Below are 288,358 nucleotides of genomic sequence, written 5' to 3' on the forward strand. Positions count from 1 at the left end.
AGGAAATTGCGTTTGAAAAAAAAAATCCTTTTTGTGGCACAGACAGCTTACACGCTCTTTATATGTTGTGTACAAATTGTGATTTCTGTACAAGTTGTAACTTGCATAAGCATATTGTACAAGTTACAATTTCTACGCCTCATTACAATTTGTGTTATTACATTCTCAGTCATTTTAATTACCAACTTTACTCACATTACAATCTATATTAATAAAGCAAAGTGTACATGTCTTTTTGTATATTTGTGTGTCGGATGAGGAGTAATTTTTAACAACGAGCTCATATTAAAAAAAAAAAAAAAAGAGAAGTGACCCAATAGAGTTTGTGCGTCTGTCCTTTATGGGTGCCCACACCTAGGGCCTAAGAACTAAAACTTACTTATTATATACCCAAAATACAAAAATGGTTTTTGGAGCTCAAGGAAACTAGATGAGGCTTGAGTTATAAATCAAAAAATGAAAGGTATCTTTTAAAAAAAAAACTATAGGAATAACAATGTTTTCTAAACTTATTCAAAATCAAAAAGCTTATGGGAAATCCGTGAAAATTGCAGTTTTTGCTTTTTTCAGATGCAAAATAGAATATTGGATTCGTAGATGTAATAAAGTTTGTAAAAACTTGTCTGGATATTTGTTTGCACATAAATTGAACACATAAAAATAGATGTTTAACTGAAATATCTGTCATTTTCTCAATAATTTTTCTACTTTTTTATCAAATGTCAATTTTCAATTTTTAAGAAGAAATGCCACAAAACGATGCCTTTTGCGCATAAAATTTAAATCCACATACGCAGTACATAGTATTTTCAATTTCCGGAACATTTTATTATATAATTGTTGCAATATTTGCAAAAATGCACCAGATATGGAGTGTTATATTTTCGACGACATTATTTTTGATAACTTTTTTTTTGCATGTACGAAAAAAATACTGGCAGAGTTGTATTTCTCTTTAGAATGGGAATAAATTATATTTACTCCTTTTTTTTAAGAATGAGTATAAAACTTCTTTTTTTTCTATTCTCTTGGCGAATTTCGATTTTGCACATTTTTGATGAAAATAAAAAATGATTTTCTCATCTAGAATATTTTTTCATTCATATATGTTAGTATTTTATTTGAAGTTTATAACTTTTTTTTTTAAATTCATAATAAAAAATATATATATTATACAGTCGCGATATTGTAATGCTTGCTCGCACCAAAAGGGTCTAAGCACTAGGAAGAAATGACATTGACCAATGTCAAAGTCATTTCTTCCTCCCTAGTTGGCCTGAGCAACGCCGTTTAAGCCTTTGCTAGTATTATATTTAAAAAAAATAATGAAACGGATTAGGTCTAACTATGAGCGTTTATAGTTAAAAAACAGCTGGTGAGCACTCTTGAGAGTAAAGTACTCCCTGGCTCATCACAAAATATTAGAAAAATCTCAAGCTATTATTATTCTTGAGGGGATAACATCTAAGTATTGACTAGCTACGTGTGAGTGCGCTAAAGAAAGACAGTAACAACGAAGATTTGTTGGGGAGTTATCTTCCATTTATTAAAGCAAAGTGTGTCTGTTTGTCGACGCCTAATAACTCCGGGTATTGCCGGGTACTATTGCTATTATTAAAATAAGCGCCTATGTACAAAGTACGTGCGCTGGTAGGGAGGGGTTTTGAAATTGGAAATATTGATATAATAAAGTAAACAAATTATGTGAACCAAATCTAAATAGGGGGAAGATGGGCGGGGTCACCAGAAAGGTCAAAACTCACATACATTCTTCGTACATGGTCTCTATAACTGGGGATTTTGAATTCTATAATATGTCACAGAATATTGTTATCGCTAAGTATTTTTATATTTAATCAAGTTACAAATTACAAAATTAATAGTGTTGGACTCGGGTATGAGTAATTGAATATTGAGTCGTGGCCTTTTCAGGTTTTTTTTTTTTTTTTTGCATTTAAGTCAAATATGAGTTCGATGTAAGACATCTATTCATTTTTTCCACCTTTTTATAATAAAAACATTTAAAAGAGAGTTTTATCATGTTTAAAGTAGTGATTAACCACTACTCAAATGCTTCATCTACAACAAATATCTCCAAAATTTCAAGCATTCCGCCCAATGCAGATTTCTCGAGTAAGTTTCAAGGATTAGTTTTTATAGGCAAAAAGTTTATCTGTGTAAGGCTCATTTTATCATTTGCTAGCTGTCGTTGACTGAATTGAACACGTTGAGACCATATTTGGCCCACAGGCTGTAGTTTGGAGACCCTTGATCTACAACATATTACTTTGAAAGCAATAAAAGTATACAATCAAAAAAGCGCCAATTAGACTAAAGAAAAAATATTCTACCAAAAATATGAATATGAAATTTACCAGGAATTACTCAATAAAAATGTAGAAACAACTGAAGATGAAAGTACTTTAGACTAAAGTACTCCCTGGCCCATCATGCCGTGTTAAAAAAATGTCCTCAAGTTGTTATGATTATTCTTTCTTTCTTGAGGAGAGGACATCTAAGTATTGAGTAGCTACGCGTGAGTGTGCTAATGTAAAACAGAGAGTAACTCTAAGGATTTCTTGTGGAGTTGTCTTCAATATTATTATAGCAAAGCTTTTTTCTTCGTGTAGATCTAGTAATTCCGAATAATGTAGGGTACTAATTGCTTCTACATTGATGAAGCAAAGTTTGTCTGTATAGATGGATGTTTGATTGACTTTTGGATTCCTTAAAATAATTAAAATCAATGTATGGATATTTATTAAATATCGCAGACGTTATATAATTAACATTGAGCGTGCGTATCTTATTAAAAAATAGAAGCTAGTATATACCTATAGGGCTGTATAAGAACGGTATGTAAAAATGAATGAAATTTTGCAGATGAATTTGAAGCTAAAGCTAATCACGTTATATTAAAAAAATTATCAAGCAGTAATTATTATTCTTTTATTATTGGGGAGAGAACAAATATGTAATGCGAAGCTACGTGTAAGTTTACTCATGGCAAAATGAGAGTAACAAAGAAGATTCGGGATCATCAACAGGGGATGGGCTCAAGGGGATGTACCCCCCCCTTCCCAATATCCAAATTTCCAAAAAATTTAATTCTTCAAACTTTTTTCTTAAAGATTTTTTTTTTTGTGAATAGCTTTGGATTTTTAAAATTTTTCCAAAATGTATTTTTTTTTTTTTTGTGAATAGCTGTAGATTTTTGAAAAAAAAAATTTAAAAAAAATTAACATTTGAAATTTAAAAAAATTAATATTCAAAATTTTTTTCCAAAAAGTTTTATCTTGAAATGTTTTTTCCCAAAAAATGTAATTTTATATGAACAGTTGAGAATTTTGGAATTTTTTTCTAAACTTATTGAATTTTGTGTGAACAGCTGTGGATTGTTGAATATTTGATTTTTTTCAAAAAAATTTAATTCTTAAAATTTTTTTAGAAAAAAATAATATTTTGAAATTTAATTTTTGAATATTTTTTGCAAAAAAAATTAATTTTTGAAATTTTTGTGAATGGCTATAATCTATAGCCATTCATTCCCCCCTTCCCCCAAAAAACTTATATATATATATATAAGTATGTGGGGAAGCCCCTAGGATTTATTGGGGAGTTCTTTTTTATAATATCTAAACAAGGTTTGTCTGTTTGATGATGCATAATAACTCCAGGCAAGCCTACATACTACTGCTAGTTATTATATAAATGTAATTAGATGATTACTTATCAAAATAAATATTAAATACTCCAAGGAGTTTCTTCATCTTTTTAGAAATCAAAAGATTCTAAGACATTGAAAGGGGTCCTGGTGAGAGACTCTTTGATTGATTCAATCTTTTTACAAGAAACTTAAATAAATACATATTATTAATCGTATTTTATAAAATGATAAAGAAATGTCTTCTCTTATGAGGGAAAAAGAGGAAAAGAAAGGAATCATACTAATATAAACAAAGAAAAGACCTCATTTTAAATATACCTATATATAAAATATATACTTCTGCTACTTATAATCATAATCAAAGGTTGAACCATGAATTGCATTTAATATAATACATACATATAAAAGTATTATATTATTTGCTTTCAAATAAAAAGCCGCAAAAGTAGGCGGATTCTTGTTGTTTGTGTTATAAATATATGTGTGTAGGATAGTTGTACTATTGAGGATGCTGAAAAAACTCTGTACAATGGGATCTATCTCTATAGAATGAGGCTGAAGTACCAGCCTCACAGCCTTTGCCAATGGAAGAAAGGCTTTTATCAGAAGAAAAGAAAAAGAAATGGGCAGGATCGGATCCCGGGGATTGAGAACGTCGTACTCGCGCTCTTTGATAATTTTTTTTCTCTTCTCTCCCTCTTCCTTCCTCACTCTTTTTTTCTTTCCTTCTCTCTCTCTCTCTCTCTTTCTTGGAGTAAGAAGAAGAAGAAAGAAAAAAACTGGTCCGGTGAGTTTAGTCAGTCATTTTATGGTGTGTTGACCGAAGGTGTCTCTCCCTCTCTCGCGCCTATCTGTGATTTTATATTTTTACACAAAAATAATTTAAAAAATTCGTCAAGTGTATGGTGCATTGATTTTATTCCTTGTTATACTAGTACATACGTAGTTTATTTTATGTGAAGTTTTGTTTCAAACGACGATTATCCGATTTCAAAGAGGAAGAAATAAGTGTGAATCCTTGTCAAAGAAAGAAGATCCCTTCAAATTTTGTGTTTTATGAGGTAAGGGATTCGAATTACAAGACTTTTTTTTTTTGGAACAACTTTAATGTAGTATCATGGATTGGATTCTAGTATATTCAAAAATGATATATTTGCATTGATCCTCCTTCTCTTTGGGAATGTTAATGTACTATTAGGTCTTTGAGTTCTCTCTCTTAAAGTATAATCCCATTCCCTCCAAACGAAAGAAAATAAGAGAATCGTAAAAGAATAAAACTTGAAGAAAATAAAAATCTCAGGTATGTCCACTTTTGGGCTTTACTTCTTCGTCGTTGTTGTTGTTCCTCACCACCACCATTACCTGGGTGTGGAAAATAAAGAATTACTCAATAGTAAGTAAGTAATACATACACTAGAGAAACGAAAAGAAACGAGTGTTGATACTTACATTACGTACATACACAGCCTCTTTCATCACTGGACAAAGTCAGTCATGAAGGGTTGGAGATGAAGCATTATACCTCAAAATATTTGCTTGTCAAATACCCTTGAATAGTATCTAATCATGATTTGATTCCCAATAAAATACAGGGTAGGGATGGATAATTATTCATTATCATTACAATTACGTTTTTTGTATACGTTCCTAACTCTTATTGAAATGATAAGACTTCAATTTGAGTAGATAATGTTTCATAGACTAAATTTTATTGGATAATGAAAGAGTATTCAGCCTCAACGGCTGCCTACACCCGGCAAGAAAGGCAGTATAGGTGTTATTAATGTAGTGTTTGTCCAAGGAGTCCCATATTTCAACACTCTGGCCTTTGATAGACTCCTAATTGATGGATACCTTAGTCCTTTGCCTACAAAAGGCAGTAGACAGTATATACATAGTACTTATTATATCTAAGGGCTGAAAATGCTTTTTGTGAAGTATAACATGAAGTCATTAATAATTTCATGGGGTTTCTTTTTTTAAATACATACATTTTAAGAACAACCCTATTAAGAAAATATATAATTATATTTTTATAATAGTGGAGGAGAACTTTATAAAATATATAAATTAAGGGGTTCAATATAATTAAGTATCTTAAATTGATGTGCATATGTATGATTTCTCAAAACATAAGCAAGAGGATGGGATAGGAAGGATTTGATTTTATTCTTTTGTTTTTTGAAATGAGTGTATAGCTAATTAACTTGGATCTATTTCCCTTTTCTTTTAAAAAAAACAAACTAATGTTAGAGTCAATGTATACCTATAATACCGCAATAGGTTAAATACTGGATTCTTTCTTGCATTCAATTGAATAGAATTTACTTCACAATGTACCTACTTACTTATGTAAGGATTAATTAGAGGAATTTCATTCTTACAAAAAAGAGTTTTGATATTTTATGTGCGTATTTAATATTCTTTTTCCCCTTCGTATAGAAATAATAATTGTTTTTTTTTTTAATGACTGAAGTTTTAAATTTCTTTTTATGAATTATTATTTGATTTTTTATTATTTTTTTGTTTTGTTTTGACACGTATTATATAAGGAGTAGAAGAAGGAGGCCAGAGTCGTGTAAGAAGGTGCCTTTTACATACATATTTGAGCCTTGTTGCTAACTTCATCTTTTCAAATCAAGTTAGTCAAAAAATAAATTTTGTTCTCAATTGTTAATTATTTCAAAGGCTGTATTGTACGTAAATTATTAGAAGATAAGTTTTTAAGGAAATGATTTCCAAAAGCAAACATGGGCAATAAATGCGAAAAACTTGAGTACATATTTTGTACATGGCTCATTATGATAGTTGTCTACATAGCAGTGCTGCAATCACGGTTTTGTTATGGGGGAGAGTTGATTGGAGTGACAATGAATGACTCATCATTAATTGGGTGAATAAATACCCCTACTGAAAAAGTATTAGGGTACCAGCCCCCTCAGTGATTAAGGCACCTTATAGGTACACTCGTCTTCTTTGTAGACTTCTCTCGTGTATATACTCACATATTTTTTAATTAATATTTCCTTTCTTCGTAATGTATTTAAAAGTAACGTTAATTTGATATGGAGTGTGTGTGACTCATGCTATTAAAAAGGCCTCCCTGAAAGGAGCTGGCTTGCTTTTTTTTTTTTTTTTTTTTTTGCATTATATATAATTTAGCAGGAGTACTCATTGAAATCATAGGTCGATTGAATTAGAAATGCATAATTTATAGCCATTCGGGTAATTAAGAAATAGGAAAGAGGTTCATGTCTTGGTGGACGGTGGTGTTTATATGTGTGTGAGCAATCCTTCATAATATGAAGATTAATCAGAAATGAGAACCATCGTTGGGTTGAACAACCATAATAATAATTTTAAAAAAAAGGCAATGCTGATTGTGTTGAGTAGGGTTTGGACATAATATGGTGATGATGACTCTTATTTTTATTAAAGTTAATATAAATATTAATAATAAAGTAATCCCTGTTTTTTAGTGTTATTATCTATGAACTACACTCCTTGGGAGTAGTATTTTTTAAGTCTTTTATTTGAATCCAAAGATTATATGTGTCTGTGAATCAGGGTTGCTTTTAATTCGTTTTTTATGGGCTTAAATCACATTTTTAATTTTAAAAAAGCAACAAAAAAAAACAACTATAGTTTTATTTAATTTAAAACTTTAACCACTTGTCAAGGTGAAGAATATTGATAGATATGAAAGAGATTTAGTAGGAGGGATGAAGAATGAAAAAAGAAAGAAAATGTACGTTTTTTGAAATTTTGATGATGTAGAAAAATATTTTTTTTTATTTTCTACAAATTTCAAAACTTTTAATTGATAAACTTTTTCAATTTATCAATTAGGTATTCATTCTATGTAAGTATTTATAGATAGTGTATCCCCATGTGCCTTTCTACATATTGGGCATGCACCTTAATGTGCCTTTACCTTATTTAAACACTCTTGTTGTAAGTATTACATATTTACACATAAAATATATTGAAGCTGACTTCTCAGTAGCTGAGTCACGATTATTACTTTTCTTTCTTCTTTTTTCGGAATCTCTTAACATGATGATGAGGATTTCTGTTTCTTTCTTTACCCATTCCTTTCTTTATCTTCTCAAATCATCATTAAAGACCTTCAAATAACAATAACAACAACTAAATACAATCGTAATCCACTTCACTTGCTATAGAATACATATCTATACATACGTCGTCTGTATTTTTAAATGCATTTGGGAAAGAGAAACGGAACCCTTTATTTCTTGTAAATGTACTCCTACCTACCTCCATATTATATTATTGAGGGTTGGCCACGCTTCACTTCTCTGCTCAATTTATTTTTCGAACCAGTGAGTGGACAATATATTAGTTATGCTGATAACTAATAAAAAATAATCAAATTTTAGAAAGGTTCATGGCGAATAAAACAATCATATACACATTTGTATGTACAAATATATTTTATGCTTTGTTTTGGTTTCTATACGTGTTAAGGATGGCTCTGTTTCAACATTACAAAACAAAGTATGCATATTACACAATAAATCATACATAAAATTCTCATCAAATATGAAAAAGAAAAAAATATACTTGTCAGAGAGTGAGTGAGGCCCAGTAATCAATAATTACCTAGATATTTGATGTAGAATATTCATTGGAATTAATCTTAAACAACTTTCTGTTATTTGAGCAAGTCCTTCATTTCCTTTATATACCTACCTACGACTATGTATGATTTAATATGCTTGATAACATTTAAATACCTTTGGGAAGATGAGGTGGAGGATGGAAAAAAAGTGCTCAATCCATCTACATGGTCGATTAATAATCTCTTTGATGGATGGGTTTCATGTAATCACCTTTCAAAACAAAAAGAGAATTACCACATATTCCATAGCTTACTGTACTTATAGGTCGTACATCATATACAAATAAACTCATCTCCATATCGTATAAAGTTACTATGTTACAAATGTCATTTTTTATGCACATACCTATGGACTTATGTAAGCATTTTATATAATACATAATGTACAATATATCTTTGCATTGATTGCACAAAAAGAAGAAAATAAAAAGGGCAGAATCCACTTTGATATCAACGCCGAAATCTCTGGTCTCTAACCTACTCATTATCTACTTTGAACTTTGATCCATCACCTACTTATTCTGTCTAGCTGTATGAGAGAGAAAAAATGCGTTCATCTCAACGATATGTTTAACTTATTATCAAAGATAAGGGTTGATGGTTAAAGTTCATTTGGCTTTTGTTTACTGTAAACGGTTAGCGGTACGACTGAGGCATTATGATATACATAGGTATATATAGGCTATTTTATCAAATAACGACCAAATATTGATGAAAAAAAAAGGCGAGAAAGAGAGATAGAGGTTTTCTATTTGTTATCTGTTGTTGTTTTGTATCCAGTGACTACGCAACCACAAAAACCAAGTTGGTGTTTTTATTATTTTCATTCTTGAGAAAAACCTCAATAGAGATTAAATTACTTTGTCCAAAAATATGTATGTATCTGGATGAGAGAAGGATTTTGTATTATTCTTAAAGGATGAGCTAATTTAACTATTTGATTTGATTGGATTTGTGTATCTTCCTTTTCCATGTATGTACATTGTACAATATAAATGACGTGATAAAGATGCTTGACCCCTCGTCATGCTTCCTAATTCCTAGGGGTCATACATACATACATAGATTGAATTCTAATTCTGTGGTGTAGATTAAAGCTGGATAAAAACTCAGAGAGGAATCTTATGGCACGCGATTTTATAAATGGGGTTATTCTACATACGTATTTTTCTGTTTCCAATTTTTATTATTATCATCATCATCATCTGTGTGTGCTATGGGAGTATGCATATCCACATGCATACCGTTGTCTATTTATAGTGAAACTTCTTCCTTTCATTTGAGGTATAGGTATTCCAAAGGAAGAAGGAATTCCCTGGAGGCACGCGTCTTTGCATGCAATATTCATTGTTGTTATTGACCTCTCTTTCTTTATAGTCTATAATTCGTACATATCATGTTCCACATATATAGAAATAGTTGTTAATTCTCATATACTCTCAAAGAGTTTATCTATTTCAGCAAATACGACTGTTTACATTGAGTTGTACAAGTGTGCGTGTGTATGTTTCAAAGTGTTGAGGAGTAGATAAAAGATGGACGTCATAAATACAATAACTCCTCTGTACGTATGATAAAGTAAAACTTTGAAAGATATCAGCGCAAACAATTAGAAGGCGATTAACCTTATTGTATGTATAATTGTATCAAAGAATAATTATCTTTCATATAATTTATGGAATCGCGGCTCTGAATAAGGCCATCAATGAAGTTGACTTTGGTGGATATTAAATACTGTGAAAATTGTTGATGACTTACTACAGATTTGATTAAGTACATATGAAAATGAACTCTCTTAATCTTTTTATACTTTCAGGTTGTACAGTGTGTACACTTTGAGAACCCCTTATTATTATAGTTCTGAATTATTATTTATTAGAGCAATAACTGATTAAATAAGTAAATATTATCATTATTTAAGATTAAGGGAGAGATAGACTGGACATGGAACTTTTGAATGGGTCCTTAAACGTCGATAAGGATTTAGGATGGATATGAAGAATAATTGGTGTTAGGCAGGCAGGATCGTTAGCCTCTACATAGCTTGGTTTTTCTTTTTAATTCAAAAAAAATTAAATTTGTAGTATAAACATTTCAAAAATCCATAGCTATTATGAAAAAATTATCTTTTTTCGAATAAAAACTTAAAAAATTAAATTTCAATTTTAAAATTTTTTCAAATATTACATTATTTTGGAGAAAAAATGAAAAATCCACAGAATTTTTTTTTTTTTTTTGAAAAAAAACTTCCAAAATCCATGACTATTCTAAAAAATTAAATTTTTTGGAAAGAAACTTAAAAAATTAAGTTTCAATTTTAAAATTTTTGACTAAAATTTTAAAACTCCATTGCTTTCTACAGAAAATAAAAAATTTTGAAAATTGTTTTTGAAGAATTAAATTAAATGTCCTATTTTCTTGTAAAAAACAACAAAATTCCTTAATTTTTTGGGGGTACATCCCCTCCAGCCTACCCCCTGCCGACGTCCCTGCTACATATGTATGTTCAAATATAAGCATTCTGTTAACTCATTATAAAACGATTCAAAAATTAATCTTTTGTTATTTATAGGGAACAATTCCTGCACTTGTGTTTCCAACTCACCACAGCTGTTTCACATTATTATCACTTTCTACGTATGTAGGTATTAATGTGTTTTTATTCCTTCAATGAAGTTTGCCTTCGAAAAATTAACAACTTACATGGACCAAATAAATGATGGATATTGTATTCACTGATGTTTTACTCCTACAAATTAAACATATATATGCAAAGGGGGAAAAACTTGTCGCCTCTTCTCCCACTTTTTGTAATGAAGTCTCATTTCATAAAAATACAAACATATTCATTCAATGGCATAAGCCAAATAAACACCAACAGCTTAGAAAAACAAAAACCTACGCCCCTTTCAACCCATGTACTAATGTCCATTTGTACAATAAATAAAAAAAATCCTAACGTTCCTTTTGATATTAGTTTGATGATACTTTGTATAAGTTTATACGTAGATAGTACTAAAGAGTCATAAACACTAAAAAGGAAAGAGGATACAAGATGGTTGAAATAAGAATTAAAAAAGATTATGAATTATGTTCAGGATTCACGTAACCAAAAAATATAGAATATAAATTCCCTTCATAGAGGATTTTTGTTTTAAAATAACTTATAATTTTTTAGAGTATAATTATGATTTAGATACTATCAACTATGATTTTGATTAATATTTTATGTTTCTGGTTTATTCTAAAGAAAAATACATAACCCTGTCCGAAATTAATCTTATTCAAAAGACGTCCCTTGTAGTCTATTGATGTTTTGTGACATAGGTGATATCTATAATGATGTATAATCTAATATAGTCTCTCTCTCGTGTTCTACATATAATATGATGTTGATGTATGTAGTACTATGTATGCCGCCTGTGTTACAAATGTGTTGAAAGTTTAACTCTGTCACATATGACTTTTTAAGGCTAATCTGATGCTAAAACAAGGATGACTCTGCTGTTCATCTGTATCTTTGCACTTGGAGCTAATAGTAAATTTAAGTTGTGTTTACTATATGAATATATATGTACATTATACGTCATCATCTATGGATACCTGTTATATACTTTTGGAAATAACAAATATATGTATAGATGGATGAATTCTAAATTGTGCAAGTTTATGTTTATGGTTCTTTATATATATATTGCTTAAAAAATAGAACTAAATTGAAGGAAAACAGGATTCTACTCTACTCTCACACACCACATATACCTATGTAATCAAGTTTAAATCATTTGATCATTTTTTCCCCAGGATCCACCGCCCCTTTTAATATTATCGAGATTTTTTTAACAAGGAAGGAATCTTAAGGTTATCCACTTTTATTTTTTCGTTTCTTTAAATATTGAGTTAATAATAATAGTACGTTTATGTACATATATACCATGTATGTACAAGTATACACTAGATATGTACATATATTTGTTCAAAATTGGAATTAACGGAATTAATGAGCTTGTCTCACTTGAGTTGCATAATTTGAGATTATATATATAGATATGTAAGTATCTATGTGCTTAACAGCCTTTTTTCTTCATCATTCCTTTTATATTTATTTTTATAAGGAGGGTTCCATCTGGATTGTCGAGGGACCTTGTATAGTTAAGGAGGTGATCATTTGATAAATCTCTGGGAAAGGGGTCATAATAACCATAAAAATCGATTCAAATGGAAAAATGTTGAGAAGTAGCAAATTTTACCAGTCTGATGTCTAGGAGTGGTAAAATTTACAAATTCCCCTTCCCTGTGCTTGACGAATAAGTAATGGTTTGTGTATTCAACAACTAGTCCACTGAAATCAATTTGTTTGCATACATATCTTGTGTTAGAATTAATGGAGAGGGGGGGAATGGAGAAAAAGAAAATAAGTTTTTCTACTAATTTTAGACTAGTCATAATAATAGTGGGATATCAAGTGTTGTACATACTTGTAGTAAGGGTCTACCACCTACAATAAGCTTTATACATCTCTCTACCTCCTTCCCTTCCTCTGAATAATAAATCATTTAAAAGTCACTAAAAAGTTTATAAAGAAATAATTATGTATGTAAGTAAGTTCGTATATGGCGCATGGCATGTCACAACAACTACTAAATATATAATGTATACCGATTATTATGGAGTTTATTCTTAACTTTCCTCTATGTAGTCTAAAAGAAAGATCCATACGACATAATAGACGTGCAATATATTCCATAGCTTACTCATTAGCATTTGAAGTCAAAAAACGTTTTCTTATTTACCCAAGTTAATGAATGACCTCAATTCATGAGGGCAATTCAGACTTGTAATTAAACCAGAGAGAAGGGACTGAATTGAGTCCTTTTACTTCATTGCTCATTATTAGTGTTGTGTCGGCCCTTATTTTGGAGCTAGGACAATATGTTAGTATTATATTGAAAAAAATATATCTGATATAATTTTTTGCAAAATATGTGCAATAATCTTAATACATATTTCATATATCTTATTTGTCTTACTAAACCATTGATATGTATAGGATAAATTCCAAGGTCCAAAGGTTTTAAGAACTAGTCCTAAAGACCGATAGGATCGGTCCTAAGACTGCACTGTACTAGACTGAATAAATAAGGACCGCCGACACAACACTACTCATTATTATTGGTGAGGCAATGTGGAACAATACTAATAAGTAATAACAAACAAATCAATAGAGGAAAAATAATAAATAAATTGAATTTTAGGACTGCATTCAATAGCTGTCTCAATTCTACCGATGGTACAATACATAATATGTAAATGCTTTTAATAAAGAAATGAAGAAGAACGAAAGAGACATTATTAGGTATGTCAGGATGTTTCTGAGCGAGTGTGAAAATATGTAACTTTTCATCGTGACTGCTGCTGCACCTTTCCCACAAATCAAAGGAAAAACTATTTATTTTTCTTGGCTCAACTTCATATAACGTACCTACTATATGTATTATACATACATCAGTTGTAGATGGGAATGATAAAATGTATACTTATAGCCTATAGGTCCTACATAGATATATTAGGTACATACAAATCATAATTAAGATAAGTGTAAAAAAAGTGTCCACTTCTATACAAAAGGAGTTAATCAAATGGGTATATATATCTGTATTTGTACAAGGTTCTAAGTATGCATTTAGTTAGCTACATCATATGTAGGTATACAAATATTTCATAACGTATTATACATGATAATGTATTAATATACTTTATTTTAAAAGACGATCCATATAACTGGACCTATAAAGCTTAAAATAAAAGCAGTTACATACCTATTATGTTTTGTATAACAAAATAATACAAATATCCGTACTTCAGCAGTACAATATAGATACATAGAGTCATAATTCAAAAATAAGACAAATGAGGAAGTTCAATGTCCTGCTTCTCCATTTCATAAAATGTATATATTACGTACTATTTATGAATAAATGCTTCTTCCTTCTCTCTCTCACACACACACACTCAACCCCCTCTCGTCAATAATGGTTTAAATTAACCCTCGATAAACAGCCCTACTATGTACTATGTTTAAGTAATATTAAATGTATGTCACAATCTGTCTCCAATTGAGAAGTGTCTCTCTTCATATTCACTTATTTTTCTATAAATAGATGTAAATACTAGTGTTGAGACTCGGTCCAAGACCAAATTATTTTTTCGGTTCGGTCTTGAGTGATTTTTTCCAGACCCATGTGTACCTTTATTTTGGTCCAGAACACAGTCTCAGACCGAAATTTAAAGGTTTTCAAATAGTGGACCGAGCTTATCCCCAATCGGCTGATTTATGGGCTGTACGAATATAATTAATGCATGTCGTTTAACTTGATATGACGTTATAGTAATTCGATGTTCATAATTTTGAAACACAACTGACGTCATTATCAATTCATCAATAGAATTCGTTTAGACCAAACTTTAAATGAGAGCAATCAAGATTGAACTTTTTTAAAGAACCGAATTAGTAGGTTTCATTAAAAATCATTACGGTCTCAGAGTGGTCAAGGATATTCAGACCAAAGCACAACACTAGTTAGAGAAGAGTTGTTTGAAATATTGTAGAAAAATATATGTTTCATCTACAATACAATAAAATCCTGCGACTTTGTTTCAAATAGATAGTTTTGTAGAAACAACATGCCAATTTAATTTTTTTCGACCTTTTACAGATTTGAAAATCAAAACGCGTGTCCATGAAGGACCTTTCTTCGAACGTTTGAGGGTTATTTTCTTGTTTAGAGGAATAAAGTCCAAAATAATAAATATCCTGTGATACCAAATTCCCAACTTTTCTCATTTCGCTACAGTCTAATAATGAATATGTATTATTATGTCATCAGAGTTGAGATCATACCCTACTAGTAATGAAGTGAAACCCTGTCATGTTTTTCCACTTTAAACTTTTTTTAATATTTCCTTCTAGTATCAACCGGATTCATGCTATTTAGAGTCATCTCACATATTGTCTTCATCCCATAATTTAAATCCATGATTTTAAATTGATGCAAATGGGTGAAAATCAGAGCATGGTTATTAAATTGATGTTCATTTTAGATAAACGGAATCTCTCAACGACAATCAACATACGACATGTTGATTGTCGTTGGAGGGACTATGAACATAAGTTTAGATAATTTTGTGTTCTTTTTATTAAGGTACAACAACAACAAAAGAAACCAGAATTTTGGAGGAGGGGGGAGAATGAACAAGTTTTAAGGAGGTAATAAATAGCCAGGATCCAAGCTTAAGAGATTCCCTATTTTTCAATTATATATTATAGTACTGGGTAAATCGCTGACTCGTTTTCTTATTGTAGATAAGACATTGGATAAATATACTTACTCAAAAGTATTATTAGAAATACGCTTTGTCTGTTTTTTTTTATATTAGATATTAAAAGTCTTCATCATTCTATTTCTTGACTCTCGTACATCGTACTAGAAAGTTAAACGGATTGTCTGTGTGAGGGGCAATCAATTAGTTGGTTTACATCCATCTAATTAACCATTATGTAATTATTAATACATTATTTTAAGTTATTAACGAGGGATAAAAGATGATTGGTAAAGGTAAGCTTGTACCTATAATGATTATTTTCATGTCCTCTATTTTTATTTTTACATTACAAGACCCATGACTAGTTAAAATGAACAAGTCAAGATAAGGGATTTATGAGGATAGAATTAGACATTGTATTTATCCTTACTCTGACTTCTCATTTACATACCTACAAATTGGTTTGAATCAACAATGTACATATAGAAGTGTAGAAACCTTACAAATGAATCCTTATGAAGTAACATTTACCTGCCTAATATGTATGTATATTAACTATATGTAAGTCTATTCTCTGGATTATACATGTATATACCGGGTGGCCCATTGAAATTGGAACATTTATAATGGATAAAGGTCGAGTGATTGAAATTAATTCATATTTCAATATATCAAAACATAAACAATTAGTCACAAAACAAAACAAAAAAAAAAATAATAACTATCTAGTTGGCGTTCAAGTCGAGAAAATAACACTTATATGGGATCGACGAATTTTCATTCGCGCACATCAAGGAATTGGGCGTCTCTAGGACCACAGTCTACTCCATCAACAAGTCCGAAACGTTAGAGAGGAAGAAGTGCTCTGTCAAAAAGGCACAATTGCATCCGTAGGAGTAAAAGAAAACAGCCCAGACCAATGCCCTCAAGTCCATAGGGCCCATGCAAGAGATCTCAGGATTTCACATCAGACTGTCAAGAGAGCTGTCAAAAAAGTGGGTGGAAAGCCTTGTGAAGGTGGAGAGACCACTTTTGACACCAGCAATGAAAGAAACCCATCTCCTTCTTCGCAATACTATATAGAATTAGTCATTTGAACTCTTTTTCGACACTACCCCCCTCCCCCCCCTCGACTACGTCTTTGGTTAAATGAGGAAGGCTGAGAGAGCTCAGACACACAACTATTTATAGCATTAATTTTGTTGAAATTAGATTGTTCAGGAATAATTAATTTCTTATTGAAGTTTAAAATTCAAAGTGTTCAGATTTTAATGAACCACTCGGTACATAAATATATAAATGTTAAAAAAGTGTTAACTTTCTTCCCTCTCTATCTCATTCCAAGACAACATCTTATAGAAGAGTCATTCATTCGTGTATTTTCTAATTCATATATGTATGTGCTTTTATGTTATTGTTATTATTGTCATAAGAAATGAGAGAAGAGGAGAGAAATGAGGATGAATAATGAGAACAGATACTTGAGTATCGTTTTATTTACATACATACATATGTATAAGTGCGAAATGTCATTTCAAAATAACATGTATATTGTATATATATATATACATATCTTGTGTAGAAGTTGTGATTTATGTATAAGATGCAATAAAAAAATGATACCAAAATTTTAAATGAAAGATTTTCAATATTTGGGATACTGCAATCTATAATAGTAAAGCAAAGTTTGTCTGTCTGTCTGTAGATAAATCATTTTTGAGTGTGCGCTTAATATCTTAGAACTACAGGGCCTAAGAGGTATTTTCCAACTAGCATATAGTATTAAAGCTCAGTGCGTCATATTAAAAAAGATAAGAAAAGGCAAGTACATAACTATATTATTTAAGCAAAGTTCATAGACCCCTAATAACTCCGAGCAATGTCAGGTACTCCCGCTAGTAATCGAATATTCCATGAATGATTGATATATTAATGGTCTAATTTTTGACTATTTTAATACAAATTACTAAAATATATGTAGTTCAAATGCCCACAGTTATATTACATATTACCAATGGAATTTGAATAGATTGAAATTAAATGAATTATTATCAATTAATAGTTGGTAATTAAATAATGCATTGTTAGACAAAAAAAAATTGCAACATGTACACTCTAATATATATACTAGTATTATTACATAAAAATGCATTAGACGTGACGTGTGTGTGTGATGATAATAAAGGCAATCAAAAAATATATTTTTATTGGAATTCTAAAGGTTGTTCAAATGCTGCACAGACGGATGAAAGATCAACATTATCTCTCTCTTTCTAATATCATAGAGTGTTTCTCCTATTTTGCAGATTTTATAGTTGTTACTAAGATGTACATTTCTCGTAGAACAATTACTATCATCTAGCATGCCTTTAGAATATCTGATGAGGCTTCCTCCTGAAGTTTTTTCTTTAAGACAAAACAACAAAGCAAAAGTTGTAGATTGAATTTTTAAATTTTGAGGATAGGGGATAGTTGGCTCACGGAGTAAGTTGACAAGTTAATACGAGTTGTACTCCAGCACTTTCGTGGACTAATTACTCATTAGTGCTGCATTAGGCTCATAGAAAGGTATGAGTACATTACCTTTTCCTGAGCTGTGACAGATTTTCTAAATTAACAACATTGATCTTTTTTTTTTTTTTGAAACTCAAGTTTTAGCTTAAATTCGTAAACTCTTTATATTTTATTAAAATTGTATAGCTATTTGTGGTTAATTTAAGATTTAAATGTAGTTAATTGGTTCAGTATTTAGTGAGGTATTATTGATTGAAATCAAATAGTAACTGGGGGTTAGTTGACACACGTTAGTTGGCGTAAATTAATGCATAATATTTATGAAAAAAGATTTTCTTTTTCTAATTTGTTGTGAGTAGAGAACAATGCTTACATTAACATGAAATGTTGAAACCCTTGGAAATTATAAGAGGCCAAAAATAAAATAATATATGCACATTTTTGATAAAATTTAATTTTGCTTCAATTATACTGATAACTACTTTAATTTTTTATCTTACTTATTGAACTTGCACCCTGGATGAGCTAAGTTGAATAAAAAAATCACAGCTAAAATACCGTTAACTTTGATGTAAAATTAGTGCCAAATGTTGCAACTTGTTTTAAACTTTGCTAAAAATATAACTTAGATCTCAATATCGCAGATATGCCATTGGTCCATATATAAGCATATTATGACTTACCCTTTAAATGTTGTATGATACGAGTATCAGACCTGCACATTCTACGTACTACATAATATACTTAAGAGGAATAAGCCCATTCAACCAACTACAAAGTAGTTACCATTCGTCAGTTAAATTGAAGTACTTGGGTGGATTGTTCATCTATAAATAGAGGGACTACTAAAAAGCTCCTTTACATAGGAACATGGTTGGTTATTTATAAAGATGATGACGATAATGGTAAAAACCATTCTTACATACATACATAGTGTTGCTCTATTTTCAACATTAATAAAACTTTAGTTATACCTGTTATATTGTAGGTATAATATATTTGCTCTCTCTCTACTCAATGAAGAGAAATACAATAATATAACGACACTCATATATATGTACGAGTGAAAACGTGTGTTGCCCATTTTCTTGGAGGGAGCGAGAGAAAAGAAAAAATGGAGATAGATGCTGTTTTTATCTATATATTTAAATGGTTGTATATAAGAAATATACTTACTATCTGCATTAAAGATAACCTTTGTGATGGCCGATGGGTGCTTCTACATACAGATGTTGGTATATGGGGTAAAGAGACCGTGATGTTTTCTTCATTTTGATTTTCTTTTGCAATTATTGTATTCCATTTTATTGGTTGTATGTTGTATGTAGTGTTGGTTTTCTGTTCTTTGAAGAATATGTTCGGTCTGGATAATAGGACAACAATGCCAGATTATTACGCGGATGGGTTGTCACAAACTCCATATTGAAAAAATGAGACTATTTTACGACTTATAATATAAAACAGAATTTCTTACATGTAAAAAGATTATGATGTATGTAAATTTGAGTCAAATTGAAATTGTATGGTGAAAAATAAATTGATATACTCCAATATATATTTTGTAACTATATAAAAGTTGAAAAACATCACTCCAGGATTTGCAAACGATACTATTTTGCTATACAGTTTGAGATTGTGCTCTGGACCGAGTCTCAACATAACACATTGTAAAATGTACATATTCCAAATCAAAGGAAGTCATCTTTCTTCTAAGTACCTACATATTATTATGCTAAACCTACTTTTTTCTTCCTTCCCGAGGCAGTATTTTCATAATTTCACTCCAATAATCAGAGAATGTAATATGTAGCACATCATATTATAATATTGGACATTTTACATACGAGTAGGTACATATCGGGTAAATCCCCCTTCTTTTTATTTAAAAGAGTCTTATTTGGGGGAAGTGGTTCCTTACTGAATAGGTACATGCATATCGTGTATTTACTTAGTATCAGGGGCGTCCGCAGGGGATGAGCTGGAGAGGCTGTATCCCCTCCACCAACATAAGGAATTTTTGCTTTTTATAGAATTTTTTTTAGTCAAGATGAAACAAATTTACGCAAAAATAGGGGTAATTTTTTTTTTTTGAAAGATTTATTTTCTTAAAAAAAGGGTAATTCGTGCAAATTATCAAGCAGTGCAAAAAAAAATTATTTTTTGAAATTTTATTATTAACGCTTTAATTTTGAATTTTTTTTTTCAAACAAATTAATTTCTGAAATTTGGTTTCAAAAAATATATTTATCAAATTTTTTTTCCAAAAAAAAATAATTTTTTGTCAACAGCTGGGGATTTTTGAATTTTTTTTCCAAAAATTTAGCTCTTAAAATTTATTTAAAAATTTAACTATAGCCAAAAAAAATTATTTTTTTGTGAACAATTGTTATTTTTAGAATTTTTTTCTAAAAAATTCAATTTATGATTTTTTTTCCAAAAAAAAATTCCAAAACCTAGCATCCCCCAAAAATATAATCCTGCGGACGCCCCTAAGTATGGGCCTATGTATGGATGTATATTGTATAATGTAAATACATTTATTCAAATCAAAATGCATATGATTTTCATTTCATACTATATTTATTTGCAAAATGAACAATATTTTTTTTCAAAATCAATAAGAAACCTATTTATCAATACATAAATCATGGATGAATGGATAATTTGTTAATAACTACTCTCCTCCTTAATAATTTTTTCAGTTGGTATATATTAGTGTTGGGGTAGGGTTCGGTCTGATAAACCTAGACCGTTATGATTTTTAATATACGGAACAAATTCAGTTCTTTAAAAAAAAATTGGGTCGAGATCGCTCTCATTTAAAATTTGTACTAGACGGATCCCACTAATAAATTGCAGATGATGTCAGTTGTGTTTCAAAATTGACCTACTATAAAATGATTTACATCAATTATTTTTGTAAAACACTTTAATCAGCCCAAATGAAAATCAAATGAGTCCACCATTTGAAGAAAAAAAAAATTGTTCCGAGATTACGGTCTGGACCAAAATATCGATCCAAATTTTGTGTACATAGAAAAATCACTTAAGGATGAACAGAAGAAACATTCGGTTTTGTAATGAGCTTCAACACTATGAAATATATATTTATCATATAATATGTGTGTCTCTAAAATCTGAAAAAAAAGGAGAGAGATGGGAAATACGGCAATTATGTAATTATTGCAAATAATTCCACGCATTCTTAGTGCCCAGTGCAAAATATGTATGTACGTACGTACATTATTTCATGTCAAATGGTGGATGATTGTTTGCTCTGTGTGTGTATTATAATACTTTTTGTATGTTTTTAAAGATAAAATTGCAATTGGATCCTAACAATAGAGGAAAATAATTATCAGTTGTTCATATACATATATCTGGAGATATAAAGGACCCATCTCTTTAAATAAATATGATACATTGTACAAAGGAACTCTTTATTTATGTACATTGATGGATCATTAATAATTATATAATTCAACCCAAGGAACAACTTGCAACTTGTACCTACATAAAAGAGTTGTTTAAAAAGTCCGTGCAAAGTCCAAGAGATGGCACTACTGGCCCGTATCGAGGTTATGTTTAGTTATTAGTATCTCTTGGAGGAATATACACCAAATGAGCTGCACGAAAAACGCCCATGATCGGACCATAAATGAGTCTTTTTCCATCACGACAATACACCAGCTCACACCTCAGCAGTTGTGGTCACAAAATTAATGGAAATAGGGTTCAAACTTGAGATGCCCACAGCAATAGAAATCTCTCACACCTTCACTCTACTTTCATCCATCACCATATCATGGATTTTATTTATGTTTTCCGGAGTAGTAACCTCAAACATATGGCCTCTCCGAAAATTTTGAAACCACTTATGAAATATTCTAATCGAAGGTGCAGAGTCCCATAATGTTTATCAAGCTTCTTCTTAGTTTCTTGAGGCGTTTTGTCTTTCATAATGTAATCAACAGCGAAAGTATTTTTCGTCCATTTTTTGAAAATCGCTCCACTTTCTCGATTCAAACGAATGCCAAACAGAAAGAAATAGACCGAGTTGATATGTCTTCTTATTAGAGATGCTACTAACTAAAAATAACCTCGATACGCGCCAGTAGTGCCATCTCTCGGACTTTGTACGGACTTTTCTAACTACCCTTGTACATACATACATACGTACATACATTTTCCCCCTTCTCAATCATTCATCAGGTTTTCTATATGGTGTGTAGTGTACCTACAATAATTATTATCAATCTAGATATATAAACCATAGTTCATAAATATTATTGATTCATAATAATATACATACATTAACATATGCCTACTTAAGAAGGAAAACAGAAGATATCCTCTATGGATATAGGTATATGTCAGATCCAACAGATACACAATATAAATACATAAATGTCGTTTTAATTGATTTTTATAGGATAACCATTATATGTATAAAACATCGTTCAATCACTTTTAGCTATTTTCTATCCAAACGATTTAAAGGAATTATATTAAAATATATTTAAGAGCAAAAATAGAATATATTTAATAACAGTAATAATATAATTAAACAAGTTTATGTATGTGTGAGTGAGTGAGTAGATGGAGGAGATAGATAGATACCTGGCTCGACTTGGCTTAGCCTAGCGTTGGAGTACCTACATAGTAAATACATATAATGCAAAATAAAAATAAAAAATATATTATATGGTCAATTCTCTTGTCTTGGGAAATAAAGGTACATGACCTTGAAATGAGGTCTATAATATGTAGGTACTAGTGTTGAGACTCGGTCCAGTACTGAATTTTTTTTTCGGTTCGGTCTTATGTGATTTTTTTTGGACCAATTTGGACCTATTTTTCGGTCCAGACCGTTTTTTTGGGTCTCATATATTATGAGAGACCTTTTTTTTCTAGATCTTTTTTCAAAAAAAAAATCTCAGAAGTACAAGATAAGTTTTAAAACAAATATTGTGGACATATAAGAGATGGTGGGATCAAAATTAATCAAAGCTATCTCTGTTTAAACTTCGTATAGCGTTATTGTACTTGAAAAACAGATGATGTCATTTTATAAACAATTTATTTCATTAAAATCCATCTTCACCGATTTTTTTGGGGGACCGAAAAAAACTGAATTTTTCGTTTAGGCCGATCGAGATCGAATTTTTACTTTTAGGCTGATCTAGACAGAATTTTTATATCAGACCGGTCCAGAACTAATTCAGTCCAACAAAAAATATAACAGCCTCAGACCGGTCTAGGATTTCCAGACCGAAACCCAACACTAGTAGGTACCTAACCATTATGTTTATAGATATATATATATATATATAGAATCTACATAAATATATTTAAATATTCTGTTATTTGTTTATTAACATAATAATCTTATTAGTCATAACGTTGTTACTTACCAGTCATGCCAAGCATCATACATGGATGATGCTATCATATCTCCAACCTTCTCCTCCTCACAAACACACACACACACGATTTGCCACATTTTTGTATCTCTCAGTCTTATAAAAATAACACTAACAGGGGTATCCGCAGCATTACATACATAATTTTGTTTTCGGTTGGTAGGGGGGGGGGTTGTGCTTGGTTTTTAGAATTTAAAAATAAATTCAAAAGTATAAATTTTCAAATATAAAATTTCAAATTTTTTGGATTTTTTTTAAAAATCCATAGCTATTTAGAAAAAATTATATTTCAAAATATTAATTTTTTTGAAAAAATATTTCAAAAATCCACAGCTATTCACAAAAAATTACAAATATTAAATTTTTTGGCTTTTTTTTTTCATCAAAAAACTATAGATATTCTCAAGAATATAAAGAGAAAATAAATATTGAAAATTGTTTAATAAGTCTTTTATAGCGTAAAAATGTCTGTAAATTATGATTTTTTAAGTTTCAATCCTGTATTTTGTTTTATTTAGCCAAGAAATTTGAATTTGTGACGAATTTTCCCCAAAAAAGACAGTTATTGCGAGACAAAAATTTTGAAATCCCAAATTGGTAGACCTATAAAATCTACAATGTACATTAAAAACCCATTATTTATGTTCAATTGATAGATAGTGATCAGAACTTTAATTTAAAACTGTTTTTTCAGTTATTATTTCCATAACTTTTGTGCGATGACCGTTTAAAAAAAAATGTGTCTACTGACAAACAGAATCTAAAATTCATACTTCAAGATAAATGCCGGAGTTTAGGTAGCTATATCTACTAAAAGGAAAGGCCTACAGACTTTATTTACATATTACTTTATTAAAAATTTAATAAGCCTTAAATTGATACCTAATTTATACTATTTCTTCTATAGGAACATTAAAAAAAAAAAAAAAATATTACGTCTACTCCTTAATTTTATTGACATGTTAAAAAAAATACAGTCAGTGATTAAAATGAATAGTACATTAAAACGTTTGGAACTAGATCCTTAAAAAATTTGATCGTTTGTACCTAAAATAGTAAATTTTAGGCTAATGTGTTTATTTTTCTTTTATCAGCTGTAATATTTCCGATTTTTGTTTTTATGAATCATGCATTTCAAATTTTATGAAAAATTTCGCATTACAAGAGGCCTCAACCAAAATATGGATTGAGCAATATTCGTGAAAACTTAATCGATTCTGCCTAGCATATACTTCTTTATGAAAATGATAACCAATTTGAGTGAAACCAATTAATACTTCTGGATTTTTTTTCCTTTTCACCAAGCAATAGAAACTCAATTTTTGAGCAAAATATCAATATTTCCGAACGCGTGATATTGTTCGATCATATGACCAGGAGTTACTTGACTAAGGTCCAATTTGTCACAAACAAACTCTCAAAACCATAGGTATTTGACTAATTGATTCATTTGTAGAACTTGAAATTGCTGAAGAGATATTTTTATTTCCGTCAGATTAGACATACCTTTACAAAAATGAGTATATCTAAAAAACCATTGCATAATTTTGTATTTCTGACTTCAGATTTGAAATTAACATAAAATTTTGTTTTAAAAAAACATATAATAGTCATTAGTATTCGATACTTAATATTTTCCCAATTTAGGGAGTGAAACCGGGGTCGTATCTCAACACCTTCTCATAACTGAAATGGGGAGAAAATCGGTACATTGAGTGAAACCCAGAAAATGATTCCATAATTTGAAAACTATTGAATTTTGCTCTACGCTTTGAGACTGCGATCTTAGAGGGAAATATCAGTCCAAACCGGCTTAAGACCGGTCCAAGTAAAGCCCCAACATTAATAATAACTACATATTTATAAAGGTGTACCGTGAAGACAAAAGTTGGGAATTTGGTATCGCAGGATATTTTTTAGTCTGGATTTTATTCCTCTAAACAAGAAAATAACCTTCCAATGTCTTTAAAAGAAAGGTCCTTCATGAACGCCTTTTGATTTGAAAATCTGTAAAATGTCGAAAAAAAGTAAATTTTGATATTGTATCGATTTGAATGCAGATATAGGATTTTTATTTTATTAAATATCATTGATCAAATATATATTTTGCAACCATTTTTAAACAACCTATATCTAACTTGCTTCATAGTATGAGTATTTTAGTTCCAAACATGCTTCCAATAAATAAATGTTATCTTCTCGTACTGCGTATAACGCGCATTTATTTTGATGTTTTTATGTTTCTCATCATTTTTATTACTCGAATATATTTTTTAGAAGCATTAACATCTATTATTTTTTATTATTTATTCTAGGTAAGACGAGAGTCCAGAAGTTGTTATGTTGTAAATCTATACAATGTACCTACATAAGAAGTATTTCCCTTCAGACAATCTGCTGAGTACCCCTATGGTAGGGATGATGATGACTACTAACATCATATCATAATAATATATTGTACAAAGAACGTCATCATCATCAACTTTCTTTTCTCTCACTCACATTTTCTTTCGCTCTATCAATGTGTTTATGTTTATTATGGTAGCAACTACATATTATGTATATTATAATTAGAAACATACTCATTTATGTAATGATCATTATGAAAAGTATGTATTAGAAAAGTCTTGTAAATCCATCGTTTCTTCATCTTCTTTAGCCTCTTTTCTTATTCTTGTTTTTTTCTAACAGGGAGAGGAAAAGATTCATCATCTATTTATTAATACTAATACAACAACTCACGATTGACAAATTTTATAAAAACAACAAGAATCAAACATTCCAATATGTTTGATTCTCTTCTCCTTCCTTAAATGGAAAAGGACCTGCTTCTCGGGCATTTTTCTTATTAAAGTATATATTTATGGTAATCATGAAATGAATATATATATATATATTTTTCATTATTTTACTACCCAAAAAGCGTGAGGATATCGTAAATGCATCAAAAGTGGAGCATCCTATTTGCTTCTAGGTTGTTGGTCTAAGGATAACTGTAGGAATACTACTTTCCTACAGAATAGAATATACCACGTTAGTATAATATATGAAGCATATACTCTTTTCCCGCCCTTACTTGGTGAAATTAAGGATGACGAAATGAAAGAAGAATGGAATTAGAACAATAGTAAGGGGGGTACGCAGGATTATATATATATGTATATATATTTCTTTGTGGGCTTGATTTTTGACTTTTTTTTTTAAAGAAAAAAAGTAAAATTTTCTTGTACAAATTAAAAAACCTTAATTGGGGGTTGGGGCTTCAACCCCCCTAACCACCCCTTTGGACCCCACTGATCGTATATTAATGAATGTTTTAATGAATTAAAATAATATTTTGATGTATCTACTAATATTATATAATCATAATAAGTATTATCTAATAGAAAAAAAAAGTTGTCATTAATTGGTCAAAAAAGGAGTACATGTTCTACGTTAAGAGTCCCGTAATCATTATTGGGGAGTTTTATTGGAGTGAATAAACCGAAAAATATTACTACTCCAAAAATTATTGAGGGCCCAGAATATTCTTTCACCTAAACATTAAGAAGACCGATATTTCGGTTAAAAATATAGGCCAAATTTTATAACCCGTTATTTCCGTTTCTAAAAAAAATGTTATAAGAATATAAATTTTTATGGTCTCAGGCCGAATCCCAACACGACAACACATGTGTACAATATTCATATGTGGGTCGTTAACACAAAAGCAACTAGAATGAATTTTATTACAATTGAGCCTGGATTGCACTAGTTTTCTTTGATTAATTATTATCGCCAAATTCTATCTGCTAATAGTTCTGATTAATCCTTAGAGTGCGTCGCAAATTGCACTTGAACTTAAAATAGTCTAAATGCTATGAAAAAATGCAAAAAATATAAATTGATAGATTTGATTTAAAAGGCCATATGGGGACCAAATAGCGCCCCATAAATCCAATGAAGGCTCCCAACTAGAACTAACATTATTGGCTGTCTGAATTCATTCCAAAAATTTGAATACAAGTTCTGTAATTGGCTAGAATAATATGCTGATCAATATTGGGCTATGTGAGTATATGATGTAAAAAAAAAAATTGGAGATTTGTCTTTTTTTTTATCAAGATTGTTTTTCGGTTAACTCACCACATATTATGAGCCATATATACTTTTTATTAGAATATAAAATAAGATCCCCTGTATTGTAATGTATAACTTCAATACTTGACAAAGTATGGTAGTGGAACTCCTTCAAAGTATGCATTTACTGTAATGATGAGATACCATCTCTTAAATACCTTCCTATATATTATAAGAGTGTGTCTGAAATACAAGGTTCTATTGAATTATTACAATTGTTTAAAAGGTTTTTTGTTTTCGCTTTGTTAGTTTTACTATTATTTATTATTAAATGTGAGAAAAAGGAACAAAAGTAAGCTCATTGCCTCTTTGAGTATTGATTGTATGTATGTACCTACAATCTACATACATATTTACATAGCTACACTCTGTTACTTATATACATATATTATGCTAAAGGCATACTTAAAAGTGCCAAAGGTTAATTCATATGCATATTGCATACCTCTGTGCTCCTTTTTACTCCCTTCCATTCTTTCCGTTAAGAGAATCCCTTTGGTATTAAAAGAGTATTGTAAGGATCAATCAAGTGAAATGAAAGACAAGAAGAAGGAATATACAGAGAGTAATTACTAATTAGTGTTGAGAATCCGTTCTTTCTTTGGTTTGGTCTAAATGGGGCTTTAAATCTGTGGACCGAAATTGAAGTCTAATAAAAAGTCATACATCACAAAATAATTTATGCTCAAAAACTGAGAAAAAACAAAGGGAACGTAAACAAACGTGTTCTAAATACATGGAGTCGGAGGAGGAATTGATATTTTTGTGCAATAATTTTCGCAAATGTAGTGCATATTGACTCATATCTGGGACCGTACCGAACGTTTTCTATAGGGTTTAAATCATTGTACTGTACCGCCTTACCCGTTAGACTCGCGTATAGTGCTGTAACATAGGTAGACTTACAAGTGCGGAAGTGTACTAATTACGCTCTAACCCGTGATTGCTTTAGGTAAAAGATGTAAAATAGTCTAAAGATTGTTAGCAATTTTATATATAATTTCGTTATTGGATGTAGAATTGGAATTGATAATTTTTACTAGAATTGGCATCGGAATCAGTATCGGGAAATTTTGAGGAATCGTCCCATCACTAGTAAATACTCGAGTTGGTACATGTTATGCAGTTCATATTACTCCTACTTTTTTCTTTCCCTTTTCTTGACTTACAGAGCTATACCAACTTAAGTTTCTTTCTCTCTCTCTTTCTCCTTGGTATGATTCATATAGCATATAAAATATGTATGTACCTAAGCAGTTGTATGTATTTTTCTTGCAAATACACATACACCCCTGACTGGAATTTCTTCAGTCTCCATATACATGTATGTTAATGATCTTTTAGTGGGTGTTAACGCCGCAGATCTACATACATACACACTCAACCATATAATAACACATGATTGCTGTATTTGTACCAACCTTGATCAACATTGGAGACGCCTTCTAAACATATAAATTATTTATCTTTGTAATATATATATTTAGTTCATTTTCTAAGGAAAGAAAAAAATACACATATCACTTGATTTTCTTGACAATGCGACAATACCTTGTTTACTTCATATACACACAAACATATTTATATTCCCTCCCTCCTCATATGTACATATATGTATTATAAGTGTGGTGATCTCAATGTACCTACGTATACATATATGTGGGTACATAGTTTATGTATGTTGTAAAATTGTGCCATAGGGAGTTTGTTCTTTTCTTATTATATTTACACATGAAAAACAGTATCTTCTTCTTTTTTTTTTTTTTGTGCAATTCACCCTCTTTAAAACGGCATCACTTTGGCAAATGATGTCACATTTGTGTTGATATGAATAGGACTTGATGCCGCACATTAATTTATATTTAGATATGCAAATCCATTTGGAGTTAGATATATAGATATGCATTCCTGTCGTTTAATAGTTTCTTGCATATATTTTTATATTTGAGTATATATAAGTATGTATATAGGTATGCACTATTCCCATATACCTAAGTGTTGCTAAATTGATATTATGCATTTCGTTGTAAAGGAATGGTTCAGAAAGTATTTGTCAATAAAAAATATTTCCTTTAGCTTTATATTAAGACTGGCCATTGTAATTCTTAAGTTCCCTGAACCCTAAAAAAGAACAAGGTTTTGTGTAGAAAAAAGTTTAAGAAATACTTTTATGTGAAGAGCACTTGTCCCTTGGATCATTATTACCGCCTCATAACTACAAACTTACAAAAAATCACAAGCAGGATTTTGAATTTTTTATATCTACGAGGTGTGTAAAAAATAAGGTGACTTTTCAAATTTCGTGGGCAACGTAAATGTAGTATGCTCGATTCTTTTATGTTAGTACTCTCGCCACGAAAATATATTTACTGTTTAGCTATATAATGTTTAGTTTGTTTGGGAGAGGCGTAACGGTTAGAAGGATTGTCCATGTTTGGGGATTTTTTGCTATTGAAAAACATGGACAAAGAATTTACATCAATTTTTTGTAAATAATGAAATTAAATGTTTCAAAACACTTGAAATGTTAACAATGAGATATGGTGAAACTGTTCTGAGTAAAATAAATTGTTTACAATTGTAACAAACTCTTTCAATATGGCATGCCGAGTTCGATCAAATGTAAAAGTTTTGGTAACTGTTTTTTTTCTCCCCCGACTATCTGGGCGAAGTGTATCAGGAGTTCTTACCATTTGGTCGTACGGTCAATAAAGATATTTAAGTTATACGCCGCTTACGAGAAACAATACGAAAAAAATGTCCGGAATTGTGGGAAAACAATTCATGGCTTTTGCATCATTATAATGCTCCTGCTTACTCATCTTTGCTTGTGAGATATTTTTTGGCCAAAAACAACACCACAGTCATGTCTCGGCCACCATATTTGCCCCCATGTGATATTTTTTGTTCGCAAAACTGAAGAAACCATATGAAAGAACGGATATTTGCAACGATTGAGGAGATAAAGACTGGATCGCTGGAAGAACTCAAGACTAAACCAAAAAGTGCTTCGAGTATGGGAAAAAGCGTTGGCACAAGTGTATTGTATCTGAGGGGGATTACTCTGAAGGGAACAACATAAATATTGATGAATAAATTGGGATTATTTCCTTAAAATACAAAGTCACCTTATTTTTTGTGCACACCTCGTTCATATACAAAGATGATTTTTTTTTCTTGTTTTGTTTTTTATAATTAAGAATTTGTGCCTTACTTTTCATTTATCATGGATAAATTTCTCAATTTGCCACCCCTTGATATATTAGTAACGAGCCCCCTGCCAGGCAGTCACTGATGTAGTGTTTGGGTTGATCATTTATGGAAAATGACTTTTGGGTCATTTATAATCCATTATTATTAGATCCAAGAATTGCTTTTTATTAGGCTTTGAAAATCATTTAGTTAAGGCGTGAATTATATAACCATGGAAGAAGGTGATGATGATATAGATCTATTGGAGGCCTTATCTGTTTCTTCCTCCTCTTTTCTAAATATAGGGTTGAGAACATTATCATTTTTTGAGATCTTTTTTCCATATCATACTCCATGTTTTTTTTTTGTTTTAAAGAGTAGAGGAGAAAAAATTAAAAAGGTGGTATTAATTATATACACATTTGGATGATTTTTTTCTTTTTAATCTACCCTTAAAAGGTATAAGTTTCTTTGCCCATGTGCTACGGTCTACGGTACTTAGGCGTAGGTAATAACTTCCCCCTTCAGACGAATTCTTCAAGTGACTCAAGGGGTAAAAGGGTCATAACTATTTCATATTATTTAGAATTGCTGTCGGTTTTTTTGTCTAAAGTTAGTGATCAAAATTTTACCTTCAACAAATCATAAAAACAGGTTTTATCTATCTTTTACTTTTTTATATGTATGTGTATGTATATTTGGTTATGATGATGATGAAGAAGAATAAGAAAGGTGAAGGTACATATGTTATGAACTGGAGATATTCCAGTAGTCCCCATATGTCTGGTAAGAGAGACAAACGTTTTGAATATATAACAATTTGCGACTTATGTACAAGTTGCAACTTGTACATAAGCAAATTAAGACCAAGTTCCAATTTATTTATCTTATGTTGCAATATTTAATTATAACATTGAGTATTCTAATTACAAACTGTACATTTTTACTATTGATCTATTAAAATTACATTTTTATGATGTATTTATGAGTAATATAACTATGGTTATTTGAACTTTACAATATGCCTTATAATACATATATTTTAGTAGTTTCTAATGATATTGTCAAAAACTATACCTTTAATATATGGATCATTCATGGGAACTGCATGATCCTCATCCAAAATACTGTAAATCCTTCATCTAAAAATATTCATCTTATTTTTTGGTTGTAACTTGTACAGACCATATATATTGATCCTGAAAAGTAGATCGTTATGGAGTGCTCAAATATAAAAATGAGATCTAGATACAGGGGTGTCCGTAGGAGTTTTAAGTAATTTTTGCTTTTTATTATTTTTTTTTTTTTTGTGGTGAAGATGAAAAAGTGTAACGCAAAAATATGAATAAATTATGCAGCAGAGCAAAAAAAAAAATCAATTTTTTTTGTGAATAGCCATGGAGTTTTGAATTTTTTTCCCGAAAGATTTAATTTTTGAAAACATTTGATTTTTTCTGAATAGCAATTTTTAAATATTTTTTTTTTTCTTCAAAACTAACTTTATTTCTTGTAAATAGGTAGTAATTTTGAAATTTTTTTGTGAAGAGGTATAAATTTTTGAATTTTTTTTCCAAAAACCAAGCCCCTCTCCCCCCCAAAAAAAAAATATATATATATATGGATATAATCCTGCGGACCCCTTATATATGTTCCAAAAATATAAAAATCATTTAATCAAAGGCTCCTATTTATTTACTTATTTAATTTGTAAACCTAACGACAGATTATGTGTAACAGATGTGTGAGTATAAACCCATCACTCAGAGTTAAATAGTAATACCTCTGCCCTTAGTAGACTCTACAATATACATAGTGAGTAGTAGTTCAAAGAAGATTTGAGTATATACATACATAGATACATATAAAAGATACATTGACAATAGTATATTTAGTAGTGATGGGACGATTAATTGGAATCGGAGATTTTTTCTGTAATTGGGATCGGGAAATAATGTTTCATTTGCGATTCTGATTCTTATTTATTACCGGTATATAAATATTCATTACTTATTCTAAGTTATAAAAAAAAAATATTCCTTTTTTTTAGAAAATTTAATTTAATTTTCGTATTTTTTTGCAAAAAATTTAATTTTCATAACATTTTTTCAAATTTTTCTTCAAAAAATATAATTTATGATTTTTTTTTTTTTTTCAAAAAAATTATATTTGAAATTTAATTTTTGAAATTTTTTCCCAAAATATATATTTTTGAGAAAAGCTTGGCATTTTTGGGATTTTTGACGATTTTATTACAAATTTTTTATGAACAGCTATGGATTTTTGAAATTTTTCCTTTTTTTGAGAATAACTATTGATTATTGTTTTTTTTTTGTGAACAATCGGCATCAGGGTTTTTTTTAAATCGTCCCATCACTAATATTTTTATTATATGTAGTACATACATATACAACTATTGATGAATATGAATTATGAATAATGTAAAAATATTATAGCCACAGATGTTGAATTGATCTTTTAGTTTTTACTAGGGGTAGTATCTGGTATTTTACGGAATTATTAGACGTCAATTAACAATTAAACCTTTTATTAGAACACTCACATTTAGTAACTCCATCAAGGGCATCTCCAGGGGGGAGGGCTGGAGGGGATGTAGTCCCTCCAAAATAAGGAATTTTTGCTTTTTACAAGATAAATTAAAAATTTATTGTAATTTTCAAAAAAAAAATACAAAAAGTTTAATTTTCTGAGAATTTTTCTCTTCCCTTTGCAGAATTGAATTAGAAGTATTAATTTATGGAAGTTGCATAGGGCAGTGATTCTCAAATGAGGGTATGCGTACCCCTGGAGTACTTGGAGGTACTCCAGTAGAGACTTGTAATTTTGAAAGAATATTTTACAAGTGGTACATAACTCAGGGGCGTCTGCATGGGGTAGGCAGGAGGTGTAGTAGCCCCACCCATTTTTTTTTCCCAATAAATTTTATATATGAAATTTTTTTTGAGCAGTAGTAGATTTGGATTTTTTTTTTCCAAAAAAAAAAATAGTTATTGTGAATAGCTATAGATTCTCCAAATAAAATTCCAAAAAGTTCATTTTTTTCAAAAAATTTCCCACAAAATTTAATTTTCCTTAAATACCTATGGATTTTCGAATTTTTTCCAAAAAATTGAATATTTGAAAATTTTTGTGAATATTTTTGTGTGCATAGCTGCGGTTTTTTGGAAATTTCTTTTGAAAAAGTTTAATTTTTTGAAATTATTTTCCCAAAAATTTAATTTTTAGATTTTTCCTTAAAAAAATCCAAAAACCAAGTACCCGTCCAAAGGATAATCATATAGAAAGTCATTGAAGCTAAAAAGGGCAACGTTTGTTTAATAAATATTTTACATGTGGTACATTACTAAAAAAAAAAAATCAGAATCTCTGGCATAGGATAATATTCTAGTATATTCGACTACCCAGCGGACAAATCAGTTATTGCGTAGCCATCTATATTTGGACAATCCAATTGATAACGTTTTGTTCATCTTGCCAATTTTTTAGTTTGTGGCTTTGGGTCATTTAAATTAACAACAATAAAAAAAGCAAAAAGGAGTTGATGTCAAATTGAAAAAGTCTTTTTTTTGTGGGGGGACATTTAATAAGTAATCAGTATGATGGTAATTATGTTTATTTAAAACTCTGAGTAAAGAGTCAATTAACCCTGATGATTAATTATAAGTCATTATTCATTTTAATAGGTTAAAAAGGAAAAGGTAGAAACATGTTAAGAGGGAGTGAAATCCTAGTCAATGGCGTCGTCGTCTTCTTATATCATAAATGCTAAATAGTAAATACAAACATAGATATTATGACTTTCTCTCAATTCTCCCTTATGTAGGTATATTATGATATGAATGATTAACATATTATAGGCAGAGGAAACCCCTCCATCGCCCCATAGAGAAATGGGTATGCAATATGATGTATCTGCATATACGTATATTTTAAGGATCCTTTGGCAGAGTATCCACATACAAAATAACTACATACACACACACTTATGGGTGGTCCATGAATAGATTATTCTCTTTTTGATATACATTAATAAATATTTGGTGAACCATTTATGGAAGGAGGGTGTTTATTTGTTTGTTACTTACTTTCAAATAAGTAAATACATATTTCACTTCAAGGGAGTCCCCCTCAACACCACTTAAGGAATATTTGAAATTTTATTAAATTTTTCAAATTTTTTGGCAAAATATTTAATTGACTATAAATAGCTATGAATTTTGTAAATTTTTCTTCGAAAAAAATTAATATTTGAAATTTTTTGTCCAATTTTTTTTTATTTCAAATTTAATTTTATAAATTTTTTTCCATAAATTTCAGTTTTCAAAAATAAATTCTAAATTTAATTTATTTTGGAAAAAAACTAAAAATAATTAATCTTTTTGGGAAAAAAATTTAAAATAACTCAATTATTTCAAAAAAAATCAGTTTTTTCTGAACAGCTCTGGTTTTTTAAAAAAAAATTCACAAAATTTAATTATTTTGAAATATTTTTCCAAAAAAATTTTTAATTTGCAATTTTATTTTTGAAATATTTTTCCAAAAAAATTTTATTTTTTGAAAATAGATATGTATTTTTTTCAAAAAAAAATCCAAAATCCAATTATAATCCTTTGGACGCCCCTGCACTTAAAAGATGATGCATGATGCACTCCATAGAGAGAGTAATTCAGAATTGAGTTTGCATTCACTGCACCGGTTTTTTTTTTGTTATTTTTCTTCACCTTCTTATTATGTGGTGTTGTGTGCGGCGCCATCTTTATATTTAGTTATACACATTCTTTCTTTCTTTCTGTTGAGTTTGAGTTTGATGAAGATGATGATCCAAAGTATCGATTTTCTTCTCCCTTTCTCCTATGTAGTATGTAGAGTCTTTCTCCTATTAATATATGTATGTATTAAACATATTATCTCTCCTCATTCTTCTTCTTTCTAAAAGTTGTATCCTTAAATAATAAATAATATACGTATATATAAATATATATTTTGCCCCTATTGGGGATTTTCATTTATTCCTCTTTTATTTTATTTATTTTTTCATTCTTAGGAATTATGCATATCTACTTACGTCTTACATAGTACATATATATGATAAGTAATAGATTATTAATTCACATCCATACAATAAATCATAAAGTGGATGTTTCTCTTTTGTACATTAGTGTTGGGTTTCGGTCTGGAAATCCTAGACCGGTCTGAGACCGTTATATTTTTTGTTGGACCGAAAAGGCTCGGTCTGGACAGGTATCATAGAAAAATTTGGTCTAAAGATACATTCAGTCTAGTTCGATCCCCAAAAAAATCCTTATAACATGTCATCATATGTATTTTCAAGTACGATGAAGTCATACGAAGTTTAAACAGAGATAGCTCGGATGAATTTTAATCCCGTCGTCTCTTGTGGATTACGGATTTCATACGGAAATGTTATGTAATATCCATCATAACCTCTAATTTTAATTAAAAAATTATTAAAATAGGATAAAACCCATACATCACAACTCATATTTCCACTTTGATCTATTTTTTCTTCCATGAGATATTGATATTATTTTTGTTCGGATAAAATTTTAATCTGAATTAGGGGATGTTTAAAGTCAAAAAATATCCTCGAGGTCAAACTTAAATTTTAATAACATAATTTTAAAAAATTTTTTTTTGTATCAATGGCTATCAAATGATTTATTATTTACATTCATCAGTAAAGTAGTTTACGAACTAAATCCAAAAGGCAAGGGTTTCATGACGATTTTTGTTTAAATTTATCATGAAAAGGAGCTCATAACTCAGAGTTGGATTGATTTCTATATCTGAAATTTCCAATAATAGATAAATTGTCATACCAAATTTTACTAAAATCGGAATAAAAAAATGAAATCGAGTATTAATTTGGCATTTTGACACACATTATATGTATGAGATTAATATATTAGTGTGAGAAAATATTAATACCATTTTCCCCAAAAATAACCACTTATCAAAAACGACTAGATTTATTTAAAAAAAACGTCAATAGTCACTTCATTTGCAGTGCACAATTTAGTACACATATGGGGTTTACAAAGTTGTAATTTGTACCAGTTGCTACTATTAAACGTCATGAATAATTTAGAGTACTTGTGATGAGGATAAGGCAATAATTGAATATTCCATGGGTGGTAAGAAGGATGTAATATTGACTTTTTTTTATATTGGAAATTACTATTTCATAAGACGTAATCTGTGGCACATTGTAAAGTTCAAACATTTACAGGTATATTACATAATAAAAAATTCATTTTGATAAATCAAAATGAATTTATAGCATCAATCTTTAGTAGTCAACTAAACCGACTGGTGTTATATTTATATAAAGCATTGTAAGACGAAGAACAATCTGTAAATTGCACAGGGTCAGGACTAAAAAATTAGAATCCTCTTCGAGGCCGTCTATCCTCAGTTTTATTTTTGTACTTGGTGCCATTCGAAAGAGCTGACAAAATCTACAATTTGATGTTTGTTTTGTTTTTGTGCGATCAAGAATGTTTGAGTAACAAGCAAAACAGCAGAGTGTGTGCGATCTCCTACGCGCACAAAAAGATCTTCACAGTGGACGCTGTTCTGAGCAGGATAATTGATTGCTTCTTTACTGAATCAAGAGCTCAGTCGAGGGAACCTTCAGGATCAAACATCAAGCTCAGGGCATGGCGTCCGACGGCAGCTAGATGTCTCACTACTTCTTCAAGGCAAACGAGAAAGTCAATACGGATGTCTACTACAAGGTCCTCTGGTACTAAGTCTTGCCATGGTTGAAGAGCACGTTCCCAGGGACAACTATGTGTTTACCCAAGACAGTGCAAATATCGATACCCTGAAGGCTGTGATCACGAAGGAGTAGAACAACTTGTCCTCAGACGTTATCAAGGCCAGCTGTGCTTCTGTTCGTCTCTGCATTGAATCCATCATTCAGAATGGAGGGGGACATATTGAATAAAAAGTGCAGAAAAGTATGGAATTACCAACTTTTGCTTTAAAAGTCAGCCATACAAAAATTTCTCAGGATTAAAATATGTACATAGAAATGAGAACAGCTTTTAAAATTTTCTAATTTTTGAGTCCTCTCCCTGTACACTACATTAAGGTACACGGAACATCTTCTTTTTCTTTCATGATACACTATTTTAGTATCGGATTTGAAGTTGGATTCCATAAAATCTGTCCATATCTATTTAAACATGTGTAAGAAATTGCAGATATGCTGATTATGTCTAAAAATTAATTCACTTTTCATTACATAGTAACAAAAAAAGGTTACATTTTAATAAGCAAAGTTGGAGTGTCAGTCTCATTCTAATGAATGTATCTCAACAGGTATCTACATACGTATATATACAATTAATGAGGGGCATAGAGAAAGGTGAAGAAACATAAAGAAGGTACAAATATATAGTTGATTATCATTTTTATGATTAAAACAAAGAGGGTACAACACGAGTGTCCCTCAGTCCTCGTTACCTTCCTTTCTCTCTCTCTCTTTCATTGGTATGATTCATTCCTTCACTCCTATGGATTTATTCATAAAATTGAGGGAGAAAGGAAATAATATGTACAATGTAAAAGGGGCTCTCTATTCAGACGAAAATTGGGGGTTAAATCCTCGTAAGGGGAAGAAAAATAGGGGGGTAGTTCCTTTTAGACATAGGATAGAAACACTAACGACTGCTAAAAATTATTCCCTATTTCTTTACATACATACATGGTTCATTCTCTCGTCTCCCTCCTCAGCCCTGTCTCCAACAATAGAAGACTTTCTTAAAACATTTGATATGTCTGTACATAATTTCTCTAACTAGAGAGAACAATATAGAAGGGGAAAAAGATTTCTTTTGATTTCTTAGAGGTGTGTCGAAAGAAAAAAAAAATGAAGAATTTGTAATCGAATGGCAGAGAATCAAATGAGTGATGTAATAATAAGTAAAACTTTTCTTTCGTGATTAGACTATCAAAATACAAGAATGATATTGATGGAACATCTTTGTAATTGCTTCTACCTATACATGCTCGTATTTTCATTAAAAAAATATTATCCTTTCATTTTTTGTAATCATGGCCAGCTCCTGGTACATTTGTTAGCCAAATAGGTGTTCAAAATGCATGCATAAGCATTTCTTATTTATGGTGTTTGAGTCATGGTTCTCTTAAAATGATGGCAATTTATTTTTCCATAACTGATTTACCTGCATATTAGACCATGTTCCAAAAATATATAAATGGCTTTGATTTAAAAAAAAAACAGATTAATTGACGACAGTGTTAACAACAAGCTTGAGTGATTTATGACACAATTATTCTGGACAACATATTTGTGAAATCCCAAATTGCAATCGATATGTCTTCGCGTTTAATGACGATAAAAGAGATCTCTAAGGCTGTGGAGATGAGCCGAAGGGCAATATATGCAATCAAAAAACGATTTGAGGAGCGTGGGACAGTCCAAAGGAAGAAAGGATCCGGGATATATGTCTTCCAACAAGATGGTGCTCCATGCTACACAGCCAAAAAAAAAAAAAAAAAAAAGCAAGGATTGGCTCTCCCAAAATATGACCTCCTATTGGTCTAAAGACAAGTGGCCACTCAGCTCCCCCGACCTGAACACATCGGACTACAGCATTTAGGATCAGGTTGAGATACTTGCCTGCAACAAATCACACAGCTCAATAGCGTCCCGTAAGGCATCCATCATGTCAGCCTGGAATGCAATGTCGGAAGACTATATCATCAAGGTGTGCCAAGGCTTCAGAAGGAGGTTGGAGGCCGTCATTAATGTTGAGGGTGGCCATATCGAATAATCCAATTAATTTATAGTCATGTAACAAGTTTGGAAAAAATAAATAAAATTATTTCATACTTCGTTGAATATTATGGTGAAAAGTATGTCATTATTAGAAGTGTTATTTCTTTCTTTTTTCTTCTTTTTTGAATGGTATTGTACATTGATGGCTGCCTTGCTGCTTACTTAAAATACATCCTTGTGGCGTGGAGAAAGAATGTTGATGGAATTTTGTGTGGTTTTTTTAATAAGAAAATAACATTTCTTATGTGAGAATCTTTACAAGATGTCGTTTCTTCTTATCTGATCTTCCCACTAGAGAACTAGATAGCATGTTCATAACCCTTTATGGTCATACCCGAGCACGTATAATATACCAACAACATCTACTAATGCATCATTAATTTCTCTCTTCCGAAGTTTTTCAAATAGGGATGTGAGGGTAAATATACCCTTACTCGGGTTATAATTTGTTTAGTTGGGAATCTGAGCAGTAATTTCCAAAGATGCTATCATTATCCTTTCATATTCGACAAGAGAACATCTAAGTATGAAGTAAACAAGTGTGTGTGTACTCATGAGTGACAAATAATAGCCATGAGGATTGGTAGGTTCATACATAGAACTCTGAGATACCTGGAATAAAGACGTCATTATACTCTGATATATTATAGTGTATAATATATCATAGTACCAAAAGCCGTCCAAAAAGTATTAAATCTGTGATGGTCGTGCCGGACTATATGACGGTTCCATACTGTACCGTCCCAGTCCTAATATTTACACGCCTAAAGTAATCTTGCATCAGAATTATTTTGAATGGAGGATATTTAATTGTTGGTTTGGTCTGACAATCGGGGAAAATGACGGTTTATTTTAGAAAATATACTTGATGCAAAGAAATTACTTATTTTTAGAGAAACAATGTATTATATGAGACCTTTATAGCAAAAGAAATTTTGTTCGCTGTTTTAAACTCCTGTTGGACCGATATTTTGGTCCAAATTGGTCTATAAAAAATCACTAAGGACGGAACGGAGAAAAAATTGATCTTGGACCAAGTCTCAACACTTTTATTTTGCTTTAAACTCCTCGCATCTCTAATATAAAATGAATTGCTTTGTTGTTATTTTTTTTGCCTTTTCATCCATAGGATATTTTTATTTGCTGTGCAATAACAAATGACTGGGTTTTTTTGTTTTTGTTTTCCGTGGAAGAGCCTTGCCTATCTATTGCTCTTAATGTATATATGAAGCTTATTTATCAATAACTGTGCATTCTGATAAGGATTTAATCCTTACTTGACCTACATTGGCTTTGTTTCTATGACATCCTAGTTTGCTATGTATGTATGTATATTAGTGATGGGATGGTTCCAAAAATTATCCCGATGCGATTCTAGTAAAAATTAGGGATCTCGATTCCGTTCTTTAATATTTCAAATAATAGTTACCCTTTTTTGCTATCAGGATTATATTTTAGGGGCTTGGTTTTCGAAAAAGTTTCAAAAGCAACAGATATTCTCTAAAAATTATATTTTTCCCCAAATATAGTTCTAAAATCTTTAACTGTTCAAAAACAATAAAAATAAATTTCAAAAAAAAAAAATCAAAATATACATTTTTTGAAAAAAATATTTCAAAAATCCCCAGCTGTTCTCAACAAAAAAAAAAGAAATTAGAAAAAAAAATTCAACAATTAATTTACTAATATTAAATTTTTTGGAGAAAAATTTCAAAAATACATAGTTATTTAGAGAAAATTAATTTTTTTGGGAAAAAAATTGAAAAATTAATTTAAATTTCAAATATTAAAGTTTCTAGTAAAAATCCATAAATGCTTTTATTGGGAGTAAGGCTTTTTTTTTTCATAGCTTAAAAAAGTAATCAATAGTTAAATACTAGTAATAAATAAGAATCAAGATCGCGGATTAAACATTTTTTTACTGATGCCGATTACAGAAGAACACACTATTTTCCGATTCCGATTATCTTCCCATCACTAATGTAAATTTTTGGAAGAAAAAAATAAAAACACAAAATATATTATTGTACAATCATGGAAGGAATAATATTGAGCTCGTGTGCACATCAGAAATATATATTTATATAACTAATTAAGCTACCAATCACGAACAATAACGATAAGACGTTTCTGAATTATTATTTTCATTATTATCCATATGTTCACTCACTCCAATGCAATTCATTTTATTGATGCATACACATATGGATGTCATTAGTTTGAGCAGAGGTCAAGAAACATTCATCTAATATAATTAATTTATTTATATACTTTTTACTTATTTAAGGGCTGCTACATAAAAGTGTATTCAATAAGATTATTGTTCATAAGCTGCATACATAATAAAAAAATATTACGAATTTACTCAATATCGCCTCCTTTGAACCGGATTAAAGGCATTAGTTTTTTAAAAACACGGGTATAGTTGGCGTGCAGTTTCTTGTGGAATACCATACCAAAATGGTCCCTCCTGACTCTTGGAACAGCAATGGCCTATAGTCCTCATGGCTCAGTTTAGAGTGTTGCAATTAAAAGAAGGCTTAATATAGTGTTGCGTAAGTCTTGACTGAATGAATCGCACAGACTATCCATCAGTCTAAATTGAATGAGTCGATGGATCGCGGTCTGGACCGATATAAATTAGAAGAAGAAAACATGTGACGTAACATACCTTTTTTATGTATGTTTAATATATATATATTAATTATGATAGTTAATGTCGTTACTATTTTCAAATCGGGTATTCCTGTGTCTCTGCAGGCCGGTTGTATAATTTTGAAAGCTTCTTTCTTTTGTGGTCTACGTCTTCAGTCCGCAGTCCCATGCAGGACCGAGTCACATGACCAGAGTTTTATTATTGGTTCATTTTTTTGGACCGACCGAGTGAGTCGATCACATGATCGACTCAGACTGATAATTGACCTAACCAACACTAGCTAAATATCAAACACTACGAAAAATAGACAATGTTGGCAGTGTGGATCTGTGGTCCATTCTGTTGAAAGTAGATTGAGGTTCCCTGAACTCCCTTATACCCATGGGGGTATCTTAATCCAGGGGTGTCTGTGGTGGGAGGGTTGTACACCCCCCCCCTTGCGAAATTAAGGAATTTTTACTAGAAAATTTAATATATATTTTTTTTTCAAAAAATTTCAATATTTTAAATTCAATATAGTTTTTCAAAAAAAAAAAAAATTTCAAACTTGTTTTTTCTACAAGTTTAACTTATATGAATAGCTAAGGATTTCTTAAATTCAGAGGAGCAACTATAAAATTCTTGACAAAACCTCGAAAATGTCTAGGAATTAATAGAAAAAGCCGAAAATGTAAGGGAACGTAATTTATAACAATTCTGCATATCAAATATAGAGGGAGTGTGCCTCTTAGAAAAAAAGGCTTTAAATTTGAATGGAGCATTTTAATTTATTTTTGTCTTATCTTTAAATCTCTTGGATAATTTACTTTTTTTTTCTCTTTTCGTTTGTGTCATTAGTTTATTGAAAGTAGTAATTATCATTGCTTCAAGGATCTCAATTACAAACATGTATTTTGATACCTACATACGAAGGAGGAGAATTCTTCTTCTTAATTTTTTTTTCTTTCTTTTTTTAATTTGAAAAAAAAAATTGAATAAAATGAGGATTCCCCTTTTCTCTCTCATTTTGTAAAAAAAATATATACATTATTATATTTTTTCTTTAATTATAAGGTTTGCAGTATTCCTATTATCTTTATAGGTTAATATTACATGCATTTTCCTTTCCTTTACTTGGAAGAATTCTGTCGTCATCTAATTACTCTTTCTTTAGTCGTTTAAGAAAAATAAAGCCCTTTTCTTTACTTAATTACACATTAGTAATTTTGTAGTTGCCTTCATGGTTCTTCAATGTTCATACATTGAAGAATCAACCCTAAAAAACGTATATATATAAATGTTATATATATATATATATATTTATACAATACTTCAGAAAATAAAAGAGAGGAGAGGAAAAAAGGTCTTTAAGTAGAGTCAGAGAAGGAAAGAAAGCCTTCAAGGTTAGTAGTACTTAGTTTTTGTATATGATTAAAGTCCATAGTCTTGACTGACCATGTCATACCTAATTCAGTATGTAGATTGTAGGTAGAAACTAGTGTTGAGACTCGATTCAGCACCGATTTTTTTTTTCGGTTCGGTCTTAAGTGATTTCTTCTACCGATTTGGGTCGATTTTTCGGTCCAGACCGTGGACCGATTTGCTTCATTCTCACTTTATGGACCCATTTTTTTTCGATCTCATATATTATGAGAAACCTTTCTTTTTTCTACATTTGATAAAAAAATATCAAAAGTACACGATAAGTTTTAGAACAGATATTGTGAACATATAAGAGACGGCGGGGTCAAAATTAATCCGAGCTATCTCTGCTTAAACTTCGTATACCGTCATTGTACTTGAAAAAAACATATGATGTCATGTTATAAAGAATTAATCTGTAAAATTGGTCTAGACCGAATTTTTGGGACCGAACTTAAGCGATTTTTTCCTTTGGACCGATCTAGAGCGAATTTTGATATGAGACCGGTCCAGACCGAGCTTTTTGTTGGACCAAACTAATTCGGTCCAACAAAAAATATAACTGTCTCAGACCAGTCTAGGATTTCCAGACCGAAATCCAACACTAGTAGAAACGTACTATATCTTTATATATTTATGTACAGGAAACTTAAAGAAGTCAAATGTTATACTTTTTAGCGAATGAGCATGTCTTGGAGTAATTATCCCCTATTTAGAACATAAAGAGACTTCTTTCTTTTATTTTACCTACTTATAACAGTCCTACAAACATACAATTTAGATGAAGAACCTTTGAGAAGGTTGTAGAGGACGTGGATTCAAGGGCACATTATATATGTTTATCGTAAATTGCGTCAATCTTGATTTATTGCTTTGATGGCAAGTTGTAAGCTAATGCTTCAAATTGGTGTTATATTAGTGTTAGCTAAGTGGCACTTGGTGTAGTGTGGGAATAAAAGGGTATAAATAAACATTTATACTCTAATTATTTATGTATGTATAAGCTTTTAGTGCCTTGTTGCTCATAAATGATACACATATATTTCTTTGTGTTCGAGAAGAAATTGCTGAGGGGCAAATGGAAACATTAATCATCTAAAAAAAAGAAGAATACCTTCGATGTATAAATCCTACTCTATACTATACTATACAGATTTACGCATAAGTAAAATAGCCTAAATTTTCAAAAGAAAAGGATTTAATCAACCTTCTATGTATATTTATAGCTGATGGGAAATGATTGTGCTATTTAAATGTTTTGGTTGTATTTTGTGTTCCCACATATTTTGACAAATTGAGAAGCCACTCATCAATCAATCTATATTAAATTTAGTGAGGGGACGATTAATCAGAATTGGAGAATCAGGTATTTTTTCTGGAATCGGCATCAGGAAAAATAATATTTATCTGCGATTCCAATTCTTATTTATTATTATTTATCACTGGTATTTATTACTTTTCTAAGTAATGAAAAAAAAAAAAAAAAACCTACCCCCACAAATTAAGGAATTTCTGCTTTTTACAAGAAAAATTAAAATTTGATTTTTTTTTTTTTTGTAAGATTTGAAACTTTTTTTAAAATTTAATTTGTCAATTTTTTTTCAAAAAATTTAATTTCTTGAAAAAATTATGTTTGTTTTTTTAAAAAAGTCTCCCAATAATTTAATATTTCAATTTTTTTTTCCAAAAATTTTATATAAGAAATTAAATTTTCAAGAACCACCTGGGATTTTAGAAATTTTTTTCAATATCAAATTGTGTATTTGATTTTTTTCCAAAAAAAAAAATCCAAAAACCTATCTACTCTTAAATTCTATAGACACTTTACAACCTCTTGGAGGTTAAAAATAAGTATATATGGAATGGGCTCAAAATTGTATAACTTGCTTAAGATCAAACCCTTGTCTCCTCACTTAGATAACCTATTAATCAGCCTTAGGCACCTTTTCATCGCAAGTGAATTATAAAAATTTATTATGATTAGTATTTAGTTTAAGAACTAAATCACTTAATTGGAAATTAAGCGTAATATGTATACTAACTAAATATTTAGAGCGTACTCTTCTTTTCATTAACAGTGAAATGTCTGATACAGCACCTTAAATATCTTAACCAAGCTTCTATAAAACTTAAGTCCCATAAATATTTTTAGCATATAACAAGAGCTAAACTATATCTTTAACCAACTAAAGTTAGTTGAGACCCAATATAATCCTTTGGACGCCCCTAATAGCAAAATGGTATTTTTTAAAACTATTATTTGAAATATTAAAGAATCAGAATCGGGAATTTTTTCTAGAATAGCATTGGGATTTTTTTCGAATCGTCAGATCACTAATTAAATTGGACCAAAATTTATGATCTGCCTACCCCCTCCACCCCTCAATAAAATAATATATTGTAAGTGCTCAGTATAAATTTAAGGACTGGAACTTTTATATAAACAGAAGTTAATATATACAATCGTTAGTACATACAAAGAGAACCGTCTGATTTTTATCAAATGGATGTAAACAAAATTACGTACCTATAACTAATGGAGAAGAAGCAGCACTCAATGATTGGAGATTTGAGGAAGAGGGAAGGAGGAAACACTGTTGTGAGGTGATGGTCACTTTTCCTATGAGTCACAATTACCGTCCTACAATATATACTTTTGCTCTAAATAAGTTGAAATAATTTAATAAAATGTCTATATACAATTTTATGGCTAATAAGATTGATCTATAAGCTTTGATTTATGTGGGCGAAAAAGTTATGGGAAGACAAAGCAAAGGCATGTATTAGGATGATAACCTACCTATTAAGTTTGCATTCATAATTTGATGACGTTTGCTGTTTGTTCATACTTCTTATAAAGGATCCATCTATCCATGTATATAATATGTACTGTTAGTAGCATTTGTTTATATGTCCAATATTTTTCGATATAGGACATGATTATTGCTTTCATCATTGTGATAATGATAATCAAAGCCATTGCCACGAAGGAGGACCCCAATGGAGAATCTTAGTCAGAAAAAAATATGATGTCAATTGTAATTTTTAATATTTTAGGTGGTGACTAGTACAAAATTCAAATGAGGGCCTTTTGAAAAAATAAAGTTACCCTCAGAAAAAACTTTTAGAAATAGTTTTATAAAACACGTCATTAAACTAAATATACACAAAATCTAGGAAAGAAGGCCCAAAAAGTTAATTAACAACATTACTTTCTTTAAAAAAAGTAATTCGATATAAAATAAACCAAATTAAATGTCAAACAGGCTTTTATTTTTTGAGATAAAAATTAGTGATGTGACTAATTTTGAAAGAAATCACGGTGCCGATTCTTGTAAAAATTCTCGATTCCGATCCTATTATATTTTAAATAAGGGAAGGTGATTTCTCTGCCCCGCAAGCTTTTCCCAGGCAAATTTTCCGACGTCGAGGAATCCCACACCAAACTTACCAAAGGCGAGCTTTCCTATGGCCTTTTACAAAACTTGTTCCCCTAAAATAGCAATATCTGCACCTACTGAATGTGTTTCGAAGACTTTTGTTGACGTTTACTTTTGTGTTCAATTTGTTTCTTCTCAGTTTTCGAGGATTTTTTAATATAAATTATTTTATTACAAAAATTATAAGACTCAAGTAACAAATTCGCATGGATGTTTTTTATATCTTGACAGAAATATATTTTAGATTTTTTTTTCATAACTTAGAAAAGTAATAAATAGTTAAATACCAATAATAAATTAAAATTGCAAATTAAACATTATTTTCCGAATGCCGATTGGATGTCACTCAGAATTTTTAATTATTTAGGTGGTGACTTGTACAAAATTGAAATGAAGGCCTTTTGGAAAATTAAATGTATCTTTTTTTTAAATATATCAAAAACGTAATCAAATTAAAAAACACAAAGTCTAGGAAAGAAGACCCAAAAAAATCAGCAACATTACTTTCTTAAAAAAAAATAATTCGATCAAAAATGTACCAAATTATTAATCAAAATAGCTTTTATTTTTGAACTAAAAATTGAAGAAAAGAATAGTCATTTCAAATCAGAGTTGAAAAATTTGTAGAAAAAAGAAGATAAATAAATCCTAGAATCGGCCCTCATGATAATGATGAAATTTTGTATGTTTGAATAACTCCATGGATCAGGGATTCTCAACACTTGAAAAATATTTATTCAACACAAGTACCCCTTACCAGCAAGCGTTATTAGCTTCAGTGATAGGTACGTACGTCCGCAGGATTATATTCTGGAGGAAGGTGTTGGTTTTTTTGAATTTTGTTGAAAAAAAAAAAAAAAAAAAAAATTTGGAAAGAAAAATACAAAATATTAATGCTTTTTTCAAAAATCTATAGCTATTCAGAAAAAATGAAATTTTTTGGAAAAAATTTCTATGATAAAATTTTTAGAATTGTTTTTCTTCAAAAATCTATAGCTATTCTCTAAAAAATTATATTACATTTTTTGAAAAAAAATTCAAATATTACATATTCTATTAAAAACAAAAATTTCTTTAATTTGGGGACTCTAGCCCACCTGCAGACGCCCTTGAGTTATGTACCACTTGTAAAATATTCTTTTCAGAATTTCAAGTACGTATTGGAGTGCCTCCAAGTACCCCCATTTGAGAACCAGTGCCATAGATAATATAATTGACCTAGTAAATAGGGATAATAATTAACCATCAGGGCTATCTCAAAAAGGAAGAAAAAGATAAAATTATTCAGTTGATGAACTGTTAATTATGTTTATTCGTAGACCCCCTCTTTACCTACCTGTTTTGCAATCATCATCATCGATTAGATAATTGATACTTTGAGGAAAGAAGAAGTTTTTCTAGAAAAACAAATAAAAAAGAGAATCCCTCTTTTATTGACAATTAGGATATTGTAGATAATACAAAGATTGTTATTTTGTTTTTGCAATCATTACGAGTTGCTACCTCATTAGTCCTTGATGAGTATGTGCATATTATGTATGTATGTAGATTGTAGGTATATTTCTGCATGTTTATCTTGAGGCAACTAGTGAGATCCCTTTTGTGGGTATGTAATTAAACATTTATAACGGAAGAGGAAATAATTATTTGGATTGTTATATTATTAATAATTATTAAGTAAATATATGAATGTAATAAAGAGCCCATAGTGAGTGCATCTGGGACCATAATCGCCTACTACTACTATTACTACTCCACCTTCTTGGCAATGGGCCTTTGAAATAATTAAGGATACCTATTTATGTAGTTGTACAGCCCGAAGATCTGATTTTTTGATAGAAAGGGCCTTGAATGTATATTTGCAGCGGTGAATGAAGTTTCATTGCACTTGAGTAGTAATGAATATATTTATTTTATTTTCTTTCCGTTATTAAAAGTATAGGTATTATATATACTTAAGTATGTATCTATACAGGGGCGTCCGCAGGGCGTGGAGGGCGAATTAAGGAACTTTTGTTTTTTACTATAATTTTTGTAATTTTTCCCCGAAAAAATTAATTTTTGAAATTTTTTCCTAAATAAATTAATTTTATATGAATAGCTATGGGCTTTTGGAAAAAAAAATCCAAAAACGAAGCATGTTCCAAAATATTTGTACTTATTTATCACTCCTTCCTATGATCAAATCTTGATATAAATGCCATTTTATAAAATTGTATTTTTTTCCCGCTTAGCACTAAAAGTGCTTAAATGTCAGTCAGTTACTTACTTTGCGCCCTTTCATGAACGTGCATTCCCATTATTATATCTATTTATATTTATTATACAATGGCTGTGTATTATTTTTCTCTCTAAGGAAAAAGGTATGTATGTGTTTCACCTAATACGAGGTACATCATATCTTGAATTATGTTTTCAATTCCTCCACTAAGAAATCAGTTGTGCAATTATAATTTATGGCACACATTTAGATTCAATAACATCCTTGCGTCCTGGTATTGAAGAAGAAGAGCACGTTTTCCTTCCTGGTTGGGCCGATGGCTCACCATCATCCAAAGTTTTTTAAATTTTCAAATAATATCTTTTTTGGAATTTTTTTATAAAAAATTTAACCAATAAATAAAACATTTAAAAAATCCATAGCTATTCACAAAGAAAAAAAAATCAAATATTAAACTTTCAAGTAAAATACAAAGATTCCTTAATAAGGGGGGGGGGCTACAGCCCATCCAGCCCACCCCCTACATACGCTCCTGACTCTTCAATAAATTGAGTATTTTTTCTTTTCTTTTTGATGTTTTAATTACGCTAGATATTTATCTATATAATCAGAGAACGATTGCGATATACTTGGACGTATGTTCATTGTACATAATATTCTTAACGTCTTGGAAATGGAAGAAAATAACAAAAAAAGATAGATAGCTGTAGATATGTGTATATGTATCTTAAAAGAAATCGTGATAAAAGGGTGCGTCAATATATATATATATATACTATATGAAATCTTTGCCCAAAAAAAATTCATAACTTGGTGGTTCGGAGGTTATTAGTACGCTGCGGCGTGTCCGTATAATTGAAGTAGAAGGCAAATGGTGGTGATTTTTCCTCTTCTTCATTTCTCTCTCTTTCTTCTTGGGTCATATTATGAATAAATTAGTTGAAATTCATTGTACATGATCATAAATATCAATAATAGTCATACCTTTAATATTCATACACACTCATGTTATTGGGTTCCTTAGCAAATTGATTAGATTCATCATTGGTGGTTCCTTGCTAGATGGCTGGCTTATTATTACGTTCATTACAATAATGAGAATTATTATGTATTTGTGGTTGTGGAGTGGTGATTTTTGTGGTTCGCAGAATTTGACTTTATTTAGCACATATATTATTATAATTAACTTTATGCAAACCTCTTTTTTTTCCTTCGTAAATGCCTTCTTTATATATATATATATATTTGAAGGACAGCTCTGGACTTTTCTTGAGGAGTCCAATACGGTATTTCATATTTCTCAAGTCGTCATTAGTCATATCAAACTGATTATATTATATGTATTTTGATATGCCTCTTAAATACATACATTTATAGTAGCGTTAATACCCGCCATTACACGGAGTTATCAGGCGTCGACATAGAGACAAACTTTGCTTTAATAATATAGAAGATACTTCTCTAACAAATCCTCAAAGTGTTACCCTACTTTTTTTAATGAGCACATTCATAGGTAGTTACTCAATGTCAAGATATTCTCTATTAAAGAATGAAAGAATATATAATAACAGTTTGATAGAAAAAAAATATGGCTTGATGAGACAGTCAGTACTTTAGTCTGGAGACAAACTTTGCTTTTATTAATATGGTTTATATGTACTTATATAGATAGATAGATGCACCATATTTTCTATACAAAGTTCGAGTTTGTATCTACGAGGGTCGTTTGAAAATTCCGTGCAAAGCCGGAGTGATGGTACTACTGGATACGTATCTAGGTTATGTTTAGTTAGTCGCTTCTCTTGGAAGAACACACACGTACTTTCAGCCAGATCGGTCTATTTCTTTCTGTTTGGCATTCGTTTGAATCGAGAAAGTGGAGCGATTTTCAAAAAATGGACGAAAAATACTTTTGTTGTTGATTACATCATGAAAGACAAAACGCCTCAAGAAACTAAGAAGAAGCTTGATAAACATTATGGGGACTCTGCACCTTCGATTAGAATATTTCATAAGTGCTCTCAAAATTTTCGGAGTGGTCATAGGGTTGAGGTTACTACTCTAGAAATTTAGATAAAATCCATATCTTGATGGATGAGAGAAGGGTGAAGGTGCATGAGATTGCTATTCCTGTGGACATCTTGAGTTGGAACCCTTCTTCTATTAATTTGTCGACCACAACTGCTGAGGTGTGAGCTGGTGCATTGTCGTGATAGAAACGAAATTTTTTGTGGACCTATCGTTGGCGTTTTTCTTGTAGCTCGGTTTTCAAACGGTCCAATAACGAAGAATGATATGCACCTGTAATACCTTCTTCTAGATTGTCGATGAGGATTATTCTATGCATATCCATAAGACAGTCGCTATAACCTTTCCGGTCGATTCAAATGAATACCAAACAGAAAGAAATAGACTGATCTGGCTGAAAGTTTGCGTGTTCCAGGAGATGCTACTAACTAAACATAACCTTGATATGCACCAGTAGTGTCATTTCTTTGACTTTGCATGGGCTTCACAAACGAACCTCGTATATTAATAGATTTTTGTTAGGATTATACTCATTTGAGGTGAGTTGAGTAATTTCATATTGAAATCTCTGTGGGATCCTTATGTCTAGAAAATACTCTGTTATGATGAATAAAAATATGTTGGAATGTAAAGTTGTACATATACTTATTCGATATATTCTTACATTCTTCACTGTGTGGATATATAATATATATACGTTTTATAAACAGGACAACGCCCAACTATTGAATTTATAACTCATAATAATTTATAGATATACAAAAAAGAAAGAAACCCAAGTACCTCTGGTTGGAGGAGACTATGCACTATTTCCATAGCTCCATCCAATCATGTATGTAAAACTTATTATTTTTGCAAATATATATCACATTGTAATAATCTACGACCTACATAATATGTTTTAAAAAATAGGAGAAGAAGCACATTGACCTGTCTTTATATAAACATCTGGCCTGTTGTGATTAATTTCATATAGTATGTAAATATGTTAAAATAAATCAATTGACAAACTCACAAACGCTCTTACAACAAATAGTAATCATAAATCAAGCTACAACCTATGTAATAAATAAATTGTAATTAGTACATTGCATGAATGGATATACAATATATATATCTCTCTAAAGACCACTAGGATAACACAATATTACGTATAACAAACATCCTGATTCATGATGTACACATCACAGACGTACATAATATCAAGGGAAGGATGTCCCCAGAAATATATTTTATTGGAAAAAAGATTGAAAAATTAAATATTTACGAAAAAAATTACAGAAAGAATGTTCTAAAAAAAAAAATTCAAGTAAAATTTATTGGGAATTTTTTTCAAATATTTTAATTTTTGTTCATTTTTGGGGAAAAGTTTATTAAATTTTTTGAAAAAAAATTTCAAATAAAATTTTTTGGAATAAATTTTCAAGTAAAATTTATTGGAAAAACAATTTCAAAGATTTTAATTATTGAGATACAAAATACAAAAATCCACAGGTATTCACAAAAATTAAATATTTTTGAAAAAAAAATCAAAATCCACAGTTGTTGACCAAAAAAATTTATAATTTTTAGATTGTTTTGAATTTCATTAATCGACAGCTGTTCAAAAAAATTCAAAAATTTAAGAATAAAAAATGTCAAATAAATTTTTTTTGAAAAATAATTTTAAATATCAAATTTTTTGAAAACAAATTACAATATAATTTCAAAAATCAACATTTATTTAAAAAAATGAATTTTATTGGAAATGTGGATATTTGGGGAGCTTGGGCTACAGCCTCTCCAGCCCACCTTCTGCGGACGCCCCTGCAAGGATTCAAGCAAGCAATTAAATCAAAAAAATACAAAGGAGCTCATAAATAACATGAATATAGACATAATAACAGTTGTATTTATAAACAAAAATAAATAAGATGAAAAACAAAACAAGGAAAAACTAAGCATTTGAATAAAGGTTGTAAATATCTTTGTACACACAATATTCTACGTAGGTACATTCTTTCACATGATCGGCATGATCTTCCCATTTAAATTCACCCCTCTACCACCAACACATGGACAAAGGTCACATTATATTTATCGTGTAGAATTTTATATTAAACATGATTTATACATTTTTCCATCTCTCTCCCTATTTTCAAAGAGTCAAATAGAGAGAATGAGACATTATAATAACATAATTCCTACAGTAAAGCCTCAGATACATATATTTCATGTACTAAAATAGTTTGTTAATATACTTATAAACCTTCATGGTCGATAATGATTGATGATGACGTCATTCAGCAAATATTATTTTCTTCTGAGGGAAAAAAAGATTCCACTAAAACTGTACACAGGGCTTAAATTAAACCAAAATTGGGTAATTAAGAAAATTTTGGGAGTAATTAGGAGTATTACTTCTTAGTGATAAATTAAATAAACAACATGCCACTTCAGGGGAGTTTTTAGGGGTGGGCTAAACCCCAATTAATGAATTTCTGCTTGTTAGTAGATTTTTTTTCCGTCAGGATGGTAAATTTTAACTTGAAATTAGGGATAAAAACTTAATTTTTTGAGAAGAGTCGAGGATTATAGACATTTTTTTCGAAAAAATTGAAAATTTGAAATTTTAAAACATAATTTTTTTGTGAATAACTAAGGATTTTAAGCATTTCCTTAAAAAAATTCAAAAACCAAGCCCCCCTTCCCTCAAAATATAATCTTGTGGAGTACTAATTTAGGATAAATTAATATTACTACAAGATCTTGTAGGGTAACGCTAAAAAGAGTTACCCGACCTCTGCACTGAAGTAATTAAATTTACTCCTTTATTCAACAAGAAACTTATATAATATATTATTTTAAGAGCGTTAAATGTGGGGTTGTAAACTTTTAATAAAAAAGAGAGAAAGGATCAAGAACCCTTACCCATTTCACATTTTGTATTCCTCACACATGCAAGAAGCTAATTATCATTTATATGAACATATTATAGAGTGTCTCAAGGATGGATCCCAATACCCCCAAAGAATTCCTACATGAACGAATCAATGCAATATGTAATCAATTCATTAGAGTGAAAATACTCACCAAAAGGAAATAATTTTGTCTTCGCCATTCAAGACGAATACTAAATGAAGTATTCATGTATCTATTCATAAAATAAATTTAATGTTAAAGTACAACATATCCTACATAGTATTAAAATCATTTATGTGTGTGTCTGATATTCGTCCCGCTTGGAAAAACAATGGGAAAAACATCAAGAACGGAGAAAGATACAGACGTTAAACATAAAATAAAAGTTGATCCGAATTCTGAGTTATGTAGGCTATGTGTCATTCAGATCAGAATAGCCTCATGGGCTCTGTACAGGATGTTTGTTTTTTCATTAAGAAGTTGATTTTTTTTTCATAAAACAATATCGATTCCCCGTGTCTCAAAGTTTTTTTTAAGGTATTGATTTTCTATTAGAAAATACACAAAAAAAATAATCCAAAAAACGAATTATTGTACTATCGGAAAAAGGGGGGAGATCGTATATTAAATACGAATTAAAAAGGGGAATTAGGTAAGTGAAGGAAGAAGAGGATTCGCGAGTTTTTCTTTGTATGTATCTTCATTGTGGTTCAAGAAGGAGCATGGCAAGTTTGCAATGGTAATGACAAATAATAAATCACAAGGTCAAACATTTAAAAAAAAATGCTTTCTATTCACCAAAATCAGTATTTTCACGTCCTTAATTATATATTTCATTTTCAAGAGTGTCAAAAGGTGGTTGGATTATATTTACAACAAATGGATAGAAAACAAGAAAAAATGTTGTATACAACGAAGTTTTAGAATATAAATTTACTTATTATATTTAAATTTTCATTGGCTTTCTTTAAGATAGCGTGTTCGTTGTAAGTATATTCATAAAATAAATTTACTATTAATAGTAAAAATACCACACATCTATGTACAACATATATTATATTATAAGAATATGTAGATTTACATAGTTAGTGTACACAACGTCAAAACTTTTACTTTTGAAAAACTTATTTAATAAGACACAATTATGATTAGATTTACTCTTTTTTTTTTATATTAGTACATATTGTACATACATTTAGCATTTTATTTCAAAGACTTCCTGTTTAAATAGTATCTACATACAATACAGATGTCAAATGACTAAATGTATGTATAATACGACACAACATGTGTTGTCAAATGAAAGGCATACAGACAATATATAAGTATCATCATACTGCCTTTATACATATGTGGCCACAATAGGGTGGTATTTTTTAGGCCGTGGGGTCAAAGGTTGAAAAAAGGCAAAAATTATGTATTTTGTCATTAAAGATTAAATTAATGAAGTTTCAGCATAAACCATTTTGAGAAGTTTTTCTAAATTTTGGAAAATTTGAAAAATATTAACAAAGTAATTTTCACAAGGTACTCTATGGAACAAAAAGAGATACTACAGTGATGAAATTTTGTCCAATGTATCTTCTTACCACATAAACAAGCCGCCCTAACCTACAAACATACGAGGGACGTTTAAAAAGTCCGAAAGATGGCGCAGGGGTGTCCGCAGGATTAAATATTTTTTTGGGGGTGGGGCTTGTGTTTTTTTTTTTTTTTTGAATTTTTTTGAACAAAAATTCAAAAAACCATAGCTATTCACAAAAAATTAATCCAACAAATTTCAAAAATCTAAACAATTTAGAGAAAATGTAATTTTTTGGAAAACCAAATTGAAAAATTAAATTTTATTTAAAAAAAGAAATTTAAAACTGAAATTTCAAGTATTAAATTTTTTGGTAAAAAAAAAAATAAAAAAAACACAGCTATTGACAAAGAATTTAATTTTTGGAAAAAAAATTAGAAATGAAACTTCAAATATTCAATATTTTGGAAAAAAATTACAAAAATTAAAATACATATATTAAATTTTTTGGAAAAATATTTCAAAAATCCATAGCTGTTGACACAAAATTAAATGGGGAAAAAATTGCAAATATTAAATTTTTGTGGAAAAAAATCTGGTAAAAACTAAAATTCTTTAATTTGGAGGGAGAGCTACAGCCCCTGCAGCCCACTCTCCGTGGACACCCATAACGTAGGACAAAGGTACTTACTACAAATGGAATTCATATAAACAGATACATGCATACTTGGAATAGCTTCAATCATTTGCGTGTGTTTTAAATAATTTCTTTATTTTTTGTCTTGAATGACAATGAATGGATATATGAATGAATGATAAATATAGCTATTGGCGTCTTTACTTTAATGAAACTTCCATTGTTACTATTACTTACACTATATACTGTGTACTGAATCTTCTCAAAATTGACTCTAGATTATGTGCATTAGTATTTTCTTTGACGAATAATTATTGTTCCATTTATAGCAATGAATCAGTGGCGTCACCCTGAAGTTGGCTGGAGGGATTGTAGCCCTCCCTCAAATTAAGGAATTTTAGATTTTTACGAGAATTTTTTATCAAAAAATTTTATATTTGCAATTTTTCCACATTTAATTTTGTGTCAATCACTATAGATTATTTACATTTTTCCGAAAAAAATAATGTATAAATTTTAATTTTTGAAATTTTTTCCAAAAAAAAGTATTTTTGAAGTTTCATTTTTAAATTTAAAAAAGGAATTTTTGCTTATTACACGATTTTTTTTTCGTTATTCGGGTAAGTTATGTAGCAAAGCAAAATATTTGAAATTATTTTTTGTAAATAGCTATGGATTTTGAATTTTTTTTCCAAAAAATCTAATATATGAAATTTTTCACATACAAATTATTTTTGAATTTCTTTTTCCATTAAAAGAAATTTTCTGTGAGTAGCTAAGGATGTTTAATTCCTTTTTTTTTTAAAAAATTTAATATTTGAAATAAATTTTCAATTTATTTTCCAAAAAAAATAATTTTTTAAATTTTTTCCCTTAAAATTTAATTTCTGTGAGTAACAATGGATGTTCGATTTTTTTTTTCCCCCAAAAAGGTTAAAGTTAAGGAAATATATTTGGACAATATTTTTAATTTTTGTGAATAACTATGGATTTTTCAAATTTGAAAAAAAAGAAATATATATATATAATCCTGCTGACATCCCTGTAAATTATTCTATTTCATCCTTTCTAGGCCCAGCAAATATCACTCTTCAAAGTTGTTTTAAAAATGCATAGTTACAAGGAAAGCATTACAAATTGATATATATTTTACTTAGTAGTCCGAATTTAGTCTTATAAATCAAATGAAAATTCTAAACTACGTTTTTGTGCATTTCATCTCATCCCATCAAATTGAATACAATTTATAAATATAATTCACTGGAATATGTCTATGAAGTATATAGATGTATTCATGAACGATGTACAAAATGAATGGAATATATTTTGACTTGTGTGGAAAGATTGTTTTTGTGTTAATTCACCAATGTATTTTTTTGGCTGCCCTGTTTCTATGGAATTGGTAGTATAAAGAAGGAATTTTATTTTCCTTTTCTGTTTTCATTATTATTTCATTCATTAGTAGTAAACAACCTTTCTAAAATGGATTTAATAATGTTCAAAACCTGTTTGAACATTCGTGTGTGCTCATAAAAGACCTGAGGATTTGTTGTGGAGTTACAATTGTAAGTCCTTGTTGGACTCAGAGTAGAATTAGGGATCGAAATCGAATAAATACAAGCAAATGTCCTTGATTATATCCTTTTGTCTTCCTCCCATGTTACAGCTGATTGAGCTAATCTAATGAAACGTCATGAGCATTATTCTTTCTCTCCTCCATCAAAACATTCTTCAAATTGTCAGGGTTACCATGTTGATTGTCTGTTTCTTTTTTAAACATGTTCACTCTACGCTGGATTTTCGTCATGTATACATATTAGGCTGTACTGAAATGTCAAATTCAACTCATTAGTTTTATTGAGAAAAAAAAGAAGAAATTAAATATTCATAATGAATGAAAAAGATAAAAATAAGATTTAATAAAAAATCAACCTTAGAAATTAAGAAATAAAAAATAAAAGGGGATATTTTTAAGAGTTAAATTTACAGTTTTCGTAGTTCCAAATTATAAATTGGTAAAATTGATTCTTATTTGGCATTAATGAAAAACAAAAGTATATTTAGTAATAATATATTATATACACTTGGCATTTATAAAAAAATTGAGGTTTGAGTTATAAAAATGAAGAGAACCATCAAAATATATACGCGTAATATGCGATACCCAGAAAGAATAGTTATTTGTTGACAGCATGTTTGGAACATAAATACTCATACTATACGGCAAGTTAGAGAAAGATTGTTAAAATATTATTGCAAAATAATTGTTTCATCTACAATACTTACAAAATAAAAATAATGTAACTGGATTGAACTCTATAATTTTCAAGAATTTCCTTTTTTGGACATTTTACAGATTTTCAAATCAAAAAGCGTCCATGAAAGACCATTTTTTTTATTTGGACGTTTGAGGATTATATTCTTGTTTAGAGGAGTAAAATGCAGAATACAAAATATACGTTGATACCAAATTCCCAACTTTTGTCATTACGGAACACCCTAATATATATATATATATATATATATACATCTCTCTCAATGTGGAGTAGACTCAAAGTCGTCCTATGATTCATTGTATGTATTGTATTGAAATAGGGTATAGTTGTATATAGTCCTTTTGATGATTGAACACACTAATTATAATAATCCCTGGTTGACAATGATGTAATCATCTATGTACACATCTTCCTACCTACAGAAGGTAGATGCGTCCTGCCTAGCTATATATATATCTCTCTCAGCCCTAACACCTACGACTTTTTTTTTAATCCTCTGGGTTTCTTTAAGTAATGACACCATATGTAGGCTATCACTTTTATTGTTTCAAAGAGGAGGATCATCAAACAAAAAGTATACAGTTAGATTCTCGAAACGTGGTGTTTTCTCATCATTAATTAAAAATGCCCAGGTGCTATCAATGATGCTACAATAGTTTTCTTAATTAAATAATATGTAGAACGTCACAGGGGGTAAGCTGGATGGGCTCTAGCCCCTCCCCCAGATTATGGAATTTATTCTTTTTACTTGAAATTTTTTTCAAAAAAAAGTAATTTTTTGTTAACAGCTTTGGATTTTTGAAAAAAAAAATTCCCAAATATTTGAAACTTTTGGGAATAACTATGAGTTTTGAAAAATAGCTATGGATTTTTGGAAAATAATCAATTCAAAAAATTTCATATTTGAAGCCTTTAGATTTTTTTCCAATAAAAAAATCCAAAAACCAAGCAACCAAAAAAAAAAAAAAAAAAAAAAAAATCCTGCGGACGCCCTTGATATGTATCTCTCATTAGATAAATGCTACAAACCCGTTGGGGATAGTCTCCTGGTTCATGCACTTACAGTGCTAATTGACGGTGGCCTTCAGAGTGACGATTTTCGGGTGACGGAAGGTGCATGTCCTTTACTTTACGTGAGCCCAGAATGTAAATTAAAGCAGGTTCAAGTTGATGCTGTTCGGGGTAGCATCGACGTGGAGTAGAAGTACAGCCTGTTGCTATTATCACAGAGGAACTTCAGTCTGATGGGGTTTGCCGTAAGCGCAGGGGCACGATGCTTTTGGTGGATAACTGCACGTACGTATAATCCCTTAAGTTGGTACAATATTATCTTTTAAAGTTATCCCTGGTAGGGAAGTACAGATATCTTGATCTGAACGTATCTTTCTGGCCTCGTTTTTACCGTCTGAGTGACGTGGAATGCAGGAAAACATTCATACACTCAGCAGTTTCTGACTCAATTTCTAGCTTTAATATTGATTCACTCAACCATGAGATATGAGACACACTCTCCCCGTTATTATATAACTAATTCGAATTTCATATTAGGCATGAATGATGATCCGGCTTAGAAATACAAAATAAATCATATTTTTAAATTTGAAAATGGATTAGGATACTCTATGATGAATTTTTCACATATTCCTATTTAGGTATATTAATATTGCGTAACATATTTGTCATTTGTTGCTTTTACAAATACCTACATTTATTTGAGACGTAGAACCATGCATCCACAGGATGAATGATTGTTAGAGTGAGTGAGGTACTCTTTTTGTACACATGTATGATGATTCCAATGGTACATACCTAATTGTGTCATCATCAAAAAAGTAACTCCTTATAAGTTTTTGAGGTGTGTTTTCACCAACGGAATTAGAATAAGAAAATAGATCCAACTCTGTAGAGCTACGTACTTACCTATAATTACATTCGAATTAAGAGTATTAACATACATACATTGAAATACGTATAATTTGTTTTCGGTACATTAAACACAAAAGGGTCTTGTTCGTAATTTATAAGTATTTATTTATATTACTGATCATCATTTTATTACAACGAGACAATGCATTCCAAAAATGAATAATAATAAGAAGGTCATTGATGACTGCATTCCTATTCGTAACAAACAATTAAATTTTGATTAAAGAGGCTCTTTGTAATTATCAAGTTGCGTAATTCTTTATTCCATGGAATCTGACCTAATCATTCATCATGGATCATTAAGTACACGCTATATATATGCAAGCATTTTTGAATAGAGAATATATAGAGTGACGAAGATTTTCTTGAGAAGGTTGGTATTACATCAGTGCACGTCAGTTGTTGAGGGATTTATGTTCCATTAAATATTAAAAAGATTATATTTCGTTTGTTTATGTTAAAATTATAAACTAGAACGATCTACGCTAAATATATAATAGGTAAATTTCTATTCTAAAACCTCCGTGTATACATCATTTTTTGTTGTTTTCCGTCCATTTGATGTCAGTATAATCAAACCTGCCCCCCTTTTGACACTCTCGAAAATACAACATATAATTAATTGACCATGTGAAAAAACTGATTTTGGTAAATATATAAAAAAATTCAAATGGTTGACCTAGAGATTTATTTATTGCCATTGCAAAAATTTCAAAAATCCACAACTTTTTACAAAAGATTAAATTTTTTGAAACAAATTTCAAATATTAAATTTTTCACAGAAACTTCAATTTTTGGAGAAAAAAAATCAAGTATTAAATTTTTTATTAAAAATTCCTTAATTTGGAGAGGGCTACATCCCCTCCGGCCCACCTCCTGCAGACGCCCCTGCTCTGCTCTTCCCTTTTTTTATTTTTTGAATGAACCCTTGATGAGGCAGTTTGCTTTTTGAGTACACATTATGCATTATATAGGTAGGTTTAAATTCACTTTTATCCATGTGATCAAAGTTAAGTAATAAATATAGATCCGCAGTATGACCCAATATTTATACTATAGTGTTAATATATGTGGCCCGTAGATACAAAAGTAAGATAGAATGATTTTTCTCAAAGTTGAATTTGGATTACTTTACCATTCTTTGACGAATTATCGTCAATTTCTATCAATAAATTATTCTTACTAACCCTTCAGAGGACCTGCAATTTCTACTTAAAGTAGCCAGAATGAATCTGCTTAATAAAAAAATAATAAACTGATTGATTTTATTAAACGAAAATCGGAACAATTATAAGGTTATTAAATCAAATAAAAGTACTAGTTGAAAATATTGTGTATATTAACGTATCTCACAAATTTGAATATATTATTGGCTCAAATATATCTATAAAATATCGAAAAAAATCGAAAACTACATTGTCATTATAAAAAATGGACAAAGATTCTAATTTTAAAACAATCAGAATTATCCCCAGTCATGAACCTTTTCATCGTTATAGGGTTATACTTAAAGGGCCAAATGACATAGTTCAGCTCAACAAAAGTTATATCGCTCTGTGACCGGTCTAGGATTTCCAAACCAATGCCCAACATAAAATATTAGGTATTGCTACCTCCTAGAATATATCATCATTGTTATAATGACTAATTTGTTTATATATACATTATTTTTGCTGAATAAATATATTATTAACCCATTAATAATTAAGGGTATATAATTATTTATTAATAAATAAGCAAGAATAATTGAGGAACAATCTAATGATTATTCATCAATATTATAAACTAATTGATGGTACTCATAGAATGGACCAAAACATAAATTGCTATCGTATAGGCATTAGAGGTAAAAAATGGTGGTGGCCTGTATTCAGTTAGTGTATAGATGCTACAGTTAACAATGCTTGGTTGCTTCATCGATCAGAAAATAATTGTTCCATGCATGAATTTCGTTGAGAAATAGCCCTAGGCTAGTTATAGCAAATGCCTAATAGGGGTAGACTTGGTAGGCCTAGTTCAATTGTGAAAGACGTGGGCTATGATCTACTCGATCATCTTATTGCACCTCTTGGTAAACAAAACTAGAAAATGTCGTGTTACAGAATGCAAGTCAAGACCATCTCAGCAATGCATAAAATGTCAGGCTCCGCTTTATGTGAAATGTTTTGTTCCCTGCCCCACACTCCTTGAAAAATTTAATTAAAATAAAACAAAAATATGTACATATTGGAATTGTTATTATTTTTTTCTTTGTTATAGTACAAATTTAATAAAAATACTATAACTACGTATAAATATTCGTTATTTTTTACCCCTTTAATCATCGACTCATAACTTGTCTAAGATGTACCATGTAGGTGCCTAACTATGTAGTAGGTTCATTTTTTATAAAAATTGGATCAATAGAAATTTTTTTTCCAAAATATTGGTGTTCGTTGGGTGTCAAATAACAAATTTATAAGCATCGAAAAAAATCGGCATTAATTTAATGTTTTATCATTTGAATAGAGAGAGATACTTTATCCAAATGCATATATTAATTTCCTTAAAAATATTGTCAATTTTAATAAATAAATGTCTATCATCATTAAATAAATTCCTTCCCTTTATGAGTAAGTAATTCAAGTATTAAGTATGTACAGGGTGTTGTTTTACTATAAAGAATTTTTTTTAAACCTATCCTTCTTGGGAACCCTTAGTCGTAGTACTTTACAAACCAGTTTATCAAATTCAGCCGACAACATTCTATAAGTTCTGTTTAGAAAACGTTGAAAATGTCCTCCGAGTACGACCCTCGTGCAGCGATCATTGTTGTCCTCCGTGCAGGCCTAAAGGGATCATCGGCTTTCTCAAGTTGTCCTCTGCCACCTTGTACAAAGTTGCAAAGTAGTTCAAGGAGTCTGGAGGGATTGGAACATCAGCAAGGAAGAAGGCAGATCGATCTGCATACAAAATTCTGCTCACAACAATTTGGCTTCTCTGAAAGCCTCCATTATTTAGGCTGTGAACAATATGAATAACGATCACCTGATCAAAGGGTGCAGCAGGTTCCGCGCCAGTTTAGAGGCCGTGGTTGAGACTGAGGGTGGTTGGATTAAATGATTAGGTTCATGGAGGGTTCATACGTTTGTATATAAATGGATTTGTAGATACCTCTACTAATTTAAGAACTAAAAAGGTTTATATCCTGGTCTCGAAAATTCTTAATTATAAAACCGCACCCTGTACATCAATAAGTATGATTTTTAGTCAACCGAACGGAATTCTGTCCTTTAAAGGATTCACGTTTTTACCTTCATTGTATCATGAAACTTTTCCTCCGAAAAGAAACAGAATCTAAACATCATAAAATCACTTGGAAATTCAAGAGGTTAAATCAGAAATTGGAACAGGTCAATATTGCTCTGTAAAGGGAATGCTCGTTTTTTTGACAGAAAAGAGGGGAAATTGACATCAGATTACAGGTGACAGATATTGATGGAACCTTCAAGAGGAAGCTAGAGAAGAGACTATTATTAAATTTATTAAGTTTTTAGAGTTTACCTCAGATGAGGTATATGTATTCCATAACAAATTCAAAGAAATAAAGTGTATAAATTATGCTTGAATTTGTGTTCCTTCTTGTTTGCTGTAAAGTTTTAAGTTCATTTATACTCACTTTAGACCTTGTATCACCAGTGGAGGGGATCTTATCATGAAGTCTACTATGTACAAGGTGTTAAACTAATTAGTCTCCAATTATAATATAAAATAATCAATTTATGGATTTTTTTTTTCTAAAAAAAATTTTTATTTTGGAATTTTTTTCCAAAAAATCCAAAAACCAAGCCCCCTTCCCTTAAAATATAATCCTACGGACGCCCCTGTTTTTGTACACCTCATAAATCAGGATTGTGGATAAAATTTGTCCATAGATAGAAACGAAATAAATCGGTCCACGATTTAATTTCAGCCTGAGATCGTAGTCTGAACCGAAATATTGGTCCAAATCCGTCTAGAAAATAACTGAATACTAAACCAAAAAATAAAAATTTTAATAAAAAAACACACTAATACAAATATGTCGTTTGTCCTGTTGTGCAATATCAATTTGTAATCGGGGCCCCATGTTTATTTACTTCTTCCTTCCTTTTTTGGCTGATAATTATAATAGTGACGAAATACTTGCAAGCTGGATGAAGAAAAAACCATTCGTCTGTCTAATCATTATTCAATCAATCCCCTTTCTTTTCCCTAGAGGCCTTTATTATTATTATTAAATATATATATTATGAAATGGTCAATATAAGTATGTAGTAATTTTTGCACCAATGTGTAAAGAATATTCTCACGCATTTTCTCTTTTTTTATGTATATACATTGTACCTTTTCCTCCCTCCTATGTTTGAAGGGATTGCAACATATCTACATAATGGTTAAGCCTTACTACGTTTTAAACCATATATATTATGTAGGTTATTTCTTTGAATCGATTAGTAGATCCTAAGGACGATGGTTGTAAGGGAAGGCGAGCCCATTTTTTAATGAGATAAAGATGGGAGTTGAGTGCTACTACCATTCAGTTATAGGGGTTGATGAGTAAAAGGAGGAGATGGCCTCCTCCTCCATCTTTCCTCAACCTCCTCCCATTTAAATCATTTTTTTTTTTTGTTAAATAGTTTTAAAGGTCTCATAATATCCATCTACATACATGTATGTATTCCTTCAAATGTTCCATCTATAAGATATAACTAATTAACAATTAATGAGTTTTTAATTGATACTTTCATTATTATGTATGGAGCCAAGGAATGGACACTGTTAGAACACAGGAAAAAAGCTAATCTATGAAGTTAATTAGACTGAGAAATGTTGTCGTTGTTTTTTTAACACAAATCATGTTGCATGGTACTAGTTACTACGCACTTCCTCCTTGTTTTGAATCCGTGGCACAACTCATTTCATGTAGGCCTATAATTATATTCCTTTGACAAAAAAAAATCAATTCATTTAGTACCATGAATTATAATTAATTAGCAAATGGTGATTATTTTTTCAGTCCTATTATTATTCATATTACTTTCTAAGATAATGAAAATTCTTCATTATTCTTTTATTTATGATCGTTGATGCATTTATATGGATTTGTTGATTTATTCCACTATCCTCTTCCATGCATTATTTTTCATATAAGCTATGACTAATGATGAAAATCGAGTGTAGAATAGGCATGTTAAAAAAACAGTAAATTAACATGGTAACCTTGACAATTTGAAAAATGTTTTTAGTAGAGAAAGAATAATGTTCATGACGTTTCATTAGATCAGCTACAATCAGCTGGGACAAGAGAGGAATGAGAAAAGGATATAAAAAGGTCATTTGCTAGAATTACTCAAATGTGGATCCCCAATTCTACTTTAAGTACAACAATACAATTATAACTTTGCAACAAATCCTCAGGATTACGCTCCGTCTTTTATGATCACACACGAGTGTTCAATCAAGTTTTGAATATAATTGAATCCATTAAAGAAAGGATTTTCTCTACTCAAGAATTAAATAATAATGACAACTGCTAAGGAAAAGAAAATTCCTTCTTCAGATAACTAATTCCAAAATAATGGGCCAGCTTAAAAATATATCGGATTTCATAACTAGTTATTACATTCTACGAACATATATTATGCCTGTACTAGTCTACAAGGGTGTTTATGCTGTTATAACTTATAACTTACTAATGATAGATAGTAGGTGGTATTGAACAAAATTATTAGGCAGCGACGAAGGTACAAACTTTGCTTTAATCATATAGAAGATAACTCCCCAATTGCTATATCTCACATGTAATCACCAATACGTAGATGTTCTCTCCTCAAGATTAAAAGAATAATAATAAAAACTTGATATTTTTTTTAATATGAAGTGATTAATCATGGTGTACTTTAGTCTAGGAACTTCTTTTGGAAACAGACCATATGTATGTATAGAATAACTCATTACTTTGTGTATTTATGAAAAAGAATTAATTATGAAATACCCATGACGGATCAAGGGAGAAGAGAGAATCGACAGCTGACAACAAAATACATAGGGTATTTTTGTGTTAGAGAGGTAACGCTGTGACAGACCTACTGCGTTATTAATATAGATATTATAGGGTTGTTAAAAACGTAGAGGGCGTCACTACAAAAAAATTTAACAGTCGGATTAAGAAGCTTTACCATATGATTCCTTTTCAAACTAGTTATTGAGTGAATGTCTCATTATTTAGTCATTTCTTATATCGGATATGCTCTATATTTTTCGACTTCTGAGTCTCTTTGTTTGTTCTGAGGAATATTTGAATATTCCTGAGGTAAACTATAGTCTATTAAGTGGGCAAATTTTATCATGCTATACTAAATTGCAATAGTCTTAATGTCAACTCCAAGATAAATTATTTAGTATTAATAAGTATGCGTTGTTCTGCTTGTACTGACTATGTCTTGAAATTTGAAGACCCATCTAGTGTTCAAATAGACCAAACAAACAAATACTCATGAAAAGTGTGACGATTGCAGGTGATAAAATGTTTTAATTTTTTGCTAAGAAAAATTGCAATTACTCAGTTTATATCCTACTAAGCAGGATAATTTTTGCAACATTGCATTTCTAAGTTAAAATTTAATAATAGTTATATTATAAAAAATACAAAATTATGATTTTTGTCAACATAACCAGATTACTATGTATTAAATTGTATATTGAAGAATAACTCTTTTTCTCGTAATAACATTATTTAATTGTTATACTTTCATAAAAAATAAACCATTATTTTCTAATTCTAAATTCGATTTGCCAATTTATTTTTTTGATTATGTTAGTTCACTTGTCCACAACGTAAAATAACAATATCAGCCATTTTACATTGTTATTTTTTTCTTGTTTCTTCTGACGGATAAAAAGATTATCAAATTATATGTTGTTTCAAAATCGGATCTCCCTAAGACTTCAGTTTTTTTATATGCTCGGTGATTTTCAACTATTGGTATAAATGAAAAGAAAAATCAATTTAGGTGGAAAACATTTAAAATCTTTTGAGAGAATGTTAATTTTTGTACTAAAATAATAGTTATTTTTGTACAAAAGGCTAAAATACGAAGAATTACAAAATCATTATAAAGTTTTTCGCCCCCCCCCCCAATTAAAGGAATTTTTGATTTTCACTGGAAAATTTTATATTTAATTTTTTTTCTTAAAAATTTAATTTTCTGTGTATAGCTATAGATTTTTGAATTTTTTTTCCCAAAAATGTATTATTAGAAATTTATTTCCAAAAAAAAAAAAAAAAAAAAAAAAAAAAAAAAATTGTGAATAGCTGTGAATTTTTGAAATGTATTCACAAAAAAAATATTTTTTTTCAAACTGTAGATTTTATTAAAAAAATTTAATATTGGGATTTTTTTCCAAAAAAAATATTAAATTTGGAATTAGAAAATAACGATTTCTTTTTTTTTTTATTGGACTTCGTAAATTGTGTCATAGGCGTGGATCCCCCACGTTGGAAAATGTATTAATGTTTCATTTTTATTTCCCTCAGTATTCCAATAATAATCAAATATATATAGTCATATCACTGAAATGACATCAATATGATCCAAAAATGATTTCTTTTTTAATGACTTGTAAGCTCTGATCCATTTACTTATGTTGGCATGTATGTCTAACTTAAAACGTGTTCTCTGCATGAAACTATGTAAGTAGGAGATATTTTCTTTGAGTAAGATTTAAATTCCCTGATCTTATTATCATTCATGAGGGAAATATAACAACTACCATATCTCTTAGGTCCTTTCTTAGAATCATTTTTCATAAAACTCTCACATCATATCAAAAGAAACACAAATTTGGCATTCCAGTGATTCAAATAATATATCAATGCAAGGGCGTCTGCAGGGGGTGGGCTGAAGAGGCTATAGCCCTCCCCGCAAATGAAGGACTTTTTGAAAAAGTATCGGTCTGGTAGGGAAAAAAAATAATGGGAAAACAAGGAGGAAAATTATATATTTTAGAATTTATTTTCTTAAAAAAAAATTGAAGTTTATTCCATCAAATTATGCGGCAGAGCAAAAAATTTAATATTTTTTGTCAAAAATTCAAAAAACCAAGACACCATAAATAAATAAATATATACAATGTATATTCAAAAAGTAAGGTGACTTTTCAAATTTCGCAGGCAACGTAGATTTGGTATGTTTGATTTTTTTAATGTTAGTAGATTCCCCAGGAACATATATTTACTGTTTCAGATATATAATATGTTTAGTTTCTTTGTGAGAGGATTAATGGTTTGAAATATTTATTTGCTATTGAAAAACAGGTGTCAAAGAAATTTCATTAAATTTTGTGTAAAAAATGAAATTAAGTACTTCTAAACAAATGAAATGTTGAAAATGGCATACAGTGAAACTTTTTGAGTAAAAAAAAAAAAAATGTTGACAAGTGGAACAAACTCTTTCAAGATGACCAGGAAGATGCCAATGACGAGCTTAAACGCAGTGCATGAGGAGTTCTTACCATATAGTCGGACGGTCAATAAGGAGTACTATCTCCAAGTTATGCGTCGGTTACGAGAAGCAATACGAAGAAAACGTCATGAATTGTGGAAAAATAATTCATGGTTTTTATATCACGATAATGCCCAGCTCACTCATCTTTGCTTGTGAGAGTTTTTTCGGCTAAAAGCATAACCACAGTCATGCCTCATCCACAGGATTTGGTCCCATATGGCTTTTTCTTGTTCCCAAAATTGAAGAAACCTATGAAATCACGCAACGATTGAGAAGATAAAGACTGCATCGCTGGCAGAACTCATTTAAAATGTATTCCCAACTTCCTAGCCTTGTGACATCATTAGCATACTGTTTTATTGTCTTGTGCCCAGATCATATTGACCTTGGTAAGGACGTGAATCGTTCTTATCTCTACATAGTAGGTATGTTACAAAAAAATTCAAATTCAAAGTTATCCTTTTAAAACTGTTTTACCTAATAGATAATTATTAAAAAGCCATTTGGATACCAAAATTATGTTTCCAATTTCAATATTAAGGAAGTTGTGACCAATTTATAATCGGAGTTTCATCCATTTTTTTTTCCTAATGTTCATGTTATAACCTACAACAAAATCTGTGATTTAATATGATATATCAATAACACAATTCAGCTTTTTTAAACATCAAGAGAATTGAATGTAATTCTGGAGAATTAGACAAATATATATTGTATATTGCAAAAAATGATACTTTTAAATACATGCATATAAAAAATATATTAATAAAACAAACTACTTTCATATTGGGCAGTAATAAAGATTGAAGATGCTAATGGCGGGTTGAAGTTTATGTACTTCACATCGACAAATTGGTTGGAATCTTTACAAGACACTAGATAAATAAATTTTTTAACGTCCATTATACCTTTTATTCGATCCATTATACCCCATCTAAGATTTTGAAGGCTATTTTGAGGGGATTTATTTTCTAACAAATGGGGCAATTAAACAAAGCAACGTATTGAAGAAAAAAAATTAGACTGGGTGAAAGATAAATAATTTATGTATATTAAGTATAAATGGCGTTAAATTGATTTCCCTCATTTAAGTAATGAAAATCCAGCATTTCTATGGGGATCCTCAAAAAACTTTTAGACTTCCAAGCACGCCTCCTACAAGTTTTTTTCGCGCCGTAGATCAACATTTTGTAACATACTTATATGTAGATGAGAGGTTCTTCCGTTTTTTGCAATTTTGACAGACTGTTAAATATCAAGTCAAGTACAAGATATTAACTAGGTGCGAATAAATCTAGATAAAGGAAGCCGCGAATTGAATAAATTATATATGTTATAGTATGATTACTATTATTAACATGTGGATGTGTATATGTAAGTAAGTTTATACATGATTATGCTTATGTTCATATTATAAACTCCTTAAAGAAGATTTAGTGTGTTCATAAGTAAAAATAAAAAGAGAATAATTCAACAACAACGTAAGAACTATGAAAAAGGAAGTAAGATTAGATTTATTTCAAAAGTAAAGTCGAATGATCATCTTTCCAAGGAAGGATTTAAGGAGAGGGTGTACATTGTACATATTTACATTCTATGTATTGTGTATGTATATTATTTCATTCACAAAGAGTTGATGATGAATGAGACCCAAGGGTCTTGACCAAATTAGTGTAGAACTCATTCCAAAGAATTTCATCAATGTATATATCATGACAGGGGCGTCCGTATTTTTACTTTTAACTATAATTTTTTTTGTGAGGTAAAAAAAAATTACACGAAATTGGGGGTAATTTTAAAAAAAAAGGTGGTGCAGCAGTACAAAAAATAGAAATTTTTGTGAATAGCGGTGGATTTTTGAATTTTTGTTCTATAAAGTTAAATTTTCTCTGAATACGTATAGATTTTTGATTTTTTTTTTCAAAAATTTTATTTTTACATAAATTTTTAGTGAACAGTTTTTTGGGGTTGGAAAAAATCCTAAAAATGAAATTTTTCGTGAATAGTTATGGATTTTTGAATTTTTTCTTCAAAAAATGTAATATTTGAATGATTTAAAAAAAAAATTTAATATTCGAATTATTTTTTTAAATTTAATATTCGAATTATTTTCTTTAAATTTAATATTCGAATTATTTTTTTTAAATTTAATATTCGAATTATTTTTTTTAAATTTAATCTTTGAATGTTTTTGTTTTTTTAAATATTAATTTTTTTTCCAAAAAGTAAATATATTAGTGTTGGGTTTCGGTGTTGAAATCCTAGACGGTATATTTTTTGTTAGACCGAATTAGTTCAACAAAAAAGCTCGGTCTGGACCGGTCACATATAAAAATTTGATCTAGTTTGGCCACAAAAAAGATCGGTCTAGACCAATTTTACAGATAAATTAATTATTATAGGATATGATTTTTAAGTACAATGACGTTATACGAAGTTTAAACAGAGATAACTCGGATTAATTTTGATTCCGCAGTCTCTTATATGTATACAATATTTGTTAAGACCAAACCGAAAAAAAAATTCGGTGCTAGACCTAGTCTCAACACTAATATATGTATATACAATCCTGCGGATGCCCCTGTATAATACTTAACACACAAAATATGATGTATCTACGTCACCCATTACATACTCATCAAGGCCATTTGTCCCCAATGATTCTTTGTTGGTCATTGTATATAATATATCGTAGGTATACATGTTCTAACTTGTATTATAACTAACAATTTGTACGTCTCAAAATGCCTTGTTTCATTACAACATCAGCCATTTTAATTACCCATCTTTTCATTTTCATCTGAACTACGTATTTATTATGCGTTTACGAGTAATTTATATTACTGTGGACATGTGAACGTTATGATGTACAACAACATGTTCATCAATTATTAATTTAATGAAATTTATAAACCAAATTACAATTTTTAGGGCCGTCTGGAGGACTATATTGGGGGGGGTGCTTCGTTTTTGCAATTTTTTTGGAAAAAAGTTCAAAATTCCACAGCTGTTCATACAAAAAAAAATTTTTTTTTTAAGTAAAAATTTAAAAAATTCATAGCTATTCTCAAAAAATTGAATTTTTGTAAATAAAATTTCAAAAAAGTATATTTGTTTAACAAAAGTAAATTTTTTGTAATTAAATTTCTAATATACATTGCTATTCACATAAACTAAATTTTTCAAAAAAAAAAATTTAAAAACTAAAATAAATTTATAATATTAAACTTTTTGGAAAAAAAAAAATCCAATACTAAATTTTGTGGTAAAACCCAAAAATTCCTTAATTTGGAGGGCGTAGAACTCATCCAGCCCTCTTTCTGCGGTAGCCCCTGCTAAAATAATATATAGACCATCTAAAGAACATTAAATTATTGCATTATCTTCATCATAAAAACTATAATTTCTTCATTTAATATATTTCAGCTCATTTTTTGTTTGCAATTTGTACAAGTCACAGCATATAATAAGTTATTCTAGTTTGAAGGGATATATTCTTTAGTTTGTAGTTAAATGTCACTGACTTACACAACTTACAATAAAGTCAATTTACTAAAAGTACAATGTACATATTTAAATGTAAGTCAAAATATTTAAAGTGTGAAGGATGAAATATTTATTTATTATTACATATTATGTTGTTATTTGATGGAAAAATAATCGTCCTTGACACTGAGTCATAATTCATGGAAAATCGTTGTTTATATATTTATATACTTTATTTCCGAAAATCCATCAGAGTCGGAAGTTATTATTATTATCGCTTTAACGAGCTTTGATTATATCATAGTATGCATAATTTAAATCTTTCATGACATGACTTGATTGCTTCTTCATTTTTATATACATTTGTTTAAACATGTACCTATAGATTATATGTAATTTGTCATGGCTTCTATATATTTACTTACTTCCTATTGCATTGCAGATACGATGAGCACAACTAAAAATGATTGAGAGACAATGGATCCGAAATGTAGGAGAAAGGAGATAAAGCTGCTTTAAAGTTCAATTCCAATTATTTCCAAATATCATTGAGTCAGTACAGATTTGGTCGTCGACTCCACGCCACGGAAGAAGGTCATCATCATGAGTAGTGGCCTCTCGTAAGGAGCGAGAGAGAGAAATAGTTTCATATGGACTACATAAGGGCTAGGTGGGTGCTAGGTCTTTAAATTAACGTCTTCAAGGAAATGGATGCAGATACAGAGTCTGTTAGTTCAAGTGGTGTGGATGGAGGAAGTAGCATCATTACAAATGACTCAGGGGGAGGCGGTGGTGGCTCTGGAGGGAGTCTACTTCCAGCTGAGGTTGGTTCAGCCACTCGAACAAAACCTGCCTTCGTCACAGTTCGCATTCGAATCCCGGATTTGAATGTAGAGAATACGCTTCAGTTTCAAAACCATGAGTTGATTTGGGATGTGAAGCAGCAGTGTCTTTCAGCCATACCTAAAGTAAGCACGTTTTTTTTTGTCCATTACATTTTGGTACATACATACTTACGTATTCATATTCAGGGGCATCCACAGAAGTATATATGTATTTATGGAGGGGGGTTTGAATTTTTTTTTTTTTTAAATTCAAATATCCATAGCTATTCTTAAAATATTTTTTTTAAATCCACAAATGCTTACAAAAAATTAAATTTTTCAGAAAAAATTTTCAAAAATTAAATATCATATATTAATTTTTTTCAAAAATAAAGAGCAATTTAGTATTTTTGGAAAAAAAAATTATAAAACCCACAGCTGTTGGCAAAAAATTATAAAATAATAATTTTTTTCGGAAAAAAATTTAAAAATTCTTAGTTACTTTGAAATAAATTGAATTTTTTTTTTTTTTTAATTTCAAATATTAGATTTTTTGTATAAAAATTTCGAAAATCCATAGCTATTTACAGAAAAAAAAAATTATAAAACCCACAGCTGTTGCCAAAAAATTACAAAATATTAATTTTTTTCGGAAAAAAATTTAAAAATTCTTAGCTATTTTGAAATAAATTGAATTTTTTTTTTAAATTTCAAATATTAGATTTTTTGTAGAAAAATTTCGAAAATCCATAGCTATTTACAGGAAAAAAATATTCTAATATTAAATTCATTTAAAAAAAAATTAAATATTAAATTTTCTAGTAAAAAGCAAAATCCCTTAATTTACAGGGGAGCACCCTTGATATTGGTTCCTTGAAGCTTAGCATTCAAGGATGAGTATTCCATAGGAGGAAAGGATTTTAAATAATATATTCCTTTTGTTTTGTGTGAGTAAAAAAAATAAATAAAAAACAGCATGGAAAAGTAAGAGAAAACACTTGAAGAAGTTATAAATATTACCTTATTTCCAATATACTATGCCTAGTACATATTCTCGAATCTAGGTTGGGTTGTCATGCTCCTGCATGCAAGGTATCATGAAACACATTGCAATGAACTGAAGCAATACGTAATTTAATACCAATAAAAATAATAAACCATATCATTTCCTACTTAAAATGACTCACGCAATATGTTACACCTAAAGTGTTTTTTTTTTGCTTAAATGATCCATTCATTTTTTTATTTGTATCATATCCAAAACAATCGTGCAACTTACATTTTTGTAAGTGATGGGACAATTAATCGGAGTAAAGTATAAGAGAATCGGGTGGTTCTTTTTTTTTTTTTTTGTGTCGGCATTGGCAAAATAATGTTTTATTTGGAATTTTTGATTCATATTTATTACTGGTATTAAACTGTTTACTACCTTTATAAGTGATGAACTCCCCCCCCCCTCCCCAAATTAAGGAATTTAAGCTTCTTACTAAAATATTTATTTTTTTTTTTTTTTCAAAAAATTTAGCATTTTTTTTTTCATTAAAATTTATATTAGAAAATTAACTTTAATTTTTTTTACAAAAAAATTATTTTTTTGCTAACAGCTGGGGATTTATGAACCTTTTCCCAATAAATTTAATAATTGAATTTTTATTTTTTGTGAACAACTGTAGTTTTTGAAAAAAAAATTCCAAAAAAGAAATTTTTTTTGTGGATAATTAGATATTTGAAATTTTCCAAAAATAAACCTAAAAACCAAGCCCCCCCCCATTAAAAAAAAAATATATATATATAATCTTGTGGACGCCCCTGAGAGCAAAATGGTATTTTTATAACTATTATTTAAAATATTAAAGAATTGGAATGGGATTTTTTGGAATCGTCCCATCGCTAATTGGTGTGTTGTTTGTTTTTTAACTAAGGCAGTGGAAAATTACAAAAGGGATCTTTCTGTTATCAGGGACATAATCAACCCCTGTAGGGGGAGAGGGCCTGGTCCCAATAATTTTTTCAACGGAAGTAATTATCGGCCAATTAAGAAACAAACCTTTGAATTTTCACAGTGGTATTCTCAAATCATCAACAACTCCTCAATTGTTGCTTTTGTCAGTTATCAATTATCTCCTTTGAGTTGTAAACAATTTTCCCACTATTAAATGAAGAATAATGGTCAGGCAATTGAGGAGAAATGAACTAACTACTAGTTAATTTCGTGTATTTCTCTATCTCCTTTTGAAAACAAAAGATACGTTGCATAGATACAATTATGAAACTTTCATATGTACATTTATACGAGGGTCGTTTGAAAAGTCCGTACAAAAATAAAAATTACTTCATTGTTTGAGGTAATTTTTTTTTATTTTTCAACATAGTCTTCTTTTCGGCTTAAACACTTTGTCCAACGCAGCTCTAGTTTGTTGATCCCTTCCAAATAATAGGATTGGTTCAAAAAATAGCCATTCGTTTCTCCAATCACCTCCTCGTTTGAAGAAAATCTTATTCAAATTTTTCAAATCGTGGAACACATAGTAGTCCGAAGGGAACGAATATGAAGAATAGGGAGAATGTGAAAAGAGTCGAAACATTATTTAGATTGATTTTGTAACCACAACTTCTAAGGTGTGAGCTGGTGCATTATTGTAATTGTAAAGGTATTTTTTTGTGTACCCATCGTGGGCGTTTTTCTTGCAGCTCAGTTTATAAACGGTCCGATAACAATAAATAATATGCACCTCTAATATTTTTACCCCATCACCACCATATCATGGATTTTATCAATGATGTATGGACTAGTAAACTCAAAAAGGGCGTCCAGAACGTTCAGCGTCACTTGTATCCATAATGTTTATCTCTTTTTAGTCCCCTGAGGCGTTTTGCCTTTCATAAAATAATGTTTAATCAAATTACGAAAATATTTTTCGTCCATTTTTGCAAAATCACTCCATTTCCACGATTCAAATTTGCCAAACAGAAAGAAATTAACCGATCTTTCTGAAAGTTGGTGTGTGTCCTTCCAGGAAATGCTACTAACTAAACATAACCTCGTTGCACGCCAGTAGTATCATCTCTCGGACTTTTCAAACGACCCTCGTATTTTAGGTACTAATGAGTGTCCCTATGTCATTGTATATTTAAGGCTATATAATTCTGGCTAAAATTAATGTAACTTTCGTTCTGTAGACAAGTCAGTTAAAAGGTTTCTTCAATTTTGATGGGCTGATCCTTTATTTATCAGAATCAGATATGACAAAATATATCCATCTATTTTTGATAATATACTACACACATATGTTTTGTTTTTTTGTGACATTTGACTTTATACGGATGTCCTTACAAATTTACATTTTTTGTAGGTATATATATATATATACCTACAGTACACATATGCTTTGCTTTAGGCATAAAACTATAAACTATCTTTATTTATTATTTTCATCTTTTCTATTCAAAGGCTTCATTTTTTTTTTTTTTTTTTTCGTCTATTGGTTACAAATTTAACATAGATAGAATCATGGTTGTTCCTAGTTGAATTGAAGGTCATTTTTTTAATACTTCTTCTTATGATGTTTTTTTCGTTTTCTTCTTAATTTTCTGTTTTTTGACCTTTGTTTTGTGTGTATACATACAAATATATGTAGGTATGTTTATTAGTTCTCTCATGGACAATAAACCAAAACAAAGACTTTATGTTTATATTGGCCCTGTTTTGGAAGATTTTATAGAAGTGTACCTAGGTTACTTTTGACATCATAAAAACTATCCAGGGTGTCCACAGGACGTAATGCTTACTTTTTTTTAAAGATTAAAAATTAAATTTGAAATATTTAATTTTCTGGAAATCAGTTTCAAAAATCTACAGCTGCTTACAAAAATCAAATTTCAATTTTTAATTTTTTTAGAAAATAATTGCCAAAATCCAAAACTATTCACAAAAATTAAATTTCAAATATTAAATGTTTTGAATTTTTTTTTTCATATATTAAATTTTTTTTTTAAATAAACAGCAATTCAGCATTTGTTGGAAAAAAATTTAAAAAATAAACTTGTTGAAAAATAATTTCAAATATTACATTCTCAAAAGCAAAATTTCCTTAATTGTTTTTTTTTCAGCCCAACCCCTGTGGACGCCCTATATATAGATTTATGGCTATGCAAATAATTAAAAATATTCTCATGACCGTCCTTCATGAAGTAAAACATTTTTCCCCCTGATCAAGCTTTCATGTCGTTCTTTTTTAGGAGGGTAATTATTAATTGAATATTTTATTTGATGATTTAATATGTATTACATCACCACCTCTGTGTTATTTATTTAATACATCTTAACTAATTCTCATATTTCTCTCTCTTTCTTTCTCTCTTCCTCATAATACGCTTCATTCTTTCTTTACATGTCCAGGTCTCTGCTTGGTATAGGGTAAATATCATATTTCTTATAAACTTTAAATAAATACCCATATTTATAGTATACATAAAGATTTTCTTTCTTTCCTCTTAAATTATACTGAATTACATTGAATACATAATATTAAAACCTCTCCCACACATTAGGAACATCTATTCTACTGTGTAGTGTAGATTTATATCTCCTTAATTGTCCGCATGTTTATTTAATTTCTTTATTATCCTTGTAGGTATATTTTTAAGTATATTTAAATGAAGTAGTAACTACATAGATAGTACATACTTACTTATTTTAATTATAAGTAAGCGTTTTGTTGTAAATTCCTTCTTTCCATGCATGTTTTTAACCCTTACTCTTTTTTTTTCATTTTTGATCTCTTTTTTTAAGCTTGTTCATCATAATAATTGTTCCTATTTTTTGTATTATCTCTCTGTGTGTGTCCTCATTGAAATTAACTATTTACTCTAATGACTAATGAGCCATGCTCAAGGAGAGGAAGCAATTTCTACTCTCTTTGTCCCTTTTCATTCTTTTTTTATGGATCCTCATTTAAAAGAACACATTACTCATTGGTCATTACTCATTAGTTGTAAGTAGTGTTGTGCTGGTCCTTAATTATTCGTTCCAGAACAGTCTTAGGATCGGTTCTATCGGTCCTTAGGACTGCCACTCCTTGCAACCATTCCTTTAAAAAAAAATCATAAAAATATGGATAGTCCATTAAGGCAAATAAGATATATAGAATATATATTCAGATTATTGCAAAGAATATTTATTTTTTCATTATAATACAATATTATACACACATTTTACATAATTACTTAGTTATATAATTTATATATTAATTATAGAAAATTATTTAATATTATATAACGGAATAATTTTAAAAAAAAGGAAAAAATATCCCTTATTGACGTCACGAGGGATCGATTTTACCTTCATTAAGTACCAACAAGTGGGACTGGATCGCGGTCCTTTGGTCCTAAATAAGGGCCGACACAACACTACTAGTGTTGGGTAGATCCATTATCGGTCTCAGTCGATCACGTGATCGCTCACTCAGTTGGTCTAAAAAAATGAACCAAAAAATAAAAGTTAGTCAGGAAATTCAGTCCTGTGTTGGTCCGCAGACTGAAAATGTAGATCACAAAATAGAAAATAAATAATTATACAACCGTCCTCCAGCAAAGACTTATGAATGTCCTATTTGGAAAGAGCAGTGAAATGAATTATTATAATTCATGTATATTATTTTAAAAAGGGTGTTAGGTTACAAGTTTTATTTATCTATTTTTTATCGGTGCAGATCGCGGTCCATCGACTCACTCAGTTTAGACCGATGGATAGTCTCTCCGGTTCATTCACTCCAGACCGACCCAAAACGTCTTGTAATCCCTGGACCTTTTAGAACTATATATACATATGTATATATTAGGATGTTCCATTGTCGAAGAGATCTCATATTTTTGTTTTGCGTAACAAAGTATTTTCTGGTACAATTATTTTTACTAAGTTTCAATTTTCAAATGTTATTTTTCAAATCTCTCAAGCTATTAAATATTTGAGAAATGACGTTTTTCAGCAACGTTCCAGACGTTTTTGTATGAAATCTCTGAATTTCTAAAATGTCTGACTTTCCAATAAAATAATAATGATATTTTTAACACCAGTATAGTAGCATTTTGTCTCTTGGAGACTTTGGGGGTTAAAATTTAAAAGAAAAATTAAAAAATTAATTTTTTTGGAATTTTTTTTTTAAAAATCCATAGTTCACAAAAATTAAATTCGTTACAAAAAAAAGTTCTCAAATCCAAAGCTATTCTATAAAAATAAAAAAAATTAGATTTTTTAGGGGAAAAAAATCGAAATTCCCTTGTTGATTACGAAAAATTATATTTTTTGGTTAAATATTTGAAAAATTAAATTTCAAATATTAAAATTATTAGAGTAAAATTTAAAATATTTAAATTATTAGAGTAAAATTTAAAATATTTAAATTATTAGAGTAAAATTTCAAATATTAAAATTATTAGAGTAAAATTCCAAAAATTAAATTTTATAACTATTCACAGAAAATTAGAATAATTAAATTTTTGGGGGAAAAAAATTGAAAAATTGAATTAAATTTCAAATATTCAATTTTTTAGAGAAAAATTTCACATCTATTCACAGAAAATTAAATTTTTTCAAAAATTTAATTATATATATATATTTTTTAAATGTTTGAGTAAAAAGCCCTCCAGACCACCCCCTGCGGACGCCCCTGATAAAAACTCTTAATATATTGCAATTTACAATTTGTAATAAAATAGGACATTTTTATGTGGGAACTTCATGAACTGAGTGTTTATCATATATCATAAAGTAATATATTTAAATAAGGAAGGCAGAGACTTGAAACTTGCAGAAACACAGCCCTCTGTTCTGTTGGAATGTGCCACACCTCCTCGTCTGCTAGAAGGGTTTCTGTTTTGGAATTTTTTGCCCTTTTCGTGACTTTTCTTGGTCTTTTAATCATGATTTTGGTTCCCTAAACAGGAATCTCTTGTGGACCATGTTCCCCATAGTTATTTGCTCTCTCCCTCCCTTTGTATATTCTGTTCTAGTACAAACATTTAGATTCATATATGAAAATTCCAAAAGTTGAGACATATACCTATATGTAAAATAAGATAAAAAACAATGTACATTAAGGTAAAATATATCAATATATTTTATATACATATATAATTAATATATTATTAGTGTTATTCTTGTGAGTAGAGATGAAGAGTGTGATGAGTATGTAGGTTTTTATCATTATTATAATTTGATTGTTGTGGTAATATTAGTATTGAATTTGCTCTATCATGTTGGTGTGTTGAACTGATAATAATGAAAATAAAAATCTGCAAAATGAAGCCTGCAAAGTCATTCTCTTTAATATCAAATATAGCAAAGCAAGACTTGAACTTTTTTTTCTCCCTCTTTTTCAATTTTCATTTCTTTACAGTAAGTAACAAATACTGAATAGATCTTATATACAAGTATATAATTATTATCTTCTATTCTAGATTAGAGTAGAGCAAAGACATTGTATAAACCAAGTATCACTGCTTCAATCGGTATTGTTCCATCTCTATTCCTCTTATTATTAGCTTTTTTTTAGATTATTAGACATATTGTTATCATTTCAAATTGTAAGAATAGGTAGATATTAGTGTTGAGACTCGGTCCAGCAACAATTTTTTTTTTTTTTGGTTCGGTCGGGTCTAACGTGATTTGAAAAAAAACATATGATGTCATGTTATAAAGAATTAATCTGTAAAATTGGTCTAGACCGAATTTTTTGGGACCGAACTAGACCGAATTTCTATATGAGATCAGTCCATATCCAGCTTTTTTTTTGGACCAAACTAATTTGATCCAAATAAAAATATGAAGGTCTCAGACCGGTCCAGGATTTCCATACCGAAAGCGAACACTACTAGATATGGAGAAGAAATTGGACGAGGTATATTAATAATGACGCCTGAGAATATCAAGTATCATTCATATGTAATGAATATATCCTATACTTCAAATATAGGATACTATAATTGGCTTATACATACCTATGTATCTATTCATCTAATCCTTTTTTAGTATAGACATCCCTTTTTACACGCAATACTATTTATTCTATAAATCAGTGGTTCTCAAAGTTTTTGAAGTGATGTATAAAATATATTCCGTCGGTATGGAAGAAATAAAGAAACGTAGACGGGAGTCATCCTGACAATTTAAAGAATTATAAATTCCCAGCTTTCCAGAATAACCTTTTTTTTTGGGGGAAATCAAAAATCCACAGCTGTTGAGAAAAAAATTTATTTGGGGGTGAAAATTTCAAAAATGTAATTTTAGAATTAGAATTTTAGAATTTTTTGAAAATAGCTATGAATTTATAAAACTAAATTCAAAAAAAATATTGGTAATTTAATTTTTCTATTTTTTAGGAAAAAAGTTTTAATATTTTAAAAATTTTTGAAAAAAAAATTAAAAAACCACGCCCTTAGTTTACCAAGATTTACTGTTCTTAAAATCCATGCTTACAAAGGATTTCAACAAATTTCACATCCGTAATCATGATCTCCAAGTTTGTATGGCTAGTATGGCCAAACTATTAGCTTATATTTCACCACAATAATGTGTACTTAAACTATTAATTTATTACCTATATATACTTATGACGTTTATTATTATGACCCACCCCTATTTCGTTTCTGTTTACATTTTATGTACCACCTACGTTATCAAAGCATAGATAATATTCTTGTATTTAATTCTTGTTTTATATTCATAGGAACTTCAAGAGAGCTTCAACTACGGACTCTTTTATCCTCCATCCAATGGGAAAGCCGGCAAATTTCTCGATGAAGAACGTCGACTTTCCGAGTATCCATTTCAAGGTTCTGTTGGCTATTTGGAGGTAAATCACATAATTAAGTTCGATTATTTATTTTGGTAATAGTAATTTTAGTTACTTCGCTAACAACAAAATACCCTATATATTTTGTTGTTAGCTATCGATTCCCTCTCCTCCCTTGATACGTGATGGCTATTTCATAATGTATTCGTTTTAACAAATAAATAAAGTAATAAGTTATTCTTTACATATGCTCCGCTTCCATAAGAACAGGAAAACAATTTCTTGTGGATCTCTTGTTGTTTATATAAATATATAATACATATATTACCCATTTATTATTTCTATGAATAAATTGCCGAAATTTCTTCATAGAAATAATATAATAACTAATCATAACTACTATTTTAATCAAATATTACTTAGCAATATTATAATACAGTATTGAATAAAATGCCACGTAGATTTTAATTATATGCCATTCATTTTAAAAATGGTGAAGAAATAATGACATTGATAGTCCGCGAGTATATAAGATATAAATAGTGGTTGGTATGATTAACTTATTTGGCTAACTACCAGATGATTACGGGGTTTTTTTCTGTTTCTTTTTGGATGAAAGGTTGCGTGGTATAATAAAGATATCGACGTGATATGTTTCTTTCATTAGCATCATCAACATTCCTTTTTTTGCTAACGCCCCCTCCCCCCCTCAAACTAAGGAATTTTGACTTTTATTAGAAACTTTTTTTGCTCAGGATGAAAAAATAGGGGTAAAAAAATTTTTCAAAAAATTTCACATCTGAAATTGAATTTTAGAATTTTTTTATATAAAAATTAAATTTTTATAAAATAGCTATTGTTTTTTCCTTAAAAATTAAATATTTGACATTTTTTTCCAAAATTTTTTATTTTTGGAAACACCGATAGATTTTTAAATCCTTTTTTATAAAAAAAAATAATATTTGAAATTTCTTTCCAAAAAATTAAATTTTTTGTGAACAGCTATAGATTTTTTTTAAAAATTCACAAATACATTAATATTGGAAATTAAATTTATAATTTTTTTTGAAAAAATTTAATTTTGTTAATAGCTACGGATTTTGAAAAAAAAAATCAAAGAACCAAGCCCCAAAAAAAAAAAAAAAAAAAAAATGTATATATATATAATCCTGCGGACTCCCCTGATGCATGTGTGTTTCTATGTACAGACAGATAATATTAAATAAGTTCATCATCATTAAATAAAATCATTAAACGAGCCGATTTTTCCTTTTTCATTTCTAGCTCAAATACAAGAGACGAGTGTACAAAATGCTCCAAATGGATGAAAAGCAATTAAAAACTATTAACTCCCGTGCTAATCATAAGAAAATAGTTGATTACATCAACTCCTCTAATATTGAGAAAGTCAATAAGATGCTTACCAAAGGATTGGATCCTAATTTTCATTGTCATGACAGCGGAGGTACTCAAGAAATTAACTTCTCTTTATAAATATAATAACGTATTTCTAAATTTTCAGAGACTCCACTATGCTTAGCTGCAGGTATCAAAGGAAAAACTTCCAGATTGATCATTGCGTTAATCAATGGAGGAGCTATTCTGGATTTTCGTACAAAGGATGGAACAACAGCTCTTCATCGAGCCGTTACGAAAAATAATAGTGAATCAGTCAAAACACTTCTGGATCTTGGGGCTTCACCAAATTATAAAGACGGGAGGGGACTCACGCCTCTGTATCATGCTGTGGCCTCCTCATCAGATGTCAATTTGGTAGAAATGCTACTTCATGATCATGCCATGGTCGGAGTACAAGATCGTCAGGAATGGCATGAGGTTCATCATGTAAGTCAATTTCATCCATCCATCCATCAAATCAATGTAGCTACATATTTATAGTTATGTAGTACACAGTCATTATATTAGGTACATACATCGTTTCTTTGCTTAACCTTTGGTTTAGCTCTCAATTAATGATTCAATACCAAATTATCTTTTTGTCTTTTCTTGATAATAATATATAGGGATATACGTTCTACAACCACCGGATAAATAGATATGTATAAATCTGTTTCCTGTAGTATTTGATGGGATTTTAATTCATGAGGGATCTATTTCTATCAATCCTTCATATTATAAATATTAAAAAAAATATTTGTTTTTTGGTAGTCATGGCATTTTTGTATATTTCAGGCATGCCGCAATGGACTAATTCAGCATTTAGAGCATTTATTATTTTACAGCGCGGACATAAATGCTCGAAATGCTAGTGGAAATACACCTCTTCACGTTTGTGCAGTTAATAATCAAGAATCGTGTGCTAGAATACTCCTCTTTCGAGGCTGCGAAACAGAGGCTCTTAATTTTGCGGGGCAAACTCCATATCAAGTGGCAGTTATCGCAGGAAATCTTGAGCTTGCTGAGATTATTCGGAATCACAAAGCAGAAGATATAGGTACTGCATACACAGTAATGCTTATACAACTATTTATAATTTTATGTACATATCTATAACGCAGTTCCTTTCAAAAACGCTCCAAAATTTAACCCTCGGCGTAGAACTTCTGCATCTTCAACTCTTTCCCGAACTGCCTCAGATGCGTCTATGTGCCAAACCAATACAACCACTATGTCAACATTACCTTATCAACCTCGAATGGAGTCTCCTTTAGTCAATTCACTCCGTACTGGCAGCATGAATAATAAACCTCCATCGCCATCTCCCTCTGATAGATCCTTACCTCCATTCTCTTCAGGTGGATCCTCTGTTTCAGAAACGACATCTACGGGTTCAGGAGCTTCTTCTGTTCAGCATCAAGAAAACAACCATGAAGTAGAAGACGAGCAACTAGATTCAGCTTCCACTCTTGCTGCCTCTATGGCCAATGGTATTAAATTATTACAACATCATCAGTCACATTAATTAATTAATAATTGTATAATATTATCTCTTTAGATCCAAGATGTGACTCAGTTTCATTGAGTTCAGGCGTAGGAACTTCATCTCAATCTGGTTCATCTGGAAGTGCTGCAACTCCAACATCTGAACCTCCAAAGGCCACTGTTTTACACTCTGGAATGCACGTCGTTTGTGTAGAGACCTATGTTTCTTCAGAAGAAGGATCTCTCAAAATAAATGCTGGAGATATTATACAAGGTAGACAATTTGGTCTTAATATGCCTGACTTATTATTCATCAGCTAGCTGTTTATATACTATCATTCAAATGCATTATTTAGTGACTGGTTCTACTGATGATGGACGCTTAGAAGGAATGATTAGAGGTCAATCTGGTTACTTTCCTGCAAGTTGTGCTCAAGAAGTTCGTTTAAGGAATCCCGATGCTGTTCATTCACCTCCCATTACGTCTACTCCAGCACCTGGATCTAGAGTCTTGGGAAGGAGAGAGCTTAGAGAAAATAGGCCCTATCAATTTTTAAATAATAGATTGTGAGTAGTATGATTAAAGTTTCTTACTTTGAAAAAAATGTTCACGCTACTTTTTGTTTGTTCAAAATCAGTATGGGCTTAGAACCTCGAACAGCGATTCTTCATAAAGGGAAGAAAGGTTTTGGTTTTGTTTTGCGAGGGGCTAAGGCTGCATCCCCATTAATGGAAATAATTCCTTCTGAGAAATGTCCAGGATTACAATATATGGACGACGTAGATCCTGAGGGTGTTGCTGATATGGCAGGCATTAAAAAGGGGGACTTTCTTATAGCTGTAAGGATGTAGATGTATATAATTTGACCGATGGATTAATTATTTATATTTTTATTTAAGATAAACGGAGATGATGTAACGCAAGCTAGTCATGAAACTGTTGTCAATTTGATTCGAAAATCCGGCGATTCCGTTGCATTAACCATTGTTACTATAAACATTGATCACATTCGTGAAATGGAATATTCCAACGGAGGTTCCCCCGCGTCTATTTCTAAGGCGCGAGCTTATTCTACATTACCTCGTAAAATGCAGGGGCGCTCAATGGTGGCTCCACCACCCCCTCCTAAGAGAGATCCTTCCACAACTCTGAGTGTTGGAAGAGCTAAAGCTAGAAGCATGGTTGCCAATTTAGCAGCATTAGGTATGTACGCTATCTGGATGTTATTTAAGATTTTTACTAATATATACATATATATATACTTTGAGTAGAAGTTTTAGATCGAGCTATAAATGAACACGATTCTAATTCAATTGAAAATAAGTTCAATATTGAGTTATTGCCCTCCTCATCCCCCAAAATGTCCTCACCAACGATTGCAGCAACTAGTCAAACCAATACGAAATCCCCCTCCAATTCTCAAAAATCTTCACCTGTAAAGACAAAAGATGAAACTCCTATTTATCAACAAGTGAGTGCATGTATATTAATAATAATATACATATTATGTATTGTACATTCATGATTGGAGGAGGAGATATTACACGAACTTATATTTAATCACTTTTTTTTTTTATTATAGTCTGGAAAATATTATTCCAAAAATGGCACTGTGTTAAGAAAGGAGTTTTATTCTACACCAGCTCTCAATGGCCAAGCAGGCGATAAAAAGGATGTTGCAATTGATGTAGTAGAAAGAAAAATTCATAGTCAAGAAGATATCAACAAAGCCACTTTATCTCAGGACATTGTTGATTCCAAAAAGACAATTAATGACGAAGATAAAAGCGAGAGAGGAACACAAGGATATTTCACTCTTCCTTCCAAGACAAAGCAAAAGAAAAGTCTGGAATTACACGATGGGTACCGAACACTAACTAAAATAAGACCCGTGGCTACAACAGCAAAACCACCCATGGTGATTAATACATCTCCAACATTACCACCTCCAGAACATCCACCGCCACCCCCACCTTCAACACAAGTAGTCAAAGTTGATAGTAGTAATATTCCTAATTCTCCTCCTTCAGATTATGCAAAGGTGGAAAGAAAAACGGTGCCCACTAGTCCTCCTGCATCCAGTGATTCTCCTCTTTCACCCACATCTGGAGTAATGAGTAGCTTCAAACCCTCAGATAATGCCAAACTATACGCTTCTCCTGAAAGCATACATGCTTTAGGGTACAGAATTCCACAAAAACATGGGGGCAGTCCCTTGAATGGACCGATTCATGATCCTATTAATGGAATTACAAGTGTTCAAGTGACGAAACAAAAGAAATCTCCCACAAGAGCTAATTCTATGCCCCCAAGACCTAAACCTCTTTTAGTTCGAAAGATGGAACAACAACTTCCAGATATTCCATCTAATCCTTTACCGCCACCCCCACCCCCTGCACTGCAACAACAACAGACTTCACCACCCCCTTCGACTCCACCACCTCCTCCTCCTCCGGTTGAAGGACAAGCTATGGAAACTTATAAAGTCAATGGAGTTAAATACACAACTTATACAACCTTTCGATCACCTCTTACACCAGATGATAATCAATTTGAAGGTGCAACTCCTGATATCCCTGAGCCTGATTATTCAGATCCTGAAAGCGATCATCATCGTAGAGCTTCTACTACTACTTTGGAAAAGAAAAAGAAGAAATCCGTTAGTTTTGTAATTGATGAAGGGGACTCCGCAAAACAAGTTTCTGGGAAGCCTTCTAAAGTAGAGTCAATTCTCAAAGATACAAATAAAAATAATATTATTGGTGATGGTAACTATCATTATCATAATTATTCTCGAGCTTCCTCTTATGATTCTGCTGTTATGAGTGCATCATACTCAGAGGTCTATGCTAGAAATAGTTCAGCCATTTCTGATAAAAAAGTAATGGTGGCCATGCAATCCAAAGTCAAGCCATCTGTTCTAGATGAATCTAACAAAGTTCGAATAGACGTGAGTAATAATCGACTGACAAAGTCACAAAGCTTTTGCTCTGATAAATCTTCATCTCCCAATGAAACCGTCAAGAGTCCTCCAAAGATGTCACTTCCAGCACCTCCAGCTGTCGTTTCGTCGCCTCCTCAGCGTCAAAATACTGGAAGTGGTGGCATTTCTATTAATGACATAAAAACAGCTCGATCTCAATTGAAACCTTCTCGCTCTTTTCCAAATGATTTTTCTGTGACAAATAATAGTACACCTACTCAAACGGAAGATGGCGGGGACAATTCATCTAGTGGGGTGAGTTCAGATCAAGAAGTAGTCATTTCTACAAAGACTGATAACGATAAGTATGTGACTTATTTACCCGTGGAAGGGCCATCTACTACGACTAGTAGTGTCAAACCAGGTAGCAATAAACCCCTACATCCTACGCAGATGGTTTCGTCGCAAGTATGGGAAAATGATTCAGAAAGTTCTGATGATGTTTCAGACAAGTCGTGGGTTCTTAGAGCGGAAAAGGATTCATCAACGGGGCATAATATAATATCCATGAAAAAGATGCTGCATCCCAAACTGGCAGCACTATTTGATGTTCCAAACGCGAGTGGAGCAGGAACTCGTACCCTTCCTAATTTAAAGCACCACCACCATCACCATAATCATCATCACGTCAACATTATGGAAGCCCGGCATCACCTCACGGATCATCCTGAAGCCACATCACGAGTTTTAAGCAGATCTTCACCTCCAACGAAGCAAAAGAGTCTTCAAGCATTTAATAATAGGAGCATTGAGGAGAGTTTGGCTCTTATTCAACAGCATGTATCTAATCTAGGGGATACAAACAGCAATATTGCTCTCTCAGGAGATCTGCCTCTTGGAGTTCCTCCTCCACCTAGTAAAACGGAAATAGTGGTCCCAGAAGTGTTAGCTCCACCTCCCGGATTCTCTGATTCTGATTCCAATTATTCGGACAATGATACTCTATCAGCTGAGCAAAAGAGTCTAAGAAAAAAGTATGGAAAGGCGGGAGGGGCTCTTAAAAAAGAAAGAGTAATGATGACTCGAAGTATGGACTATGGGCAACACATATCTTCAAGTTCTTCCATGGACTATTCCACACTTCCTCGTAGTCATCATGCACAGCATTTTAGTTTTAAGAGCAAAAACTTGGGAAACTGGACGGTTTCAGATGTTTGCGAATGGCTGGATTCCTTATTTATGCCTGAATACAAAACTGCATTTCTTCAAAACAGAATTGATGGTCGAAGACTCATGACCATCACAAAGGCCGATTTGGAAAAATTAGGAGTTCATCGCGTTGGACATATGCTCAATATTGAAAAATCTCTCAAGAAATTTGCAGCTAGCATTCATCAGCATCACCATCATCAAAGGAAATAAATATTAATAATATCACCATCATTTTATAATATTCGATTATTATTATTAGAAAAACACTCTGCAACTTATGTTTTTTTACCCATTTTCTAGTCCATAACGCAAAAAAAAAAATATGAAGAAGCAAATATTGAAAATTTGAATGCTGAAAAAAAAAAAACTAATTTATATTACATTATATATATAACATTTTATTTGATAATTATTTTATTCCATTACTTGTATTTGTTTTTTGTTTTTTTTCTTTCTTTATCTCTAATTTGTATTCGATTTTTTCCCCTTAAAATAATTTTTGAAGGCTGTGAGTCGTATGTATAATAAAACAACATTTTGAAAATACAAAAAAGCTTTTTCTTAGAATTGCATTTTTTTTCATTACTTGCATGAAATAACCAATATTTCGTCTTAGGGAACAAAAGAAAAAGATGCAAGACTGTAGAAATATCCCGGGAAAATAATCGGCTTAAACCACAAGGACAAAACTATTCATTTTTGTAAACAGACGAAAACCAACAAAAAAAGTATTTGCTTCGTTTGTTTTTTGTCATGAACAAAACCTAATTTGACGAACACGTTTTGTTTGATTTTGTCTGACGAAATTAAGAGAGATAACGCTATTAGCTATTAAAAAAACCTATAACCTCTTCAAAAAAAACGATATGCATTGTTCTAAGAACCTATTGATTTTTCATATTTTCACATAAGTATTCTTTAAAAATATTTCTTGATTTTTAGCTAAAGCTGCAAGTGTTTTTTTCTAGTTTTGAAGATTGAATGGCATCATTATATAAACTCTCAGAACACATATGCAAAGAGGCTATAAATCCGAGATAAATTTAGCTAGAAAAAGTTGATAAAATTTTTTAAGAAAGTAATGTTCTAATGTTTTGTTAAACGTCATTTTTTATAATGAATCTTCATAAAACTGAAGTAATGTTCAGAATGTTATGTGGGCCACTGGTCGGCAACCCCCGTGGTACAAAATTCCATAAAATCTAGTTAAATAAATTTTGTCATAGATAAACACTTGACGATATTATTTAAATTGGATTATTTTTTTGGAATTGCGAGTCAAATAACTGATATACATAACATACCTGCGGTGATAACCCGTGCATGACATATTTGAATTCCATCAAAATTAAACAAGTGACAATATTATTTATGTGATGCCGGGCTTACATACGGGTTTGGTTATGTCAGCATATCTAATATCATATTTATTCAATCCGAAATTTCAAGTTAAATAATATTGTACCAGGTGTGGCGAAAAAATCTTTACATTTTCGATCTATAACTTTATCAAGATGAATTTCAGCAACCAGTTGTAATTGGGTATGTCTATTAAATAAAAAAAACTAATATGATGTCCCTAATCATCGATGTAGCTCCTTGGCAGCAAGGATGACTTCCAGACGGCCACGAAAGGTCTTTCACCCATAGCAGATGTAGCCCTCAGACATGGCATCCCAGTGCTGGTTGACGGTGTCCTTGAGGTTGTAGATATTTGGATGACGGACGGTGCAGGCCTTGGACTCAATATGCACTTAAAAAGTGATTTCCAATGGGTAGGGATCTGATGAGTAGGGGCCATATTTTCTTTCCCCAGAAAGGCAAATTGGCCTCCAACCACTTCCGGGCCTTTTTTTGCAGGCGTACTATCCTGGTGGAACAGCACGTTCATGTTGGAGATCCCCAACTGCTTTGCAATCTCCGTTGGTTTCTTGCCAGCGTCCAAAAGTGCGCGGACCAAAATTCGTTGGTCGCATTCAGATGACCTTTCCTCGGCTTCTAAGATGTAGTTTTTTTTTTTGTATTTGACCAAAACAATTTTACCGCATTCACAAAAACCTTGATTTATGTAGCAAAAACGAAGTGTACAGATTTTTTTCAGCGCACCTGGTATATAAATTAAATCGTTCATCACTTAATAGTTTTTTACAGTATAAATGTCATATTTCTTACCGAACAAAAAACTCGCTATTCCAGGGCTCACAAGTCTTACGCAATTGGAAATGAACTCATGCAAATCCACCTTTTCTCGTGATTTTATGCCACACATTGAATTTCTCATACACTTTTTTCAATCATAGAAAAGGTAATCTTGAAATTGAAGTGAGGTTCTTTCTTTGAAAACTAACTTTGAATTTAAATTAAGGTAATGAAAACCTTGAAAATATTGAGGTTGAATTGAAGATCTTTTTTTAAAGTAACATTAATATTTTAGTATGGGTCTTCGTTATATTAGAAAAGTAGAATTGAATTAGAATTTTTTTTTTTTTCAAAATATCATGCTGAACGATTTACAGGTTCAAGTAACATTCGGGAATTTCCTATATCAATGAATTATATAAAAATGTAGATAAGGCCTTTGCCGATATTTGAGAGTGACGATTTCTGCCACTTCTGTGACAAATACCTACAATAAATTTTGAAAATCAGGCGTTTTTAGGAATGTCCCAAATTGAATTTCGTTACTTTATGCTTAAAAAAGAATTTAGAATATGATTTCATCATGTAACCAGTTAAATTGTAAATAAAGAAGTTTAAGGGCAATTATATACATTGAATTAAAATAGCGAATTCTTATTTCTGCTCAAACGTAAAAATTCTGTTATTTAGAAGGGTCAAAACGAAAAGACAACCACTTAATGTATTTTTTTAACAACTCTGTACACCATACCTCTTCAAATTTGTATTCATTATGGTTACCCAGAAGTTGGTGCTATTCCATTTAAAATGGTACCAAAGGAAAGCTAATGAAATTTTTTGAATATAAGAGTAAACAAGTTTATAAATGTGAAAATTTTAATTATTTTTAATGCATGCCCATTAGACCTGTTCAAATTTTACCTTTTAAAAAAAAAAATCTTTTAATATTTGACTTTTTTCCGTTCTCCAAGGTCTATAGAAACTAAATATACCAGTCATTTGGATTTTGGAGCGCGGCTATGCCTGCCTCATGGCCTTGAAAATGTCAGATGACATATCTCAGTTGTTCAATAATATTGATATAAAGTAGAGCAACCAAAATAAAACTGAATAGTAATTTGCATGATGCGTGGCATATATAAAGAAAATAATTAACAGAATACCCAATTAATTAATGCGTCATATCTCAAATAAAGAAAAAATTCAGTGTTCAGATTGAATTCAAAAGTACTTCGATGTATTTATTTTGATAATACAAAGTATTAAGATAAGTACGCAGATCATAAAACAAAGAAAAGTACACTGAAGATATTATTTATGTGTACATATGTTCCAAACAATGTATTCATGGGCACAAGTAAAGGGTTAATAAAATATTTATATAAATTGAACCACAGTATTTGTATTTTATTCTATTTTTGTATACATATACGCCAAGATAATAATAACTTAGGAGAACACCTAGAAAGACAGAGGAAACAATATAAGAACAAGCATTTTTTAATATCTGGGGTAAAATTTACTCATGGGCACAAATAAAGGGTTAATAACATAAGTATACAAATTAAAGCACTGTTTATTGGCTTTGATTTGATACCCATATCAATGCTATACGATAAGTCATTGCGAAGTTATGGTTAAAAGAATATAAAAAAGTCACGTTTTTTTTTGCCCTTTTCTAGAGCCAACGACAATTAATTTTCAAGGACCATATAGCTGTGCTCCAAAACCCAAATGACTGGTATAGTTAGTTTTTATAGCCCTTGGAGAACGGGAAAAAGTCAAATATTAAAAGGTTTGAAAATTTAAAAAAAATTGAACTGGAAATGCCCATTCATATTTTTTATGCTTAGAAAGGATGACATCATATGATTTATAATTTTACCTTAAAATTGTTGCTCTTAATACACATATAATAATGAGACAGTTCAGATTACACTGAGGCAATCCCAGTATGTTCATTGAAACCATGTACAATACGTTTACCCTTTCCAAGTTCAGTGTTTACGTGTGAAGCTATCTGAAACATTGCAAATCGGTTGTCACTCTCTGACAACCAGACTTCAGCCATTGTATCTACTGCATTAAGAGTAAGAGGTGAAGATCAGAATGATTTGTTATATTATCCTTCACTACAAGTCGATATAGAATAAATACTAATCGTAACTTATTCCAAAGTAATATCAATGGTTATTAATAAAAATAATCCAGATTACTTCACACTACACTTGGATGGAAAACTTATACGGGATGTTCTTGGTAAACTATATTCAGGAGAAAGTGTTGCGGCACTTATTTTTGGTGATTCAAATTATGAAGAAGGGAAAAGTATTAGAGAGTAGAAAGTTCCACTAGAATCTCATAGTTCAATCCTGCGTTAAAGCTGATAGAAACGTAGGATCTCACAGACAACATTGTAGTCAAAGTACTTTATATCACATCGAGAAAGAGAGTAATCCATATGGGTTCAGCGAAGCTAATTGGGGGAAACTAGAATGAAAGATGTTCAACTTCCATTGTTGTCATGATGTATAAAAGGCAATAATTGGAGGTGCATGGGAGGCTGTTTTGAACAAAGTTAATAATCCTGACAATTCAATGTTTAACAGCTTGAATGAAATATGAGGAAAATTAGATAATAACCACTAAAAGTTATCAGTCAAGTTGAAAAATACTTAACCCCGAAGATGATAAGCATAATTGCAGCGTATGTAAATTCTTTGAGGAAGCAAGTTCATGGACATATCAGTCATAAGTGGCAAAGCTGTGTATGATCCTGCTTGTAGAGGAAAATCCTCAGGGTATCCATTAGGCCAAACCAGGTGCCATTTAATCATACTGTTGGATGGCCAAGAACATTTACTGCATTTAGATGCTCTTGTTTCCAAGAAACTAAAATACAGCAAGGACTAGAGATGAGGAACAAGTTCCTAGCCTTAATCTATACAGGTCATTTGGTGAGCACTACATCTGCTGCTGATGCACCTATCCATAACCTCTAACTTATGAAGAACATGCTACAAGACAAGTAGCATGACTATGAATTTGCAACCTCTATTCTTAAGAAAATGAATAACCACCCCTAGTATTGACCAAAAAAAAAAGGGTGACATTCATCTTGCTTAGTTCCCATGACAACATAAACAAGTCTGCAAAGGAGAAGCTCGAAGTTAAGCTATCAGAAATAGAGAGACCTGAGAGTTACAGAAAACTCACACAGGAAAGCAGAAGTTTGTGAGGTCAGTAAGAGTGCCCAATGGTGTGGCTGAGAGAGGTGTGAAACTGATGTACGACTTTGCGACTCGAATCACAACTGAGTCAGTGCAGAGAAGTTGCTAACTAAAATGTACAATACCACCGGAACAAATTTGACTGTTTCGAGATATTAGTACCTCCTATCTGACAAGTTAATTTTTTTATTTTATAATTAATATAACCAAGGTATTTTAGATAGTTTGTTCTATAAAAATATTTGAAAATTTCACACATATTGACTTGTTTCTTTTCATGTTAAAGATTTTTTTTTTAAATGTTTCCTTCATTGGTTAGATGGAGTTGTATTGATGAAGTATAAGTAAAGAGTATAGTATTACATTTACTCCATCTGTCGTCCTAGGAATTAATTTTTTTTTAGATTTTATTTGGTACCATTTTAAATGCAATAGTACCAACCTCTGGGCAGCTACAATGAAAAAAAAATATAAAATATTTCGAATTATTTGTATATTTTGTATTAAACGTTGGAAAAGGGGGAAAATATCACTTTGCATATATGTTTGATGAAAAAAGTCAAATTTGAAGAAGTTTAACCATACATACATACTTATGGTTGTAAATCTTAAGCACTTTTGGTATGTACAAAAAAAAGAAACTGAAATCTAACATGGTACTATTGACAATTTGAATATTGTTTGAGAAAATAGCAGTTCACTGTCATGACGTTTTATAAAATTATCTGCAAGATTAAGGAAATAAACGCAAGTCCCATTCCATATCAAGCAAGGGCATAGGCAGGAATAAGCTGAATGAAAGGAGCGATTAACAGAAAAGAAAAAAAATATTTATCTAAATGTTAAGTGTTCAAATTTATGTATTAAACTTTTTTTTATTCCTTCATAATTTTTTAAATAGTACTCATAAAAATTTTAATCATTAAAAATATAAATTAATGTTTCTAGTCCACGAGATTTAAATAGATATTTAAAAAAATATTTATTAATATTCATCTGTTAAACTGGATTTCAAATATGGCTTTCTGGATTTATTTTCTAGCTATTTGCGTAATCTGTAATAAGTCTAATACTACTTATTTACGTATCGTTTATTATGGGACGTGTTCTCACATCCCTGTTCTATACTATATTCCCTTGGATTTACATAATATATAAATCCATGCATGTAAATCCGGTGTGCTTTTTAGCTGGCCCGTTAGTTTGCAATTGGTAGTATAAAGAAGGAATTTCCTTTTCCTTAGCAGTTTCATTATTATTTCATTCCTGTGCAGTGAACAATTTCCTAAATAGATTCAATTATATTCAAAACCTTATTAAACATTCGTGTGTGCTCATAAAAGACGGAGCGTAACCCAGAGGATTTGTTGCAGAGATATAATTGTAAGTCCTTGTTGGACTCAGAGTAAAATTGGGGATCGAAATCGAATTAATACTAGCAAATGTCATTGTTGATATCCTTTTCCCCCTCCTCCTTTGTTACAGCTGATTGTAGCTGATCTAATGAAAAGTCATGAGCATTATTCTTTCTCTACTCAAAAACATTCTTCAAATTTTTAGGGTTACCACGTTGATTTTCGGTTTATTTTAACATGCTCATTCTACACTGAATTTTCACCTTTGTATATGTCATAATTAAAGATGGCCTGTTTGGTCAAATAAATTACTATTTTGAGATTAGAAAATGAAAACAGTTGGTAGATTTTCCTTTTTTCCTTCATCATTTATTAATATTTACTGTGTACAATATCTCCCTCGAATAAAGACTATAGCTTGCTACTTACCTTAGTAGTAATATTGAATATAATTAATTTTATTCGCCAAATGTATTAAATAAGTTCCCCGTCCCCCTGGATTGCATTTAATTGGATCTCCATCTATCCATTTTCCCTCAGAGTTAATATTTTTCCATTTGGATATCCTAGCAACACGTCTTGTGATCATCTCATCATGTTCTGTTCAAGGGATCTCGTCTCTGTGGGCTTCAATCACTGGATCTCATTTTCTTTAATGGAAGGGTCGTTCATTGTACAGATGCCCCTTCCCTTTCAACGTCTGTTATACTGACTTCTTGTAATGTATTCGTGTCTCCTTCCCTCTTATTCTCTTATTTCTTGTATTGTCTCGTATATATATATATTTGTAAAGTACTGTCTTTACCTCGTTATAAGCCATGTATTATGTGTATGCATCAGAGTAGTGTTTTGTATTAATAAGAATATAATTGTTCCTATTAAACAAGCCTTGTGTTATTTGTGTTATTCCTCCACGTCTTTCCTCTCCTCAATTCTCTCGGTCCTCCTGGATTCCTTTGTATAAATAGTTTGTGTCTCCTCAACCTCGTCAAGACGCAACACTTCTGACCTCGTGAATCATTGTTTCTATGTTCAAAAATACATAAATTCATCCAAATCTTCTACAGAATAATCATATAATACTAAAGAGTGGCCCTCAAAACTCTTTTTTTTTTTTATATTGCTATAAAAAAAAGACGAATGGATATTTTTCAATAATTTTTTTTTTATTTGAAAGCCTCAACATTCCGGTTAATAATGAAGCACCCCTTTATTCATATGGCCGCCGGCGCTGCCCTTACAGTAGCCCATTTTGTCGACCAAATTTTTCAATACATTTTCGATTGTGTGAGCTTCAATAGCTGGAATGGCGACTCCAATTTCGTGTTTCACATCGTCAATCGTCTCTGCATGGTTTGCTTAACATTTATCTTGACGGTTCCCCACAAAAAAATAGTCCAACAGAGTCAAATCGCAGCTACGAGGTGGCTAGTTGACGTTGCCGTTTCGGCTTATGATACGATTGTCGAAGACAGTGTGCAAAAGATCCACTGTAACGTTGGCTGTGTGGCACGTAGCGCCATCCTGTTGGAACAAATGTCTTCGATGTCTTCCTTTTCCCCTTTGGGGAAACAAAAAATCTTCCAACATGGCCTGATAGCGCTCACCATTGACCGTAACAGCAGTATTTCCCAATTTTCTTCGAGCGTAAACTTAACCATTTCGTAAGCCGGAGACCCTTTACAAATTATTAGACACAATGAGAATGTTACTACAACTGTCAGACGTCAAAAAAGGGGTAGTTCAAAATGCAAACGCTAGATGGGCAACCCGTTATAAGAACTAATGAGTTCCAGAAAAAGATATAATGATCCACTGAAATCCAAAGTGAGGAACAGAAAGAGTTCTCATCGTCCATCCACTGCTCCTTCATTGAAATTCTGAAGTTATTTTGTTCTTAAGTCAACTCTCCTTCGTCTCTTACTCTAACAAAAATATTTAATTTATAAGAATCCTTCAGTTTCCTTGATGTATATAACGCAGAAATAACTTATCTCAATTCCATCTATAAGGTGGAGTTTGTGATGTATAATTACCTATATAAGGCGGACCCTTTATTTCTTTATTACATGGATTCGAACATGTAGAATTGGAATTTATTTAAGATCATTTTAAGTCTTTTTAGTGTATTTGAAGTATGATAGGATGAAGACGGGTTTTATTTCTAAGTGTTAGCCATTAGTTTTTGATTACTCATTATATAGCGTATCATGTTAGCGACTTTAAGGGAAGAAAGTTATGGTATCTCACTTAATATATCTATAATATAGAATTATGAGTTTCATCAATTAAATCAAGTATTCCTGACTTTGAAAATTTCACTACTTTTTATAGTAAATGTACTAGTGTAATTTGAAATATAGCAATACAGATTATTATTTCTACAGTAGAATCACGTGATATTCTATCCTCCAAAACCGTAACTTTAATCATTCGTACCATATATCTCGCTCCCGCTTTTTACACGCACTCGCTCAATGCCCATCGCTAGACTCATAAGTATAGTTGATAATATTGTAGAGAAAAACGCGTGCGAGGAGACAGGGGGGAGAAAGACATATGGTATTATTGTTTAAAATACTGATGTGATTATCACTAAGGGTGATAATTTTGGTAAGAATGGAAAAGCGTGCGAGGAGAAAAGAAGAATTACTTATGGCATCATTGATTAAATAATATATATCTTCTTCTATCAATCATGAACGTTATCATTCCCGCCTTTATTATTCAATATTAATATAATATGAGATGGTGATAGTCGATAGAGAACTGAATAAAATCCCCAAAATGACGTCGCCTTCTGTCTGGATTTATGAAAATGGTGGCCCAGGAATTTGGAAAATACTTACCGGATGAGAAACAGATGGTTTGTCGGATTTGTCGATATAAATGTGCCTTTAGTCCCCTGTCTAGAATTACACGCCACTCATTATCCTCATCTCATAACAAGAGTATGGATATTCATCTCTAAAATCAATTTGACGATGAATACATCAAGTCAGACTTTAACTTTGATATCACAACGATGCTTATTGCATGTAATATAACCTTATCCATTGCTAATCATCTACGTTCAAAAAATTTATGGACAAATACAAGGGTAAACATATCCCTTCCCGAGGAACCATCATTAAATTAATGGAGGATGTTGTTACTGATGTCATATATAGAAATAAATATAAAAATGTTTTGAGTCATCCACACCAAATGATGATCAAGTTATCAGTGAAAAGTATTTACGAATATCGAAATGGAACTCTGAATTTTGTACTATCTCTCAGTAAGTATTCAATTTTTTTTTTAATCTAACCATAAAATATGATTCTATTTTAGCTAAACATATCAAGAATTATGAAACACAACTCAGTAAAGGGCAAAAACAACTGCTTAAATGGTCACAACAACGGGGGTAGTAGCTTTGGATGGTTAGCAACTAGTTTGTCTGAGACTACTTACTTCGCTTTAAGACTTGGGTATGATAATTAGTTTTTCCAATATTACATAGTCAATAAATATTACTTTTTATCAATAAAGGCTTAGCTATGGTTGATGGGCTCCAAGAAGTGGTGTTCAGAAAACTCATAAAAGGCAAAAACAACTGTTTAAATGGTCACAACAACGAGGGTAGTTACATTGGGTGTTGCATTATAATTAACAATTGTGTATATCCTTCATGATAACAGTATGTTGTTATATAAACATACTTAAATAACGGGGGAAAATCTTTTTTGATGCTCTTAATAGGGAGTAATATCGCCGGACATTACTACATAATTAGCTTTTGCTCTAAATCTTTACGATTAATTTATTTCTAACATTTTTTTATTAATATATTTATTGTCTAATTTTATGATTTTGACATTTACTTTATTATTAATAATTAGTTAGATCTCATCGGTAGAGATATATCTATCCTGTGCACAATTGTATATAGCAACTTCCACATGAAGAAGAAGGGTGATTATCTTTTTGATTAAACTCCACGTCTCGCTTGTGTATTGCAACCTAAAGTTATGACATATTTAACTGAATTCCGATGTTAAAACAAGAAAAACATTTCTGGATCAATCTATTATTTCAATATTCTGTATTTATAATTTTTTATTATTAATAGTTATATGATTTTAATTGTTTAATTTTGTATATTTAACTTAAATGTTTAATGGTTTATTTTTTAGTATGTAGATTATATTTCATTAAAGCCTTCTTTTTTAAACTTTGAGCTTCAAATATATTTCAAATACTCTACTTTGTCGTTTCATTAGCTATTATTCTGAGAATAAGGTTCATAATGAATTACAATTTCATGGAGTGTGACGTTTTCAAATCTACTGTAACGGATAAAAAACGTCGAAATCAATTATACGTAGTATATCTTCATTAAACATTTTGCTAATAAATACATTCGTTATACCCTCAAAAATCATAATAAAGCAGGCAGATGATAATCACATCAGTATTTTAAACAATGATACCATATGTCTTTTTCCCCCCTCCTCCTCGCACGCGTTTTTCTCTACAATATTATCAACTATACTCATAAGCAAGGTTCATAATTTTGGTAAGAATACAAAAGCGTGCGAGGAGAAGAGAAAAAATACTTATGGCATCATTGATTAAATAATATACATCTTCTATCAAGAACGTTATCATTCCCGCCTTTATTATTCAATATTAATATAATATTACTAATGCATATTAGATGCAGATAATCGATAGAGAACTGAATAAATGCCTAAAATAACGTCGCCTTCTGTCTAGATTTCTGAAAATGGAGGCCAAGGAATTTGGAAAATACTTACCGGATGAGAAACAAATGGCTTGTAGGATTTGTCGATATAAATGTGCCTTTAGTTCCCTATCTAGAATTAAACGCCACTCATTATCCTCATCTCACATCAAGAGTATGGATATTCATCTATAAAATCAAGTTAACGATGAATACATCAAGTCAAACTTTAACTTTGATCTCACAAAGATGCTTATTGCATGTAATATAACCTTATCCATTGCTAATCATCATACGTTCAAAAAATTTATGGAGAAATACACGTGTAAATTCTTCCCTTCCCGAGGAACCATAATTTATTAATGGAGGATGTTGGTAATGATGTCATTTATAGAAATACTCTTATTGTAAATTGTGAAATTAAGATAATTTTTACCGAATTACGAAATGGAATCTATGGTTCATAATGAATTACAATTTCATGGAGTGTGACGTTTTCAAATCTACTGTGACTGATAAAAAACGTCTAAGTCAATTATACGTAGTTATCTTCATTAAACATTTTGCTAATAAATACTTTCGTTATACCCTCAAAAATCATTATACAGTATTTTAAACAATAATACCATAAGTCTTTGCAAGCGTTTTTCTCTACATAATTATCAATTTTACTGATAAGTCATACTCCAGTATTATGTGATATTATATCACATAATAATTGATAATGACGATTATGAAGGAATGTGTTAAGCCAAATAACAGACATCTTTTAACCCTTGACAATAATGACGAGGCTATGTTTTAGAAATAAGACATATTCACAAAACTTAATTTCACGTGTGTTGTTGCTGGCTCAGCAAGGCGTGAAAACCAGCTCACTTTTTCCTGTAACTTAGAACAATTGAACATTAACTGATAAATCCAATTTCTATTTATATATTATACCTTCCAAAACTTAAATAAAATAGGAAAATCATTCACCATTTTAAAATTAATTATTTATTACTATGTTACTGGTTATATGTGGGGTTTTTTTAAATTATCATCTTACCCTACCAAAATGATTAACTTACTCAAGTCATTTGGAAAGTTGAGTATTTCTTGATCAGTATGGAGATATTATACCATGTGGAAATGTTTATTTTAACAAGTCAATTTATATTTTATTGAATTTGTGAAAAAGAAAAAATGGAAATTAGGATCACTGTGAGTGTGCTCGTAAAAACCTGCTCAACTTATCCCATCTATATATGATGCTACAAAATGTATAATAATTAATAGATTTACGGATAACTCATTAAATAAAACAGTCATTGATATCAAAGTATAATACTTAAATAAGTTATTTATGTCTTGCAGTGATAATTCATTGGCCAATTAATACATCGGAACTTCACAGATTTTAATTTGATTGGTAAAACGGTGGATTTACTACGTTATATTTCTCCTCAAATCTAGGGGACACGTTAATTAATTATTATAATATTATTTCAACATTGAAAAACAAACAGCCGAATACAAATTCCTCTTTAAGTAATATCAACGTTATATTTGTAAGCTAAAGTTTCAAAATACTGACATAGATGTATGTATAAAATTCATATCTCATATTCAAAGAGATTTCGGGATATATTAAAACTTACGAGTATCAGGAGATACAAATAAGTAGAAAATCCAATTTTGTATCCACCATAATTAGAATCAATGAGGGTTCATAGTGTTAATTGTCCAATAAACTCCCTTAATGCGGCGAAATAGAATGATGAACATCAAAATGACTTACAAAGATTATATCTGCTAATGATAATTATCAAAGGTGAAGAAAAGTCCTTATACTGCAAGTTCAAGTACCTCAATCTTATTATCAAGTCCAATTAGAGTTCTTGGATTTCTTTCAAGCTCATTCCAATATTAAAATATATTTTATGGTTAAGGGCGTCCGCAAAATTATATTTTCGGAAGGCCTTGGTTTTTAGAATTTTTTTCCAAAAAAAAATTCTAATAATAAATTTTTTTTGATTTTTTTTTCAAAAATCCAGTTATTCACAATTTTTAAAAAGAATTCAAAAATACATAGCTAATCTCAAAAAATTTCAAAAATCCACAACTTTTCACAAAAAATTAAATATTTAGGTTAGAAAAATCAAAAATCCAGAGCTGTTCACAAAAAATTAAATTTTATTTAAAAAAAATTTCAAACATTAAATTTAGTGAAGAATATTTTCAAAAGTCCATAGATATTCAAAAGAAATTAAACTTTTTGAAAAAATTTGAAAAATTAAATTATTTGGACTTTTTTTTTAAAAAATTAACTTAAATTTCATTTTTTTAAATTTTCAAGTAATACACAATTGTTTTTTTTTCTTTTAGTTGGAAGTGCCTACAACTCCTCCAGACCAACCTCTGCGGACACTCCTGTGGGTATATGTATCCTGCTAAGATTTTTCTTGGGTAAATTATAAATCATCTTAAATGTCCTAGTCGAAACAATCCAAACGATTTTTTTACAAATATTAAGGAAAGTATTGAACTATTGGATGTCAAAATTGGAACAACAAACAAAAAGGATCGAACAGAACAAAACTCTAAAATATATTATTACATCGTTATGCAATCATATTTCCATATTGTCGATAATTACAATGAAGAAAATAAGATATTTTTCTATATAACGATCCTACTTTTCTCGTCCCAAATCGATCAAAAAAAAAAAAAAAAAAAAGTTCAAATTAAGACATTTCATAGGGATTTTTAGTACATTTTGTTTAGATTTAATTCAAATATCAGTGGTTATCATTCCCATAAAGTAGTCAATGCAAGTGTCAAACTTTTTTTTTTCATTACGCCATTTCATGGAGTTTAATCAAGATTTTTTGAAAATTTGTCCATATAATGAAGTAAAAAAAATTGAGTTCTAAGAATTAAAAATATCGACTTCGAGTCCCTAATTATGATGGCATAATATCTCCTTAAATTAGTATCCAATTTATCACGTCAGTAAAATGTCTCCAGCATGACGTCGTTTTTGGTTAATTATGCAATCTGTGACGTTAGTGAAAACGCTCAATTAGGTGAGCTTATATAGGAAAGTCAAAAGTATGTTGTTTTTTTTATACCAGTATTCTTTCAATTCAACCTAAAATCTGAATACTCAGATATTAAATCGTCTACTGGTTACATTAGCGATGTTGGATCTGTCTAATTACTGCTTTATCTAAAGTTAGTCAACTTTCATTTTATATACACAACCTACTAGGTCTCCCCTAATTTTTTTCTTTCTAAGTTTGTGATTTTGAACCTGTGACGCAATATTTGTGTACACACGTGGACTGTCAAATATTATTGTACAGGAGGGGATGGATGCCTTTAGCACGGACCCGTCCAAATCCTTGGGCAAGCAGATCCAATTCTCTGATAATTCATTTTCAATTTCTTCGGATCAAGTGGACAAAGTCTTTGAAACAGATCGCATTTGCAAATGGATCTCAAATTTCTCAAAAGTATCCCTCCAGTTTCCAGATCATCTCCTTCGTTATGCTCCTTCTATCGTTTCCAAACTGGGTCCGAGAAAAGTCCATGTACTAGGTGATACAAGTTATAGTCCCTGTTGTGTGGACGTTGTCGCTGCACAACATTTGGGAGCAGACGCTTTGGTCCATTTCGGAGAAGCGTGTCTCTCATCAGAGGATAGAACCGATTTCCCAATCCTCTACGTCTACACACAATTACATTTGAATCCCCTCTCTCTTAATTCTCTTCTGGAAGGAGACATTCCAACGCTTATTGTCTACGATGTCGGCTATTCTGAGGCACATTTATTCATCCATACATGATACATCCTTCATTTATCATTGAATTCTTTTTTTCTGTTTATTGTATTGAACTCTTAGCTAAATCAGAAAAAAAAAAAATCCCTCAAATTATTATTTAACTATCAATTGATGTTTTTTCCCAATGATAAATGAAGGATTATTGATTTGATACAGGTTATCTCCAATGCTCAATTCTCATCCAATATCTTACTCGCTAAACCCTCGACTGAAGGAAAGGATCGATTGGGCGGAAGAGTATTTCCACCCTACCATACATTTGAAAGAATCGTCTACTGTGGCACCAATTCCTCCTTCCTTCTTCTTATTGCCCTCTCCCTACCTGATAAACAATTCTTTACATACAATCCGAAAGCACCCGATTCACTTGAGACTGCATATACTAAAGTATCAAAACTGGTGATGAAGCGCTACGTTGGAATTGAAAAAGCCAAAGATGCAACACGTATCGGTATATTGATGGGGACTTTAAGCACTCAAGGATATTTGAATTCTCTTGATTCTCTTCGATCGGCTATAGTAAAGAGTGGTAAAAGACCCTATTCCTTCCTTGTCGGTAAGCCTAATCCAGCAAAGTTGGCCAATTTCCCAGAGATTGATATATTCGTCTACATCTCATGTCCTCAAAGTGTGTATGCTATGGCAGCTGAAGAAACTTCCAAGGATTACTTTCAGCCCGTCATATCTCCATTTGAGTTAGAAATGGCATTGAACAATAATCGATCTTGGGAAGGGAATTTATGTGGGGACTTTGAAAAAATTTTACCAGGCGGATCGCATTTTATTCCTTTTGAACCCAAAGAAGGTCCAGATGTATCTCTTTTATCCGGTAGAATACGTCTCTTGGGCTCTGAATCTAATAAACAAGAAACTGAAGTAAATGGAGCATTATTAGAGAGTGAAACGCGCGTCTCTGAACTCCATAGAGGTGGAGGTGGTGGCTCCTATTTAGCTTCGAGAACTTGGAGGGGATTGGAACAAAAGCTTGGAGAAAGTGAAATTCCTTCTGAAATTGTGGAGGGTAGAAAAGGGATAGCATCTCATTATGAGGATGAGCCTAAATAAGAGGTTTCCCTGTTTATTCCCCTTTATTATTTTGTTTTTCTAGACTCTAGTTCCTTATTTTTATGCCTGTATCTCTATGTTATTCATCATTTCTTTCATAAATTTTTTTCGTAACGAGAAAATAAATTCATGAATATCCGATAAATGTTCTTGGCCTACTTATTCTTCGTCACACTCTCCTTTTTTTATACAGAGTGTTCATCTTCGTTCGTTCAGCGTGGATCCGTTGGAGGTGGAAACTACTCTCATTTCGTCATTAATGAACATGAATCTTTTACTCTAAATCTTTACTCATTGTGAGTTCCTTCATTCCATAGTCGTGAAAGTTATTTTTTGTTTTTATAGAAGAGGTTACTTAATTATCTCATTATAGCAAAGGGGATGCAGATATCTACATATCCGAAAGGATTCAGTACCCTTCCTTTGATCTGGATGAGCATTCCTTTCAATCTGTTACTTGCGGTGTAGATAGTGTTATTCTCGATGAATCCGTCCAACGTCCAATCTACGTTGCCGTCTACGGCCATCCAGCCTACCCTGTCTCCGATTTTGTCCTTGAGCTACAGCTTTCCTCTAAAGCGGCGGAAGAGAAGGAGAGATCCATGTACAACGAGGATGGATTTACCTGGATCTTGAACAACATTATTTATTATACAAAAGTAAGAAAGGCTAAAATTGTATTGTTCCTGATATTATCGATCAAACTTAGGCTATATATCTATTACTTGTATCAGTTAGATAGTTATTATACATATAATTGACACATTTTCATACTATGTCGGGTCATTTATATCCTAAAACCCAAACTAAAAGGCCTGAGCCTCATTCGAAAAGGCCAGCTCACCAAGTTCCTATTCCAGGTTTTAGAAAGCCTCATCCTGGATATCCAGGATGGGGTCCTGAGTTGCCATCTCGAGAGGTAAGTTTATTAAATATAATACGATGAGTCTAGTCACATTCATTTTACAAGTAGGAGGAACAAAATGACTTTACTCCTCATCAAGTCGACAAATATTATCCTGAGTGGTCAAAGGACAATGTCAAAAAGCATTATTCTGCTGAAAATGAAAGACTTGCTGCCGAATTAATACTTGAAGAGACAAAAGCCCTCATTAACGAAACTAAGGCAAAGCAGAAGCAAGATGAAAAGGAACTCACAAGTCGATTCAAGTCTCGTGTTGGAGATATTAAATTTTGGCAGTCTGAATTAAATCTTAAATTAGCCAAACTTAGAGATGAATTAGAAGAGTTAGAATGCCAAAAAAATCGAGTTAGCAAGGGGATTGAGAGCATAATTGAGCCCATCAATGTAATTGAAAAGTGCATTGTACACAGAGGTAAACGACAAGGACCTGACTTGGTTGATGATAACGTTCAAAAACATTTACAATTTGAATTAGAAACTTTCAAAAATACAATGGTATGTTTTATTTTAAAGTTTTTTTTAAAGATTAAACTAGCTATGATCACATCATTTACAGTCATTACTCAAACACACGGAGTCAATGATGTCAGAGAAAATTAGACAAATACGTAAAAGAAAGTTTGAAATTATAAAGGAAATAACAGACAAGGATATTGCACTTGAAATTGATCAACAAACATCAAATTTGAGAGTCACGGGTCCCATGTCTAAAAATGTGATAACCACCCGTTATCCAACCAATACTACTAGCAAAAACTCTTCAAGATATGGACACCATTTTGGCGTTGATAAAAATAAATCCGCCTTAGTAACACCCTCTGATTGGAGTGAATTTACACAAAGGAATTTGAGTGCTGCCTCAGATGAAATTAAGAAGGTATTAGATACAAAATCCAAGGTCGATGGAATTTTGGCTACTTCTTCCTCCAAGCTTCGATCTCAAAAAGAACTTAGTGATCGGGCTTTTGAGCAAAGAATTCAAGAAGTAAAAGATGCAAAGTCTATTCTTGAGATGCAGGTGAGATATGTTAGATGATTTTTCAATTATTAAGACGCTAAAATATATTTTATGTTCTTGATTGCAGCTTTCTGAAACTATTGCTAAGATTGCTGAGATGGAGCAAAACATCATTTCCCTTGAATCTGCTGTGAGCTCAAAGCATGGACCGTTGGCTACAACTCAACAAAAGTTACAACAAAGAAAATCTCGTCCAAACATAGAATTAGTTATAGATGAAGTGGAGATCATGTTGCACAAAGAGTGCGAAAATATCATTGAAAGCATTAATAAATTAGAAACATGCCTATTGAAATCTCGCAATAGTCATATATCACTTCAAAAAACACAATTAGGATTAGAAGAACAAATCAAGATTAAAGCAAATAGTATTTATATAGATGAAGTCAAGTGTGCTACTCTTCGCAAAGGAATTAAGATCCATGCATATTAGTCCCTGATTCCTTGTCTCTAAAATAACTGTTGATCGATAATATTAATATTTTGAATTTTTTAAAGTTATGTTAAAGAAAATATTTTTTCTTTTTTCAGATGAATGGCATTGAAGTTTTAAGTTTTCTTGGTGAAGCAGTTATTGACATACTTTCGATTTAGCATAAAGTAACATAGTTTGGAAGTTAAAATGATAAATTTATACGTAGTATATTATACATCCTTCAATGTACAAATTAGTCATCAGTTTTCGAGCACTTCGTGACTCGATAGTGATGATTAAGTAAGCTTTTTGAAATAAATCGCTTTCCACAATTAGAACACGTGCTTCTTTCGCCAGTATGAACTCTTTTATGGGTGAGCAATGCACTGTTTTGACTAAATTCCTTAAGACAAGTATCACACTGAAAGGATTTGATATTAAAGTGAATGAGTTTATGTCTCTCTAGTGATGATTTGTTTGCAAACACTTTTTTACAGTGATGGCAAGTTTTCTTACCACTTAAGTGGTATTGAGTATGAGACTTGTAGGAACTGATTGAAACCATCTTATCACAAATATCACAGCGTTTTTCCTCTTCTACTTTAGAACTATCATTGAATCCACACTTATGATTCCTTAGTCCAGATTTTTTACTGAAGCTTTTCCCGCAAGCTTCACAAATTTGAGTTTTGGGATGACGGATTTCTGGATGTGCAGATTTGACGTGACCCGCCAAGCTTTGACTTTTTTTGAAGTGCTTATTGCACATTTTACATTGAAAGAACTCACAAGATTTAGTTCTAAAATGACTTTTTAGTTGTTTACTCGTTGAATAAGACTTTGAACAGGAATGACAGTTGTGTAATCGCTCTTAGGGTTAAGGAATAACATTTTAAAACTTGATACAATCAATTACATATTTTGAAAAACAGACAATTTGATTAATTTGAAACAAAGAAATACATGGACTACAAGGTTTAAAATGTTACTCTTTAAATGAATTGAGTTTTGATGAAGGTTAAGCTGATGACGAACTCTAAATTTAGCAGGACAATCGGAACATGTAAACTCTTTCTCATTATTATGAACTTTTAAATGTCTTGAAAGATGCGAAGAGGATGTGCAGGAATAATCACAATATTCACAGTGTAGACTCAAGGAAGTACCAGAACGATGTGTTTGAATATGATTTAATAAGGACTCAAAATCATTGTCCTCAGTGGGTCTCCATTTACATTCAGTACAACTTTTAATGTTCGAGTGGAGAGCAAGAAAGTGTTGTCGAAGTTTAGAAGGGGAACTTGTTGGTATAAAACAAACTGGGCAACTTCTCAGTGTTTCTTTTCGATTATGGACGATAATGTGAACCTGATAGTCACTAAGACTGTCAGTAGAAAATTGACAGCTAGGATAAGAGCAATGAAATGCTTTAAGTACATAGCTGGAGTTATTTTCATTCAAATTAATTAAAGCTTCATTATCAGTCATAGGATTGGTTTCAACCTTGAACTCAGATGTCATGCAAGGGCAAAAATTGACATGATGTGTGAATGCATTATAATCTAAAAAACAAACAGATGAAAAATAATGTAATTAAAGAATTAATTTCGTTACCGGTCGTTACAAAGCTACAACGATCACATTCATGAGTTGTTTCCATTTCATGTTTTACGACTCTAACTGTACTAAAGTTTATAGACGATTTCTCCGATAAGGGAATCGAATTTATAAGTTTATACAAATTATCTTCATAATCATAAGTGACTGAAACACAAATACCCAGGTCACGCATGATCTGCTGACAAATGTCAAGCGTTACAATATCATAAAAAATGAGCTCTCCATAGTAAAGAAGAGATACAACAGCGGATACGTCTTCTGCATTGTAGTTAGGAAGATGAACACAAATCATATCATCTTGGTTAGAAAGGAAGATGTTTTTAAGAAAATTGGGACTGGCAGAAGCCAGTAAAAGTTGATGTGCCCCAAGACCATCTGCAGCTTTATGATCCTTACACCTGAGTCGAACGTCAACAGCATCAGGTGTATGGAGACAAACATATTGAACCTCCTTCGGTAAACTAAATTCTCCCCGAGTAACCAAACGTACCATATCACTGAAATAGAAATATTTAGAAAATGTATTGGGATCACATTAGAGTCGTTAAGTTAAGTACTTGGATGCAGTCATATTTTATGAATAAAATAATAGTGTATCGATTAAGGAACATTTAAATACATATATAAATTAAATAATTTAGTTATTTTTCATGTAATTATAAACTATTATAGCAGCCCAAACAGAGGGTTTGGTGAGTCGAAATGGAGCAATTCCCACAGATATCCCTGATATCACACATTCCACAAATGGCCAAACAACTGGAGCAAGTTGGGCCCTTGCATGAAGAGCATACTTTGGTATCCCCCTTTTTCCCTAAGCAACATGACACACAAGCATTTTCTACAATCTTTTTCGAGCCCTTTTTCAGCTTATCTAGAGTCTTTTGATAGATCTTGGCCATTTCTTTAGGATCCTTGGAGATGAAGTCTTTTTCGGAAAAGTGCGATTTGTAGAGACATCCTCTCAAACTTGGAGGAGATGTTGCTGCACGTTTTGGCATGCTGGAGTCTGCTGCGGAACTGATTCAATTTTTTATCACCATAGATCTACAAACAAAACAGACAACCACTCGGCGCTCAAATCAGAATAACCTCAGGCCAGATCTGAGATCACTATTCTAGTCTTTTCTTCTCCTTTTTTAACCCTCCAAATACATACTAAAATTCATAAATCCATGAGCGGAGCACCCAATGACAATGGGCAATTAATCCTTATAGTTGTATATTTACTATTTAGGAATTATGAAGAATATTCATTCCTCATATTGATTACGTCACGCAGCGTAAAAAGTAACTTTGTTACGAACAGTAGAGTTACTACAAAGTTACAAGTTACTTTGACTAGCATGGAGACTCTGCATCCCGTCCTCAAGATTTCCTCTCTACTCTATCTCCTTGTATGTATGATCTCATTGATTGCCGTAGGTAAAGATATTAAAAATGGATCTTTATCCAAGGAGCCTCATAGGTAACAAATATTATCTATCCATGATTTTAATAGCAATGAAATAATCATCTCCATTCTTTATTTCAGACTCATCTTAGCTATTTCCATAAGTTTGCTCATTATCATCAGAAGTCTTCGAAAAGCTAATATTTCCAAATCTGGTGCCTTTGCTTCTTTTTTCGTGGGTTTTGTACATATATACTCGAATCCACCTTTCACTGGGGCTCTTTTATCATTTTTCTTCTCATCCTCCACCGCTACACGATACAAGGAGGCTACCAAAAAGAAGATATCAGGGGAAGATTTTAAAACTGGAGGACAAAGAAACTGGGTTCAAGTAATAAGCAATGGCCTCGTTTCCAGCTTTGCCGCGTGCTTATATCTATTGAGTTTTCCAAACAAAGAAGCCCCTTTATCCATATATGGTGTTGCTGTTTTAGTTGCCAATGCTTCCTGCAATGGGGATACCTGGGCTAGTGAACTTGGAACAGTCTTGTCTCGTTCGGATCCATTTAATATAGTGACCTTAAAAACTGTACCCAAAGGAACGAATGGTGGTATTTCCCCTGTTGGTTTACTCGTTTCCTTTTTAGGAGGTGCTTTTGTGGGATTCAATTATGTCTGGCCCTTGATCGTATTTTACTCTTTACCTCTTTCATTGTACAGATGTTGTTATATTATCCTTATTGGAGGACTGGGTGGGTTTTTAGGTAGTTTGGTCGATTCGGTATTGGGTGCTCTTTTTCAATATAGTGGTAAAGACTCAAGTGGTGCTGTGTATAATTATCCAAGTTCTGGTGTCAAACATATATGCGGAATAGGTATTTTAGACAACAATTCTGTGAATATACTTGCGTGTTTGATCTCCACACTTATTATTTCATTCACTGTTCAAAATCTATAAGAATGATTTCAAACTGGAATAGTTCGTACTATACTAAATTGATTTACAGTCGAAATTGTATATTTCCTTTGATTCTAATATAATAAGTCTGATAAGATTTTCTAATCATATAGTTTTTATCTACTCTTGAAACGATGTAATACTTTTTTGTACTTATATAATTTCATTATATATGCGTTTTTGGTACTACTGAATTGCTTCAATATATGTAAGACCATATTCAAATTATTTTCACCATCGGATTTATGTTCATCTTATTCTTTAGACGTAAAGAACGTGTCCCTTTTTTTTTTTTTTTTATGTTATCACTATAATTTGGAAGTGAACGGAAATGGTGGTCCACAAATGTTTTAGCAAGTGAACGGATAAGGATATTCAATTTTTTGTTTCCTTCAACAAAAATTTAATAGCCTATACAGAAACAAATAATTAATTTAGAAAAATTGAATTTAGTAAAAAAATCAGTCAGGAAGTGACTTCGACTGGAGTTGCATTATAGTTTATAAATGCTTGAGGTTTGATTTGGAATTGATATTTTAGTAAATGTAATCGACTTAATGTGAGACGTATAAGGATAATTTATAAGATTCCGATAAATAGGGATCACAAACTTGACTTGTCCATGAAAATGACTTGCACATGGTTTAACTTTATTATAATTATTTTTACAATCCTTAATAAGTACTTATTTAATTAAAAATAACGAAATTAAGGCAACATTGATGTGACTTCTGAAACAGATGATAATATTTATCAACATTACTTGTTTAACAGATGATAACTACACGCTTAATATTATCTGGATCTAATGGACCCATTGATATATATATTCAAGACCCATGTGCTAGTTTTGTGCAATAGTGATATCAGAAGTATTTTCTTAATGCTTCGAGGGACATACAAAGTCTCCAAATCTCGGCTTTCTAAGTCATAGGAAAATAGTTTCAAAAGAACTACTAGTTTATATGAGTGGAAGATGAATGTATTAAATGTGAAACTGAATGAATTTTTTTTTAGGATGAAGGGATTATGATCTATGTACAGCAGTCTATTAGCGAGGATAAATGAAAAATTAAGCAAAAACCTATAAAAGTACTCAGATTAATAAGCGTTAGCTAAGAGAAATACTTAAGAAAAAAGGCTTATATTTTTTTTCACGCCTTCTATGTTTTACTAAATTGATAAATTATATTATATTAGCTGCTATGGTTATTAAATAAATATCGGGGGGGGCTACAGTCCCTACAGCCCAACCCCTGCGGAAGCACCTGAATAGAGTATAGTAATTTGTTAATAGTTGTCATTAAATAAATTATATTAAAATAAATTGATGCATCATAGTTCAAAATAAACTTAAAATTATACTGAATCTATAATCATGTAAATTCCTTGTACACTTTTTACTTTATTAGAAAGAAAGAAAAAAACAAGGCTTAATATTAATGGTACAAAAAAAAATTATTAAAAAGGAGATGAAGGATATTTTAATTTCTATTATTTTTCATAAATTCCGCCCTCTGCCGAAATACAGAGCTTCAGGCGGGTTTAAAACTTCCGACAGACTTTCCTGAGGGTGTCTGCCGCAATATTGACCCATTTCTCCTCCACTTTGGCCTTCATGACCTCCACGCTGCTGTGGTTCCTCTCTACGGCGCTCCACACACGTGGGTTCAGGTTGGGGGAGTTGGGCGGCCACATCTCCTTGCAGCAAAATCCATTTGCTCCTAATTTGTTTGTTAAATACTTTGGGGTGATCCTGTGTCCATACCCAATTTACAATTCCGTAGGTTGGGTCGAAGGGAAGGAAACGCCACGTTGGCCAAGATAATTTTAAATTAATTGGCCTTGGAGATCAGCGAGTATCATGGCATTGACTGAGTGTTTCGAACACACAGGGAATTTTGCTTCGTGAGGGGCGTCTTTGTGTGGCTTGGGGATGTACCGAAGGCTGTGGGAGTTGCTGACCGGGTCCTATTGGGTTTCTTCAATTTATTAAGGAGGATCTTGGATCTTTCCTCTTTCTTTTGTCTGTATAGAGCCGTCAAACTCTGAACTTTTGTGACAGCCCTAGACTTGAAGCCCAAATCCTCCTTAACGATGCGCCGAACAGCCGTTTCGTGAACCCTGAGCTCCCTGGCCATTTGGCGGATGTTATCACGAGGGTTCACGTCTATCTTGGCCTTCACACTCCTTATGAGGCTCTCTGTGCGGACCGACTTTGGTCGGCCCGACCTGGGACGATCGACAAAGGATTCGGTTTCATTGTAGAGCTTCATGGCGTTGTATACAGTGGTCCTACTGATCCCCAAGTTACGTGCAATAACAGAGGGATTGTCACCAGCTTTGATGCGAGCAACGATTTTTTGACGAACTTTTTCCATTTCTGTATTTGGAAATCCTGAAAAACCTACGGCTGAGTTTATCGGCTTCAATAAACACCTAAAAGGAAACCGGTTTTTTCTTATTCCTCCCTTTTTATGAAACGCGCGAAATTTAAAGGTTACTTATTTTATGTATTAAAAGTTTATATTGGCATTTGCTCAAGGACTCATAATTTAAGACGCATACTCCATGAATGAGTCTCTTAGATTAGACCAATGTCTTCTCTAAGGCACTGAATTAGACGTGTATAATAATTAATAGCTAGGGCTCAGTCGGGAAGTTTCATTCAACTAATCAAAGAGTTGTCAACTGTAGTTTAGTCAAGATACTTAGTCTCTTTGTATCTTGAGTTTAGTTTAGTTGGATGGTGCTAGAGAGAATATAATTATATAGCTAGAACAATTAAAGTTTTTATTGAGGAGGTTGTTATTGACATAAGTTGACGTGAGCTGTTGTTGGGGTATTTATGCTATAAAATAATCTATAAATAATTTTTCACTCTCTTTTTTTTCCTCTTGATTTTCAAAAAATATACAAGTATAAGTATAACATTCAACGGGGAAACACAACAGTTGACGTGATCTTACGCGACATTAGCGCTCTCAAGAAATCTAGCTATACAATCCGGCAGTTGTTGCAGCTGAATTCATAACAAATATAAAAGTAAACAAGAAATATTTATTCTACTATTGTGTTGTTGCCTACGTAAGTAAATAAATAGGCATTACTAATTATTATTACACTAGTTAGTAATTACCAATAATTAATAGTTGTCTGTAAATAAATATTAAAATAAATTGATACATCATCAAACATGATAGTTATTAATTGAAATAATTAAAAATATACTGATTATTTTATTGTATACTCAACTGAATATATAATTATAAATTTGAATAGTTTTTAATTATCGGTAAGGGAATAGTAATTTTATATTTGCTGTTACATATAATACTTTCTGAAATAATATAAAAATAAAATATTAATACGAATTCCCATGACTCAATCTACATTTTACATTATACTCAGAAGATAATTAGTAGTTTTTCATTAATTTATAAATTTATAAGTAAAGTTAGAATTAATAACTATATTCATTTAATATTTATTCCACTCTATTAATAATGATTAAATAATAAGAGTCAAAAGAGAAGGGCTTTAAAAATGTAAAAGTTAATTTGATTGATGAAATTAAATCTATTATGCAGAATGTTTTCATTATTGTCATTAAGAAAACAAACTATATTTTCTAATAATATCTTCTATTCTTTATTTTTAGGTTTTCCGGTCTTAAGTTATTATTAAAATGCCTTACGGAACAGGAGGATATCTCCCTCGAAAAAGGTAAATTACATATTATATAATTATATTATTTCATCAACTATTTTATAATAATAGTCCAACAGTTGCTCAATCAGTAAGATGCCAAAAATGTTTGGAACACGGACATTGGACTTATGAATGCAAGGGTGAGAGGAAGTATCTACATAGAGATTCTCGATCCACTAAATTAAAAAAGAAGCTGAAAGAAATAGAGAAAAGCGAAGATAAGGAGTCAACTGTATCCAAGAGGTATGTGAATAAATATTTCCTCTTGTATTTGTTATATCATTTTTTTTGGTTCTGTATACGCAATAATTACATATTGTAATTAAATCAATATATTATATCAAGAAATATGTATGAGAACTTTCTTTATGGTGTTCTATAACTTTTCGAAGCCTTACTTTTGGGTCACGTATGATTTAAATTTTTTTTTTTTTTGTATGAAACTTATTATAGTGATATAGTTTGTAGTTTCTCTAATTTATAGAAATCAACAAAATCAGTTATGAAAATATACCTTGAAATTAAATTAACAATGTTTTAAAAACATTTAAGGTTAAAGACACGTTCAATTAAGCATATAAGTGAAATCACATGGTATGAGCTTTAATTAATATATATGTTTCTACTGAAAGGGTTATTAATATTTAGAAATGAAGCATTAATTAATGTTACGATTGATTTTACAGTTAAGTGATAGTCAATTCATTTTATGCATTTAAAAAAAATGTTTATTGATTTATAGTTAATTAACCTCGTTTATATAAATATTTTTTTAATGTTTTCAAACATACTTTGAAGTATACCTTACTATGTAGTATGTACCCATGTTCGTATAGCAAGGGAATAAAAAAAATAATGAAAAAAACATCTATACAACTTTGGGAAGCATCCAACATGCCTTTATTTACATTACAAAGTAGAGCAATTGCACGTAAGTAAATATACTTACATACTACATATATTTATTAAATAAACGTGCCAAGGAATCGGACATAATATGAAAAATCGTTTTTTCCTTGCTTGGGGCTATTTCTACTTTAATACTGGTGGCTAAACACATAGTAATATTCTTACATAAAAAACTGTTGGATATACCTAATAACATTGAAATTCGTATTAACTTAAACTTAGTGCTCAGTTACTTTTTTATATGTGGCTTTCTTTTTCATGATTATTATTTCTTAGATATGAAAATATATTCTTTTAAAAAGACCATTTCACCTTTACATATGTATATATATATATATATATATAAATAATGTCTGTGAAAGAAATTAATTTGTTCTAACGAAATTAAATGTCATGGAGGAAGAAGCATCCCGTTATAAACTATTCGAAGAAGAATCCCTGTATTTTGATCCTAGGAGAAGGCGAAAAATTGAAGTTCGTAAAAAGAAGAAATATTATCAACAGGAACCTTATATTCTTGAATGTTCTTCGAAGGGAATTCTTAAGCGTAATATTCATCTTGTCGGACCTGATTTAGATAAAGATAAGCTGAAACGGGTGTCTCCCCTATATTCCCGACGAAGACAGATTGCGATCTCCTTCCAATACCAAATTCGATGCTGTTAAAAAACCATGGAGTAGTTTAAAGGATCAAACAAAGCAAAGTGTGATAACGATTCCCAGAAGGAGTCGAAGTCTCACCGAGGCTCGCCAAGTTGATAAAAATTCATCTTTAACCTTCAAAACTCGTGTTACTTCAGCTTTAAAACAAAAAACAGCACCTTCTTTATCTGTATCTTTACCTGCAAACCCTTCATCTCAATCTGAATCTCCTAGTTTGATGACCACTTTAACAGCAACCATTCGAAACAAAGCACAAAGATTTCAATCTGCTCCAACACCTCAGTGTCTTCCTCTTCTTAATCCTCCCCGTATTGAAATTACAAATGAGGATGATGATCCTCAAAAAAAGTATTTTGAAATCAACAACTGCAATTGCGGATGATAACGAAAAGGAAATTAACTCTTCACCTCCTGCCATACTTCATCGTGTAGTTACCTTTTCGATCCCTCCGAGCAACCATCGGCGTACGTCAGTGAGCTCTCTTAGTTCAAGCACTCCTGATCTAAGGTCTACAGAAAATAATAGTAGACAAAGTTCCTTTGATTCGGATGATCAAGAAATTCTTGAGAATAAGCATGATATTGTTATATCCGAACTTTTAAGACAGTCTCCGAATGGAAAAAGTGACATTTATTATTGGATAGATGAGAGAGAAAAACTCATGAAGGAAATTGAACGATGTCTTATGAAACTCCGAGGAGTTTCACGAATTATTGAAGAGTATTTACTTGAAAAAACAAGCTCCATTCCAAATTCTTCTTCCAATTCTCTGCCTGAAGTTCCTTTACCTTTACCAAAGAAAAATATACCTAATTTGAGTGAATGGCAGCGAGGGTATTTGGGAATGTCAAAGTCTTATACCTTTCCATATTTATGTGAAGAACAGAAATATATGAATCCCTCTAAATCTTGGCCCAAATTATCGAATAACTCAGAGGATCAGTCTATACATATTGAGTGTATAGATGATCCTTCAGATTTAAATGATAGTAACTGGGACATTTCCATGAATCGTTTATCACTTGCGAGAGAAACTTCAATTCTATCTGAAGAAGAAGTCCTCTAATGGAAGTTATCCAACTACTTCTCTCACTAACTAAAAGTATTTGGATTAATGTCATCTCAAATAGAATATTTAACATTCACTTTAAGTTTTTATTTTTACATTTTAGATATTGAATAATATCTTAATAAAGAATTTTCAAGTCTGAAATTATTTATTTAGTGTTTTCTTAATTTTTAAATATTTTATAAAATTGATTATACGAACCCAATTAATTATGATTACAATACATCATGTAAATAAATGCATATTATATAAGTAGGTATAATGCTACATTTATTTTTCAGGCAAAAGAGGGACTCTTCCAGTAGTTCGAGTTCATCTTCTTCATCCAGTTCTTCCTCTTCAAGCTCATCGTCTTCCTCGTCCTCTTCAGATAGTGAAAAAGAATGAGTCTTGGATAAATCTATGGTACAACAATCGGAAGTTGTATTACCTTGTTCTTAACGTGTATCTCAATATATATACAAATATTTATAAAAAAGTATTATAGCACTTTATATCATCGATTTACATAATTATATTAATTAAAGATTTTACTGCTTATTAATTGATTCATTAATTATTTACTATAATATCTAATAACGGATCCCATTACACATTATATAATTATTTGAGAATGTCTTGGTCATAAGCAATACATATGTTAAATTTGGTTCTTACAGCCTATTATATGCCATCAGAATGTCCGGTTCAAACATAGTAAATTGAACGCATAATACTCGAATGTACTTTTTCCCCTCGTAAATGCGTAAATGTTGTGCCTAATCAAGGGTAGGCCTAACTCATTTATCGTTTTTACTTCAATACTTAATTATTTGTCAAATTTCATATCATGAACAATTAATATGTCTACAAATACATAGCGAAGCAAAAATAAAAATACATATAAAAACGTAGTAAATTAATACTTTAATAAGAATACATAACATATACATATTATTTCAGTTGATTTTATAAATAAATATAATATGTAAAGCAAATTACTACAACTTTGAAAAGATAAAAAAAGTAGAATATTATGGAATTGTAATAGCTGATAATTTTATGTTTTATATTTGAGACAGGAGTAGATTTCATATTGTTAACTGACGCCTTTTAATTGCATATTTCAATAGATTAAAACATGAATGTAATTAATTAAGAGAAATAGAGTAGATGTATTATTTTACAAGAGTTTAACACATCATAGATCCAAGGAATAAGAGAACGAACTATGTAATGCCTTTTTTAATTGAAGTGTCAATACAGTTTTTTCCTTTATAGGAATTGTATAATTCATATGACTTATTGCAGAACTTCAAAATGGATGAATGGTTTTCTTCTATAATTGGAATACCTTCTCATTTAACTTGAATGGGTTATTTGAGCATTAGTATTAGATGAAAGTCCAGAGAGAGGTACATTCCTCTCAGTAATCCTAATATTTTCTACTTTAGCATGTCGAACAACTGCTTGGTAGCGCCTTTTTAATTCATCAATTTCTTTTTGGAGAATAGAGTTAGCAACCTCTAGTTCCTCAATAGTTGAGGTTTCATCACTTTGAGTCTCTTGTAAATGAGAAACCTCGGTGTCTTTTTTCTCTCGACAACTATATAGATAATCAAGATACAAAAAAGTAGCAAACGATCAATGTTATACTTGTAAAACCTCATATTACTCACTCTGTCGCATATTTACGATTTTTAAGTGTTCTTCTGCGTTGCTTGAGTTTTTCTATTGTTTCCTTGGGAAGTCCCTGATCTCTTAGAATTCTATTAAGATCTTTTATATCTAGAGTTGATAACTGATCATCTGATATTATATTGCCATACTTTGGATCCGCTCTTCTTGTTTCAAAATTGTGAGGACTGGACAAACTCTCGCCCCCACTTACATGCCCACTTCCATCTTCATTAATCATGAGACCCATATTGTGATGTGAAGCGTTGAATCCCTGCAAATTGATGCATTCCTTCAATTTTAGACATAAAAAATATATTTGAAACCCTGGCTAGAGTAAATGTTTTTGAAAAAACAAGACCAGAAATTATATTTATGAAAAGAGGGGTATCTAATTTTGTATAACTGTAATCTGTGAGTGGCAATATTTACACATGAACCCCTTTGAAAGTCGAGCCACGCCACTTGAGGCACAAAGGTTTTAATCCAACAAAGCGTTTTACCCATAAACAACCCTATGATAATCTAATTCCATGGAAGAAATTATAACTTTTGGATATGGCTCGTTTCGTAAAAAAGGGTTTAGTCAAATATACATAAATAATAATGAAGGAACAAAGGAGAACACCTCTGATAATATTATACCATGATTAACTTACCTTCATAATTTCAATATTTTTTGACTTTATGAGATTAAAGATAAATAACTCATTTGAGAAATAACATTCCCAGAAACCAACTCAAAATTCCTTTATTGCTTCTAGTCGAAAGGTAACTGGCGTATAATAAAACACACATTTTTTGTAGAGAAAGAAAAGTGCTGAGTCACATCTTAAAGTTTAATTATACAGGATGCTCTTGAAATTGAAAGACATTATAGAAATTGAAAAAGATGTAGATAATTACTAATAATATGTTTAAATATTATTAAAATCTTTATTCTGAGCTGAATTGGATTAATAAAAAAAAGACATTCAGGACATACTATTTTGTAACAATAGTACTTCATCTCCGTAGCAATATTTTCTGATAATAATAAAAATATTTTATTGTTAAAAATTAATTCACTCTCAACGAATCATCTGTTTATAATTAATTATTATGACAAATTCTAACAGACAAGAATGATACGAATTAACCAAGTCATGATGGGATATCTGGAAACGTGAAATTCCTGATAATTAATTCAATTATGTAGTATATGTTCGTTAAAATATAATTTGAAGTCGTAGTTCATCCAAAAAATTAGGATCGTTTTCAAGATAGATGGAGACAAATACAGTTTTGTATACTATCCTCACGATTGAGGATCCTTAAAGCTCATCTAAGAATTGGAGAGTAATTTAACATAAATTGCATTACTCTACGAACTACGCATAATTATAAAATGATGACAACTTTATTATTTTTAAATGATTAAATTAACATTTTTTAATAATAATTGCTGAGTTCTTAGCTCATGAGTATACACGTCCGATGATGAATTAATAACTAAGAGACGCGACCTGGAATTCACATAGCGTCTAAAAGGGCCCATCCAACAAATAAAAACTGAAAAGTTAACCTACAAAATTAAGAAACACATGATGATATCTTACCCAATGTAGGTAATAACCAATCAATAATAATTATGCTGAAGAGCTCCTTCACAACTAATAACAACCACAAGTAGCTAGTAGCTTAACAAATAGCAGGTTCCTCAGATCAAATAAAATGACGTCATCCATGTAGGTTTGAGACTCTCTCACTTCTCACTGAGAAGTTCTCAGACAGGGCCGCACCATCTATTCTATTCATATCATATTAAAATACTATCAATTTCGTGAGGTACATTGGACCCATATATTTATATGAGAATATTTTTCACCCATCTCAAAAAGTTCTACTTCCTATATTATTTCAAATTCTAATCAGAATTCCATCATCTTGCTATTATTCATGCAATCATATAAATAGAGCATGACGTCATGAGAGATATATATATGGGGGTTAACTCAAATTTATCTCAGTCATATATGCATGCAGGCACCAGAAATAATTAATATAAGGGATAGAGCATAATTATTAATTAATTATTGTATATTGTGTTATAGCGGATTTGCCTAAAATAAATGACAACTGTTAATTGGAAGTCAGCGTACACTACCTAGCTTAATCACATACATAACATTAAATAATAAATTAATATAATTTGATCTGGTGGATGAATTGGCTGAAAAGAGAAGAATGAAAAGAGAATAAAAAAAGGTAAATATTGTACTGCTGCTTTAATTGAATTAGCTGTGCGTGAAGTTGCTAGCTAGATGCTTTGAGCTGCTAGCAGTAGTAGTACAATTAAAAAAGGAAGAGAAGAGAAGAGAAGAGAGAAGAAAAAGGAGGAGGAGGAGGAGGAGTGGACTGTAGTCTGTAGTAAGTTGTAGTACTCCTAATAAGGTTCGTGTGTTGATGATGGGTTCAATAAGAAGAGACGTCGTGGATATAACATTTTCCATTGCGTACGCTTAGTTAAAAAAGAATCAAGAGACAGAGTAAAAAAAAGAAGTGGAAGGAAGGTGAAGCTGATCTGAGGAGAAGAAGATAGCCAGGAGTGATATAAATTGCATAGGTGGGCCGTGAGGTTTAATGAAGGAAGAGGTGTGTGGATGAGTGATGCGTGTGTTGGACTCCTTGTTTAGTCTGTGAGTGGAGTGAAGCTCCTGCATGATTGCCTGAAGCGACATGTGGCAAGGACACATTGATATCCCCATTGGGTTAGCCCTGGATATCAACGCCAGTGATGGGTTGGTTCTGAATGTCTCCAAGGACTTGGGGTCCCTCCTGGGTCTAGGACACGAAGATCGAGTGTCTATATATCAGCTTTTGCACGGAGACGAGAGTTGGCGCCTCATGAATTCACTTTTTAAGGGAGTTGTTGAGGCTGAAGCTGGGATTTATCGGTTTAGGTGCAGTGGATCCCATTCCGGGGAGAAGAAGATTTGTCTGGAAGTGTGTAAATGTGAGAGGAGGGAAAGTGGATCTTTTCGGATTTGGCTCAAGAATCATCACTCTGGCCCTTTTGGGATACACGAGTCACTTAAAGGAGATGAGATTCTCCATGGGTTTTCCATCCTCCTCCACGCCAACAGCCTTAAGATACAACAAGTCTCATACAACTTCAAACCTCTTTTAGGGCACACAACTCATCTTGTTGAAACATCCTTCTATAAATGGATTCATCCTGAGGATCAAAATTGTTTTTCTAATCTCAAAAAACTAACTCCAAAGGAATCCATTCGCTTTCGTGCCTCTAATGGAACCTATGAACATTTTACTTTGTCCAACTTACATGAAGTCACGAAAGAGACATTCAAAATGAATTTTAAAGTCTTCCGTAGAATGGAGGAAGAGGAACGCATTTTTAGCACGTTGCTCACAAATGAATTTCGGGTTCGGGAAGTGTGTTGTAACAATCATGTTCCACTACCCTATCTTACCAATCGAAATTTTCTAGAGCTCATTTCTTCTCCTGATGATCTACATTATCTTGAAAACCGCATGAGGAAAAAAGTTCCAGGTCTCACACGTCTGTATGAAATCAGGATCAATCCTAAGCGTATTCTATTCATTCAAACGAATTTCTTCTTTTATCCGAATAATGAAATTCTTGCACATCATTTTATCGTTAAAGATAAAGAAGAAAGAAGTCCTCAAACATTTAATCAAAATAATAATGTGCTGAAAAGAAAATTGCTTTCAGGAGAGGAAGAAGAAGACTCCACTACGCAGAAGAACAAATTGCTGAGAGAGTTACTTAATGTAAATTATAGTATACATGAGAGTAACAATACATCTTCTACATCCTCTTCATTATCGCCAACGTCGTCTTCTTCTAACTCTCGAATCCTTCAATTGCTTAACTCTAAATCGTCCGATTTAGGTGGGCGCCGGAAAACTCCACCATCTGTAGCAAAATCGTTTATGTGCTCGCAGAATCCTGCTCTTGCAGACTTACTTTCCAAACCTCCTTATCATGCTTCTACAGCCGTTCCTCCTCCTGTCCCTACAAAGTGGCATCAGGAACCAAGAGAGAAGCTTCCACGTGATATAATGCGAAAATATTTGCCTCCACATCCAGCAGAACGGTCCAAATTGAACACAGAGTCACATAATACTGTAAACAATACTAGATCATGTACTGATACAGATCATGATCCTATGCTATCCGAAATTCTTGATGGAGTTATAGACATTCAAGAAAAGACACCTGGGTCCTCTCGAGATATTGTCCAGAAACGAATCAATTTGTCAGATATTGAAAAGTTCCTTTCCGCCGCAGAAGCTCAGCAATCCGTCCCTACAAATCATTTGTATTCATCGATGGTTCGTAATTCTTCGGTGGGAAGTAATTCTGTACCCCGTATGAACGAGCTTCTTCAAGTGATACCTCCCAATGTTACAATTCCTCCAAATTCAGTGACAGATCATTCACCTAATGTGCTGAACGTTATGTCTCAAAGGAGGCCTAGTATACAGTCTAGTAGAAATATATCTTCTAACTATGATCCAACATTTACTACCTCCTCCAATTTCTCAACAAATAATCTTCCTCAGTCGCCGCAACAGCATTTAATTATGCCACAACAACATCCGCACCAACAACCACGACCGCCTCAGCAACCTCAACAAATGAACTCTGAACTACAAGAAGGCTCAACTTCTTCTATGTCACCTAAGGGAGGATCTCTACTTTTACAATTACTCTCTGAGTAGCCAGGAAACATCACCAAAATTAGGAAAAGGATTACAATTTTATATATAAAAACACAATTTTATATGTAAGATGCCTATTTAGTATGATATACTTGGATATTTGTTTGTTTTTGCTCAATTTGTAACTCTCAACAAGAAGTGACATCATATTATCCAGCAAACGTAATCTTAAAGCTTTAAGATATTAGATTGATCATATAGGTCACTGAATGAATAATTTAAACAAGAGATTCGTTTTATATTGCTTCAATGTTTAATTGAACGCTTCGTTAAAGAAAGCACTTTAGTCAGTAAATTAAGTGTTTTATTCATGAATGTGGTTCTTATTACTACGAATATCTGTAATTGATGTTGAATTCAATATTTTTATGTACCATTAAATTTTATTATAATTATTATTATTTAAACAATATTGCTCTAGATGAAATTCATTTAACTTTATATTTTTAATAAAATAGTTATATTTTAACACAGTTTGTGTCAAGATACATTTATGCTGGAAAGGTGCATATTGATACATCATTTTTGTAACGCTACTGGGGTGTGGAGAGTGCAATATGAAATTTATTTTTATTTATTTAGGACTCAATTATTGTTTTTTTGTTTTTTTTTAATTCTGTAAAAGGAAAGATAAAGTTGCTTTTTTTATTATAAATTAATCTCATCATGGGCATTGTTTTTTAAGCAAAGATGACTTGTATCTTTTATTTTTAAAGGAAAATATTATTTCTTAGAACCAATATTATTATGTCAATGAAGTGTGATTAGTTCGAACAAAAAAAAAAAAAAAAAAAAAAAGAGAAGTTGATTATAATTGTTTTGAAGCAACTTCTTTTTTCTTTTTCTCTGCTATTAATTTTAATATTCATCGATGTAATTTATAATTCTTTATTGAAAAGAAAAATTGTAAAAACTACGTTGTTCTACTTTTTTTTTTTTTTTTTTAACTAATGATTGAGATTTCCTTCCCTTAAGTTTATTTGGAGAATTTATAAACTACTGCATATGTACTACTTGAAGCACAAAAATTGTTAAGAAATTAAAATTATATATATATTATATGTATACGTGTGAGTTGATTTTTTTAACATTTTTATCTACAGTTGATATTTTTATCTTTGCTTAATTTATTGTCTTCGTTTTACTAGTGAAAATAAAAATTCAATTTAAGATATTTCAAACTTTAAATGTACTACTCTTTGTTAGAATAATATAAAACTTATTGGAGTAGTAGTTATTATACTAGTGCATAACTGCACCAATCTCTTTTAAATGGTCTTGTGTGAAAAAAAAAAGAAGTTATTATTAGTAGAATTTACTAATAATGAAAAAGTGAATTAATTTATTTATTTGGTTATTAATTGCAATGAATTGAAATTTATTTAGAGAAAGATCTATTATTTATATTCCAAATTATTTTTGTAACTCTTCTACCTCATAGGAAGATTTTAAATTCCATATTTCTGTAAATGATGTCAGTTCCCATCATAATTTTTTTAAGTTAAAAAAAAAGAAAGAAAACATGATTGTATTTGCCTGTGAATGTTTATGTTTTTTCGTCAAAGTTTTAAAGGATTTTTTTATTGTTCATATGTACGTATTTCTCTCTGTCATATAGTTTATGAATATTTTCAATGACTCATAACGAAGCACTACTTCTTACTACATTTGATATTTCTACGTTATAAATTTCAAGAAACAATAGGAAGATTATATATAGATGTTCATATTTATAGACTTTTACAGCTCTAATTTTTAATTATTTTTAGAACTCACTCTTGGATTATTCGCAATTTGTAATGTTCTATTAAAATGTGTATTACTTTTGGCTCATAGAAATTTCAAAGTGAGAAACAAAATAAAAGCTATCCAGAGTGTATTCACTATTATTCATATGACAAACGATTGATATATATATATATTTTTTGTTTATTTAGGACAATGATATGGAGTCATAAGGAGTATTGATGAATTAACATCCCTTTTCGATTCGGAGAGTTTCTAATTCACTCAGATTTAGCCAAAGGTGAGTTTAATATTTAGGGCATAATTCGATGCAAAATTACAATATGAAGCCAGATTTAAAATAAGGTTTCTTTTGAATATTGTGTCGAAATGATCTTTTATGTATTCAGTTCCGTTGAAACAAATGGTTATTAATATTATATAGTCTACACCTATCTATCTAGAATAGGTGAATTATATAATATACATGATTTAGAAAGAGTTCCTTTCTCACATAAGGGATAACCTTGATCCGTCAATTCAAGGTTATTCAATTTTATTATGCTAAACAATTTGTAATTTATCCATATTCTAGTTGAGAATATCTATATGATAGTTTGGCGTATATCTATTTAATATTTTATCTATGCGTCGACCCAATATACTTGTTTTTAATTGACCAACTCAATTTCTCCCTTGACTTTCTATCGAAGAAGAAGTAAGAAAAGAGATAACTAACATGGATATAAATATATTTTGAATTAGTCAATTCTCGAATTTGAATTAAGCATTTGATTTACATGTGTATTTATATATATAGTGTCGTACTCTTTTTTGTTGTTGATTAAAATGTGTGTTGTTTTAGATTATACTGAAGAAACTAATTTTCATCATCTTTTGATTATTGCATCTGATTGGACCATAAATCTGAATAAACTTGCAGCTAATTGTAGAAATATATCTGACGAAGTCTTTCCAGGAATTCACGTAGGAGACAAGTGAGTTGATTTCAATAATTCATTTTTATTTCCATGGCATTTTCTATCTGTGAATGTAGGTCAACTATGTTTTTTATAATTCATTGCAAAAGTGGACTGGCAAATACCCAAGGATTGTTACAATACATTCAAAAACCTTTTTGATGAATAATTTCGATTCAATCTCTTAATTTATTTTATGTCAATAATGTGTTAACTGTGTATGCCCCACTTATATCGTGTTTCTTTAAAGGTAAATTAATCACTCTGTGATATTTTTAACTCGTAACTTTATTTGACGTCATCATATATTTTAAAATTATATATGCATATATATATATGTATTAAATCCTCTGTTTATCTGTGTTGACCTACATTCATTTTTTGTAGCTTCAAATGTCTTATTTGAAAATAAAAGGTGTTATGAACATTTTTTTTTAGGTTACTCATTTTTGTTAACAAATAAACCAAAATATGTTTTTAAACGTCTTGTTTTATTCCCCCCTCCATTAATATATATTTTGTGCTTTTGTATATATTTACTGTATTTAAATAGGAACTTCTTTTTAATGACAGATTAAGTAGTAGTGATTATCTCTCATCACTTATAAAAAAACAACCATAACGAATTATTTTGCTGTATTCTTCTTCTTTTTAACTTACATTGCTGCTCAGGAATTTTCAATCAAACCTATTTACATATAATTTATGGAATATCACAATGAGCTACAACCTCTATAATGAAGATGGTCACAAATCCTTGTGGAACATTGTAAGCGATTTGAAAGAAGTTCTGGCCACTCCTGTTGATCTAAGTAATAAGCAACCTCCAGTTCTGTATGATGACTCTAAAAGACTAGTCAACATGACAGAGATCATGAAAAATCTATACATTGGAGATGAGTATGTTAGGAATTCAATTTTTTTCCTTGTAAATGTAGATTTTTTGGATTTTTTCTTCTTCTATAAATTAGTAGATACATAATGTTTAAATACTCATCCAGGACGATATGTAGGTTTATTAAACGTGGAAAAATAAATTGCTTTTTCTATTTTGTAGCTGTTATTTCTTAAATTATACGTTTTACTTGTATTTTTTTAGTAACAATTATTTTATTTATTTTTCCAGAGGAGCTGCCAAAAATGCATTTTACCTGAAAAAAGTAGGAATAAGCCATGTGCTCAATACCGCTGAGGGAACCCGTAATGGACTCGTAGACACAAATGCAAAATTTTATAAGCCTTTTGGAATCAACTATAAGGGTTTGAAACTTTTGGATGTGGCTCAAACCAACATATCTATGTATTTTCAGGAAGTTTCAGACTATATTGATGAAGCCTTGAGGAATGGAGGTTGATATATATTATTTTACATATACTTGATATGCTTGTAAACATGTATTTTATGTATTTTTCTTCAGGTAAAGTATTAGTCAATTGTATGATGGGAATGTCCCGTTCAAGCACTTGTGTCCTTGCATATTTAATGTTACGCCAAAATATGACTGCCGTGGAGGCTTTGACGGAAGTACGAAAGCATAGGGACATAAGACCCAACGATGGCTTTTTGAGACAGTTAGCAGACCTTGATAATAAGTTGAGGCGAGAAAGAGGTCTTTTAAAGTAGTGTATCGTATCAAATATTTAATGTGTAATATAGCAGCTGCCATAGTAAAAAATTATTTATTGTGCTGATTCTCTATTTAAAAATTGTTGAGTTGTTTTAATTCACTTACATAGGTTATATTTTTGTCTCTTATTCATTGCAATACACTTCGTTTACTTCACTCATACTCATTAATAAATTTTTTTAAACTGCTATATATAATATGCTTTTACTAGGGGTATAGATAAGTTTTTGTTAGATAATATTTACTTTGAAACGGTACATTCTACGCGGTAATTATAGAATTTCATATATATCTTGAGTTTAGTCATTCAGCTTCTATTTTTGTGTTCATTGCAATAGCGATCTAGTTAAAGAATACTTTATTTTCTTTTAAAAAAGTAACTAGTCATCATATTAAATGTACTTTATCTATCATGTGTGTTTATTTATTGTCAGTTAAACAAATGAACGGATTTATTAAAGGAGATACTTTGTCAAATAAATAGTTTATGACCAAAAAATTGAAAATATGATTGAATTCGTGGTTAATAAGAAAATTTCAGGATATTCCTTAAGATATATGTTATTTTTAAACTAAAATATAAATTTATTTTTGAGATAAAATATTTCTATAGAATATGGGAGCTTTAAAATGAGCTCTTGAGACTATTAGTGGTTTAATTTTATATCCATCATTAACAATCAACCAGGGTAGATATTTGGTAATCATTTTACCCGAATTGGGATTAAATTTAAAGGCACTAGTTATACCCGGAATGAATGGATGGATATATCTTGCTTCATAAAGTTGAGTTACTTCGTCATAATATATTCTCATGGGAGACGAAAAAACTAAGATATTCAGAGCTAGAAACTGTATTAACGTTACAGATACTATCACCGAAATTTGATTACTTGATAAAAAACCAAAGGAACCATATTCACGAGTGAAAGGAGTCACAAAATTCATTGCCCAAGCGCTCCCTACGAGTAAAATACTTGTAATTTTTATGTTTGAAAAGAGATAAAGAAATACCAAAAGTGAGAGTTCCAAAATTCGCGAGAAGTATTGTTTGAGCAAAAAAGTCCATTCGTGAATTATAGATCAACTGCGTGTTCTGTCCCATATTTTCGTTGCGTGCTGTGAGAAATTTCCTTAGAGATGTAGGTATATATGTAGCTTGTCCCTCCTTTTTGAAGATACACGAACTTGAAGAAGTTGATAGAAGAGAGTTGTGTAAGACATAAATAAGTTTCTGTTTTCGAAGGATCAAACTTCTAGTGAATATACTCATACTACAAACATATTATTTATAAGAAATAAAATAAAATTATAAACCATATTTGGGGAAAAAGATAAAATGAATTAATATATTAATAATGTTAACAACTAACTGAATGCATATTACATATATGTTATGTATATCACAGAATGTATATTATAAGTATTTCATCCAAACCAATGATCTCCCATACATGACCGAGACCAGATGTCTTGGCACATCCAACACCACTCAAATCCGCAGCCTGCTCTTGTACATATCATATGCATGCACCCTCCTGACCTCTCTGTAGGTGTACGGCAGCTGGGACAAGGCTTGGTGATATTTTGAATTGCCATTAGAGTATTTTGAGAGTTATCCCACCTAGCTCTATCGGAATCATGGATAGGTAATGTCGTCACACAAGTCATTTGATCATTTTCTCCCACTGCCGGACATTCAGATGATATATGATAACCATTCAGGCAATTTTTACAGAAACTAAAACCGCATCCTTCAGGTAAATTACAAGTAACTTTACGTATATCTGGCTTCACCATGATTCCCATACCGCAGTTAGGTCTAGGACACAAAACGCCTCCATTTTTTAAAACAAATTCTTCTGCAGCAAACCTCATGTATCGCTCATATTGATCGTTTCCAAGAAGGTGAAAGTGTTTTGTTTCTTTAATAAGAGAGTCATGACCACATTTGAGAGGACATCCAAGAGAATATCCATTTTCCTCGTCTAATAAGAAGCTACGCTCATTTAAATTAGATATACTATAAAGTTGAAAGCAGCCAATGCATAGTACATGTCTATCAATGCATTCAAATACAATTACAGGATTCTCTACTTCACCACACGACAAACAAGGAACATCACGTGAATTGGATTTGATGAGATATAGAGGAGGATATATTGACTCCATTTTGTGGAAATTTTCAACACATTTAAAATAAAATTTAGCTGGAACATTAGAACTATCGCATGACTGACAAGAACCACTAATTTTAGCTGCATGTAGAACGTCATCCCAAGAGCAAGGATCACTAAAGAGAATAATAGCCCCACTCTCACAATTAGAGCAACGAACTCTTAACTTGGCGTGTTTCAAACTTGCACATTCCTTACAATACACAAAAAATATTCCATTACTTCGAGATGATCCTCGATCTTCTGAATTCAATTGAAGAGTCTGGAATGGAAAAAAAAAATAAATAATTTACACTCAAAAAATCTAATTTCATTACAGTGAGTGTTTTGGGTGCATTTTGTGAAGATTTTTTTGGGTCACTGTTTTTCTTTCTAACAGTGTCAATGACGGTTTGATTCCCTAAATCACAGTCCCGGAGAAGAACAACATCATCAGAGAGAACTCTTCCCTGAAAAATAATTTCATGATCACTTGAAGGTAAAATTCCTCGAGCCTTTAAATCTCCTATGGTCAAGTCATCATCTTTATTGATGACAAGAGGAATTCTGGATGAGTTGTTGGTTCGTAGATAGATTTTGATGGAGGAGGGATCCCTGGCATCCCTTTCCACTTCATAGCCCAAAAGATAGAGAAGGGATTGCCAAAGCCACGAAAAAAAGGCCATTTTGGTCTAACTACATGGAGCTTTTCAGTATTATTCCGTTTTCCTTCCTTGGTCTAATAACTATCAAAAGAACAAATAAAGTAAACTTTGTAATTCGATCGAAAAAAAGACATGCTCTCTGGCCAGCTGTGGATTTTAATGATTTTATCATTTTATTAATTTGTATTTTATTTGTTTGTTTATTTGGATTGAGATGTGAATGACGTTGTAAGTGGATGGATGATGAAGTAGCTAATGACGGGTTTTATAAGAGGTTTTGTCAATTTATTTTAAGTTTCTATTTCCAAATGCAGAAGCCTACTAAATATTACTTATAATAATAAAAAGTATGCATGCCGTTCGCAAAGTATATTATGCAGATGTCATGTACAAGTTGTGTTTTTATACGAGTTGTAACTTAATTATATTGGCAAATTGTACAAGTTACAATCCAAAAATGAGATGAATTTATTTTATTTAAAATAAATAATTTACAGTAGAATTGTGATGAAGATAATGAAATGATTGAATATTCTTTAGATGCTCAACATATGTATTAATTAATGATATAATTTATGAATTTTTTAATAAGAATTCTGTGCCTCATTAGAAAGTTCAAATGCTCACAGTTCTATTACTCGTAAAGTCATAAATACATAATCCATTTTAATATACCAACATGTATGAATTAATACTTGTTAATTAAAATGACTGATGTTGTAATTAGGTATTATGAGATGTGTAGATTGTAACTTGTACAATCTGTTAATACAAGTTTCAACTTGTACACAACGTCTATAACATTATAAATTATTGTGAATATGGATGACGTTCAGTTTCTCCTTGTCAACTGACGTGGGTTTGTTGCAGCTAGAAGCAACGTCGTCATTGCCCTCATTGGATGATTACAGGGCATTTTTTTCAAATTACAAGTTTGATTTGAGAAAATCAAAATTCCCCTTCCCTCTTGCGGCTCTCATCAATCTTGGGTAGCTAGCAGCTAGCTTAATTCTACCGCAATTTCAAGTCAACACAGGGCTCCAGTTGTTCATTCCTTTTTTTCATTGGATTTCTCATTTCTCTCTTTAATTCTGTCTCCACTTTCTACTTGGTTCCACTTTTCAGATATTATTATCCTATTCAAGTTTTGAAGCTACCTTAGAAATGCCTGTGAGATCCAATTTAAAGGATAAATTGGAGGATGATGTCCTCGATCTGAGTGTCATGCAGTTGGAGAGTATTCCAGTCAAGGAAATTGTACGTCCAGTTCTTCTCATTTCTTGTATCTATAGGTCTCATTAATTTATAATAAATTACGTTTTTTTCAGGCCCCACTCACTAAAGGAACAACTTTGGACTTGTCCAACAATTTATTAACCTCTGTGCCGGTAATTCAAACATACTCAAGACTCTGAACCTATCTTTTGTACTAAGTATCTGTATTTTCTATTTATCCATTTCAGGATAACTTTTCCATCCTCACTCATTTAATTAAATTGGATCTCAGTAAAAACCAAATCGTGGAATTACCTGAATATTTTGGAAATCTGAAAAGTCTACGACACTTGGACTTATACTCCAATCAGTTGGAGAGGCTCCCTGTTAGTTTTGCGCAATTGAAAAACTTGAAATGGTTGGATCTCAAAAACAATCCCTTGGTTCCCGCTTTAAGACAAGCTGCTGGACCATGTATCACAAATTCTGAGTGCACTACATGCGCAAAGAAAGTACGTACTCAGTCATTAACTTGTACAAAGTTATTTTGACATCATAACCTTCATGCATTAGGTAGTTTCCTTACTTCAAAGTCTCCAAAGCCAATTGGAACATAAGAAAAAGTTATGGGTCTTGGAGGAAAAAAAGAATATGCAGCGTCGATTGGAGAGTGAAGAGGCTGAAAAAGAAAGAGCCAGAGCTGAAAAAAAGGCCGCGAAGGGTAAAAGACGTGAAGAAAGTAAAATGAAAGATAATGAGGGTAAAAAAATGAATAAAAAATGCCCAAACTCTTCTTCTAATAGTGACAATGCCAGTCATTTCGATACCCATCAAAGAGAAGGGCTAACGATTCAACATTTAATTGATGACCATAGAAGAAAAAGTATAGTATTATTATTATTATTCTAAATTGTACAACTTCATTAATTATTTCGTCAATATTATTATTGTAGAGAGCTCCAGCAATTGGTGCTGGACCTTCATGATGACTTTACTAAGTATTATGTTTGTATTGGGAGCTTCTGGTGCATCTATTCTCTGGATTTATACAGAAGGAAACCTAAGTCAAAAAAGTATTCAAAAGGCCATTCCAATAATTAGACGTGATGTGGAATCCACTTTTTACTTTGCTCTCAACAAAAGCCAAACTTACGGTTCATACGTAGCTAATTATATTTCAGTAGCTATGGGAGGTGGAGTTGATAAATTAAAATGGGGTTGGAAGGAATTCCTGAGACGTAATGACGTACTAGCTCAATATGTAAATCTTAATTTGGGGCCCTATTTCTGCTCATTTAAAAAGTCATTTTATTTAAAATCTCAGTCCTGCTATAATTATTTAGTTCATTTTATGAGTAATGTTCTAAAATCATGGGTAGCAAATTTACACAAGACAGTGTGGTCGTACTTGGGGCAAATAGTTGATTTTATTATGGGCAAGTCCAAAGCACTGGTGTCATTTCTGGATGGTTCTACGAAATAGTCGGATGATTTTTTTAAAATTCCATTTCGTATTTTATGTCTTTATAAATTTTAAATTATCCCGATTTTATCGTTTCTGAACATTTTCAAAAAATATAAAAACATAATAAAAATATTTGGAATTAATAGTTATTTCATTTGTGATGATCTCTTACATCAATCATACTACTGTGTAACCATTTTTTTCTTATATTTCTGCATGTTTCCAAAAATTATAAAATATTAGCGCTTGGTTATGAGATAAATAAAACTTATATAAAAATACTTTTTCACTGCTGCGCTCCACTGAGTGTCTTGTTCATCTCGAGATTTAAAAAAAAAAGTGGTTACACTTTATCTAATCTCTAAATGCGTGAATTCAATTTTGTACATAAAGGAATTGAATGGTGTAACTTATTCAATATGAGTTATCAAAAAGAAAAAAAAACTTCACATATGTGATTCGAGTGTCATCAATTACCGTTTCTGTAGCTCACAATCATAAGACGTACATAAAGCCGGTTCATAAGATGTAGCAGCTTTCTCAACAGTCTCAATCTACGTCAAGGGCGAAATATGTATTTTATTCTTGGACTTTGACATTTCATCATCAACTTTTGAGGAATAAAGATACAAGATGTCGAATAATGAGAATTGGAGCGATCCTTCGCAAGTGAAAAAAAGGAGGTCCAATGAATGTCAAAGTTCCCTCAATTGACAAACTTCTCGATATGGATCCATATCTCAAGCCTGTGGAAAGAGAGATACGTAGAAGGTTGATTCTTTTAAATTATATAATTAAATAATTTGTTTGATATGGAAAACTTATTTTCTAGATATGGGAATTTTGAAGATATTTTAAGCCGAATAAATGAAGTCGAAGGAGGAATCACGAAATTTTCTGAAGGTTACAATACATATGGATGTCATACCGATGAAAACAACAATTTCATTTGTCATCAATGGGCACCAGGAGCTAAAGTATGGGTCTATTATTTATTAATCCTTTATTTCGATAATCATTATTTTGAGGATTCTTTTTAAGGCTCTTTGGTTATATGGAGACTTTAATAATTGGAACCGTTCTTCTCACCCCTTCGAAAAATTAGAGTTTGGAAAATGGAGAATTGTTATTCCATCCATCGATAGCGAAGGGAAATGTCCAGTTCCGCACAATTCCATAATTAAACTCCTGGTTCAAGATAAAAAAAATGCTATTCTTGAAAGGTTGTTTTAGTATTTAATTAATTACTCTGTACAATTTCTCCATTTTAGACTGGATCCTTGGGCTACTTACGCTAAACCTCCACCCAAAGAAGAAGGTTTTGTGTATAACCATCATTTTTGGAATCCTTCATCGGATGAAGTATTACTTTTTATCAAAAAGATGTGTTTCCCTTTTTATTTATTGCTTTAATTTAGATATATAAGTTTAAAAGCCCGAAAGTCAAAAAACCAAAATCAATGAAGATTTATGAGTGTCATGTAGGGATATCTTCTTGGGAAGGAAAAGTAAACACTTATAATGATTTTAGAGAACATGTTCTACCACGAATTAGTAATCTGGGATACAATGCAATTCAGGTTGGCATTCGTTGAAACATGGATTGAAACAGCTATTTGAACAAAAAAATATATATTTTAAAGGTCATGGCAATTATGGAACATGCATATTACGCTAGTTTTGGCTATCAAGTTACAAGTTTTTTTGCAGCTTCTAGTCGATATGGAACTCCGGAAGAACTCAAAGCCCTGATAGATAGGGCACATGAACTAGGATTATTTGTTATGCTTGATATTGTTCATTCTCATGCGTGTAAAAATACAGTTGACGGACTTAACGAATTTGATGGGACAGATGAATGCTATTTCCAAGGAACGCATCCATTATGGGATTCACGACTATTTAATTATGAAAGTTGGGAAGTTTTAAGGTTCTTATTGTCCAATTTAAAATGGTGGGCAGATAATTATAATTTTGATGGATTTCGTTTTGATGGAGTTACTTCAATGTTATATCATTCTCGGGGACAAGAGTCTTTTAGTGGTACGTTTCATTAATAGATGAAGGGCTGTATCAATTATAATTTTTCTATTTGACAGGAAATTATTCTGAATACTTTGGTATGAATGTAGACACAAACGCATTAGTGTATTTAATGTTAGCTAACCACTTACTCCATCAAATTTCAAGTGAAATGATTACAATTGCTGAGGATGTATCCGGAATGCCAACACTATGTCGTCCTCTTGCCGAAGGTAAATTAATTTAATAAAAAATTGATGATAAATTGGATAATTTATTGTTTATATAGGTGGTATTGGCTTTGATTTTAGATTAGCTATGGCTGTACCTGATATGTGGATAAAAATTATTAAAGAACAAAAAGACGAAGACTGGAATTTGAATTTCATCCTCCATACTTTATCTAATCGAAGATATAAGGAAAATTGTATAGCTTATGTAGAATCTCATGATCAAGCATTGGTTGGGGATAAAACTATAGCCTTTTGGCTCATGGACAAAGAAATGTATACGGGAATGTCCAGTTTATCCCCTCCAAACAACACAGTCGAGAGGGGAATTGCTCTATTGAAAATGATTAGACTTCTTGTCCATGGCCTTGGGGGAGAAGGTTATCTTAATTTCATGGGCAATGAATTTGGGCATCCAGAATGGTTAGACTTTCCACGAAAAGATAATAATAATTCATACCATTACGCAAGAAGGCAATTTAATCTTCCAGATGATGAAAATCTTCGATATAAATTTATTAACTCATTTGACGCTGCCCTTAACAAATTAGAAGAAAAGCATAGCTGGTTGTCATCTGAACCCGGATATGTTTCTCTCAAACACGAAGATGATAAAATCATTGTTTTTGAAAGGGCTAATTGCGTCTTCGTCTTTAATTTCCACACTCACAAAAGTTTTTCGGACTATAAAGTATTATCCATATTTTTTTAACATTATTACATTTAGATTAAATTATTATTTTTTTTTTTAAATTTTTACAGATTGGTATCGAGGTCGAGGGAAAATACAAAATATGTCTGGATACTGATGACAAACAATTTGATGGGCTTGGTAGGTTGGATTCCTCAGTGATTCACCATACTTTTCCAGAAGGTTATGCTGGTCGGCGAAATCATGCTCTTCTTTATATACCTGCTAGAACAGCGTTTGTTTTAGTTCGTCAAAACTGACACTTACACGCAATGATCACCTTATTTACATGTAATTTCAATTATCATAGTCCAAGTATGTTATTTTACCAATAAATATTGTATTAATTATGTTCAATGTATTTTAAAAAGAAATACTTATTTTTAGGATAATATTCCTTACTATTCATATTAGGGGGGTGTTAATTTATAAATTTTAACAAATTCAATTTTAGTCCAACTTTTCTTATGGCCCAGGGTCGTCTACAAGGGGAGCCCCCCCAAAAAAAAAAAAAATGTAAGGATTTGTTTTCAAAAAAAAGATCAAGAAAATAAATTTCGATTTTGCTTAATAAAAAAATCTTTAAGGACTTTTTTTCTAAAAAGGATAATCGAGGTAATTTTTTTTTTAGGATTTCTTTTCTAAAAAAAAAAATCTTGAGGACGCCCCTGTGACCTTAGTAGTATTTAGGTGAAAAAAATTAAATTTAGTTTTTTCAAATTAAGATAAAATTTCTTAATTTTAATTAATTTATTGTATCAACATTTTTGAATGTTGCAAATAGTACGGAAGAATCTAATAAATAGACGTCTAACAATACATATCACCATTAAATAAATTTAGAGAAAATCAATTTACTCAAATGACAATGAAAGCAAGAATGAATGAGTTTTTGCTTTTTACTAGAATCTTTTTGGGTTAGTATGAAAATTCATAAAAATTGATTCCATTTTTTAAATCTGGACTAAAATATTAGTCATTTAATAGATTAACGGGTTTGAAATGCTATTGTGTTGAATCGTGGCAGTCGTAAGGAACACGATTTTTTCCCTGGCTATATAAGCCAAACTATAATTATTGTATTGATACTATTATATATTTCAAAAAGAATATGGACGTTACTCGTTACTAACACATGAGCTGAAAAGAAGGAGGCTTCACAAAGAAAACAAGTTTTTTTTGTTCAAAATTGCCTTTTTATTATTTATTTTAATTTTATTTTATTCCCTTTATAGAACGGAGTCCCCATAACACATTTCAAGCTTAAAAGGTATTTTTTACAATCAAGAAAAAGTGTAAAATTAAAATTGTTTTTGATCCATTGTTTTGGAAACAATAAAAGTAGCATCACACTTAGCACAACAATGATGCAAATCTGGTGTGTTTTTTTAGCTGGCCCGTTAGTTTGTAATTGGTGATATACAATGTTAGACAATCATGTAATCGGACTTGCTAGAATTTTTAATTTGATGTATCGTACTGAGTGATAGGTAATCTATCGTACCGAATGTAGATTGAAATAAATTTTCATATAATTTCGTTATTTTGCTACAATTCTAATGAATAGTATCTTCTTTCTGTGAATCAATGGGATCCTTGAATTCAGACGTACATTAATATACCTGAATTTTCTTCCTTTCATTTGGTCTTCCATTTACTTTTATATTTTTATGAAGGAGGGTTGTTTTGTAAAGTTTGTACAAAGTCCGAGAGATGCCACTACTGGAGCGTGTCGAGGTTATGTATAGTTTTTAGCATCCCTCTAAAGATCACACACAAACTTTCAGCCAGATTGGTTTCTTTCTTTCTTTTTGGCATTCGTTTGAATCGAAAAAAAAAAAATGGACGAAAAATAATTTCGTCTGTTAATTAAACATTATTTCAAAATTTTCGGAGTGGCCGTATGGACACAAGTCACGCTGAACGTTCTACTCCCCTTGTTGAGGTTACTACTCAAGAAATCATTGATAAAATCCATGATATCGGGATTGATGACAGAAGGGCGAAGGTGCGTGAGATTGGTAGTGCTGTGGGTATCTCGAGTTGGAACTCTATTTCGATTAATTTTGCGACCACATCTGCTGAGGTCTGAGCTAGTGCATTGTCTTGACGGAAAATAACCTTTTTGTGGGCCAATTTTACCCGTTTTTCTTGAAGCTCGGATTTCAAACGGTTCAATAACGATGAATAACATGCACCTGTAATAGTTTAACCCTTTTCCAGATAGTCGATGAGGATTATTCCTTGCGAATCCAAAATGCAGTCGCCATAATCTTTCCGGCCGATTTCTCGATTCAAACGAATGTCAAACAGAAAAACATAGACCGATATGGATGAAAGTTGTTGTGTGTTCTTCAAAGAGATGTTAATAACTAAACATAACCTCGATAAGTGGGAGTAGTGCCATATACCGGACTTTGCACACACTTTTCAAACGACCGTCATATGCATGTATTTTCTCCGAAGTCATTTTTGAGTATATCTTAGGACTGCGTAGATAATGTATCTAAAAAATAATTATACTATTGAGGGAAGAGTAACACTGATGATTTCTTGGGAAGATATGTTCTGTTTCAATAAATCAAATTGTGTCTGTTCGTCGATGCCTAATAACTCTGGGCAATATCTTATTTCTATTGCTGTTAGACAATATTTTCATTTTTTTAAATTTATTTTAATACAAAACTGTAATCCTAAACATAATTTACTTTAGGATCTAAATGTAGGCAGTAGTCTTTAGTTGAAGATAAGTTTTAATTTTTTAACAAAATATATTAATTTTTTTAGCTAGTAATATATATACATGAAACATCAGAAAAGTTCACACAATTTCTTTGAACAAGTCTTCAATTGTGAAAATACAGCATTGCATCCCACCTTACCCTTCTTAAGATATATTAATCACCCAAAATGAAATGATAGTATCCTTTAATTACTAGTAACTGAAACAGATGCTGTGAGTTCGCACATTTAGTGCTATAGAGGTCAAAAAACGCCCTTTGAAGACTGAAACTTTACAAACATTACTTTTTCATTAAACTACAAAAGAAAATGGAATTAACATGTCACGCTAAAAATTGGACACCTTAGTACATATGCTAAAATAAAAATTTAGAAGACCTTTTTGTGACACTTGACCTTAAAAATTGTACTTAATAAACTTAAAATGTTATACGTCTATTGATTTAAGCATAAAAAGGCTTTAATGATCACAACATTTGCAAGTTAAAAAAATACGCATTCATGGCTCAATAAGTAATTTTGAGTGGAGACTGGACATTAACTTTTTTTTCCAGAGTGCTTAGAAGATCCTTTTGCATCCAAAAAGTTGGGGTGAAATTTAATTTGCTCATTAGGTTGTTTTTGTGTCGTAGTCACCCTATTCTTCCCTTTTCAGTAGGGGGGAGACAGCTTGTTCAAACTGTCTGCGTGTCTGGAGGAACATGTAACAGCTTCTAATTTAAAGCCAATCAGAATTGAGAACTAATAAATCCTACATTCCTTGCCTTGAGTGTCCACTCTTTGCCTAGTGTCCTTTAGTGACAGTAAACTTTGGAAAATAAATAAGCCTCTTCAGACTCCTAAATAGAAAATAGGCGCTCCCGCTTTCTAGGATATATTTTGTACATATATGACAATAGCCGACTTTTCAAGTAACGCCATCATATGCAGAACAACTAACAACGATGTAACAAGCAAGGATTTCTCCCGTAGAAGTTATTTTTGAATCTGTATGTTAAGATAATGTAAAATGTCACCTATTGAGGAGTTACAGATAAAGTTATAAATATTTAAACACGTTTTGATATTTTTAAATTTTTATAATCCATTCATGGATTTAAGAATATCGAATGATTAATTTCTTATAAAAATATTTAAATCATTTTGCCTCCAATTCCAATGGACTACATTTTTGATGAATAATGATTGACATCATTTCGTTATTCAAGTAATCAAAATTTTTGACAAAGAAGAATACAGCTAGATCTTTGAAATGTAAGGTTGATCACTATGTACGAGTATATCAATGAACTTTTAATCATAATTATTTTGTTGGGTATTTAACCATTTAATTTACTGTTAAAAGATGCTATTGGATAACACAGGGGAACACTTATTTTGTACAAATGAATTCAAGCGAAAAAAAAATTATCTTCGAGTGCAGAATCCAAAACTGATTTGAGTTTTTCTTTCAGTCATTTGAGTACTGAAATATCTGAAAATATACTAATTCGGGACTATTATCGTTCAGGGTCAGTTTTTACCCACTCACTTAAAAATACAAAATGGAACAAAAATCCTTGGATATGCATACTTTTTAAATAATTTTTTTTTTAAATTATACATTGAATATTTTACTATGTATAATATAAACTATAATATTCCTCTTCATATGTATTAAGAAAAAGTTATAAAGGTCTAAAGAAGAGCTACGTTTTTCATCATTTTTCAACCTAAAAATGGAAATATATCCAGTTCAGAACAAGATACAGAATCCATAAAAACATTTTTATAATCATAAAAAACACTTTTGCATAAGTTTTATAGTTTAAGCTTTTAATCCTACTTTTAATTTGGGGATTGTTTTAAGGATAGAAAAGGACTTTGAACGATACTATTCCCAAATGACTATAATCCCAGATATTTCAGACTTAAGATGAATGAGAGAAAAACTAAGATCAGTTTTGGATTCTGTGCTCAAAGACAAATTCCTTTTATGGCCTGAATTCATTTGTACAAATCCCCCCACCCCTCCTAATTGTTCTTCCCATGTATACTGCAACGAATAATAGTTTTACATTAAAGGATGGCTTGGTCCATGCATTAATTCACCCAAAATTGATACCGAAATGCATCAGCAATTTTGAATAACTTTTTCCACATTCTTCAAAGAATTAAAACTAATCTATCATCAACCATGGATCTTAATGTGCGGAACCACGGCATAATAATCCATATTTGTTGAGAAGACAATGAAATTGACCTAAATACTGGAGTGAAAGAATTTATTTCAAAATAATAATGTGCCTATTATAATAATAAAATATTTGCATTGGTATATTGTAGATATTTGTTAGAAATAATAATTTATTTTCGTTTTGTTAATGGATTAAATGATATCACTATGTCTTTTTACGCAATTAAAGGAATACTATTTTCCAGGAATCAGTCATGGTAGAGCCTGTGGGTGACTCTTATTTGTACTAAAATGGGTTATAGGGTTCTGTAGAGACCCCTTTCATTTTTTTAATGAGTTTATTGAACTAGCCCCCCCTCCTCAATAATATGTCCTGTGGCCATGCCTGTCTTATCCCCTATTTGTGAAGTGTATAAAGTTTAAATTAGGGATGGAATGATAAATCGGGAATCGAGTCTTCTTTATGGAGTCGCAATTGGGAAAATAATTTTTTTTGTTTGCAATTCTTATTCTTATTTATAACTAGTTTTTAACTATTTATTACTTTTCTAAGTTATGAAAAAATAGCTCCCTTCCTCGCAAATTAAGGAATTTGTAATTTGACAAGAAAATTAAACATTTGAAATTTTTTTTCAAAAAATTTATAATTTGAAATTTCATTAAATTTTTCCATTTATTTCCAAAAAATTTAATTTTCTGCGAATAAATAGGAATTTTTGAAATTTTTCTCCAAAATATTTAATATTTTAATTTTTTTTTTCAAAAAGTTTTATATTATAAATTTAATTTTTGAAATTTCTTTCCATTTTTTTTTTTTTTTTCAACAGCTGTGAATTTTGGAAATTTTCAAAAAAAATTATTTATTTTGTGAATATCTGTTAATTTTAGATTTTATTTTTGAACAACTGTGAATTTTGGAATTTTTTTTGGAAAAATTTAATTTTTTGAGAATAGCTGTTTGTTTTTTAAATTCTTTTAGAAAAAATTTAATTTTTTTTCAAAAAATTTAATATTCGAAATTTCATTTTTGATTTAAAAAAAAAATCCTAAAATCAACCCACCCACCTCCTCTGAAACCTGTGGACGTCCCTGATAGCAATATGGTATTTTTTAACTATTATTTAAATTATTAAAGAATCGGTTTCGGGATTTTTTTAAATTGTTCCATCAGTAGTTTAAATCACAAGATAGCTACCCGGAGAGATCCTGCAAAAAATGTATTTCAGATACTGATATTGTTTGCTAATTGATTGGATAGTTTGTCTAGAGGTCATTCTTGTAAATCAAGCAGTTTCTTTACTTTGGTCCTTTTCCCCATTTCGGATCACCAAAACCAATGGAGAGTAAATATTTGTTGATGAAGTTGTTTGTAGGTGTGTAAATGATATACATCTATGATATTTAGAAACACCCAGGTAAAAATATGGCAAATATTCGGAATAAAAATTATCTTTTCTAGTATCTATGACTTGAAATGTGAAAAAGAGACATTCTTATTGTTTATAAAACCTGCAATTATGCTTGCATACTCCTTAGAAGCTACATATGTGCATCCCCTAACATTGTAAAGGAACAGGGTTGCCAGTCCCCCCTTTTCAAAGATCAAAAAGGATGAAAAAGTTGCGAGATTATGTTGTTTATCAATATGGGACATCATTTTTACAAAACTTATCCCTTTGCCTTATGAAATGTTCTTACTCTAACAAGGTGTTACTTAGCTAAAACAAAAATACACCATGTATTTTGTTGTCAGCTGTTGATTCCCTCGTCTCGCTTGATCCGTCATGGCTATTTCATAATGTATTCGTTTTAACAAATAAATAAAGTAATAAGTTATTTTATACATATGCTCCGTTCCAAAAGAACAGGCATACAATTTCTTGTTGATCTCTCGTCGTTTATGTAATACAAATATTCGCCATTTTATTATTTATATGAAGAAATTTTGGCTATTTCTTCAAAGAAATAATATAATAACTACTCTTATAATAAAATATTACTAAGCAATATTATAATACATTATCGAATAAAATACTATGTAGATTTTAATAATGTGTAATTGTTTTTAAAAATGGTGAATCAATAATATGACAGTGATAGTCTTGGAGTAATAAGAGATGTATAGCAGTTGGTATGATTGACTTATTTGACTAACTACTAGATGATTTTGGGCCTTTTTCTAATTCTTTTTGGAGGAGAGGTTTCGTGATACAATAAAGATAACGACGTGATATATGTCTTTGTCCCACAGAGATAGTATTCATTAAAGGACTCTATGGAATGAGCGGTCAAGAAAAAAATAAACAAATCAATCTAAAACACAGGGAAGAATATGTTCCTAACGTAGTCCCTCGTATTCCTCTCTTTTCACACTAGGGGGAGACTCCTTCACTCCCCCCTCCCTGGAGGAACATGTTGCAGCTTCTAATTTTGAGCCAATCAGAATTGAGATCTATTAACCCCTACCTTCCTTTCTTTGAGTGTCCACTCTTTGCCTAGAGCTCTTTAGTATTCATATAGAAGATACCCCGTTAGAATAAATTTACTTAGCATTTTCCATTATCACGTCTCAAAATTATTTTTACAATACAGCATAAACTTATTTTAGCGAAATATTTCATAGTATATTTTATCATTAGCTGGGGACAGCGTAAATAATTCTATTTTAAAATTTACTTGATTTTGTTATAACATGTATCTATGTATCCGTAAAATATTCATATGGTCTACTAACAATATCGTTCCCAATTCAATCTTTAAAAAAAATACTACCAACAATTAAATATAATCGTCATATATAAATAGAAAAATGTACTAATTCATTAACTAGGACTTTGAATCTTCATTCTGTTTCTCGTAATATTACGGATATGCAGTTCATAAATATAACATCCCTATAACGCAATATATATCATATTTGATATATGAGTCTTGGAATCCTCTGTTTGAGTATTTTGAAAAATGTTTTGCTCAAAAAGTTTATGGACACTATTGCAAATATATGATTAAATAGGGGATCAATTAGGGGGGATATTCTGTAAAAATGAATTGAAAACAATAATTGAATTTATCTAAGAGCGCAGAATTCAAGACTAATGTTGAATATCATGGAAAAATTATTGAAAAATATTTAGTGTAATTTAAAAAAAAATCCATTTAAAAAATATGCATCACAAAGGATTTGTGTTCCATTTTGTATTTTTTAAGTGATCCCATTTTGAAATGTTAAAATTCAGAAAGTTTTCGTGAATGGATCGCTTTATTGTTTCGATCCTGGCGTCTCATTCCCCAGAAAGGAGTCCACTTTACTCCCTTCAAAGGTCTGTTAGTTTTCCTCGTATGAACTCTCCTCCCGTCGTCCCTCGTGGAATTGCAATCCGAATTCGAACATCTCTTGAGATGGATGATCAAGTTAAAAGTATCTTTTTTTCATTGCCTCGATCTTCCTTTTACATGGTATTGGCATTGAAATTAGAAAAATATTATGATAATGTAAACCATTTGCTAGAACACTATACTTTTTAATTAAATTTTCTTTTAAATTATACATTAAATATTTTTCTATAATATAAGCTATACCATTCTTTATCACAATGTATGTATTATGAATAAGTTATAAGAGTTTAAAGAAGCGTGTTCTTGTTCATCCTTTTTCAGCCTAAAAATGTAAATATGTCGAGTTCAGAACAAGATACAGAATCCATAAAAACTTTTTTTAATCATAAAAAAACAATTTTACATAAGTTTTATTAATCCTACCTTTAATTTGTGGATTGTTTTTAAGGGTAAAAAATGACTCTGAACGATAATAGTCCCGTAATACTATAATTCCACATATTTCATAAATCAGATGAGGGAGAGAAAAACTGAGATCAGTTTTGGATTCGGTACTCAAAGAGAAATTCCTTTTTTTGAGTAGAATTCATTTCTAAAAATGAGTGTTCGCTGTGTTATCAATGGATTATTAATATTAACAATGCAAATTTCTTATTTATGGCAAATACATGTAATCATATTCTGTGTCTTTTGAAAAAAAATACTTATCAAATTTTAGAGATTCTCCAGGGAAAATATTTCATTTAAAAAAAATATTTAATCAGCAAAATAGTCAGTCAGTTACTTTATATAAAAAAAATAACAATTTTTTTTGCAAAAAAAAAACCCCGACCATAATACTCGATTTAAAAAACAAATATCCGTATTTTTGTGCTTACATTTAAATGTACAAGGATTTTAATTTAAAAAAGTCAGAAAGTTATGACTGCTTATTAATTTAGTGGGTGTTACAGGGTTATTAACAGGATCAGTTTTATGGTGCTTTTTTTAAAAATAGATATACAAATAAAAAATATTTTTATAAAGATAACATAAAAAGGATTGACCGTTTATTTTTTTGTTTGCAATGTACCCATCTTTTCAAAAAAAATAGTTATGAAAATATAAGTTAAATATGGATTTTTTAAGAAAAATGCCATATGAAGGCCTGGTCAAAAGGCCTCGCATTTTATTTTCTAAAAAGTGAAAAATAAATTTCCCTTTTCAAATTTGAAAAAAATTGATTTTTCTTTGCCTCAGGCCCGGTGAACACAAAAAAAGACACTTGTTATGTATGTAGATTAATTAATTATGGGAGTGCATACTGATTTTAAGAGTGATTCTGATTTCCAAATATACATTTCCGACAATTAATATGATAATCATACATCATGATTATTATACGTATCATGTACGGACATAAGTCGGAGTAGTGTGTGCTTTCTCATACTCCAAGTTAAGCGTGAAAACACCTCACACTACATAATATAATATTCTTTGACTACACACGTAGAAAAGCGTACTTGTTAGATCATATTATGTTGTGAATTATATATTATAATATGTATAAGGTACATAAATAGTAAGAAAACGATGTATTTTCTTCAAAATAACTTAATAAAATACGAGAAATCGCACTCGGTATTATGAAAATATACATTCTTACACAATTTCTGTTCTTTATGCCATCATTTCCTAGGATTACTATTACTTTATTTTTTTTTTTTTCATTTTTGTTATTATTATTAATAATAAGAAGAGAAGCAATAAATTTAAAAAAACATATGTTTTAAACCAGTAACTCACGACATGCCTAAGGAAAGTGCGATATATCCTGGCGTGATTCCGTATCGAACGGATAGTCCTAGTTCTAAAGTCGTTTTTGTTGATAAAAAGATGGATACTTCCTCCACTTCTGGGGATGAGATAAAGAAAAATTTGATTAATGGACGTTACTCCGAAGATGAGATACAAGAGCAATACTTTAATTACTGGCAAAATTTGGTAAGCCTTTAAAGTTATAATAGTAAAAACACACATATCATACAAAACACAAATTTAAAAGTGTGAAATCATACTAATTGTACATATGAGGGTCGTTCAAAAAGTCCGTCTAAAGTCCAAGAGATGGCACTTCTGGGACGTATCGAGGTCATGTTTAGTTAGTAGCATCTCTTGGAAGAGCACATAGCAACTTTGAGCCAGAGCATCTTATTTCTTTCTGTTTGGTATTCGTTTGAATCCAAGAAGTGGAGGGATTTTCACAAAATGGACAAAAAATAATTTCGTTTGTTCATTAAATATTACTTTATGAAAGGCAAAACGCCTGAGGAGACTACAAAGAAGCTTGATAAACATTATGGGGACTCTGCACCTTCGATTAGAACAGTTTATAATGGTTTCAAAATTTTCGGAGTGGTCATATAGGCACAAGTGACGCTGAACGTTCTGGACGCCCTGCAGAGGTTACTACTCCAGAAATCGACTATCTGAAAATGTTAAAACTATTATAAGTGCATACTACTCATCGTTATTGAACCATTTGAAAACTGAGCTGCAAGAAAACACACAAAATTGGCCCATCAAAAAGTCAAAATTGATAGAAACAAGGTTCCAACTCGATTCACATCCCCCTTTTGTCCAGACTTGGCTCCCTCGGACTGCTATTTCTTCCTCAATTTGAAAAGATATGGCTGGGGAAAAAATATTTTATTCCAACGAGGATGTGATTGCACAAACGATTACCTATTTTTCAGACTAGGAGAAATCCTATTATTCGGAAGGGATCAACAAACTAGAGCGGCGTGTGACAAAGTGAATAAGCCTAAAAGGAGACTATGTAGAAAAATAAAAAAAGGTTTACCTCAAACAATTAAGTAGGTTTTATTTTTGCACGGACTTTTCAAACGACCCTCTTATATAAATAATAATTTGTTCAATTTTTTGCTTTATTTTTGCCTTGAGCAGATTACCAAATAGTATTGTTTCTCAATAGAATATTTACATAAATATATAAAATGAGAAAAATAATAATTTTAATATCATGAATTCTTAATTATGTTGTACATGTATTTTAAAGATAAAAGAGGTGTACATACTATATACTTAGAACCATGTAAAAATTACAAATCATATGTTTATTTTGAAGGATTTCTGTTACTTATTATAAGAGTATTACAAAATCCAGTGTTTCTGGATTCTGGAATTGCTGGGTGTATATTTCATTGAGATAAAATAAATAGAGTGAGCAAGGGACATTTTCTCAAGCAGAAAGTTAGTTGACCAAAAGACTGGGAAATATAGTTTTTTATACATTAATTACTGTAGGACTGTTTTATCTAGAAGAATAGCCACTGGGGCGCCCTCAATTTAGTAAACACCTGAGAGTACCTCAAATTTTATACACTAAGAGGAATTCGGAGTTATGTCGAAAAATTCAAAATACTCCGTGCCATCATTTTCTTGTGATTTAAACTTTCCTTTCAAGTTAAATTTTTCAGATTTCATAATGTTTTCGTTGAAAACCTATTGAGTTTTGCAGCACTGTTCATCTTCAGGAAAGTCGTGCCTAACGTTGAACAGTTCCTATAGATATTTTATGGAATTATCCACTACTTTGATTAACCCTGAATAATTTAATAAAGATCGAATATGAAAATATTTGAAGCGCCCTCTATGTTGTTGCTATATCTATTTAATACTACTAGAGTTAAGTGTTTTGGTCAACTACGACGGTATCAATTTTTTCTTGTATATTATGTAAATATGTAGTGATGGGACGGTTCAAAAAATAAAAAAATCCCAGAGCTGATTCTCACGCGATTCTAGTTAAAATTTGCGATGCATATTCCAAATCTTTAATATTTTAAATATTAGGTAAAAAATACCATTTTGCTATAAATATCTCAAACTTACAATTGTTATATTAAATCACCTTCCTTTACCCGACTAGCTTTTTCTGAGACGAATTTTCCCAGGGTGAGTAATCCCACAACATACTTTCCAAAGTATAATTTTTTTTAAAGTTGAGCTTTCCTAGATCCCTATACAAAAATTATTTGCCTAAAATATCAATATCTGCAACCACCGTATGTGCTTTGAACCCTTTTTTGTTCGCGTTCAGTTTGTGTTTAATTTGTTTCTTCTACCTTTTCGAACATTTTTTATCATAAATTATTTTATTACAATATTTATTTTATCATAAATTATTTTATTACAATATTTATAAAATTATAAGGGAAACATGGGTGTTTAATATAAATTTTGTGTGGAGGGGGGGGAGGGGGGAAACACAATGTGAAATAATTAAGTTTCATGTGATTTTTTCAGTCCAGTATTTTTTATAGTCGTCAAATCTGATAAAAATTAAGGACTGTCCGTAGGGCGTAAAGGGTCCGAAAGGGGCCCAATAAAAGGTTTTTGCTTTTTACTTGTAATTTTTTTCGTCATTCAGGCAAATTATGCAGAAGAGAAAAAAATTTAATATTTGAAATTTTTGTGAATAGCTATAAACTTTTACTTTTTTTTCTTCCAAGAAATACAATTTTCTGTAAAGTGGTATGGATTTTTGAATTTTTTTTCCAAATAAATTAATTTTTCTAATTTTTCCCCCAAAAATTTAATTTTTCTAATTTTTTTCCTAAAAATTTAATTTTCTGTAAATTAATATGGATTTTTGAAATTTTTTCTAAATAATTGAATATTTGAAATTTCCTTTTTGAAATTTTTTTCCAAAAAAATCCAAAAATCATACCTCCACCTACAAAAAAATATAACCCTGCGGACGACCCTGAAAATGTTATGTATGTGCAAATAACCCCCCCCCCCTCTTTACTTTCATTGGACGAAAAGGTCATCATCATATTTAAATAATATCAATGAATAATAAATTATTAATTTTTTGATATTAAAAATAAATCGTGATTACATATAATAATAATTGATCAAATCAAAATAAGGCTTCTGGTTCTTATACGGTACATACAATAGCATGATGTACTTGTATGTTAGGAAAGTACTTTTCCTTATGTAATTAGTTAAGAATCCGTAGGTTTAAAACGGAATTACATACTTTACCAACGAATAAAATAAAATGAATTGCTCCTTGTGAAATAAAGAAGAAAAAACAAGGAAGCAATGAAATTACATCACATATTCCATACTTTAATATATAATAAACATATTCAGACAGGGGCAGTGTGGTACGGACGGTTCACGCTACAGTATAGAACATTCTTAAAAATAGCGAATAGATTGATGTAACTTGGTGTTCTTAATATTTAATAATATAACATTATTCTCTATTTTTCTTCTATGTACAAGTATTAAATGACGTGTACTTTCATTTTCTATTTAAAAATAAGCAAATAGGAGGTATGCTACAAAAAAATTAAATTCAATATTTTCCTTTTAAGCCTGTCTTATCAAATATATAATTGTAAGAAATTACATCTTATTTGTGACTTTGAAGGCTATCTTGAGATTATTTATTTTCCAGAAAATGGTGCTATTCAACGAAACAACGTGTTGATTTTTTTAGAGTGGGTGAAACATTAAAAGTTATCTTCATTCAATATAATTGACGTCAAATTGATTTCCCCCATTTAAATAATGAAAATACAGCATTTCAATGGGAATCTCCAAAACACTAAAAATTTCGCACTGTAAATCGGCATTTTTGTAACACACCTACAAATTGTAAAAATGATATAAAGTATCCCGGTGCTAATCAAGGTTCTGAACGTTGATTGGTTGATTTCGAATCAGTTATTGTTCAGCTACGAACCATTTCTAACAGTCGTAAAACAATAGTTCCAGTGTCAGCAGGAATGGACTAAATACCAAAGGATTTTGGGCCTCTTTTCTGTGTGTTTGCACGTGTTTTTTAAAGGGCAGGTTGCGTGCTATAGAAAAAATAACAGCGTGAGGAAGAATCATTGCCCATAACTCATAGGATGCACAATATACAAAGTTCGTTTGAAAAGTCTAAAGATGGCACTTCTGGGACGTATCGAGGTCATGTTTAGTTAGTAGCATCTCTTGGAAGAACACATACCAACTTTCAGCCAGATCGGTATATTTCTTTCTATTTGACATTTGTTTGAATCGAGGAATCGGCCAGAAAGATTATGGGGACTGTCTTTTGGATTCTCAAGGAATAATCCTCATAGACTATCCGGAAAAGGATAAAACTATTACAGGTGTATATTATTTATCGTTATTGGACCGTTTGAAAACTGAGCTGCAAGAAAAACGGCACAATCGGCCAACCAAAAAGTCAATTTCCATTATGACAATGCATCAGCTTACACTTCAGCAGTTGCAGTCGTAAAATCAATGGAAATAGGGTTCCAACTTGAAATGCCCACAGCATTAGCAATCTCATGCACCTTCATCTTTCTTATATCCATCACCCTATCATGGATTTTATCAATAATTTCTGGAGTAGTAACCTCAACTGGGCGTCCAGAACATTCTGCGTACTTGTGCCCATTTAGTTACTCCAAAAATTATAAAGCCACTTATAAACTGTTCTAATCGAAGGTACAGAGTCCCCATAATGTTTATCAAGCTTCTTTTTAGTCTCCTCAGGCGTTTTGCCTTTCATAAAGTAATATTTAATGAACAAACGAAATTCTTTTTCTTCCATTCGTCGATTCAAACGAATGTCAAATAGAAAGAAATATACCGATCTGGCTGAAAGTTGGTATGTGTTCTTCCAAGAGAGGTTACTAACTAAACATTACATCGATACGCGCAAGTATTGTCATCTCTCGCACATTGCATGGACTTTTTGAACGACCTCTGTAATGTACATCTATATTAATAGAACAAATTGTTTATCAGTCTGTTTATTTGATTGCTTGATTGTCTGGAAAGAACTCAATTTAAGAATGAGTATATGTGGCTACTGCTCATTATGTTATATTAAAAAGAAGAATATGTTTACAAGGAGCACTGTATACAGAGCTCCTTGAAGTATATCATACTATATATATTATGTAAAGTAAATTGTACAAATTACAATTTCTTCAGCCTAAAATCCATTATTTAATTACGACATTGTTAATATACGTTGATACTATTATTTCATTTTGATCTATTAAAATTATATGGTTTTTATGTATTTATGAGTAATATAACTATTGACATTTTGAAGTTTATAATGTGCTAAAGATAGGGTTGCCAACTTTCTGAAAAATAAATAAGGGACACCTCATTGGCAAGGGCAACTGACCCGATTGCCTTCACCTTTCCTTGCGCGGTGATTTTTTTCTGATTTTCTAATTTTTTCATTATTTGATCCTGGATTGAATTAGATTCATATTTTTGAGTGACATGAACACATGGAAAACAAACTATTCACCAGCAATTCACTTTAATAATAAACAAAATTAACTGAATAAAATATGAATCTTTCTTAAGCAGAAACCTTTCTTGCTTACATAAAACTGTATACATTAATCTAAAACAATAGATAGAAAGTGGAACATCCATCCTAAAATAGTGCATATTTTTGGTGCAATAACGAAAGTGCAAACAGAATGTCTGTAGAAACTTTTTAAACATACATATTTGTCCCTCAAAAACCTGTCTTTCTTAATATAAAACTGTATACGTTAATATATAAAACAATAGATAGAAAGTAGAACATCCATCCAGAAATAGTGCATCTATAGAACATCTGTAGAAAAATTAATAATAAATTTGTGCCTCAAAGGCCATGACCTTAGGCTACGTTTGTGATAAAGAAAAGATTAGAAAAAAAATGAACATTTTTAAAAACTCACAGTATTATGGGACAAAGTTCGTCACGTTTCAGCCTAATACAGGACGGGTCCTTTTTTCCGTTTTCCAAGGGACGGTTGGCAACCTTAGTCACTGAATACTTATGTTTTAGAAGATTGTGCATACAATTGTCGATAATTATAATCCTCAAAGTTATGCTTCGTCTTTTATGAGCACACACGAATGTTTCAATCAGGGTTTGAATCTATTTAGAAAAGGATGTTCAATACTAAGGAATTAAATAATAATGACAACTGCAAAGGAAAATAAAATTCCTTCTTTATACTACTAATTACAAATTACCAAGCCATCCAATAAATCCACCGGATTTGCATCTTTGATGATTCATAAACAGTATATATCAAAGATCTGTGTCAAATATGAACTTCTGATATATAAAAATGAATGAAATATCGCTGATGTGAAGGTCAAATCATATTTGATACAACTCTGGACTGTATAGAGTTGTACAAAATGTGATGTTACAGGGTCATTGTGGAGGGGGAGGCCAAAAGGCAAAGTATAGCTGATATGATTCGCTCACAGCAAAGTAACAAGACACAAAAAAAAAAAAACTGGACCGTGAATAGTCGAGAAACTCCAGGAACGACCTCTACCTCGCTAGCGGTCGATGAGGTACAACAGGTGAACCAGACTAAGTTTTTAGCCTCTACAATTATGCTAAGAATCGTGGCATCAGACAAGAAGAGTCTTGTATTGGTTCCCGAAAGGCCTGAAAATCGGGTCCATGGAGTACCAGTACGTCCTTAAGGAGGTGGTCTTGACCTGGGTTAAGTCCAACTACTCAGAGGGAATCGTTGTGTTCAGCAGGATTATACTGCGGCCCTTGCAACACACGAGAACATAATTTATTATATTTAGTGGCTCATTTGCTTACATTCACGGCCAAATCATGAGCCTTGCCGATGATTCAGAATTATTAAACAGGTCAAGTTCATATGTTTGAGTTATGGTTGGGTTTTAAAAACTTCTATGTTCGATAAAAGCCTTAGAAAGTGCCCCTGAGTCACTACTCACAGAGCAACTGTCATAAAATAGATCTCCCAAGCGCTTGTCTTTGATTTATCTGCCATTGAAATCATATTCAAGAAATATATAAACTTTGATTCCCGGAATTTTTTGTAAGTTCTATTGAAATGGAATGCTAAAATCTCATTTTTAGCGTTCAACCTTCAAAAAAAAAAATCCGTTACATTCATTCACCAAACGTTACATGGAACGCCGTTCAATTTTGCGTTCCGTTCACAAGCCTGTAATTATATATATTCAAATATAATCATTCAACTTTAGTTGGAGGCTATACTTATTATTACTATGGATTCAATTTCAACTATATAATATTTTGTAATCGAAATGAATTCAATTCATCATTAGAGGAGGAAATATGTTTCTTTTGAAACAGATGTTACGAGAAAAACTATAAATAATTATTATTAACCAAAAGTTCATCACATAATAGTTAATATGTTCATACCTACATACATATTGTATATTAAATCGTATGATGAAATATTCTATGTATCCTGATGTTATTCACTACTTCTATAAATCAGTGAAATAAATTTTTTAGTTATTTGCAGCAGTCAAAAGCAAAGATACAAATTGACTAATAACTTATTTAAAAGCTGTATATTTTGATAAATGATTTACTTTAACATTGAAAGTACTTCGATTTCATTCATACTTTCTCCTCACATTTTTGCTACTTTCAAGCGCATATCAACATGAAATGCATTTAACTTTCATCATTGAGCTTTTATAATTTTAAGATATTATTTTTACATATTTACGTCACTTTAAAATTATCATTTTTTTTTAAGGTAACGAGGCTATTGCCAATTTAATGTTGTTCTCTATTGTGTTTACCTTAGGAACACATTCCTAATCATTTTCTATTATTTCCAGAGATATTTTTCATACGATATTATTTAACACAAATGGCTTTTGTAGTTCCTACTTGAATATATGTTTTTCATTCTTTAAAGATGCTTTTATTATTCTTTTATTTTGAAAAGAGAAAATTCTAGTATAATGTAATAATCCCAAGTGACTGAAGGATGAAGAGGACTACTCATCTACTATGACGTCAATATTAAAAGTGTGGTTGAAGTCAAACATCAGTTGTACACCCATTATAGGTTGACTTTTGTATTAAATATATAGCATTTAAGCATCGGTCCCCTATTTTTATCAAACCAATTTGCAATTTTTTAAACAAATATTTTCGTTGAAAGTTCCACCCTACAATTTGAGAGGCCCTGTATTGATAAAGATATTATAATGGTACAGGTACGAAAATTGTGATTGCAATCCCCACAGAAATATAAGTATTTAAATGATTGGGGACTTTGTAAGGTAGAAAAATTGTCTACACTCCCTCAAAGTACTGAGTTGTGGGTTTTTTGTTTCTACTTGTAGTAGAGGATTTAAGGGGGATTGTTTTAGATAGCTCAGCTCTTAATATAACATTACATGACACTAACTATGTTTTTGCTCATTTCAGGGCCATTTCCGTGATTATATAACTATATATATATATTTGGTTTTCGTAATTTTTTTGAAAATATTTCAAATATTACATTTTTGGAAAAAAAAAATTAAAAAAATCCACAGCTTTTCACAAAAAAATAATTTATTAATAAATAAAATGAAATTATATGAAAAAAAATTTCAAATATTAATTCAAAAATCCACAGTTTTTCTCAAAATATTAAATTTTTTGAATTTTTTTTTAAATGAAATGTTTGTTATTAAATTTAAATAAAAAAATTCAAATATTAAATTATTTAAAAAAAAAAATTCAAAAAAATTAATTCCAAAATTCACAGATATTCTCAAAAGATTATTTTTTTTGGATTATTTTTTTCAAAATTTACAGCTGTTCATAAAAAAATTTCAAATAAAAAAAAACAGCTACAGCCTCTCAAACACAACCACTGTGGACTCCCCAGCCTTTTCATTATCTATTAGAGATAAGGACAGTATTCGCCTTAATTGCTGCATTTATTCATTGATACACTCGATTAATAGGTTTTACAATAAACACTGTAATAAGAAAAGTTTAATTTGTTTTAATGTTTACTGGGGTAAATTTAACATTTTCCCTATAAATTATTTCTTAGACTTAGTAGGTATACCCCGTAGGTATAGAGATTACCCCAATTTTTGAAATTTAAAATTGTTTTCTGTGGTAATATTTATTGGGATGGCTTGAGAGTTAATAGTAAGGTTATGGCCAGTATTAGCTATTTTTGACAGGGTGAAATCAATTTAGTTTAGACATGCTTATTCCTACTAGAACCATTCATTCAATTCTTGTCCGCAGTTTCATCTCTTGTAAATATATTTAAAATGTATATTTACTAAAATTTTGTAATATTAACTGTTTAAATCATATAAATAGATAGTTGATATACAAATGTTTAAGATATTGGATACTATTGATTGAGTTAAATACCGTATCCCACAACATCAAATTGCAACTTGTACAAACTGTTGTTTCAATTTGTAACTTGTACAAAATTTTGGTTTTGGAATATGCGAGCCCTGATAAATGAAAGATGTGTTGAGTCTTTTTTTTAAAATAATAAATAAATTGTCCACACATTCAGGCCCCCTCCTAAAACAAGGACTGATTATAAAAAAAACTGAGCCTTTCAATCGTTATCAATCGTTCATCATTAAGACAAAAATTCACATTGTTTTTTGTTGTAAGCAGCTGCTTCGCCTCCCTTAATAAGTGTTCTTAATGTTGATTGTTCGAATCAGAACTAGCTCTTAGCTGTGAACAATTTTCATTTTACTAGATTTTTTTATCATTCGGACAAATTATACAGCAGAGCAAAAATTTAATATTTGAACTTTAATTTTTGAAATTTGTTTGCAAAAAATTTAATTTTCTCTGAGTAGTTATGCTTTTTTAATTTAATTTTTTTTTAAATTTAATATATGAAATTTTCTATTATTTTTTTTCAAAAAAAAATAATTTTCTCTGAGTAGATATGGATTTTAGAACTTTTTTTTCAAAAATTTAATATTTGAAATTTAATTACATTTATTCAAAAAATTGTTTTTTCTTAATAACTATGGATTTAAAAAAAATTTTAAAAAATTTTATTTTTGAAAAAAAAAATCGAAGAATAAAAAAAATCACAAAATTCCAAACCATAATTTGAAACCAGATAAAAAATGAATTGGTGTCTAGTTTGATTCCAAAATATAAATTATGGAGGGAAGCAAAAATTTAAGTGAAAATAATAGAATTAAATATTCACAAAATGAAAAGAGATTAGACCTAATCTTAATTTTATATAGAAGTTCAGAAAATTTAATATTGATATAATTTTGAAGCAATAGTTTTTGGACATAAAATTTATTAGTAGTTGCTATATTATTGTTTGTCGAGGTTGAGTGATTAAAACCCCTAACTGGCTCAAAAAAGGATTTAAAAATCAATTTATAATTTGTGTCGAGTCGAATAACCCCCGATATGTAGATATTCATTTTACTTCGTTTTTTACTTGTTATTTAAAAAAAAACAAAAAAAAAACAACTTTATTTAAAGAAAATTATATGATTTGCAATTAAAAGAAGAAACCATGAGATTCAATTTGACTTTTTTCTGTCAATGAATCAAAAACATGCCTTATAAAATCATATAAATAATGTATTTAATTTGATTTATAACTACTAAATAAACGTTAAGGTTTTGGGTTTAATCCTATATTTAACGGAATATTTATTTTTAAACCACGCAACCATGCCCTTTTATTAACATGTAAGGTATGTTTGCCGTTTATAAATTATATATTTCGAAATAATATTCTGAGGACACAACTTTACTCTTTGGATTAAATTTCTATTTTTACCTGTGATTTTGACCCCCAAAAATGAAGATATTTTAACCTTTTGATATTATTTTATTTGGCTTTTTTAATGTAACTAACCAAAATGATACTGCAAAAAATGTTCATAAAATATTTTATGATCCTTTGGTATCTACTCCAATGTAAAAACACCAGGCTTGTGAGCCATCAGGGAAAAAATTGCGATCTGATCAAAAATTGCAATTAGAAAGTTACTGCAATTTAGACATATAACGATCAGGGCCATATGCAATCAGCAATCCAATCATTTTAATTGCGATCATATTCAAATATAAAACTTCTTTAAACATTTTAACATAAATAAACGATTTATAAACCTTTTTCAAATGTATTTATTTACAATATTTTATTATAATAAAAAAATAAAATATATTTAGAAAAAAACTAAAATATAGTTTGCCAGCAAATATTAAAATATCTGCATAAATCATTTCTCTTCTAGCTCTTTATTTAACATTAACAGGAGCTGCTTCACAAAACTGTCATCTCTCAGCCTCTGTTTAGTCCTCCTGAGGATCTCTTTGGCCTTGGAGAACAAACGATCGCCGCTGGCACTACTGGGAATCACAACATTGTATCTTTCAAATAGCTTTTTGATCCTTCAGTAGGCCAAGATCATTTCCAGACCTTCATAGACATCAATCAGATATTTTTCCACTTCCTACTTGGCCTTATTCATCTTTTTGGGACTTTTGTGAAGACCTGACTCTCTTTCTGCACATCCTGAGATTGCTGATCTTAAATAAGGTGTCCTTCTCTAGAAGGAACTGTTTTGCTTTTCTTGAGCCTCCTCATTCAGAAGGGCTAGTTCGACTTGAGGGAGATAAGTTGATATGTAATTTGGTACAAATTAATCAGATCGCAATTTTTTTACTATTTCTGTTGCGATATAGCAGTATAAAGATCAGGACCGATTGCGATACTGCGATGAGCGATATAATATCACCATATGGCAATTGATTTCCGATCAGTAAACACTCCGGTCAACAAACCTCAATTTCATTACGTATTTTAATTTAAGTTATATATAGAGATTAAAATTACTAAATCGAATATAAATATTAAAGTTTATTAATATACAAAAACTATTAATACTAATGTTAAAAACCTCATTCATACAATGAATTTATTGCCAGGCATATTTTTGATAAATCATGAGAATAAATTAATAATATTTTTTAATGACTCACATTATCATCGTTAATTCAAGCAAAAGTATGTTACATACTTAAATGCATATTTCAATTACTATCATTTTTTATTTATATATAAATTATAGGTAGCTAGATATTTCCTCATTCCAATAAAATTATTTTTCCTATTTTTTTTTTTTTCCAAACGGTATAATATTCATAAATGAGGGAAATGAATTAACTTGAGAATCAGATCCGTCTATTATGCCATTCTTATTTACCATTAACCATTGCTATCCGTAGGATTATATATATATATATATTTTTTTTTTTTGGGGGGGGAACTTGTATATATAAGTTAAGTGATAAAAAAAATTCAAATTCACAGCTATTCACAAAAAATTAAATTTTTAGGAAAAAAAATTAGAAAACTAAATTTCTAATATAAATTTTTTTGAAAAAAAAAAATTCAAAAAATAAACTTATTGAAAAAAAATTTCAACAATTTATAGCTATTCACAGAAAATTAATTTTTTTGGAAAAAAATTTGAAAAATTAAATTAAATTTTCTAGTAAAAACCAAAAATTACTTTATTGGCATAGGAGTGCTCTAAACCCACCCCTTGTGGATGACCCTGTAAACTATTCTCAGTTTAAAGCAGTCTTGGAAATTAAGTGGAAAATGAGCGTTGTTCATGATTTCCGTTCAATTTTGAACCTATGACCAAATAAACGGGAAAAAATGATCGATCAATATCGGAAAATCTTTGAAGGCGATCATTTTTTCTTCCTTTTTATTATTATCTAAAAGCATATTTTACTCCAGGACTAAACCTAAAACCAAGTGGCAAAATAACGACCACGTGATCCATTTTCTTCAAATTTATTTGGCTATGAACACTGAGGGTATCATGACCAGAGTTGACATGTTTTTAATGAAGAAAATACCCTTTTAAAGGTAGAGAAAGAAAAACGGTTGTTGCGTGTGCTCTTTCCTCTTTTTTATTTTTCCTTTTTTAATGGTTCGCCGTATTGTTGACTTCTTCCTCTGATGTAAGCATTCTCCCCTATATTTGGTGTAATTTTTAGAATATTCATAAATATATACAAATTTAAATATAATTACAATATTTTTACTAGACTAATGCTATTTTAAATGAAAAATTTCTCCTCTTTATATCAGTAATTCATCCCCCCTCAAAAAGACAACAGCAACATATAACAGGCAGTTGCTATTTATGATGATCTTAATTCAGTAGTACCATATGTCTCGCTTCCACCTTATCCTCGTACTTTTTTTTCCTTACAAAAATGTCAACTCTAATCATAACTTACACTATTATCTACTACAAATCTCCATCAATGCACTAGGTGAAATCAGTGAAGATGAGATAAAATTGCATACCTATATCACAAGATAATAAGTGTTTTTTGTGGACAACTATAATTGGAAAAAATAGAAACATTGGTTTTTCGTTTTAAAAGGACAAAAATTAAAAAACAAATGAGTGCCTCAAAGTATTTTTTAAAGAAAGAAATTGATGAACGGAGAAAGTGTGGACGGGTTCAAACCTGGTTTAAGGATGGATACATATGTAATTGAAAATATACTTGTTACATTTAAGGGCTGAAATAACATTAATACTCAATTTGCCAAAATGATAAATGAGTTCTGCATCCACTCAACAATCGTTTAATTATTGTTTTATCATATACTATGTTGTTGTTAAACCAATATAGGTTAAAACTATTTTACAGACAGGATCTCAAAGGATGATGTGCGTTTTTAAATAGAGAATAATCCTTTGTTTTGGACTCCAGGGCATAAACAGTTACGGATTTGAAAATATTCTTGTTAGTTCAAAGAAAATATACTCGCTTTCCGCGATTTTTTTTTTTTTTTGATGTAAAAGTTCAAAATGAGTAAAAATATTGCGTGTCAATGACACACTTTTAATTTTCTATTAAAAAGAGCAAAAAATGATATACAACTATATTTTTGGAATAATTGTTACAGGTAAATCTTACAAGTACGAGTACAAATCACTTGGATTTAAAATTGTAGATTCAAAAATTTAATGTAAATAGTGGTCAGTTTTATTATAAGTGGAGCTTATGACAAATATAATTGAATGGGGTCTTTTTTAAAATTTAATTTAATTTCAAATTTGGTTTTCTTAAGGAAAATAATTTTGCCAAACATAAAGAAAAAGACTGATGAGCTAAAATTTGGTGTGTGTTCTTCCAAGAGATGCTACAAACTAACCATAACCTCGAAAGGCACCAGTAGTGTCATCTCTTGGACTTTGCATGGACTTTTCAAATGTCCCTCGTATATTTAATTTATTCGTCCCTTCTTCAACTATGATATAAATATCTAATAATACGTAGTTATATATATGTATATTACGTGTGGTAACTTAAAAACTTCATTTTGTATCGATGTATATGTCTAATATGTAAATTCGAGATTTATGATGACCTATTTAGCGATAATTACATAATTACTCTCGCATATATCAAATATATAAGTACTTATGCCGTATAAATAGAAAGACATATAATATTTTTATAGGTCGTTATAAAATACATTATATAACGATGATTTCTTAACCCAATGTAACTTTTCATACATTAATTGAAATAGTATATTTCAAATCGTGAGGGAAGTAAGTTTCTTCATTACTTAGTCGTAAAACAAGGTCACGATAGAGTACAACATACTCTGCGGAAATGTACCGATGTACTCGTTTGTATATAGTATTTACATAATATTATTGATGGGACGATTAATCAGAATTGGAGAATCGGTTGTTTTTTCTTGAATCGGAATCGGTATCAGGAAAATAATGTTTAATTTGCAATTCCAATTGTTATTTTTCCAAAAAAATGAATATTAAAAAAAAAATTCCAAAAAGATTAATTTTTTATGAATAGCTGTGGATTCTGGATTTTTTTTTCCAAAAAATTTAATTTTTTGTGAATAAGTGGGCATTTTAAAATTTTTTAACCAAAAAATATAATTTTATTTAACAGCTGTGGATTTTGAAATTTTTTCAAAAAATTTAATTTATTTTTGAGAATAGACAAGGTTTTTTGAATTTTTTTTTTCCAAAAAGAATTAATTTTTGAAATTTTTTTCCGAAAAGATTTATTTTTTATGAATAGCTGTGGGTTTTGTAAACTTTTTTTCCAAAAAAATTAATTTTTTGTTAATATTTGTGTTATTTTGGAATTTTTTTACAAAAATTTAATTTATTTTTGAGCATAGTCATAGTTCTTTGAATTTTTTTTTCAAAAAAATTTAAATATGAAATTGTATATTTGAAATTTTATCTAAAATTTCAATATTTGAAACTTTTTTGCTAAACTTTTTTAAATTCTGGATTTTTTTTCTCAAAAACATTCCAAAAACCAAGCCCACTCAAAATATAATCCTGTCCTTTATTGCAAAATGGTATTTTTGAACTAATATTTCACATATTAAAGAATCTGAATTGCCATTGTGAATTTTTACTAAAATCGCATTGGGGTTTTTTGGGGAATCGTCCCATCACTAATATGTATGCCTCACCCAGTTTGAAAATAAATTTGTTTTATATGTTAGTATTCCACGAATCCCTACAAAAAACAGGTCTGATTGAATTTGAGCGGATTCCTTTGTTTTCACAAAATATGCACTTGTAATAATTTCACTTAAAAAAGATAATCTTTTTTTCTTTACATTTCGTTGAGACACTTTGCATTTTAATAGTGTATCTGTTTGTATCCGGTTTGCAATACCTACTTACTACGTGAATGTATGGCTATTCATATAACACAAAGAAAGAAAATTGGGTTTCTTCTGTGGTGATATACGAGTATCCTTTTATCCAAGGAGCCAGCACATTCATGTCATCAGGTTTCATTAGATAAGGATCTTTGTTTTTCATCATTTCTGACAGATACATTTCAGGCATTTTTGTCTTCAATTCAAAATGATTTTCTATTTTTGTCCTTCTCTCTCGACCATTCCACAGAATTCAAATCATAGCAAAAAAATATATGATATTTGTACTGACGTTGGAAATTGCATCATAGTTGAAGGAAAAAAACCATCTTGAGGATACAAAGTTCATATTTTCATCTTATCGTATGTAGTAAACGTATCAACTTATGGCCCCCAATATGGTTTTTTTTCTTCAACTATGATACAATTTAGGATCTATATATCATATATATTTTTGCTATGATTTGAATTCTGTAGAATGGTCGATTGATATTTTTTCCCAATAGATATCAATTAAACTTCATCAAATGGATTTAAGAATTAAAAAAAAAAAAAAAAGACTTAACATCTGCATTTAATACTAATTGATTTAAATGATGAACAGTGATAGTTGAATTAAATCAATATAGTATGTACTAAAAATTTCTAAAAATGGCTTGATCAGTATAATATTTTTTTGCTATATTACGAACAAGAAAATCAGGATAATTATTGAAAAATATCTTATTCTTTCCATTTTATTAGTAAATTTCATGGGCGTGAAAAAATAGAGACCTGTACCCAAATTAAGGAATTTGAGCTTTTTTCTAAAAATAATTTTCGTCATTCTAAATTCTGCAGCAGAGCAAAAAAATTTAATTTTTGAAATTTTTCTTCAAAAATTTATGTTTGTATAAATACCCATCGACTTTTGAATTTTTGAATATTTGAATTTAATTTTTTGTAAATAGCTATGGATTTTTGAATTTTTTAAAATAATTTTTTTTGGAAAAAATTCCAAAAAGTAAACCCTCCCAAAAATATAATCCTGCGGACGGGTTATGTATGAGTATTGATTATACTAATATATAGCCATAGGCATTATAAAGGCACTCTTCTTTCACGTGATGAGAGAGTTGTTGCTTTATTCTGGGTCAGACACTGAAATCGCAGCCTCACAGGCGTTTCCCTGAGCAGCAAGGAAACCTCTTAATATCCCAAAATTTACCTCGGCCCTCAAGTTGTACATGCAAAGTACTGGGCCAAAATACAGTTAAAGTTCTACTACCGACGCGTTTCTTGGCACAAAGGAACACTTCTAATATGATATGATACACCCAAGCCCATGGGTTGTGCAGGTGAACGGGAGGGGCGGGGTTAAGTTAAATTTTTCCGCCATCCCTTCCCTCAGTATCAAGGAACCCTCCTAATGGAAGACAAAAAATGTGACCAGAACCGTTTCTGGAGCGTTAAGAAACTACATTAAAAATTTAAGGAAAATCCATTCATGGGTTTGGCCGTGATTGAAGGACAAACACACACATTCACATTTGATTTATAGACATTTCATGTTTCCCAATTTCTATCTGTCTTTTTTCCTTTATATTCCTTGATTTTGTAAGCAGTGATTACTCACTAACTAACTAGTGCCTGACCTATTCTACCTTATAAAAAAATATGTTTCTTCTTTCTGCCCATTACATAATATAGAATAAACCAGCAATTAAAAGGTCATTCATGATTGACCACACATACTCGTACAATCTATTCACAGGTTGAATATTTATGAATGATAGTAGATGGAATCCCTTTGGAGCCTTATGATGACGATGAACAAAAGAAAGTAGACATAGACATTCTGTATTGTATACTTAGGAGGAACTCGCAGGATCGTTCGTGTATCAAACTAAGGTGGTTTTCTTTATTTTATTTTGTTGATCCACTACGTTCTTCTATCTACTGAGTACACGTAGCTTTTGTTGTCGTAACTATGAACCTAATTGTGAGAAGGACCATAATATAATTCCTTTTATGAAGGGCATGTCAATAATAATCCTGATAATCACCTCTTTTGTTCGTGGCTGAATGTCAAGATCACTTTATGTAGGTAATGTTATGTTGTATTAGTACTTATTTATTTGGTCAAGCTCAGTCTTAAGACTGTTTCTATCAGTCCTTGGGACCGGTCCTTAACACCATCGGTCTTGCGACTGTCAGTTATAGAACTGATTTAAAAAAGAGGAAATACAGTTGATTGACGCCATCAAGGACCAAACTTTCTTTGTTTTAGGACTCAAACGGATTGGACCGAGACAGGACTACTGTTTTCAGTCCTAAATAAGGATGGACAAGACACTACATGTAGATACTACTTCACGGAGGAAGGAAAGAATGGGAAAAGACCCCCAATAGCTCATTATCCCTTGTATTCATACAAGGGAGTAGATTGCAGAAAGAGGAGGGACGGGGTGTAATGTATCCCTCTAAGCAAAGATGCATAATATATTACCAAGAACGGGGGAGCAGTTTTTCTAGTTGGTAATTTTAACAGGCTTTTTTTATTGTCCACGGGAACTAGGTATTACTTTATGCTTAGATGTTCTGTCTTTAAGAATTATAGAACAATCATAACGGCTTTGGAAATAAAAAAAACCTTCTTGAATCTGAAATGACCAACTAGAAAATACTGCTCCCGTGTTCTAGGACATATTTTATGCCGTGATTGTTTAATTCTTTCCTTGTCTTTTCCTTCTCCGTAAATTCATCCTCGGACATTTTATTCCCACTTTGAAGAGGAATATTTAGTGACTTCATATGCTTATGTTTCTAAACAACTTAGTAGTTTTTGTGTGGCGCTGTTGAGGGAGGCCTTGGCAGTCGGCACTAAGCCCTCCCTCTACACAAAAAACTATTAAGTAGTTTAGAAACATGAACCGTATGACGTCACTAAATGTCCCTCTTCAAAGTGCGAATGAAATGTCCGGGGATGAATTTTACAGTGAATGGATTCCCCTAAAAGGAAATCACCTAGCACCATTTTATACACCTCTACTTATATAAATATTTACTCTGTATTTTGTTGTCAGCTGTCGATGATTCTGCTTCTTTTATCATAACTAGTGTTCTGTGCGTTCATTGGTTGAATTTGGATTAGCTCTTGTTACACTCTGAAAACTGCTCAGTAATTATTGAATAATTCTTCTATAATTCGGAAGAATGGGCAAACTACCTATTGATTTAGGCCTTTTTTCTGTTTCCTTCCGAATAAAAGGTTGTTAGATACAATAAAGGTGACGATGTGTTATACCAGTGTCGCATATAAAAGTATGTGCAAAGTCCAATAGATGACACTACTGACGCGTATCCAGATTATTTTGAGTTAGTAGCATTTTTTGGAAGACCATACACCAACTTTCAGTCAGATGGGTCTATTTCTTTCTGTTTGGCATGACAAAAGAGTGAAGGTGTGTGAGATTGCTAGTGCTGTGGGCATCTCGAGTTGGAAGCCTATTTCCATTAATTTTGCGACAACAACTTTTAAGATGTGAGCTGGTGCATTGTCGTGATAGAAAAGAAATTTTTTGTTGTCCTATTGTGTGCGTTTTTCTTGTAGCTCGGATTTCAAACGGTCCAATAACGATGAATTATATGTACCTCTAATAGTTTTACCTTCTTCTAGATTGTCGATGAGGATTATTCCACTCATATCCATAAGACAGTCGCCATAATTTTTCCGGTGGATTCCCCGATTCAAATGAATGCTGAACAGAAAGAAATAGACTGATCGGGCTGAAAGTTCGTGTGTTCCAGGAGATGCTACTAACTAATAATAACTTCGATATACGCCAGTAGTGCCATCATTCGGAATTTTCACAGACTTTTCCAACGACTCTCGTAATAAGAGTGGAAGGAAAGATTTCTTAATACAATATCCGTGAGTGTTTAGAATTTTAAGTTAAGCATGGTAATTGAATACCCTTCTGCAAAAGAACTATCAACGTCTTCTTGAGAGATTTATCGCTTATGCATTCACCACTACTACTAAATAAACAAAAAACATCACTAACATACACCTGATTCCCAATTATAACTACGTAGGTATGTTAATATCATGAAATCTCGACTTTTTTGCCTTTGGAATTAATGATAAAGGTTCCTTTTCTTACTTCATTTGGCAGAAGAGATACCCATATACAATATACAACCACCATGTATTTGTGTGTGTAATTAGTAATTGTTTAGTCTCATGATTCTCGTAGATGTGTGTATTTGTTTGTCATTACTCATTAGTGTATTGATACATTATTTGACGGAGAAAGTTCCTGGCCCAGAGACAAAGGACTCCGCAATTCACCCTATATTTATGCAAAGAGAAAATGTAAATATTTAATTTGAATAAAATTTATTCCTAGTCTCATGTAAGTAAGTACAATATAAGAAAATCTTATTTAATATTATATAAATACATACACAAAAATGATATTTTGAAGGGATACACAGAAAGAAAAGAAGGAAAACAGGTTTTGTAGTTTTTGTATTTTGCAATAAAATGCGGGGTTCGCTTAAATACTCAAAATTATTAATAATCACGAAAATTTCTTGTTTTTGGAGTATTAACTTTTTTGTGAGATGAAAGTTTCTGCCGTACCTTTAGCTATACTAGTGAGTATATATCTAAGTAATGATAGGTAGACAATACTAATTAGAAATATGTATATTGTATATGCCTCTCCGTAATTAGGTTCAAAATTTTGTTATATAATGACCATTAATTGATTAAAGTAAGAGAGATCAGGATTTTTGTTCGTAGAACCCGAAAGAAAAGAAAAAAGACGGATATATTGATATGATTGAAGAAGAAATAAATCTAAGTGTTCCGTTAGGGGTGTCCGTCGGAGGAAGTTGCTGGGTTAAAATTTAAAAAAAAAAAATTAAATTTTTGCAAAAAAATTCAAAAATCCACAGTTGTTCACTAAAAATTTAAAAAATCAAATTTCAAGCATTAAATTTTTTGAAATAAAAATCAAAAATCCATAGCTATTCAGAGAAAATTAAATTTTTGGGACAAAAAAGTGGAAAATTAAATTTTTGGGACAAAAAAGTGGAAAATTAATTTTTTTGGAAAAAAATTATCAAAATCCAAACCTGTTCAAAAAAAAAAATTAAATTTCATGCATTAAATTTTTTGAAAAAAAATTTCAAAAATCCATAGCTAATTAGGGAAGGTTAAATTTTTTCAAAAAAAAATTACAAAAATCCACTGCTGTTCACAAACTTGATAAACATTATGGGGATTTTGCACCTCCGATTAGAAAAGTTTATAAGGGATTTCAAAATTTTCGGAGTGATCATATGGGTACAAGTGACGCTGAACGTTCTGGACGCCCTGTTGAGGTTACTACTTCAGAGCTCATTCATAAAATCCATGATATGGTGATGGATGACAGAAGAGTGAAGGTGCGTGAGATTTTTAGCATAAACATTTGGACAAGACAAAGCTATCTGTAAATGCCCGCAATAACTCAACGCTTGACCAAAAACGAAATCGTGTGAAGTGTAGCAAGGACAGTTTGAAGTTGTTCCCGAAGAATCTGCAGGACTTTAAGCTTCGTTTCATCACTGTGGATGAAACATGGATACAAAAAATACAGGCGCAGCAGCCGTAAATAAAGAGGAGAAGAAGATGGGTTTAAATCAACACAAGAATAAGACGATTTGGTTTGGGGATTTCAAGATGGTAACAACGAATGATAATTTAACATTTTCTAAGTGGTTATACTCACACTATTTTCAATTTATCAGTGAAATAGACAAGAACCTCACAGTAAGGTGCACTTTAGTTGCTGGTGGGAAGCCTGGTAATAAGTAATTTATTACTCTATATAGTTAAGAATCCAAGTAATTAGTAATATGAAATATATTACATTTTGAAAGTAACTTGCCTAACACTGTTCCTGAAATCAAACTACAATCCAAAATTATGGGTAATCAAGGGGGTATCAGTGCCAAAAAATTCAATCCACTTCTTCGATTCAAACAAATGTCAAAGAGAAAGAGATTGACCGATCTGGCTGAAAGTTAATGTGTGTTATTCCAAGAGATGCTTCTAACTAAACATAACCCGATACGCGCCAGTAGTGCCATTTCTCGGACTTTTTGCGGGGACTTTTCAAATCACTTTCGTCTATTACATATTTTAAAGATGCCAATATGAATAAAAGGAAATGCTTCAGGACTTTGTTTTTTTCTGTATGATTGGAATATTAATAGACCTGATTTCTCTCTCTCTCTCTCATCGCAAATTTTTAATTTAATGCAATAATAATATATTAATATGCTTCTCATTTAACCTTCCTATTATTTTCTTTATTACCAGTATCTCAAAAGATAGAAACGATAAATGAATATCTTTAACAGACGCAATGGAAAGTGAAACTTCATATCAAAGTACATTGATACCTATTTTTTTTAGGATCTTATAATAAATTGTGTGCTCTACCGAATTTTATTCCTTTTGCAACTTCAAAAACTACCTTTATTTGTAAAATGTAGCATGCCTATTAATGATATTCATATATGTACCTACTAGACTGTTCCGCTTTTGACTTAATATATTTTTCCCAAATCACAAAGGTTAGAGTCGTATGAACACATTTTTAGTTAGTGACGCACAAAAAATATGGTGTGGGGGTTCATTTATATATTTTTGGTCGACTTATATCAGACCTTATTTATTTGGTCCAGTCCAGTCCTTAACAGTCCAGTTCACAAGATAATATTCAAATATATATTTTTTTTTTTTTTGGGAGGGGGGCTTGGATTTTTGTTTTAACTTAAGAAAAGTCCTAAAATTAAATTTAAATAAAATTTAATATAATAATAAATTTCGAAAAAAAAAAAAAAAAAAAAAAAATCCTCAGCTATTCACAAAAATTAATTTTTTTGGAAAGAAGTTTAAAAAATCAACAGCCTTTCAGAAAAAATTAATTTTTTATTGGAAAAAAAGTTCAAAAGTTGATTTTCAAGACTTAATTTTTTTTTAAATTACAAAAATCACCAACTGTTCACGCAAAATTAATTTCTTCGGAAAAAAGTTTCAAGTATTAACTTTTTTGGAAAAAAATTACCAAAAATCCCCAGTTTTCACAAAAAATTATTTTTTTTGAAAAAAATTTCAAACATTAAATTTTCTAATAATAAAACAAGCAAAAAATCCTTAATTTTTTTAGGGGGGAGCTACAGCCCATCCCCAGTGCATGCCCCTGTCTTTGGACCGATCCTACCAGTCCTTGGGACGGTCCTGAAGACTGTCAGTACTTTGGAGGTCAGCAATAGAACTAATAAAAAAGAAAAAATTAAGTTGAGATATAAGTTTACTTTATAAGTTTTACGACTGATATGGAGGACTGAACTGGACCAGAGTGACACTAAACTTTAAGGGACTCTATTCTTCAGTTCTAACTAAGGACGGACTCAAGATTTGATATGAACATAATTAAGATATATAATAAAAAACCAATATAATTGAGCGGCTGGCCCTCATACCTTTTCTGTTAGAAGTAATAAAAAAACTGATTTTTGAAAAGTATAAGGCCTGCCAATCCATTTTTAGATTGATATAGGCCATTTTAAATTGAAGAAAGGTCTAAGATGTGCACAATGATTTGCAGTTTCCCAGACTTATTAGAGATAATAATATCCCTCCTATTTGTTCAACAAGTACTACATCTAATTAGGGCAAGGACGTCCGCAGACAAAATGGCCATTTTATCCATAAAAACCCGGGTTGTTTTTTTCAAATTAAAATGGTGATAGAAGTCTTAAACTAAGCCGATGCTCTTTGACTTCCCCTGTCGAAAAGATATTTTGTGCAAGATAAACCAATATTCACGCAAAAACGGGACAGCCTAATGCACAGTATTATATTGAATATTTATCTCAGTTTTTTTCTTATGTACATTCCTTCGACGTTCCCTTAAATATGAATTTTGGAGATTTATTATCCTTTTCAAGCAATTTCTGAAATTTTCTTTTTTTTCTTTGATAAAAAAAAAGAAAAAAAAGTGGGAAAGTGATGTAGGAATTCATAAAATATAGGTATATTTATTTATAACTAGACCTTGGACTGGATTTGTCAGGGCATCAATCAAAACTTCAAAATCATTAAACTATATTATTAACTATTCTCAACGGGTTTTTTTAGTGATATACTACTCGTAAAATATTTATTTAATCAAGTACCCCTTTACCAGTACAAAGCATTTTTTACCAGTATGTAGGATTATATTTTAGAGGAGGTATTGGCTTTTTTTTTTTTTAAGAAATCCAAAAATTAAAAATTTTTGAAAAAATTTCAAAAAATTAAATATTTTTTGAAACAAAAAAATTAAAACTTAAAAAAATAAATTTCAAATATTAAATTTTTGGAACAAAATTTCCAAAAATTTAAAGCTATTTGCAATAAATATAATTTTTTTGGGAATTTTTTTTCAAAAATCCATATCTATTGTCAAAAAATTAAGTTTTTTTGAAAAAAAAATTAAATATTCTCGAAAGACAATTCAAAAATCCAAAAAAATAATTTCAAATATTATATTTTTCGAAAAATTTTTTTAAAAAATCCATATCTACCCTCAAAAAATTAATTTTTTTTGGAAAAAAAAAATCAAAATCCACAGTTAATCACAAAAATCGAATTTTTCATTTTCAAGTAAATAAAATCCATAATTTGCGATGGGCTACAGACCCTTCCGCCCGCCCCCGATTGGAGCTCCTGAGTTATGTACCACTTGTAAAATGTTCTATCAAAATCACAAGTACCCCTTGGAGTACTCGGAGGTATGCGTACCTCCATTTTAGAACCACGTCTCTATATAACATAGTTTTTTTGAGCGTTTGTTCTTGGGAGATGACTTGCAGTTCATTCTTTTACTTTTGTTATGATTTCTTAATGACATCATAGTTCTAATTAAAATAAAACAAAACAAAATACAGTGAAGTCTAAGAGGAATACAATTAAACTTTGTTTAAAAAAATAATAATAATAATAGATTTCACATTTTGTCATCAAGGCTAAAAGAAAATTTGAAGTAAGAACAGTTTTATACAATTATGAACCTTCTTAAAAAAAGAAATAGGATTAGAAACAAGCACATTCCAGGGTGATTCATGGACTATTTACGATGTGAATTAATTAAGTCTTTAATATATTGTTAATTTAAGGGACATGTAGAGTCTTATTATCCTATTTTCTTTTTTGGTATATTTAGAAAAGGATTTTACAAATATACAAAAAAATATGTATATATATTTAAAGTAAAAGTGTTTGACCTTGTGTCGTCATCCTAATCTTTATTTGTTAATTAATCCCAAAAGCGATGAATTACTTCATATCCCTTATTTTTGAATCATTTGGTTCCTTTCGACTGGTGAACTGTGTCTAGTATTTGACGAGGGATAAATCACCCTTAAGTAAACATGACTTTTTAAGTCATTCATAAAAAATGAACTAAATTCTTTATCTATTTTTTGGAAAAATTAAAAAGGTCCAGTTTTTGAAATAAAACCTCATGTCAGAGTCGAAAAATGAGATACTCCCCCCTTCCTAAAGAAAAATCCTACCACAGGCACTGCCAATAACGCTCAAAAAATATAATCTAATTCTCTGAAAAATTATCGACTATGTATATTTAGATATATTTCAGTTATTTCCAACTTTAAATTTGTGTGTAATAAGAGCAAAGTATGAAAAGTTATGTTACCTAATCCATTGAGAATATTAGATGGAAAGATTCCAAGAGTGGAAAAACTGTACTGTGGCTCATTTGATAAAGATAGAATTGGCTAAAGATCGTTTTTCAAATGTACAAGGATATTAATTACATTCAAATCTGATCATATAAATATTATTTATCAGCATAAAATGATTTTTACTTACTTCGAGAACACCCATTATTTCAAGAGTTCTTATAGTTTGTCTCGATTTTGCCAAAATAATCGAATTTACCTTGTTGAGCTTTTTTACTTTGGGTACTATGATATCTACTCACATCCATAAAGTCAGACAATATGTATTGAACTAAACTCGAAATGAATTAACATATAGATTAAAAAAAAAAAAATGCTATTCTAAAAATAAAATAAAACATTTTATTTCATGAAAACGTAATTCGATAAATATACAAATTTGAATTAAAAAGGCCGCTGATTTTTTTTCTTCCAAAAAATTCATTTGAAAGTAAAATAAAGAAGGGGCCCGCATTTTATTTTATTTTACACTGGTCTCGTTTTACATAGAGCCCTGTAATAGCTAAGGCCTATTATGAAGAAGGATATGTTTCAAAATTTAAAAATATACTGCAGATTCAGTTAAATTAAAAGATTGGATCTATAAATAGTCGATAAATTTCCTAAGAATTCATTACACAAAGTTCAATATTTCCTGAAATTCCGTGAATAGCATTAGAATTCGATTATAATTGATCTTCAAGGGATTTATCCGAATGTTATTTATTTTGTGAGTAATAGTAATATCATACCCTACAGACTTACTCAGTCATATTATAAGTTAGACAGGAAGTTGATTTATCGGTTGTATGTATTTTTTGCTTCCACAGAGATGACAACACTCCTTTGATATGGGGATCTTATCCTTCATTCTCAAAAGAACTATGACTCTACAATCTATATACAGCTAACCCATACTTTGGAAATTGATTGAAAAGCCGTTAGTTTACAACAAATTTGCTATTGAATGCACATACCAATTTGAACTGTTTTGCATAATAATTAAGGGCCGATCCACAAGGTTACATTTTGTGGGTCTTGGTGTTTGAAATTTTTTTTAAATATATATTTATTCAAAAGAGTTACTTTTTTTCGAATAATTTCAAAAATTAAATTTTTTGAAAAAAATTTCAAATGTACAATTTTTTGTAAAAATATTCAAAAATTCTTACCAATTGACAAATATTTAATTTTTTGGAAAATAATTACAAAAACCATAGTTATTCACAAAAAATTTAAATTTTTGGAAAAAAAATTGAAAAATTTAAATTTTATGTAAATAATTTGAAAAATTATTTTTTTAGAAAACAATTTGGGAAATCAAATTTCAAATTTTTTGGAATAAAATTTCAAAAACAATTTCAAATATTTAATTAATTGGAAAATAATTTCAAAAATCCGTAGTTATTCACTAAAATGAAGTTTTATAGAAAGCAATTTCATAAATTATATTTGAAATATTAATGAAATAATATTTCATTAATTGAAAAAAATTTTCAAAAATCGGTAGTTATTCACTAAAATTAACTTTTATGGAACACAATTTCATAAATTCTATTTCAAGTATTATTGGAATTTTTTTTTTCAAAAATGCACAGATATTTTATTTTTTAAACAATTTTTGAAAAAAAAAATTCAAACAGCTATTCAAGAAAAATTTAATTGTTTGGAAAAAAAAGCATCAGACATAATTTTTAATTATGTCTGATGCATAATTTGCCAGAATGACGAATTTTTTTTTAGTAAAAAGCAAATATTCCATAATTTGGGGGGCTACACCTCTCCAGCCCCCATACCTCCCCATGGAGGACTCCTCTGTTATCGTATGTTCTTGCTGGATTCATAGTAAAATTGGGGATCGAGATTGAATTAATTCTTGCTTATATCCTCATTTATTTTCTCTCTCCCTCGTCATTTTCTACAAAACTCAAAAATTGTCAGGGTTACGATAATTATTTTCACTTCCTTTTTTTAACATGCCCAAAATGCTACTAATTAGCATCATCCAAGGTAAATAGAAATACAAGGTTAGACCATCATGTAATAATCGGACTTGCTAGAATTTTCAATCTGATGTATTGTACCGACTGCTGGGCAAGACAGACAGATTTTGACAAAACACGTAACCACTCATAGTATGTGACGTCACTATTGATGGAATTTTCAATTTAATGTATCGTACCGACTGCTTGGCAAGACAAACAGATTTTTAACAAAACGTGCAACCACTCATCTACTATGACGTCAAATTAAAAGCTTGGTGGAAGTCAAACATCAGTCGTACACCCATTAGGGTATGACCTTGGATTCAAAAACAAGATCAATCTAGAATTATATTTACTTTTGAGTCTTAATTACATTAATATTCTTTGACGAATTATTGTCCATTTCTACATATGAATTCAGGAGAGTCAATAGGGGGTCTGTAGTCCCACCTTCAATATCCAAATTTCCCAAAAATTTAATTCTTCAATTATTTTTTCTCCAAAAAATTTAATTTTACATATTTGTTTCCAAAAAATTTAATTTAACAAATTTGTTTCCAAAAAATTTAATTCTATAAATTTGGTTTCAAAAAATTTAATTTTCTATGAATAACATTTGATTTTTGAATTTTTTTTTCAAAATATTTAATATTTGAATTTTTTTCTCATTTTTTTGTAAATGGCTATGGATTTTAGATTCTTTTTTACAAAAATTTGAATATTTGAATTTTTTTCCAAAAAATTAAATTTTTTCTTATTTCAGTCGCAAAAAATGGGATTTCAGTTGGAAAAATTTCATTTCATTCTTATTTTTTTGCCTATACAAATAAAAATCCTGGCGACGGCATTAACTATATATGATGTGAAGGACTAAATTTGACCTTTTTTCAAGATTTTTTTTTGTACTGACGTGCCAGTTCAATAGCAAAGTTACACCTTATCTAATGCTCAACCCCTTTTAACCTTTTCATTTTAGAAACCTTGCGTGCAGAAACACTTTGAGAGAATTTTTTTTAATACTTTTATTTTTTGGCAATTATTTCTTTCATTATATTGATTGCAAAAATAAAAATCATATTCATCGTTTTGATGCAACAAAGCCTGGCCCCCCAAAAATGAATCAGATGATACTTTGGCATAGTAAACATATTTCTTTCCCCATTAATGTTAATTAAAAAGATAAAATAAGTATCTCATGGCTCATCATTTCCGTGTTTTATTAAGAAAAAGTAATTTTTACGCATTTTAAAGGTCATATTGCATTCATTATAGGCGAAACATTTATAATAATAGTTTAACCTTATCATATTTTTGGGATCATAGGATATGAAAGCAATGAGTAAGTCAACCTTGTAGAATTAAATGTGCTTAATGTCGTTTCCTCGATTCCCGTAGGAAAAAGAGGTGAAAAAAGGATGGAGTATCAAGATACCTACCAGGGGCGTCCACAGGATTATATATATATATATATATTTTTTAGAGGGGGGGATTTTTATCATTTGTTTTTACATTTTTGCTTCTGAGTATCATTTGATTAAATGACGTCTAAAAAAAAAATTCCAACGTTTTCTCATGATATTTTTTCTACTACATTCATAATTTTTGGGTTTTATATCCATAATTTTTCAAAAAAAATCTTTGATTGGAGGGGGGGGGCAACAGCCCCTCCAGTATTGTTGTGTCTTATTTGGCTAATAAACCGTTGATATATTATGATAAATTCCAAGGACAGATAAGACCTTTACAAAGACTGGACAGAACCAGATAAATAAGGACCGGCACAATACTACCGCCTGATCCGTCAATTTCTTTTTTTCGTTTGAATCGAGGAATGGTCTTCGCCACTTTTGGCGCAGATTCCCCCTTGATAACCCATTGTTTAGCCAATTGTTTGGTTCAGGAGTGTAGTGATTTATGTATCCCTGTTTCATTTACTGTGGCAAAACGAGACTTAAAGTCCGGAGGATTCTTCTTGAACAGCTGCAAAACGGCCTTGCAACACTTCATACGATTTTTTTTTTGGTCAAGCGTGAGCAATCGCTGCACCCATCTTGCGGATAGCTTTGTCATGTCCAAATATTGATGAAAGCAATCTCACGCACCTTCAATGTTATGTCATCCGTCGTCATATTATGGATTTTATCAATGATTTCTGGAGTAGTAACCTCAACAGGTTGTCCAGAACGTTCAGCGTCACTTGTGCCCCTATGACCGTCCAAAAATTTTGAAACCACTTATCAAGGTTCTTTTTAGTCTCTTGAGGGGTTTTGTTTTCCATAAAGTAATGTTTAATCAACACGTGATATTATTTTTCGTTCATTTTTTTTTTGAAAATCGCATAATTGATTTATTGGACATATAATTGAAAAAAGAAAATGTCATCCTTGTAAATCACTAAACCTTTCAAAAAATAGAACCAAGTGAAAAAAACATATATTATAAAAGCAACAAACCAACTATTATTAGATTTGAAGCAGTCGTTAGGGAAAGATTTATAATAATAATGATAATTAATTACTGTCCTTCTTCCATCCTTGAATTATAATCCTCCTTCGTAACCACAAAACTCATCCTCCTCATATTCATAGAGATGTACATGTTCATTAACCGTATAATTGAACATAAATCATGAATCTTGTGCAGAGTTTAAACCTTGAAAAATTCATTCTCTTGGAAATCTGTAATTCAGTTTGAGCAGCTAACCCCTTTATTATTCGATGAAATACCATGTCGAAAAATGATCTTCCTTCCTGTATTAAATCATATATTATGTATCCCTCTCAAAAAGATATTTTCTCTCTTTGTTTCATATTATGTAGATTTAAATTTTGTGTGATAATTTCCAGTTCCGTTTCAAATGCATCCTTTATTTATCTTTGAAATATGAATGATTTTATTTGCTTTTCATTTACACAAATGGATTGATAATTAAATATTTTTATCTCGCAGACTTGCTTTTCCCTTACGGAATTTCTATATATTATTACGATTTTGGTTTTTAGAAAATATGAGAGATTATACCTTATTCTTTGGGACCCCAGAGAACAACACCCAACAGGAGCGTCTGTAGGGGGTGGACTGGAGGGGCAGTAGCTCTCTCACAATTAAGAAATTTTTCCTTTTTGCTAGAAAATTTAATATTTGAATTTTTTTTTTGTGAATAGCTGTGTATTCTTGAAATTTTTTCAATAAAGTTTAATATTTGAAATATTATTTAAAAATTATTTTTCCACAAAATTTAATTTTTTAAAATTTTTATCCAAAAAAATTTTAAGTTTCCGATTTTTATACTAAAAAATTCAAAAACCAAGCCCCCCTCCCCCAAAAATATAATTGTGCGGACGCTCACGCCCAGTCTCTGTATGTATGTAGGTCCATATAGTTTTAAGTTAAAATCTCTTGCACGTCATGATTAAAAGAAAGGATCTTTGTAAAGGAAAGATTTAATTTATCAATTAGAAAAGGAAAAACGATTGTTGCTCATGCTGTTTCTTCTTTTTTTTCATTATTTAACATGTCTTTGTAGAATTAACTTCTCCCTCTGAAGTAAGAATTCTCACGTATCTTTCGTGTAAGTTACATACATTTTAAAAAGCTCCCTCTTAAATAATGTTGAGATTTTTATTATTTTCACCTAAATGTTTGCAAATCAATATAAGTAAATAACGATCATGCTTAGTTATGATAATCGCTTACATTTTTTAGAACACTCACTTTATTTTTCAGGATTGAATTTTCTTTTCCTCAGTAGATGTTATTATTATTTAATTCCCGTCTTTTCTACTAAATACAAGCTATCATTGCTATATACGAAACCGGATTGAACATATATGTCTGCTCATAGAAGATTTGTTGCGGAGTTGTAATTGATTGTAGGACTTAAGAATTGGACTTAAGAATTAAGGATCGACATCTTAGTAACTCTTGACCGTATCCTTATTTATATCCTGATCCCCTCCCGCCTAGTCACAGTGCTTGTAGCTGATCGAATGAAACGTCATGCTCCTCTCCTTTAGAACATCCATCAAATTGTCAGGATTACCATCTTGGTTTTCGGTTTATTTTTTAATATGCGCGAAAGGCTACCGATTCTTAGGGTCTTAATACTACTGATGGAACCATTCCAAAAAAATGTTGAAGCCGATTCCGATGCAATTCTATTAAAAATCCCTGATGCCGATTCCGATTATTTAGTATTTTAAGAATATCCTTTTGATGTCAGGTGTGTCTATAGGATTATACTTTTTAGAATAATTACAAAAAAAAAAAAAAAAATTGGGAAAAATTTTCAAATATACCATTTTTCAAAAATTCACAACGATTTACTAAGAATTAAATTTTTTAGAAAATCATTTCAAAAAACCTATGGCTATTCCCAAAAAATTAATTTTTTTTTGAAAAAAAAATTCAAAAATCCTACAGTTAATTACAAAAAATTACAAAAATCCACAGTCATGCACAAAAAATTAAATTTTCGTAAAAATATTTCAAAAGTAAAATTTCAAATAGATTAAAAAAAATCAATTTTTAAATTTTGTGGAGAATTTTTTTTCAAATACCTATTTATTCAGAGAAAATAAATTTTTTTGGAAAAACATTTGAAAAGTTAAATTAAATTTCAAATATTAGATTTTTAGTAAAACGTAAAAATTCCTTAATTGGGGAGGGGGGAAGGCTATTTTTTTTTTTTCATAACTTTGAAAAGTAATTAATAGTTAAATACTAGTAATAAATAAGAATCGTTTCGAAAATGTAATTTTTTTCCTCGATCCCGATTCCAGAATAACCATCCGATTCTCCTCTTCCCAGTTCCAATTAATCGCCCCATCACTAGTCTTAATAACATAAGTCTTGCTCCAACCTTACCCTTGCGCTTCCCAGTAATCCCATTATACTCCTTCTATATGAAAAAAGCTATGTGGAGTTATATACTTTTATCTGTCAGATTTCATGAAGGGAATAACTATTTAGATTTTGGCAAGGACAAGTCAGTTGATTTCGTCCCTAACGGTTGTAATTAACTCTACAAAATAAAAATGATTCAGGGCTTTATCTATATACAGCAATCAAATAAAGATATACTACATATATAGTAAGTGGTTCAATATCATCTTTATTACAAACTATCCCTAACCTGTGTAATAATATGTATCAGTATTATTACTCTATCATGTCCGTCAAGTTAGTAAATACGTCTACAATGATGGTTGACAGCAAGTAGTAAGCGGAGGATTTGAGCGCGTGCAATCCAAACTTACTGTTTTTTATTTTTTTTATTTGAGTCCTTCAGTAATCCTAAGATTCCCTTCCTGTGTATAGTGAGCGACTTAAATACAAAAAGTATACTTTGTTTTTTTCGTGCAAGACTTGAGTGTATGGCGGCTTGAATTATTTGTTTCTACATTTTTGGGGGAATAAGGAGGGGGATTCAAAATGGCATATCGTACTCGGAGTTCTTCTGACAGATTTGAAGAGGATTATCTAAGTAGAGGTGGAGAAATTCATCACCTCAATGGGAATCGTTCTACTTTGCCTCATCCTGTGGGGATTGAGTCTCCTTATGTGACAAATGCGGATCGTTATACAACTAACGTAAGAAATTTTTCATTCTCACAAAATCTCCAACTACCGAAAGGGAAACTTGTATTGAGTCCCTACTAAATTTTGTAACAATAATAGTTTTAAAATTACAACAATCACGTGGCTCTTGGTGTTAAGTACAATAATCACATAATTGATATAATTAACTATAGAAGTGGAAAAGAGAATGACACCATAGGTGCAGTTACCACATGTGTTACTACATTAATGAAACTTTATACCAGGGGCATCCACAGGGGGTGGGCTGGAGGGTCTGTAATTTTTTGAGAGTAGCTATGAATTTTTGTGAATGCTTGTGGATTTTTGAAATTCTTTTCACACAAATTTAATATTTGAAATTTAAGTTTTCAAATTTTTTTTCAACTCCCCTCAAAAAAGTCCTGCGCACACCCCTGTATACATATAAATATATTTCCAGACTTACCACAGTTTAAAATCCTCTCTGCATCCCCTCACCCTTTTAGTCCATTGAATAATAAAAATTGTTTTTTTATCAAAGCTAAATGTGTGCATGCCTGGACAATATCTACTAACATATCAAATATGATAGATCTTTTCTAATATACTTTATCAGATTATTTACAGAGACTTGGAACACCTTGATTTATTAAGGGGCCATTATCACGACTTAACTTAACATAAAAAGAAGGGATTAAAAATATCCCTCCTCCGTCTACACTTAGATAATAATTATTGTATGTACATGATTACTTGTTTTTTAACATTAAAAAAATCCACCATATTCCTTATATGAATGAATCAAAGTCATAAGGATGGATGGACTTTTCCTTTCTGATCAGAATGTCTTCCTCCAACAACGAAACCTTGACATTCCTTCAAAGCCTATTGCGCAATTTCTCTAGTCATTTCTTTAATATAATATATTTCAAATAGCAGGTGATTTTCTCTTACTTGATAGCTCAACTAGGTTACTATTATTGTCTTCTTTTGCAGTAAACCTGCTGCAATCGAGATCCTGTCCAATCAAGAAGTCATTTCTTGAACATGAAATAAACTCAAAATTAAAATAGCCACCTGCGTATTCTATTAACATTTCACATTGAGAGATCATATAGAGTCTGAAATCTACTGTTTTATTAATCAATTTATAGGTAGGGATATTATTTAAGTGATGTAATAACAGACTTAATCATTTTTTAGTTTATTCATCAAACACATGTCTTGCAAGCAAATATATATATATATAAAATACACGACTGAGTGAAAGTAGGTACATACATAGTAAATGGTTGGAACGACTCATTTATTTTACATAAGCGTTTGAGATAATATTATAATCTTTTGCTATTCTTCTACTTTCATAAATTATTTTCTATAAATTCTAGTTGTCTTACTGTAACACAGGAATTAGATACATTGATTTATCTCAGGCCGTTCACACTTTTTTCGTTCATCCATTTGTTTATAAAAAAATTCACATCAGGCACTAATCCATTAATTTACCTCCGTACATAAAAAAAAACAACTAAAGGACGACCAGCTGATCAATTTTTGTCCAAATTTAGTTGACTATGTACAAACTTTTTTCCTTGTGAGATGTCCCTTTCGAGGTACCCCGATTATGTCACTTTTTCAATTTTATCTTCTCTTCACTGAATTTATCTAAAATTTGTGGAAATGGTTGAGTAGTTCGTTATAGATTGGTGTGTATATTCAGCGCCCTTAGTGGACAAAAAAGTATTCTTGGAGACAAATAAATGTGGACAAAAATTGAGCACTTGGTAGTCGTTTCACCAGCTATGGTCCTGGAGAAATATATGTTATTGGAGAGTAATAAAATAGGAACAAAGAAATGCTCCATGGTGTTACTTTGCTAACACAAAAATACCCCCTGTATTTTGTTGTCAGCTGTTGATTGCCTCATCTTTGTTGATACGTGATAGCTATTTCATAATGTATTGGTTTTAACAAATAAACAAAGTAATAAGTTATTCTATAGTTATGCTCCGTTTCCAAAAGGACAGGAATACAATTTCTTGTTGATCCCTCGTCCTTTATATAATCTATATATTGGCCATTTTCTTATTTCTATTAAGAAATTATGGCTATCATACACAAATACAAATTTTATGTTATAATACAGTATTGAATAAAATACTATGTAGATTTTAAAGATATGCCATTCATTTTAAAAATGGCGGGGAAATATGACAGTGATAGTTTAGGAGTATACAATATATAAAATGACAGTTGGTATGATTGACTTATTGAGCTAACTACTACCAGATGATTGGGGTTGATTTTTCTGTTGCTTTTTGGAGGAAAAGTTGCGTGATGCAATAAAGGTAACGACGTGACTGTTCAAAGAATTCTTCCATTCAGGCGCTCAGGCCCTCCAAAAATTAACAGAAAACACAGGAACAGCGCTCATATTCCGCTCAATATCCCAGCTATGTTTTTTTATAGTTAACAATCTCATGATTTCAAGACTAATGCATTTAATACCTAAATATGTAACGTTGTTGTTTTTTTTGTTAGAAAAAGACACTCAAAATTTAATTAGGGGACAAGATTATTATTGTTTTTCAATTGATTTATTTTTCTTGAAAAATCCCAAAAGTGAAAGTGGATGAAGAAGTAGAGTAACTAAGGAAATCCATCAATAAATTATGAATCCACATATGTATTATATGTGTGTGTTTATAAAACCTATGAGAATTACGTATCACTTGTTTTACAACAAGATCATAATTATTGTAATAAAACAAATGTCATATTGTGGATTCATAGTTTTTTCCCTGGCGTTGACTTTTGAGAGAATCTTATAAAATGTATTTTCATCAGTAACCAGAGCATGCTAAAGATCACAAACGCCATCGATCAACGCCCCTGCCTTTGCATTCTTTACACGTGAGGGAACTTCATTACAATTAATCATTGTATTGCAGATGTAACCATTGAAGGATTGAACCCCATTTTTAACTCCACCATGGTAAATATTATGTTCCTGTACAAAACAGTTAAGATACCCTTTTCAGAATATGAGGCTCCGTTAATCATTTGCATTTAAATCAAAACAATGCAATATCCTTTTATTGATTTTTGAGTTTTGTTTAAATGCAAGTTCTTAATATTGGTTATCTTAATAGTTAATGGGTAGAGATTGGTTTTGACTCTTATTAATCTACATTAGGGGTATGCTTAGATGGATTTAATTTTACTGATGTAGATAAGAATTTTGCATTTTATGTAGTTGCGACGCTAGAGGGAGTAGAGAGCTCCCTCTCCCTATCCGGAACAATACGGCACCCTAACGAAGACCTATTTTACCGTAAGTGCCCTAGAGCAAAGACTCATTTACAGAAATAATATAGAATCCTCGTTTTTTGAATGAGGGACCCTTTTTATGTTTATTTTTTTTTCGATAATTATTTCTAATTTTTATAAAATTTAAAAAGTACAAATCCCTATTTCTTATGTTAGAGTGCAAGGCATAGGGAAAATACCCACGATGCCTCCCTACAACATAGTCTGTCCTTAATATTGATTTATTTTTAGTTAAGTTAAAATTGAACTTAATTTTTATACATTTATTTCACGGCAGACGACAGTAGGGAGAAGGGATTCTTCTTCGGCTTTTCATATAGTTAACGAGTTCTCAACTTTAAATTACAGATTCCTGAAGACAAGTTAAAGACTTTATACTTATTTTTCAAACAAAAAAATCAATTATCTTTGTTCACTGACCTTTTATAGAATACATATATTAATACAGATCTATATTATATTAATTCAACTTTTTTTATAAAAACAAATTTGTTGGTATTTTATATATTTTATAAAAACCATGTTTTTGTGGATGACCTTCTTATATATATACAATCAATGACTGCTAAAACAATAAGAAATAAAAGGCTGACTAGGGTACATACGGTATAAGAGAAAAACGAAGATGGATAAAAAGAAAAGAGTTTGAACTCGTGTTGTACCTTTGGTTTATAGGTTTGGTTGTTCTGATAAATAATCAATTTGATTGGTGATTTGGAAAGATCTCTTCCCACGAAGCATTCGGATATATGTTTCTTCATCTATCCATCATTTCTATTAACTATTATCCATTTTCATTTGGATATCTTAGCCACGCGTCTCTTACATTAAAAGTCATGGCCGGGGTATCGTCCCTTTTAAAGGGGTTCTCATGTCTCACTCGATGGATATCCTCTCGTTTAATGGAGGGATCGTGCATTGTGCATATGCCCCTTAACATTAAGGTCTGTGGCAGCTACTTTTACTTCGTGGATCATCGTCCATAGGCTCAATAATACATCCTTGTCTGGAATTATCATGCATTCCGAATAATACTGCAATAGGTAGGGACTGAGGAGTGCCATAAAGAGACGTAATATTCGGATGAAAGACCTCGTAATATATAATTTTTTCTCCAGTTGATGCCACATCCCCCAACATTATCACAGAGGCCGGATGTTTGGTCTTGGTGACTGTCCTGATGCTGTTGTTAGTCTTGCCAAAGTATACCACCCGATCATTTTGCTTGTAATAGATTGGGTTAACGGCAAAGGTATTTTCACTAGAGAAAAAAATTACCCGGTTGCTGTTGTACTTCAGATCATTCAAGATTTGTTGACATCGCTGAAGACGGAGTTCTTTTTGACGTTGGGATAGGAGTGGCCTCTCAATTCTTCTAAGCGACCTTTCTGTAGCCTTTCGGATGGCCTTGCCCACAGTAGACAGATGCACCTTCCTCTTCTTGGTGTACTCTGACATCTTTATCGTTGGGTTGACCTTAAAGGCATCCATGATGTCTTCAGGCTTAACTTTGGTGGGTCTTTCACACTTGGGGTTGTCCTTAAGGTTGTCCCCATCAGCTAAACGATTTCTGACCCGACAGACTGTGGCCTTGCTGACGGTTAAGCCCTTCATGATGTCCGAGGTGCTCCTCCTGGCGCGGATTAAATTAGAAATGATGGCTCTTCTTACCTCCATCGCATCATATACATAATTTTTGTTTACAACATGTACTTCAATCAAAGGCTTCGTGATAAATTATTCAAAAATAATCGGAACTTTAAGATTTAATCAACAACACCTATTCAAAATTGTATTTTTAGCAGGTCTCATTACTTTTTCTACCCCACATTGTCTCTTACTTCAAGAAAAGTTATTTATCGATTTTTGTTCCTCAGCGAATAATTATAGATTTTGTCACTTATCTATCCTCACTCATAATTCCTTTATTACTTTTGAATATAATTTGTCATTCAAAGAAGGGTAAGACGATCCTAACCTCTTTTCTAAATATGTTTATCTACAAAGTAAATTTATTTTGCTATTATATTCGTATATGACTCTTGGGAACTTTACATGTTTATGTGGGAGAAAAATTATAAGTAACCTCTTAACTTCAGTAGACTTCCATTGGAAAGTCTGAATGCCATTGAAATTCCAAAATATAGGGAATCGGGAATCCTCTACTTAATTACTAAATGACTTCCTACATATGTACCTATATACAAGTACATTATACAAGTCCAAATTTAACATTCATTAGTCATATATTGAAATGTTCTTTACCTGACCTATTGACTATTGTTCCATAATATGACATTAAGATATGCAAACCATAAATTCAAATTATATTCATGCTTTGATCTTTATATTGTTTACTGGGAAATACCATTATTAGTGAGCGATATGACGTCTATGTATACAAATTGATTATTTATTTTAAGTAGATACTTCCACTTTGAGGAATACCCCCACTCATTTATGTGCTTATAATGCGATTCAAGAATTTTTCATATGAACCATACATGGTATACACTAACAACGGATAAAACAGCAAAAATAAACAATTACATATCAAATATAGCTAAGTACCCTAAATACGAGGGTCGTTTGAAAAGTTGGTGCAAAGTCCGAGAGCTGTCACTACTCGCGCGAATCTAGGTTATGTTTAGTTAGTAGCATCTCCTGTAAGAACACACACCAACTTTCAGCCAGATCCTTTGGCATTCGTTTGAGTGGAGGAAGTGGAGTGATTTTCAAAAAATGAACGAAAAATAATATCGTGTGTTGATTAAACATTACTTTAAAACGCATCAAGAGACTAAAACGAAGCTTGATAAACATTATGGGAGGTCTGCACCTTCAATTACAACAGTTTATAAGTGGTTTCAAAATTTTCAGAGAGGCCATATGGGCACAAGTGACGCTCAACGTCCTGGACGCCCTGTTGAGTTTACTACTCCAGATGTCATTGATAAAATCCATGATATGATGATGGATGACAAAAGAGGGAAGATGCGTGAGATTGCTAGAGCTGTGGGCATCTCGAGTTGGAACCTTATTTCCATTGATTTTCCTACCACAACTGCTGAGGTGTGACCTGGTGCGAAAGGATTTTTTTGTTGGTCAATCGTGGGCTTTTCAAACGGTCCAATAACGATGAATAATACTCACCTGTAATATTCTTTTCCTTTTCCAGATAGTCGATGAGAATTAATCCTTGCGAATCCAAAAGACAGGTGCCATAATCTTTCCGGCTGATTCCACCATTCAAACGAATGGCAAACAAAAAGAAATTGACCGATCTGGCTGAAAGTTTGTGTGTGTTCTTCCAAGAGATGCTACTAACTAAACATTTTCTTAATATGTACCAGTCGTGCAATCTCTCGTAAATTTGTACGGACTTTTCAACTACCCTCGTAAATCATATATATATTTTCTAAATTTGAAGATTTTGAACACTTTTGAGAAATTAGATCAATACCTAATAGGTAAGGTACATGATTATTTGTAATAAATGAAAAAATGTAAATGACTGGGGGGGAAACCCCTGGGTAAACAGTATAAATAGAAAAGATTTCATTCAATATCGATATTTTTCTTAACAAAGCTTTTGCATTTATGAGTTATTGCTTACCCATAAATTACTAATGAAAATAACATACTCCATTTCTGATGATGCAAAGAGGCTACACATCTCTCTTATATATTTTAAACAATTCATAATTAGAGGGTGTTTAGGATTTAAAGGAAAAATCCTGGCTTGTGAAAGTAACGCAAAATTGAACGGCGTTCCATGGAACGTGTGTTCAATTAACGGAACGCTATTTCATCATACCTTAAAAATTACTTAAAATAAAAATTTTGAGGGGGCCTATATTCTCTCTGCCTTTCTGAGGACCCCTTGATTAAATAACAAGATTCATGTGCTTAGATAATTAGGTATCTTCCGATATTTACATAGTATTTCTTGTTTTTGGTTCTCCTTTATATACAATTTGCGACAGCAAAACAGTACTTTTTAGCGAAGGATACGAAAAATCGACTTGATCTGGGACAATATAGTGTTGAACGAGTGAGCTGTATATTATTAAAAAAACGATAATTAAAAAGTTATTTCTCGAAATTCCACCCTCAGCTGTGACCATGGCCTCGATTATGTGTCTGAAGGCTTCCCACGCCTTAATGACATGGCCCTCAGACATGGCCACCCACTGCCTCTCGGTGGAGGCTTTATCGCGTCGACGCTAGGATGGGGGAGGGCACAGGCCCTACTTTCCACAAAGCCTCAGATACCATAGTAGTGAGGATTCTTGTTGTGCGAGGAAGGAGGCCACAAATAGCTTTTCCAGAAATGGGAAAAATTATCCTGGAGCTATTGCTTTGTGGGCCTGGCCTTGTGCCCCGGAGCAGAGTCCTACTGGAACATATAGTTTCCTTTTGGATAGTTGGACTACACCCAGGGCAAGACTACCTTAAGAATGTCCTGGTACTTCTTGGCTCCAATTTTCAAGCCTTTTGGGAACCAATACAGGGGATCCTCTTCCCGACCGATACTATAATTCTCAGCATCATTATGTAGGCTGGGAGCTTAGCCTGGTTGACCGGTGGTATCTTATCGACCGCGTAGGTGAGGTAGCAGACGTTCCTGGAGTTTTCTCGACTATTCCACGGTACAGTTTTTCTTGTCTTGTTGATGTGCTGCTGGGCACGATTCAAATCAGTTATACTTTGCCTTTTGGACTCCATTTCGACAATGAATTAACCAATTTTAGTCAGTTGGAGCTCATTTCAGGGGTAACATTCATTAAATTATTGTTGACCTAGTTCTCAAATGAGGCCTCCGTGACACTATCAAAGTAGAATTTGCAATTTGCTTCCTTAAAGTGTATAAGGTGCTATCTTATAATTGGAACACGGGACAGAACGGAAAAAATGGTTGAACGCCGAACGAAAATAGAAAAAATGAACGCAACGCCAAAATAGCTGAACGCTTACAAGCCTGGATAAATCTAATTGTACCTGCCTTTTTCAATGGCCTTTACGTATTTATCTCTCTCCTTGAGATTCGATGATGACTTATGTGAAGTTATATTCTTCGTTTTTTTTTGTCATCCAGATGACTTGTTTTAAATCCCGGCGCAATACTACGATTTGACATTCTCACAAAAAATAATAATTAAAGTTTAATAAATTTTAAGAGTAACAGCTCTTAAAAATAATATTTTAGTTTATTCATTCATAGTATATTCAAAGGAGTAAGTATAGTAAGTTGTTGAAAATAAGAAGGGAATGTTATGACGACTGATCATCATTCAGAAAAGTATTTTATCTTGTTTCTTATCAATCTTTTCCAACTATGGAATTATTTTTCACTAATTATTGGTAATTATTCATAGTTTCAACCAATCAACGTTCAGAACGCTGAAAAGTGAAAGGAAGTGGAAATATGGACAGTTGACAACAAAATACGGTGTTAATGAGGTTTATTAGAATACTAGGGTTAGTACCAGGGACTACACGAACTACTCAATACTTAAATCCAAAGATGAAAATCCAGTGTAGAATGGGGACGTTAAAAAAAGAAACCGAAAATGAACATGGTAACCCTGACAATTTGAAGAATTTTTTGGAGGAGAGAAAGAATAAGGTTCATGATGTTTCATCAGATTAGCTACAATTAGCTGTGACAAGGGAGGAAGGAAAAAAGGAAATGAACAAGGGCATTTGCTAGTATTAATTTGATGTCGGTCTCCAATTCTACTCTGAGTCCAACAAGGACTTATAATTAACACTCCACAACAAATCCTCAGAGTTACACTCCGTCTTTTATGAGCACCCACGAAGGTTCAGTCAGGTTTTGAAAATAATTGAATCTATTTAGAAAAGGATGTTCACTACTCAGGAATTAAATAATAATGACAACTGAAACAGAAAAGAAAATTCACTCTTCAGATTACCAATTCTCGTCTCAAGAATAAAAGAATAATAATAAGAGTTTGAGAAACAAATTTTAATATATTGTGATGAGAGATGAGTACTTTTAATCTTTGAGCTGTTCCAAATAAAAACAAACAAATTCATTTTAATATAGCAAGGTATATAATTAATTCAAATCATAAAATATATTGAAAATGCACATGAATTATGATATAGGTATATAAGAGACAAATAACCAAAATAAACAGAAACAGTTATCCTTGTCTAAATGCACACGCCTGCAATATTTCATTAATAAGAATACATTATTTTTTCTTATATAATAAATATTTATATGATCTACATCAGGGAGCACTATATGCATGGAGACTGCAACCATTTACAGGAAATACATAGATTGACATAAGCAATTATCTATAATGTAACAATGTGGCTTAACAATTTCGATTGATCAGATTATGGGTAGTGATTTAATTAATTATTCTACCAAACGACTTTACATCAGGGAATCTATGCATGTATTTATGAGAAATGTTCGTTTGCCTAGAGGAATCCACTTATTTGTCTCCTTGCCTCAATTTTCCTGTTTCTTCGGAAATAGTTCCTGGATGATTTTTGACAAGCTCTTATCCTCATTTGATAGTAATGTTAAAGAAGTTCATCAGTTGGAATCTGTCTCTTTAACCAACAAAGACTTACTTACGAAAAAATGGAAGAGCTTTTATCGTTTTGGATCATGATCTTTCAAGATATTATGAATATTCATGAATGACTCCTTGACATGTATAAATACATGCGATGAAATTCCGAATATAAAGTCGATTGGTATAATAATTAATTAAATCACTACCCATAGTCTGATGAAATCAAAGAGTTTTCTTAGCCACATAGTAATACTGAAGATGATTGTTTATGTCATCCTATGTATTTACTGAAAATGTGTGCACTCTCTATGTATATAGTGTTCCTGGATACATAAAACATATTTATTTCTTAGATTTAAATATGATTATTATTTAAATTATGGAGTATTATATACACTCACTATACAGTGCACCCGGTGACTCGTTTTTATATATTTTACGTTCAGAAAGACAAACTTTCCTTTATGAATATTGAATATATGTATGTATATGTTACCGGGAAAGTATGAAAATCCGGTATTATATATAATACCTAGGTAATGTATATATGATGGTCTCAGGCAAATTATATAATAAACGATATTTTATACATTACCTAGTTATTATATATAAATTTTAAAGTTGTTTTGTGGTTGGTGCATGTATTATGCAATCTTCACTTTAGGCAAGTAAGGAGGAGCAGGTTAGTCTATTTACATGGGGTTGAAAAGGGTTTAATTTACAAAGATTATTATAATAAACTTTTTATTTATGGTCCAAAAATTGATTAATCATAAATTATGATTAACTACATACTGAGTGCATTATTACATAGAAATCTGTTGATTGTTTCTGCTACTGATTATTTGATTTAACGAACTTTAGCAATTGGTAACTTTGCCATTTGTTAGGTTGTCTTCAAAGCAGGTGTAACTGTGAGAGTATTGCCGTATACAATACCTTTCCGGATTAATTCAGACGAAATAAAACTTTTTTTCGTCAAACCCAGGAGGCCACCACGCAAAAAAAAAGGTGTTTTTTTAATCATTGTTCTGGAATCAATTAGGTACTTTTACATTCTGTTTAAATTGACAAACATAACTTATATGTAACATTTTTTATTTGATTTTTTAAATTATTTAACAGATAAAAACATAGACTATAAGCCACCAGGATTTTTGTTCAAATGCGCCCCCTATGGGTCCGTGGAACGGACAGGCTCATACTAGTCTATATATATATATAAAATAAACTTTTGAATATGCTTTCTCCTCCCTCCTCCTCTTCCTCCGTTTTTTTCTGCCTAGCAACAGTTTTGTTCTATTCTCTATCTACTTTTAAAAATAAGACAGGAAGGGGAGGTTGCATTAGCCAGTTAATTCGTCTTGGATTTAAGCAACTAAAATGAACACTTATGAGAATTTAATCCGTTCAATAAATCCAAATAGTGACATTGTATAACTAATTTGACATATTACTTTGGTAATATTTTGAAGTACCTATGGCCCATAAGCATTGGATTTTACGCAGGACACTACATTATTTGGAGGTAAAGTAATTTTAAAGTTGTTATGTAGTTTGTCCATGTATTACGTTATCTTCACTTTAGGCAAGTTAGGAGTAGGTTAGTTTTTTGACATGGGGTTGGACAGGGTTTAATTTACAAAGGTTATTATAATAAACTTTTTATTTGTGATAAAAAACATGAACAAAAAAAAAAAAAATTATTAATCATAAATTTGGTTTAGCTACATACTGAGATGATTGTTACGTAGCTATCTATTGATTATTTACTGTTACTGACTATTTGTTACCCTTGCAATTTGTTGGGTTGTCTTCAAAGTATGCGTAACTGTGGGAGTATCGCCGTACACAATACCTGTTTAGGAGCAATTCTGACGAACATAACCTTTTTTTTTATCAAACCTAAGAGGTAGCAAAAAAAAAAAAAAGGCTTTCTTGGGTTTTTTTAACTATTGTTCGGGAATAAACTAGGTACTTTTACATTCGATTGAAATAGACAAACATAATTTATGAATAACATTATTGATTTGAATTTTTAAATTATTTGACCATCAGCAGTTTGCGTCCAAATGCGGCCCATATATCCGTGAAACGGACAGGATCATACTAGTATAGGACATATAATTACCAGACTGTAAATATCAGTACAAAGTCAAGCATTGTACATATGAACTTGTACTTTGTGCATGTTAACTTATTTCCTGTAATCAACAACATATTTCGATTACATAGTCATTGAGCTGGCATGAACTAAAGCATTTTAATTTGACAAAGAGTAGATGAAATAAGTAATTTGTATAAGTCAGTTTCTCCAAATTTGACAAGATTTTTTAATCGAAAGATGTATGGATGTACTTCCCTTCACAATCTAACGCGAGTCCGGAAGTCCCTGGAGTATTTAGCATTCCCAATATAAAAATATATCAATTTACTTTTTTTTAATATGTGAAATTTTCAGAATATTCTTGATTAAATAAATAGAATGTATAGTAAAAAGTACACTTGTATAAATTAAGAATAATGAGAATAATTATTTTTACAAAACAAAATGTGGCCTGTCAACATGGAAGCAAGCTATAATTATTTTTTTCTCAAAATTAAATGAGGGTTGTACAATATACAGGGTACACCAGTCGCTTTCACGTGTTGGAATAATGAGGAAAGTGAGTTTACTGTCCCAAATAAATATTGGCAAATAATTGTTTTTCATAATATTTTCTACAAAATACCTAATGAGTTTTTATAAGTGCGATTTATGAAAATGAGTTAATTGTTTCTATTTCTAAATTACAAAAATACGTTGTTTAATTAATCATTTGAAATTTGCAGAATTATTTTATACTCTAACTTTAAATTAATGATGCTTTAGAACTAAAATTAGAGCCATTAAATCTGGTATTATGCAATAAATCCAAATTAATTCAGTTTATCTACATCACATAATTTAAACCGGACTTGTTTAAAACAAAAAATATTTGTAGACCTTTTTGGAATCGCCAATAACTAATTACCCAATCATTTCATCGTCCACAACAATATCAAATTAAAATATTAAATTTAGGTTTATTCAGTGTATAGAGAAGGGATCACTCTCCTTTTTAAAGCTGAAGTCTATTTTAATATTCCCAATACACTTGAAGGATACCAGCTCAAAAAACATGTCTAAACGAAGCAAGAATATGTTCTATGATTACGTCACGAAAGCTAAGCTATTCTCTTCTCAAACATCAGAGTGTCAGAATGGTTTTTACGAATAATATACAAACTATTGCCATTCCAGCATTTCGATTTTCAGTCTCAGTTTTGATATAATTTTTTTCTGAAAATAATGTATATTTTTAAGGTTTATTATTTCAAATACCTATTTCATAATAAAGTTTTCTATCCCATCTTGTCAGCATTTAATACAGTGCTTAAACACTTACTTGTCATTATATATACCTAATACCTAGGAAAAGTACAAAAAAATTATTTTATTATATAGTTTACTTGACACCATCCGGCATTAGATACGTTACCTAGGTATTTATTTAATATTTAATCATACATATTGCTGGTAACATATATAAATAAATATTCGTATACAAGTTGATGCGTGCAAAGTGTACAAATTACAATTTATAGGTCTCATGAAACATAGGGTAACTATATTTTGATTTTCAAAAAAGAAGACCCGTAGTCCAATCAGTTATATAGTTTAAGGGGTCTAGGGGTGCTAATATTCTGACATTCATAAAGTTTAAGATCACCTAATATTGATATATTAATAAACTTTAATAATTAAAGATTAAATTTTGGAGTAAGACAACCAACAATTCTACTAGTTGGACTTAGGAGAGGTATATACAATTTTTTCAGTATAAAAAAAAATATATTTCACTCCTTCTTGGGAGCCTTACCTTATATTATCTAAGTAATTGTTTAATTTGGATCATGTTCTTTTTAATATTTTTATTTTGGTATTTTCTACATTTTTTAAAATTCTAATGAAAATCGACTTAATCCACAAAAAAACAAAAACATTTTCAAAACTCCGGACATTATGTAAAAAGAATACATGTTTAGGGGAAAAGAGGATGGCTGATGACCTAACATAATGCCATATTTAATTAGAAAATCAGTTACTTTAATTATCAACAATTAATGGGCACTATAATTTCATTATGATCGATTGAAATTACTTATTTATTATGTATTTACGAGTTATACAAGTTAATATTTGAAACTTATAATGTGCCAGAGAATCAATAATTAGAAGGGGGAAAGGAGGGCTGCGTTAAAATCAAATGCAATTAACACATCCCCCTAAAAATGGAGGTCGATTTAAATTTTTTTACACCAAAATACTACGAAGTCACTAGAAAAGTTGTGCCAAAATTTCAATTACTACCACCTAATATAATAGAACGTTTTCACGTGACGTCAGTATTGTTGATGTCAGCCATTTTGGAGACCTAAACAACAAAGTTATATAAGAATAAAAACCATTTTTTTCATTAATACTAATGAAAATAGTGAACTACGGTATGTCAAAATAAGACCAACAAACTTGGAGGACTTTTACCCCAACATGAATTAAAAATATATTATTACATCCTTATACAATCTTATTTCCCTATTGAAGATAAAAATTATCTATTCGAATGATAAAAGAAGATTATATTTTTATCAAGTTATTCTTATTTTCTTGTTCCTAACCAATTCAAAAATATTCTTTTGTACAAATCTAGCCATTTTTAGTACATATTACTTTGATTTAAATAAAATATCAGTGTCCCTCATTGGCATCATGTACTATTCAATGCAGATATTGAGTCCATCTTTATTCTTAAAGGCATTTGATAAAGATTTATAGGAAATTTGTCAATTTTATGTGGTAAAAATATCAACTTTAACCCCCAAAAATGGCGTCTCCTTCAATTATGATGTCTTTCATTTATTATGACGTCATTGAAAATACTAAATTAACCTTTTTTTTTAGAAAGATATATCTTTCATATATTTATGGTCTTTAAAGAGGAAAAATTTCCATTAGTCTTAAATCATATTTTCATTTTTTTTTTTTTTTTTTGAATTACCTTCTCTAATATTTTTACCCCTAATTTCGCTCCCCCTTTTATTTTTGTCGTGATATAAATTATTCCTCATTGCCACTGATCCTCACCACAAGTATTCTAAATTTTTCGTATAATTTCATAGTGACACGACATATTTTGTTATAATTCGACGTTTTTGAATAGATAAATACTTTATTTATGTACAAATATTGACGAAATGTACTTCTAAGTAGTTCCATTTTCTCTCATGAGTAAATCACAAAATCAATGGAATAACCATGGGAAAATAATTATATATCAAATAACTACATATTGTGTAGGTTATATACATACATTTTCTACTAATAATTTACGTAGTAAGTGACGTATTCAATAATGTATTTCAATCCCTCTCAAAAAACAAATTGTCATGATAATATGTGATATACAAATCATATTTGTTTAAATACTAAGGACATCCATAAATAAATATAATGACCGTATTGATAACAACTCTATGTTGTCCTTTTTGAATGAGAGAGACGTAGTTCAAGGACACTCTCCAATATTTCATCTCTGTGGTTACCATTTCTCACTCACTTAATTGCTCCATTTTTGAAGGAAGAGAGATTTAAATGTACATGAATATTGATACAATCATATAATGCTGTATTTCGAAATAAACATACAACTTTTATGTGATTACATATGTATCTGTGGTACTAACATAATACTCGAACATAAAGATATATTCAAAATCAATAATAAAAATGTCTACAAGATAGAGAGTATCTTAAAGGGTAGGAATTTGTATTTTCAAGAATAAGATGTCGATTCATTCACATTTAAAGAGGCAAGCAGTAATACAATAGATACATAATATGTGGAATAATAATATTTATTTAGATTAATAAAGTCATGCTGGATATACATATACAATAACATTTGGTCTTCCTCGGAATATAATGATATTTACATACATAATAATGGCCGGAAGTCATATATATATATATATATATTTATAGAAACGTCTGTTGCTTTCAAAATTGCTGTAATTAATATTTTGTTCTCTTCTACTGCTATAATTTTGGTAACGTCTTTTCTTTTAACTATAGCATGCAATATTATAAATGTATCAAAAACCTTGAAAAAAATTGTAAACTAATTATAAGCCATTTTTATTTATACTCGATATAGAAAAATGGTCAATGGAATGAGACATACAATGAAAATGATTCCCGACAAATGAGCGGCAATAGTCAAAGGGGCTCTCGATCTGCGCTTTTATCCGTTAAAAATGACAAATATAAATGGCCCAAAGGAAAGGATTTCTTATTTTCGACACTATCATTTACAATAGGTGAGTAATGAGTATGGTTATGTATAACGTGACAAATCAATGATTGGGTTTTCCATTTTTTTATACTTTCACTACAACTAACATTTCACTTGAGTGATTAATTATATTTAACAAATAATAATATTAATGATCCAACTAATTTTCTTGTTTCAATATATTTTTGATAAAGACGTGGAAAATAACTTTGAATGCTATAAATGATATTAAACTAAGTAAGTAAACGAATCAATAGTAACTATATTGGATAGATAGGTAACAGTATGACTTAAACAATTCGTTATATATAAAAAAAGAAATTTAACACTAAGGCTTGATTTTGAGTATTACTCGTAATACGTGTAATTGCTAAGTTCGAGCGTAAGTTACACTGAATGACCTTCCATGACTATCGCTCATCTCCTTCCAATCCAACTTCCAAGTATTGCGCTCTAGTATAATAATTATCTTTATTTTAAACAATGAGTTCAAGATAACAACAAAATTAAAGTAAAACACTGTTATAGCAAGTGTATCTGATTCTAAAAAAAATTAAAGTATGTAGATTCTGAATAAAATTCCTAGATATGATTTCTTCGTTAAAATCCATATATTTTTTCCAATTGATCACATGAAGGAGTATTATATTTATGAGCTCGAGTGAGGAGAGCACTGTTCCCTGAGTAACGTGCCTGCCATAACAAACTCTCCTTATGGTTTTTCTCTTTAAAGCAACTATTTCGAAGGACTTTGATATAATCTTCTTCAATAGAAGCCTCAAACTGCCATAATGATCCACTGAACTCCTGATGAAAATTTTCCTTGACAAAGTAGTTGATTCTTAGATTAGAGGTGACTCTCTTGACATTATATTTGTTACTTGACTGTAGACTATACATAGGATCAGAAACGAGGAGGGAACTAAACAATGACACTCCAATAATGATAAGTGGTATAAATTGCATGAAAACAGTGTATCCATTGGCTTCACGGGGTTCAGGGTGAGGTGTTCGTGTTTGATGACCCTGGAACGGGTAAGAGCCTCTATAAAAACCTCTTCCCCCGAATAATCGAGTAAACATTTCATCATGGGACATATCAAATTCAAACACTCTTCCTTGTCCCTCAAATATGTTGCTGGACTGAGTCGTAGTATTAGTTGTAGGCCGACTTCCAACATGATCATAATATTTTCGATCCTCTGGGTTAGAAAGAGTGTTAAACGCATTCCCTATAGCTTTAAAAGCCTCTGCGGCTCTCGGAGCCTTGTTTTTATCAGGATGAAACTGTAGAGCCAATTTGCGATAGGCTTTCTTGATATCCGATCCGTCCACATCTCGAGATAGTCCAAGGATCTTGTAATAGTCCTTACAGGACAGGATTTTCCGAACAGCCTCAACTTGTTCAGGTGTGTAGTCAATGGGAGAACTCTCAGTATGGACAGGGCTCTCCATTTTACTCTTGGATGGAATCTTGGATCCTGTCTTTTTGATTACAATCAAATCCAAAAGCTCTTGTGCTCTTGGAAGAGGATACAAACGTATGGCCTTCTTCAAAAAACGTTCCGCCTTCTCAGCGTCTCCTTGAAGCATTGCTGTCTCAGCAATCTTCACACATTTAAACGCATCTTCTTTGTTACTCTCCATTGCAATCGGGATTTATATTATTAGTTATTACTATTGCCTATTATTGGGAATCCCGAATCCGAACTTTGCTGAGCGAGATGTCAAATTGAAATATAATAATTAATAAATACACTTAGTAGACACAGGTCCTCACAAGCGAGAAGAAGAAAAAGAAATTGGATGACGTCATTTTCCTCTTTTTCACTAGCTAATACTAGAGATACGCTCTCCCCTTTCCCATCAAATATCAAGTTCGAACTTAGAGCTGATGTATATACAAATAACAAAATGAAAAATCTTTTTTTTTTAATTTGAGTTCAATACAATATCAATATGTAATTAATTTATAATCACAGAAATAATGTACAACTATTCTAATAGGGAATGGTAAAGGATTCTAGGGCCTAGAATTGTTATAATAAGACTTAATAATACATGGGTCTAACATGTCATTTTTTTTTCTTTAATACAAAACCTATTAGGGATTTTAAATTTTAAAAGCATAAAATTCTGATTAACCATTATAATTACATATATTTTATTCCTATATAGCGGCTCACAGTTTATGGGAATTTCCACTATTAGTTTTAAAATATGGAGGAATCGTCTTCATTGTGATTTACCTTTTACTATTCCTTCTTACTGGTGTACCCATGTTACTCCTAGAAATGACCCTAGGACAATATTCAGGACTTTCTCCTACAAAACTCTTCAGAAATATAGCTCCAGTAACATGCGCTGATTTCGAGTTTAGAACAGTTCATTTAACAATAATTAATTTATTTTTAGATCCTGACTGGGGTGGGCTTTGCTATTGTTTCCTCTCTCATCATTCAAACCCTGGATGATTTAGCCATAATTATGTGGTCAAGTCAGGGCTTGTATAATTTATTTTCAAATCGCCGACTTAGTGGAGAAGATTCCTTTTTTGATCAAAATGTACTCAATGGTTACAAGGACAATGATCTTGGGAATCTGGGAATGCTTAATGGACAGTCAGTTCTTTGCCTTGGAATCGTTTGTTTTATTGTCTTTCTCTTCATTGCATTATCTACAAAAAGTCTAGGCAAAGTATCAATCTTAATTGTGGTACTTTGCTATGGTCTTCTCGTAACTCTAACCATCAGAGGGTTTATGGCAAATGGAGCTTGGACTGGAGTTTATAAGCTACTGACACCAAGATGGGAATATTTAAATAAGCCTTGGGTTTGGTTAGAAGCTATAAAACATGTATTTATTTCCTTACAACTTGGACTTGGTGTTGTGTCAACTTATGCTTCTTTTAATAAATTCCAACATAATATAATTAGGTAAAATAATTTTACTCTGATTTAAATCCCCTTTAATTGTATGAGTGATTTTCGACCTTTTTTTTTAAACAGAGATGCTGGAATTATTGCCACAGGCCATTTCTTTTGGTCAATTTTTTGCATGTTCCTTGTATTTACACTCTTAGGCGTCGCTGATGGACATGAACACATCCATATAGAAAACTTTTCTGACCCAGATAAAGTTGTTCCTATTATTGGCAAAGGATTTTGGTTCATTGGAAAAACTCTGATTGAGTCGTCTATAGTCCATTTGGAATACCCATGGTTGTGGTCTGGACTTTTATTCTGCTTGATTGTTCTCATGAGCATTTCAACAATCATGGGAACTATTGAAACATTGAGCACCATAGTGATTGATGAGTATCCTTCTATCAAACAATATAAACCTGCCATTTCTTTCACATTCCTATCCATCACATTCATGACAAATTTACTCCTTGCTACTGAAGGAGGGATTTACATTTACTATTTACTCACCACTTACTACGCTGTTTGGCCTTTGATACTATATGGTCTTTTAGAAGTCCTAGCTTCGGCCTATGCACATGGATGTAAATATCTAATGAAAGATATAGGAGACATGTCAAAAATGTCATTAAGTCATTATATTAGTTCTCATTTGACAGTCATTTATTCCTCAGTTCTTCCATTAGGATTAGCTGTAAGTTCAATATTTAATTATAATATATATCTATTCTAATACTAATTCTCTTCTATTCAAAGTGTACTCTGGCTTGGAGCTTATACTCAATATCCTTGGTGGAAGGAATTCAATCCTTAAAGAATTTTAGTATTGAGCTGCCACCAAGTTGGGGAATGCCATTAGGATGGTCAATTACTATTATTCCTATTTTACTCATTATTCTAGGTATTATATTCCACATAGCTTGGATGGGTCAGGGACAACCATTTTTGAAGGTAATTATTCGTACAATTTTATGACTAATTAATTATTGAATACATGTTGTTTATATTTTCAGCATGTTCGGTGCAGTTTCAAACCAACAGACTTATGGTATGAGAATGAACATAAAGAGCTCATGGTTTTAGACACTTCCCCAAAAGGTTCTCCTCTTATGGCCTTTAAACGAGGTTATAAAGGAGGAGGAAATATTACTGAAGTTTAGGGCTTATTTATATCATTCATAGTACAACAAAGGGACCTCCTTTTTTCTGATCAGTCTCCTATTTACATACATACTCATTAGTTATATCTACCTATACATACTTGCATACAAATGTCTATAAATACTTATTGTAATATAGTTAAGTAACTCTAGTAATTATATCTTTTTGTTTAAAAACCGTCTTATTATTATAAATGAAAAAAATAAAATAAAATCCTGTATTATCCTCAAGAATAAAAATGAAATTTTCCCCAAAAAAGCGTCTGATATCCATTCATGGAACTAAATAATATATGTTACACATCTTTTAAGAATCTTGAATTTCAATTATCCACTATAAAGGTTAATTTTTCAAAAACATCAAACAAAACCTTCCATCGATTAATCCTCCATGGGGAATCGTAGTTATATTATCTCAATGGATCACTAATTCCAACCAATGATTAGGTACATAAAATATTAATAAAATTACAATCCTTTTTTAATTCTTATGTTATATGTCACAATTTATTTAATTTTTTTGATATTATAAACAAAATATTAACGCAACAATCTATGAATCCCATTTAAAACTTGAATAGAACACTTATAACATAAAAACTGCATGGAATGACCCTTGAGATATAGAATGAATTAACTATACTTTGTTAATATGGAATGATGAATCTCAAAAGGAATCTATATAAATATAAACATATAAATAATATAAAATATCACATAGGTGTAGTATAAAGTTTTAAAAAAACAACAACTCCAGAGTTAAATCTATTTTCATTTGACATATTTACAATTTTGGAATACTTACATTGAAAAAAAGTAAAAGATTCCACATTTATAATTTTTCTTGCTTTAAATTAATATCATTATTGTTTTTAAGATTCCAAACTTTATAATTATATTAATATGCAGTTTAATCCTTCGGGTACAGGTACTTTAACCAAGGCTTTGGTAAATACTGACTTCCATCAAAATGAGTAAAATAATCCCAGACATTGGAATTACTTATCTTGATTTGTTGAATTAGTTCTAAATTTTCTTGAGGCTCATATGTAATAGCACGGCTAGAGTCCACTAAAATTCTATAACTGGGCTGATATTTCCAATGTGGCTTATCAGAGGGATATGCATGGATGAACCATGACTCTGGCGCGACTGCTGTCTCATCCCAACCAATAATCACTCCTTGATAAGACGTGAATTTTGACTTGACTACTTGTCCAACACGAAAGTTCACTTCTTTAGGACGATATGAGCGAATGACTGTAGATGCACCAAAGTAAATATAAGAAGATCTTCTAAAACTAAGGACTTCCAAGGCTGGACATTCCGTTTCTGACTCCCAATCATTAAACCACACGGTACTTGTCCTTGAAGTAAGTGAAAAATAAAAGGATACAGTCGAGTACTAAGAAACAAAACCCAAGATTACCTACCTTGATATCAAATCTAAAAAGTATTTCGGAGTCACAAGAGAAATGATAGTATCTTGGATCCCCTCTAAAGAGGATAAACTTTTGGCAAAATGTATAGTAGCCTTTCTTCGGAGAGGAACCGAAGTACCACTCATATGCTCCACTAGAAAATATTGTAAAGGGACGGAGACTATTAGCACAAGAAGCCCTAAATGATCTCTGTTGATGGGCATTTTGTATGCTAGATAGACGATAGTAGATGTGTTATGACATTTTTTCTCTATTTTAGCTCTAATAATAATATTATTTAAGTCCACGTAATGTTTTCTTTTCAGGTTCTTGTACGTATGTTATGTTTTGAGAGTGCTGCAAACGCACATACATGTAGAATTTGACTATGAAATAAAAGTACAGTACTCTTTAATTCCTTTCATCTAATTAAAAAAAATCATTAGGCATAATTAATTACTTCCAAGTATTTCAAATTTTTTTTTAAATAATTATATATTATTTTTACTGAAGTATAAGTACATTATTTGTTACATGTAAAAGACTCAACCTGAACGTATAGGTTTTGTGATAGTTTTTAATATAAACTTCCGTAGCAATTAATTACTTATGTAGATATCTGCATTTCGCATTAGTTAATATATATGTATTAATAATTAATTACTCATGGATAAAACAATTTCCTATGAAATAGAGTTTAATGTATATAACTATTAATTTACCTAGTTAACTATTGTTATCATACTACAATATAACTTAGTAGTTTTTTACATATCGATTATATAGTAATGATTGTATATTTGAATATCAAATAGAAAGGAGAAAGCCATGGTTAATGTAACTTTCTCAAACCACTCTAACACAAAAACATGAAATTGATTCCTTCATAAATGCCGAATGGAAAACTCCATAAAATTAAACGAAAAGAATGGAAGAAACGTCGAAGGAAACGAATTCGAATATCAGCAGCCAAAAAGAGAGAAGCTCAATTAAAGGACTCTATATACCAAGAACGAATTTCTATTTCAAATCTTTCTAGTCTACCGTCCCGCACAACTCTATGCAAATCTAAAAATACTTGTAGGCACTTTGATCTTTTCGGTGTTTGTCATTATCGTCATCAATGTCTCAAAATTCATGAGTTCAAATCACCAGAGACAAATACATTGTTAATTATAAACTGGTTCAGACACCCAGCTCTTGATGGACTAGATGATAGTAATCTCGAATATACCGATGAAGATATTCAAGCAGAATTTAAAGTATTTTATGATGATATTGCACCAGAGATAGAGCCAAGATCTCGACGTATTGTTGTAGCAGGAAATAGAGCTCAATATCTTAGAGGAAATGTTTATGTTGAGTTTGATTCTGAGAATAGTTGTATTGAAAGATTTCGAGCATTGCATGGAAGATGGTATGATGGAAAAAGGATTCACTGTGAATTAATGTGTACACCTTCATGGAATCGAATGCTTTGTAGGTTGCATCGAATAAGAAAATGCTCTAAAGGTCCTTTATGCTATTTTATTCATCAAATTCATTATCCCCATGAAACAAAGGCTCAAATAGTGAAGGTTAATTAAACAGATTTGAAATGGAAAACAATACTTATAAATAAAGAAACTCAATATCAATTAATTTTTGCTCTTACATATTATTTATTTCATCACAAAGTTTACTTTACTTAAGTCCATAATCTCAGAGCTACTTAAACCATAATACCCCGATGAATCGATTAATTAATAGGATCAGGTGGATTTTGAAGGGCAATGAGAATATACTCTTTGTCGGGTGCGACAAGAATCTCATACCTTTTACTTCGTATACGCAAATACGTCAATTCATTCGTTGGATCTAAATCTCTCACAACACACTTTGATCGCTCTGCAAATTGGGATAACAATCCTGAGTATTGAACCGTCATGGAGTTGTCTAGTGTAGTTTTGATAGGAATTCCCTCAGAGTTGACGACAATAACTCCTGTAACATTTTTAATGTCGTGGATTCTTTTAAGTATCTCTTCCATTGCGTTGTTGAGTGAAACTTGAGATGTTGGTCCTCCTAATAAAAGTTCTTGGTCTGACATTTTCGAGAAAAATGAGGGAATAATGTAGAAATATACCGCATTATCTTTTTGCAACTCCTTCTATATAATATGTCATAAAGATTAATTAACTCCTTACCTGGTGTGAAGTGTTTGTGAGTATTATGTGTATGTACCTATCAAATGCGTTTACGTATTGATCAAACATGATTTACCTCTCAAACATGATATAAATAAAGCAACAATTTTTGGTTTTCTAATCATAAACTTTATTTCTTTTAATAGTAATATTGAATACTTATTTGTTTTTTAAACAAAACCAGGGCCAAAATGGCTGTATTCTTCTTTGATTCTATGTCGAAGTTGTCTCGTCAAAAACTAAAGATGATATATATATAGTTTTATTTGTCAATGAAAATAATATTAGTTTCTATGTATAATCTTACTTTGATTAATTTCTACGCACTCCACTTCTTGAAGATCAACTGGAAGAATGCAATCCTCTTCATCATGAGGACAATGTGCTAAAGGTTCATGAACGATGATATTTGAACATTGTTTTTGAACATATTCACATTCAAAATTAGCTCCATCTGTTTCCACTTGAATTTCCAATTTATAATTTGTACCATCCACAATCTATTTTTAATTTAAATGGGATAGAAGAAATAAGTAGTGGACGAATTTGTATATATTCGCTTCTTAAAACCCTCCCTACCTGTTCACTTGCTTGGACAACTTCTCGTAAATGAATAGGACATGCTGAGGATGTATTAAACAAATGATACAAGAACTTGACTGCTTTTTGGGCTACTTTCTGGATTTCCTCATTTTCAGTCACATTTTCTATTGAAGAATATTCACCAATTACCAATGGAGGATCCTCTGAAAGGGAAAAGTTAAAAAGTATATACTATATTTAATAGTAATTTTGATCTCTACCATTTGTTGATGGAATACATAGGATTTTCTCCGATTCAACTAGGGATAGACAGGTGTCAATACGACTGGAACAGGCAAATGGTAGGGGCTTGTAAACTTTGACATCCGAACAAATTTTAACTTCATTCTCACACGATTCTCCATCAGAAGAGATCTCTAGGCTGAATAAATAGTTGGTACCAGCAACAACCTAAAAGGAATTATAATAAATAAGTTTTTTAATATAATATTTGGTATAAATGAAATGACACACCTGAGTCTTGACATCAGTTATATTCTCTAACTTTAAACTACACCCATCTTCTGCTCCAAAGTGGGAGGCCAATTGATCTAACACTTCTTCGGCTACTCCAGATACTTCATCACTAATTTCGGCCTCAGAAAACCCACCCACAATTGGAGGTTCTTGTCCAAGGACTGTAAATATAATTGTATAAATTGAATTTAAGAGAGAGATTAACTTAAAACTTCCATGATTTATTTATGAATACACTCAATAGGAAGAACTCCAAATGGCAAAACTTTTTATTTACCTGTAGTGAAGGCAATTGTTAGAAGCACTCCTTTGAATATGTTGTTCATGGTTTTGTCGATTACTAACTGAGTAGTTAGGATTTCATTCCCATGATTTTTATATATACGTAAAATTTATACTATATTTATTTTTGCTTAGTACGAGGAGGAGGTGAACACAGAGCATAACAGTAACAATATTTTTCCTTTTCTATTCAATTCTTTTTTTCAATACAAAGAGTGTGTGGGGCTTTGTGATCCAGCTACAGTATCAGTTACGGAAAGTTCCTCTCAAACACGCCACTTAAAGTCCTTGTAAAGCCCTTCTAACAACTCATAACTAACTTTGAAACACTTTTACGTAACGTCGGCATAGTTGATGCCAGCCATTTTGAGGGTCTCAACAACCAAGTCTTATTATATATCTGGTTCTAATATGTATTACAAATATGTTATTACATTTGTATACAATCGGATTTCCATATTGTAAAAAAAAAAAATAACTATCAATGGAAATAATAATAATATGAGATTTTTCTCGTCCCTTTCGATAAAAAAAATGTACATATTTAGACATTTCAAAAGGATTTTAATACTTTCATTATATTTAAATATGACTTTTTATCATTGGCATGAATAGTATTCAATGTAAGTGTGGAATCTTTTTTATTTATTAATAAGAAATGCTCCATTGAACGTTTTCACTGGAATTAGAAATTGCATCATAGTTGAAGGAAACGCCATCTTGGGCCTCAAAGTTGATATTTTCACTAAATAAAATGGACAAATTTCCAATAAATCTTGATAAAACTGCTTCGAATCACTTTAGCCCCCTGCTCGACTGTTTGGTAGAGCCCATTTTGAGTCACCATATCTTTAATATATGCATAGAAATATATTTTCTTTTAGTTCAATGCATAAAAATCTATACCCGTTCTTTAAAATGCACTTTTACAATTGAAGCGACATTTGAACCATTTGGTAGAGGCCTATAAAAAATAACATGTGGGGTTTGTAAAAAAACAAACATTGATTGTTGTTTTGGTGAGGACGTTAAAGGGTTTAAAAAAAAAAAAGAACTTAACATCTGATTTGAATGCTACTCGATGCACGTGATAAACACTGATATTTGAATTAAATAAAAGTAATATGTACTAAAAATCCATAAAATTGGCTGAATTTGTACTTTTTTTTTTTGGATTGATTGGGGTCGAGAAAATTAGAATAACTTCCGAAAAGTGTCTTATTATTTCCATTGTAATAGTTAATTTATTCTCTGCAATAATGAACATATTAGTGTCTGATCAATACAGAAAAATATAGAGAGGTCTCAAGGCATGCAAAAAAGTTGTTCCATTGCCCTCGGGTGTTAATTTTGGTATAATATTCAAACTCGGAGATTTATAGGTGTTTAAAAATAAATAAATAAATAGAGATTCAACATTTTGAAAAGAACTAATAACACTTTCTATTGCAAGTTATAAAAATACTGTCTACAATGGGCATGTAATAAAAAAAAAAAGAAACCGATAATCAATATGGTAACCCTGACAATTTGAGGAATGGGCAATTTGTTCTAGTTAAAGGACTCTAGGGTCTAGAGTCCTTTAGTTCTAGTAACATTTTTGACAATGTTACTAGAACAAAGTTAGTCAACAAGAAATTGGCTGGGCAAGCACAGCTGATTTATAAAATAAATATATATCTCTTTATATTCTGATGACGTCATTGAGACTCTTGCTTAATAATACTACATAAATTTAAAAAGTAAAAAGTTAAATTTAAAAGTTCATCATGGAAGTAGAGGTAAATTTTTAAACTTCATTAATTTTTTTACATATTTACAATTACACCAAAACATTAAAACATGGATATGAAAAAAGCAAGTCATTGGCAGTTTACCAAGTGTTCAAGATAGAAAGGCACGTTTATACAGACACATCTTAAGTCCTTCTACTTGAATATAAAATATTTTTGATCCATGTGGGGTATTATGGCCTCAAGTAGTTATTTTTATAAAAGGACCACAATACCGTACAGTAACTTTTAAACACCTAGCTATAGATACTTGAGAGTGAAATATAAATGTCTGTAAATTGATTGAGTTTCTTTTAAAGAATAAGGTTTTGTGCAATACAATGAATGACACAAGGTGTTGAAGCCAAGAATTAAAAATGAACTGTCTACGACATTTCATATCTAATAATGTCTTGCTTAAGTATTAATACAGCGACATCAACAGCAAGGAAATTAAAAATGCTTTGTCCTTCTCCCAATTCAATAATTATGATTATAAATAAAAATATAATTTCTGTTGTCAAAAAAAAAAAAAAAAATAATAATAATATAATCCTGTAACGGATTAAAATAATTGATATAACTACAAAAATGATTATCACACTCAAAGCTCTACAGATGTGCAATTATAGTATAAACCAGGGATGCACAACCCGTGGCTGCCGGCCGCATTACAGCACGTTTAATGTTTAAGTGCGGCCCACTACCCATTCCCATTTCAAGTTGTATTACTTAGCAAAAAATGTCCCAATATGATCAAAATGGATAGAACGTGCATAATACATAAAATATTTTAAGGAATTTTTGAAAAAAAAATTTAATGAAAAACAAAGAAATTTTTTTTTAGGATTTCTTCTGTAAAAAAACAGTAGATCAAAAAAATTTTATTTTTCCGAAAAATTCCAAACAATAAAGCCCCCCTTTTCAAAAAAAAGTATATATATATACATAATCCTCCTGATGCCCCTGAACAGGGGCCATATTGGCCTTTTTTGAAGCAGTTTGGCATTGAAAAATAGATTCTGCAATTTTTTTTTTAAATTTTCCCTAAATTTAAAATAAATAATAGTTGTTTTATTTTTCATGAAATTTAATTTAATATAAGGGCGTCTGCATGATTTTTTGAGGGTTAGGGATTGGGCTTTGGAATTAAAAATTTAAATTTCAAATGTGAAATTTTTTGGAAAAAAAAAAAAAAGTTTACAGCTGTTCATAAAAAAATTTTATCATACATAGCTATTCCTAAAAATCCACAACTGTTCACAAAAGTTAAATTTTTAGAAAAAAAATCCAAAAAATAATTTTCAAATATAATTATTTTTGAAAATTAATTTCTAAATTTTATACTTTTAAAGTTGGATTTTTTTTTTTAAATCTACAGCTATTCACTGAAAATTAAAAGGAAAAAATGTAAAATTTCAATTAAATTTCAAATTTTAAATCTGATAGAAAAATCTAAAAATCCTTAATTGGGGTAGTGGCTACATCCCCTTCAGCCCACCACCTGCGGACGCCCCTATAATAGGTTATGTGTTCCATAAAAATTTTAACCAGTGGCAATGAACCCCATTATCTTAAAAGGCTGTACACCCCAAAGTTAATAGAAATACAAAGTTATACCATAAGACTGATATTTGACTTCCACCACGCTTTTAAAAATAGACGTCATAGTGTATGAGTGATTGGAAGTTTTCTCAAAATCTGTTTTTCTTGCCCAGGAGGCGATACGATATATTAAATTGAAAATCATAGCAATAGTGACGTCATAGACTATGAGTAGTTGCGTGTTTTGTCAAAATCTGCCTATCTTGCCCAGCAGTCTGTACAATACATCAAATTGAAAATTCTAGCAAACCCAATTAATGTTGGTTTAACATTGTATTTCACTTAACCTTGGTAACATCGTTATCTTTATTGTATCATGCAACCATCCTCCAAAAAGAAACAGAAAAAAGGCCCAATATCATCTGGTAGCTGGCCAAATAAGTCAATCATACTAACCCCTATATATATATTATATACTCGCGGACTATCACGGTCATATTATTTCTTCACCATTAATAAAATAAATTACATATAATTAAAATCTACATAGTATTTTATTCGATACTGTATTATAAAATTGCATTGTAATATTTTATGAAAAGAGTAGTTATTATATTATTTCTGTGAAGAAATAGCCAAAATTTATTCATATACATAATAAAATGGCCAATATATATATTATATGAGTGACGAGGGATCAACAAGAAATTGTATTCCTGTCCTTTTGGAAACAGAGCATAATTATAGAATAACTTATTACTTTGTGTCGTTATGGAAAATGACAAATTATGAAATAGCCATGATGTATCAAGGGAGAAGAGGGAATCGATAGCTGACAACAAATTTTGTGTTAGCGAAGTAAAGCCGTGTGGTACATCTCTAGTCTACACTAAAGCATTAAACCAAGTAGTGGTTGAAGGCTAACGTCATTATTAGAGAAAAAAATAATATCTTGATCAAAATTTACTTTTTTTGTCCGCTAGAGGTATCATTATTTCAAGCATTTTGGAGAATCATTTTCTGTTCTCTCGTGAATGAGTCAAGTACTCTACTGTTTCTACTTTTATTTACTTCATTTACTTTTTGCTTGAACTAATATGGAGAAGGAATTATAATTCAAAATGATTTTCACATACAGAATAGTCAGCAGGTTTCCAATTTGGAAGATATTTAAGATTATTTGAAATACATTTTTTTCTTCTTTCGGCTTCTTTTGGGTTTTTGAGAATGGGAAATTTAAAAAAGCGAAAATTTCCTTGAAGCTTTTGGAAATTTGACTCAGTTTTTATTTTTGCATCCATGGACACTACAATGACCCATTATTTTGGAGTAATTTGCTTTTTAATAATATGTAAATATAAAATATTTATGACTAGAATAAGTTATATACGTATTATTACTTATACAAACTTATTAATACTACGTAGTACGTTAAATATATAAATGAGTGACGTCATAGAAAAGCGATATCTTGCAAAAATATTATGACAAATATTGACTATAATATTTCCTCAGGCTAACAGTGCTCGATGCTCTACTTGGTTTAACGCTTTTGTCTGAAATTATATTCCAAGCCTCCCCTTTATTCTTAATATAATAATATCTCTGCTTTTTATCACAAAGGTATATTTACTTAATATTATTGCATTTCTAGAGATAGAGAGAGATAAAAAATAGGTACCCAAAATCAGTTTGATTATAATTACATCACTATTCCTTTTTGCGAAACCTTTTTTTAAAATTTAGTAGTACTTGTAGAAATATGTTCACTACTTAGCGAGGCTTAACTGGAGTTTAAGCAATCTACATCCAGGCAATTACAGGCAACACGTCCTTACCTTTATAGTATCTAGTAATCTTTCTTCTAATGTGAAATTCGAATTCTATTAATAAACAACTGGAATACTGGTTTGGGAAAAATAAGTAGAAAAATGAACATCTGACAAGAAAATACAATGTAATTTTTACGTTAGAAGTGACGTAACACCGTGGCAAGTGTAGAGAGATCAAAATTTATTTTTAGTGATGCCCGATGGGATAAAATTTTATAACCAGGGGCGTCCGCAGGGTTGGCTGCAGCTCCCGCCCCTACATAAGTAATGTTTTTTTAAAGACTTATTTTCTTAGAAAAAGGGCCGTTAAAGCAAACTATGCGGCAGAGCAAATAATGAATATTTGAATTTTTTCCCCAAAAATTTAATGATTGAATTTTTTCCCCTAAAAATTTAATATTTGAAATTCAATTTTGGAATTTTTTTCCAGAAAATTAAAATTTTTGTGAAGAGCTGTAAATTTTTGAAACCTTTTTCGAAAAAATTTATATTTGAATTTTTTTTTCCAAAAAACTAATTTTTTGTCATTAATTATGGAATTTCGAATTTTTTGTGAATAGCTATTGATTTTGAAATTTTTTCTAAAAATTTAAAGTTTGAAATTTAATTTTTGAATTTTTTTTTCCAAATTTGTTAACAAAAAAATAATTTTTTAATAAAAACTATAAATTTTTGAATTTTGTCTTCAAAATTTTTTAATTCAACGACGCCATCCCCCCCCCCACAATATAATTCTGCGGACGCCCTTGATAATATTTATCACTATCAGACTCAAATGATTTTTTTTTTCGCGTACAGTACCTTCTAGTTATTTATTACTAATAAATAACTATTGTCACTGTTAGGGAAGGGCATTTCTGAAGAGTGTTTGGAGAAGGTGAGAGCAAGACATATGGTACTACTGAATTAAGAACCTTCTTAACATTAGTTGTTTGTTATATGATTTTGGGGGATAAAATGTATAAAGATAAGAACCCCCAACATTTAAAGTAGTATTACTGCTGGAAAAATATAGTAAAATCATATTTTAACATATTATTTTACTATGTATTTTAAAAAGAATTACTCCAGAAGGGAATTCATCATTCAGAGGAATATGTTAACACCACGACGATCTATTAAAGAATGAAAATAAATAAATAATAATAATAATAAACATTTAATCTCAAAAATGTTGTTATTCTTTACTTTTGACTAATTGCCCATTGGTACTTCGACCAAAAAAAATAAAAAAAAATAATAATATGGAGCACCCCTAGCTAAAATATTCCTTCCTACGGCTCTGTCTTGTGTTTTCGAATACTAATATACCATGATAATATGTATGACTTAAAAATGCTTTAAACTGGATAAATTATTATTAATAACTTTTACGAGTCTGCACATTGTAAAATCTATTTTTAAAAATACAGGAGTTCGTATTGAGTGACTTATCAAATGTGGACCACATTTGATAAGTCTAATATTTAATCTAATACCTACTCCAACAAATGTTCTAAATGCAATTTCATAATGGCAAGTCAGACATTTCCTTTGTTATGAATCATTTTTTCAACAAATCTGTCGTGAAGAGAGAATCTGGGGTTTAGCTATATGTTTGGTTTAAGCCGTATGAACTTAATAATTGTTATATTGAGGTGAAAGTAGTTAAACATTGAGGGTGGATCCCTCAAATGTTATCCCACTAAATGAAAATTTACATTATATTTTTGTCAGTTGTTGATTTTTTTAATACTCTTGGGCCTTCTTATTGTTCCGAACGTTGATTGGTTGGATTATTTCTTCTTCAGTTGCAAACATTTAAACTAATATTATGGAAGAATATTGGATCAGAAATCAGATTCTATAACATGATATATTTTTTATTGTATTTTGTTGTCTAATATCTTATTATTTTTGTAAGAGAGGTTGCGAGATACAATAAATATAAACTTATGTTATAGGATCTGAATTTTGAATGTTCCCCGTCCCCCTCAAGAGTTCTGAATACCTAACTACGTAACTGTTTGTAAATAAAAGAATAAATATACATGATTATATAATCCCCACCATTTTTAGTTTATTAAGTTTTTTTCTATATCAATATATCCATGGGCCGTCTTAATTGTATTCCTTTAATAAAAACCAACAATTTATCTATGAAACAACGAGTTTTTTGCCCACTGTTATGAGCCTTTATAAACTTGTTTTATTTTTAACGTGATCATATTTCATGTCTAACTAGCATGCAACCAAATAACCTGTTCATTGGAGTTGAAAGTAGAAACTTTGCAATTAATTTTTAAAGAGGATTTTCTTTGTATTTTGTCTTTCTGGGAAAGTGTAGACGATATGTTCAAGCTACTCCCAAAATACTATAAAAAAATGTTGTTTTAACTAGTTCTAATGCATATTGAAGATTTTTTAGTACACACTTTTGCAATTTTGGAGTGATTTTATAGATTAAAAAATATTTCACTATACGTATGTCGTTTGAAAAGTCCAAGAGATGGCACTACTGGTGTGTATCGAGATAATGTTTAGTTAGTAAGCATCTCTTGAAAGAACACACACCAAATTTCAGCCATATCCGTATATTTCTTTTTGTTTGCTATTCGTTTGAATTGAAGAACGGTTTTCGCCTTTTTTGGCTCAGGTTCATCCGTGATAACCCATTGTTTAGATCAGGTATCGGCAACTTATGGCACACGTGCCACTGCTGGCATGTAGAGGCATATTCACTGGCACGCGTAAATTAGAACATATTCGCGTAGTTTGTGTATGTTTTTACCATTATTGTTGATAGTGGGGCACTCATTGATTAGAATGGTTGAAGTTGGCACTCCATGTCTCAAAGGTTGCCTACCCCTGGTTTAGATTGTTGTTTGGTTTCAGGAGTGTAGTGATGTATCCATGTTTCATCCACAGTAACGAAATTATGCGTAAAGTCCTTCGGATTCTTCTGGAACAACTGCAAACCGTCCTGCAACACTTTACACGATTTCCTTTTTGGTCAAGCGTGAGTACCCATCTCGGGGAAAGCTTTGTCATGTCCAAATGTTGATACAAAATAATATATAGCCGTTTATTGGAGATGCCCACAGCATTACCAAACTCAAACGCCTTCGTTCTTCTATCATCCATCACCAGATCATGGATTTTATCAAGGATTTCTGGAGTAATTATCTTAATAGGGCGTCCTGAACGTTTAGCGTCACTTGTGCCCATATGGCCACTTTGAAATTTTGAAACCACTAATACACTCTTTTAATCAAAGGTGAAGAGTCCTTATAATATTTATCAAGCTTTTTTTAAGTCTCTTGAGGCGTTTTGCCTTTCATCAAGTAATGTTTAATTAACAGACAAAATTATTTTTCGTCCCTTTTTTGAAAATCACTCCACTTTCTCGATTCAAATGAATACCAAACATAAAGAAATAGACCGATCTGGTTAACAAAACATAACCTCCATACTTACACGTAGTGTCATTTCTTGGACTTTGACCGGAGTTTTCAAACAACCATCGCAGTTATTAGGAAGAATGTAAGTTGAGAAAGTATATAGAGTTAGACGATCGAGTACTCCTTGTATGCAAATGATATCAAATTAAAGTTTTATCATTTTTAAAGACAGTATTTTCTTCTTATAAATTTGCAATGACATCAAATTTTTATATTATATAAGATTATTGATAGATGTTTAAGGTAAATATTGACTATAGTTATATAATGAATATTTAATCATATTTTTGGTGATTGGAGTGGTAGATCTTTTGGAAATATCATTGTGTTTTAGTATTACTTATGGCGTCATAGTTGTATTTTTCCTTAACGTGAAGTACCTACTCTAGCATTACAATATCTTCATGTTCTGAGTTCTTTTTCAGTGTCTATTTTAAGGAGTGGGGTTAATATTTTGAAAATAATTTATTCAAGAATATAGTGTTAATAAATTGTTGATCTTTTTTAATTAAATATATTTTTATGTTTACTTCCATTGAAATCGATTATCATCATGTACTATTCGTCCCACATTAAACAAGACGTTAATAAATTTATAAAAGAGTCCTTGGGCACGATGTAAAAGAGGACATGCCCTTGTAAAAGAGGACGGTTGGTCATCCAAGCCTACACACTCCAAGCGTTGAATAAATGATAAAAATATAAAAACAGAGGGGAAAAAAGCTCTATTTTGTTCAAAATAATGTTATGTATTTAGGCTCATTATTATCAAGGTATCAGGTTTAAAGAAATAATAATAAAATGTTTCCAAGGCATCGGGGCAAAGCTGTAAAACAAAGTAAAGAAACACACCTGTTCAATTGGGAAGATTTCATTGGCTACGAGAAAACTTTTGGTCTAAAAGATGTCTCCTTTGAGACGCTACAGATTATAGGACTCATTAAAAGTCATTTATCAAATATGATATTACTTTATCACTTCTCCTCGTGACGTGTGTAATTTTTTCTTCCCTTAATTAATACAAAACTAAAAGGGTGTTTTTATAGAGCTTCCGTTTTTAGTTTCTTGTACTCAGCTCTCCATTTGGATAAAAAAGTTTTCTCGTAGCCAACTCATTAGATTGAAAAAATTTGTACTAAAAGAGTATATTTTTTTAATTTACATAAAACAGTAGGTATATGATATAAGCTTGTATATGAGGATGGGAAAATTGTCGAAGTTGTGTAAGCGTAAAAACCACTCCTGAAATAATGTCATAAGTCTAAGATATTACATTATATTAGGACTGTCAATGATTGGAACAGGTCGTTAACTCTCGGAATTTTTCATAAAAAATTCGATGGCTTAATAAGCCAAATAGGTTATATGAAATATGTATTGAGATTATTGCCAGTGAAGGGACGATTCCGAAAAATCCCAATGCTGATTCCAATTCTTTAATATTTTAAATTGTAATTTAAATTTTGGGGGAATTTTTTTGGATAAAAAATTGAAAAATTATAGTTGAAAAGCTGAAATTCAAATATCAAATTTTCTATTAAAAAACAAAAATTTCTTAATTTAGGGGAGTCTATTTTTTTTCATAACTTAGAAAAGTATTAAATAGTAATTAACCTGTAATAAATAATTATATATAAGAAACGGAATCGTAAAATTAAACAATTTCCCAATGCCAATCCTAATTCCAGAAAAAACAGCCGATTCTCCCGTCATTAATTATTGCAAATATATTGCAATAATTATAATACAATATAATCAGAACATATTATATAATTTATTATATTATTTAAGGGAATTATTAAAACAAGGAAAAACACCCTTATTGACGTCACGAGGGATCGATTGTACTTTCTGTATGGACTGTCAAGTGAGATTTGACTGAACTCCGGTTCTCGGTCTTACATAAGGAACGACACAACAGTATGTACTACTATAAAGGGGTGAACTCTTTTTTAGATTTAAAATAGCATTAACACAAATAAAACATTATAATTGTATACAAATTCATATATGTTAATTTTTTTATGGATTTTTGAAACAATTTACAACAAGGGTAGGCAAGATTCACGCACAAAATGAGTTAAATTTTGTGTAACATAGCAATATTTCTTTTCTGGAATCCCACAGAAAGACAAGTTTAATTGAAATTGGAAACCATAATCCAGATTGAAGCCCGACACTAAAAAATATTCAATTGTAAAAATCACCACATGTAAACCTAATATTCTGACCATTAAATTCATTTTTTTAACGTACACTATTTCATTTTATTTTTTGCCTTTTATTAAATAGAACAGTATATGTGAGTAATATTGATAGACGAGATGTTTGCTGACAGAGATCACTTTAAAAACTAACATGTTTGGATATTGAACGGTAAAATAAACAGCGTTCACGCTTTTCCGTTCATTTTTGAACAAATTAACAGGAAAAAATATGATTAATTATTTTACGGATCCAGTTTTAAAATTTAGAATCGTACCTCAAAATAGGAAAACAAGTTTAATAATTATTAAAATAATATTATAAATAAACGGAGTTCATTTTTCTTATTGTCCCTTAAGGATCATTTAAAGAACCTTTTTTCCTAAGATTACTACAATTTTACCCCAACCCCCTCAAAGAAAAATCTTAACCCCGCACTGCTGTGGGTGGACATTAAATTCTTTTGGAAACTCTCATTACAGCCCTATAATTCTGTTACAAAATAGATTTGCCATTATTAGGGCATCTGCACGGGTCTATTGGGTGGGGAGGGGCTTTTTTATTTTGTATTTATTTTTGAAAAAAAAAAATTGAGCTACAAAAAATAAAATTTTAAATATTACATTTGTTTGAAAAAAAATTCAAAAATCCTTAGCTATTCACAAAATATTACATTTTTTGGAAAAAAGTTTGAAATATTAAAACTTTTCAAATAATAAAATTCAAAAATCCATAGCTATTCTCAATTAATTAAATTTTCTAGAAAAACATTTCAAATATCAAATTTTTTGAAAAAAAAATTCGAAAATTCAAAGCTATTTACAGAAATTTTAAATTTTTGGAAAAAATGAAAGATTTAGTGCTTTGGGGTTTTTTTTTTTTTTTTGAAAATTAAATTAAATTTCATATTTAAAAAATTTTTGGAAAAAAATAATTCATATTTAAAAGTTTCTAGTAAAAATTCCTTAATTACAGGCTCTCCAGTCCAACCCTTTTGTTATTCGTCACACAATTTGATCATTTTCGTACAAAAATAGAAATCTTCTTTCCTTGATATGAGCAATCTCTACATATATGTTATTGAATTTTTCTTTGTATTCTTCACAACACTTTATATGATAATTTATACATATAACATAGTCATAGGTAGATACCTACATAATATGTATAACCACTTGGTACATACATATAAAATCATGCATTTCAACTCACATTAGATCATTGAACTCAAATTCAAAAAAAAAAAAAAAAAAATATATTCCATAAGACGAAGATTTCTAAAAAGTTATCCTCCTTCTTGCTGCAAAGAGCTTTGTTCCTTGCATTGCTTCATGAACTCATATTTAAATAACAAACATAGATCAGATACGTCATGTTTTGGAACAATGATAATAATCGTCCAAGAATTTATCCTATAATAGGTATTAAAATATGCCGAAACCAAAATTTGTTCCTCATCTTTAATTAGTTATCAAATAATTTGAATATAAAACATCTAAAATCTTGTTTTAATCCCCCTAATATCTAAATTATTAACTATATTTGACCATTCTATTAGTTATAAACCATTAACCAATTCAATATTCGCCCCCTATAATAATAGCTTGAACTATTTTTTTAATAATATGATGAGCAATTGAGTACTTTAGTCTCCAGAGCGCGCCCTAGAGGAGCTTAAGCTACACACGCTGGATGATTAACATTATCTAAAGTCACATTCATTCGATGTTACATGCAAAACGGAGGACTGTATGGATTACAGACATACACACATAATAAAATGCCCTAATTTCCTTAATGGGATATCCTTTAAGATTCAAAGAAGTAAGAACTGATTCTACAATACAAAACACTCATTTTTGGTCATATATTTTACAAGGCTATATTAATATAAATTCTTACCTTTCATTCTTGAGTTTCGCACCGCTTAGAATGTTATTGGCATTCGAACGTCCAGACAAACTTTGCTTTATTAATATAGATGTGAAAAATACAGGAACTCTGGCGAGTGTTATATTTTCCAAAATATCCCTGTTAAAATTAGAGCAATTCATTAACAGCTTTGAATGCAAAGACCAAACATCTGTAATTCTGAGTTCTTATACTTCCAAGTCCAAGTTCACTTGGTTACGAGTCTAAGAGGAGTCTGAGTCCATGAAAAATGACTCAAGTCCCAGAGCTTTGTAAATAGTCAAGATATATATAGGGAGGTCCGTTACAAGAAATTTCAAATTCAATATTTTCCTTTTAAACCTGTTTTATATAATAGATATTAGTAAAAATAGACATTTTGCTACCAAGTCAGGTCTCTAGCTTGACTATTAAGGAAGTTATAAGTAATTTATCATCGGAATATCATCCATTTTTTTCCTATAATAACCTATAGCAATTTGATATTTAAATAAAACGACATAACTTTCTTAAGCATCGAGAAAATAGAACAAAATTTTCAGAAATTACAGAATACAATATTCTACAAAAGATGTTACTTTTAAATATCTGCAATTAAAAAAATATATATAGAGAGAGAGACAAATTACTTTAATATTGCGCCGTAATAAAGATTCAAGCTGCTAATGTCGGGTTAAAATTGATGTACTTTGCATTGAAAAATTAGTTAAAAACTTTACAAAATATTAGATAAATAATTGTGTTAACCTCCATTGTACCTTTAATTTTATTTATTACGATTCATTTGTAATTTTAAAAGCAATTTTATGTTACTTTTTTTCAAGCAAATAATGTGATTAAACGAAGCAATGTATTGAAAAACAATCTCAACTAGGTGGTTGAGTAAGAATTTATCTACATTAAGTATGATTGACGTCAAATTGATTTTTCGAATATAAGTAATGAAAATTCTGCATTTCTATGGGAATCCATAAAACATAGCTAGACTTCCGTGCACGCCTCATACAAGTTTTTTTTTGCACCGTCAATCGGCATTTTGTATAATACCTAAAATATAGGTACTAGTATTGAAACTCATTCCTAGAGGAGGAGGGTCAGCAGGGGGTGGGTTATAGGGGCTGTAGCCCATCCACAAATTTAGAAATTTTCCTTTTTATTCGAAAATTTAATATTCCTTTGTGAATAGGTGTAGATTTAAAAAAAAAATTCAAAAAATTCAATATTTAAAATTTCATTTCTGAATTTTTTTTCCATAAAATTAAATTTTTGAATCTTTTTTTAAAAAAATGTAGTTTTTTGAGAATAGTGATGGAGTTTTGAAATTTTTCCAAAAAAATTTAATTATTTTGGGAACAGCTGTGGATTTTTAAAATTTAATTTTTGATTTTTTTTCCAAAATAATTAATTTTAAAGAATAATTATTGAATTATGAAATTATTTTCTTAATATTTTCTGTTGATTGAAAAAAAATTCCAATAAATGTAAGATTTAAAATTTATTTTTTCATATTTTTTCCAAAATTTAATTTTTTCAAATTTTTGTCCAAAAAATATAATTGTTCGTGAACAGCTGTGGATTTTTGAATTTTTTACGAAAATTATAATTTTTGGATTTAAAAAAAAAAATCCAAAACCAAGCCTTCCCCATTATAATCATGGACCCCTGTAGACCTAATTTTTCCCCGATTCGGTCGTATGTGATTTTTTCTATACCGAACACGAGGGATTTTTTTTTGTAGCCCAAACTTTACTACGAGACAGGTCCAAACCAAATTAGTTAAAATGATTGCAGTTTAAGACGGTTGTACGAGTTCAAGACCGAAACCCAACCCCAGTAGTTAGGGTTGGGGGTAGTACTACACAGAATGAATACAAAGGATTCTACGTCCTAATATATATATATACATCTATTCTATCGATAACAATGAATTAAAACATGATTTGGTTCAGTTTCATATAGTCAACTTGTGCAATGATGGAAAATGATGAACATATCATTTTGTGCTAGAAATGAAAAAAGAGAATATTAAAATATGAAATAACATTTATCAGTGATTCTTAAACTGGGGTACACGAACTCCCTCTAATGGTAAGTACGTGGAGGAACTTCATAAATAGGTTAAGTCTCGGCTCTTGTATATTCAGTTTGGTAATACATAGTAGTAGTAGACCTTGTAATTCTTGATATTTTCTCATATAGTATACAGGGTAAAAAGTTTGAGAATCACTGACCTAAATGAATAGATACCTACCAATGCGATTTCTACAATCTTCTTTAATTATTCACAAAAAATATCTTTTGTATTGATCAGCAGATTACAACTGGCTCTATCTAAAGAACAGTTTTGATACTGGACGATCTGAACATTTTTGCATAGTAGATTGATATGTTTACAATTTTGATCTTTTGTGACGACTTGAAGGTCCATAGCATAGGAAATAAACGGAATCTCTGACTCATAAAATTTCTGAAAAATAAAGTATAAAGTTGATTAATGCTATTATTAGGAAGGATAGACTTAGAGAACGGAATTTGTTCTTAAAACAAGCTTTCTCCATTATAATTTCATGGATCACTTAGCATTCGAATGGACAGCCTCATGAACTGTAAGATTGTGTCATTTTAATGTGAATATAGTATCCAAACGTTAATTGCAATTAATCAATAGATCCGTATCATACGCCTTTAGTGTTTTTTTAATTTTTTTTTCGGTAAAAGCTGTTCAGACGATGAGTCTTTATCCACTTATAAGATGTATGTAATACTCCAAGTAAAAAAGTTATATTTTATGCTTTATTGAATATCCTTTAATAAAGGATTAATTTATACAAATGCACTTGAAAACTTTTTAATAATATGTAAAGATTATAAAAGGCAAGTAGCAATTAAAATACATTAATATTCAATTTTTTAAATACAACCTGCAATAAAGTAGATACTTCGAATTAGCTTTATTTAAGCTGTTAATATTCATCGACTTTTAATGAAATAATAGATGGGAAGAATCGCTAAAATAAGGATTGATGTTGGGTCTTTCTTCCATGAAAAATATACAAGATTCAAGTTTGCAAGATACAATAAAAATAATGGAGTATACTTAACCAAATTGAACGGGAAGATAACACCTATTCAAGTCCATTTTGAAGAGCTTGGTGTCCAAAATGAAATTTTGAATTTAAATATATCCATGTTAATTAAATATTTTTTTCTTTAGAACCTTTACAAATTCTTTGATAGTTTTATTTTCAATATCATTTTTGTAAAATATAGTTTTTCAAAAAATTAATTAAAATACACGTTTTTCAACATTGTTTTATGGAAAAGTCACATATTTTTCAACACACTTTGTCAAAAATGTCAGCTGACTAAATAATATACGTTCTTAAAGATAAATAATGTTTAGATGCACATCTAAATTTCACCTTGAGAAGCCATTTTCACAAGTTCTACGATCAAAAAAAAAAAAAAAAAAAAAGGAATGTTGAATATTATGTTTTATAATATAAATTATAAGAATGGTTTTTCTTGTCATTTTTTTAAGAATTGGATTTTATTTATTTAAAAAGAAAAGTTATAGTCATATTTTATGAAGTAAAGCACGTCAAATAGGAGAGGTAATATTGATATTAAAGAATGTATGACAAGACATTAGAAAGTTCAACAGTAAAGATCAGATGGTGATATCCGATCACCTAAGTCACAATCATAAAAACTTATAAATCACAGACTTAAAAACAAAAATGCCAATGGGAATTTGGGAAGATTATTAAAAATTGGCAAATTTACGAAAGAGTTATTACCAATTCAATGAATGGGGAAAAAATGATTTTGTAAAGAAAACGATTGTACTTAAATATTATTATCTGAATAAATTTATTTTTCAAATCCATATTATGAAATATTTTTCAGTCAAACGGCTTTTTATTGTTTTTATATATAATTCCAGTGCCAGAAGCACACGTGGGAAAAAGGCTTGGGCTCTCCCAATTTTGTTTTTCAAAAATGGTATTGTCTCCGACTAAGAAAGTGCCCTTCATAAATATTCATTAGCCTCTGGTTACTTCACTTATTTGTATAATATTATTATGTATTTGATAAATGTTTCTCAATACGTGGGTTGCAACCCAAAAATGGATCACATGTCTCATATTTGTAGGTCGTATCAAGGTTAATAGAAATTCAAGGTTTATACCATAAGGCGTCTACGACTGATATTTGACTTCTACCACGCTTTTTAATAGTGATGTCATAGAATATGATTAGTTGCGTGTTTTGTCAAAATCTGCCTGTCTTGTCCAGCAGTCCGTGCAGTACATTAAATTGCAAATTATAGCAAGCCCGATTACATGATGGTCTAACCTTGTATTTTTATTAACATTGGGTGATACGTATAGGCTAACTTCTATTTTTTTGTACCGTTCTAAGGATTTTGATTTGTTATCATTAGTACTGATAAATATCCAACAGGTCTCAAATACCTGAAAACCAACAAAAATCTAAAAAATGCCGAATGAATATTGTTCGAAGCAATATTTACAATGTTGTGAGCGTAATGTTAAATTAAAAAGTAGATGATTTGTACTGATCTTATGCTAAAAAAATAGGTCATAGGTGATTTATTCATGATGTTATTAAAATTACTTTGGATTCAGGAAAGGTATTAATATAAAATGTAAGATAATAACACAAATTCAAAATCAATGTATAAGTGACTTTTTTGCTCAAATCACTTTAAAAGTAAAATTTTATTCAAATTCTACAAAAATGATCAAGGGAAAAGAGGTTGTGAAAAAGTAATTACCCTTCACACTTGTTGATATATAAAACTGAGTAACAAATATTATTATATTTACTTTTTGGTATTCTCGAAGTCCTCTCTGTATATGATGTAAGTAAAGTGGACAGCCTTCACTCATTTTTAATATCTGATTAAGAGAAATCACTGCTTCCTCTGCCATATCTATAATCTCAGGAGAATACATGGGAGCGTAGAGTTCCTCAGAGCAGGTTAATGGCACTAATTAAATATTAATTAATTGTAGTTGTTCAATAATTGAAATCAATATTTACCATCATAATCAGGAATACATATTGATGATTCAGTCCAATAAAAATGATGACAGTCAGATTTGCAGTTGTTAGGTGAGTATATACCCAAATTTTGACAAATTTTTGTCTCTTTATTACAATTGTAACCATGAGATGAGACTCGAATGTCCACTAAATAGTTGACTGAGTTGTGAGACTAATAAATGCTTCAGTAGTTTTGCTTAGATATGGAAAAAAATAATGATTTACCATAATTTGAGCACAGAAGACTTTATGTAATTTTAAATCACAGTGATCCTCAACTCCGAAATAGAGTTTCAGTCCTTCCAAAGTCTGTTGTGTAATGTTAATAATTGATTCTGTTACGGGAATACGAATAAAGTCGTGATGGAGTGGGAATAATAATCCATTCACTATCATGGGTAATATATTTTTAAAAGTATATAATCGTAGTTTAAATCTTACCCTTGCTTAATAATAGCAAAAAGAGGGAGATGACCGATCGATTCATTGTGAAGTTGATAACTGATATTTCACGGTGTATATTTTATAGTACGTTATTAAGTTTTATGATGAATATATCAAAGTAAAGTCCTGAATTTCAGTTCAATATTATTTTGTACCTTATGCATACACTTATCAGAGTTTCCACTCTCCGGTAGTTACCGGACTTTGTTTGAGTATAATCGTCAAAGGATAACACTTTTGTACAGAATATATTATAATAAATATTCCTCACAAATAACATTATGGCTTTAAAAGATGCGATATTTTGTTGAAATTGCATCAAATAAGTCGGATTTTTAAAGATTTATGCGACAAATTGAAAACCCGTCTGTCCAATTCTCTGGTACCATTATTCCAAACCTTTTGAGTAAATATACATATATAAAACTTTGCAACAAAATTAAGGTCATGGAGCCCCCACAGGCTGAAACCCACATTTACTATTGTTATTTAAGCCGTAGAACACAAATATGACTATTAAAACTTTATAGGTTTGGCCTTTAAAGCCTTCTTTTAAAATAAAGTTTTTAGGGTATAACTACGATTCAATGCCATATTTCGACATGAAATCATTATATAGATATAATCAATGGAAATAACAAACTGATGCAAACATTTCAGCATTTGAAAAATGAATTATTTATTACTTTATCTTGATTAAAATTAATAAAAATGTATATAACCACCAAAAAATCCAGTAAAATGGATGACCTACTTAGAAAATAATATATTTTTTCTTCAAGTGTTTTATATCCTAGCTGAATTTATAGAATGGATCATATATTTCCATTTTTTAATAGGTCTTGAAAAAAAAAAAAATTTCATTGATTTTTGGTCAAATTAGTTTTTAAATTTATTAAGAAATTTAAGTTGGGTAGGTTGCGTGAATATAGATTACAATTATATTCCGGGTTATAACTGTCAAACAATCCATTATTTTGAATATCAAGCATCTCTAAACTTGTTTTAGTCCCATTACATCTAAATTATTAATTATTTTAGTATAAATTATTTGTTATAAACTGATAAACGATTCAAACCTTTTAAGTGAATATACATTTATAATGAAAGGCATTTGTTACGAAATGTAACTCATGTTCAGTATTAAGGATAAGATAGAAACAAATTTAAATATTATTATGAACTTAGATATATATATATACTGGAATACTGATACTTGTATTTAAACTTGTGAAAAGTTCCAAATAATGTGAGCTACATTTTTAATAATAAATATACATCATTTAGTCCATATTCTATAGTTCCGGATTTTTTATAGTCCTACGCTTTTCATTTCATGACCCAGTCAGTACTGAAATTTAACATTTACATTGCAGAAGAATAAATGTTGGTTCGATATATTTAAAGTCTGGAGTAGTCCGAACTCTGTTATCTGCGGAATCAAATAATCCAAGACTGTTATACATATGAATGTTAATACAAAATATAATATTATAGTCATTAATAAAGCAAAGTCTGAGTGTTTAACGACGATCCTATGCAGATATAGCTCATCGCATCATATTAAAAAGGAATATAAAAATAATATATATATTCAGGGATGACTGCATATAGTGCTCCATGATGTATATCCAGTAAGACTAATCTGTAGTAGTTTTGAGTAAGGTCGTTTTTTTTTTGTTAGCATCCTGAAAAGTGAATTTTCTTTTCTTAAGCTGCTATCAATATAATTATTTAATTTTGTAGGAGTGAACTTCCTTGCTTACTATATACAAACTAAAATTAATATATCCTAAAAGACGAAAGGAAACCCTGAAGATTTGGTGTGGAGTTATAATTGTAAGTCCTTATTTGTTTTAGAGTAGAATTGAAGAGCGACATCGTCACAGCTGCTTGTAGCTGATCTAATAAAACATAATGCCAGTTAAGCGTGTCTCCTTCACTCCTTCAAAACATTATTAATATTTTTTTATCGTCAACACGATTTATAAATTCAACTTTCTGAAAAAATATCATTCGATCAAATTCAACCTCTTCCTAATAACTTCAAAAAAAAATCATAGCCGAAAATAAAATCCTGTGGTTACAGATTAGTATATCTGTATATATTATTATATCTTAAGATTTGTATAAAATATGAACTGTCAATATTAAAAAATGAACGAAATCTCAGAGGCGTTTAAGTCAACTCATATTTGATACTATCATACAACTCTGTATTGTATACAAATACATCTTTTACTACAGGACTGGATCACTGAAAACAAGCGTCTGTACTTCACACAATTACTACGTGCTATTCATTTTCCTATTAGTAGTTACTATTATAATTTATATCTACATATAAATTACTACTTAATGCTAAATATATGCCTATTTCATTCATTTTTTTTAATGTTCCTTTAATAATTTAAATGGAGTTGCGCTTATTAAGTATATGTAAACATTATAGTATTATATTTACTCCATAAAATCTAAGAATCTTTTGGTGAAATCCATATACATACAGTATATTTCTTTTTCTAGGAATCACCTGTGCAAGAACATACACATTGAATTTAAGAGAATAACTTCTCCCGAGCACGTTGTGTCTGAGCTACAACGATTCCATTATTCCATTCATTAATCATCGGCAATATCCATTCACTGTTAATAAACCACAATTTTGTTTGGATTATTTGAATATTAATTTTATTGTCGTAGAGCTCTTAGTGATTTTTTAAATATGCTGATACTATTCGCTTAAAATCAAGCGAACAATATTATATTAATATTATGTTTATTATAAACTTTCTGAGGATGGTTATTATGGATAAGTTTTCGTAGACAAATAAAGATTAATAAATGGAAAGGAGCCCCTCCAAGAAGTTAGGCACCAGGTATTATACTACGTGCTATTCATTTTCCTATGAGTAGTTATTAGTGTTGCGACTCGATCCAGCACCGAATTTTTTGTATCAGTTACATCAAAACTCATTAATTAAATTAGTATAAATATGATTATGACTTAATTATATTTATTGTGTCTATCCAGATAATAGTAACATGTGTAAGCTATTTTGACAAACGACTAATATTTTCATCTAGGGCAGGTTTATATTTTTATTTTTGGAGTTTAGGTATTCGTTATTATTAATTCTTTTTTTTTTTAAACTGTCATTTAGCCATCTTCTAATCTCTGAAAATATGGTATTGCATTTTAAAAGATCCTGATTAATTTGCACAAATAGTGAATCAAGCGCTGTCCAATATTAATATCAACGACACTGTTAAACATGTCAAGAAGATGTTAAAGAGTCGTCTTTTACACATCAGTATATACCTATATCAAAGTTAATTATAAAAGTCACAAAATGCCCCAAGAATGTTATAAACTATTACCATTTTTATATTTATCCAATGATGTCCAGAAGTTGATAGAGCTACACCAACAAAAATAAAATTTATAAAATCTGAATAATAGAGGTTGATTACTTTCACCTTCTAAATAATTTATTTATCTTGTGTCTGGATGTAAAACTTTGTATGGAAATTATGAACGATGACGAAACTAGGGGATTTTTTTTTTTTCAGTCAGTCAATTGACTTATCTTCAAACAAACTCCTATATATATAAAAGTCGAGTTCGAGAGAAAACAGAGTTCAGTTCCATATTAACAATTATATCTGATGACTGATGAGGATCATTCTTTTGTAGAATTATTACTTTGACAAATATCAAATAAAAATTCAATGTTACGAGTCTATATTTATACATGCAAATTGCGAACGGAGCTGTTTACACGGCCACTTGTAGAAGCTCAATTATTGAGATATGAGTTCGAGTGAAATCTGAAAAGTAAAGTCCAATATCTTCAAATACGAGTCCAAGTCAAGTCGCAAGTTTTATTTCAAGCCTTGAGTCTTATAAAAATATGAACTTTGTCCATCAGACAACGAATTTTAGTCAAGTTACGAGTCTTTCACATTGAGTCCTAGTCAAATCTGAATTATTTTTTTATAGTCCAAATCTAGCCCTCGTTGAGTTTGAAGCCCCGATTTAATAAGATTGAAGTGTCTGAGTCTTCAATTTTTATTAGTTATAATTACAATAAATTGATGACAAAATAAACTGAATAACATTTTCTTTGTTTTTCTCTTATGTATTGAATGTAACGCTAAAAATGAGATTTTAGCGTTCCTTTTCAACAGAATTTACAAAAAATTAAAGAAGTCAAAGTTGTTTTTTTGTATCTTTTTACTTTTTAAATATGATTTAAAGGGATGATAAAGTAAAGACGAGCGATTGGAATACCTACTTTGGGACAGTGACATAGGTAGGAGCTAAGGGGGACCTTTTTGAAGGACCTTATCGAACATGAAAGTTTCTAGTACTCTACCTTAACTCGAACATATGAATTTAACCAGTTAAATAATTCTGAATTATTGGGCCGAGGCTCATCATTTGGTCGTGAATATAATCAAATGGACCACTAGAAATAATACAATCTGCTCTCGTGTGTTGCAAGGGCCGCTGTACAGTTTCCCACTAATTAGTGTTTATATATCACTGGAAGTTATTTTCATCAACTACAGCTGACTAACTGGTGTAATTAAGAAATATGATTTTTTTCTGTCCTATGAAAGAGTAGTAGTTGGACCTCACCCAGGGCAAGACCCCCCTTCAATTTCAAATATTCTTTTGTTTAAAAAAATCAATAATCCATAGTTGTATGTAGAAAAATAAATTTTTGGAAAAAAATTCAAAAATTTGAATCGACACCTGTTCACAAAAAATTAAATTTCAAATATTAAATTCCTGGAAAGAATTTCAAAAATTAAATTTTTTGAAAAATAATTTCAAATATTAAATTTTTTTTAGAAAAATTAAATTGAAAAATTTAAATCTTTTGTTCAAAAATAAGTTTCAAAAATTGAGTTAAATTTCAAATATTAAATTTTCTATGAAGAAGAGAAAATGTTAACTTTTTTGAAAATTTCAAATATTAAATTTTTGTAGGGAAATTTCAAAAATCTGTACTTATTTATAAAAAATTTAATTTTTTTGAAAATGAAGTCTTTTCAAAAAAAAAAAGTTTACAAAATTAAAATAAATTTTCTATTAAAAAGAAAAAACTCCTTAATTCACCAAAAAAAATAAAAAAAAAATCCAGAGATATTATAAAAAAATTTAACTTTTCGGAAAAAAATTCAAGAATTAAATTTCAAGTATACAAATTTTTTGAAATCTTACATTTTTTATAGAAAAGTTTCTAAAATTTATAGCTATTCACAAAAAACTAAATTTTATTTAAATTTTCTCTGTGTACGTCTTTGTTAATGTAATTATTATTTTCATTTTTGAGAAAAATGACTTGTTGCAATTGTCCACAGTCTCCCATGCATATTGCTTACAATAAAAAGTCTGATAAAAATTTAAAGTAAGTATTTAATTCCAAGAATTACTAAAAGAACCCTTTTCAATTGCTGGAGGCACCAAAAGGAATCCTCTTCAATCTTCTTAATATTGTTAATTTTTTGCTGTGTCATTTCTTAACAATGTCGAGATGATCAAATAAAATCACATAGGACAATAGTATCATTATTAGAGGGGCCCCTAAGAATAAATTATTTTTCTCTGATTTGGCCACTTATTAGTGTTGTGAAGCTAGATCCGCTAAACTCGAAAACAAAATTTGGTATACTGAAATTATTTATCCTTTTGCATGGGCCTCTGCAGGGGTTGGGCTGGAGGGGCTGTAGCCACCTCCTTCAAAATAAGGAATTTTTGCTGAATTTAACTTTTGCAATTATTTTTCATAAAATTTAATTTAATTCTTCAAAAAAAAAAATTCAACAAAATTTAGTTTTCTGTGAATAGCTTTAGTTTTTAGGAATTTTCTTTAAATATTTACTTGAAATTTAATTTTTTAAATTTTTTTCTTAAAAATTTAATTTTTTGAGAATAATTCTACATTTTAGAATTTTTTTTATTTTTTGTGAATAGCTATGGAGGTTCGAAATTTTTTTCCAAAATAATAAACATTTGAAATTTAATTTATTAAATTTTTTACGAAAATTTTATTTTTTGAGAGTAACTCTGAATTTTTGAGTTTTTTTATTCTTTCTAAACGGATGTGGATTTTTTGAAATGTTTTTTTTAAATTTAATTTTTTAAGAATAGATATGGATTTTGAAATTTTTTTCCAAAAAAAAATAATTTTTGAATTTTGTCTAAAAAATTTCAAAAACTAATCTCCCTTCCAAAAAAAAAGTATATAATCTTGCGGTCACATCTGTTTTCTAAAAAAATATTGCATAAAATCTATATTTACCGAATTTGAGGAAAGTACGGAATTGGCTAGATTGTCTATAATTCCAGCTTATTTCCCCATTTATTTTGAAAGGAAAGGCAAAGATAGAGAGATCTCAATATGAGAGAAATACCTTCCCATTTGTCATATTTTTGATAAATATGTACCTTAATACTCGTAGATTTATGTACACACATCAATTTAGCCATGGAAATTTGTATTCATTCAGAATATGATTATGCATACATTCATGTAAATATAAAATACAAACCTTCGAAAATTTGCTTAATATTTGCTACAGTATTAAATAAATATACTTTGTTTACTTAAAATGGGGTTTTCCAAATGTATGCAATGAATAATGACACAGCAATTAATTGACACCCTATAAAAAGATGGTAGAACTTCTTTTAATTATCAGTAAATAAAAACACAATGAATCGTTTAGTCGCACTTTGTCTCTTCATTGCCATAGGAGCACTTCCATATAGTTAGTAATCCAACTCCCCAGTTTTATCCTTATCATTTTTCTTATCGATTTTGTTCCTCCAGGTTCTGCAAGATCACCTCCTGTTCTCATCAACCCTACTCGGGATATCTCAAATTCAGAGATTCAAAAAGTGGCATTGGAGTCAACCAAGTTCCTTTATCATCTTTTTGACACCTCCAATGCCTGTCCACTCTATGTCAAGGATGTTATCCAAGCCAAGAAACAAGTAAGAGTGTACTTTTGATTATCATTTTGTATTTCAATTGTCCCTCTTTTGGATTAAGTCCTTCCCAAGTACAGTCTACGAATTGGAGTTACAAGTTGAGACGAATGGAGCTGATTTTGATTGTGATTATGTCTTCAAGAACTGTGCCAATATTCGAGTTCAAGAACCACCCATCAATCTGTGTCCAGGAAACCAATTTTGTCTCATTCCAGAGAATTTAAAAGGAATTGATTGCGTGGACATTAATTTAAGTTAGTCCTCAATGGTTTATTGAATAATAAAGATCTAAAATGTATAAATCTTTTTTCCAGCCTTCAACTGAAAAGTATGTCCAAGTTAGAGAAGAAAATTTGCCTTTCTCTTAAGAAATCGGAATGGAAAGATTTCTTTGGAAACTCTCTTTAATTGATGTTAAATAAATATATTTTTAATAAAATGATATTTTAGCATTCATTAAGCATTACCTTATTGTTCCTTATACTATTGAACTTAATGTATCTCTTAATCTTTCTTTTAAAAAGTGAACGAAAAATGTAAGATATGCATTATATGATAGTTAAAAGGGCTGTCAAAAAATATGGATCTCATAAGTAGAGATGGGATTTGTGAAAGAGCGGGAGGAGAATGTGGGAGTGATACATATGGTACTAATGAATTAAGAAATTTGTTAATATCAGCTGCCTGTTATATGATTTTGGTGGGAGAAAATGAATTACAGCTATAAAAAAGAGAAACTTTTTCATTTAAAATAGCATTTGTACAGGGAAAATATTATAATTATATTTAAAATCACATATATCTATTTTATTATGTATTTGAAAAACAATTTACACAAAAGATGGGCGATAATTCTTTTTTTAAAGGAAGATGTTAACACACACACGACTTAATAAATAATGAACAGAAAAAAAAAGAAAGAACACACTTACCAACCGTTTTTTCTTTTTCTAATCTCTATAAAAAGTTTTTTCTTTATGATCTTCATTACATACAATTGTTAATATGGAACTGAACTCTATTGGCTCTTGAATTCGACTTATATATATATATATACTAGGTGCCGCGAAAAAATATTTAAACTTCGTTTTTGCTACAAAAATCAAGGTTTTTGTGAGTGCAGTAAAATTATTCTGCTAAAAACTAAAAAAAAAAAAATAATAGATCTTCCGACGTGTTTTAAAGTTGAGAAAATGCCATCTGAACATGATCAACGAATTTCAGTCTGTGTTCTTTTGGACAGTGGCAACAAACCAAGAAAGGAGAAGTTGCTACCATGGGTTCAAACCAACTACCTGGACATGAACGTGGTGTTCCAGCAGGATATTACGCCTGTACAGACGCCCAAAAATGACACAAAGTGTTTGGAGGACAACTTGCCTTTCTGGCCAAAGAAAATGTAGCCCCCTACTTGCCAGATGCCTACCCATTGGACTTCACTTTTTGGGTGCATATTGTGTCCAAGGCCTGCACCGTCTGTCAACCAAATATCCACAACCTCAAGGACACCGTCAACCAGCACTGGGATGCCATATCTGAGGACATCATCCACTATGGGTGAAAGGCCTTCCGTGGTTTTTTCGCCGCAACCGGTATATACATATATATATATGTTTGAAGATAAATTTTAAATTGACTGTATGGAAATTATGAACGATGATGAAACAAGGGTATAATTTTTTTCTTTCAAAGTTTTAAGGAAAGACACAAGATAAATAAATTATTTTAGAAGGTGAAAGTAATCAACCTCTATAATTCAGATTTTCTTTTAGTTGGTTGTGCTCTATCAACTTCTGCACATCATTGGATAAATATAAAAATGGTAATAGTTTATACTATTCTTGGCATTTTGTGACTTTTATAATTAACTTTGATATAGGTATATACTGATGTGTAAAAGACGACTCTTTAACATCTTCTTGACATGTTTAACAGTGTCGTTGATATTAATATTGGTCAAGGCTTTATTCACTATTTGTGCAAATTCATCAGGATCTTTTAAAATGCAATACCATATTTTCAGAGATTAGAAGATGACCAAAGGATAGTTTAAAAATAAAAAAAGTCATCACAAAACAAGGAAAGGCTTTATTAATAACGACGGATTCCTAAACGCCGAAATAAAAATATACATTTGTGCTAGATGAAAATATTGGTCGTTAGAGAAGATAACTTACTCATTTTATTACAACATTATACATACTAATAGATTTATTCTCTGTGAGTCTGGATAGATACAATAAATATTATAAAGTAATATTCATCTATATACTAATTTAATTAATGAGTTTCGAAGTAACTGATACTACAATTTCTTGGAATTATTCCTTTCCATTTATTAATCAATATTTGTCCACGAAAACTTATCTATAAAAACCATACTCAGAAAGATTGTAAACATCACATTAATATAATACTAGCACGAACATGAACACGTTATCTTATAGCTTATATATGTTAAAATTCTATACAATAAACTATAATAGGTAAATTTATATTGTAAAACCTTCTTGTTTACAACATTTTTTGTTGTTTTTGTCCATTGGATGTAAATATAATCAAACCTGCATCCTCTTTTGACATTCTAGAAACGCAACATATGAAAATACTGATTTGGTAAATTTAAAGCACTTTTTTCAAATGTTTGCCCCTGTGATTTTTTATTGGCATTGCCATTACTATCTTGCCAAGTTCCTTCTTTGGCCCTAATGAAGATTGAATATACATACTAAGAATAAATCGCTCATCTTCTTCCTAATTCCCTTTTTTAATTCATATTTAATATTCGTTCTTGCTTTTTCTCTATGTACAATAATTAGTTTTTTGGAGAAGCTAATATCTTTTTTATTTTTTATTCAAGTGCTTTATATCTTAGCTGAAGTTATGCAATATACCTCATATTGCAAATATAAAAAAACTTTCGAAAAAGATAAATTTTGATTGATTTTTGGTCAATTTAGTTTTTAATATTTATTAAGAAATTTAAATATAATATGCAAGTCACGTTGCGTGAATATAGATTGCAATAATATTACAGGTGAAAAAAATTATTCGCTTCTGAGTTTATAACTATCAATTGATCATTTACTTTGAATGTTAGTATAAAGTATTTGAAAAAAAATAAAAAAGATATTCGTTTCAAATTAAGCTTCATTTTACTCGATTTTTAGGTAGCTATATACATTTTTTATTATTTGTAATCAAGATAAAGAAATGCTGAAATGTTTGTATTAATTTGTTATTGACTTTGATTTTTATTTATAGTTTTTTTCATATTGAAATATGGTACTGAATCCTACTTATACCCTAGAAACTTGATTTTTTTTAAAAAAGGCTTTAAAAGCTTTAATGGTCATATTTATGTTCTACGGTGTAAATGATAATGAAAAATGTGGGTTTCAGCCTGTGGGCCAAAATACCTGGTGTAACAGCCTCGAATTACTATAATCTCAAATCTTTCTGAAACCTGACAACCCAGAGAAAAACTTAGATCCGGTTTGGATTTTGCGCTCAAAGATAAATTATATTCTTACCTTAATTTGATTGGTGAATTTTTGGTGTTCCCCTGTGTTATCATTAATATGCATTCATATTAATAAGCATCAGTGCCACTAAAAATATATTGTTTACAATTTCTAACCAGAGTATCGTAAATTTTTTATTTATTGACTATATATACTGTTGAATTATGCTTATGAATAGGATTTAAATAAGTTAAATTATTATAGTCCTTGTGGTAAAATAGCATTACTGTGATTATAAAATCATTTTATTTCTACTTATATAATATATTATATTTACGAGAATAAATATATCTATCTTCCTCCTCCGTTTTCGCTGCATAGCAACAGTTTTTGTTTTATTTCAGCTCTATCTACGCAATTAAACTTTTTCTTTATCAAACCCTGGAGGCCACCACGCAAAAAAAAAAGAGGTTTAAAAAAAAAAAATCATTGTTCTGGAATCAATTAGATACTTTCACATTTGATTGAAATAGACAAACATAAGTTATAAATAACATTATTTACTTGAATTTTTTTTGAATTATTTAACAGACAAAAACATGAAATATAAACCGCCAGCATTTTGTGTCTAAATGTGTCCCCCTCCCCCCCCCCATATGTTTGTGGAACGAACAGGCTCATACTAGTATTCAATTACAAATACAGAGTCCTCTAAAGAACTACACAAGTTTTTAAATGACAATTTGTAATAATTCATTAAAATATGATTTTTTTTACTGACTAGATTTTGAGGAGCAAAAGGTATTAGGGTGATTATCGAGTGTTCAAGCAATGCCTGGTGTATTTTCTTAGAAACTCGAAAATACTCATGTAGTAAAATTCAGCTCGCGGCAATTACAAGTAACTACAAATAAGAAAATGAATAGCAATTAGTTCTTGTAAAATACACATGCTCGTTTTTTAGCGTTTAAGTCCTGTATTAAAAGATACCTTGATGTTAATAAGATTTTTACACACCGTTTTTATTTTTTTTAGCGTTCGAGGATACAATTTTCAAGTTATTATATCGCAGTTGTAGCTTGTATATTCGTATTTATAACTATATAAAAATGCACTCATTTTCACTTCGGAAAATACATTATGACTTTATTATTAGAGAATGCACAGTGAGTCCATTGGGCTCTTAAAAATTAACATGTTTATCTTGTAACCTTGAATTATTGATTGAATATAATAAAGATAATTATTATTAAATATCGATATTTTATTATCGATAACTATTACCATATCACAAAAATTTGTTTTGGGGGGGACTTTGGTTTTTTTTAAATTAAAATATTTTATTAAAAACTTTCATAAATTAAATTTCCAATGTTAAACTTTTTTCAAAAATTGACAGCTGCTCACAAAAAATTAATTTTTTGGTAAAAAAAAAAATCAAAAATTTAATTTCAAAAATAAAGTTTTTCGGAGAAAAATTTCATAAATCCAAATTTGTGTTTTCAGAAAAAAATTTGAAAAATTGAATTAGATTTGAGAAATTAAATTTTTTGAGGAAAGAAAAATTCAATAATTTATAACTATTCTCAAAAATATTAATTTTTTTGGAAAACAAATTCAAAAATCCAAATCTGTTCTCAAAAAAATTCAAATATTAAAGTTTTTGGAAACTTTTTTTAAATTTCAAAAATTGAATTTTAGAAAAATCAAATTTTAAATTTTTTAGTAAAAAGCAAAAATATCTAAATTTGGGGGGTGGGGTAGGCTACACCACCTCTCACCCACCCCTGCAGACGTCCCTGGTCTTAGCGATATAATAAAAAATAGGATAACTTTTAAGATAAGGTTAGATCATTCATTCATTCTTCAAAATACAAACTTTTGAACACACATACACATATTTATAAAAGTAAACTTGATCCTTATGGATCATTAAAATAATAAAAGCATAATTGTAATTAATAATCCGCTGCATGTTAGATATAATTTAATTTATGAATTCATTGCATACTTTTACTTCATTAATTCAAAATCAAACAACAATTAAAATTGCCATATGAAACTTTAGATTTAAACTATTTACTTAAATCCTTGAAATACATAATTAAATTTCATTTTTAGTGTCTGAAAGAGGAGTAGTAAATAAAATACTGTCAATGATTGAGATGCAAGTGGTTTTCTCCAAATTTTGAGGTAGTAGGCAAAACTTCTTATTTGGACACAAGTGTGGATATGGTTGAAAAACTTTGACGCCATTACAGTTTTTAAATTTATAAGGACAGTCGGTTAAATCCGATTCTACCTCAACTTGAAGTTCTAATTCGTAGCTGATGCCTTCGTTCATCTAGAAAGTGGTAATATTTTTTTAAGCACTTTTGTTTACGTTAAATGCTGATACAAACTTGTTCCCGCGCACTAATTATATCTCGAACAAAAAGAGGACAATGTTTGGAGACATTAAAGAAACCATGAAGAAACTCTGTGGCTTCTTGGGCTACCTTTTGAATAATTTCATTAGATGAAGGATCCGGAATCTCATGATAGGGCTTAGGAGTCCCTAATTCTAATGACAATTAATTAATTATATGGAGAGAGACAAATCAGGGGTCTCCCGAGGAATAAATATATATTATTATTATTTTTTGGGGTGGGGGAGCATGGTTTTTCCAAAAATTAAAAATTGTGAAAAAAAATTCAAAAGTCCACAGCTGATCATAAAAAATTTCAAAAAATAAATTTCAAATTATTAATTTTTTCGAATATACCTTCAAAAATCTACAGCTATTCACAAAAAAAAAAAGGATTTTTCTTGGAAAATAATTTCAAAAGTCTAAAGATATCAGCAAAGAATTGTAAAAATTCACTCCAGCTTACAAGAAATATAATTTTTGTGGAAAAAAAATTCAAAAATTAATTATTAGTATTAAATTTTTTAAATTTTTTTTTCAAAAATCTAAACCTTTTCATAGAATTATTTTTTTTTTTGAAAATTTGGATTTGGGAGGGGAAAGCTACAGCCCCTCCAGGCAACCCCCTTTATACGCCTATGCAAATGTATATAAAACAATGTTTTTCTTACCAACATTATCAGTAATACATGTAATACGCTTAGTTTCTTCAAGAAAGTAGCAATCCTCAACAAACTTTTTGCACTTGTCATCAATCACATGAATTTGAACGTCTAAGCAATTTTTGATATGCAGTCCGCAGGATCCATTAGTTGATGAGCTCAGTAGAAGTAAGTCCATTTTAAAAACTCTATCTTCAGGATCCTAAGATGAACATAATTACATTATTTAAATATATACATATGTGCTCAAGAGAATAATTAATCTATTGATATTACAATATTTGACTGGACATTGTCAATGTTGATAATCTCTAATTCACAATCCTTTTGTACACCAAATATGGGTTTAAGTTCATTTAAAATCGCATGGGAAGCTTTTTTTACGTTCGTGTCGACTCCAGTATTTATAAATATTTCTGAATTTATTATACTCGATGAAGATTTTAGACCTTTTAAAAAATAAATCTTACTTACTATAGTGTACAATTAATTAAACGTCTTACCAATTTGAATAAAATTTACGAAGCAAACAAAATAAGAGTCAAGTAAAGTTCTCATTGTGAAACTAAGTTAACTTAGATCTATTTTATTGATTTAAATAGACAATTTTGAATTCCTTTTTTATATTATTTTAATTGGTAATGAAATACTATATGGACAATATAATTGACAAAATGCATTCAAATAAGTATTTCCTTTTAATTAAATCATATTTGATACTTCTTCTGTCATTAAAATTATCTTTAAGAAAGGACAATTTAGTCTTTACAATCCTATTTAGTGAAGATTTTACCCAAGTATTGACATCATGGGATTGTTCATCCTTAAAAAAATTCCACAAGCAGCAACACGTAAATATAATCTAATGTTCAATTTATATTTTTTACTATGTGGTGTCCCATAGTGTCCCATCTAAAAAAAAAAAAGTACCTTTCGAACAAATTAATCATTATAATTTATATTACTGTCTTCCGTATTAATTTGTTAGTAATTTTCGCTAGTGGATTTAATAATCCCAAGTGTCTCAAGTAACTTGAATAATTAATAATCCAAGAAGGATTTATAATAAATATACGCAACTTTTTAGTTAGCAAAATAAGAGGTTTTGTTGGTTTTATCGTAACTGCATAAGCCATGGCGTTTTTCAATTTTTCTCGCCGTTACCTCACTAAAAAAAAGTTATTTCAATATTTTGTTGTGAGCTGTCGATTCAGTCCTCACACTTCATACGGTATGGCTATTTCATATTTCATTATTTTTGATAAATAAACTAAATAATAAGTGTTTCTATACATATGCTTCTTTTCCAGAAGGACAGGAATACAATTTCTTGGTAATCACTCGTCGTATATATGTAAATTTATATTGTCCATCTTATTAATTCTTTCAGATTTTTTTTGCTAGTATAGAAATACAAATGTATAGCTATGCTCTTGATAAAATATTCATAGGCAATATTATAGTACAATATCGAATAAAATACTATGTAGGATTTAAAATATTATTAAATATATAATATATGTATGTAATTCATTTTAAAAATTGTGCATAAATCATATGACAATAATAGATAGTCTGGGAGTACGAGATAAATATCATTTGGTGTGATTGACTGATTTCAAATCTTTTTTTTTTTTTAAGGAAAAGTTACGTTATACGATAAATGTAAAGACGTGTTATAGGTTAAAAAATATGAAAATTGAAGATCGTGCTATCATTTCATTGCTATTTGAAGATAACTTTTATATTTTACAAACCCATTATCCTTATTCTTCAAGAGAGACCGATAAATATAAAGTTATCTTTATTGTGTGAAAGACAAAAAATAATACTGAGGATTTGTTACGGAGTTATTAGCGTAAGTCCCTGACTCTGAGTAGAATTGAGGATGTAAATCCTATAGAATTGCTAGATACATAGTTGAATTTGTGTTTATATCCTTCATCCCATATCTCAAATGTATCATGTAGGATTTAAATCCAAACACATATTTTCATTGTATCGTTTACATTGGACTCCTATTAAGAAAATGTATTGATTTTTATTCACTTTTTTTCTACTCGAATACAGTTTTGTTTATTAATAAAATGATTTATTTTAGAATGGATGTGTTTATTAGTTCGTACAATCCAGTTATACTATCGTTTAAATAGAACAGGCGTTATGAAAAAAAAAGTAAATAAATGCTAGATGACTTAGTCAAAGGTGTGTATTTGGATTCGAATATTTCTGATCAAATTTGTTTAACTTAACCTAGTTGGATTCATCAAATATCAATAGCCGGAGACACAGAGCTTAAAATGGTTCCTGTAAGAGTCTTAATGAATAAGATGGATACTTCTGTTAAAATCGTTATAAGCCTTGTTTTCATTTTCATTGCTCTGCAATACGTATGTAGGTATAGTTATTATCTTTTCATTCATCAACTATTATTAAAGTTTCTTCATATTCCTCATCATCGTCAGATGAATTTTTGGAGCATTTTGACTTGCTTATTGTATAACTGACGTTTACGTCTGATGGTATTAAGATATTTTTGAAATCTACAATCAAGACAGGGTCTTTCTTTACTTTTATATTTTCAGTAGTAATGGATTCAGCTATTTGGGGATCATTTTCCACTGTCTAGCTAATTATTTAACTGGTATAGTAAAATTATAACTGTGTAAAGTACTTCAATTTAAGGTAGTCAATTATTTGCTTCAGAGCTCACAAATTGAATATTTGCTATGTACTGTTATTGACTATAAGTTAGACTTATGTTGTACAGCAAACACCCTAAAGTAGAGTAGATTTCCAATACATTATTAACGATAACCGAACAATCTGGTTAGTTCATGTTTACAAGTGGAGTAGGAGATATGGTACACCTTATAAAAACGAGAAGAGGTGGTCTAAAGCTTGTGCATGACTGCAACCGCATCTATAGAGTAGCTTATAAAACATCTCACAAGACTTATTGGAAATGCGAGCGAGATGGTTGTAGAGGTATAGCTTATATTATTATGGAAAATGAAACTCCTATTATAGTAAAGAGATATGGCGAATTTATAGAATATATATATTATGTATGTTGTTTATTCTATTATTTGTGTTCAATGCAATACTAATATGCCCAATCTTCATAATAGCAATAAAAGACTCAAGAACATGTAAAATTAAAGTTGTCCCTGTAGCAACAGCAATTTAATCAAAATATTATAGAAATAACTATCCTGAGGGAGATCGGTATACTGAAAGAGGGGTTCCATGATCCCTCCTCTTTCGATCCGTTACTGATAGTTCATTTTCAAAGATTATGCAAAAAAAAAACCCATAAAATATGCGATTTTATATTTATATTCTAACGAGGTATTATTCGTCCCAGTACGAAATCTTAGTCTTAGTTGTGAATAGAATGAATAATTCTGGTTAATATCGTAAAAACCCTTTCCTTCCTCTCCTTGACAGGTTTATGGAGTTTTTCCCAAGCACGACCATATATTAATCAAGGAAGGCAATCTATAGCTACCCTTGATATTAATATATAAAATCCCTTGCGGTATACTCAGAAACGTCTCTTTTACGTTATTCAATGGCCACTGGAAGCTTAGAGATACGGTCGATCCTGATCTTAATCCGTCTTGAGATATGATGATGAAAAAGCTGAAAAAGGTACCTTGATTTAGCTTCAAAATATTATAAATTGAATATTTTATATTTCTTACCAGGGATAAGTCAAATGGATTCTGATCGTTGCCAGTCTCATCCTATTTAATTTAAACATTTCATGCCAAAAAGTTATTAACAACCACTAAAGTATTATAAATACTCACAGTATATCATATGTTAAAAAGTGTTACAACTTCTTGAGTAAAAGACTAAGAACATTTAAAATTAAATCCTCCCTGTAGCAACACTTACTATGTCTATATTCATTCAAAATTATTTATTTGTGTTCTTTTTTCCTCTTTTCCCTCAGGTTAAGTACACCGGTAAAAAACGGTTCGAATTCATTATAATAAGAAACAACAATTATTTCATATTAATTACTCGAATGACATATTTTCATTATTAATTACAAAGAACTTCAAGTTGAAGTAAAGGAAGACCTTAAATTATATGTGGAATATACATTTATGCTATGATATATGTATGAGGGCGAAAATTCCCAGGGCAAAACTTCCGGTCACGATTTTTTTCATACAACATACATTATATATACACTATACATGAAATGCAGCAATATTCACAATTCAATCAAAATTTTGGAAAACAAATTAGCAATGGAATAATTTTTTGAAGCACTTTTTATTTATTTATTTGTATGAAGTTGGCTGTTCCCTTTAGAAACATTTTTTTCCCTTAAATACTGAAATTTTTTGATGCAATTTGATTGAAGAAAGTGATGAGTAGGCAGTAATTACTGCATGATGATTTTTGAAATTATGTTACTTTGATAAAAAATTTATTTGCTCTAGCTCATTTGGAGAAATTGGCTTTTGATATTGTGAAATATTGTGTATTCAGGGGCGTCTGCAGGAGGTGGGTTGGTGGGGGTGCAGCCCCTCCCCCAATGAAGATTCTTTTTCTTTTTACTACAAAATTAAATATTGGATAATTTTTTTTTTTAAATTGGATATTTGAAAACATTTTTGGAAAAATTTAATTTTGGATAATTTTTTTTAAAATTTGATATTTGAAAACCTTTTTCAAAAAAATTAATTATTGAAATTAAATATATGTAACTATTATAATTTTTTTCCAAAAAATTTAACTTTCTGTGAATGGCTATGGATTTTTGAAATTTTTCTGCAAATATTTAATGCTTTAATTTTTTTTTTCAAAAAATTTTATACTTTAAGTTTTATTTATTTATTTTTCAAAAATTTTTTTTTTGTGTACAGCTGAGAATATAAGGAACTTTTTACTGAAAAATTTATTCTTTTTTGGGAATACCTATAGATTTTTGAAATTTTTCTGAATAACAGAATTTTTTAATTTAATATTTAAAATTATTTGTCTAAAACTTTGGATATTCGAATTTTTTCCCGAAAAATTTAATTTTTGTAAATTGCTGGGAATTTTTTTAAGTTTTTCTCTAAAAAATTGAATATTTGAAATTCAATTTATTCCAATTTCAAATAATTTATTCGATTTTTTTTTCGAAAAATTTAATTTTTCAATTTTTTTTGCAAATAAATTCCTTAAACTTCTCCCCCAAAATAGAATCCTGCGGACCCCCATGATATTGTAGTATATCAAACACATATATTTTGTACAATATCTACATAATATATGTGTTTCATATTAAGTTAAGCTAAAAATATATAATCAATTTTGTATGACATTGAAAGTATAATTATTTAAGGGTTAAACTTTTTTTTTTTTTGGGAAATGGATAAGATATGAACTGTTATAGTTTCAATTTACTACATTCACTTTATTAATATGATAAAATTATTTACACTTGTGTCAATCACAATAAGAGATACCCGTTCTATATACATTTCAACGTTTCCAGGTTAGTGTATCTATGGATTTCTATAATTTCTAGTATTATATGGTATATCCCATGGCTAATAATGAAAATCCAATGTAGAATGGGGATGTTAAAAAAAAAAAAGAAACCCTGACAATTTGAAGAATGTTTTGAAGGAGAGCTTCTGCAAAAATCATTAACGTTATTCTCCGTATTTTATGAGCAAACACAAATGTTCAATCCGGTTTTGTATATAAAGGTATTTAGTAGTAAACAATGATAATATAGTAATGATGTGTCGTTCGTATTTTCGCGCCATTTTTTCGTGTAAAAATCAGTTACGTCATCGAAACGGCAAAGCCTTTTCAATAGCAGTAGTAGTTATACTGGTTATACAATACATATTTAATTAACATATGTAATCATTAATCAATCATCAATGCCTTTGGAGTAAAAATGGAAAGGAAGAATAAAAAAACATTTGTGCCGTTGCTTCATGCAATTTTCAAAATTGAATTACTTAATTGGATTCCCTAAGGATTCTCATTTTCGTCATATATGGATACAAGTTTGCAGAAGGAGTCACAACATGCCTCAGTTTCCCAAAATCTGTTCAAGTCATTTTACTGATGAAAATTATGAGAGAAATTTGAAGAATGAATTGTTGGGAAAGGGCGCTGAGAAAAAACTGAAGAAGGATGTCATTCCAAGTTTGAAACTGTTCAACTCTGTGGTGTATGATGGCGATCCTAATCCTTGTGAGGATGAAAGAGGTGAAAGATTGGCTAAGAGACAAAGGAGGAAATGTTTCATCAAGTTATGAGAGAAGTTGAAACTAAGGCCACAGAAGATTACATTTTTGACAAAACCAAGAGTGTTGAAGTGAAACCTGAAATGACAACTACCGGATCCCAGACCGTCAAGGATTTTCAGACGTCAAGTTGATGAAAAAACAAAATCAAAGTGTTGCAGAACCAGGTGCAATCACTTACAGAATCCCTCCTTCTGTATAAAAAGGCAAATGTAAGATTCAAGTCAAAGAAGAGTATTAAACAACTCGTGAGAAAAGAACTCCCTAAATGGTTCACACCTTCTCAAACAAACATGCTCATAGCTAAGGACAAATCTCAGACACGGTGGGAAAAGGAAGACATTATTAATGGCCTTGCTTTAAATAACCTCTCAAGCAGGACTTATAAGTACATAAGGCACAAGAAGTTATTTCCTTTACCGAGTGTGACAACCCTCAAAAGGTGGATTAAAGATTTTGAAACACTTCCTGGAGTACAAAGAGATATCTTAAAAGTTATTGGAAAACAAGTTGAAGTCAGTAAGGAGCCAAACTATGGATATGGTGTTCTGTGTTTTGATGAAATGTCATTATCCAAAAAAGTGACTATTTGTCAAAGAAATGAGCAAATATTGGATATCAAGGCAGAGTCTCTGGTAATTTCCCATTATCTTACTTAATGAAAACAGCAAATTTATTAATCATTGCAGATTTTTTAAATTATACAGCTTACCTATTTTATCATGATAACATCCACCATTTTAATATTACTACAACCATATAAACAATAGAATAAGGTAATAATAATTTTTTTATTGTATTTTGTATTTCCTTATCTTCTCTTCAATTCAACTATTTCCTATTCAATTAGCTCCCTTTGCAAAACTTTTATTGTATTGAATTATAATATTTTTGTTTCATCTTTCAGGTTATTATGGTTCGAGGTTTGATTTCATCCTAGAAACAAGCGATTTTTTTATGATTACGATAGAGCGATCACCAAAGATTTATTGTTCGAAATTATTTCCGATTTAGAAAAAATAGGAATCAAAATATACGCAATGGTGTCTGACATGGGAACGAAAAATCAAAGATTGTGGAAACAGTTGGGGATAACGGTTGATAAAACGTCATTCGTAAATCCAGCGGATTCCAGTCGTTCAATTCACATTTTTGCAGATGTTCCTCATTTAATCAAGCCTTTAAGAAATCACTTCATCGATGATGGTTTCAAACTACGAGATGGTGCAATCATAAAATCAGACTCTCTGAAAAGAATTCTACAAATCGACAATAATGAGTTACGAATGAATTATAAATTGACCCCTAAACATTTCAATTGCGTGAAAAATGAAAGACAACGCGCCCATTTAGCTACACAACTGTTTAGTAAGAGCTCTGCTATGAGTCTTCGTTTATTATTTCCCCATGAAGAAGACTCTCAAAATGTTGCTAATTTTGTGGATTTAATCAATTCTTGGTTTGATGTAATGAACAGTCATGGTCCTTACGATTCCAAGAATGACGTTGGAAGCAGATTTGGAAAGTACCTTGAAAAGCAAAAAAAGGTTGTCGTGTACACCATCAAGATCATTTCATTCATGATACAGCTTCCCGTTACAAGCAACAAGAAAACCAAATTAAAACCGTATCAAAAAGGAATTATCATGTAATCCAAGTCTCTTATGAATTTGGATGGGGATTTTACTTCTCAAAATACCAACATTGAATATATTTTGTCGGCTCGATGTAATCAAGATATAATTGAAAATTTTTTCTCACGTATCCGAGGAATTGCTCGATTTCACCAGCATCCTAACTGTGGAATTTATGGATCCATTTCGTATACTAGTTATATCCAATTCATCACAATTTGCTGTTTCAACCGCCGTTGTTAAATGTCAATTAGAAACTGGATCATATCACTCCTCTAGTTTGGATCAGATAAAAAGTATCCTTGAGGAAATTTCTCTGGTAGATGAACCAGAAGAAAATAAGTATGATGAAGATGATATTGACATACGAAATGATATACAATTGCTGCTTGAAGAAATGATAGCTGAAGACCCTAATACTTATGAGTATGAAAATTGTAACCATGAAGATAAAGATAAGGACATTGATGATATTTTAGAAGATGAGGGTAATAAAGTCAAAGATGAGGAACTACTGGATCCTTCAAAGGAATGGGAAAAAGAAGCATTCACTTATATCACCGGATTTTTGGCAAATAAACTTCATGAAGAATTTCCAAAGTCTTGGTACAAAGAAAAATATTTAGATTCTGATCAACTCGTACAAGCAAGTCCATGGATTGTTTCTAGATCTCAAGGAGGTCTCATGCAGCCCTCAGGAGAATTCTTGGAATTTTGTAAAGAAATGGAAAGTTACTTTTTAAAATTTCATAATCCTAGAGTTGACTGTGATCCTTTTGTAATAAAAAGACTGACTGACTTATTGTCAACAAAATGTCAAAATCATTAAGAAATTTGTCAGAACAAGAACATTTTATCGTATAAAGTACTTAAACTTTCTCCAAAAAAAACTAAAGACTGCAAGATTAAAGCAAGAAATACAAGGAAGTTTACTCATTACTATGTCATACTCATATATAATTTAATTAACTCTCCTCTCAGCATATAACTAAATCTGACAAGTTATTTATTCTATGTAATTGTCCATACTATTATACCATTATATGTCTATTTTGTTGTAACTTTTATGTTTTTAATAAAGTAATAAAGAGTGTTAGACCTATAAAATTGAATTCTTTTGTCCTCATTATTTGATTTTCATTTGTAAACGTACGTAAGTTTGTTTTATTTTTTTAAATATGTATATTATATTAAATGATCGAAATTTGCCGTTTTGATGACGTCACAAAATACACTGCGTGAAGAGGATGAGCCATCATTATTAATTATTATATTATCATTGGTAGTAAAGGAATTATACTTATATGGTTATATTGAAGTTCCACTATCAATATAACCATGAATCTAAGCTTTTGCGCTAAACCTTATACTTAAGTACAAAGTTAATGAATTAGAGAACATTGAAACCGGAGACACTCCACGGGATCCTGTCCTGGTGTTATAATACCGAAAAGAGGGAATAATCGTTAATCAGACATTGGAGGAGTCCGTAGAATTGACAGCATCTCACTAAGCCGGTTAGAAACTGTTCCTATCCTCCATTTTAACGAAAGTATGATTGATAATTTGATTGCTAGACGTGGACTAACTATGGAGTTGGTGAATATTCAATATTGTCAATCTATTAGAATTTAAAGAATATTTAGGTAGTAGTTAATTCCTGCATCATTCATACTTAATTATGAATTCATCTTTGCTCGAGTTCCAAACTTTGAGCTGAAAAGGGCATTAATTCTGGGCGATAACTTGGAGGAAAATCCTCTCAAACACAATGTTCATCCAAGTTTCCAAAGGACAAATCCATTGTCAAATCAATTCTACTCCAGACACATGAGAGTGAGATGAGAATTAATATTCAATTGAGTAATTAATGAAAGTATATTCACCAATGCGGGTAACATGCGGGAAGGAATGGGCCAATAAGGAATCCTCCATAACCGCGAACACCAAGAGATTATTTTCTCCAATGCCGTAGTTGAACCCTATCGCCTATTATCAGATTTTTATTTATCAGATCCCTAATTCCAATTTAAGGAACATGAGTCGAACTTTTTAAAATCGGTTTGAACTTGAACATTGTATGTTATGACTAAGAACGTGTTTCCCGAAGGCCTTTCCGGTATACTACAAAAAACCTTCTTAAAAATGAACGTGGTATTTTCTCACTACTTTTTTACTTGGATGATAAGTTGAGCAATTTTTACTATAAGGAAAAATTAGAACTAATCCTACAAATGAATTGCCTATGAAGGAATCAGCCTTAACATGTCCTCTATTTTCAACCTTTCTTGTTTTAAAAAATAAATTAATTAATGAAATACTCATTACTATGATTGAGTATTTCATAGATATCGAGATTAATAGAAATACAAGGTTATGCCATCATGTAATTGGGCTTGCATATTTTCAATCTGATGTACCGTACCGACTCCTGGGCAAGACAGGCAGATATGACGTCATAGAGTATATCAGCAGTACTTTATCAGTCATCAAATCCAATGTATAGCAACCCTTGGTAGCAGTTATACTCTTTGACGTAACTATTAAAAAGCGTGGTGGAAGTAAAACATTTGTAAGAAAAGCCTTATGATATTTTTTAGAATTTAAAAACATTTATTTTATAATAAAGGGTATAATGAGCCAGACTAAAAAAAGAGTGAAAATTTTTTTACCATTGAAAAATATATTCGAACCATTATTTAAATACATGATGAATAACAGAAGTACTTTAGTCTTTAGAGTGGCTATCTGACCTGAGCTTTAGCTACACAAACTTGTTGCTAAATTTCATCTAAAGTCACATTCATTATTTTATATTTCAGATATTATAAATATAATATAATGTACTTCTTTTATTTTTTTAATGTGAGCTTTAGCTACGCAGACTTGTTATATAAATTGAGTCCTCAACTCATGTATATTGTTAAAGCAAAGTTTGTCTGTACGTAAGTTTGTTTGTAGTATAATGGGTAGAGCTACAGCTTCATTATTATTTTTTTTTTTTTCAATTTCCTTTACATACTCCTTGAAAACAATTACTTCTCAATCCAGTCGCCTTTGGTGGCGATTATTGACTTCCGGCGGAGTCTAAAGACTGCACAACCGTCGCGGATAATCTTCTCGCTAATTCCCTCTCAGTGGTAATTGACAAAGGCCTTCAGGGCACCAATGTTGGCAGATGGTGCAGGCCCTTGACTCAACGCACGGCCATATTTTTATGCCAGGGATATAGAAGTTCCATATTGACTTGAGCCAGAAATTTTTCCTTACCATCACTACCGGTTTTGCGTCTGAGAGTCCATTCTCACTGCTCGCAGATCACTTCTTGACGAGGTAGACTGTGTTTCTGGACCCCTTGAGATGACAGAGATTTCTGGAGGAGTTATTCCTGACAGGAGAAGTGCAGAGAGCTTGATCCACGTGACCTCATTTTAACCGTAGAAGTGACGTGCAATACAAGAAAGAAATATAAATTCAGCAGGTTCTGACGCAATTGTAAGCTTTGTGATAAGTTCACATAATCTTGAGTTATAACTAAGAGTTAACAAGCGGATCCTAATTTTCATGCAACACTCGTTACCATTCTGTCTGTTCATAAGAATAATAGTTTTGACTTATTTCCTGTTAGAAACAAAGATATGTACACGTCAAATTTAAATTTAAAGAAAAAATACGATAATGACGGGATGGATATTATCATATTAAATAATATTTTGTATTTGTAAATAAAACAATAAGATGTAATTATAATGACATTAATTAATGAATCATACATATGTATATATGTTACAAATAGTATATATTGAACTATTCACGACTCGACTATTGTCCAATAAAACGAAATTAAATATGAATATTTATTGTATTGGCAATTGAAAAATAAAGTTAATTGTAATGGAATTAGCCTTTTCTCAGCTACTTACAATTTCCTTTACACTAAATTCTTATTTATCGATTTTTTTAGTAATTGTTTTTTGTTAATTGCTGTATGTATAGAACACCATTTACTTAAAATGTTCAAGACTGAAAAATAATTAATTATATGATGTATTTATTCCTTATTTATGCTCTAGGTTTTATTTTTCAACACTTGCATAAAGTGGAGAACATATGCATTTTCTAAATGCATTTTCTAATGAGGGAGAGAGAGGGAGATCAATTGAACATCAAAACTTGATGTTGTAGTATTGATTTACACGATGAATTGCTTACTCAGTGGTATTGTTTTAACTACCCTATTTATCGTTTATGAGCTACATGCAAAGACGATTTCGCCAAATCCCTACATGAATCATGATAATGAAGTCTTTAGTCCAATACCAATCCATGGAGCCGTCCTAACTATTGCCGACAGTGTTCTGGAAGAAATTAAACCATATTATGGAATCCTTGGACATGAATGTGAACTCACCTTGGATCACATTTATCATGCAGAGTCTTCCGTATGAAATGGGGTTAATCCTTTTTTTAATTATTTATTTAAAAAAATTATATTTGATCGTAGATATCCCAAGAAATAAAATTTAAGCTAGATCTTAAAATCTCATCAATCGGAACTCATTGTATTGAAGAGACTAAGACCTGTATTGGAGTGACGGTATTAGTTATTCCAATTGATATTTGCTCTGAATCCTACCAACCATGCTTCAAATTGATCGATAGAGATAATATTCTATGTATTCCCGATTTGAGTGGTAAGATTTTCTTGTTTACGTGACCAAATGATGCACAAGTATCCACACTTTTAAAAGAGTATTTCAATAATAATTTTATGTTTGCAAGAATATGATCTCTTGGAAGAATATACACCAACATTCAGCCAGATCGGTCTATTTCATTCTGTTTGGCGTTTGTTTTAATCGAGGAATCGGCTGGAAAGATTATGCCGACTGTTTTTTGAATGCACATGGAATAATCCTCATTGACAGTCTGGAAAAAAGTAAAACTATTACAGGTGTATATTATTCATCGTTATTGGACTGTTTAAAAACCGAGGTGCAAGAAAAACACCCAAGATTGGTCCACAAAAAGTATTTTTCCATCACGACAATGCACCAGCTCACACCTTAGCAATTGTGGTCGCAAATTAATGGAAATAAGGTTACATCTAGAGATGCCAAAAGAACTAGCAATATCACGCACATTCACTCTTGTGTCTTCCATCCCCATATCATAGATTTTATCAATACTTCCTTGAGTAGTAAACTCAACAGTACGTCCAGAACGTTCAGGCTCACTTTTGTACATATAACCACTCCTAAATTTTTTTGAAAAACCACTTTCTAACTATTCTAATGGAAGGTACAGACTCCCTTTACTGTATATCAGCTTCTTTTTAGTCTCCTGAGGCGTTTTGCCTTTAATAAAGTAATGTTTCATGAACACAAGAAATTCTTTTTCGTCCAGTTTTTGAAAATTACTCCACTCTTCGATTTAAACGAATGCCAAACACAAAGAGTTAGACAGATCTGGCTGAAAATTGGTGTGTGTTCTTCACAGAGATGATATTAACTAACAATAACCTCAATACGCGATAGTAGTGCCATCTTTTGGACTTTGTAAGGATTTTTCGAACGACCCTCGTATATATTCACAAGGTTAATAGAAATACAAGGTTATACCAAAACACGTGTACGACTGATGTTTAACTTCTACGAAGCTTTTAATATTGACATCATAGTAGATGAGTAGTTGCGTGTTTTGTCAAAATCTGTTTTTATTACCCAGGAGTCGGTACGATACATCAAATAAAAAATTCTAGTATGACGTCATATACTATGATTGGTTACGTGTTTTGTCAAAATCTGCATGTCTTGTCTAACAGTCGGTATGATAAATCCAATTAAAAATTCTAGTAAGCCCGATTACATGACTGTCTAACCTTGTATTTCTATTAACCTTGTATAACCATACATCCCAATATTTAATAAACATACTTCACTGAATAATAGGCTTTGTATTCAAACTTCAGAGATGAGTTCAGATGTCAAAGAATGTTAGCTTTAGTGTAATAATTCATTTTATTTGAGAGTTAATTTGACCCGTATGGCCTTTCAAATAAAATCAATCAATTTTTAATGACAATTCATTTTTGCTTCTTTAAGTGAAACTTGTAGCCCCTCCAAAGGATTAATCTCAATGAATAATTTGTCGAATACTACAAGTGCAATCTATATTTAATTTTGGAAAAATCTTTCTAGTTTGATTTTGTGTTGATGGGGATCATATTTGAAACTTGTTAATTTATAGATATTTTTTAAATGTATGTATAATTAGTTCACAGGTACGAAGACTTCAATTTCTATACAGAAATATTAGATCCTTCCTCAAACCCAATGATCCAAAAAGTTGCTCAAGAGTCAACTAATTTTCTCTATCATTTCTTCAATACTACTCATCCCTGTCCTCTCCATGTTACGAACATTCTACATGCCAGCGAACAAGTAGATAATATTTGGGTACTCTATTGTGTTTTAACTCCTCATTTTCATTATAGATGGATCATGGAATTAATTACTTATTAGATATTGAAGTGGAAACGAATGAAATTGATTTTTACTGTGAGCATGAAGTGAAGCATTGTAAAAGTGTACAGCTGCATCAACCCTCACCACATCTTTGCCCATATGGGAAACACTTTTGCTTGATACCCACAAATTTAAATGATGTTACTTGTATATAAGTTAATTCAAGTAAAAAAAGAAAAGAAAGAAATCTATTAAAATATCTCTAAAGGTCACACGAATAAAATATACACTAATATTAGTGTCAATCAAAAAATAATCATCCACACTTTAACTTACATCAGAAGAAAATTAATAATGAATATTTTTAGTAATTAAGATTGAAGATTGTATTTTTAATTATACTCTGTTTAGAAATTATATAATTCATATGAATGTACTGATTATTTGGTCAATCATGTGTTATTTGAGTATCTTAAGGCCAAAAATGGATATACAAGACACCTATAAGCAAAAGCGAGAATATGGTATACCTCGAGGTTAATAGAAGCACAAGGTTATACCATAACGCGTGTACGACTGATGTTTGACTTCCACCATACTTTTTAATATTTACGTCGTAGTGTATGAGTGGTTGCATGTTTTGTCAAAATCTGAATTTCTTGCCTAGAAGTCGGTACGATACATCAAAATAAAAATTGTAGTTATAGTGACGTCATAGACTATGATTGGTTACATGTTTTGTCAAAATCTGCCTGTCTTGTCCAGCAGTCGGTACGATACATTAAATTGAAAATTCTAGAAAGTCCAATTACATGATGGTCTAACCTTGTATTTCTATTAAACTTGGTACACCAGAATTAAGACCTCTGTTAATATCAGCTGGCTGTTATACAATTTTTTAGAGGGGGGGGGGAGAAAATGAATTACTGTTATAAAGATGAGAACCTTCTATATTTAAAATAGGGTCTAGGAAAATTGCCCATGGAGAAAATTGCTAGTGTCAAAAATTATCATTAGAAAAAATTCTCATAATTTACAAACAAACTCACAATAACACGGCCCAAAACTTTTTTTTGCAATACCGATGGCAGTGGTTTTTAACTTGCTTGGTGGATCCGGAACAATCAAAAAATTAATATTTGCGACTATAATTAAGAAAGAAGACTAGTGGAGGAAATTTTGTTATTGTTAAAAACATAGTCAAAAAAGAATTTAGTTTGTTAATGAAGCATTCCTTTTTGGGAACAAAACGTGTTGTTGAATGCAAGGCAACCGAACCTGAGCTCATGGGTTGTTTAAGACTATGGAAGGAACACCATGCAGGTTAAAAACCACAGCCAACACTTCAAAAATCATTTAGGCCCCATCCAAATACTTCAAAAGAGGATTCGTCTAAGACACCAAACAGGTTAAAAACTACCACCTCTGAGGGGCGTCCCAGGTGGTGGGCTGAGGGAGCTGTAGTCCCTCGCCAAATATCCGTATTTCCAAAAGAATAATTATTCAAAAAAAAAAAAAAAAATCGGAAAAATTTAATTTTTTTTCCAAAAAATTTAATCATCAGTGAAGAACTGTGCACTTTTCAATTAATATTTAAATATATTTTTCGTAAAATTTTATTTTTGAAATTTTTTTCCAAAAAATTTTAGTATTTGTGAAGAGCTGTGGACTTTTGAAATTTTTTTCCATAAAATTTAACTTTTTGTGAATGGTTGTGGATTATTGAACTTCTTTTCGAAAAAAATTAATATTCCGAATTAAATTTGGATTTTTTTTCCAAAGAAATATTATTTTTTGATTTTTCAAAAAAAAAAATTCAAAAACCAATCCCCCCCCCCTCTCCCAAAAAAAAGATAATAATAATAATTCTGCGATCGCCCCTGCCGCCACTTCACAAAGCATTTAGGACTCCTCCAAATAAAATCCGTGTCCATGGGTTGATGAGGCTACGACAAAGACATCAATCAGGTTAAAAACCAAACCCCACACTTCACAAAGCATTTATATGTGTTGGAAGGACTGAATCCAATAGAGTGACTATAGAAATACAATATGGCTATCAACATTCTATAAATTTTGGGTGACCACGTACTTTTTTGGTATTTTTTTTGCATACTGGATGATTATATTATTTTCAACAACTATGTTTATGATTAAATCAAATAGACATCTAAGATTATGTTGGCATGGTCATCAAATCCCCGATGCAAAAAAGTTTATTATTATACTCGTACAAAATTAATACATTTATTTAAGAGACATTTTTAATATAAAAAAATACATTATGTATATGTTTTAAGCTTCTTAGAGGATGTTTTTGAATATATAATTATCGAAAAAATACTAGAAAAGTGATATAAAAACTTCATTAATTAAAAATTCTTATGTGTCAAAGAATGAAATATACTTACTTTGATTGATTTCAACGCAATTGATTTCATTAAGCTTTACAGGGATGAGACAAAACTTTTTTCCAGGACATAAATGAAGTGGAGGTTGATGCAATTTAACGTTGTCACAGTTTTTATGAACATATTCACAGTCAAAGTCAGCTCCATTTGTTTCCACCTGCAACTCTATTTCATAATTGATTGAATCACTTATTAACTATAAGAAAGAAAAAAATAGGTAATTAATTATTTGAAGACATTCACGATGAAACAAAAAAATAACTGACTTGTCTCTTCGCTCTAACCACTTCTCTTAAATGAATGGGGCATGCATTAGTTGTATCAAACTTATGATACAAAAATTTGGTTGCTTCTTCACCAATTTCTTTTAAAATGGGATCGGTATGAGCATTAGGAACGTCTTCAAAATCTTCGTTGATTGATGGAACAACGGGATCAACTATGAACCGGATTGAAACATATAAAATCTACATATCATTATTTAAATTTAATGATCTTACGAACTAATTCTGGTGTACATTGAATTTCATACGTCTCTGTCAAGTTGTGACATATTCCACTTGGATCCTCACAATATTGAGGTTGAGGAATGAAAATCTTTACAGATGAACACGTTTTTGTTTCTGGCTCACATCCTGGGCCCATTACGGTGAGTTTCATGGTCAAATCATAGATACTTTCTTTCGATACCTATAAATATTCAAGGAATTTGTATAGTAAACAATTGATTAATGATGTTATTATTATTTTAAAGGTGATATTCATTTACGTGTAATTTAGCATTGTATATTTCTTCGATAATTAATTGACACTCTTCTCTAACACCAAAATATGACTTTAATTGATCAACAACTTTAGAAGCAACCGTTCGCACACTTTCATCAACTGCAATCGGCTCATAAAAACGAATTGGAGGTGATGTTGCTGAAGCTAAATTATAACAAAAAAGATTAGTATGATTGATGAACTTTTGTAGGTATTTAATCGTTTTAAACTACGATTTTCAGGGCGTCTGAAGGATTGTATACATATATATATATTATTGTTTGGTTTTTAATTTTTTTAAATTAAAAATATTAAATTTTTCGGAAAAAAATTTCAAAAATCCAAAGATGTTCAAAAAAAATTAAATTTTATTAACTAAAGTTATAAATATTAAATTCTTCAATTCAAATATTAATTTTTTTGAAAAAAAATTAATTTCAAATTAAATTCAGGTGCGTTTGCAGGATTATATATAGATTTATATTTTTTTTTGTGGGGGTTTGTTTGTTTGAATTTTTTTGCAAAAAATCCGAAAATTAAAAATGTTTGAAAAAAAATTCAAAAATAAAATCTCCATGATTAATTTCAAAAAAGCTTTTAAAAAATCCACAGCTATTACAATTATCTTTTTTTTTTTTTTGAAAAAAAAATTCAAATATTAAATTTTTTTTTGAAAAATTTCAAAAATATAATTTTATTTTGAAAAATAATATTTTAGATATTACAATATCCAGTAAAAAGGAAAAAAGATCTTTGGAGGGGGGGGGGGGCTACAGCCACTCCAACCCAACCCTTCGGTTGTCCCCAGTTTTATTGTGCTAACTTACCCAATTGAGTGGCAAAAAAGGAGAACAAAACAACGGGGAGTAGTCGACTCATCGTTACAATACTTACTAATACACCATCTTGTTTTTCTCAGCTTTATATATGCGAAATAATGCGTTTTTTACGGGCATGAAAAAACCTTATTCCTGTAATGGAAGATCAATCTGATTCGTCCATAGTGTAGATAGTAGGGATACCGTGCTGTACCTTCTTTTTATGGTATTTCCCAAGATTTATCTCAATAATATCTTATACTTATATTTTTCCCTTGAATTTTTTTGAAATGACATGTGCGTTTTTCTTCATATTGTCTTGATGTAAATAAATTCATATGAAATATATAATATGCCCATCTAATAAGTACACAGATAACTTAAGAAAGAGAAATCTAGTTTTCCACGATATTTGAACCCGTGTACTGAATACATACGTACACAAAAATAGTTTATGAGTCGGTGGTGTTATTGTTGAAAAGTTGTTTAGTCACGGCGAGCTTTTTACCAACTCTTCAGCCCGACTGTAAAAAGGAAGGAAAAATTTGAAAAACATATGGTACTCGCATCTATCTTTCTATATATTTTTTGTTATATTGGACAATTATTCAGGGAATAGCTATTAATCATTATATCAATTGAATTGATAATCCTATAAATAGTGGTGAATCGTAGTCCTATCAGTCCCGTATTGACTAATTTTGTCAGTCCGAGGGCCCATTCTACTCGGTCTTTTATTTTTGACTACAATAGCTAGTATTGGATCGGTCTAAAAAAAAAAAAAAAGACTCGAGTCCTAACAGTCCGGTCCTAATAAAATGTGTCAGTCCTAGGACCCGTCCTTATCGGTCTTTTGTAGAAACATCAACAGCTGAAAGGACGTAGTTAGTACTAACTATGTCATTTGAGTCGCTGAAGTTACACCATAATTGATAACCACTTTCAAAGAGACAAGATACCTGTAGGGGATGCGTGACTAGAACGTATAATCATACCTTCTTGCTTTCAATGAATGATTATTTTCTTGCTTCTAATATTCTTCAATCCTAGCTATGAGTGAAGATAATAAAAAGATAGTTGGGACCGTAGGACTGAAAGACCAATGTCCTTAGGAACTTTGAATGGTAAAAAAAAATCCTAGGACTGATCCAAGACTAACAATAGGTGAAAGAACGTAGGTACTAATTACTTCATTTCAGCTGTCTAGAATTGTATGCTACCAACAAGGAACACTAAAACTATGTCTGTTGTTTAAGTATTGCTTTCTAGAACGTAGAATACTATATAGTATTATACTTTTCAGCTTAAAGTTTTAGTTCTATCTATCCTGCAATCTTTTTTTCGTTTATATTTTCTTCCTTCCTAGTTAGGAATGTAGAATATAAAAATAAAGCTAGGATCAGAAGACAGAAGGACCGACAAATCGATCCTTAGGGCTGAGGAATGGTAAAAAGACCGGAGCGATTAGAAAGATGACTGACAGGAGAGATAAAAAACTGCAAATAAACAATGCAGCCCTAGGAACCGATCCAACATTACTATCAATACCTCATTTTGAAATGAAACGAATTCTAAACAAGGATCCTTGATTAATCCAATATAATACCCTTTTTGATCTCATCATACGTAGATTCAGCTGCTTTAAATCATACAAAAGTAAATTAATGAAACACGTCGTCACCTTTATTGTATCACGCAACTTTTCATCTGAAAAGAAACCGAAAAAGGATTTGATATTTCTGTATAAAAATTGAAGTCTTTGTATCTGTGAACTAATTATACATACATTTAAAAAATATCTATAAATTAACAAGTTTCAAATATGATCCCCATCAACACAAAATCAAACTAGAAAGATTTTTCCAAAATTTAATATGGATTACATTTGTAGTATTCGACAAATTATTCATTGAGATTAATCCTTTGGAGGGGCTACAAGTTTCACTTAAAGAAGCAAAAATGAATTGTCATTAAAAATTGATTGATTTTATTTGAAAGGCCATACGGGTCAAATTAACTCTCAAATAAAATGAATTATTACACTAAAGCTAACATTCTTGGACATCTGAACTCATCTCTGAAGTTTGAATACAAAGCCTATTATTCACTGAAGTATGTTTTAAATATTGGGATGTATGTTTATACAAGGTTAATAGAAATACAAGGTTAGACAGTCATGTAATCGGGCTTGCTAGAATTTTTAATTGGATTTATCATACCGACTGCTGGACAAGACATGCAGATTTTGACAAAACACGTAACCAATCATAGTATATGACGTCACTATTACTAGAATTTTTCAATCTGATGTATTGTACCGTCTGCTGGCAAGGAAAACAGATTTTGATAAAACACACAACCACTCATCTACTATGACGTCAATATTAAAAGAATTATGGTATAACCTTGTATTTCTATTAACCTTGAAATAAACGAAATATTAAGTTATATTATAATTATGCTCCGTTTCTTAAAGGATATCATTTCTTTCTGAATCCTCGTTGACCTTGTATATATATATATATATATATGTACTAGAAAGTACCCGTATTATATATTTTATTTTGAATTATTTTCTTAATGCTTTAAATAATTCCAGAATTGAGAATAACTTGTCGATTTCAAACATTATGAAGATATATACTAAGAGAAACTCTCTAATCCTCTTTCTCAATTCGAGTTTAATATATGCACGTTCTCCTCCTTTCCGTTAGTACAATAAATCGTTTATTAGATTTTTTTTTTTTTTGTTACATTTTCGAATCAACTATCCGTACCTTAAAAAAACTCTTGATCTTGTTTTATGAAAAAAAATCAACTTATTAGCGAAAAAATAAATTTGTTCTCCAGAGCCCAGGAATATGGTTTGATCAGAATAAAACATAGCCTTGGGTACGTAACTTAGAATTCTAAGCAACTTTTATTGTATGTCTAAAGTCCTTATCTTTCTTTGTTTTTAAAATAAATACCCTGATTCTGAGTTTTTATTAGAAGAAGAATAACATACAACCATAATATTATATAATAGTAGATATATTGGCCATTTCATTATTTCTATGAAGAAATTTTGGCTATGAATAGAAATGTAAAGCTAAGCTTATGATAAAATACTAGGGAGCAATATTATAATATAGTATTGAAACCAATTAAATGTGGAATTTTAATATTATCAATATATATGAGTGTAATTCATTTTAAAAATTGTGAATAAATAATATGATTGAATTATTTGTCTAACTACCAGATGACAACGAGCATTTCTTCTGTTTCTTTTCAGAGGAAAGGTTGCGTGAGACAATTAAAGTAACAATGTGCTTACTATTTAATTTAATTTTAAGAAATACATATACATCAACTTTTTTATAAGGTCACATACATATTAAAGTGTTGATATAATTAATTAATTATGAGTTCTGAAATTTCTTCAATTAATAAATCCCGACATTTATTTATAGTTATTACTCTTCATTTAAATATTCCAAAGTCAAACACAAAAATCATGTTAAAATTCAAGTTGAGGACATTAAATAATTAATGATCTGATTTTTTTATATTGAATTAAATATTTTGTCTTTAGAGTAAAGCTTTAAATATTATCCAATGCTCTTTTTTTAGACTTTGGAACTTGGCTTGTAAATTAAAAGAGAGTAGATTTCCATATTGTAACGGGTCGTGATAATTTTTTAATGGGGAGCGGTAGCTAACATAACCAACCGATGAAAATCCGGTGTATTTTTTACCTGGCCGTTTTTTTATTTTTTTTGAATTGGTTATCTGTAGAATGTATTTTCTTTTCCTTAGAAGGTGTCATTATTATTTAATATCTGAGTAGTGAACATCCTTTCCTAAATAGATTCAATTATGTTGGAAACCTGATTGAACATTCGTGTGTGCTCATAAAAGATGGAGCGTAACCTTGAGGATTTATTACTGAGTTAAAATTGTAAGTCCTTCTTGGACTAAGAGTAGAATTGGGGATCGACATCAAGGTAATTCTAGCAAAGGCCTATGTTTATTTCCTTCTCTCATTCCTCTCCTGTGACAGCTGATTGTAGCTGATCTAATGAAACGTCATGAGCATTATTCTTTCTCTCCTCCAAAACATTCTTTAAATTGTCAGGGTTACCAAGTTGATGTTCTGTTTCTTTTTTAACATGTCCATTTTATACTGAATCTTCAACTTTAAAAATAATTCCTAAATAAGGATGTCATTTTTGTAACGAAAAATGAACACGAGGAGAAGGCAGTAGCGAGACTAATGGTGTTATTGAGTTAAGACCCTTGTTACTATCAGCTGCCTGTCTTATGATTTTGGAGGGAAGAAATGAATTACATATATTAAGAGGAAGACCATCTACATTTAAAATAGCATTAATGACAGGATAAATATTATAACTTTATTTAATTCGTATATATGTATGAATATTATGCATTTTTAAAACAATTTACACCAAAGATAGGTGGAATTCTTACTTCAGAGGGAGACTTTAACAACATGACAACCATATTAAATAATGGGAAAAAATATGAAATAGCACACGCAACAACTGTTTTTCCTTTCCTTCATCTCTAAACTTAGTTTTTTCTGAACACAAATACCATCTTTAATTATGACCAAAGTAGAGTAGTTTGTTAGGAAAAAAGTAACTTTAAAAATTAGTAGAGGAAAAACGGTTGTTAAGGACTTAAAACAGAGTTGTTTAATTTATAAATAGTTGTTTTTTCTAATACGATTTGGGATGACTCGACAGTTTTTTGATAAATATTCTAACTCAGTCACCATTTAGTTTCTAATCTTAGTACCATTATACCAATTCCTTCAATTAAAGATAAGAGTACTATACTCTCAATAAATACTTTTACTTGTTAAAAGAAAAATAACACTCTCCCAGATGAAACCTAATAATTAGACCAAAAGAACCCTCTTGTAATTGATAAATACACAATAAAATTATTCTTAGTACATAGAAATTTCTTCCTCTAGAGAATTCCATGGATACACTATCAAGATTAGTCATAGAAAGGACAAAACTGGGGAGTCGAAAAAAAAAAAAAGGCAAAGTCCAATTTAAAGTGTTTTTAAGAAAACCTGAATATGGAAGTAATACATATTTTATTTGAATAATAGTGAATGATATCACTATATTAACTTTTGAAGTAATATGATATTTAGCATAAGAACATATATCATTTTGTAAAATAACTTAAAAAGACGATTGAATTGGAGACCATTATTTATCTTGTTGTTAAAAATATTATTATGAAATAAGTTTTTTTAACCGAAAATGCATTACCATTTAGTCAAGCTAAATAAAAAGATGATTGAATGAAATTTGGCAGGGAAAAAAGATAGGTTACCGTAAATTGAAGGAATATACCTATATTAGTATTACAAATGTTATTTAGCAGTCAAATACTCAAATATAGAAAAATATTTCGTCATATTATGTAGACGAGTTATGTAAATATGTGTATAAATGATATTTTGGTGCAAATATTCTTTTAAGAATGACATAAGTATGATTTTTTAAATGAAACATGCGGAGATATCTACCTATCAATTCTTAATACGTAGAATCCATTTCCTGGATACAGAACTCTGTGCTAAAATATGCAATTACTAAGAAATAAAGATTTTTTATTTTTTTGATATATTAATGACATAATATCCTATTCTCATTTTAGAAACAAGTCTCAATATATGATGAAACATTTGATTATATAGTTTGATATATGTACCTATTTCTAATAAGATCCTTTGCAGTTTATTTAATATCTTATATAATGCATTGGAACATAAATATAAAATATCATTGAGGGAGACGACATGGATACAATATTTTGAATTTTTAATCCTCATGTTACGTACTAGCCGTAGCACCTGGAATGACCTGGAGTTATTAGGCATCGACAAACAGTCCAACTTTCATTTAAAAATATGATAAACCCCAAGAAAACCCTCCGTGTTACCAGGGACGTCCGTAAGAGGTGGCCAAGAGGGGCTGTATCCCCCTCCAATGAAATAATTTTTGCTTTTTATTTTTACATTCAATATTTGAAATTTCATATTAAAAAGAAAAAAAAATTATAGAATTTAATTTTCTGTGAGTAGATTAATTTTTGAAATTTCTCTCCTAAAAATTTAACATTTAATTTTTTTTTTTCAAAAAATTAAACTAGGGATATATGAAATTTTCTTAAAAAAATTCATTTGTTTGGGAACAGCTATGGATATTAGAATTTTTTTATGAAATTTTGGAAATTTTTTCCCCAAAAAATTAATTTGTTGTGAAAAGCTGTAGATTTTTGAATTTCTTTGAGAATAACTATGAAGTTTTGATTTTTTTTCAAAAAAAATGTAATATTTAAATTTGATTTTCAAAAAATTAATATTTTAAATTTAATTTCTGTACATAAAATTTTAATTTTTGAATTTTTTTTTTCCAAATATATGATCCTGCAGTCGCTCCTGGTTACTCTTTGTATTTCATGTGCACACTCATACGCACGACCAAAAAAACGAAACGAGGACCACGTGTTCAATATTGGTCCAAATATGGTGGGTTAGCGAGGAATTTTTTGTTGCTAAAGAAGTCACGTATGTTTGATTTTTTTCTCCATTCCTAACTGTGAAATCTCCATAAACTCACTCTTTTAAATGGATTCAAAAGGAAAATACTGCGATAGGAAGAAATAGTTGTAAATGTAAAAAGGTGGCTATTCAAAAAATTTATCAAATCACTTCAGGAGTATTTTTTATTTAAATTTGAAAATATTATTAAATACTAAGGATTTTACATATTTTTAAATTCAGCTTAATCAAATAATACAGGGTGAGGACTCAAAAATTAGAATCATCTTCGAGGCCGTTTAGCCTCATTTCTAAAAGTTTGACAGTTTTGTACTTGACTCCATTTAAAAGAGCTGACAAAAAGCTACAATTTGATGTTTTTGTGGATCAGAAATGTTCCACCAACAAGCAAAACGGCAGAGAGTGTGCGATCTCCTCGTCCCACAAGTCGATCTCCGATAAGAAGATCTTCACACTGGACGCTGTTCCTAACAGAAGAAATGATCGCTTCTTGGCTGAATCAAGAGCTCAGTTGGAGGGAACCTTCAGGATCAAACATCCAGCTCAGGTCATGTTCCTTCGCGTCGTGGCGTCTGACGGTAGCAACATACGACAAGGTCCTCAGGTATCATGTATTTCCATGGTTGAAGAGCACGTTCCCCAGGGACAACAATTTTTTACTCAAGACGGCAGCCCTGCAAACATGTACAAAAGGGGAAGCATTTCGGCAGGCTGCTTTCTGACCTTCGTCCTTACCCGACGTGATACCCCTGAATTTTGCTGTTTGGTGTGTCTTGGAGGGCAAGACAAACAAGACTTCTGAGCCAATTGTCGATGCCATGAAGACTGTGATCACGGGGGAGAGGATCAACTTATCTGCGGACTTCCTCAAGGCCAGCTGGGTTTCTCGTTCGTCCCCGTATATTGAAGCCATCATTCAGAATGGAGGGGGATATATTGAATGAAAAGTGAAGAAAATGTTGAATTATCAACATTTTACTTGAAAAGTTTACCATAAAAATAGCATAAAATAAACTATGTAGAAGTGAAAACGGTTTTTAAAATTTTCTAATTTTAGAGTCCTCTCCCTATGTATCTAATATATATATATATTAATAAAGCAAAGTTTATCTGAACGGATGGTTGTATGGATCTTTGAGCCAAACAACAATCTAGTCCATGTAAATCTTGAAGTTGTTTTGCATGTAGCTTCGAGCATGTTTAGAGGGTGCACTATATATAGTGTTCCCTGCTGTATATCGGTACCATATTTTGATTTAAGAAATGAAAATGTAGTCGTATCAACAACATATTTCAGATGTGAGCATGTAATATCAAGTGTATATACTGGGTGCACTGTATATAGGGCTCCCTGATATACATCATGAACATATTTTTATCTTAGAAATAACAATGTATTGGTGAAATATTGCATGTAGCATTGGGAATGTCTACATACTAGGAGTTATGTTTCTGTTTACTTTTGTTATTGGGCTCTTGTTTATATCTAAAGATTATGTCGAGAATAAACTATGTGATTAGAATAGGAAAAACGGTTGATGTGTGAGCTCTTTTTTCTTTTTTGTTCATCATATCATAAGCAGTATTTGTGCTAACATCTCTCTCTAGAAAAATAATTCTTGACCCATCTTTGTTGTAAATTGATTTAAAAATAAATAAGTATGAATTTATATCTAATTATAATATTTTCCCGCCACTAATGTTATTTTAATACTAAATACAACGAATGTTGTAATTATAATCATAAAACAGACAGTTGATATTAACAAGTGTTTTAAAGCGGGTGTACTACATGTCTCACTCCCACCTTCTTCTCGCGCTCTTACTAAAAACCCAACTCTGAATATCATAATTAATATGCATTAGCAGTATATATTAAGATGTGAATAGAATAGAAACGCTGGCACATACGCAAGAATGAATTATCTCACTTTAGCGTTTTGTATGTAGCATGGAGCGTGTATACAGGGAGCATTGGGTTTACCTGTTTTTGTTAATGAGCGTTCTAAAGACAAAAGTACTCATGGGTAATACCAAAATGTTATTTTTTTCTTTCAAACTCTTGTTATTATTATTAATCCATTCTAAAGGAAATAACGCCTATAAATTGATATGAGTATTGATTTTATACGTCCGCTTGTGCTCGTGAGAGAACAGAGAGTAACACTAAAGATTTATTTGGGAGTTGTCTTCTATATCATTAAAGCAAAATGTGTCTTTTAGCCGACCCCTAATTGCTCTGGGCAGTGCCGGATACTACAGCTAGAATACTATTGATAAAACAAAGTTCATTTATTTATATGTATGTATGCTCATTACAAGGGCGTCCACAGGATTATATATATATTTGGCGAGGGGTCTTTTTTTCGCCACTTGGTTTATAGCTTTGAGTAATATTAATTTAAAATTGACTATTTTTTCTAAAGATACAAAAATATATGCTTCAATTTCCCTGTATTTATTTTTTACTAACAGGATCTTGTAATTAAAAGAAAATGTTTCCCGGGATACCGCTCTAAGTCAATTCCCGGGAAATGAGAATCCCTAGGGAGTACTTTCATTGATAATTATGTATTCTTAAATATTTTATGATTTTATTTCTTTAATTTCATTTTTGTTATCATATTTCATAATGCATCAGTGAATTCATTACAAATTTTATAACTAGAAGGAGGAAAAAAATGACACAGTGTGTATGGTAAACGACATGATTTCTGCCTAATGAACATAAATGTCCATATATGTATCAGTAATAGGCCTTCATAGATAGTATATAAGTATAAAAAGGATTAAGTAATTGATTGCGTATATATTTACAGAGATAATTGAATCATTTTAGAGTTAATCAAATATACAAACTTTTCTCAATTGAGCAACTTTTACATCCTTTCATCTAATTTAATTGTGGTTTACTTCATTTCCAAGAATATAAATGTAGTCCTTCATTTATTTTGTAGTACCTACTCTTGTAATATTTTGTATTTAAGCCATATCTTCTAAGAATAAATACTACAAGGGAGATTGTAACTTTTTCTCTTGCATCCTGGAATTATTCTCTATAATTAAATTATTTATTGTTCCCCCGTGAAAAAAAGGGATTTTTGACTCTGGCGCCACACAAGGTGTCCATATATAAGATGTGCCGATAAGAAACTTGCAACGCAGTCTGGTTGATGTTAGCTGACAATTTTTTGATGGCATCACAACTGAGCCAAGTTTAGTGTTATTCACTAGTGTTAAGTGTTAACTCATATTGTTCCAAGATTTATGTCTTCTTCTAGAGGTACGAGGCGTATTTGTGCTGTGACAACCTGTACAAATCCATCAGATGTCCACTATTTTGTATACATATTTGAAAATTTATCTTCTGACCTATTTTTCATTAAAAACAACTTTTAATTAATTAATTTACACTAATAGTATTGTCTGATGAGTAAATAAAATACTGTATTATGTATTAATACAATTTGTTTTATCGAATTTCCTCCTAAATTAGCTACTCTATGACTTCAGTCAAAAAACAAACAAATAAATTTCTTATAGACACTCCTTATATATAGTCACATTGGGTGCCACCAAACATTGGTTAAGGTAAGTCGCAGTTACTGTTGTGTCAATTCTTACTTATTCGAACCAGACCAGTCCTATGACCGGTTTTATCAGTCCTAGGGGGCCTTCCCTTTGGACTCTCAGTACTATAACTAATTAAAAAACAATAATAATAATAAACTTGGGTTACTTCAATAAGAACCAAAAATTATTAGTTTTAGGACAGATGTGCAGAACTGAACTGGAAGTTTTTTTTCTTTTAACAGGGGTGTCCATAGGGAGTGGGCTGGGGAAACTGTAGCTCCCTCCCCCGCCCCAATTAAGGAATTTTTGCTTTTTACTAGAAAATGTAACATTTGAAATGTAAATGTCATATTTATCAAGCTTCTTTCAAGACTCCTGAAGCAGGTTAAATCAATACACGAAATTCTTTTTCGTCCATTTTTTGAAAATCACTCCACTTCCTCGATTCAAACGAATGCCTTACAGAAAGTTATATACCAGTCTCACTGAAAGTTGGACTGTGTTCTTCAAAGATATGCTGCTACTGATTAAACATAACCTCAGTACGTGACTGTAGTGCCATCTCTCGGAATTTGCACGGACTTTTCAAACGACCCTCGAATGTAATAAGAAAATAAGCTTAAACTATTAACCCTTTTGACTAACCGAACGCTTATTAGTGCATTATAGGCTACTAAATACCCTTTTTGAAAAATAATTGAATATTTTCAATTTTGTTTAAGCTATAGTTTATATTATGGTTGCAAATAAGCTTTGTACTATAGATTGAAATGAAATTGATGAGTCTTATGTGGCCTAACTTATCACATTACAATTCATACTATAAGTAAGGGTGTACCGATAACAGAATTTCAGTCAATTCTTATTCATATTCCGATATCATTTTTAAGAACAATTCTGATATCGATATATATTGATTTACTGTTTAACTTTTTATAAATTAGGACTTGACGGGGAAAAATTATATTTATATAAATTTATCAATCACAGTTATGATTATAATTAGTTGTAAAGAATTGGAAAATAAAATTATTTCAAAAGTAAGTTCCTCTCTGTGCTCAAGAGTCAATTTATGTCTGGTTGGGTCAATATATTGGTTGCATTATTGAATAGACTTTCATTTATATGAAACTTAATTTTATAATGAAATAAAAATAAATTAAAAAAAGAATTTTTTTTTTAAATCCATAGTTATTCTCAAAAAATTAAATTTTATGGGAAAAATTTGAAAAAATCCAGAACTGTTACACAAATTAAAATTTTTAAGAAAAAAAATTCTAAAATTAAATTTCAAATATAAGATTTTTTTGGGAAAATATTTCAAATATTAAATTTTTCGGAGAAAAAATTCAAAAAAGCTATTCACAAAAAAATTCAAAATCCAGACCTGTTGAGAAAAAACTTTCAAAAAATTTGGAAAATTTAATGTAATTTCAAATATTAGTAAGAATAAAAAAATCCTTAATTTTGAGGTGGAGGGACTACAGCCCTTCCAGCCTTTTCTCTGCAGACACCCCTAATGATCCTTACTTCTTTTTATTGGTTGACCGTTTAAAATAATAAAATTAGATTTTATTTTTCTTAATAATCTATGCCTATAATTAAGTAAGCAGAGGTATTGGTGGAATTTGCATTATTGAGCCGATTCTGATAGTTTAAAAAGGTCGTTACACCCCTAATTATAAGCTATAAATAATTCCTCATATAAAAACTACCATTTTGTGTTTGCAATATAAAAACTTTCTCCCAATATTTAACAATATCTCATGCAAAAGAGTCAAAACTTGTATTTTTTTAGGTCATTGAATTATTGTATCAAATGGGGGAGGCGACTTTTGTTTTCTACGGTAACTTCTTACTAGTGATGGGACAATTAATCGGAATCGGAGAATCAGGTGTTTTTTCTGGATCGGAATCTGGAAAATAATGTTTTAATTTCCGATTCCGATTCTTATTATTTATTAATAGTTTTTAACTATTTATTACTTTTATAAGTTTCCAAAAGTCGATTTGTTACAGTTGGAGCAGTCTAAAATTGCAATAGAACGATGGTATTTGTCTCTTCATAAACCTTATTTCTTGTTCAAGGAGAACAAAACAGGCTGAATTGTGTGTAATTACCGAGAGTTCATCAATTCTCGAAGTTGTTTATCTAGGACTGTGAATTCATACTTCCAATGTATCCAGCCAAGTTATGAGAACAGTAACAAGTGACTTTTAGGCTCTTTCAATAAACTTATAAGTGTATTTTTCTAGTATGATAAAATGACCTTTGAATATGTAACTACGTTTGTAAAAAATAATAATGGTTTTAGTGATATTTGTCTTATGCGAACGCTATGTGGATGGGAATAAAACGATATCCCAGTTCCTGCCAGGTGCCGGTCACAATATCCGATTTGTATTATAAAACAAGGGAAGAATTTGTTAAAAAATTTACCAATAAAAGTAAAACTAGTAAAGTTAAATTTATTAAAGTTTTTTTCATGTGTATTTTGTTTATTGATAAAGTAGTTTCATTGATCCTGTATCTTGTTTTGAACTCGAGAGAGATGTTTTTTTTTTTTTTAGATGAAAAATGATACTCTTTTCTTTAACCTTTATAAGTTATTCATCATTGATAATGAATGATCAGAATATCAGAGAAATTTATTCCATTTTTTTTTTTAAAGCTCTATTCAAAGAATATGCATTTTCAAAGATTTTTGTTCAATTTTTTACTTCCTGAGTGATCCTATACTTTATGATGCTGTACAACCTAACTCATAACAAAATTATCTTATTGTATACGATTTCAATATCTTATAATGACCCTATATTTAAATTCCAAGCTCTCCGTGAACGGATCCCTTCATAGTTTCAATTCTTGAATATATTCAATTGTTACATATGGATTGATAATATTCCCACCCAAAGAACGGGTCGACTCTACTCTTTTGAGGTTTAGACTATTATATCAGTTTAAAAGAATCTTGCCATTTTTTCCACTATTCACGTTTCCTTTTTTTTCTTCTGCCATTTTTTTCACTGCAAAGATCATTGAAAGATCATACCAGATCACAGATTTTGGTGTAGGTTATAACATAAACAGTATGAAAAAAAAAAGATACAATTCCGATGAGAAATTCGTCATAACTTCCTTAATATTGAAGCTATAGACATGATTTTGGTATTCAAATGTCTTTTTTACTATTATCTATTAGATAGAACAGGGTTTAAATGAAAATATTGAATTTTAAATGTTTTATAACATTCCTATATAACATACAGTGTATAAAACGAAGTATTTTACATAAAAAATGTAAGGTATATGACTTTCTATGAGGTTTATTAACAAGCTAAAGTACTCCCAAGTGGTCATCAAGTCATATTTTTTTTTTTCTGTAGTTGCTATTAATACTTTTTTATTCTTAAGGAGATAAAGTCCGGGCAAAGACTAATGAGTGAGTATCTACGTATGCTCATGAAAAACGGATTGTAACACCAAAGATTTGTTAAGGAGTCATTTACTACATAATTACAGCAAAATTTGCATGTTTTTGACGCCTAATAACTTAAGCCAATACCGGGTACTATCGCCTGTAATAATATACGAGAACAGTGTTAGGAGAATAATTTTCAGACCCCTCAGGCCTAGGGGTCAACACCAGCAAGACTGAAGTCTTATCTTCGCTAGAAGAACCTTTGGATATATATTTGCCGCTATTAAAATTATGATGTAGATCAACTCTTCCTGGAGTCTCAGTAACAAAAGAGGATGGAGCGATCGGTATAAACAATAACACCGAGAGAGTTCTAGAATATATCCCTAGTACTACGTTGTTGTATGATAATCACCACATAAATATCTTAGATAGGGTAAAAACATTGAATGTAGTCACAATACCCTGAGTAGTCCACTAACTTAGGTATACTTCTTATTAAGAGAAAATCAATCAAAAACAAAATTCAGATCATCCAGGGAAAATTTAAAAGGGATTCAACAGAAAAACAGGGTTGCAAAGTTGATTTTCTTTTTTTTTTTTAACATGACCAAAATTTCATCAATAGATATGTCAAAATTGTCTAAATCCTTGTAGTGGTAATCAAAAAGAAAATTATATTTCGTGAATTTTGATAGAATTGCTGAACGGGATTACTATAAACTATAGTACTTCGTATTCTTACGAGGATTTCGACAATTTTAACATCCCTATCCAACACTAATTATTATTACTTGATAATTGAGGATAGAACATCTAAGTGAAACTAGTGGGTCTGCTCATAAAAGACAGAGAATTCAATACTAGAAACTAAGTTTACTGAATACAGTTTCTAGTATCAAATGGATGGAGAGCTACAATGAGAGTTTGTTCGGGAGTTAGAAGTGTAAGACCTTGTTGGACTCGGAGTAGATTGGAGGATTGACATAAGAGTAATTCTTTCCTATATAAAGAGTGGGATTTGTTTTTAATTCTTTCTTATCAAGGCTGTTTACAAATGATCTAATAAAACTTCATACACCTTAGCTTCTATTCTACCAAATATTCTTCAAATTTTCTGTATAACCACAGTTTTTTTTGGCATATCTGTGATAAAATTTCTTGAATTTTGAAGTGAAGTTGTTGTGCAATTATTTTTTCTTCCCTAAAGGCAATTTTCTAAAATTAAATACTTTGTAAAAAAATGTATATATACGTATATCGTGTACAATTTTTGGTTACTAAAACAAATAAGAGAAAATTCTGTCCACTTATCCATTTATTTCGACCAGCAGCAATAAACAAAGCCTATAAAGGTCGACTTATTTTATAAAATATAAAAATTATCGTTTTAATAAAAGTGATGCATTTACAGTACAAATATTAAAATATAAAAGATAAAACTTAAACAAAAAAAAAAAATCGCGAAAATGCAGAACGAAAACAAAAGCAAACAAGTGTCAAACAAAAAAAGAATGATATAAAAATCTCTTGAGGTCAGCCTCACTTCCCTGGCGAAAGCAAAAAGTTATGTTGTTCCAGAGAATAATTGATCTGTAATAAAAAATATGCTTAAAAATGTCAATCTTTGGTTTTGGTAGGTAGATGGTGTTATGAGGGGAGGGTCTCGTTTTGTGGAACAGATAGCCTTTATTGAGTATCCAGGTTGGGGGAGATAGGTTAATCTTTTTGCTTAAAATTTGGTCCAGTGTAATAATATCTTTAATTGCATGTCTATGAGACAAATTGATGAGGCCAAGTCGTTTGATTTTGCTTTCGTAATTCTCGTTATCTCCCAATGAAGGAAAAAACGTCACAAACCTGGCTTGTACCATTTCTAAGGAATCAATCAATTTGTCATTCAATATTCTTGTAAATTTGCAAATAATAATAATAAAAAATTACTATTAAAATACTGGAAACCCCTTCGATACAAGTTTTACTAAAATAAACAAAATAATATAAATGGAAAATTCCATATTTGATTGAAATTTATGTCAATGTTAAATATATATCTAATTAGCTTAAGGATTCATACATTTATGATGTCCGGTAAAAAGTAAAATTTTGGCCCCCACTGTGTTTGATAAACACTTGATAATTGATAATTTTACTCCGCCCCTCCAATGATCAGTTCTCAATGTAGTTCACTCCAAAATATCCTATACCCCTATGCTAAAAAATCTTTAAATTGGTACCCCCTGTCAATTGGACGTCATAAATGTATAACCCCGATCTTTGAATTGATCAATGGCACAAGTTATGAACAGCTGACATCTAACGTATCTGCCGAACATTCACTTCAAAGTGCAATCTGATTTTTCAAAGACTTTACTCCTAAGCTATAATATTAAATTTAATCATCATTTGGAGTTATAAAAATTAAAGAATATATGAATTAATATATTTTTATTTTCAACAAATCATCTGAGAATCATGTATTGAGTAATAAAGTAAACCTGACCCGGATCCTCAACGTTTATGGCAATAGTCTCACTCAGGGTTTAAAAATTGTTTTAAGGAATCATTGGAAAGTACAGGTCATAAACTTTTATACTTTAAAATTTTGTTGCAGTAATTTTTGTTAAAATGAAGATATCAGCATTTAAAATTTAATATGAGCATCGGATTGGAATTTTTTCTTATTTTTTCGCAAGGTTCTAATTAATATCTATCAGCCTTTCTTATACAGAGAATATTTTCTTATCGCAGGTTTTGGGAACAAGAAAAACCGTTTTGTACCGATACTTTTTTAGTACTAAAATTTGTTAAATGGGGGAAAATATTTTTCAAAGTCAATTTCTTACTATTTTTCCGTTGTTTTTTAGTGTGATTAGGAAAATATAAACATTTTCATAATCATATGTTTTATATAAAATAATGTTTGCCCGGCAAAATACTTGTAAAATAATTCTAAAATTTAATCTTAATCGGGTATTTACTTGATTTTTAATACGGTCCTTTCAATACTGTACAATTACATAAAATAATCGGAACTTAACCAATATTTATTCAGCAACCTTTTTATTGGCATGTTTGTAAAATAAGTAATATTTAAAAGTCTTGACTCTAGGTATCAAATTAATAACTTAAAAGACATTTCCCCCTCCCCTCTCTGCAAAATTATACACTTCTAATATATGAATATATAGGCATCAGGGACCACCGCCAGGATTATGGAGAAAAAAAATACAATTGTTTTCATGTACAAGTTTTTTCTTCACCAGGACGAAAATTTCTTCCATACACGCAAATTTAAAACTTAAGACAATTTTGATATAAATTTCATCCAAACCTGTGGCATTGGGTGTTCACGTAGGTAAATTTTTTTATATTGAAATACATATATGTTATCGTGAGTGGAAAGATTGCGAATATCATTTTCTAACCGGACGCTTTGGTGAAAGAACCCAAAAATAATGAATATATTTGATGTTGATTTATGCTGCAATACTATGTAATTATGATTCCCTGTGAAATTACTCCCATTTTATAAGATAAAATGTTTAAATATTTGCAACGAATTGAAATCACTAAGTGTTCATTAATTAATAATTGATTCATTTCAAACATTCTTTCTTAAACATTTTTTCTATTTCTAATCTATTTATTATTTTTTTAAAGCAAGACGGTCATTCGGCAAAAAAAAATTCGGTAAAGGGTACTAGAAACATATATCATAATGCATGTAGGTTTTTATTTCCACATATTTTGGACTCACAAATGAATTGCTTGTATTTTATATACTTTTAAAGGCGTTTAAAGGCCTATAATATTTTCGTTATTTCATCCCTGATAAAATTTGAATCTTGTTATTCCTCCAATTTGCTTAGATAAACATTCAAATATTTTTAAAATTTAATGTGTTTTTTGTAATAGATTTGAGTAAGATGAACATTGGATACTTTATTATGCATCTAAGGGGTATGAATGTAGTTTGTTGCATCAAATATTCTACTGAAATACACTTTAATAATCAAGAATAATAAAATGTGGTTCCTCACAAAATTATTTAATCAAAATGGGTTTGCATCTCCAGAAAGAAATACTATGATGTTATCTCTACACAATGAACAATAAAATGCAAATCCAATAAAGTCAAAAAAATATATAAATACCCTATATATTTTGCTGTCAGTTGTCGATTCCCTCTTCTCCCTTTATACGTCATGGCATTTTCATAATGTATTCGTTTTAACAAATAAATAAAGTAATAAGTTATTTTATACATATGCTCCGTTTCCAAAAGAACAGGAATACAATTTCTTGTTGATACCTAGTCGTTTATATATATTGGCCATTTTATTAAGAAATTTTGGCTATTTCTTCAAAGAAAGGATATAATAACTACTCTTACAATAAAATATTACCAAATAATATTATAATACAGTATGGAATAAAATTTCCAACTTTTAGTTTTAACTTCCCAAAAGGGAAATTCAACTAATTGTATCGCTTGTAAAGAAACATTATTAAAGACTGAAGACTGTAGTCCCATTCACTTCAATCTCAGTCCAGTGTAGTTCAGTCCTAGAAACTTATAAAGTTCTAACCTTGATGACGTAACTCAACTTTATTTCTTCCTTGGTAATCCGTTCCTAGCACTGATAGTCCGAAAGACCGACAGTTTTAATGTCCAGTCTAAAGACTGGACTGGGTGGAAGGCTGACACAACACTATGGACAATATACTTCAAATTCATAGGAACACAAAATATATAAAATACGTAACAATTACTATTGGAAATGCGCAACCTCCTATATTTTATTCATAGTGATAAAATACATGAATAACTAAAATTAAGGTTCAACAATTTTATATTGTATAAGATATTGGGATGAACAAAAATAATTAGGCCTTTCAATCTATCAATTATAATGTCTTTGATTCAGAGTGAGGGGACTGAAGGGATCAAAGTTCAGAGCATACTAATGAACCCTATTTAATTTAAAAATAAATTGGATTATAGTCTGAATAATCTCCCTAATCCGTCATTAATATTCTTAAATGTGAAATAAAATTGTATTCAAATTTAAAAATTGGTATACATACTTCATAGAATAATCTGTTTCAAAATACTTTATTAACCTATTGACATCTCTAAATTCATTCAAAAAAAATGTAGGGCCATCTATGTTTTTAGCATACCTAACTAATAGAATACAAATGTTTGGATCTCACTATTTCTTCTTATTTGATGGCGTCATTAGTTTCTTCACACTATCACTTTATGTATTAAATATTAAACATACAATAATACAAACCGTTTTGCTCTAACACTCGTATAGGAAAAAGTTAAACTTTCTTATATGGTAAACAAAAATTATTAAAGTTCTTTAAATATTAAATATATTATCTGATGTGCATACATTTCCGGGGACTGTTTTCCTAAACCCTTTTGAGTTTTTCTAATCGGTCCGATATTTTTGGCCTTAACGGTCACTACGTCGTTATATTAATTATTGTATGTCGCAACCTTTTCTCCAAAAATAAAGATGAAAAAGTCCCAAAATCAGATGGTAGTTAGCCAAATAAATTAATCATACCACCTGTTTTTTATGTCTTATGTACTCTCAGACTATCAATGACATATTATTTCTCCACAATTTTTAAAATGAATTACATATATATATTTCATAATATTAAAATCCTTCATAGTATTTCATTCGATACTGTATTATAATATTGCAATGTAATGTTTTATTAAAAGAATAACTATTAACTATACATTTGTATATGCTTGCCAAAATTTATTCATACAAATAATATGATGGCCAATATATACCTGAGCAAAACGTGGACTGTTAATTAATGTTTATTTTCTCATTACTATGGAAAGGCTTAGTGATTATTTTTTGATTTTCTCTTTTTGCCGTCATTTTTACATAAACAAACTATAATAATCATTTAGTCATCTCTTCATTAGGAGCGAGCAACAAACTAAAAGGCAGCATATCTCAGATATCCTAGATGCTGGAATTGATGTGATGAAGATTGCGTATATTGTTAAGTGCTCTAGGAGCCTGTTTTTACGTTGGTTCAGATGAAAAAATAAAAAAGACATCTCCAGGATGTAAGGAATTGGAGGGCCTAATTTAGAGAGGGATAGGATGTTCTTGTTAAGTTTGGAGAACAATATAAAGGAGGATCCAATTAAGTCGATGAAAAGTCTTGCCAAAGACTTCTCTGTGGCTCCTAGGAGCATTATGAGGGCTATAAAGTACAGCTAGCGATTAATTCATTTCACAAGGATACCTCACCACATTCTGAATACCAGGAGGATCCTCTGGTGCCAGAAAATTCTCACATAGATCAAGGCAAATGGGTCAATTGTGAAATTTTTCTCTCACAAGAAGATTTTTACAGTTGATCAATTTGATGTCAATTTGGAAATCTATTATTATATCTATATTATCTATAAATCTTTTATTGTGACAAAATGGTTACAAATTTAATTTTCAAAGTATATGCCTTCGCTGGTTACTCATTTTTCCCATCTTACAGGCAATTGATGGATGCCTTTCCAAAAACAAAAAAATTGTCTTTGGCTGCAAACCAGCCATTTATCCATTTTTTGGCTTCAGTGTGATAATCTAAGCGTAAATCATCGATGCAAACAAGTGATAATTGTAAGGCGCCAGGTCTGGTGAGTAAGTCACATGACCAAGAGGTTCCTAATTGTACGATTCAACAGGCTAGCGAGTGGCTATAGAGCGATGCAGTGGTGCGTTGCCATCAAGGAAAATTACCTTGCCTGGCTTCATATTTTGGACGTTTTTGGCGGATAGCATGGTTCAAATCTGCCAATTGTTGTTGGTAGCGATCACCATTAACGGTTTGACTGGGGTGTAGCATCAAGTAATGCTTGCAATTCGGAGTCTGCAAACTTTTTCGGTGGCCGGCCGCGCTCTTTATTTCTAACGTCAAAATCCCCACTTCGGAATTTTTGGAACCACCTGAAGCACTGTGCTCTGCTTAGAGCATGTCCACTGTAAGCTTCCGTAAGCATTTAATGGCCTTGAGAAGCGGTTTTTTTTTCAATTGGTTATAGAAAATCAATGATGTCCGCGCAGCGACACCTTGGGACCAATAGCCGAAAGTCTCATTTCATAGGCGCATACCTAGTTCTAATATATAGGCACTCTTCTTCTACACAATGAGGAAGTATTTGCTTTATTCTGGATCAATTCAAACTCTATAGTCGCCTTTTTTCTAGAAACCAAGGAACCCTTCTAATATTCCATAATATACCCCAGCCACGGGTTGTGCAGATGAACTGATGGGTCTTGGTCAAAAGAATTTAAATTTCTCCGCCGCCCCTTCCCTGAGCATCAAAGAACCCTCCTAATATCTTAAAATAAACCCCAGCTCTCAGGTTTTACAGGTGAAGTAATGAGCCTCAAGGTAGTACAAACTGCAACGCCGCCATATTGTTAAGCACCAAGAACCCTTTCTAATGTTTTAAAATATACCCACACCCACGGGTTGTGTATATGAGCTACTGATCCTTGAGGCTGGTTAAATTATTCTGCTTCCCTGAGCATCAAAGAACCCTTTTAACTCCAAAATACACCCCGGTCCTCAGTACAGGCTGTGCAGGTGAAGTGCTAAAAAAGACTATTTTAAGGCTGCTATGGCCTTGAAGGACAAACAAATTATTGTTAGAACCCTTTTTGGAGCCTCAAAAATCTACGTAAAAATGTTCAGCAAAATCCATTCATTGATTTCTCCGTGATTGAAGGACAAACACACACAAACAGACATTACATTTCATGTATTGATTTATAGATATTCTTATTAAAATTTTATATTCTTTTAATTTAAAAACAATATTGCTCTAAATTTGAATTGTCAAGTGCATTTTGAAGTTTAAACTTATTTTTCTTCAACAAGTACAAATATGAAAAATTCGACGTAAGGTAAACTTAATTTATTTTTTTTCTTTTCAAAATCGATAAATATAGACGCCAAGGAATATTAAACAACCTTCTAAAGTTTTGGAAACGATTGCGACAAAAAAAAGTCATGTTTTTACAAGCGTGGGTATATAGATAAGTACATAAATGGATATAGTGTATATCCTCGTAAATATGTTTTTCATAATTCATTTATATATGCAAACATTATGGGCAGGGCTCGATGGTTGTTAAAATTTGCCACTAACCAACAGGGGTATTCATTTTTTTTTTTTTGCTAGTCATGTGAAAAATTTACTAGCCCACAATAACAAAACATATAAATTACATATGTACTAGGTAAAAATAAGAAGATATTTGATTGGCTTGTATTCAAAGAGAACCCCAGGGGCAATCGCAGGATGAGATATATTATTTTTCTGTGCGCTTATGGCACAGGGAAAGGGAGAGAAGAGGGTGCTTGGTTTTTGGAATTTAAAATTTTGTAGAAATAAATTAGAAATTTTTTTTTTTTTTTTTTTTGGAAAAAATTAAAAAATTTCAAAAATCCAACGACATTCAATAAAAAACCAAATTTTAAATAGTTGGTTGGAGTGAAATTAGCATCTTAGATGGCATTGATATACAAACTCCTTCTATTAATATATTTTGCAAAAGTAAACATTTTCATGAAGACTTTATATCTGTAGCTAATCTATTTTTATAATACACTGCAATTTTATATTTGACATTACCATTATGATAAATATATTGCAACTATTGGCTAATTATAACAAATAATTAAATTAATCCAACAAAATAGTAAATGAAACCTTTCAAATACAGATTATGGCAGCTGAAAGTTTTAAACCAATCAGCAACGAGAATGGGGAAAAAATGCTCTTCCTAACCATAGTGTCCGCTCTTCCCCTTGAGTCCTTTAATTGACACATCATTGAATGCAAATTAGTTACTGCTATCATGGCTTCAGGAACAAGGACTACCCGGTAGCATTTTTTGGTAGGAAATCCCTCTCATATATCCTGGAATATTTTGGAAAAATGCTAGTATGAATAAAATACTACCTGTATTAAGAATCTTTGTATATACCTTCTCTTGTCATAAGGATCCAAAATTTGTATCAATAAAAGAATGTGTTTCAATAATTAATTACTCTCAGAAAAAAGTATCAAAAGTTTTTGATGGACATTTGCATAATTGTTCTAAATGGACTAGATTCGGTTACCAGCTTATTTATCAAAAAAAACAAACATGGAAAGTAGATCATTACAGCATCAGCTCTCTTGAAGATATACATCCAAACAAAAAATCCATCAAAAGAACTTAAGAGATTGATTGTCATAATTCTTAATATTTAATATAAAAAATGTAACTTTAGTGTTTTATCTGGTTCAGATGAAGATACCAAAAGGAGCCGTCCACATCATCATAAATGATAGAAACAGAATAGAGGCAAGATCAATATGAGAATATTTAAGGATCACTTAAATTTAACTGTAAATTGTCATTTGGAGTTAGTTGACTTATCTATAATTTCAATGCATTCTTGAACTTAATACTCTTAACTCATACATTGTATCAATTTGACAATCATTTTTTTTTAAATAAAATGTGAATCAGTAAAACATATCATGATGATATATAGATAGTCCTTTTAAATTTATTTTTTTTTTAAATATTTTAAATCAGTTTCAATTAATTGATTTTGCCAATTTATTTATTCATTAAGGTAGAATTGCAATTATTAATTTTATAATCCATGGGTTGCAGCTAATTTAAAAATTAGTCTATTTAAATTTATTCCATCACATGTTTGAATATTATAATATTACAAAGATAAGGGAGGAATAAAATATTATATTGATGTTATTTTGATTTCTACACTATGCATACATTTTCATAACTTGGGACGATGAATTGGATCAGAAAAGGGAAGATGAGGATCCCAACAGTTCTTCAAATATTTGATTAGAAATTGATATTAGCCTTTTTGGAACCTAAGATGGAGTGTGACAATGACAATTCAAATGATAATAAAAAAATAATGTATTTCCTAAAAATTGTGCAGTTTCCCAGAATCAATAAATAACTACCATATTTATTCCCTTTAAATTTATGCGTTGTTGTTGATTTTAGGACTGTCTGCTCTTTACCTTAAGTCCTTTTGTGTCAATATTATTTTAGAGAGAATCTACAAGTTTCCTCAAATAAGGAACAACACATTTTTAATTATGCAGTATTTAAGTAATATTATAGCAAGGTTAATAGAAATACAAGGTTATACCATAATGTTATTGGGCTTGCTAGAATTTTTAATTTGATGTATCCTACCGAATGCTAGGCGAGAAAGACAGATTTTGACAAAACAAGCAACCACTATGACGTCAATATTAAAAAGTGATGTGGAAGTCAAACATCAGTCGTACATTCGTTATGGTATAACCTTATATATCTATTAACCTTGTGTTGTGGTTATACGCAGTCATATAAATCCACTCCATCTTTTAGTTGGGTAGGGTTTTTTTTTGGAATTGGTAATCTGAAGAATGAATTTTCTTTTCCTTAGCAGTTGTCATTATTATTTAATTCTTGAGTAGAGAAAATCCTTTCTTTAATGGATTCAATTATATTCAAAACTTGATTGAACACTCGTGTGTGCTCATAAAAGACGGGGTGTAATCCTGAGGATTTGTTGCGGAGTTATAATTGTAAGGCTTTGTTGGACTCAGAGTAGAATTGGGTATCCACATTGGAGTAATTCTAGCAAATATCCGTGCTTATTTCATTTTCTCCTTCCATCTTTGTCATGGCTGATTGTAGATAATCTAATGAGACGTCATGAGCATTATTCATTCTCTCCTCCAAAACATCCTACAAATGGTCAGGGTTACCATGTTGTTTTCGGTTTCTATTTTTTTTAAATGCCCATTCTAGACTGGATTTTGATCACTGATTTTACGTCATTATGAGTTTAGAAGCTGGTTAGGATCAGAATATGGTTTGATATGCAGGGATGAAGGTGGTTATTGAAAAGCTCAGGATATTTGGAAAAAGGATTTTTTTAGCCAACAAATTAGGGCAAAAATTAATCATATGGCCGATGTTTCTTTTAAAAATAGATTAATTGAAAGAAATAATCGAATGAACGTCCAAACAGATTTTTTTAAATAAATATTTGGAGGAAAAATGGCACGGAGAAAGTGTGAAGGGGATATTAATATATTAAATTGAAAATATACAATAGCTTTGCATCTCTTTCAAACTCCTCTGCTCGAACTTTGTATTGCATTTGATTTGTATTAGATTGTTTTTGACCTTTGACATGATTGTTACTAAGTTCCTTCCTTCTCCCCCTATACATGTAAAGCAACAAAACTCTAAGTTGCTTTATGTTAAAGACACTCAATAAGTACAAAATATATTCCTACAATGTGATTTTTAAGATTATATATTTAAATGATTTCATTATCCACTACTCCACAAAGAATTATAAGGAAATAAACTACTGTATGAGAGGTCAATGTACGTCAGTACTCACAAAGATCTCATAAACATATATAGGAAATACACTTTTAAATTGAATTAATAAAGTTATATATATTATTAATTGTTATTAACAAGTATTTTTAATAGTTAAATAACAGTATTGTACCTATTTTCAAATTGGCTAAAAGGATATCGTAATATGAACAATGAACATAGTTTTTCGGCCATATTAAAATACTTAATATATTTTTTAAAAGAAAGAATAGATACACTGAAGAAGTGTTGGAAGATAAGTCAAAGACAGCGATGAGCAACATTTTTTTTAAATGTTATTAAATTCACACAGTTTAAAAAAAAAAAAAATATATATATATACATAAGCAGAGGTGTATAAAATATGTCCTAGAAAGTGGGAGTGGTTATTTCTAGTTGCCAATTGAAACAGGCTTTTTTAATTTGCAAAGCTGTTCTTATTATTATTTAATTCTTGAAGATAGAAAATCTAAAGATAAGGTAATAACGAGTGCCTGTGCTCATGTAAGACGGTGAGTAACAATGAGGGTTTGATCGGGAGTTATAAGTGGTGTTGGACTCGGAATAGAATTGAAGATCGACATCAGAGTAATTCCAACCTTTATATGCCCTTCCAGGGTTGTTTGCAAGATTACATTTGTTGGAGGGGGGAACTTGGTTCTAGGATTCTAACAGTTACATTATCTAGTTACGTTAAAAACGTACAAGGCCCCAAAAAAACAAAAAAAAAACAGTTGGATTTAGTAGCTCTACCATATGATTCTTTTACAAACTAGATATTGAGTGAATATTTTATTATTTAGTCATTGCTTATATCGGATATGTATTATATTATTTGACTTCCGAGTCTCTTTGGTTGATCTGATGAATATTTGAATATATTTGAGGTAAACTCTAGTCTTTTTTCTATTAAGTGGCCAAATTTTATCATGCTATACTGAATTGCAATAGTCATAATGTCAACTTCAAGATGATTATTTAGTATGAATAAATATGCGTTTTGAATTTCGGTGCGTCATCTAGTGTTCAAATCGACTAAACAAACAAATACTAATTATTATCTGCAAGGTGGTGGGACTTTGGCGTTCAACATAAATAGATTAAAATAAGTGAGTTGTATTATTCTGACTCTGCTCCTTCGTTAACAAAATAATAATAAAATAAGTAAACAACTCTATTGCCAAGTAATACATAAACTGAGAACGTGGTAATCCTAACAAGTTGAAGAATATTTTGGAGGAAAGCAATTTAGCTGTGATGGTGTTTCATTAGATCAACTGCAAGCACCCGTAAGAGGAAGGAAATGATCACAAATCCTACTCCGTATACCGAGTCATACATTAAAATCTAAACACTTTAAATTTTAAACTTCAACAAGATATAATTTATTAATTAACATTAGAATTTCAACAAAATTAATACTTTAAGTAGATGTGTGCCTCAGCTCTCTTAATCAATAATGTTAACGGCAATGATGGGCCCCAGGTGATGGTGGAAGGCCTGGCACCTGCTGTGGATGTAATCCTCTATCATGGGGTCCCATTGCTGGCGGATAGTGGCTTTTAGGGCCTAGGTGTTTAGATAAAGGACACTACCGGCCTTCCCCTCCACATCCCTAAAGGTATAGTCAAGGTGGATGGCATAAGTGTCCAAAAAATAGTTCAAAAGAGTCCAGCAACAGAGTGTTGCAACGGAGGAAATGTGTTTCTTTCATTGCTGGTGTCATAAACGGCCTCTCCATCCTCACAAAACTCTACTCCAACTAATATTTTGATAACTATCTGTACAATCTAGTGTGAAACTTCGAGATCTCTTGCATGTGCCTTCATACATTACAGGTGAGTGGCGTGGGTTGTTTTCTTTAATTCCTCCGGGTCCGTCCCTTTTTGGCAGATCCCATCTTCCTCTCCAACGTTTTGCACTTACTGACGGCATAGACAGTGGTCCTGGAGGCACCCAACTGCACGGAGTGCACGAATGGAAATTCGACGATCACGTTCAAGTGTCATTTTCTCAAATTGTAGGTAAGCTAAAGAGCTCAAGTTTGTATTGTTTTGTAACTAATTGTTTATGCTTTAAAATATCGAAAAGTGAATTAATTTGAATCACTCAACCTTCATTTATTATTGAATTACTAAGTGCTCAGATTTCATTGGACCATCCGGTACAGCAATAATATATAGAGGAGAATTACTCTGTTGTTGATCCTCAACTCTAGAGGGACTTATTTTATACTCCTTTGCATATTTATAAGCTTTTGATTTTTGAAAAGCTCAAAATAAAGTAAACTAAATTTTTTTAAACAAAAAAAGAACAAAATTAATTAAATTATTTCAGATAATTTATCTTTTATAATAGTGTATTAAAATAACTAAAATCATAACCTATAAACAACACGCTGAATGAAAATTGTACTTTTTAAATATTTCAAAATAGGATCTATTTATAACTCTAAAAAATCGGGATAAAATTATTTGTGACCTTTAATACAAATAATACTATTATATAAAAAGTAACATACCTAGGTCGATATGCCTACATAACTAAAAACGACATTATTTGCATCTAAGCATTTAGGTACATACAATGAAAAATATTTGAAATCCCACAAATTTCCTTCCTTCTAAATTTATCATGCATCCTTAATTTAGAAGTATGTTCACATTTTGAGGCAAAAAAATAACACAGACCACTGAGTAAAGAAGCAATGTAGTCTTTGATTTAGGAAATGTACTTTAATTTTTGGCTGATGAAGATGAGAATCTATAGATTTAATTTATTTTGTAGTATATTAAATAATAAACTGTAGAAAAGTGATTCCTAGTTATTATACATATATCTCAAACGATACATAATAGGGAGAAAAAAGAATGCAGTTGGATCAAGTGATGGATGGTTGAGTCTATCTTTATATCCATCTTCCTCTGTCGATGTATAAAATCAACTTAACTGTAATTGTTTCGAATGACCTTATTAACTCTTTTGATTGGTATTTATATCATGGTTTTGTGCAGAATATAGTAACATCAATATAGAATATAATTAAAAATGAAATATCGATGCAAAAAAAAATAATAGAAAAAATCATAAGATTTGTTAATGCCAACTAAAATAATTATAATTTAATAAGGAGTGTTGTGCCTATAAATAATGTTGTCTTCAAAATTTTCATGCACACATTTTTGAAACAAATTATGATTTTTTTATCGGAATGTAAATAAGTAGCTAGACTTTTTACCAATAAAGGAATTGGTAGCGTTACCATACTACATTAACAGGGGCGTCCGCAGTTAGGTTTTTTGATTTAGAAAAAATCTAAAATTGATTTTTTTTTTCAATATTAAATTAGATAATTTAATATTTGAAATATTTTTATAAAAGTTTAACATATCAAATTTTATTTGATTTTTTAATTTTTGTTTCCAAAAAAAAAAAAAATATTTCGAATAAGTATAGATTTTCTATACTAACTATAGATAATTTTTCTTCAAAAATTCAGTTTTTTGTTAACAGCTGTGGATTTTTGAATTTTTTTCAAAAAAATTAATACTTGAATTTTTTTTTCAAAGAAAATAACATTTAAAATATTTTTTCAAAAAATTGAATATACAAAATTTAATTTAATTTTTCAATTTTTTTTTACACAAAAAAAAAATATATATACAGTGAATAACTATAAATTTTTTAAATTTTTCAAAAAGTTATTTTTTTGTGAGCAGCTATGGATTTTTTTGTAAACAGCTGTGAAATTTTGGAAAGTTTTTTCAAAAATATATAATTTTTTGACCATGGTTGTGGATTTTTTAATTTTTTTTCGAAAAAATTTAATACTTGAATTTTTTTTTTTTTAAATAATACTTGAAATTTAAATTTTCAATTTTTTTCCAAAAAAATTTAACTTAATTAATTTATTTTTTTTCAAAAAATATCGAAACACTCTCCCAATCGCCCTGCAATCGCACACTAAACATGATAAATAACGACAAGATTGCTTATCAACCCTTGCTGTCGTAAATTTGGTAGAGTATGGTAGGGACTGTTTAACGCCCTACACGATTTGTTTACTTATGCACGGCGCTAATATCGCAGCAAAACCCAATAAGATTTTAAACGGCATTAATGTCTGAAAACATTATGATGGGTGGAAAATTTGAACTTTTCGACAGAAATTCGGACTTTCTTTTAGTGTTTAAATTTGAGATCCTGTCAGATTTTGATTGGATAAAGGACCCCTTTATGTTTATTATTGAATATCAAATAGTCCCCATATCGTGAGCAGAAAATTGCTTGCATGTACATTTTACCACAGGAAATTTTTCCTCAGTACATTTTCGCGAAGGACAATTTGTCGACCAGAAATTTCGCCGAATGTCCATTTGGGACATTTGAATGAAAAGTTATCTTTAATATATTGACATACACGATATTAAATTTTTGTTTAATTTAAAATGATAGAGTGATAAAAAGAATATTTCTAAAGCTATAGATAAAAAGCATGCGTAAATTAATTTTGCTAAAAAATATTTTTAATTAATTATATTCATTAGTAATCATTATATAAATACAACACAGTAGTTTGTGGTTCGAATGTAGTTCGAATCTTTAATGTTGTAGGACTGTTAATAAATTAAATAATAAACCTACACGGGGTTTTTTTCGAAAGTGTTAATCACTTCTCCGTTATGAATTAATTATCATTTGATATGATGGATTATTCATATTTGAAAATACTCCAGGATTGAGAAAAAAATATCATATCAGGCAAGTGTTATATAATCAATATTGAACATAATTAATAAAAAAAATATTCTTCATAAAAAGGAAACTAATTAATTTACCTTATACGACATTTATTGCATATGGACAATACTTATTTTTCATATTATCATTCTAAATGGAATAAAAATATACAATCACATATATTAAAATATCAATTTTTTGCAAAATATCCCAAGTTGTCTTTCATCAAAATATCCTTTCGGTCAAATGTACTTTCTTCAGATTGCTCTTCGTCAAAAATATTTTCGGCCATTCCTCCTAGAAACATCTCTTTATATGTATTACTCTATCTTTCTTTTTTCTTTTTTTGGAGGACAGGAAAGGTTGAGAGATACAAAAAAAAAAAAATTCTTATCTATATATTAAATGTGAATGTCTGTCTGTGTGCGTGTTTGTAACTCAATGACAGCCAAACCAATAAAGGGATTTTTCTAAAAAAATTATGTTGGTTCTTATGGCTCCAGAATCGGTCCTAGCAACATTTTTTTGGTCTTCTGGGACATGACAGCCTTTAGATATAATATTTTAGCACTTCAGCTGTACAACCTGAGGCCCCGGGTGTATATTGGGTATAAGATGGGTTCTTTGAAACTCAGGGAAACGGTGGTGGAAGAATTTATCCTGCTTCATGTACCAGTAGCCCACAACTCGTGGGCAGGAGTGCATTCTAGAATATGAACAGGAGTTCTTGGTACTTAGAAATAAGGCGGCGGTGATATACAAACTACATTGAGGTCCAGTACTTCACCTGTACAACCTGAGAGCCGGGATGTATTTTGGGATATTATGAGGATTTCTTGATACTCAGGGAAGCAGCGACGGAGAAATTTAACTTGACTCGCGCATAGTAGTTCACTTGCACAGCCCTTGGGCTGGTGTGTATCATAGAATATTGGAAGAGTGCCTTGGTGCCTAGAAACAAGGCGGTGGTATAGTTTTATTTTGGCCAAGCACTTCACCTGTAAAACCTGAGAGTATTTTGGGATATTAGGAGCGTTTCTTGATGCTGTTTAAGCAGCTGGGAGACTGCGAGTTCGGCGTCTGGCCCAGAATAAAGCTACTACTTTTCTCATTGCGTGAAAGATGAGAGCCTATATATTAGTATACTGATACTACTAAAACCAAAATGAGAATTATTTTTAAAATTTTATCATCTTTATTTTTTGTTTTCTATTAAGCTGAAGAGTTCTTAATTAATTTTCATTTATAGATGTCCTGGAAAACGCAAGAACATTCCTACTCTAGTGAGTCTTTAAGTTTGTAAACTCAACTTTATTTACATACATAATATACTTAATTATTTATGTACTTAATAATGTATTATTCAATACGAAAAAAGGACGGATCTGTCAAATAAGGATAGCAAATGGATCCATCACTCATCCTTGACAGTTCTTAAACTCCCATATGAGTATGGTGTTGTGTTCATAAATGTAGGTGTGCAAAGGAGATAGGAAGCTCTTCTCTCCATACAGTCTATTAAATGCATGTAATATATTTACTTATTTGGAAATAAAGTGAAGTCTTGTCACTACATACATGAATATCTGTACATATACTTACTGTATATACTAAAAGGGCATCCCCAGAATTCAATATACATATATTATTTTTTTTTTTTTGGGGGAAGGGCTTTTGTTTTTGGATTTTTTTGAAAAAGAAATACAAACATTTTTGTAAAAAATTTTTTAAATATTAAAGTTTTTGGAAAATAATAAAAATATTAAAGTTCTTGGAAAAAGATTAAAGTTTTTGGAATAAAATTAATTTCTAAAATTTATAGCTGTTCACAAAAAATTAATTTTTTTGGAGAAAAAATTCAAATATTAAAAGTGATGGAGAAAAAAATTCAAATATTAAATTTTTCGGAGAAAAATTTCAAAACTCCATAGTTGTTCACAGAAAATTAATTTTTTTGTAAAAAAAAATTGAAAAATTAAATTAAATTTCAAATATTAAATTTTTGGTAATTTTTTTTACAACTTTAAATGTTCTAGTAAAAAGCCAAAATTTCTTTATTTTGGAGGCGGCTCAGCTCCTCCTGCCCACCCCCTGTGGATGTTTCTGTACTTACACATTAGTGAGGGACATATTAATCATAACTCAACTTCTTGGATGTCTACCAACTGCAATATATACCGAGGTACTTTACTCCATTCCAAATATATCCTATGGAAGTAATGATGGAGTGCCTGTTGGTAATTGAATCGCAAATAATAAATAGCAAATTTATTAGTCCATTAGGAAAGAATGGAGAGAGAGACAGAGGTAAGCATTTACATCGCTCGTAATTTACAGGCAAGATGAGAGTCTAATACTACCTACCATAGTTCATAGGTATTCCTGTGAAATAG

General features: G+C 30.6%; 22 protein-coding genes, 2 long non-coding RNA genes and 1 pseudogene across 39 annotated transcripts; 14 read left to right on the plus strand and 11 right to left on the minus strand.

Moving 5' to 3' along the window:
- Positions 1-4,418: 4,418 nt before the first annotated feature.
- Prosap (SH3 and multiple ankyrin repeat domains prosap) lies at positions 4,419-89,949 on the plus strand. Of its 2 annotated transcripts, XM_040713409.2 has the most exons (14): positions 4,457-4,728; positions 73,193-73,718; positions 77,974-77,991; positions 82,301-82,426; positions 83,651-83,831; positions 83,889-84,211; positions 84,560-84,821; positions 84,886-85,254; positions 85,323-85,523; positions 85,606-85,816; positions 85,888-86,089; positions 86,150-86,453; positions 86,522-86,721; positions 86,833-89,949. In XM_040713409.2, the coding sequence occupies exons 2-14, from the start codon at positions 73,458-73,460 to the stop codon at positions 89,593-89,595; spliced, it is 5,421 nt and encodes a 1,806-aa protein (XP_040569343.1). In that variant the 5' UTR covers positions 4,457-4,728; positions 73,193-73,457; the 3' UTR covers positions 89,596-89,949. The 2 variants fall into 2 exon arrangements, with proteins under 2 accessions (XP_040569344.1, XP_040569343.1); XM_040713410.2 differs by lacking the exon at positions 77,974-77,991 and having other exon boundaries at positions 4,419-4,728.
- Positions 89,950-98,704: 8,755 nt separating this feature from the next.
- LOC139905331 (uncharacterized) lies at positions 98,705-100,357 on the plus strand. Its single transcript, XR_011779996.1, has 3 exons — positions 98,705-99,389; positions 99,443-99,582; positions 99,644-100,357. It is a non-coding gene; the product is annotated as an uncharacterized lncRNA (long non-coding RNA).
- Positions 100,358-104,126: 3,769 nt separating this feature from the next.
- On the plus strand, positions 104,127-105,878 carry Dph2 (Diphthamide biosynthesis 2). The gene is made up of 2 exons (XM_040712290.2): positions 104,127-104,647; positions 104,825-105,878. The coding sequence occupies exons 1-2, from the start codon at positions 104,195-104,197 to the stop codon at positions 105,731-105,733; spliced, it is 1,362 nt and encodes a 453-aa protein (XP_040568224.1). The 5' UTR covers positions 104,127-104,194; the 3' UTR covers positions 105,734-105,878.
- A 9-nt stretch (positions 105,879-105,887) lies between these two features.
- On the plus strand, positions 105,888-108,429 carry LOC121117796 (tektin-1). Its single transcript, XM_040712289.2, has 5 exons — positions 105,888-106,029; positions 106,107-106,652; positions 106,707-107,153; positions 107,215-107,676; positions 107,744-108,429. Exons 2-5 carry the CDS (start codon positions 106,509-106,511, stop codon positions 108,107-108,109), a joined length of 1,419 nt encoding a protein of 472 aa, XP_040568223.1. The 5' UTR covers positions 105,888-106,029; positions 106,107-106,508; the 3' UTR covers positions 108,110-108,429.
- Positions 108,303-110,403, minus strand: LOC121117794 (uncharacterized). The gene is made up of 4 exons (XM_040712288.1): positions 110,269-110,403; positions 109,706-110,208; positions 109,081-109,653; positions 108,303-108,961 (listed from the first exon to the last, which is right to left on the minus strand). The coding sequence occupies exons 1-4, from the start codon at positions 110,280-110,282 to the stop codon at positions 108,345-108,347; spliced, it is 1,707 nt and encodes a 568-aa protein (XP_040568222.1). The 5' UTR covers positions 110,283-110,403; the 3' UTR covers positions 108,303-108,344.
- Positions 110,404-110,886: 483 nt separating this feature from the next.
- On the plus strand, positions 110,887-113,435 carry LOC121117800 (transmembrane protein 19). Its single transcript, XM_040712296.2, has 2 exons — positions 110,887-111,179; positions 111,246-113,435. The coding sequence occupies exons 1-2, from the start codon at positions 110,887-110,889 to the stop codon at positions 112,060-112,062; spliced, it is 1,110 nt and encodes a 369-aa protein (XP_040568230.1). The 3' UTR covers positions 112,063-113,435.
- A 489-nt stretch (positions 113,436-113,924) lies between these two features.
- Positions 113,925-114,443, minus strand: LOC121117070 (uncharacterized). Its single transcript, XM_040711369.1, has one exon. It carries the CDS (start codon positions 114,441-114,443, stop codon positions 113,925-113,927), a length of 519 nt encoding a protein of 172 aa, XP_040567303.1.
- A 582-nt stretch (positions 114,444-115,025) lies between these two features.
- On the plus strand, positions 115,026-118,959 carry LOC121117801 (uncharacterized). Of its 4 annotated transcripts, none has more exons than XM_040712298.2 (4): positions 115,026-115,149; positions 115,724-115,788; positions 115,843-116,016; positions 118,697-118,959. In XM_040712298.2, the coding sequence occupies exons 2-4, from the start codon at positions 115,751-115,753 to the stop codon at positions 118,800-118,802; spliced, it is 318 nt and encodes a 105-aa protein (XP_040568232.1). In that variant the 5' UTR covers positions 115,026-115,149; positions 115,724-115,750; the 3' UTR covers positions 118,803-118,959. The 4 variants fall into 4 exon arrangements, with proteins under 4 accessions (XP_040568232.1, XP_071744335.1, XP_040568233.1 ...); XM_071888234.1 differs by having other exon boundaries at positions 115,086-115,107; XM_040712299.2 differs by lacking the exon at positions 115,026-115,149 and adding an exon at positions 115,278-115,357.
- Positions 118,960-119,302: 343 nt separating this feature from the next.
- On the minus strand, positions 119,303-121,956 carry LOC121117804 (transcription factor MafK). Of its 2 annotated transcripts, none has more exons than XM_040712304.2 (3): positions 121,670-121,956; positions 120,074-120,345; positions 119,303-120,000 (listed from the first exon to the last, which is right to left on the minus strand). In XM_040712304.2, exons 2-3 carry the CDS (start codon positions 120,319-120,321, stop codon positions 119,757-119,759), a joined length of 492 nt encoding a protein of 163 aa, XP_040568238.1. In that variant the 5' UTR covers positions 120,322-120,345; positions 121,670-121,956; the 3' UTR covers positions 119,303-119,756. The 2 variants fall into 2 exon arrangements, with proteins under 2 accessions (XP_040568238.1, XP_040568237.1); XM_040712303.2 differs by having other exon boundaries at positions 120,731-121,686.
- A 3,477-nt stretch (positions 121,957-125,433) lies between these two features.
- LOC121117802 (dual specificity protein phosphatase 3) lies at positions 125,434-129,309 on the plus strand. Of its 6 annotated transcripts, none has more exons than XM_071888237.1 (6): positions 125,434-125,890; positions 126,758-126,846; positions 127,411-127,543; positions 127,603-128,425; positions 128,652-128,875; positions 128,944-129,309. In XM_071888237.1, the coding sequence occupies exons 4-6, from the start codon at positions 128,244-128,246 to the stop codon at positions 129,147-129,149; spliced, it is 612 nt and encodes a 203-aa protein (XP_071744338.1). In that variant the 5' UTR covers positions 125,434-125,890; positions 126,758-126,846; positions 127,411-127,543; positions 127,603-128,243; the 3' UTR covers positions 129,150-129,309. The 6 variants fall into 6 exon arrangements, with proteins under 6 accessions (XP_071744338.1, XP_071744336.1, XP_071744337.1 ...); XM_071888235.1 differs by having other exon boundaries at positions 128,198-128,425; XM_071888236.1 differs by lacking the exon at positions 125,434-125,890 and adding an exon at positions 125,940-126,413 and having other exon boundaries at positions 128,198-128,425.
- A 236-nt stretch (positions 129,310-129,545) lies between these two features.
- park (E3 ubiquitin-protein ligase parkin) lies at positions 129,546-132,206 on the minus strand. 3 transcript variants are annotated; one of them, XM_040712292.2, is made up of 4 exons: positions 131,648-132,206; positions 130,541-131,592; positions 130,168-130,427; positions 129,546-130,115 (listed from the first exon to the last, which is right to left on the minus strand). In XM_040712292.2, the coding sequence occupies exons 1-2, from the start codon at positions 131,993-131,995 to the stop codon at positions 130,582-130,584; spliced, it is 1,359 nt and encodes a 452-aa protein (XP_040568226.1). In that variant the 5' UTR covers positions 131,996-132,206; the 3' UTR covers positions 129,546-130,115; positions 130,168-130,427; positions 130,541-130,581. The 3 variants fall into 3 exon arrangements, with proteins under 3 accessions (XP_040568226.1, XP_040568225.1, XP_071744334.1); XM_040712291.2 differs by having other exon boundaries at positions 130,527-131,592; positions 131,648-132,205; XM_071888233.1 differs by having other exon boundaries at positions 130,168-131,592; positions 131,648-132,203.
- A 606-nt stretch (positions 132,207-132,812) lies between these two features.
- Positions 132,813-134,786, plus strand: LOC121117799 (uncharacterized). Its single transcript, XM_040712295.2, has 5 exons — positions 132,813-133,231; positions 133,303-133,362; positions 133,438-133,701; positions 133,763-134,072; positions 134,143-134,786. The coding sequence occupies exons 1-5, from the start codon at positions 133,139-133,141 to the stop codon at positions 134,670-134,672; spliced, it is 1,257 nt and encodes a 418-aa protein (XP_040568229.1). The 5' UTR covers positions 132,813-133,138; the 3' UTR covers positions 134,673-134,786.
- A 244-nt stretch (positions 134,787-135,030) lies between these two features.
- Positions 135,031-137,947, plus strand: AGBE (1,4-alpha-glucan-branching enzyme). The gene is made up of 9 exons (XM_040712287.2): positions 135,031-135,425; positions 135,487-135,631; positions 135,696-135,877; positions 135,926-136,016; positions 136,073-136,234; positions 136,298-136,697; positions 136,754-136,909; positions 136,966-137,597; positions 137,669-137,947. The coding sequence occupies exons 1-9, from the start codon at positions 135,343-135,345 to the stop codon at positions 137,855-137,857; spliced, it is 2,040 nt and encodes a 679-aa protein (XP_040568221.1). The 5' UTR covers positions 135,031-135,342; the 3' UTR covers positions 137,858-137,947.
- Positions 137,948-147,612: 9,665 nt separating this feature from the next.
- LOC121117371 (sodium-dependent proline transporter) lies at positions 147,613-201,346 on the plus strand. 2 transcript variants are annotated; one of them, XM_040711780.2, is made up of 7 exons: positions 147,613-147,834; positions 196,866-197,028; positions 199,182-199,357; positions 199,419-199,939; positions 200,012-200,621; positions 200,684-200,878; positions 200,941-201,346. In XM_040711780.2, exons 1-7 carry the CDS (start codon positions 147,640-147,642, stop codon positions 201,085-201,087), a joined length of 2,007 nt encoding a protein of 668 aa, XP_040567714.1. In that variant the 5' UTR covers positions 147,613-147,639; the 3' UTR covers positions 201,088-201,346. The 2 variants fall into 2 exon arrangements, with proteins under 2 accessions (XP_040567714.1, XP_040567715.1); XM_040711781.2 differs by lacking the exon at positions 147,613-147,834 and adding an exon at positions 180,362-180,769.
- Positions 196,462-198,829, minus strand: LOC121117373 (dnaJ homolog subfamily B member 14). Its single transcript, XM_040711782.2, has one exon. The coding sequence runs from the start codon at positions 198,648-198,650 to the stop codon at positions 197,604-197,606; it is 1,047 nt and encodes a 348-aa protein (XP_040567716.1). The 5' UTR covers positions 198,651-198,829; the 3' UTR covers positions 196,462-197,603.
- A 218-nt stretch (positions 201,347-201,564) lies between the features above and the next one.
- LOC121117631 (uncharacterized) lies at positions 201,565-202,850 on the minus strand. The gene is made up of 2 exons (XM_040712077.2): positions 202,521-202,850; positions 201,565-202,454 (listed from the first exon to the last, which is right to left on the minus strand). Exons 1-2 carry the CDS (start codon positions 202,730-202,732, stop codon positions 201,998-202,000), a joined length of 669 nt encoding a protein of 222 aa, XP_040568011.1. The 5' UTR covers positions 202,733-202,850; the 3' UTR covers positions 201,565-201,997.
- Positions 202,851-203,398: 548 nt separating this feature from the next.
- Positions 203,399-204,094, plus strand: LOC121117633 (U2 small nuclear ribonucleoprotein auxiliary factor 35 kDa subunit-related protein 2-like). Its single transcript, XM_040712079.2, has one exon. The coding sequence runs from the start codon at positions 203,399-203,401 to the stop codon at positions 204,092-204,094; it is 696 nt and encodes a 231-aa protein (XP_040568013.1).
- Positions 204,095-204,246: 152 nt separating this feature from the next.
- On the minus strand, positions 204,247-204,597 carry LOC121117634 (dynein light chain roadblock-type 2 pseudogene; annotated as a pseudogene).
- A 203-nt stretch (positions 204,598-204,800) lies between these two features.
- On the minus strand, positions 204,801-207,654 carry LOC121117632 (uncharacterized). The gene is made up of 6 exons (XM_040712078.2): positions 206,031-207,654; positions 205,751-205,914; positions 205,498-205,687; positions 205,274-205,440; positions 205,002-205,194; positions 204,801-204,933 (listed from the first exon to the last, which is right to left on the minus strand). The coding sequence occupies exons 1-6, from the start codon at positions 206,077-206,079 to the stop codon at positions 204,908-204,910; spliced, it is 789 nt and encodes a 262-aa protein (XP_040568012.1). The 5' UTR covers positions 206,080-207,654; the 3' UTR covers positions 204,801-204,907.
- Positions 207,655-220,630: 12,976 nt separating this feature from the next.
- On the minus strand, positions 220,631-224,376 carry LOC121118292 (uncharacterized). Its single transcript, XM_040712860.2, has 6 exons — positions 224,255-224,376; positions 224,039-224,202; positions 223,811-223,985; positions 223,594-223,757; positions 220,992-221,207; positions 220,631-220,743 (listed from the first exon to the last, which is right to left on the minus strand). Exons 1-5 carry the CDS (start codon positions 224,298-224,300, stop codon positions 221,019-221,021), a joined length of 738 nt encoding a protein of 245 aa, XP_040568794.1. The 5' UTR covers positions 224,301-224,376; the 3' UTR covers positions 220,631-220,743; positions 220,992-221,018.
- Positions 224,377-230,891: 6,515 nt separating this feature from the next.
- LOC121117746 (uncharacterized) lies at positions 230,892-231,719 on the plus strand. The gene is made up of 4 exons (XM_040712231.1): positions 230,892-231,040; positions 231,103-231,266; positions 231,325-231,517; positions 231,578-231,719. The coding sequence occupies exons 1-4, from the start codon at positions 230,986-230,988 to the stop codon at positions 231,586-231,588; spliced, it is 423 nt and encodes a 140-aa protein (XP_040568165.1). The 5' UTR covers positions 230,892-230,985; the 3' UTR covers positions 231,589-231,719.
- A 4,126-nt stretch (positions 231,720-235,845) lies between these two features.
- LOC121118319 (uncharacterized) lies at positions 235,846-238,366 on the minus strand. 3 transcript variants are annotated; one of them, XM_040712897.2, is made up of 5 exons: positions 238,301-238,366; positions 238,074-238,246; positions 237,807-237,999; positions 237,130-237,290; positions 236,078-237,071 (listed from the first exon to the last, which is right to left on the minus strand). In XM_040712897.2, the coding sequence occupies exons 1-5, from the start codon at positions 238,353-238,355 to the stop codon at positions 236,832-236,834; spliced, it is 822 nt and encodes a 273-aa protein (XP_040568831.2). In that variant the 5' UTR covers positions 238,356-238,366; the 3' UTR covers positions 236,078-236,831. The 3 variants fall into 3 exon arrangements, with proteins under 3 accessions (XP_071745053.1, XP_040568831.2, XP_071745054.1); XM_071888952.1 differs by having other exon boundaries at positions 235,846-237,290; XM_071888953.1 differs by lacking the exon at positions 238,074-238,246 and having other exon boundaries at positions 238,301-238,357.
- Positions 238,367-238,522: 156 nt separating this feature from the next.
- Positions 238,523-241,641, plus strand: LOC121118535 (uncharacterized). The gene is made up of 3 exons (XR_005864489.2): positions 238,523-238,648; positions 241,248-241,451; positions 241,508-241,641. It is a non-coding gene; the product is annotated as an uncharacterized lncRNA (long non-coding RNA).
- An 8,190-nt stretch (positions 241,642-249,831) lies between these two features.
- LOC121118643 (uncharacterized) lies at positions 249,832-252,613 on the plus strand. The gene is made up of 4 exons (XM_040713228.2): positions 249,832-250,145; positions 250,208-250,397; positions 251,980-252,146; positions 252,200-252,613. Exons 1-4 carry the CDS (start codon positions 249,903-249,905, stop codon positions 252,383-252,385), a joined length of 786 nt encoding a protein of 261 aa, XP_040569162.1. The 5' UTR covers positions 249,832-249,902; the 3' UTR covers positions 252,386-252,613.
- Positions 252,614-254,346: 1,733 nt separating this feature from the next.
- On the minus strand, positions 254,347-256,307 carry LOC121118277 (uncharacterized). The gene is made up of 6 exons (XM_040712845.2): positions 256,174-256,307; positions 255,351-255,511; positions 255,082-255,271; positions 254,848-255,020; positions 254,582-254,777; positions 254,347-254,513 (listed from the first exon to the last, which is right to left on the minus strand). The coding sequence occupies exons 1-6, from the start codon at positions 256,223-256,225 to the stop codon at positions 254,500-254,502; spliced, it is 786 nt and encodes a 261-aa protein (XP_040568779.1). The 5' UTR covers positions 256,226-256,307; the 3' UTR covers positions 254,347-254,499.
- Between the last annotated feature and the right edge of the window lie 32,051 nt (positions 256,308-288,358).

Source organism: Lepeophtheirus salmonis, chromosome 5 (genome assembly GCF_016086655.4).
Source record: "Lepeophtheirus salmonis chromosome 5, UVic_Lsal_1.4, whole genome shotgun sequence".
NCBI classification, from domain to species: Eukaryota; Metazoa; Arthropoda; class Copepoda; order Siphonostomatoida; family Caligidae; genus Lepeophtheirus; species Lepeophtheirus salmonis.

Bases quoted from the DNA above. Each gene is read 5' to 3' on its own strand.
- park (XM_040712292.2), bottom strand. From the start codon at position 131,995: ATGGCCTTTTTTTCGTGGCTTTGGCAATCCCTTCTCTATCTTTTGGGC. The intron at 131,593-131,647 runs GTAATGAAATTA...TTTCCATTCCAG, and splicing joins ATGCACCCAAAACACTCACT to ACTCTTCAATTGAATTCAGA.
- LOC121118319 (XM_040712897.2), bottom strand. From the start codon at position 238,355: ATGAGAACTTTACTTGACTCTTATTTTGTTTGCTTCGTAAATTTTATT. The intron at 238,247-238,300 runs GTAAGACGTTTA...ATTTTTTAAAAG, and splicing joins CGTAAATTTTATTCAAATTG to GTCTAAAATCTTCATCGAGT. The intron at 237,072-237,129 runs GTTTGTATCAGC...ACCACTTTCTAG, and splicing joins TAATTAGTGCGCGGGAACAA to ATGAACGAAGGCATCAGCTA.
- LOC121117746 (XM_040712231.1), top strand. From the start codon at position 230,986: ATGAATCGTTTAGTCGCACTTTGTCTCTTCATTGCCATAGGAGCACTT. The intron at 231,041-231,102 runs GTTAGTAATCCA...TTGTTCCTCCAG, and splicing joins CATAGGAGCACTTCCATATA to GTTCTGCAAGATCACCTCCT. The intron at 231,267-231,324 runs GTAAGAGTGTAC...TTTTGGATTAAG, and splicing joins TTATCCAAGCCAAGAAACAA to TCCTTCCCAAGTACAGTCTA.
- LOC121117799 (XM_040712295.2), top strand. From the start codon at position 133,139: ATGCCTGTGAGATCCAATTTAAAGGATAAATTGGAGGATGATGTCCTC. The intron at 133,363-133,437 runs GTAATTCAAACA...TATCCATTTCAG, and splicing joins ATTTATTAACCTCTGTGCCG to GATAACTTTTCCATCCTCAC. The intron at 133,702-133,762 runs GTACGTACTCAG...TTCATGCATTAG, and splicing joins GCACTACATGCGCAAAGAAA to GTAGTTTCCTTACTTCAAAG.
- LOC121117801 (XM_040712297.2), top strand. From the start codon at position 117,669: ATGAGGATGATGATCCTCAAAAAAAGTATTTTGAAATCAACAACTGCA.
- LOC121117632 (XM_040712078.2), bottom strand. From the start codon at position 206,079: ATGAACAACATATTCAAAGGAGTGCTTCTAACAATTGCCTTCACTACA. The intron at 205,441-205,497 runs GTAGAGATCAAA...TTTCCCTTTCAG, and splicing joins ATGTATTCCATCAACAAATG to AGGATCCTCCATTGGTAATT. The intron at 204,934-205,001 runs GTAAGATTATAC...TATCATCTTTAG, and splicing joins GTGCGTAGAAATTAATCAAA to TTTTTGACGAGACAACTTCG.
- AGBE (XM_040712287.2), top strand. From the start codon at position 135,343: ATGAATGTCAAAGTTCCCTCAATTGACAAACTTCTCGATATGGATCCA. The intron at 135,426-135,486 runs GTTGATTCTTTT...CTTATTTTCTAG, and splicing joins GAAAGAGAGATACGTAGAAG to ATATGGGAATTTTGAAGATA. The intron at 137,598-137,668 runs GTATTATCCATA...AAATTTTTACAG, and splicing joins AAAGTTTTTCGGACTATAAA to ATTGGTATCGAGGTCGAGGG.
- LOC121118292 (XM_040712860.2), bottom strand. From the start codon at position 224,300: ATGAATCGATCGGTCATCTCCCTCTTTTTGCTATTATTAAGCAAGG. The intron at 224,203-224,254 runs GTAAGATTTAAA...TACCCATGATAG, and splicing joins TTTGCTATTATTAAGCAAGG to TGAATGGATTATTATTCCCA. The intron at 223,758-223,810 runs GTAAATATTGAT...ATATTTAATTAG, and splicing joins ATGTATTCCTGATTATGATG to TGCCATTAACCTGCTCTGAG.
- LOC121117796 (XM_040712289.2), top strand. From the start codon at position 106,509: ATGTCGGGTCATTTATATCCTAAAACCCAAACTAAAAGGCCTGAGCCT. The intron at 106,653-106,706 runs GTAAGTTTATTA...TTTTACAAGTAG, and splicing joins CTGAGTTGCCATCTCGAGAG to GAGGAACAAAATGACTTTAC. The intron at 107,154-107,214 runs GTATGTTTTATT...CATCATTTACAG, and splicing joins AAACTTTCAAAAATACAATG to TCATTACTCAAACACACGGA.
- LOC121117070 (XM_040711369.1), bottom strand. From the start codon at position 114,443: ATGGAAAAAGTTCGTCAAAAAATCGTTGCTCGCATCAAAGCTGGTGAC.
- LOC121118277 (XM_040712845.2), bottom strand. From the start codon at position 256,225: ATGAGTCGACTACTCCCCGTTGTTTTGTTCTCCTTTTTTGCCACTCAA. The intron at 255,272-255,350 runs GTAAATGAATAT...GAATATTTATAG, and splicing joins TATACAATGCTAAATTACAC to GTATCGAAAGAAAGTATCTA. The intron at 255,021-255,081 runs GTAAGATCATTA...TCCGGTTCATAG, and splicing joins ATGTACACCAGAATTAGTTC to TTGATCCCGTTGTTCCATCA.
- Prosap (XM_040713409.2), top strand. From the start codon at position 73,458: ATGGATGCAGATACAGAGTCTGTTAGTTCAAGTGGTGTGGATGGAGGA. The intron at 85,255-85,322 runs GTATTAAATTAT...TTATCTCTTTAG, and splicing joins TGCTGCCTCTATGGCCAATG to ATCCAAGATGTGACTCAGTT. The intron at 85,524-85,605 runs GTAGACAATTTG...TGCATTATTTAG, and splicing joins TGCTGGAGATATTATACAAG to TGACTGGTTCTACTGATGAT.
- LOC121117371 (XM_040711780.2), top strand. From the start codon at position 147,640: ATGCCTAAGGAAAGTGCGATATATCCTGGCGTGATTCCGTATCGAACG. The intron at 197,029-199,181 runs GTGAGTAATGAG...ATTCCTATATAG, and splicing joins GACACTATCATTTACAATAG to CGGCTCACAGTTTATGGGAA. The intron at 199,358-199,418 runs GTAACATGCGCT...ATTTATTTTTAG, and splicing joins TCTTCAGAAATATAGCTCCA to ATCCTGACTGGGGTGGGCTT.
- LOC121117804 (XM_040712303.2), bottom strand. The intron at 120,001-120,073 runs GTGAGTAATATG...TTATCTATATAG, and splicing joins AATCGTAAATATGCGACAGA to TTGTCGAGAGAAAAAAGACA.
- LOC121117373 (XM_040711782.2), bottom strand. From the start codon at position 198,650: ATGGAGAGTAACAAAGAAGATGCGTTTAAATGTGTGAAGATTGCTGAG.
- LOC121117800 (XM_040712296.2), top strand. From the start codon at position 110,887: ATGAGCGGAGCACCCAATGACAATGGGCAATTAATCCTTATAGTTGTA. The intron at 111,180-111,245 runs GTAACAAATATT...TCTTTATTTCAG, and splicing joins TTATCCAAGGAGCCTCATAG to ACTCATCTTAGCTATTTCCA.
- LOC121117633 (XM_040712079.2), top strand. From the start codon at position 203,399: ATGCCGAATGGAAAACTCCATAAAATTAAACGAAAAGAATGGAAGAAA.
- LOC121117631 (XM_040712077.2), bottom strand. From the start codon at position 202,732: ATGCCCATCAACAGAGATCATTTAGGGCTTCTTGTGCTAATAGTCTCC. The intron at 202,455-202,520 runs GTAGGTAATCTT...ACTTACTTCAAG, and splicing joins TTTTTAGATTTGATATCAAG to GACAAGTACCGTGTGGTTTA.
- LOC121117802 (XM_071888237.1), top strand. From the start codon at position 128,244: ATGAGCTACAACCTCTATAATGAAGATGGTCACAAATCCTTGTGGAAC. The intron at 128,426-128,651 runs GTATGTTAGGAA...TTATTTTTCCAG, and splicing joins AATCTATACATTGGAGATGA to AGGAGCTGCCAAAAATGCAT. The intron at 128,876-128,943 runs GTTGATATATAT...ATTTTTCTTCAG, and splicing joins TGAAGCCTTGAGGAATGGAG to GTAAAGTATTAGTCAATTGT.
- LOC121117794 (XM_040712288.1), bottom strand. The intron at 109,654-109,705 runs GTAACGAAATTA...TTTGTTTTTTAG, and splicing joins TTGTAGCTTTGTAACGACCG to ATTATAATGCATTCACACAT. The intron at 108,962-109,080 runs GTAACATTTTAA...CTTAACCCTAAG, and splicing joins AAACTCAATTCATTTAAAGA to AGCGATTACACAACTGTCAT.
- LOC121118643 (XM_040713228.2), top strand. From the start codon at position 249,903: ATGAATTGCTTACTCAGTGGTATTGTTTTAACTACCCTATTTATCGTT. The intron at 250,398-251,979 runs GTAAGATTTTCT...ATGTATAATTAG, and splicing joins ATGTATTCCCGATTTGAGTG to TTCACAGGTACGAAGACTTC. The intron at 252,147-252,199 runs GTAGATAATATT...TTTTCATTATAG, and splicing joins TTCTACATGCCAGCGAACAA to ATGGATCATGGAATTAATTA.
- Dph2 (XM_040712290.2), top strand. From the start codon at position 104,195: ATGGATGCCTTTAGCACGGACCCGTCCAAATCCTTGGGCAAGCAGATC. The intron at 104,648-104,824 runs GCACATTTATTC...GATTTGATACAG, and splicing joins ACGATGTCGGCTATTCTGAG to GTTATCTCCAATGCTCAATT.